This window comes from Callithrix jacchus, chromosome 3 (genome assembly GCF_049354715.1).
Source record: "Callithrix jacchus isolate 240 chromosome 3, calJac240_pri, whole genome shotgun sequence".
Lineage (NCBI taxonomy): Eukaryota > Metazoa > Chordata > Mammalia > Primates > Cebidae > Callithrix > Callithrix jacchus.
This window is the reverse complement of record NC_133504.1, coordinates 62,471,781-62,760,138: the sequence shown is the minus strand read 5'-3', so window position 1 is coordinate 62,760,138 and position 288,358 is coordinate 62,471,781. Positions and strand designations below refer to the sequence as shown.

The following is a 288,358-nucleotide window of genomic DNA, read 5'->3' as shown; positions in this document are numbered from 1 at the left end:
GGATGACCAGGAACTCCTGACCTCAGGTGATCCACCCACCTCGAACTCCCAAAGTGCTGGAAAAATAGGTGTGAGTCACAGCGCCCGGCCTTAGGATCCTTTTTGTTTTGTTGCATTTTGCTTTTAAGATTTAAACTCCAGCTTGAAGATTATTTTTCCTAGGTCTACTTTCTCAGTCATCCATTAACAAAACTACATCTAGAAGGAACACCAAATTTTTCAATCATCAAATAAAAACAAACACATAGTTCTATTTGTTAGTATTTTTTCTAAATTCCAATTCATTGTTTGCATCATCTTTCTTATCATTATTCTCTGAAGTTCATTTATGTCTTTTCATTTGTCCATGTTTATGAATATTTTCTTTTTTTTTGAAAAACACAAAATTAAACATGTTTTATTATAATTGTGCATGTATTACATCTCAACATAGAAGATTTTTTTTTTTGTAGTCCTGTTTTTTTTTAATTGCATTTTAGGTTTTGGGGTACATGTGAAGAACATGCAAGACAGTTGCATAGGTGCACACATGGCAGTGTGTTTTGCTGCCTTCCTCCCCTTCACCCACATTTGGCATTTCTCCCCAGGCTATCCCTCCCCAGCTGCCCCCCACATTGTCCCTCCTCTATTCCCCCCAATAGACCTCTGTGTTTAGTACTCCCTTCCCTGTATCCATGTGTTCTCATTTTTCATCACCCGTCTATGAGTGAGAATATGTGGTATTTCATTTTCTGTTCTTGTGTCAGTTTGCTGAGAATGATGTTCTCCAGATTCATCCATGTCCCTACAAAGGACACGAACTCATCATTTTTGATTGCTGCATAATATTCCATGGTGTATTTGTGCCACATTTCCCAATCCAGTCTACTATCGATGGACATTTGGGTTGGTTCCAGGTCTTTGCTATTGTAAACAGTGCTGCAATGAACATTCGTGTGCATGTGTCCTTATAGTAGAATGATTTATAGTCCTTTGAATATATACCCAGTAATGGGATTTCTGGGTCAAATGGAATTTCTATTTCTAAGGCCTTGAGGAATCGCCACACTGTCTTTCACAATGGTTGAACTAATTTACACTCCCACCAACAGTGTAAAATGTTCCTATTTCTCCACATCCTCTCCAGCATCTGTTGTTTCCAGATTTTTTAATGATCGCCATTCTAACGGGCGTAAGCTGGTATCTCAGTGTGGTTTTGATTTGCATCTCTCTAATGACCAGTGATGATGAGCATTTTTTCATATGTTTGTTGGCCTCATGTATGTCTTCTTTTGTAAAGTGTCTGTTTGTATCCTTTGCCCATTTTTGAATGGGCTTGTTTGTTTTTTTCCTGTAAATCTGTTTGAGTTTTTTGTAAATTCTGGTTATCAGCCCTTTGTCAGATGGGTAAACTGCAAACATTTTTTCCCATTCTGTTGGATGCTCATTCACTCTAGTGACTGTTTCTTTTGCTGTGCAGAAGCTGTGGAGTTTGATTTGGTCCCATTTGTCTAATTTGGTTTTTGTTGCCAATGCTTTTGGTGTTTTGGTCATGAAGTCCTTGCCTACTCCTATGTCCTGAATGGTTTTGCCTAGATTTTCTTCTAGGGTTTTTATGGGGCCAGGTCTTATGTTTAAGTCTTTAATCCATCTGGAGTTAATTTTAGTGTAAGGTGTCAGGAAGGGGTCCAGTTTCTGCTTTCTGCACATAGTTAGCCAGTTTTCCCAACACCATTTATTAAACAGGGAATCCTTTCCCCATTGCTTGTTTTTGTCAGGTTTATCCAAGATTGTATGGTTGTAGATATGTTGTGTTGCCTCCGATGCCTCTGTTCTGTTCCATTGGTCTATATCTCTGTTTTGGTAGCAGTACCATGCTCTTTTGATTACTTTAGCCTTGTAGTATAGTTTGAAATCTGGTAGTGTGATGCCCCCTGCTGTGTTCTTTTTGCTTAGAATTGACTTGGCTATGTGGGCTATCTTTTGGTTCCATATGAAGTTCATGGTGGTTTTTTCCAGTTCTGTGATGAAAGTCAATGGTAGCTTGATGGGGATAGCATTGATTCTGTAAATTACTTTGGGCAGTATAGCCATTTTCACGATATTAATTCTTCCTAACCATGAACATGGAATGTTTCTCCATCTGTTTGTGTCCTCTCTTATTTTGTTGAGCAGTGGTTTGTTGTTTTCCTTGAAGAGGTCCCTTGTTAGTTGTAATCCTAGGTATTTTATTCTTTTTTTAGCAATTGTGAATGGCAGTTCGTTCTTGTTTTGGCTCTCTTTAAGTCTGTTATTGGTGTATAGGAATGCTTGTGATTTTTGCACATTGATTTTATATCCTGAGACTTTGCTGAAGTTGCTTATCAGTTTCAGGAGTTTTTGGGCTGAGGCGATGGGGTCTTCTAGGTATACTATCATGTCGTCTGCAAATAGAGACAATTTGACTTCCATCTTTTCTATTTGAATACCCTTTATTTCTTTTTCTTGCCTGATTGCTCTGACTAGAACTTCCAGTACTATATTGAATAGGAGTGGTGAAAGAGGGCATCCTTGTCTAGTGCCAGATTTCAAAGGGAATGCTTCCAGTTTTTGCCCATTCAGTATGATATTGGCTGTTGGTTTGTCATAAATAGCTTTTATTACTTTGAGATACGTTCCATCGATACCGAGTTTATTGAGGGTTTTTAGCATAAAGGGCTGTTGAATTTTGTCGCATGCCTTCTCTTCGTCAATTGAGATAATCATGTGGTTTTTGTTTTTGGTTCTGTTTATGTGGTGAATTACATTTATGGACTTACATATGTTGAACCAGCCTTGCATTCCCGGGATGAATCCTACTTGATCTTGATGGATAAATTTTTTGATGTGCTGTTGCAATCGGCTTGCCAGTATTTTATTGAAGATTTTTGCATCTATGTTCATCATGGATATTGGCCTGAAGTTTTCTTTTCTTGTTGGGTCTCTGCTGGGTTTTGGTATCAGGATGATGTTGGTCTCATAAAATGATTTAGGAATGACTCCCTCTTTTTGGATTATTTGGAATAGTTTCAGAAGGAATAGTACCAGCTCCTCTTTGTGTGTCTGGTAGAATTCAGCTGTGAACCCATCTGGACCTGGGCTCTTTTTGTGCGGTAGGCTCTTGATTGCTGCCTCGACTTCAGACCTAGTTATTGGTCTATTCATAGTTTTGGCTTCCTCCTGGTTTAGGCTTGGGAGGACACAGGTGTCCAGGAATTTATCCATTTCTTCCAGGTTTATGTGCATAGAGTTGTTTGTAATATTGTCTGATGATGGTTTGAATTTCTGTGGAATCTGTGGTGATTTCCCCTTTATCGTTTTTTATTGCATCTATTTGGTTGTTCTCTCTTTTCTTTTTTATTCTTCTGGATAGTGGTCTGTCTATTTTGTTGATCTTCTCAGAAAACCAGCTCTTGCATTTATTGATTTTTTTGAAGGGTTTTTCGTGTCTCTATCTCCTTTAGTTCAGATCTGATCTTAATTATTTCTTGTCTTCTGCTAGGTTTTGAGTTTTTTTGATCTTGCTCCTCTAACTCTTTCAATTTTGACAATAGGGTGTCAATTTTGGATCCCTCCACTCTTCTCTTATGGGCACTTATTGCTATATATTTTCCTCTAGAGACTGCTTTAAATGTGTCACAGAGATTCTGGCATGTTGTGTCTTCGTTCTCATTGGTTTCAAAGAACTTCTTTATTTCTGCCTTCATTTCATTGTTTATGCAGTCAACATTCAAGAGCCAGTTGTTCAGTTTCCATGAAGCCGTGTGGTTCTGAGTTAGTTTCTGAGTTCTGAGTTCTAACTTGATTGCACTATGGTCTGAGAAACTGTTTGTTATGATTTCAGTTGTTTTGCATTTGCTGAGGAGTGATTTACTTCCAATTATGTATTCAATTTTAGAGTAGGTGTGATGTGGTGCTGAGAAGAATGTATATTCTGTGGATTTGGGGTGGAGAGTTCTGTAAATGTCTATCAGGTTTGCTTGTTCCAGATTTGAGTTCAAGCCCTAGATATCCTTGTTGATTTTCTGTCTGGTTGATCTGTCTAATATTGACAGTGGAGTGTTAAAGTCTCCCACTATTATTGTGTGGGAGTCTAAGTTTCTTTGTAAGTCATTAAGAACTTGCCTTATATATCTGGGTGCTCCTGTATTGGGACCATATATATTTAGAATTGTTATCTCTTCTTGTTGTATCAATCATTTTACCATTATGTAATGACCTTCTTTGTCTCTTTTGATCTTTGTTGCTTTAAAATCTATTTTATCAGAGATGAGAATTGCAACTCCTGCTTTTTTTTTTTTTTTTGCTCTCCATTTGCTTGGTAAATCTTCCCCCATCCCTTTATTTTGAGCCTGTGTGTATCCTTGCATGTGAGATGGGTTAGATATTATCTAGTTGAATTTGTAGATTTTACACATAAGAAGACAAAAGTTTGGGGAGATTAAGTTTCTTGCATAAAATCACATAGGTTGCCTGTGGATTTTATGCTCAACTATTTTGATTCAACAGTTAATGTTATTTCTATCCAAAACAATGCTATGTTTCTATCTCTAACAGGGTTAGGAAATATTAGAGGTAGTCAGAATTTTGAAAATCATATTTTACAAACTTATAAAAACATATATAAATAGAAAGATTCCTTGTCTGCAAATAAGATAAAAGCAAGTATGTTTTACCAGCAGGTTGTCATTCTCAAGATTTAGGGTAAAAGGGTGAATATATTTTGTAAAATGGAGGATGCGGTTGAATGTTACCAGATTGGAAACAGCAGAAAAATAACATGTCTTGAAAAGTCAAATGAAAACAGTTTTGAAGATCTAGTACAGAGTTAATTACTGAAAAACTGCATGCCATACTATGTAGGCAAAGTTTGACATAATTTTCCAGGCTGGGATTGTGTTGTTAAAGCACTTGAGTTGAACTAGACAATTTCACACACTTATGTTCTTGATAAAATGAAATTCCCATTTGCTTCTCATTACTTCTGACATGAGCACATGCAGTTACATGATGTCTATTGTGATTATGATTAGGGTTTAAAAAACAAACAAGAAAAATTTTCATACTAGAAAATGCTGGGAAACCACATGCCACAAACTTTGAGATATTTATCATTACAAAAATAATCACATGGTAAGCTCCATGCAAAAACCTGTTTTTTCAACAAAATTTAGTCTAAAATGTAAGATCTGGACCCCTCTTGAGAAGGCCAATTAAGCAGGTCATAAAGTGGTTTTAGAACATAAATATATTTGAATATGATATTTAAGAATCTCATCAGAGCTCAAAGGCCACCTCAAAATGGTGAAGCCAAGAGAAATTTGCCCCAAGCTTAGTGTTCACTTGAGTAGCAACACAAGAGTGAATTGGAGCACAGCTGTAGCTCATTTTGAATTACGACAACTGGGAAAGACAAATGACTATCATCGTTTCACCTATTTGGTAGATGCCATTGACACAACGATAGAGGCAGGAGGCAGAGAAATTCTGGGCAGAAAAGTGTAGATCCCCAGCGAAACCCCACCCTTGTCAAACCAAAAAGCCTGAAACCATTGCCTAAAGTGAGAAATTCTATTCCTGTTTCCCTGCTTGAATGCTGTCTTTTCCTAAACCACCTATGGCTCACCCACCTCTTCCTGTACCTATAAAGACCCCAGACTCAGCCAGCAGAGAGAATAAGCAGCTGGACAACAGGACGACTATGGCTGGACAATGGAGAGAAGCAGCTTAACTTCAGAGGGACAGCATGACAACATAATTTCAGACAAGAATCCAGCCAGACACAGCCAGACTTCTTGGAAAGACTACCTACCCACATTTTCCCTTTTCAGTTATCTTTCCCTCTGGAAGCCACTTTAATCATCAATAAAATCCCTCCCACTTACCATCTTTCAATTTGTTCATGCAATAAAAACTCATTTTTCTTGTATGTTAGACAGGAGCTCAGGAGACATGAGTGGGGATGCAAAAGGCTGTAATGGCTGGTGCAGTGGCTCATGCCTATAATCCCAGAACTTTGAGAGGCCAATGTGGGCAAATCACCTGAGGTCAGGAGTTCAAGTACAGCCTGGCCAACATGGTGAAACCCCATCTCTACTGAAAATATTTTTTAAAAATTAGCTGGCTCTGGTGGCATACAACTGTGATCCCAGCTACTTGGGAGGCTGAGGTAGGAGACTCACTTGAACCCAGGTGGTAGAGGTTGCAGTGAGCTGAAATTGCACCTCTGTACTCCAGTCTGGGAGACAGAGCAAGACTCCACCTCAACAACAACAAAAAAAGGCTGTCAAACTGGCCCTTTGGCCTCACTGGCAGAAGGCAAGCGGGCACCCACTAAGCTGTTAACACTTAAGCTTTCTGTAGACAGCAGAGCTAAAACACCACTGTAAAATGTGCATTGGGTATTCAGAAGTCACAGGTACCCCACCTAGACACCTCTGCAGGGACTGTATGGAGTTCACTCTTGCCTGTGCCCCAAAGCACTAGCGCCAGCTCACCTGCTCACCTGTGTGCTCCCTCTCTGGAGTGGTGGCATGTAGCTGGTCCAAGTGAGTGGAGTTTAGTCCTCCCAGCAGCAAAATGACTGGCTGGTTCAAATCCTCATGCACTCCAGTTCCCACCTCATTCACTTGCGCTCTCACTTCTATGTGGCATTGAGAACAGCGGGCTGAGTAAACAAGGCACCCCTGTCGCAAGTCCCACAAAGCAGTCAGGGAAATATTCTGCTTCATTGTTAAATAAAGAGTTGTAAAATATAAGGCACTGATGGATTTCAACTCTGACTTATTCCCTGATCATCTACAGCTTAATGGATATCTGAATTAACAATGTATAACTTAATAAATATAAACTTTTTTTTTAGATGAGCTAAGGTTTATTTACTTAACATTTAAGAATAGTTCATTTACTTCAACAACATGGCAGACAGTCAAGAGTACTATTGAAACACTTACAATTCAGAGAGGGTCAGGAGAGAAAAGATCACAACCCCATTCCTGAGGTGGAGTGAAAGATCTAAGCCAGGCCTCCAAGCTAGGCCAGGCTCCTCCATTAAACAGAGACAACCAAAAGATAGGAAAGCCATCAGGAGATAGTCTGAACTGATCACAAATAAGAACGAACTTGACCATACTGAGGGCTGGTTCCTGATGAGTCATTAGGAAAGCCAGTTGGTTCTCTCTCTAGTAGGTGGCTTAGCACCCTTCTGGAGAACAGAGAACTGTAGTCTGGGGCTGGAGGCTGAGGGCCAACATCCAACAAAGGTTACCTTCTTTTCAGTAACGCTTTGTTCCTTTTTACAACAGCAAGAAACCTGAAATCCAGAGGAGTCATTTAAAAAACCCCTTCTGGCTGCAACCTGAAAGAATCTCCCAGGCCAGACTAGGTGTAGAGATCATGACTCCAACTTCAGTGGGCGTCTTCTTCAATAGGGGAGCAGCCAGAGAAGAAGCTGGTGTTGCTGGCCAGAGCTCGTTTCTTTTTCTTCCCTGGAGCCTTATTTTCTTGGTATTCTGTTGCTACATGTTTCAACTCTGGGAGGTCAAAAGGGGAGGGAGGTGGGGCAGTCTTCTTTGACAGCACTTGCTTCGCGTCACACAACCCTTTCAGGATCTTGCTATTGGGGGTGGCACAGACAGGGTTAAAGAAGCTCAATCCTGGAGTCACCTCCGTAGGATCCTCCAGTTTGAAGGAGCCTTCGGAATCCTGGGTCCGTTCAACTGTGCTCAAGCTATCCTTGCCTTGCTGGCGGTTCCGACACTTTGCGGGGTCACAGCTACAGTCCACACCACAGTCTGACTTCTGCTTCCTGCACCCACACTGCTTGTTTCCACACCAGCCCTTGCAGGAACACCCTTGGACGTTCTTCCTGGACACCTTAACTAATTTTGTTGGCTTCCATTCCTCATCATCACCCTCATCACTGTCACCATCACCATCCTCATGCTCATTGACAGAATGCTCTGAACAATATTTTAGATCCTCAATGTCCATGCTCTGCTCCAGGAACTTTTCTTTAACACGAGAAGGTTTTGGCTTAGGTGGGATATATTCAAAAGAAGAATCTGGAGATAGAAGGGCATCCTTAGGAAGAGGTTTCTGTCTGCTGGATACCTGGAGGAGGGTCAGTTTCTGCTTGATGATTTCATTCTCTCGGAGAAGCTGCTGATTTTGCTCACACACTTCTCGCATCTTATCAAGTTCATCCTGACACTTCAGTGTGCTCAGCTGCTGCTGTTCCTTTTCACTGATTGATTCCTCTAACTGTTTCTCTGCCATTTGACTTTGCTGCAGCTGCCCGAGAAGGTACAGCACCTTCTCCTGGTGCTGTTGCTCCATTCTGACCAGCTCAGCTTGTAACTCTGTCTCTATCTGGGCAAAATGATTTTGTTCCTCAAACAGCGTCTTCTTCATGTCAGCACAGCTGGCCTTGCTCTGTTTCAGGCTGCTTTCAAGTTTGATGACTTGTATTTTGGAGGAGACCAGCTCTCCAATCAAATATTTCAGGGCACACTTGGCTTCCACAATGGTGGCAATATTCTCCCAGCGTTGTTTTGGTCTGTCCTCACTTTCTGCATCTATCAGCTTCTGCTGTAGGTCAGCAATCTGAGCATTCCTGAACTCCATTTCAGTCTCTAGGCTTTCAATCTGCTTTGTAATAGAATCTTCTGACTCTGAAACTTGAGCATGCCCTTCAGTAAGGGAGAAAGTACACCTCCGGAGTTTAGGGGGTGGATTCTCCCCAGATTCCTTTTTTTTTTTGAGTTGAGCCACATCTTGAGCCAGGATCTTTCTGTCTTCAAGGAGGTCATTCAGATGGCGTCTGGCTTCCTCAGTACTAACCATAACCTCAATCTCATTTCCAAGCCAAGTCTTCACTCGAGCTGCAGTGCTTTCCATTCCACGGCTCTGAGTCTCTTTCCGCTTATCCACGACCTCCTGTTGTTTCTGGAGAGCATCCTTGAGACGCTTATTGGCAGCTGCTGCCTCCTCTGTTTTACGTCTGAGCACATTGGATTGTTTCTGGAGGTTTCTTTCAAGTTTCAGCAGCTCATATTGCCTCTTACGGTCTCTTTCTTTTAACTGTATTACTTCTTTGTCTTTTTTCTGCTTCCACTGTCTGAACTTCTCAGCATCCTCTTTCATTTGACGCATTAACTGTACCCGCTGGTTTTTCATCATCCGTATCTCCTGGTTAAGTTTGGTGACAGTATGCTCTGTGGATTCCTTTAGTTTCAGAAGTTTGGACTGCTCATTCAGTTTCTTCTTCAGATCAGCAATTTGACCCTCCAGCTCCTGGAGACGTTTGCGGCGGTGCTCACTCAACTTGGCTTGGTTGACATCCTTCTTTGCAGTCTGAACTTCAAGAACCAATTCTTCCTTTTCCTTTTGCAGATTGATGACTTCTAATTCTAGACCTTTTATGTTATCCTGGTATTGGAATTGAATGGGCTGTAGTTGGCTGTCATTCTGAGTCATCTTCCTAGCCAGGGCCTCTTTCAGTGCAAGGGCTTTATTCAACTCAATCAGCTCCTTAGACATCTGTGCTTGACGGAGAGCATGCTGAGTGGTAAAACCATCAGAAGACCTGCTCATCTCTGGACTGGTTTCCACTTGGGCTTCTTGTTCCACTACCGTGTCAATGGCTGCAACCATGCAAGCAACAGTTTCATCCGATAACTGGGTAATCAATTGCTGCAGGTTACAAATTATCTCTACATTTTCTTTCAATTCCTCATCTTCCAAAGTCTCCACTAGCTTTTGAAGATTCAGTTTGCAGGCTGCATGGTGCCTGAGCTCTTCTAGCTTGGCGCTCATTTTTTCATTTGCTTGTTCTGTCAAAATGATCCTCTCCAACATCTGGGCTGTCTGACCAGCTGCCTCACTCAGACCACGACTTAATTTTTCATTCTCCTCTACCAGGGACTGATTCTTCTCCATCAGGGACTGCAGATTCTCTGATGGTTCCATATTTATAGATCCAGGCAGGGTACTTCCACGGGCTTGTAGCAGCAAGACCTGCAGCTGTTGTACCTGTTGCTTTAGATGATTAAGTTCAGCTGTCTGGGGATCAATATTAACAATAGGTTTGTTCTTGATTTTTCTTGCTCTGTCAGCATAGCGAAGGGTATTTAATGTTTCTTCTAGATTGGAGTCAGCAGGACTCACACAGGCTATCATAAGAGTATGACTGTTACCTCCCAGAGAATCTTGAAGCAGTCGAGTCAACTTGGAATCTCTGTAGGGCACAAATCCACCCTTTTTGTCATCTCCAAGAGCGCTGATTACATTTCCCAAGCATAGGAGGCCTCGGTTAATATAAATACCCTCTTTCAGACGATCCCCTTCAGCCTTGGTTTTCTTCTGTCTTTCTGATCCAGAGAGGTCTACAAGATGCAGCTTGGAGTGAAAGCTACTATTCTTGTCACTTTTCTTTCTTTGCTCTATGGAGATTGTAAAGATGGCATGAGATCGGGATGACTGGGAGTTCATAGCTGTGGAGGCTACAGTCCTACAGTTGTTGCCCTGCTCCAAACAGGAAACAGTATCCAAGGCAACTAAAACAGTCTTCTCAGTGAGTCCCACAATCTTTATGCCTTCCTTAGGATCCTCCCGTATATTTATTTGAGATTTCTCATGAGATGGGCGTAGAAGATCCAAAATTTCTTCATTGTAAATCTCTAAGTAAGACACTTTCAAAATAAATTCAAAGTCACTCTTTTTATCAATTTCTTTGAAGAGCAGTTGTATTACCCTAGGAATAACCCCTACTGTCGGTTCATTCTCTTGCTCTGCAGTGTATGCACCTCCCATCGAATAGGTTTTTCCAGAGCCAGTCTGCCCATAGGCCAGGACGGTTGCATTATATCCTTTAAATACGCCTTTTATGAGCGGCGCTACTGCTGTATTGAAGACTTCTTCCTGTTCAGTAGAAGGATCAAACACAAAATCGTAGGTGAAGGACTTATCAGTACCAACCACCACCTGAGGCTCCCCGGGCACGAAGGAAAGGCACATCTGGCAGCCCTCGCTAATCTCTTTGGGGACCAGAGGGCGACAACGCAGCGCCACTCTTACAGGAATTCCCTTCACCTCTTCCTTCATGATCCTATCTCAGCACCGTCTCAAACTAAATGTCCCTTCTCCGTTTTTCCCGGGTCTCCCGCCACCCTGTCCCAGCCAGAGCTTTAACCGCCAAGTTTCGAATCCGTCCCGGAGAATCCAACCAATTGCAGTGCAGACTGCCGGAGCGCGGAGACTGCCCGAGCGCGGAGCGCCTGCGCGCCCCGCCCGGCACAGTAGAAAGGGGAGGGTCCTAAATGTAAACTTTTTTTAGTCTCTTTGACTGAAATGAAGTATTAGAATATGGATCCAAAAATCTCTGCATGTATTCCATATCTGCATACTGAACTAGTTATAGATGGACAGAGACTATTTACTGACTCTATCTAAAATATACATGTATATAATACTTCAGATGAAAAGGCCATTGAGAAGTCTCTGAATATATTTTTAAAAGATAAAAGCATAGAAGAAAGCTGCTATGACCAACATAAAGACTATGTCTTCAGGTCAATAGTGTTCATGCAATCCAAGAATAATAAATATAATTAAAATATAATTACACACACTATTTATACATGCACTTGTTTATATAAATATTTATACAATCATCCATTCATGTACTCATTCCTTCAACAGGTATCTTAGATGCTGAAAATATGTCAATTAACAAATAGATTAAATTCCCTACACTTGTGGGGCTTAAATTCTAGTGGAAGTAAACATGATAGATTGGTATACTATATATTAGAAGGTAATAAATGCTAACTAGAAAAATAAAACAAGTTAAAAAATATTCTGAAATGGGAGAAGGTTGGTTTACACTTTTAACTAAAATGGTCAAGAATGATATCTTTAAAAGCAATATTGAGGCTAAGGCTGAATGTTGTGATGGATAGGCCCTGTAATATACAAGGACAAGCATTCCATAGATAACGCAATTTGGCTTCCACTTAAAATATGTAATTATATATTAATGAGGGATTTTAAAGTTAAGGAAAGAGACAAAAATCTTAGATAAATCCAGGCAGAAAAACTGAGTATATAACAAAGAGTAATGCACAATATCAGATATTCCTTTCTCAAATCCAAACAGTGGAAAGTAACAGAACGATACTGACAAGAGTCTAGAGGAGGATGTTTGTGTGCAAAATTCTAACTGAGCCAAGTGGGTCACTCATGTTTGACAATACTTGAAAGTCATTTTTGCTCATGCTTGAATTCAGAAATTATTATATTTAAAAAAAAATTTAATACAGAATACGTACTAAAGAAAATAGGCTGAAAATTGAATCTTATGAGAGAATTAATAGAAAATTTATTAAGAAAAAAAATTATGGGAAATAAAACATTGAAATTATGCTTTTATAAATAGTTTTTGTGAATATAGTTATAAAATGACACATCAAAATGATTTTCAAAATCAAGAAGGGTTTATTTCTCTTTTCTCTTGGTTTTATGTTGACACTTATTCATTCAAGGGTAATGTTTCCTTATGTTTTGCATTATCACTGTTTGTTAGACTTTATATTTAGAATAAAATACTTTTGGGAATAATTAAATTATTGTTTTAGTAATATCTCCCTACAGATAATTTTGTTTGGTGCAATGTGGTGTTATCATACCATTTTTTGCTCCTTTAAACCAAATATAATGTTTGAGAGTTCCTGGGCGACTCACATAATCTAATGACAAGAAGGCAGGATGCAAATCCTTGCAAAAACTACACACACACACATACACATAGACACACTATATATACACATATATATCTGTATGTATGTATATATGTATACATATATATGCACTTGTATATATACAGTGTGTGTATATATGTAGTGTATACAAATATATAAAAATATACATATATAGTGTGTGTCTGTGTGTGCGTGTGTATATATATATATATGAGATCAATAATTCATGATTGGCCACCTATATATATTGGAGTATAATGATACATAGATATGTGTATATAGACATAATACATATTATATTAATACATATATACGAACATAGATATTGTGTACCTATACACAATATGTGTATATTCACATACAAAGATGTATTACATGTGAATATATACACACTTTATATATACACAACTATATATATGTAAATATACATACATAGATATGTGTATATATGCATGTATATAGAATTGAGGCCAATAAACATATGGAAAAATGCTCATCATCACCGGTCATTAGAGAAATGCAAATCAAAACTACACTGAGATAACATCTTACGCCAGTTAGAATGGCAATCATTAAAAAATCCGGAGACAACAGATGCTGGAGAGAATGTGGAGAAATAGGAACACTTCTGCACTGTTGGTGGGAGTGTAAATTAGTTCAACCATTGTGGAAGACAGTGTGGAGATTCCTCAAGGACCTAGAAATAGAAATTCCATTTGACCCAGCAATCCCATTACTGGGTATATATCCAAAGGATTATAAATCGTTCTACTATAAGGACACATGCACATTAATGTTCATTGCAGCACTGTTTACAATAGCAAAGACCTAGAACCAACCCAAATGCCCATCGATGATAGACTGGACAGGGAAAATGTGGCACATATACACCCTGGCATATTATGCAGCCATCAAAAACGATGAGTTTGTGTCCTTTGTAGGGACATGGATGAACCTGGAAACCATCATTCTCAGCAAATTGACACAAGAACAGAAAATCAAACACCACATGTTCTCACTCATAGGTGGGTGTTGAACAATGAGAACACATGGACACAGGGAGGGGAGCATCACACACTAGGGTCTGTCGGGGGGAAATAGCGGAGGGACAGCAAGGGGTGGGAAGTTGGGGAGAGATAGCATGGGGAGAAATGCCAGATATAGTTGATGGTGAGGAAGGCGGCAAATCCCACTGCCATGTGTGTACCTATGCAACAATCTTGCATGTTCTTCACATGTACCCCAAAACCTAAAATGCAATAAAAAGAAAATATATACATACACAACACATATATAGTGTAGGTATATATGTTTAAACACCATATATACATATATACACATTTATACGTGTGTGTGTGTGTGTGTGTGTGTATGAGATCAATAATTCATGATTGGCCACCTATATATATTGGAGTATAATGATACATAGATATATGTATATATGTGTGTATATATACATATAGACATAATACATATATAGACATAATACACACATACACATATTGATACATATATACAAACATAGATATTGTGTACATATACACAACTATATATATATGTAAATATACATACAGGGATATGTATATATATGCATGTATATAGAAAATATATACATACACAATACATATATAGTGTAGGTATATATGTATAAACAGTATATATATACATATTTATACACATGTGTGTACATATACACAGACACATAGACATATGATTATATGTGTATGCATATATACAATACTCCAATTCTTACTTCAAATAATACTACATATGATACAGACAGGAGACAAGAAAATACTGCATAGAAGAGGGTGATTCCCCAGCAAAGGTGCCATCCTCAAGCTTAGAAACCCATGGCCCTAAGTGAGAACAGGTATTCCTGTTTTCTTCCCCCAAACATTGCCTTTTGGCCCACCATGCTACCTGTCCTTTACCCATATAAACCCCAGGCTCCAGAAAGAGATGAGCAGACAAATGGCAGAACGGTGTGGTGGAGAAAGAGAGAAGAGAAGGAGCATCTGAATGCTGAGAAGAGTTTGACTAGGGATGATCAAAAAGGAGATTGGCCACTGTATGGCCAAACTCCAGGGGAGGATCATCTTCCCGCTCCATTCCTTTTCTGGCTCCCCATCCATCCCACTGAGAGCTACCTTCACCATTTAATAAAATCCCTGCATTTACTCTTCAAATCCATGTATGACCTGATTCTTCCTGGACGCTGGACAAAAACTTGAGTGCCAAGAGGGCACCGAGCTGGTTAACATTGTAACATCTACTTGGGCTTTGGAGTTGCAGACACCCACTCCTAGACACTACCATGGGGCCAGAGCCCAAAGTACTTGCCCTGTCTCCTGCACCTGCCTGTCTGCATGTTCCCCATCTTGTCAAATGTTTGAGCTCACATTGACCAAACAGAGAGCCATACCCCTGTTGCATGTCCTGTGATGTAGGGCCAGAGAACTCTCCCATTTCACAAGTATCTATGTGTGTATATATACAATTTATTATATATATATACTTATATATACACACATAGATATGTGTTGTCTTCTATTGCTTCTATAACAAGTTATGACAAACTCAGTGGATCAAAATCATACAAATTTATTATTGTACATTTCTTCAGGTCAGAAGTCTAAAATGAGTCTCAAGGATGTGCTTCCCCTGAAGGCTATAGGAGAAAATTGATTGCTGTGGGTCCAGATAATCCACAAAAACCAGGATAATCAAGATCTTTAAATTTGTTACATCTACAAAGGTTTTGGCCATAAAAAGTACCATACTCATGAGTTATAGGTATGAGGACATGGACATTTCAGGGATACTATGCAATGTAAAGGCTCAATACACAGAGAGAAAACAAGACTAACAGAATAGAGAGAGAATATATATACACCAGAATAGACAGAGAATACATATACATTGAGGCATCCTGGTTACAGTACAAAAATTCATCATTTGTTTTTTCTTTCCACTCACCTATAGGCCATTTGATAGATTAAAAATTTAATAAAGTGAACATTAAGTTCTGTTATGGTGGGAAAAACTGCTATTAAAGAATGTATGTGAACAATTACCTAATGAGAATGAACAATTAGCTATTCTGTATATAGTGCAACAGTTTTACAGATTTTTCGGAGTTCATTAATATAGATACATACTGTTAGAGCAGAGGGAGAGATGGGAAAGAAGATGAAAAGAGAGAGCGGCTTAATAGTTGAGACAGTTTTATTGAGAGTAAACCTGAGAAGGGCTTCTGGCTGGCAGGGTCAGCCTGAGACTCTCTTACTGCCTGAGACTTTTAAAAAGGGCCCAGTGGGGAAGTGTGTTCTGAGAGAAGCTCCTATCAGGGAAGGGTTAGGGGAGTGCTGGCTGGCTGGGACTGCTGGGGACTTTAATAAGCTTGGTTAGGTTTGTTATGCTCTGTTGAAGATAGAGGTGGGGCTGAATTTTGCATTTTGGTCAAGTGGCAACAGACAGTTCTGAGAAATGGAAACTTGACACTTTAAGGTGGTGGAGTCTCATTAAGATGGCGGTATTCTTGTCCCATCACATACAACACTCCAACTTTCACCTTCAAAGGAAGTGAAAACAGAACTATAGAATAAAAATCATTGTTTAGATTTTTACCTTCAAAGGAAGTAAAAACAGAACTATAGAATAAAAATCACTTTTTAGATCTTAGAGAATAATTTGTCTGAGAAAGAAGATATACATTTTCTAGAAAGGATTTTAGGCTCTCTTAGCCTTTTGAAACTTCCAAATTCCTTGCCAGCATGCAGAAACTGCTCCTTGAGCATTTTCAACTTCTTTAGGTGCCTGTATTCAAGAGAAATTTGGGGAGATTTTTACCTGCAGGGACTAAATCACTATATACTGTAATACAAAATACCACTTTGTGTCTTAGCTTTCCACCATTGTATTTGCAAGGCTCTTTCTTTGAGTAGCATTCTAAAATAACTTTAAGCAGGATGAGATATTTAAATATGTACAAAAAAAATGCTGTTTTGGAGTGTTTTCAAGAGCAACTAACTCTAATTACCAACATTGGCAAAGTCAAAACTACCTATTATCATGAAGATGATCTATAAAAGGAAACACGTTCTAAGACAAAGGAGAAGCAGAATGGATGGCAAAAGAAGATGTAGTTTAGTTTGACATCCTCAAAGACATGTAGAGAGTTACAGGCATCATTAGGATTGGCAGTGATCTTACAGATCGATTTTTTGAATAACAATTGCAGACATCACAAGCTAGAACCTGAGAGCTGGACACTCTCTTTGGCCACTTGTAGTGAAGTGTGGAAAGGGATATTATAGCAATAGCATGCGTAATGGTGAATAACACTGCTGCATCTTGTACATACCATGAGCCAAAAGTAGTCATCACTAGAGACTGGGGAGAGAGATGCCAGAGGAAAAATAGCACTTAAAAATGCAAAGTGATCAAACATCAAGTATGCATTATGGGCATAATTGAGGGATGGCAGAAGATTAGATAATAGCAGTTAGAAATAAATAAATGTGTACATGTAGATGTTTCTTTATATATGGGAAAACAATTCTTATATTTCTTTTTTGCTTTTTGTAGAACACACAAGGGAAAAAAGCCCAAGGGCAGGCAGAATAAATGAGAAAAATGAAATGACAGAAAGAATTAAGTCTCAAGTGGCTTGGCTAAGCAAATTTAAATGTCTTGCAGAGTTCTTAAAGGAAAAAACAAGATTCAGGTTTTTTCTGTTTGTTTGTTTTCTTTCCTTGGGATTTTGGTTAGTACATGATATTTATATTCCACTTTTGAGTGTGGTTTTTGTTTTCTTCTTTTTATTTTTATTTGAGTGAATCCTTTTAGGTGCACTTGACAGAGATATACATTCGTATATCCAGTGGGGCACACATGACATTTTTCCCTAGAGCATATTGGCAGAGATGATGATCCTTTTCTTTTTATTTATTTAATGACTACTTGATAGAATTAGAGTCTTTTCCACATTGTTTGGGACTCCCAATGTAATAAAGTTAAACATAAAATGATTTGGAATTAGTATCTAAGAAAAGTTGCTATCAAACTGCATTTTCCTAAGATGTCCCTTATTCATTTTACAGTGTTGCCCTGAATATTTAGCCTAACATTTTGTAGTGCTGGTAAGCCAGGACATGATAATAATCTGACTTCTTGGTTGTATGCATATCATCCTGACACCTGATTTTCCTAAGGGGATTCATGATTGAACAAAGCTGCCATGTTATTGCAGTCCTTCTGAAAGATTGCCTGAAGTGATGTCACAACATCAGACAGCGAGCTTTAGTTGACACTGAAACATCACTTCCAGAAAACGGTTGCTTTGGGCATATTTTTACTTTAGCTGTGACAACTCCATATAATCATCTAAATGACATACCTGTGGAAACAACATTCATCAACAGCTTATTCTATGACTCTTTCTATTTAGTAATTATTCATGGCCTGCCTAGTTTTTCACTTTATTTTTCAGAATGCCACATTAAACATTTCTATTGAAAAATGATACACAATGTTTTAGTCTCTTATCTTTAATAGCAGAGTAATCTAAATGTCTTCATTTTCAAAATCAACATGACTACCATATAAAATAATTTTGAAAGCTTTCTTTATTACTGTAGTTTAATTCAACTTTTGTAACAAAAGGAACCAGCATGCATGATAAAAAGTATGTGCTTGCAAAAGCAAAATAGAGGATTAAAGAGAAAATTTTAGAGGAGACAAATCAAGTCACTGATGAAGGGGATTACATTGTTTAAAGTACAATGTTTACTGATATACTAGAATAACTACATTTATATTTTTGGTTATTGCTGTAAGACACAAGAATGTTAAGGTAATACTCATGAATTATTGGTCTCCAAAATATTTACCTACTTCATGTTTGTTATTTTAAAAAAGATATTTTTCAACAATTCTGAAGTGTAATGCTGTATTACTTCTTACTAAACAAATTTTGAGTCTACTCTGTGCAGTATTTTTCGTTATGATTGTATCATATATCTTGTTGGTGAAAAGTCCTCCATTACATTATCCTAAAGAAGAAAAAAAGTTTCTGACACTTTCATCACTCTGTCTCTTTTTGACAGTCCCAATAGGGCCACACACTTCTGCCTGACTTTCTCTCCTGACAGCAAACCAAGCCAGACACAAATTCAAATGACAGATTGGGGGTTACGGGGTGGAGGAGTGAAAGGCTAGGTTTATACAGTAACTTGAAAATGTTTCTCATAGCAAAAACTGTAATATGTCATATATCAAAACTATGTATAATGAATGTTTTGGTTAAGATATCCAAATATATTTAACCCTGGTCTAATTAGGATCACTCCATCTCACCTCAGATTATCTTCTTATCCCCACGTTCCTATAGAATTGTATATATTGTCATTAGACATTACAGATATCATTTTATATCAGGACAAAAATGAGGTACAGAATGTCCTAAAAATTTTATCTTTGAAATTATTCTGGATTATTCAGGTGAATTCTAAATCCAATAATTATTGACTTATAAGAAGAAGTGAAGACAGAGAGAGAAAAGGAAAAGACATAGAAGAGGAGGTCAGATTTAGAAGGAAGGAGTAATTGATGCTATTCTATTATAAACCAAAGAATGTCTGGAGGCACCAGAAGTCAGAAAAAGCAAGAAACAATTCTTCCTCAGAGCCTTTGGGAGGAGGATGGCCACGGTGACACCTTCATTTCAGACATCTGGCTTTCAAAACTGAGGGAATACATTTCTAATTTTTTTAAGCCAACAAGTTAGTGGTAATTTGTTACAAGACAGCAATACAACATTGAATAACCCTAGTAGAGATCGTATGCAATAGCCTGATAATATGCAAGGTAAGGTAGGCATTAAATAGATCACTAAAATAGGACTTAACCAGTGGTAAGCTAAGGGACAGCCAAGATATCTTTAACACTCATCACTACATTGGCTGCTACTCGTTGCCTACATTGCAGACAATATATGTGTCTATGCATATTATCAATATCTATCATAAAAATAACACTTATTGTAAAAATATTAATGAAAAATTAGTAATATAAAAGTAACATCTTCGTAAAGTAATAAAGATAAAAAAATCCTCTTGTGTCTATTTTATGTCTTGTTTCTCTAAATAGGCTGATGCTGCTCAGTACAGCACCTATATTTATTTCCTGGGGATGCAATAACACTATACTAGAAACTGAATGACTTAAGCAACAGAAATGTATTATCTCACTTCTGGAGGGTGAAATTCTAAGATCCAGTTACCCTCAGGGTTATGCTCCCTTGAAGGTGCTAGAGAAGGCTCTGTTCTCCATCTCTCACCTAGCTTCTCATAGTTCTTTGGCTTGTGACAGCATAACTCCAATCTTCACACCACATTCTCTCTGCATTCAAATATTGACTTTTAAGAAAGACACTGATATATTGTATTAGAATCCACACTAATGACTTTATTTTAATTTGACATCTGCAAAATACCCTATTTCCAAATTAGGCCACAGTGACAAGTACTGGAGAGTTAGAACTTTAACATCTTGGCCGGGTGCGGTGGCTCACACCTGTAATCCCAGCACTTTAGGAGGCCAAGGCGGGTGGATCACGAGGTCAAGAGATCAAGACCATCCTAGTCAACGAGGTGAAACCCCGTTTCTACTAAAAATACAAAAATTAGCTGGGCATGGTGGTGCGCACCAGTAGTCCCAGCTACTCAGGAGGCTGAGGCAGAAGAACTGCTTGAACCCAGAAGGCGGAGATTGCGGTGAGCTGAGATTGTGCCATTGCACTCCAGTCTGGCAGTCTGGGTAACAACAGCAAAACTCTGTCTCAAAAAAAAAAAAAAAAAAAAAAAAAAAAGAACTTTAACATCTTGTGGGGAATCACAATTCATTTTGTAACAGTGCTCAACTTAATAAGCCTGAATTGAGTTGTAAAGGGTATGTGACAGGGAAAAAAAAAAAGACTTTTTGGAGACTTGAAATAATATTAAAAATATAATATAATTTTGTTTTAGATAGAGTTTTTATTTACAAAAATATTGTCCATGTGTAGCATACATAGCAGTCATATATTATTTTAAAAGGGGGCTCTTCTATTTTTCATAAGTGAGCTAGATTTGACTCATGAGCCTCCAATCCAGAGTATAGCTGGGATGTGGAGGAAAGCTTAACTGAGGGTTTTTAAAGCTGTGAATTAGCAGGATCTTTGATTTAAAGTAGGTTCAGTTGGGTAATTCAATTTTTCAGGAACATTCACTCTGTCTCGGGTTTTCTTCCCATCATTATGGATCTCTCCAGATCTGAGAGATACAAGATAGAAATCTAATATTTGTGGCAGATGGTGGGAGAGAGAAAGGTCTCAAACAGTGTGCTGCCTGGGCCACACTTGCTGTGGCCTGGCCTGCAAGTGTGTCCAGTGGTAAAGGTTGCAACTGGTGAAATTGTGGTCTTTCCTTTTGGATGAACTTGGGATAGTAGTCTTCCTTGTGATTTGTCATTATCTTTGCCCTTGCTGATGTTATAGATCTCTCTGAAGCTAGTCACATTTTCTACCCAACCTCTGGCTAGTTTTCTTCATCATAAGATCTATGGAATTTATCACATCTGTACCTATGGCTATGCTAGACAAGTCTTTAGGCTCTTAATTCAACTTGGTTTTGCCTCTGCAATGGATCATGTAGAAATATCTGTCACCTTTCTTGCCAAATAGGAGCTAGGGAGGCTCAAAACAGCAAATGCAGGCCAGTCCCTCTGTGACCCACCATAATCCACTGTCCCTTTTTTACCATACTTCAGCTTCCCTATGCTTGCATGAGACCACCTTGCAAATATAATCCAGTAAGATTTCAAGATAGGGAGAGTGGTACAAACTTCCTTTGCTTTTGGTTTATATGTTCAATTCTACTCCATTCCTTTGAGAATGCAACTAATAGAGAGATCATGATATCAGCATTCCAGGACTCCCACTTGTGTTTCTCCTTCCCAAAACCCTTAGCATATAAATGGGAATATTTATTTTTTATCTCTGTCTAAAAGAAATGCCTCATATATTATGTCCTCTTTTTTGAATGTGAGTTAATGCCATGGCTAGATGCTATTAATAGAAAGAGTATTACTTATTCACAAAGTAAGTGATTCTATAACTGAATTTATGAAAGTTGACTTGATATGGAAGCATGTGAACAACTTCAAATTAGGGATTATCGAAGACAAAGTGAATTGGTTTGATCCCCCAGAATATGTTATCCCCATTACTGCTAAAAAAAAGGGGGGGCAAATTTTGTGGCATAAATGAAGGTGCATTTGCTTTCATTAAAAAAAGAACATATTTTTCATATTTTTAATAAATATCTCTGTGGGGGGGGGTTAGATTAGGTAGCAATTTAATTTAGATTAGGTAGCCCAAGAGCAGTTTTGGGCTTGCAGCATAATCAAGCAGAATGTATACAGAGCTCCCATAATATCCTCTGCTCCACCACAAATACTGTCTTTCCACTACCAGCTTTTTGCAATAGAGTGGTAGGCTTGTTAAAATCTATCATTTACATCATTACCACATCATTATTCCTCTAAGTTTGTAGTTTACATTGAAGTTTACACCAGAGATGCCTTCTACACATGTTGACAAATGTATAGTGACATGAATTCATCATTAATTATTAGATGGAAGAGTTTTACTGCTTTCTGTGCTCCTTTTATTCATCCTTTTCTCCCCCTTAATCCCTAGCAACCACTGATCTTTTTAACACTTTCATAGTTTTGCCTTTTCCAGAATATCATATAGTTTGAATCATACAATATATATCCTTTGAAATCAGCTCTTTTTATGTAGTATGCATTTAAGGTGCCTCTATAACTTTTCATGGCTTGATAGTTCTTTTTTAACATTTATTTCTGAATAACATTCCTTTGTCTGAATATACTGCAGTATTTTTTCTTGTGAGATAGGCTTTAACTGAAGGAAAAATTCTATTCATATTGTAGTGGCAATAGCAATCAATCCATTACAAATGATTTATTACTGTATCAGGCCATTCTCACATTGTTATAAAGATATACCTAAGACTGGGTAATTGATAAGAAAAAGAGTTTTTATTGGCTATAGTTCTGCTGGTTATATGAGAAACATGGTAGCATCTGCTTCTGGGGAGGCCTCAGGAAGGTTTTACTCATGGCAGAAGGCAAAGCCGGGGCAGGCACTTCATATGGTGAACATGTATCTCTATTTTTTCAAATCTTCCTTCTACTCTTGCTTCTTTCCCTCTTTTACATGTCTGTAAAACACATATATAGAGATTTTCATGAGACAGGTACTGAACTACATAATGGAAATACAAAAACAAATAAAATAAACTATGTTCCCTCAAATATTTCATAGGCTAGTGTGAGTTAAACATATGAGATTTTAATTAAATGTGATTTAAATTTGGTTAAGTATCCACATCTATTTACCTGCTATAATAAAGCACCATGGATATTTTTTGTTTCATCCTTTAGTTTTTCAGGTTTCATAAAATGTCAGGCAAATAAGTTATGTAAATAACTGATTAAAGGGGAGTGATATCAGCAAGATGGCAGAACGGGAGCTCCCAGCCTACAATTTCACACAGACAAAAAAAAAAAGTTTTACAATTATCTGTGAACAAAAATTTCTCTGGAAGAGTTCAGGACTCCAGAACTCCAGTTAAAAAGCTTCAGCAACACAGAATAACAACAACAAAAATGAGAATGACTGCACAAAAAGGGTAGAAGGAACAGCTTTCTTTTGCCTGTATCACTTTATCTTAGCACAAGGCAGCACAGTTCAGCTCTGAGAGGAGAGTACTCAGTCCATGAGTTCCCTTTATAGACGAAAGGAGAACAGGACAAGAAACTAGCCTCATCAGCTTTGGGGCACTGCCTGTAGGACCCACTTTGGTTTCACCCCACTCATGTTGCTGGAGAGATAAGCATAGCTGAGTCATTTGGAGATGACTACAAACAACAAAAGGGCAGGATCAATATCAGCCATGTGGCAAGTGCCACCAGGTCTCCAGTGGCCTACCAGGCAGAGGACACCAGCAGCCTTTAGTTCTGAGAACATCAATACCATTGCAACTGCCACAGACCCTCTAGAAACAAAGAGATGTCATTGTACAGCCAGCTAAAGTGCCATTTTTTCCCCTGCTCTCAGTTGTGTTCATGTCTAGACCATAGACCCATATTTGTTCTATGCATACCATGATCTGGATTCTGGCTCCACAACTACTCTGTATATAATTATTTCCTATACACTGGCACCACTGCCACATCAGGCATACCTGTGTTGCACACAATGGCATACTACCACAACAGGTGAGTCTATACCCAGAAACCCAGGGTTGTAAACATTTAATACATGCCTATGATTCAGGACTCAGCTTTGCATCTACTCCCTGTATGCTTGCACATCAGACAAGGGCACTACTGCCACTGCGAGTTTATTTCAATGTTGGACCCAGTGCCAAGAGTAACACTATTGAAAATAATTACTTCCCAAGGAGAAAAATAGAACAGAAGGATATCAGCAGCATCTATCACCGAGGACCAAATTGTTCTTGCTGTTGCTGTAGGCAATTGCAAACTTGACTGCCAAGAACTCCCACAGCCTTCATCAATACTGACCTCCGTAAATGTTGTTGCATGGAGACTTTGCCACTGCACTTTCCCCGTAGCTGAAACTTCTGCACCCACCCCATCTAGCACCTTCGCATTCACCTTTAGGTAAAGGTCTTTCCCCACTGAAACCTATCCTTAAAGGTTGAATGAGATTATTTTGCCCTCAAATGTGAAAACACCAATAAAAATCTGGAAGAAACACGAAAATGCAGGAAAAATTACATCACCAAAGGAACACAATAATTTTCTAGTAACTACACCTAAGATAAGAAATAGAGATCTATAAATTTCCCAGCAAAGAATTGAGAACAATCATTTTTAAAAAGGTGTCAGATACAGAACACAGATAGACACCTAAACATCAGGAAAACAGTACATGAATAAAATGAATAATTCAGCAAAGACTTAAAAACTGTAAGAAAGCATTAAACAAATTCTGGAACTAAAACATATAATGATGAAAATAAAAATTTTAATAGAGAGACAATAACAGACTGAATCAAGCAGATGAAAGAATCATCAAAAATAAAGAGAAATCATTTGAATTTTTTTATTCAGAGGAACAAAAATTTAAAAATGCATAAAAAGCATGAAGAAAGCTTGCTATGAAACACAACATTAAGCAGACAAACATACAAACTATGGAGTCACATAATGAGAAGAGAAAGGGACAGAAAGGAAATTTAAAGAATGACATAAAACTTCCCAAATCTGGAACAAATCCGAATGAAAATCTGTATTAGTGATGCTCAGAAAATAAATTTTCACTGAGACATATTATGATCAAATTACTTAAATTCAAGAACAAATAAATTTGAAAGAAGCAAGATAAGGGCAAAACATCACATATAAGCAAATTCTCACAAGAGTATTCATCAATTTCTCAACAGAAACCTTGCAACCCAGGAGAGAGTGGGATGGCATATTTAATACACTGAAGGAGGAAAAAAAGATGCTTTGACATGTGGAAATATTATGCCCAGCAAAATTATCTTTTACAAGAAAGCAGATATAAAGTCTTTTTCTGACAAGCAAAAACTGAGAGTTTGACACCACTAGAATTGCCTTAGAATAAATGCACAGGGAGCCCATTAAGATATACTACGTAGAGATATGAAAGCATATATTTTACTAGTAAAATTAAATATATAGACATAAAGAGATTAATGTAGCACTGTAATGGTTACTATAGTTTGAATGTTTGTGTCCCTCAAAATTTATATATTGAAACTATCACCAATGTAATGACATAAAAAGGTGGTTTCTTTGAAGAGATTGTTTCTGCCCCTTGTCTATCTCAAATTTTGCCATAAATATTTGTGCATAAGTTCATCTGTGGAAATATTTTTATTTTCCTGAGTATATACATAGAAGTGTAATTGTCTAGGGCCGGGCGCAGTGGCTCAAGCCTGTAATCCCAGCACTTTGGGAGGCCGGGGCGGGTGGATCACGAGGTCAAGAAATCGAGACCATCCTGGTCGACATGGTGAAATCCTGTCTCTACTAAAAATACAAAAAATTAGCCGGGCATGGTGGCGCGAGCCTGTAATCCCAGCTACTCAGGAGGCTGAGGCAGGAGAATTGCCTGAACCCAGGAGGCGGAGGTTGCAGCGAGCCCAGATGGCGCCATTGCACTCCAGCCTGGGTAACAAGAGCAAAACTCCGTCTCAAAAAAAAAAAAAAAAAAAAAAGTGTAATTGTCTAATCATATGGTTAACTCTATGTCTAATCATTTGAGGAATTGCCAAACTGTCTTCCAGAGTTAAGTCCCTTGTCAGATATGTAATTTGCAAACATTATCAGTCATTTTGTGGGTTGTCCTTTTACTTTCTTGATATTGTCCTCTGAGGCATGAACATTTTACATTTTGATGACTTCTAAATTTAATTTTTCATTTGTTGTTCATGCTTTGGGTGTCATATCCAAGAACCTTCTGCCAGATTCAAGGTCATGAAGATTTACCCCTATGTTTCTTTCCAAAAGTCTTAAGTTTTGGGTCTTACATTTAGGCCTTTGATTAATTTAATTTCACTTGTGTATGGGGTGTGAATTAAGGGTTCAAATTCATTCTTTTGCATGTGACTATCCAGTGTCTGAGGACTATTTATTGAAAATGATATTCTTTCTGCCTTAGATTATCTTGGCATTCTTGCTCAAAATCAGTCTACCATTGATCCATATGTACATCTATGGATGTATATATACCAGTGATATATTGTCTTGACTACCATTGCCTTGTAGTGAGTTTTAAAATGAAAGAATATGGGTTATTCTACTTTATTCTTCTTCAGTTTTGTTTTGGCTAGTCTAGGTCCTTTGCAATTTCATGTGAATTTTAAATCATCTTGTCAGTTTCTACAGATAACTCAGCTGGGATCCTCATCAAAATTGCATTAAGTTTTAGGTCATTTTAGAAATTATTGCCATCTTAACAATGTTACATTTTTCAGTATATGAACATGAAATATTTTTATTTATTTAGATCAACTTTAATTTTCTTCAATAGTATTTTATAATTTTCAGAGTATACATTTTACACTTTTGTTAAATTTTTTTCTATTTTATAATTTTCAGTGCTATTGCAAGTTGAGTTGTTTTCTTAATTTAGTTTTTAGATTGTTCATTCCCAGCTATATTTTTATACACATCCCTGAATAATAACTATGAAATCTATTATTTTAGTGTTAGTTATTGGCTATTTCTAAATACAGCTTTGAATTTTAAAATGTGATTGTTGGAAAAATATTGAATTAAAAATTGGTCATCTTGTAGTCTTTTGATTACAAATGTAATACATATTTATTGGAACATTTTATAAAATGTTATGAAATAACTCATTAACTATAAAAAATTTAATACAGTGCCATGGAGTTTCTTGATACAGATATAAAATATATAAAGAAATATCTGGGTATAATATCTAGAAAAATCCATGGATATAAATGTAGCATATACAAATACAACCTATATAAATGTTTCTGTATAAAACTATATCCTGCATTTTGGCTTTCTTATATAATGGGCTTTTCCCCACAGTGATTAATACTCCTGAAAAATGTCATCTATGAAGATAACTTATTATTCTATGTGGATGGGTGGTATTTTGTCATTTACATACAGGAAATAAGTTATTTTCCAATTTTACTATTAAAAATAATATTTTGATTAAAATACTTTAGTAGCATTGAAATCTCAGATTATTTATGTAGAATAAAGTAGTACAAGTAAAATTATTGGGTCTAATATACCAAAAAAAACCTATCCCAATATAATAAAAATTTCTCTATATTTAATGTAAATATATAGTGTCCCAACTTGCCTTAGCTTTAAACACTCTTATACTCCTGAAAATTTAGTTCCCAAATATTTTGCTAGAACTTTCTCCTTTATATGGCCTATAAAAATAAAATATCTTCCAATTTTCTATGACACTTTCTTGTATATTTTCTGAATATTTTCCTCTTGCTAGATTGCCTTTTCTCCATGAATAACATGTTATATGCTACTGCTTCAAAGACTGTTTCTTTAAGAAAAACAACCTCCTCTCCAAATTTTTTCTTGGTTTCCTTTGTTCTAAATAACTTCTGTAACACTTCCTCTTCTCTCTACCCTAAGCTTGAATCATTGTGACCTATTTATTTTACCCCCCACCACACCATAATTTCTGCAGTATCCTGCCTTTATTGATGAATATTTTTCTTTATTCATAAAAGAATCTTAAGTACTTGTTGTACAAATAATTAATTACATCTTTTTGTTACACAAAATTTCAATGGGCTTTGATCTCAGGGTACATCTTATTTGTGATAATATATTCTGTTGCAAGTAAACAACTTAAAACACAGAAAAAAAATTTGAATTTATTTTGTTAATCTGAACCATGTGAATCTTTGTACATGTTAATTGAATTGTATGTTATGATGTTCTCAAATATCAGGACACTGTAAAGTCAAGTGTATAGCAAGATGCTCATTATTTATATCTCAATAATAATAGAATTTAGTTTTGTCACTATAATTTATTCATCTTTGACTATTAATCATATTCAATGAAAATATCTGGATATCTATATATTTAAGTCAGAGCATGCATGCTTGAGAGAAGAAGTTAGAAATCAGTATTCATAATTGACAATATTCACAATTTCTCACTGCAAACATCATTAGTACATTTTGTAAGAAATATATTTTAGACTGTTTTGAAAGAGAAAAAACCTATCCTTATCATTTTACTTCCAATATCTGAAAATTACTTTGTTTTCAAGAAAATACTGAACTCTAAATAAAGCTCTTATGTATACAAAATTTCGTTTTGAGTTTGCTACACAGCTATTCCTCCCTACCTTCTACCATTTATGGAGATTTCCCTCCAGTGAAATAAATTAATTAATCTGAAGAGGGAATATGTTCAAAATCAAATGTCATAAGATGAAAAGTTTCTTTACTCATCTGTAGAATTGCTTCAAAAGAAAAAAGAATAGACATCTCTTTTTTAGAGTGAAGACCATTTATAGAATATGTTAAAAATAAGCAAAGGATAAAGATTGTTTATACCCATATTAATAAAAAGCTATATAAAAATATATTTGAGGATATAAAATGATACAAAGTAACATATATTCCCTGATTTTAGTTTTTTTGTTTGGTTTTGTTTTTTACTTCCTAGCTTTTAAAAAATCATCTTGCTATACATTCTGCCATTCTGAGATTCCTGGTGGAAGACATTTGATATGGTTTGACTATGTACCCAACCAAATTTCATCTTGAATTGTAACTCCCACAATTCCCACCTGTCATGCGAGGAACCTGGAGGGAGGTGATTAAGTTATGGAGGCATGTCTTTCCTGCGCTGTACTCTTGATAGTGAATGAGTGTCACAAGATCTGATAGGGAAGATAAATTGCATGAATGTCACAAGATCTGATGGTTTTAAAAGTGTGAGTTTCCTTGCACAAGCTCTCTCTCTTTTCCTGCCACCATCCACGTAAGACATGACTTACTCCTTCCTGCCTTCTGCCGTGATTATGAGGCCTCCAAGGCATGTGGAACTGTAAGTCCATTAAACCTCTTTTTCTTCCCAGTCTTGGATATGTCTTACCAGCAGCATGAATACAGACTAATAGAAGATTACACCTTTTATTGTATTGAATTATAACTTTGCCACTTTTCAGCCAATTCTTCCTTTACTAAAAAAGGAAAATGCCTATGATTCAACTTAATATACCACTCTCCTTAATGCTTACCTTTATTTAAGGAACATAATAAGTGACTAATAAATGTTTGTTGAGTTATTGAAAAGATGAATGGTAATTTGTATTGTGAGAATTATTGAAACTATGTGAATATATTTACCATTTTATTCCATATTTTTATTCACAGAAGAAAAACGAAAAATAGAACTCTTCCTTGTTTTTCAGGTAATATATAAAAGAAGAGTCCACTCCCCCCACCCCACTGATTCCCTCTTCCCCCCAATACACACAAACCAGGAATTCATACAGTTATTTTGTATAGGTTATTTCTGGCATGCCCTCCACCCCTACAAACCGGGCCATAAATCTTGTGACTTTTTCAGCTACACTTGCAAATAGAGGAGGAATGGATACACATATATCTTATTAATTGTCAGGGTCTTCTTCTTGGTTAGGGCTTTATGACTAAAATGTGATTCTCCCTGAGTCAACATTGATTTATATTCTTTACTGTCTTAGTTCAGGTTGCAGTAACAAATACCATAGACTGGGTGACTTAAATGACTAGCATCTATTTCTCATGGTTCTGGAGCCTGGAAATCTGAGTCAAAGTGCCAATATGATCGTGTTCTGGTGTGGGCTCTCTTTCAGAGTGAAGAATGCCAACATCTACTTGTATCCTCACATGACAGGAAGAGAAGCAGCTAGTATCTCTCTGGTTTCTACATTTATAAGGGTATTATTTCCATTTGTGAGGACTCCATCCTTATGCCCTGATTACATCCAAAAGGCCTCTGCTTTAAACACTATCACCCTGGATGTTAGAATTAAACATGAATTTTGAAGGGACACAAACATTCCTTTAAGAACATCTATCTTCTGTGGAATCCTGCTCCCATAATCATTAAACTGCATTAAATCCTCCGCTTCTTTCTCAGAGTAACTTGTTCTCCATTCATTTCTCTGTCTTAAGTGAATTTTAGCCTCTCTTAAGAAGTCCTCTCTGGGTTTGAAGCTCATTCTCTCACATTTCACATATGTGAAGGATATCTTGTTGGCATCCTACTACCACCACCAGATCTGTGTTTAGATAATTATGTCTTCACCCTGTGGAAACACCTGTTAGCTTGCATAATCAGGCCATCCAGCACATCTGCATGAGCTCACCTTTCATCTCCTACACTTAGCAATCTCAAAGTGATGGATTAAGGTAAACATTTACCTTATCTTCATCAGTACTCAGAAAATGATACGGAAGATACATTGCATTTTCAGTCAAACTGGTGTTATATTAAAGTCATGGAACTGATATTGACTAGACCTGTGGCAATAGTTAGCAAAACCTATATGTTCTGTTTCGACACCACTTTAGCAAGTATTTCATACATGGTTCACTCTTCTCAAAATCAGTTACCTCACTCTCAGCCTGGTAACGACTAGATCTTAAAACATGCAACATGTTTTCCCTTTCTTTGCTCTTTACCTCCTCTTATATTTACAGTGTTTCTCTTTACATCTGTCTCCGTTCTCTTCCTGAAAGACTCCTTAGCTACTATCACCATGCCTTTTCTCTACACTCTATTTATAGCATCATATCTTTGCATAACTCCCTCTACTGTCTCATGCTAATGATACTTTGTCTGACCACCCCAGGGCCTCCAACACATCAATCCAACTGATGCTTGCTATTTCTGAAGCCGTGGCATGCTCTCTTCCCTCTATAAGCAGCTTTAATAAATGGCCATTTATTAAAATTACATCCTCACATATACATTGACTCTACCTACTTGTTATAGAGTACTTAATTGTTGAAACCACAAACCTGGTTAAATGTAACTCTCTCTTTACTCTGAGCTTGCTCCCTGCACTGAAGGTGTCTGGAGGAAAATGCAAAGTTATGCTCACTGCTCTCACTTTAAATTTCTAATACAAATCACAAACCAACCTTTATTACTGCATTACAATCATACTAAATTAACTTAGTTTGTCTCTCACCCATGCTTGATAATTATTTGTTCTCAGATAAGCATTTCTTTCTTTTCCCCTTTTCTCGAAACTTCTTTCTAAACCTATCCAGAATACCACTTCACATTATCACCACCTCTTTTTCCCTAGTTTGGCACACCATTATCTCTCATCTGGATTATTGTTTATAACCACAAGTCTGGTCTTCCTTTATCCAGTCCTTCTCCCAAATGTTTATTCTCAACATAGCAGTCAGTATGATTCTACTAAAATACAGATACGTTTATATCTTCCTCTAAAATCATTGAGTGATTTTCCATTTCAATCCAAGTAGTAGCCAGTCTTTTATGTTCCAAGGGCCCTACACGATCTTGGCTTCTCTTCATTTTCCTGTCCTCATCTTCCACTTTCCATTTTATTTTCTCTGCTTCGGGCACATGGGCTCCTCATAAACTGCCTCTGCCATAGCCATATTCTATGCTTGAGATATTCTTTCCTCAGATATTTATCAACGATTTTGTTTATTTAACATTTCCATTAATAAAACAAAACTCTTCGTTTTAAACTTTTATATCTGAAATATCTAACACAAACCTGAAACATAATGGCATTTAAACATTTGATGACATACTAAATTAAGTGATAAGAGTAATACCTCTACCTTTATTCCATCCATATCTTCAACTGAGATTGGATGAAAGCTTGTGCTAAGTTTTATAGCTGCTGCACACTGTATTTTCCATTTCTTTCTCTGTGCTCATCTCTTTACCATTTACAACTCAAAAGTTCAAAATTTTTGATATTGAAAAAAAAAAACTCTCTCTTAACCCTTAGCTAACCCTTTATCTTCAGCATTAGCTTTCTCCTGTACTTTGAAGTCAAAATTTTTTAGAGAAATAGTAGTAATTGTTGTCTCCATTGCCACATCCCACTTAAAACTATGTCCCCATTATTCACCGACATAAACTATCTTGAATTTTCTTCTACCTCACTCCCGACCTGTGTAGGGGGAGTTTCCTGTACTAAACTATCAGCATTGGTGCCTCTCATAGATTTGCCTTAGACTTGTCTTAGATTCATGTAATATAATAGTCCCTCCCTCCTTGGGCATGTCATCTATTCCTACATCATCTATTGTTATGAAATGCCAACATCTTCTGAATGTACACTTCTAGTCTCGACTTCTCTCTGGAACCACACCTTCTATGTGGATTCATCAAGGGCATCTAAAAACATGTTACCCTTCATCTTCATTCACAAACTCTGCTCTTCCCTCCACATTTCCTTTCATGATGTGCCATGTTATGACCAACGCATGCTAACATTTAATCAATGAGAACTGTCAATTCTACATTTTTAATTACCTTGTAACACTATTCTTTTTTAATTCCCCAATACTACTTTCTTTCTCTGTGACTGTTGTCTCTTGACTGGATTATCTTTAGGTTTATGTCATTACAAGGCATTTACTATTCTGCAAAATGTGTTATCTTCAGCATCCAAATGTCTTTATTTCATCCTCTCATTGAATTATTTTGATGAATTCATATTCTTCACTAGGTATAATAGAAAGGGCCATTTAGATTAGAATCTGCTCTCTGCTGCACTTTGTAGCCTCATTGTTCTTTATTACTTACCACCCTGTCCACAGTGTTCCTCATGCTGAACTCTATGCAGTTATTTGAAAATACCAGGTTTTCTCACTGTCATTTCCAGTCCTTAGCACAGAATTCCATCTTTTATGGAATGTATTTTCCTTAACATATGAATTTCACTACTACTCTTCACATACATTCTTATGGATATAACACATTTTTGTTCCAAGTCATGTGAACTGAGAAAGTTCCTTAACACCAATTTTGTTTTGGAAAATATAGATAATGTAATTTCTAGCTAAAGTTATTGTTAAGAATATTGAATAATATAATGCATACAAAGCACTAATAGTTTGTGTTGCATATAGTACCTATTCCATAGATATTTGTTTTATTATTCATATTGATTTTTTTCTATTAATATTATATTGTTTTCTAAAATTTTGCCATAGAGTTTGAATTTTAGCTTTGGATTCTGAAAGCTAATTAAATTTAATGAGGGAAAACTATCTCTGATGTTTGATAGAACAAATGTTAACACACTATTCCTCCCCCTTGCACTATTTCCAAAATGCTAGAAGGAACTCTTGTAGAAGAAAATCCTTGTTTTTGCATTTTCACTGTTAATATAAAATTACCAGAATTATTAGAAAATTGTCACACAAAATCAACTATTCTTGGCATAAACTGTACTGAAAAATGAGGAAATTTCTGTTCCTAAATTTTTTAATTTAGGTAAATTTCTATTCAATATGTTACACCATTTTATATGAAGTATCAGTATCAAGAAGGATTTGAAGCAAAGTCTGAAGTATCTTTAATTTATTTGAGATGTGTTTCAGGCTGAACAATGTTTCCTAAAAAATACCTGTAACTTAATCCCTGGATCCTGTGAATGGGTCATTGTCTTGGTAAATGAGACTTCTCAGTTCTGATTCAATTAAAGATTATAGAATGAGGAGATCATCCTGAACTACCTGAGAGGGCTGAATGTAATCAAAATGGTCCTTATAAGTGGTTGGCAGGGGGATATCACGGTAATAGATACTCTGCTAGCACCTCCAGAAACAGCCAATTATGCACTCATCTTGAATTTGATCCAGTAGAATTAATTTTGGGTTTCTGACCTCCTGAACTCTAAGATAATAAATTTTAATTGTTTTAAGTGCTATATTTGTGATAATTTATTATACCAGCAAGAATAAATGAATTAAGGAACCAATCCCAGACAGTACATTAAGTTGGGGGGGGGGAGTGAGATAGGAAAAGGGAAGAAATCAATGTCTCTATCAATTAAAGTATCACTGTGTATCTGCAGCTTGCTTCCTTAAGTTACATTTAAGAGCAGTGTAAAATATACACCTCTGGATTTTCTACTCTGCTTCCCCTTGAGGTATATAGAATCTCAACTCTCATCAGTCATCTATTTTGGTTGATTCTGACATAGTTAGCTTCCTGGCACTTCTGGATTGCCATATGGTGAAGCAAAGCAGAGCTAGTGGCTAGAGAAAGCGTATGGGCAAAGAACTGCTCTTTTTTGGCATTTGTAAATCTAGCTGCTGTGCATTGAAGCATAATTAAGAGGATAGAGGCAGAGTACTGATAGCATTGACAAAGGCTTCCAATCTGTATTTATTTGTGAACCAAAGAACTGGATGGGTTTAGGAACCACTTATACATTTCTGTGTTCCTTACACACACGCACACACACACACACATCTTTAAAATACAACAGGATGTATGAGAGATTCCCTCATGACCAAGGACAAGACAGTTAAAGTCCTCATGAATCAGTGAAATAAAACACACAAAAATAATTGCAAATGCTAACTTTATGCCTTTTAGTTTTATAATAAGTGGGAAAAATATTTTAAGTTACAAAGCATTTCTACCTGTGTTTACACCAATGGTAATAAGCATTACATAGAAAATAATACTACTTTTTAAAATGTAATGCAAAATTCTAAAATTAGTGGAATGTGACATGTGACTTGTTAAAAATTAGTGGATCATACAGGCAGTGTAGGAAAGTAATATGCTAATCTAGAAGTAAAACACATAGTTCTTTTCAAAATTAGTCACCCAAAGGAAAAAGTGATATTTTTTCCTTAATAAAACTAAACACAGTCTAATCAATCTAAAATTAAAACATCCAAGGTAGCTTAACCAAACATATAATCATGTACACCTTACTAGAAACGTGAATCTAAACTCAGAAACTTTTAATATTAATCTTGTCACAAAGTATCTCAGAAAGTAATTAAACTATCACCTTCACAAATAATATTTTAAATATTTAATTAATCTTCACATGGCGGTAAATTATGTAAATTAATAATATACCTATTAAAGACATATATGATTTTAACTCACAGTCGGATGATTTGTTAATCACTCATTCATTTGCTATTCAAAAACTGTTTTTCAAACTCATACTACATATGGAACACAACTCTAGGCACTAGCATATGGAGTTTACATTAGTGAAAACAGACACTGAAGAAATAAGCAATTAAGTGCCCACAATATGAAATGATGTTGAGGATTAATGGAGAAAGATAAAACCATGGTAATAGACATAAACTTCCACAATAGTGGAAGGTATTAAAATTTTATCCTCCATGGAGAATATAAAATCTTTACACCTTGCTCAGAGACACCTTTAATGACTGCAGTTCAGGAGAAACTACAAGACTGGACATATACATTTAATAGTTGTCAGTGGATAAATATTAATGAAAATCACAAAACTGTTGAGATCAACAAGTGAATTGTGTGCAAATAAAATATAACACCCAAGGACTGAGCTCTGGGGTTACCCTAGGTTTGCAAGTCAAGAAGAGAAGGAACCAGCAATAAGACTGAGAATAAATAGAGAGGTGGTGGGAAAACCAACAAAGTGTGGCACCTTTAAAGCCAAAGTGCAAATATAAGAACATTAATGAGAAGACAGTGATCACTAGTGTTAAATATTGCTGATTTCCCACAAAAAAAGAGACTATTCAATGGAATTACCAGTGTGCAGGTGATTGATGCTCTTGAAAAAATATGTTTAGTGGGATAGCACGGGGGCACAGCCAGCCTTATTGGAGAGGATTTATTAAAAAGTGAGATAAAGGGAATTGTTCTATTTTGTGTATTTCTTACTGGAAGTTCATCTCTCTTCTTCATTGGGCACATTCAGGTCTCGCTTTGGAGAGAATTTTGTCCTTTTGATTCATCTCTTTTCTGAGTATTATCAGTTATCATTTCCTATCTTTCTGTCTTGTCATGCACGTTTTGCCATTGTGAGTTTCTGACTTTAATGTTGTCTCTTCTCTTATGTGTTGGTTAAATTACTTTTATTCAAATGGATATGAAGACGCAGTTTTTCTTTCCATCATATTTCAGTGTATGTGCATGCGTTAGAGCAGGAATATATTTACCTACTGAAAAGTTTTGATTACTTTTTCTTCTTGCACTGTTTTTCAAATGAGAGCTATGTTTTTTCTATTCATAGTTATTTGCATTGGGTTTTCTTAAAACAATTATCAGTTCAGTCTGAGTAGAGAGGGAAGGTGTGGAAGGCTTTGAGTAACAAATGTGATTTTTAGTTTTGGCAGGTTCAATTCTCTTTTCGCCTCTATGTGTGTTCCATTAATACGTGCTTTTTGACTTATCAGATTTATTCTGTCTTTGATATTATACTTTGGTGGCACTCTTATTTTATTGTTAATATTATGCCTCTAAGGAACACCGTGTTCTCTAACTTAACCTCCTACTGTACCTATGAGGCAATTCCAGTAGTCTATTTGATCTATCAGATCTCTGACCTGTCTTTAATAATTTCAGAGTCAGTGTGAAAATATCTCTTTCTTCGAATAACCCTGATTAATATTTTTTGTTTTCCTTCACCATTAGGACTCTGCTCCTCTCTCCTCTATTCTACCTCTTCCCTGCTTAACTCTCCACTCTGATTTGGACTTGCCTTGTACTGATGGTCAGAGATTTGTATTTCCCTACAAACATGGAAATTAAAACTTGCACTTTGAAACTCCAATTACCTGCCTTGTTTAAGTGTGAGGATATAGGCTATAGGCAGATTGATTTTACTTGCTTTCTCTTTTAATTCGTGATTTTTTTTAGTTTGTTGTTGTTGTTGTATTGAGAAAGTGTGGAGGAATTTGTCAACATTCGTAGTTCCAAAGGAAGTTGCAACTTTCGCTTAATGTACTACTATTATTTCTTCCTCCAAGTGAGATAGATACAATACACACACACAAAAATCTTGTAGAATAAACCTTGGCTGAACATCACTGTGACTTATTAATTTTAATTTGAAATAAACAAAATGGGATTGCTATTCAAATTATGGTCTACAAGTATAATGGAGTCAAAGAAAAAGTAACAAAAAATTAGCTTATACGTATGAATGCAAAGAAACAACTCTTCATTTTGTTCCAAAAAATGAAGATTAACAAGACAACTGCTATTTTAGGGTATATTTGAAATGTTACAAAGATTCAAGGTAACTTTGACTGCTAATAAACGTTAATAATCTGCATTAACAATGTAATCACAATTTGAATAAATGATTATAGAGAGCAAAGGTGAATTTTCATTTCTGGAAATCATCAGAAGTTAAAGTAGTAGTTTTTAAATTTTGTTTTCTATGAAAGACTTGAATGAAATATTTATTGACCATGAAGGAATTAGATATTTGACCTCTTAGTGTGCCTTTCAGCCTTAACATCAGTTTCTTGATCCAGTTGTGTTTCTCTTCTATTACCCTTGCAATATTTCTTCTTCTTTGTGTAATTACATTTTACTGTTACTATGGTTACAAGAGGAAGGTGCCACTTAGTGATCCTTTCTCCTTCCCCTGCATTTCCTTTGCCAAAAAAAAAAAAAAAAAAAAAAAGAAAAGAAACAGAAAAAATATGTGGGAGATGCTATGGAAGTGTTGAGCAGCTTGAAGTACAAGAGCAAAATTTCCTGAAAATGCATATGGCTTCAATTTTATGCTTAATTTATCTATATGACTCAACAAAATCACTTAACCACACAAATATACTTAACATTTGAAATTGGAAAATTACTGCACTAATATCATTAGTAAGAACTATCATCAGCAATGTAGACAATACTCAAATATCTTTAATCCAGAAAATTTAGTTACCTAGCCATGCTAAAAGTCACAAAATCATTTTCCCAGCTGCTTTTATATTGCCTATAAAATAAGCCCTTGAGTACAATGATAAGTTAAATGCTACTTTCGTATTCATGAAAACGGATGCAGTCTGAAAAGAGTGCAGCTGCCCCAATACTTTCAAGAAAACCTTTTATCTTTTGCATAATGACACAGATTCACGTGCATGCACGTGCATGCACGCACACACACACAAACTTGAAAAGGTGAGAACAATTTTTATCCTGTTTTACATTCTGTTCAAGCACACTTTGGTCTATCAATTGATGGCAGATACATTGACAGAATGAAAATGAAACTTCTGAATAAAAAGTTATTTTATGATGATTATATAATTTTAATATTTGACATCCATTTTGAAATATTCAGAAGAGTTGATCATTTTATTTTAAGTATAATGAGATACTATGAATGTAGTATTTTAAAAGTTTTATCTAAGTTGCACTAATATTTTTACTGTGCTGAAGCAAAAACAACCAATTATCATTGGAAGCCTACTTATGTACATGTGACTCAAGATTTAAAATAATACATTGCTGAAGTTTTGTTGTCTAAGTCTCTAAAAATAACTCATTATTTATATATGAATTTAGTGTGCAGTGACAGTGAATTTCAAATGTTACCTTTTATGATCTTTGTTTAGAAAACTTGTTAATGTCTTGCTCCAAAATAAGACTCATCTGTCAGACAGCATTTTTAATAATAATTATTTTTCATCTCATCTTCTTACAAATTATATAAAATTGCAACTCTAAGAAATAATTTAATAACAAAATAATTTATTATGTACCCTTAAGACTCCATAATATTTAATCCATTATGAACTTATATTCCCATGGGAATCCTCTCCTTCCTTGAATTTTATATTATTTCCTCCTTGACTGCTCTTTCTTAGTCTTTTACCTCAGTTCCTTTTACACGGATTGCTGTTTTTTTTTTTTTTTGTCAGCTTTATTGAGGTGTGACTGACAAATACAAATTGTGTACATTTGGGATGCTCAATATGATGTTTCTCCATACTAAGTCATTGTGAAATTATTACCACAATTAAATTAATTAATACGTCATCACCACCATTAGTTGCCATTGTGTGTTTGTGTGGTGAGGACACTTGAAATCTACTCTCAAGATGCTCGTGTTCTTTTCTTCTTCCTCCTCTCTTTAACCTAGCTATTTCTTTCAAGGGCCATAGCTTCATGTTTCCCTACAACAGCTCCTGCTCAAGAAAAGATTCACTAGGTCACTAATAAAGTGTAAGACTCAGAAAATCTCATTTATATAGGCCTTATTTTTAGGAATTATACTTAATGGTATTTTAAAATGTATATATTATTAAAGGGCCTCCAAATTGCACAGGCTTCCTTCCGGTGTTGTAAAACTTGCATCAGCCCCCACTCATGTTGCTATGGACCTGACCATATCTGAATCTTAAATGTACACCTGTGAGTGCCTTTACACATTACCACCTAGATATGCTTTCCAACAGGGAGAATTCACACAGGAATCCCAAACTCAGTGTGTACAATTTGAATTTGTATCTTTACTCCAAACTTTTATTTTGGTAATTTTATTTTCATCCAGTTAGTCACCCGACAAAGGAATGTAACAGGCTTTCATAATCCCTTCTCTATTTCAGCCCCAGAAACACACGAGGAATTTAATTTTCAGCAAAACACAGAAAACCCTGAATGTGACCACCATTGGCCTCTCCTGCTAAACTACTATAAATGCACCCTAAGCCATCCACATTATTTAGAGATCCATTAAACCTGTGGAACCTCTCTGCCTTTGAGTTTACCATTTTTTATGACTACAGTAGTCTTTCTCCATCATTTAAACTTGGGCTAAATGTTTATTATCCCTCTCTGTGACGTCTTTTTGAAAAGTACCTTCATCAATGTTTATCTATTCTCTGGGAACTTATTTTATCTTTTATGACAGCACCATATTTTGAACCTCTAGTGGAGCACTCCTTTTAAATAAAAAATTCTTAAAATGGATTAATATCAAGCCCATCATCTCTAGGTTTTAATGCTCATGATCTAGGCCCTGTTTATTCATTTTTGTAATCTTACTTTCTAGAACAATAATGGCAAAAAATAATAGTACCTAGTAAGTATGTTGAATAAATGAATGGATTCATTTTGAATGGATCATTTGTGTTCTAATCTAGCACCAACTCCTCTATTTGTGCTCATGAGTCCATTGATTCTCTTCTACTTATCCAGGATGACACTTGAACAATGGTCTCATCTGACTATTATACTTCATATATCATTTTGCTTTTCGCTACTAGATTATTTCCTTCAGCATTAAACTTGCTGTAATATTTCCCATCTTTAACAAGTCTACCCCTCACCATACTTACTCTCAAGCTATCACTATATTTCTTTGCTCTCTTCTAGAACACAACTAAAAATAATTGCCTAAATGTGTTTCTCATTCCTTTCTTGCTATTGTGGCTTGAATTCTGTACATTCAGGCTTTGTTCTTACCTTGCAACCCCACCATTTTTTTTTCACATCTAGGGCACCGGTGATAACTGTTTTCTTCAATATTCACGTCTTAGTCTGTATCCTCTTAGATTTATTAGGTGCATTAGATATAGTTGATAAGATTCTGTTCCTTTAAATACTGTCTTCACTTACTCTCTCTTCTGACTTCATTGGTTTCTCCTTTTTAGTAACTTTTTCACTGACTGCCCTCTTATTATAAACTGATCTAGAGCTAACTGTTTGGAAAGCATCTGTTTTTTGCTTGCATACATTTATGCATTCAATCTCAAGTAAAATTATACCTTTGATATTCCCTATATAGCAACATTTCAAAAGTTTGTAAATATGATAGACTTCACTTTTGAATTCCAAACATATTATCCCAAAGCATATTTTATGTGTTCCCCCTCATATCTACTATACATCTCACATATAACACATTCAAAGACTAAATTAACTTCTTCCTCCTGATCCTCCATTTGTAAAGAATAACGTTATTTTTTAAGTTTCTCAGAACCATAAACTTGGAGTTAATCCTATGCTTTTCTCTTAGCTCTTCTTTTAGGCTCTTTCTCATAAATGCCACGTCAAACTGTTTTATCAATAAATCCTGTCAATTCTGCCTTCAAAATATATTCAATGTCCAGTCATTTTTGATTACCTTTGCTGATAGTATTGTGATCCAAGTCACCATTATGTCTTATCTGGATTATTGTAGCATTTTCTCTGGCTGGCTCTTTCTGCTTTCACCCTTGACACTCTAAAGGAAATCCTCAACTTAGCAGCCAAAATGACCCTTTGAAAAGTCAGTCAAATCAGGGGAATTTTCTGCTTGAAATTGTCTTATGGCTTTCTTTCCCTACGCAGCACTACAATGTGGCCTAGAATATACTTTTTTTCTGTGTCTCATAACAACATCCATCTCCTAATTTTCTGACCTCATCTCTTTTATTTCCTGTTTTTTATTCCATTCCAACCACTCTGATCTGGTTGGTAATTCTCATTCATGGAAGTGTGTGCTTATCTCAGAATCATTATACTTGCAGCTTCCTTAAATTAGAACTTTCTACCAGATATAATACAAGGAACATCTTCTTTAGTTCTCTGCTCCAATGTTGTCACATATATGAGATTATTCTTGAATTGACTAGGTAACTCTTCCCCAACCTTCATTAGCATGTCCTATCCCACCTTCTTTGTGTAGATTTACTTCATAGCCTCATCACAACCTTTTATGAACATATATGTATATATAAATGTTCATGATTACAAGTCTTTCTCCATTAAATTCCATTATATAAACATACATATAGATATAAACATATATATGTATAAACTATGCACACACACACACACACACACACACACACACACACTTCTTTCTTTTGGATTAGAACATCTAAATGTATTCAAAGAAAAATCTTCTCCACAAAATACTCTTCTCAAACTCTTTTGTGAAGATCTGATTCTACCTGAATTCTTTTATTGTTATCTGTATTTTGATTTTCCCTGATACTAATTTAGAGCTATTATTATTTACCTTTAAAGCCTTCCATTATTCCCTACTTTTGCAAAATTTAAAGTTAAATTTTCCATAATTTTTCTACTGTTATTACATTTTCCTTTAAGATTATGGCCACTTTACTGTTTCTCTTTTAGTAATAAATTAGTTAATTCTCTTAGGCTTCCATAAATTTGAAAAACAAATGTAGATATAAAAGGTTTTACAAAAGTACTTCTATTGTTATTTTAGTATTTTACTTAGAATGTGGAAGGAATACCATACCTGAAACTACTATTAATTTAAGAAATCTTTCACAACTCTAGATAAATTTTCCAAGGGCAGGCATTAAGAATAAATACACATGTGCACACGTACATACACACTCACACATGTGCACACACAGACTACACATGCAAACAAACAAACATACACAAAGTAATTTTTATGAAAGTTTTTTTGACTTTCCCTTCCACAATGCTTCTATTTCTACCATGGGGTTTTGCAATTGCTAAATAATGTAACGGCTGAACAGAAGTATTTCTGGTGATTATATTTAATTGGTTTCTACCAAAGTCACCCACCATTATTTACTAATATGTTTAAAGAAAATGTATTGTGACATGCAATGATTCAACTACTCAATAATTGGCACAATAAAACAAATACATTGAAAGCGAAATAAAATAATAATTAAAACTGTGTAAAACTAAAAATATAATCAAATGTCATGGTTAAAAAATGGATACAACTAACTTTAATACATGCAGTCACAGCAATTTAGTATGCAGCTAATTACACAATGTTAGTCACTGACAAAAAGATCTGTAAAGGGAGAAATGTGAGTAACTTTCATGGATATATAAATTATGAAAATAGAAATGTATGAAATGTTAAATTTTTTTAATATTTTACAATATGCTTTAATAATGCGTTTTATTATGGCAATCATTCTAGTCTTCATTTAATTAAATATTGAGTCAAAGCAGAGGGTCTGTATGGTAAAAGAAAAAAAAAACTTTTAATTTAACTTATGTGGATGCTGGTCTTTATTCATTATTCATTAAGTCCTTAATATGACACTGGCTTTCAATTGATGAAGTGCAGGCCTCTTTCCAAATAGCGACCACATGTTCCTGGAATCTCCAGGCCCTAGTGCTGTGCCACAGGTAATAATTACAGCAACGTTTATTCAAGTGGTTGTCTGCAAAAGAGCCGTGTGTACCTTCTCCTCTCTGATTATCAGAAATGGAAAGAGACTAGAAAATTAAAGTAAAATTTCAAGGATAAAGGGGCAGAACAAAATATTAATCTGTTTCCAGCTGGCTTAGTGTAACCACTAAGCCTTACTTTGAAGCAAGCAAAGAACTTATCCTTAGAGAGAAAAGATTCAACATAAAGGAGCATTTTATAAGTCTCTCATCTTCTGTGGAATATTTGTTTCTTAAATTATCTATTCTTTTTAGTAGCAGAATTTAAAGATTTCCAACTAGTCTTTGAAACGAATATGCTTTTAAAGTTGTTAGTCTCAAGTGGACTAGTTTACATCATTATTAAAGCATTTTTTATTGTGATAAACAATTTATATAAACTGCTCCGGTACTCCTATAACCAAACGTTGCCAAATATATTGTATCCCTTTACCTAAAATGTTTTCCTTGCCAAAGTGTTATATTTAACAAAAATATTATTCTTTCATATCAAAATTTTAACCCAATGCCAAGGTGAAGACATTAATATTTATATCTATAGTTTATTAGACAAACAAAACATTCAGAATAACCATTTAGGGTGACTATTTCACATCTCAGTTTACAGTGAATTAACTTTTGCTATTGTTCAAATTATGGTGCTTTTTAAAAATGTCTCTGCCTTCTAAACTTTAATTTATTGAGGAGATAATTTTAAAGAATTTTTAAAGCTAATTCTAGTTTATATTTTTAATAATATATACAGCCTTTGATGATACATTTATTTGCCATAAATACGCAGAAAACATTGTATTGACAAATACATAGAAAACCAATGATAAATACCTCTTAATCACTCTCCTGTTAGTTTTGATATTACCTCTGCCTATGTAACTTACAGTTTGACTATTAAAATCACAGACACAAACACACACATATTTCATCCTATAATTGCAGCTAAAGTAATCTAATTACAGTATCAAATTTAAGTGTATGTGCTTTCTAGCAATTAGACTTTGAAAGTTCAATTTTAAGTGTATGAAATATTCATTACAATTATCATCGAATATTGGCAAAGTCCTCTCAGTTGAATGATGCTACCATTCTAAAGAGGAGAAGAGGCAGCCAGGGAGCTGCCATAAAGAGGGAAGTGCTTTGTCTTGTAACATTGCTGAAGCTGGTAGAGTTGGGCAAGATGAGCATTCAATTAAATCAGCAGAAGTGGTTATACGTATTCAACTTAAGTAAGACTTCAAATGCTTATTAGCCACTTTTTAATCTATGAAATAAAAGAGTTTTTAAATTTTTTAAATTTTATAAAATTTGCTCTTGTGCATTTTTTCTTTTTGGCTTCCTTCTCTTTAAAACAAGGAAAAGAAAATTCTTAAGTAGATTAGTTCAGATATCTACATAGAAATATTTTATATTGTTTACAGGCTTTCTAAAAGCTGACATATATGTTTTTCCTTCTGTAATTCCCTCTCCTTTCTTTTTCATGTATTTATTTCTTACTCATAGGTGTCAGTCATACAATAAAAAAGAAAAATGAAATTGTTGTACATCTTAATTTGATTCCAACTTGTCACCTCAGTCATACTTCATGATGTGACTAAGCCTTAATTAAGTTGGGTGGTGTGTAGGAATATTAATAACTACCTGTATAAAAAATAAAATACCCCTTCATAAATTAGAGCTTAAAAAATATTTCCCATGTTACAATCAATCCTGTTCCTTGAAAACTGTGGAACGACTAACTTTTAACTATTGTTTCCCAAGCAATATACAGTAATATTCTTTCTGTTCCTTTTCATCATGCCATCATTTCAAATGCCTATGACAACCTTGTGAAATAATTGTACTTGCTTACAATTTTTTTATTCTTATTAAGCAACAGGGGAAAAAAGGAAAGAAGAATCCTAGATGTGTCAATGAGATGAAGCATTGCCTACTGTTTATCACCTTGGCCCAGCCTTTTTCCCCAAGAGGAGGTAATAAAAAAGATAATATCACCTCCTTTCTTTTAAGAATCCCCAAGTAGTCCTTATGAAGTTTGGCTATGAAAAGCACTCATAGATTATGAATAGTTAGACATTTAGAATAAAAAAGAAAAATATCTTTAGTAGAAGGCTAAATATAATATTTGAATATTTTTACATATTATCTCAGATAGAATAAAATTGTATTCCAAAATAACCTCTTGAAAGATCTCTTCATGAACAAAAATTTTTAAATCGTTCTTTAAAAAGTAACCCATTTAGACTTCACTCAGAAAAAGGCATTACCCATTACTTTTTACAAGATTATTAAAATACCTAGGTTTCGTATGGGTACCTCATGAGATAATGTAAATGAAAATATTCAGCTGATGCTTGACACATAAAAGGCATTCACATAGTAGTTTATGTCTCTCATGATGAACTGAGAACTGAGATATTCACTTGTTTGCACAAACATTCAGGAAATGTTTTTATACTTTACTTATTTTAAAATATATGCCATCACTTTATTCTGAAGGCAGAAGAAACTTTAAAACTATATGACCAACTCTCTTTAAAAATGAGAAAAAGCTAAAGCCATAAAATCTAAGTAAATAGGAAAACAGTGAGTTTGAAAAACTGGCATTTTTCTAATTATTGGCCTCTGTGCTTTAATCAGTTTTTCACTTTGTTTATCAACCTCATTTATTCACCTCATGATAGCAGGAACTTATTTTATGTCTGGAACTTCTACAGTGCCCATCATAGCTTTCAATACATGTGCCCATTTAATATATTCTGGTAACTATTAAGACAATGGAACATAAAGTAAAGCTAAGATTGTGCCCTCAGATTATTGAGGAACTAGAAGAATAGAGCTATCCTCAAAAACAAGGGTATCAGAAGTGGGTGGGAAGAAGGTAATCACATCAGAAAGGAAAAAATACAGGAATTCTGTCCTAGCATTGTGATATTATATGCATTATTGGGAAATCTAGATTTTTCAATGTCTCTTGGTAAAAATAAATGGCTCTGTAAATAACATATCCAGAATTATTTCTATACTACTCTTTATAAAACAGTAAACAAATGAACTAAGGCAAATATATTCAAGTTTTTATTACCTCCCCTGCTTGATCCTCATATATAAGCTTCCTCTGTTTCTTTTAAGTCCTCAACATGTGGGCTGGCCCTGTTGATTTTCAAAGAACTTTCTTATAATAGAAAATATTTAATTGAAATCAGCATAATTAAGAAAAAGGGAATTTATTTCTACTCACTTCTATTAGCATCTGTATTAACAATTATTTTATACCCATTGAACATATTGACTTAAATCACTTTTGCAGTTTTCTAATAGATGGCAATAATCGTCTTGCTTTAAATATTTAAAATAAGTCTAAATTATTTAATGAAATAATGACATTGAATTTGCAAGTTCTTTGAGATTGAAACGTTTCCTAATTTTTTTCTAATAGTTTCACTGGTTGGAACAAAATGTTATATTCTAAATATTCAGTTATTAGTAGATGATGGAAATTTCCGAAGAAATAGATGCCAGTATTCTGATTAAAATTGGTGGGCGAAAGAGCTTCTGCTTTGAAAACCATGCCTAAGTAATTAGTGGGGGGAATAAAGGTATTTTGTATTCTTGGCTCTCTGTGATTCTCTCAAGTGAACATATGGAACTCAATATGGGATTAAATCAAATACTGAATGCAATAACTCTCCTCTACCTCAGTTTTTCTCTTTCAATCTATTTCTTTTCCTTTTAACACAGATTGAATCTCTCCATATTGTGGGTTTACATTTTATAATAGCAACACGTTTTCTTAGATTGCTTTTATGTTACACTAAAAATCCTAGGGTAAATGTCATTAACTGTAGTTTTAGCCACTAGTCTCAGCCTAAAGTTATAAAATAGACTTTCCATACAATTTTCTCTGTATGTGTAATTATAACTAATTCCACTATCAATAAGAAAAACTTTTTAGACTCTTTTAAGTGTCATGCTTTATCTTAAACAATACTAACCAGCAAGAGGGAAACTTGAAGTAATAGTAATAGTTGGAAGTCAAGCCACAAGTCAATTTGCCTTCTTATATTTTTGTTAAAGTTATAATAAACAAATTGTATTTGAATAAAAGATACATATCTGTTTAAAATATTGAAGTCTAAGGAAAGACAGTGATGTAAGTATAAAAGAGAACAGTAATGTAAATATAAATGTAAAGGAAAATTACTTTTAATGGCAAACACCACAATGAGTTTTGCACCAACCTAATAGCTGCTTTGAATTGTTATATGATAATATCAAATAATATTGAAATAAAAATTAGTAATTTTTGAAGTATTGTGTGAATACATACTTTTGCTACACTAATGTAAATATACATATTATATATTTTTATGTATGTTATTCATAATATTTCATTCTGCACACTTAAACCTGCTATACAAAAATGTACAAAGTATATTTTATTGCTTAGAAAAACATTTACAGCTACCGTTTCTTTAAAAATAAAACAAATGAATGTATAAATTTAAGTTCTTCAACAGGTGTTAAAGGGGACTGCATATTCCAGGGTTCTACAAAAACTCATTTCTTTCTGGGCCTCAGATCTTATAAATATCAGCTCCCAGGACAATAGAATATAACGCACTCTATTGAAATACCAGACCCAGAGAGTTAACCAGAAAAATTTTATGGAATTTTTTACTCAAACAAAGGCACATACCAACACAAATATCAAGCAAACAATCAAACACTCAGGAAGTACTGATGGGTAAACAAATATGTGAACTTACTCGGCAAGAGATGACAGGTTCTTTAACTGAATAAATAAATAGCTCTAGAAGGCTTATTCATTGATTACAGGAATGGGACTAGGTGAAGCAGTTTATTGCCCTCTTCTTCAACCCATGTTATAGGCCAATCAAATCGAGCTCTCAATGTTAGACTCTTAATAAACATTAGCCCACACTTGGGTACAGAAGGAAATGATAAAACTCTGAACACATTTTTGTCCAATTTATTCTTGCTCACTTGACCTCAAGACAACAGGTAATCAAAATTGATTGTGATGTTCCTTAGAACTGAGACCTTTGGAAAACAATATATTGACAATGTTATAATGATGACATGTCTTGGAGTATGACTTCTCCACTTCTGGAACCTCATTTTCAAATCTGACTTTGCAGTGGTTGAGCTGGATTGCTTTTCATCACATTTACATCTTGCATACGATAGCCACTCCATCTCCCAAACCAGAGCTTAGCTGTTTTGGAGCGCAGTGCCTCTCCTGTCTGTCATGGTAAGGCACTGCCACATTGATTCATGTCACCAATGCTATTACATTGACAGGGATGAAGACAGACTTCCCTTTGGCTTCTTTACTCTGAAAGCACACTCAGAGGAGCAAACTGTGTGTATCTATATGTCTGTACAAATTAAAATACTAGTTAAATTTCTTAGAAGACTTAAAGATAAATTTAGTAATTCTTAAATAGCCAAACATTTTCATAACCAGGAAATTCTACCCAGTATTAAATTAAGTTTAACTATACAACACATTACCCAGACATATTAATATCTCAATATTAATATATTTAGTATGTGTCTCATTTCCAAACTGAAATAAGAAAAATTATTCTATGCCTAGATTGCTATTTGCATTATTTTCTTTCTAAAGTGAAATAATCAGAAACAGAATTTAAAGAACTTTCACACATTAATAAGTACACTCAGAAAAATAGGTAAAAACATAACTTCTTAATGTTGAAATCAGGAAAAAAGTATCATAGAGAAGATATGCAGTCCCTTATATCATATGTTAATGAAGTTTTAGTTATTTTATAAGCAAATGTACTACTAAGAGGCATGTTTTGAGAAGGAAGAAGGGCAAATATGAAATAAAAGAACAAAGCATTAGTTCCAAAGGATCTATTTGACTGGAAACCTAAAATTATTAAATACTTCCTCTTGGAGTTTTTCAAGTGTAGTTTCTGGAATTGTAAAATACACTCTGTATGATGAAACTAGCTTATCACACATTGCCATTCTAGAGATAATAATAGAATAGATGATTGTTGTCTTATGTATTTTTAAAGATAGAATAAAATTTTGCCAATATAAAGAGGTTTCTAAGACATTAATAGCTCCCAACTAGTTAGTGTCATAACAAAATTATCAACAATTTACTCTCAGCATCATTCCCATTACTAGATATTTGGGGTTGCTGTGTTTTTGCAAACACCCACATAGCAGGAGGCCTATGCTACTTTATAAACTAATCAGTTGAATGGTAGTTTAAAATTAAATTAATTCATAATAAGGTTAGCAATTGTGTTCTTATTCTGAGCTCTACAGATTGCATATTTATGATAAAATCTATGACAACTCTTATGTTTGAATTACCATATGTAAATAATTTTAGTAGCATGTATATTGAGCAAGATTATTTTCCAAATCATAATGTGTGTATATTACTTACATAGTATTGCAGTTTTACTAGTAATACATTAGTACCATGGAAACATATTTTCACACTCTCTTATAAGAATAAACTCTAATTGCAAGGTCCTTTAGAAATTAATTTCTTATTGATAGTTTGTAGAAATATCTACATAAATAGAATATCATTATTTAGAGAAAATTAATTTTCTTGTGTAATTTATAATTTGAGTAAATTTAAAAATGATATTTAAAATCCTTATTCAGAGATAATATTTAATCACTTTCATAAATCAAAAAGTACATCAAGCTTGAAGTGAACATCTGAAATTGGAAGGCACACATTAAACCTGAAGTTATTCTCCATTCTTCTTATTTCTTACAAAGCTGTTTTGACATTTGGAGAATAATCTAAGCAGAAAAAAAAAAGCACAGGAATTTAATCAAGTCAATGGATAAGACTCATCCAAGTCATTATAAAAGTAGTGCTAGACCTTCTGAGTTTGCATTTCAGCATATATATGAGGCAACTATTCTGAAATAACTTAAAGACAACTTTTTGTGTGTGTGTAGAAGCATCATAGTTTATTGCACAAAATCTTGAGTATGATTCTTTTGATTATGTCAAGGAGAAACAAGAATATTTTAAGAACCCTTCTCTGAAGATTTACAACACACATTAGCTTGATAAAATTACTGAAATTCATGTTGTTTAGAAATCTATTAAGTACTGTTTAATCCAACATTTCCTAAACACATTTCTAACGCTTTTATATTCTATGCAAAATCTCTCAAGGCCTTGATAATTTCCAAACTCTTTAGGAAGCACTACTTTAGAAAACAGTTTCCATAAATATTTCAGAAGCTACTCAAAGGAAGTGCATTTAGAAATGGCGCAGCTGTATTCTTGGTTAGATTATTTGCTTTTTTCTAAATGTATAAATAGTTGCTGGGTTAAAAATGCAATCTAAATAAAATATAAAAATGCAATCCCCTTTTTTTCAAGATGGCTGACTGGAGATATCAGAGGCCAGTTCTCTTCAGAAAGAAGCAAATTTACAGGTGAATAATCACAACTCAAATAGATTAAGGGGAGAATGCTGAAGCCTATCAGAGAACTCACAGGAAGAGCCCAGTACACAGAAAAAAGAAGAAAGCAAGGATGTGACAGAGATGGAATCCTGAGGCACCTAGCATCGTGTGGAAAGGCTAGACAGCAATGTTTTTGGCTTTCCTCACCCCTGTAGCAGACTGCTGGTTTCCAAACTGTTGGAAGGCTCCTTTTACCCTCGTGAGCCCATACACTGGTGTGGATGGTAATTTGGGAATTTCTGAAGGGCAAGGCACTATACAGCCAGCTCTCACAGGACCATCCACCTGTCCCCCACTTCGAAGCTGCAGCAATAGGCACCATGCTAGGGGTACACACATTGTGGAAGGTTGTCTTGCCCAGAGAATCTCAGCCCTTGTGTGTCCACATTACCTTGTTTTCCAGCAGCCACATGTGGTCAGCTGGACCCAGGGGAGCTGCAAAATTACTGGTGGTCTGGCCCTTGTGGTGTGATGCTCCTATTGGAAGCTAGAGTGCAGTGTGCAAATGAAGCGCCCCTTGGTTCAAAGAAAATCAGAGCATGTGCTTTCTTGTACCTTAGAGTTCCCCACTGTGGATCGGATGTGACTGTACTCCTTCCAACAGAGATGGGCGTGAAGAAGTGTGTTTCCACCCAAGGGCCCAGGTGGCACTAGTGCTCAGGCACAGTAGTGGAGAGTGAGACTTCTCCCTCCTCGTGCACACTGAAGCTGACACAGCTGTGGCTGCTTCCACAGGGCAAGTGGAGGTGTCTCTGTAGAAGGCCATTCCAGGGTTATTAGGCCCGTGGCAGCACCCCTATTAGCAATGTGCCTACCAGCCTATATTTGCAGAACAGTGGGGCCCTTTCTCCTTCCTACCTGCAGCATAGAACAAGTGAGCCACAAAGCTGTCTTTGGGGCTGAGGGAGGAGAATTCCTCTCCAGGCCATTTTGACAGGCATTTTCTGTGGCTCTCAGATACATTGTGTCCTAAAGATAGACTGCAGTGTCTGTCTGAACTGAGAGATGCAAACCCCAGGACAGTGTTAGGGAAGCCAGTGGTGTTACTGCCTCCCTGTGTGTGATATGGAGTTGGTATAGTCATCTCCCCCTCAAACAGAGACCTCAGCACATTTCACCAGAAACTCCCCTGTCACCCCCATAGGGATGGTGCTCATGATCCTCATTGGGGTATAACCAAGCTTCGTCTCCCATCCTGAGACTGAGCAGGGAACTCAGAATACAGGGCATTCCACAGACAAGCCTATTTCATGAGGCCACAGAGAGCTCCCCCAAGTAAACAAAGATCAGGCAAAAACCCAGCAGCCTTCTCTGCAGCTCTCTCTCACCTGCAGCCACCACTTAATGGCTTGCAGTGGAACTGCCTTACCCAACACAAAATTGACTGAGATAGTGTATAATGCTTGGGAGTAAGATAAGCTTCTTGAAACGTCCACCTCCCCATCTCTGCAATAAGCTGTGAGCCTTCTCACAGCCCCAGTGCACTACTACTGTAACTAACATTTGAGGAAATCACCAAATTAAGGCTCTCTATAATGAAGGAATTTAACAAAGCCATGGCCCTTGAAAGCACCCAAAAGCAAAGCCCAATGATCTTACTTAACATGTATTATAGTCACAACGTAAGGAAAAAGTCTCATCCAAATAAAAATAAATTCAAAAATAAGTGACAGCTTCTCTAGATGAGAATAAACCAGTGTAACAATTCTGGCAATACAATAAGAGCAGGAGACGTTAGCACTCAACTGACAGCACCAGATAGATCACCGAGGCAGAAAAGCAACAAAGAAACTCTGAACTTAAATTGGACCCTAGACCAAGTAGACCTAATAGATATTTACATAACATTCTAACCTACAACCACAGAATATGTATTTTTCTCATCAGCAGATAAAATATTCTCAAACACGGACCCTTTGCAAGTCCACAACGCAAGTTTCAATAAATTTTTAAAAGTCAAAATCTTATCAAACATCTTGCACGACAGTTGACTAGAACTGGAAATACCAAGAGGAACACTCACAACTATACAAACACATGGAACTGTATTACTTGCCCCTAAATAATCTTTGGATAACCCCAGATGAAAATAGACATACAGCATGCCACAGCCTTTAGGATATGGAAAAGTAGTGTGAGGAAAGTGTATAAGATTAAATGGCTACACCAAAAAAGTAGAAGCAGATCTCAAATTAACAATGAAGCATTGCACTTCTAGGAACTAGAATAGTAAGAATAAATAAAACACAAAGCTAGCAGAAGAATGGAAATAACAAAGATCAAATCAAAAGTAAATAACAATTGAGACCAAAAAGCAATACAAAGAATCAATAAAGAGATGCATAAAATTGATAGACCACTAGCTAGATTAACCAAGAAAAAGAGATAATTTAAATGAGCACTATTAGAAACAACAGCAGTGACATTAAAACTGATAGCACAGAAATAATAAAGGTTATCAGAGACTACAATGAGTTTATTTAAATGCACAAACTAGAAAATCTAGAGGAAATGAATAAACTCCTGGAAACACAGAACCTCAAGATTGAATGAGTAAGTAGAACTCCTAAAGAGACTAGTAACTTAAATTGAATCCAAATCGAAAAATAAAAAACCTCCCAACAGAAAAAAGCCCAGGACCAAATTCACAGACAAATGCTACCATGTGTACTAAGAACTGATATCAATCCTAATGAAATGGTTTCAAAAATTTGAAGAGGAGAGAATCTTTCTTTCTTTCTTTCTTTTTTTTTTTTTTTTTGAGACAGAGTTTGGCTCTTGTTACCCAGGCTGGAGTGCAATGTCGCAATCTCGGCTCACCGCAATCTCCACCTCCTGGGCTCAGGCAATTCTCCTGCCTCAGCCTCCTGAGTAGCTGGGATTACAGGCACGCACCACCATGCCCAGCTAATTTTTTGTATTTTTAGTAGAGACTGGGTTTCACCATGTTGACCAGGATGGTCTCGATTTCTTGACCTCGAGATCCACCCGCCTAGGCCTCCCAAAGTGGTGGGATTACAGGCTTGAGCCACCGCGCCTGGCCGAGAGAATCTTTCTTAACTCACTCTACAAAAACAGTATTGCCTCAATATCAAAATTGAGTAAGAGCACAACAAAAACAACAACAAAAAAAATAAAGAAAAGAAAAGAAAACTACAGGCCAATATCCCTGAGGAAACTAGATGCACAACTATTCAAGAGAAAAATGAAACAGCAAGCTAAATTCAACAGTACATCAAAAGGTAATACACCATGAACAAGTGGGCTTTATTCCAGGGATATAAGGATGGTTCAACATATGCAAATAAATTAATGTGATTCACCACATAAAGAGAATTAAAAAGAAAAACTATATCATCATCTCAACAGATAAATAAAAAGTTTTCAATATAAAAAAATCCTCAACAAATTAAGCATTGAAGGAACATACCTCAAAGTAATAAAAACCACATATGACAGGCAAATCAACAGTCAACATTATACTGAATAGGAAAAGTTAAAAACCTTCCCCCTAAGAACTGGAATAAGACAAGGATGCCCACTTTTACCACTCCTATTCAAAATAATACTGCAAATTCTATCCAGAACAATCAGGCAAGAGAAAGAAATAAAAGCATTCATATTGAAAAAGAAAAATTTTTTCTCTGTTCATTGATGATGTGATCTTATACCTAGAAATCCCTAAAGACAACTCCAAAAGACTTCTAGATTTAATAAATGACTTCAGTAAAGTTTCAGGACTCAAAATCAATGTACAAAAATCAGTAACATTTCTATACACCAATAACTAGAAGCAAACCAACAACTCAGCCATGTTTACAATAGCTTCAAAAAAACTGAAATACCTCATAATACATTTAATCAAGGTGAAAAATCTCTACAGGGAGAATTATAAATGCTGATGAGCATAACTGTAGATAACACAAATGAATGGAAAAACATCTCATGTTATGGAACAAAAGAATCAATATCATTTTAATGACAATTAAAAGCAATCTGCAGACTTGATGCAATCCCTATCAAACTAGCAATCTCGTTTTCCCAGAATTAGAGAAAATACTTCTAAAATTCACATGGAATCAAGAAATAGCCAAAGCAATTCTAAGCAAAAAATACAAAGCTAGAGCCATCACACTACCTGACTTCAAATTTTATTACAAGGCTCTAGTAACCAAAACAGTATATAAAAATAGACATCTAGATAATGGAACAAAACAGGGAACCCAGAAATACAGCCGCCTCCTACAACTAACCAATATTCAACAACATTGACACAAATATACCATGGGAAAAGGATACCCTTTTCAATAAATGGTGCTTGGAAAAAATTGGATAGCTATAGGCAGAACAATAAAACTGGACACCTATCTCTTACCATATACAAAAATTAACTCAAAATGGATAGAAGACTTAAATATAAGACCAAAATTATAAAAATCCTAGAGGAAAACCTAAGAAAAACTCTTCTGGTTAATGAACTAGGCAAAGATCTCAAAAGCAAGGGCAACAAAAACAAAAAATAGACAAATGAGACTTAATTAAACTTAAAAGCTTTTGCACAACAAAAGAAATAATAAATATAGTAAACAGACAATCTACAAACCGGGAAAAAATATTTGCATATCATGCATCTGACAAAGGGCTGATATCCAGAAACTATGAGGAACTCAACAACAACAAATTAATCCATTATAAAGTGAGCAAAGGACAAGAACAGACCTTTTTCAAAAGAAGACATACAAGTGGTAAATAAATGTATAAGAAAATGTTCAATATCACTTTTTAATCAGGGAAAAGCAATTTAAAACCACAATGAGATACCATCTTAAATCTGTCTCAGGGCTATCATTAAAAAGTCCAAAAAACAACAGATATTGATCAAAATGTGGAAAAAGGGAACACATACACTGTTGACTGGAATGTAAATTAGCTCAACTTCTATGGAAAACCATATGGAGATCTTTCAAGCAATTAAAGATAGACTTACCATTTGATTTAGCAATCTTGCTACTGGGTATCTACCCAAAGGAAAAGAAATCCTTATATTAAAAAGTTACCTATATTGGTGTGTTTATCATAGCATTATTCACAATAGCAATGTTATGATATCAACCTAGGAGTCCACCAAGGGATAATCAGATATTAAAAAGTGGCAGATACAATGAAATACTACTCAGTCATAAAAAAGAGTGAAATCATGTCTTTTGCAGCAACATGGATGGAATCTTAATTAATGGCTTTAATCTTAAGTGAAATAACTCTGAAACAGAAAGTCAAATATTGTATATTCTCACAAGTGGAAGCTAAACAATAGATACACATGGACCTACAGAGTATAATAATAGACATTGGAGATTCCAAAAAGTGACAGGGTGGGAGACGGGTAAGGGAAGAGAAATTAACTCATCCCTTTATTGGGAATATGTATTATTATATTGGGTATATTATTATTGCATATAATATTGGCTATATTATGGATATGCATCATTATATTGGGTATAATATATTTTAAATATAGTATTTTAAATGTTATTTAAAATATAATATTTAAATATGTTATTTAAAATATAATATTTAAATATAATATTTTAAAAAGTAGCATATACAAACAATGGAATACTACTCAGTCATGAAAAAAGAATGAAATAATGTCTTTTGCAGCAACATGGATGAAACTGAAGGCCATAATCTTAAGTGAAATAACTCCGAAACAGAAAGTCAAATATTAAATGTTCTCATTTACAAGTGGAAGCTATAAAATAAATGTTATTAATGATAATATTTTAAATATAGTATCATTATATTTATTTATTATTATATTGGGTATAATGTACAATATTTAGGTGACAGTTACATTAAAAGCCCAGATGTCACCACACAATATATCTATGTAACAAAAGTGCACTGTATCCCCTAAATGTATAAAAATAAAAAGTATATAAAATATAATTTCAATCTTAAAGGAAATAGATGACATAATATATTAAAACATGTAATAAGTTGAATATGACATATTCACTATGTATTACACTGAATATTCTGAAGATGATATATTTATTTTACCCAATATATCAAAATATTTCAATGTGAAACATAGTGACTACTGGGCAGCTAACCTCTGCTTCATGCAACTATCCATTTCATTTACATGCTCTACAAATTAAACTTCTTTAATCACACTAATTTTTTGATAAATTGAAAATAGATGGTAGCTTCAGAAATATTTTCAAAAATTGATACATATATGTGAAAATTTAACTTTATTGTGACATAATATATATATATACTAAAATGCATTAAGCTAAGAGTCTAGTTCTATGAGATTTGAACCTATGCAGGCATGTCACTGCTGCTATATTCAAATACAGAAAATTTCAATTACTCCAAAATGTTCTTTTGGATATCTTTGCAGTCACTCACCTCTTCAAGTTCCAGGCAGACATTAATAGGTTTTCTGTCATTTAGAATTAATGTTGTCTAATATAGAAATATATATAGAATTATTATAGACTATATATGGAATTCGTATGGTCAGTCATTAAAATTTTAGGTCATTCTAATGGGTTTGCAGTGCTAATCCTTAGTAACTAAAGATGCTGATCACCTTGGCAGGTGCTGATTGATCATTTGATATCTTGGTTTTGTGATGTGTCTGCTGAAATCATTTGCACATTTTCCTAATGGAGTTTATTTATATATTTTGGATATAAGAATATATTGCTAATATTTGCTTCCACTTTGTAATTTATCTTTTTCAAGTATGTGATAATGAATAGTGTCTTTCAGAGATCAAAATATTTCAAATTTGATGAAGTTTATGACTTTTTTCATGGTTTGTGCTTTTTGCATGCTAAGAAATCTTTTTCTGTGCTAGAGAGTAAAAGATTTTCTTCTATATTTTCTTGTATACATTTCTTATCTTCTGTTTTGCTCTAGCAATCCTTGATGTGAAGTAAGGATGTATATTCATTTTTTGTCCAAATGGATATTCATTTATTTTATGGACACTTTTCAAAATAATGTCTCTTCTGTATGCTACATTTTCACACCTTTATTGAAAATCAGTTGAGCATGTATGAGGTAGCATATTTCTTTCTTTTTGACTCTGTTCTAATCATATGCATGTCTATACCCATACAAAAATCACACTTTCCTGATTACTGTTTTTTTAATTGATCAGTATAAATACTACACTTTTATTTGCCTTTTCCCAAATTGTTTTGAGTATTCCGAACTACTTGTATTTTAATATACACTATGTGATTTATACTTTCAGTGAATATTTTCTACTTTATGGAATTTGTTCATACATAGTACAATGGAGAAATGTGCAAATGAAGCAATAGTTAAAAAATTTGGCTTTTTCTTGCATAGATAAAATGTATCCAGTCATCATAACCAATATATGTTCTAAGTTTAGCTATGCTATAATTAATTTACACTCAAAACTTTCCAAGTATATGCTTCAAATAATTCTACCATTTTGTGATTGATTATCTAGTATACTGGATTATATTTTAAATATTCAGCCTGCAATACCTGAAACTATTAGCTTAAAAATTAAATTTATTGAAAATGCTTATAAGCACAGGCTTTCAGCACTTTAAAAAATACTTAAGAACCCTGTAAAACTCCCAAATCGAAAAATATAAATGGTTTAAAAATCCATTTGTTCATTTAGACAGCTAAAGCTCATGAATAATACACAAGTAGCTCAGATTTTTATAAAAATCTAGTTTTTTTCAATTACATCTAGTTTTGCTTATTAAAGTAATCTAGAAATCATTTTACTTGTCTGTATAAAGACCAAGGGGCATAATTATAAAAGTAACATTCACTTTATTCCCATTGGAAAAAGACTGTCTTAAATAAAATAAAATAGGGATCTTTTTCAAGGAAAGTATAATAGAAAAACAGTATGTAATATATGCGGAAAACCAAAAGCATTACATTTTAAAGACTAAAAGATTAACAAAACTGGATAATCCAATAAAAAATAAGTAAAAATATGTGTTAACTAGAGACCATTTCATATTTGTCTCTCCATTAGAAAATAAGTGTTCCAAAGTATGATTAAGCATAATAATTTTTTCTCTGACTATTGGAAGTATTTTTTCCTAAGTGTTTTGTTTTATTTTTTGACTATACTCAGATATTTTTATCCATGTTTTAATGGTACTTAACACTCCTTTGCTCTTTTCTTTCTTCTTCTTTAATAAAATACACTTTAGAAAACTCTGTACCCAAAAGTATGGATTTGATGAAACTGAACAAAAGATAGAGATATAATTTGTATTAGGCAGGTTCTAAGATGGCTCTCAATGATCACCTCCTCCAGATATTTATTCTCATTTTTAATACCATTCCCTTGAACATGGGCTTACCTAATGACTTGCTTTTGACAAATAGAATATAACAAAATTGGTGAGATTTCACCTTTGACTTTAGGTTACAAAAAGTATGATTTTTTTCTTGGGCACGTTCTCTTGTTTTCTCATTTACTTGTTGTAGGAAGCCAGCTACCATGTGGAGAGCTGTGTTTTGGAGATCCCCAGTAGCAAAGTGTGATGTCTTCAACCATCATCCAGTAGGGATCTAAGTCTGTCAGTATTCACACAAAGAGACTGGAAATAGATCCTCCTCCAAGAGTCTTAGATGAAGGTAGCCATCCCAGCCAACAAATAGATTGTAGTATGTGAAACGCCGTAAGCCTGTGCACCTGGTTAAACCATGCCTAGGTTCTTCAACTCATAGAAATTGTGATATAATAATGTTTGCCCTTTTAAACTGCCAAATTCTGGGGTAATTTTCTACACTGTAAAGAATTATTTTTTACTATACTGTAATAATGGTCCCCTAAAGGATATGTCCACCAGGAATCTAAGAATATTACTTAATTTGGAATAAGATCTTTGCAGGTATAATTAAGATAAGAATCTTAAAATGAGATCATCTTAGATTATGGTTATTAGATTAAATCCAATAATAGGTGTCTTTATAATAAGAAAAGAAGGACACAAACTTACAAAAATGAAGAGGAAGTAAAGATGGAGGCAGAGATTTGGGTGATGTGTCTACCAGCAAAAAAAAAACCCAAGAATTGCCTACAACCAGAAACTAGGAGAGAGTCATGAACAAATTTTCTTCAGAGGCTCCAGAAGGTGCAGACACCTTAATTTTGCAGTTCTGGCCTGCAGAAGTAAGAGAGGATAAATTTCTGTTGTTTTAAGTCAGTATGTTGGAATTGGTTATAGCAGTCCTGGGAAGCTACTGCAGCAGTAGATAAAAGGTACATACATTAAAAAAAGGAAGGAGATATGGAGTATGTAATTGTCAAACTTTTATTGTAATATGTTACTTACAAATTATGAATATAAACAAGGCACATAGAAGATAAAAGTGATACAATAATTAAGTAAAAGTCATTAACTTGTAATAATGACAGAAAATTGCTTTTGCTTTATTTTAAACGTATTTAAAAATTTTTTATCATTAATATAGTATCTTAATATCTATGCAGACCCAAATGAAACTTACAGTGTGCTCAGCAAAGTACATTTCAGTGTTTGTGCATACATGCACACACATATATACATACACACACACACACACACATATATATATATATATACACATACGCACACAAATATATATATGAAGAGAGGGAGAGAGAAAGATTTTAAATTTACTGAGTAAATGTGAAGTTTGAGTACAGTACAGTTCTGTGACTTATGTTAACATTCACTGTTGAGCAATATTTTGTTATTGCTTTTGTTGCTGTTCAATCATCATTTTTTTTCTTTCTACTGTCTGCCCTCAATTTTAGGCATGAGAAGCCTGGAATTGAATATATCAGACTCTTGTTTAAGGGTTCTGGATATGATTACCTTCTGTGAAATGCAGTTACTCAAAACTTGGAAGGTAGAAAATTAATCAGAAGCCATGATCTTATTTGTCTAAGAATTGCAGCTAAAATATGACTTTGCACATGGGGGCTTTGCAGTGACCTTCATATTTCCCTGCCATCACACGAAGCTTGTAGATTAACCGTGACATTGATAGTGGTTTTGTACAGATTTCTGAGTCTGCATGTAAATAGTAACATTTAGACTATCAAGAACATGGCAGAGGCATCAATTCCAAGCTACTGTATAACTATCACCAATTTTTGCTCCTTTAGCCTGTCCTCAGTATTAAAGCCCTTCTGTTTGAAATATCTTGGATATTTGTATTATCTTTCACAGTCTGTTTGGTCAAAATAGAAGCTGAATTTAGAGCAAGTTTTAAAAATGAAATGAGAATAAAATATTTGAAATAAAATATTAAAATAATAATAAATGAAAAAATCATAAATATTACAATTTATTTTAATACAAGTTTTATGTATAATGATGTAACAAGATCAAAATTTGGAAAAAATCACTGTATGAGTCTAGCTTTCGTTATTTTAAGAAAAATAAAAGAAATAATGCAAAAGTGTAGACTTGGTTGTCTGCATTTTTTCCCCACAGCTTAACAAACTCTATGTGGGGTCAACCAGGAATTTAAAAAATAAAGTTATCTTATGTGGGGCACCCCAGAAGCACTACTTGACATAATAACATGATTGCAAGTGTATTCGGGAAGTAAGGACAGGAAGAACTGAGAGATAATGACAAAGTGAAACAAAGAAGAACAAAAAAAAACAAACAAACAAGAAAATGTGTATTAGTTACTGGGTTGCCACAGTGGAAAATTAGGACATAATCCTTCTAGGGCCCCACTGAAAGAATATCTAGTACTAAAATAAATCTTCAAATTTTAAGTAACAGATCCTATTTGCCCTGCTGTGATGCTCCTAAAAGAACAAATGAGTCAGAGTCTTGATATGGGTTTAATTAATTCTATTATCTTAATAAAAAAATTGTTTTAATATGTAGACAATGGGAAGCCACAAGTGAGACTTCACTGACTCAAATAAAGTTTGATAAAAGCCATAAACTAATTTTCATTCCAATGATAGTTTTTTAGATATTTTGTGCAAAACATAAAATTAATACTCAGTGAGGTTCAATATTTAAAGGTAAATTCCAATGAAAAGTTATCAAGGATTAGAGTTTGGAAAATATGAAACTTTTTATTATTAAAAGAAATTCACTAGCACACAATTCCCCTAATGAGTGTATGGAGATAATGGAACAAGGTACAGTTTCAACACCACTGCTAAACTGAAAATGCCCTAAAAAATACACATTTGATGCCATCAACATAAAGTAAAGGTATTTATTTCTAAACTAGTTGAAAGTCCCTTATATTTCTGACATTTAATATTTTTTTAATTTGAAGGAACTTTAAAAGCAGGCATATAAAATATGCTTTCAGGAGGAAATGTGAGCTCTAAAATGTTAAGGAGCATTAGTATAGACAGAATGATTTCACTGGGGGGAAAAAAACCAGGAAGAGCCTAGCATGGAAAACAGGATAGCTCTTCTGGAGACTAGGTTTGGGGTGAATGGGAGTTTAAGGCTGTTTGTACTAATCACTTCCGTCACACCATCATTCAAGTCAGACAACTAGTTTCACTAGCTTTTTGACCTTATTAACATGATGCTTGACCAAATTTATTCAACAATTCAGTTGAAATGGCAGGACTACAAACAGGCTTAGGCTTTGCAAATGCTACCTATAATTTCAAGTCAGTTGACAGAATTCACTGTGTGCAGAGCATGTGTATAATGCAATAATTATTTTAAACATTTTTCTCCTCTCCTAAACCTGCTAATCCTGCTCTCCTCACTTTACTCTCAAGAGATCACTGATTCCTACATTAGGGAGAAAATATACCAAATAAAAATTCTATTATGATATGCCACTCACACAAATTTTAACTGCCAGTTATGGCCTATTTTGACAAATATGCCTGACTTTCAGAGACCTCAATATGCTAATACCCTGATAACCATATTTTATTATTATTGTTATTGCTTTCATTTGAAATGTGGAAATGTGAATTTCACTCAGCAGAGCATTCTTTTGAGGAAAAATAGGATGACATCTCCAAGATCACTCCACTAGAATATATTTTTCTTTTCCAAATCCTATTCCCTGGGGACTATATTCCTTTTTTTCGATTAAATATTTCTCCAGTACTTTTAAAACCACTGACATAGGAATCTTATGACTATGGAATGGCTTAACTCGTCTAATTAAAACCAGTTTTATTCACATTTGTAACCAAAATATAAGTAGAAAAAGATGTAACATAAAAAAGAAAAATCATTTTGTGATTTCCTTATGTTAGCTTTCTTAGGATATACCTTAGCATCTTTGTAAGGAACAAGGTTACAAATGTAATAAGAACTCCCATGAATAAAACTTCTAGAATGCTGACTGGTAGCATGAAAATTTGTGTTTTAATAGAGAGTTGAAGTAGGCTACAATACCTAGTTGCTTTACAGAATAAATTGATAATTAATTCCACATTTGTGCGATTTCAGCATAATTTGGATTCATTCAGAGAAGTATTTTTTCTTATTCTTGGTAGAAAAGAATATGCAAGGAGGCCTGTTTGAATATAATGTGTTGGATAGTGTAATAGGATGGCTATACTGCAATCTTAAAAACAAAATTATAGCTATGTACTCATAGCTTCTTTGTACTGGGGAATGCCATCCAATGCTCTGATAAAAAGAACAATGGAGTTCATCAGATCTTCCTAACAACACAAAATGACATGGCTGGTCTACCAAATTCTTTCTAGAAAATTAACTTGGCCAATCAAAGACATATTTGTTTTGCATTTGAAATGCTCATACCTTAATAAGAATAGCTCATGACTACCATGCAAAGTAAATATTCATAAAAATGTTCATTGCCTATATATTTAAATAAATTATACTATTCAGTTAATGGAAGGAAAATAGGTCTGTCAACATTGATTTTATCTCTTCTTTGTGTGTATTTCAGAAAGTGAAAAAAAAGTAGTAAGAGTAGAATTACTCACTAAAAGCCAAATTTAAAAAAAAAAAAACTCCAACAATAAAACAAAACATAAAAACATAAACAAGATAGTAAATTTGCTTCAAAGAACATCCAGTTGTATTTCATTCTTCTCATCTTAAAGGACATTAATCAAGTTTATCTATTAATATGGACAAGGAAAATAAATTCCTATTGCCTCATTTTCCCTCAAGCACAAGCAGTTATCTTTTTTCCTGGTCACTAAAGAAAGGGGTGGCAGTGTTACTAGCCGCCTCCTGCCAACGGCATAGTAACAAGCCTAGAACTAGTCCTTGAGCAAATGTTTGGCCCTACCTCTGCCCATTACTCCTTGGCAATTAATAAACTTTTCTCTCTTATTTTCTTATTTGTAAATAAAGAATATAAGTGTCCAACTCTCTGATTCAAAAATACAACAAAATGGATATGAAAATATTTCTCATAAAATAAAAAAATATCAAAGTCATATAAGATAATCTTAACAGTTTGCTTTTTTAATGAAGGAACAAAAAAAGTTGATCTTGAAAACTACCTTGAAACTGGGTTTAACATGCCTATTTCCAGCTGCTTTATCTGTTACGTTCAGTACTGTTTCAGGATTATTAACCCAACAATTGCACCAACAATGCCAGTGCATGTAGAGTTGAGATATTTTCCTCTCATGCATTAATAAATTATTTTCTTTAGCATGAAGGGAAATGAATATTAGGAAACTAGTCAGTATTTCCTAATATTTGTCATTTGTGGGCCATATTCATTTCTCTTATACGATATTATTTTCTTATAACTTTAGTAAAGGAGAATAAAGGCTTCTGATAAAGGAAGGAAGGCATTTGTTTGTAATTAAATATAGAATTCTAGCAGTCAGAGACACCCAAGTTAAAATAATGTGTATGACTCTCACTGACTTTTAGCAATGAGCCAGTCACTTAACTCTCGATTTAGTTAATTAAGCTGTAAAAGAATAATAGTAATGCCTGTCATCAAAGCTTGTGAAGGTAATTATAAAAATGTATATACAAGTCTGAGACAGAAACGAATAGGCAGAAAGCATGTGAAACTGGCAACTATTAATATTATAATCCTGTTTCAAATATTTCAGAACCACTATCAACCTTAGTAAACTTAGGTAATCATTATGAAATTCAATTCTCTAATATAAATGAGGTATTAAATAAGATAAATGTTGGATGGTCATTTCTAGTTTCATGAATGTTACAACCCACATCAAAACACAAGAAACCATTTTATAATGACTACCTACTTCAATTAAATAAGGGGATTTGTTTCCATGTAATGTATGAACCAGACTCCCTAGAAAAGTTTATCACTTACCTCCATTCATATAGAGCAGAGGTAGGCAAGCATTTTCTGTAAAGGGTATGACAGTGAACTTTTTAGCCTTTGTAGGTCATACAGATTCTGTAGCAACTCTTGACTGTGTTGTAGCACAAAAGCAGCAACAGACAGCATGCAAAAAAGTGAGCATAGCTGTGTTCTAATAAAATTTTATTTATGGACACTAAATTCAATGTTACATAACTTTAATATGTCATGAGATATTCTTATAATTTTTCTTCAAGACCTTAAAAACTAAAAAATATTCTTAGATCACTGGCCATACAAAACAGCAGATGGGCTGGATTTTGCCTATAGACTTTAGTTTACTGGCTCTGCATAGACATTTTTGGTCAGTTGGTACTAAGTCCTAAGTTTTAAAAAGAGTGGCTCTTTGTCTACTAAAAAAAATCAAATTTCATTGAATGCATTTTTTCAATTTAATTTACTTTTTATTTTTAATTTTTGAGTCAGAACCTTATTCTGTTGCCCAGGCTGGAGTACAGTGGGGTAATCTATGCTCACTGAAAATTCTGCCTCCAGGCTCAAGCAATTCTCATTCCTCAGCTTATCTAGTAGCTGGGATTACATGTGTGCACCACCATGCTCATGTAATTTTTTTTGTATTTGTAGTAGAGATGAGGTTTTTCTGTTTCCCAGGCTGGTCATGAACTCCTGGCCTCTAGTGATCCACCTACCTAGGCCTCCCAAAGTGCTAGGATTATAGGCATGAGCCACCATGCCCACCCTGTATTTTTAAAAATATATGCATATCTCAGGTATATATATTTTTGCGTTGTATTATCATTGCTTACTTGGTAGATAAAAGACTAAAAGTCTTTTGTAAAATTTTTATTTTTGCCAAAGTTTTAAAACATCAATGATTCTTTGTCATAAGGGTTAGACCTCTTTTTAGAATGGCAAATTTAAGAAAAATGTGGAAACAGTATTTTATTGCCCCCCTCCACCCAGGTACATATATTTGGCTTAATTCTGATGATAGTTGTGGTGTCTGTTTTAGTATGCAGTCATACATCACTACACATTAAAACAGAGTTAGTATATGCCAGAACTGCAGCAGTATCAAAATATTTGTAGACCTTGGGAAACCACCACGAACTACTGTTTTTGCAAGATGCATGAAGAGTAAAACAAACCTCCTAATGACAGAGCTGAGCAAATCGTTTTCTGAAAGAAAGAGAAACAGAGTAATGTAATTTTTCAAATACAGAAGTAGAATTCAGTACAAATTAGTGACTAGGGGTATGAAGACACATGGCAGTAGTTTTTGCCAGTGGCATACTTACATTAACATGCTTAATTTATTAAGAAGGAAAACCTTCAGAAGGTATTTATAAATTAATGGATCACATCCTTTTCTTTCCAACATAGTTTTATGGCTGTTGCCTTTTTAAAAACTTTTACATGAGAGGTAAAAAGAAAAACCCACACTGGAAGAATGTTCTTTATTCTACTGGGCATTAGTATTAATATCATCGGCAAAGCAGGATAATGACCACAGTCAGTTAGAATTTAGCCCTTTTAGTTGCATCTTTTTTGTGTTTGTTTAGAACAATTATATATTGTCACATGTTTGATGGGAAATCAAGTTAAATTCATGACTCTGTGAAGCAATTTTCAATTATTGTTAGCTAGGTGTTGTTATACTGAAACATACAGATTGTGGCCCAGACAGGCTAAATTCCATCTTGATTGTGCCAGACAATGTGCTATTTTTAATTATTCCACAGGAAAACATCCTGTCTTTGACAGCGATTGTTAACAGAGTACTGGCATAGCTTTTCAGCAAGTGAGTATTGTTTCTGGCAGATTCTCCCTGACACAAGAATTTGACATACAAAATAATTAAATAAAGTTTAAACAAATGTATTGCTTATAAGGAGCACTTTTTCCTGAATGTGAATGACTATCTCCTAATTCTTATGCGGTAGTCTGTTTCTTCCTTAGTATTGGGTAAAAATGGTATATTTTTACACCATTCTTAAATGAACTATTGTAAAAAGTTGATCATTTTCTCATTGTATTTGTAGAATATTACTACCATATGGGAGAAATATGTAACTGTATGTGATATTTTTTGTAACACATACCATTACATTCATTTGACTTTTTTTGGTATGTGAGATAAGAAGAGAAGAAAAGAAAGAGATCTTCAATCCTCAATTCTAAAACCCTCATCTACTTTTGATATTACCAAACTTAGATTTATGAAGGGGATCAAATGCTATTTAAAGTAAGGTAACATGATACAAAAGTGTCATAGAACCTGCAGAACTTCTGAGAAGCTGATGTGCACCATTGCTACTTGGAGATTAAGAGAACTATAGTTGGACCCAAGACCTTTTTTGTTAATTGCATTTTAGGTTTTGGGGTACATGTGAAGAACATGCAAGATTGTTGCATAGGTACACACATGGCAGTATGGTTTGCTGCCTTCCTCCCCATCAGCTATATCTGGCATTTCTCCCCATGTTATCCTTTCCCAACTCCCCATCCTGCACTGTCCCTCCTTAGATCCCCCCCACAGACCCCAGTGTGTGATGCTCCCCTCCTTGTGTCCATGTGTTCTCATTGTTCAACACCCACCTATGAGTGAGAACATGTGGTATTTCATTTTCTGTTCTTGTGTCAGTTTGCTGAGAATGATGGTCTCCAGGTTCATCCATGTCCCTACAAAGGACACAAACTCCTTGTTCTTGATGGCTGCATAATATTTCATGGTGTATATGTGCCACATTTTCCCTGTCCAGTCTATCATTGATGGGCGTTTGGGTTGTTTCCAGGTCTTTGCTATTGTAAACAGTGCTGCAATGAACATTCGAGTTCATACGTCCTTATAGTAGAACTATTTATAATCCTCTGGGTAATAATTCACCACATAAACAGAACCAAGGACAAAAACCACATGATTATCTCAATTGATGCAGAGAAAGCCTTTAACAAAATTCAACAGCCCTTTATGCTAAAAACCCTCAATAAACTAGGTATTGATGGAATGTATCTCAAAATAATAAAAGCTATTTATGACAAACCAACAGCCAGTATCGTACTGAATGGGCAAAAACTGGAAGCATTCCCTTTGAAATCTGGCACTCGACAAGGATGCCCTCTCTCACCACTCCTATTCAATATAGTACTGAAAGTTCTAGCCAGAGCAATCAGGCAAGAAAAAGAAAAAAAAGGGTATTCAAATAGGAAAGGAGGAAGTCAAATTGTCTCTATTTGCAGACGACATGATTGTCTATCTAGAAGATCCCATCGTCTGAGTCCAAAAACTCCTGAAACTGATAAGCAACTTCAGCAAAGTCTCAGGATGCAAAATTAATGTGTAAAAATCACAAGCATTCCTATACACCAATAACAGACTTAAAGAGAGCAAAATCAAGAATGAACTACCATTCACAATTGCTACAAAGAGAATAAAATACCTAGGAATACAACTAACAAGGAATGTAAAGGACCTCTTCAAAGAGAACTACCAACCACTGCTCAACGAAATAAGAGAGGATACAAACAGATGGAGAAACATTCCAAGATCTTATACATGTATGCACATCTTGGAACTATTGGCTTATGTAATTTTGAATTTGTAGATGCAGGACTGAAGGTCGTCTACAATCTAGGAAAAGAAAGAAAGATTAACAGGAGCTGAAAGGGTGGAGACTGGAAGAAAATGCTAAATACATTAAGAATGATAAAAAGGTGGGACTCAAGAAGGCGCAGTGAGAACAACCCAGGATTGAAGCTCTCGGTGAATGCACGGAGAGGGTGAGTCAGGGCCACATTTCCACACGGACCTTTGTTGCCCACAGAACGGGAAAATTCCCAGGTATAAAAGAGACGCGGGATGCCAGGCAGAGGTTTTGGCTGATGCAGCCTGCAGCCGGTGCAGCCGGTGGCCAGCACTGTAGCACACTGGCGGTACACAGCACTCCATACAAAGTTCACTGGTCTGAGTGCCCTGTTGAACCAGCAATCGGAGACTTGAGAGGGCTGAACTTGACACTAAATGGGACTTGGACAGTGAGCCAGCCCAGGAGATTCCAGGAAAACAGCGTTTGGGGTAGTGCAGTGGGACAAACAAAACGGAGATTCCAAACACTCCCTGTGGAGAGGTTTCCTTAGAGCACAGCTGAACCCAGGACAGTGCAGCTCCATGGGGGAGGGGCGCCCACCATTAATGAGGCAATCCGTCCCTACTGAGGTACACGCCCATTGCTGACGCAGCCTGCCGTTGCCGAGGCAACCCGCTACAACAGAGAGACTCTGCCGCAGGGCATAGCCTGTGGCAGCAGGGCAGAGACTGCAGCGGAAGGGCAGAGCCTGCAGCAACAGGGCAAATCTCACACCAGTAGGGCGGAGAATCGGCAGGCAAATAGTGACTAGACTGCCTCCTAGCTGGGCAGGACAGCACAACGTACACTCACAAAGAAACCCCAACCCTTCCAAGACAGAGCATCTGAGAAAAAAAGGGTTTTTTTATGAGTTCTGTTGCTGCAGAATTAAACGTAGCAGCCTAACAGCCCTGAAGGAACAACAGAGCTCACACCTCAGCACTTGAGCTCCTATAAAGTACAGACTGTCTCCTCAAGCAGCTCCTGACCCATCTATATCCAGAAGACTGACATTTGGCAGGCATCATACTGGGACAAAGATAGCAGAAAAAGAAACTGGTAGCATCCCTCACTGTTCCGCTCCTGCTATAGCACCCCAGACAAGCAGGGCCTGGAGTGGACCTCAGCAGTCGTACAGAGGAGGGGCTAGACTGGTAGAAGGAAAACCAAGTAACAGAAATACTTCATCATCAACAATCTGGGCGTTCACTCAGAGACCCAATTGAAAAGTCAGCAACTACACAGACGACAGGTAGATAAATCCACAAAGATGGGAAGAAACCAGTGCAAAAAGGAGGAAAAGGTTAGAATGGCGATCATTAAAAAATCTGGAGACAACAGATGTTGGAGAGGATGTGGAGAAAATGGAACACTTTTACACTGTTGGTGGGAGTGTAAATTAGTTCAACCATTGTGGAAGACAGTGTGGTGATTCATCAAGGCCTTATAAATAGAAATTCCATTTGACCCAGCAATCCCATTACTGGGTATATATCCAAAGGACTATAAATCGTTCTACTATAAGGACACATGCACACAAATGTTCATTGCAGCACTGTTTACAATAGCAAAGACCTAGAATCAATCCAAATGCCCATTGATGATAGACTGGATTGGGAAAATGCAGCACATATACACCATGGAATATTATGCAGCAATCAGAAATGATGAGTTTGTGTCGTTTGTAGGGACATGGATGAACGTAGAGAACATCATTCTCAGAAAACTGACACAAGAACAGAAAATGAAACACCGCATATTCTCACTCATAGGCGGGTGATGAAAACTGAGAACACATGGACACAGGGAGGGGAATACTAAACACTGGGGTCTATTGGGGGGAAAAGGGCAGGGCCAGTGGGAGGGAGAGGTGGGAAGGGATAGCCTGGAGAGAAATGCCAAGTGTGGGTGAAGGGGAGAAAGGAAGCAAAACACACTGCCATGTGTGTACCTATGCAACTGTCTTGCATGTTCTTTACATGTACCCCAAAACCTAAAATGCAATAAAAATTAAAAAAAATAACGAGGAAAACACCCGAAACCAGAACACCTCGTCTCCTAGAAAGGACCAAAACTCCTCACCAGCAAGGGAACAAAGCTGGATGGAGAATGACTGTGACGAAATGACGGAGTTAGACTTCAGAAGTTGGATAATGAGAAACTTTGTGAGCTAAAAGAACAAGTTTTAAATCAATGCAAAGAAACTAAGAACCTTGAAAAAAGATTTGAAAAAAGATTCAAGGAAATGATAGCAAGAATGGATACCTTAGAGAGGAATATGAATGAATTAAAGGAGCTGAAAAACACAATACGAGAACTTCGCGAAGCATGCACAAGTTTCAACAGCTGAATTGACCAAGCAGAAGAAAGAATATCAGAAGTTGAAGATCAACTCAATGAAATAAAACGAGAAACCAAGAACAGAAAAAAAAGCGCTAAAGGAATGAACAAAGTCTCAAAGAAATGTGGGACTATGTGAAGAGACCTAACCTACGTTTGATAGGTGTACCAGAATGTGATGAAGGGAATGAATCCAAGCTGGAAAATACTCTTCAGGACATTATTCAGAAAAATTTCCCCCATCTAGCAAGACAGGCCAACACTCAAATGCAGGAAATACAGAGAACACCACAAAGATATTCGGCAGGAAGAGCAACCCCAAGGCACATAATCGTCAGATTCAACAAGGTTGAAATAAAGGAGAAAATACTAGGGCAGCCAGAGAGAAAGGTCGGGTCACTCCCAAAGGGAAGCCCATCAGACTCACAGCAGATCTCTGGGCAGAAACCCTACAAGCCAGAAGAGAGTGGGGGCCAATATTCAACATCCTTAAAGAAAAGAACTTTCAACCCAGAATTTCATATCCAGCCAAACTGAGCTTCATAAGGGAAGGAAAAATAAAATCCTTTGCAAACAAGCAAGTACTCAGAGATTTTGTCACCACCAGGCGTGCTTTACAAGAGCTCCTGAAAGAGGCACTACACATAGAAAGAAACAACCAGTACCAGCCATTCCAAAATCACACTAAATGCTAAAGAACATCAACATAATAAAGAATCTACAACAACTAACAGGCAAAACAGCCACTTAGCATCAAAATGGCCATATCAAATTCACACATAACAATATTAACCCTAAACATAAATGGACTAAATGCAACAATCAAAAGACACAGACTGGCAAATTGGATAAAAATCCAAAATCCATCAGGGTGCTGTATCCAGAAAACCCATCTCACATGCAAGGATACACAAAGGCTCAAAATAAAGGGATGGAGGAAGATTTATCAAGCAAATGGAGAGCAAAAGAAGCAGGAGTTGCAATTCTCATCTCTGATAAAATAGACTTTAAAGCAACAAAGATCAAAAGAGACAAAGAAGGCCATTACATAATGGTAAAAGGATCGATACAACAAGAAGAACTAATGATCCTAAACATGTATGGACCCAATACAGGAGCACCCAGATACATAAGGCAAGTTCTTAATGACTTACAAAGAGACTTAGACTCCCACACAATAATAGTGGGAGACTTTAACACTCCACTGTCAATATTAGACAGATCAACCAGACAGAAAATCAACAAGGATACCCAGGGCTTGAACTCAGACCTGGAACAAGCAAACCTGATAGACATTTACAGAACTCTCCACCCCAAATCCATAGAATATACATTCTTCTCAGCACCACATCACACCTACTCTAAAATTGACCACATAATTGGAAGTAAAGCACTGCTCAGCAAATACAAAACAACTGAAATCATAACAAACAGTCTCTCATACCAGTGCAATCAAGTTAGAGCTCAGAATTCATAAACTAATTCAGAATTGCACAGCTTCATAGAAACTGAACAACTGGAGCTTGAATGTTGACTGGGTAAACAATGAAATGAAGGCAGAAAAGAAGAGGTTCTTCAAAACCAATGAGAACGAAGACACAACATGTCACAATCTCTGGGAAAAATTTAAAGTAGTCTCTAGAGGAAAATATATAGCAATAAGTGCCCATATGAGGAGAATGTAGAGATCCAAAAGTGACACCCTATCATCAAAATTGAAAGAGCTAGAGGAGCAAGATCAAAAAAAATCAAAACCCAGCAGAAGACAAGAAATAACTAAGATCAGAGCTGAACTGAAGGAGACAGAGACACGAAAAACCCTTCAAAAAAATCAATAAATCCAAGAGCTGGTTTTTTGAAAGGATCAACAAAATAGACAGACCACTAGCCAGATTGATTGAAAAGAAAAGACAGCACAACCAAATAGATGCAATAAAAAATGATAAAGGGGAAATCACCACAGATTCCACAGAAATTCAAACCATCATCAGAGAATATTGCAAACAACTCTATGCACATAAACTAGTAAAACTGGAAGAAATGGATAAATTCCTGGACACCTGTGTCCTCCCGAGCCTAAACCAGGAGGAAGCTGAAACTATGAATAGACCAATAACAAGGTCAGAAGTCGAGGCAGCAAATAAGAGCCTACCACACTAAAAAAGCCCAGGTCCAGATGGGTTCACAGCCGAGTTCTACCAGACACACAAAGAGGAGCTGGTACCATTCCTTCTGAAACTATTCAAAATAATCCAGAAAGAACGAATCCTTCCGAAATCATTTTATGAGACCAATATCATCCTGATAACAAAAGCCGGCAGAGAGCCAACAAGAAAACAAAACTTCATGCCAATATCCATGATGAACATAGATGAAAAAATCTTCAATAAAATATTGGCAAGCCGATTGCAACAGCAAATCAACAAACTTATTCATCATGATCAAGTAGGATTCATCCCGGGGATGCAAGGCTGGTTCAACATACACAAGTCTATAAATGTAATTCACCAAATAAACAGAACCAAAACCAAAAACCTCATGATTAACTCAATTGACGCAGAGAAGGCATGCGACAAAATTCAACAGCGCTTTATGCTAAAAACCCTCAATAAACTCGGTATCGATGGAACATATCTCAAAGTAATAAAAGCTATTTATGACAAACCAACAGCCAATATCATACTGAATGGGCAAAAACTGGAAGCAATCCCTTTGAAATCCGTCACTAGACAAGGATGCCCTCTTTCACCGCTCCTATTCAATATAGTACTGGAAGTTCTAGCCACAGCATTCAGGCAAGAAAAAGAAATAAAAGGTATTCAAATTGGAAATGAGGAAGCCAAATTGTCTCTATTTGGAGACGACATGATAGTATACCTAGAAGACCCCATCACCTCAGCCCAAAATCTCCTGAAACTGATAAGCAACTTCAGCAAAGTCTCAGGATATAAAATCAATCTGCAAAAATTACAAGCATTCGTCTACACCAATGACAGACTTAAAGAGAGCCAAATCAAGAACAAACTGCCATTCACAATTGCTACAAAAAGAATAAAACACCTAGGAATACAACTCACAATGAACGTAAGGGACCTCTTAAAGGAAAACTACAAACCACTGCTCAATGAAATAAGAGAGGACACAAACAGATGGAGAAACATTCCATGTTTATGGTTAGGAAGAATTAATATCATGAAAATGGCTATACTGCCCAAAGTAATTTACAGAATCAACGCTATTCCCATCAAGCTATCATTGACTTTCTTCACAGAACTGGAAAAAACCACCATGAACTCCATATGGAACCAAAAGAGAGCCCGCATAGCCAAGTCAATTCTAAGCAAAAAGAACACAGCGGGGGGCGTCACACTACTGGATTTCAAACTATAGTACAAGGCTACAGTAATCAAAACAGCATGGTACTGGTACCAAAACAGAGACACAGACCAATGGAACAAAACAGAGGCATCGGTGGCAACACAACGTATCTACAACAATACAATCTTGGATAAACCTGACAAAAACAAGCAATGGGGAAAGGATTCCCTGTTTAACAAATGGTGTTGGGAAAACTGGCTAGCCATATGCAGAAAGCAGAAACTGGACCCCTTCCTGACACCTTACACTAAAATTAACTCCAGATGGATTAAAGACTTAAACAGAAGACCTGGCACCATAAAAACCCTAGAAGGAAATCTAGGCAAACCATCCAGGACATAGGAGTAGGCAAGGACTTCATGAACAAAACACCAAAAGCATTGGCAGCAAAAGCCAAAATAGACAAATGGGACCAAATCAAACTCCACAGCTTTTGCACAGCAAAAGAAACAGTCACTAGAGTGAATTGGCAACCAACAGAATGGGAAAAAATTTTTGCAGTTTACCCATCTGACAAAGAGCTGATATCCAGAATTTAAAAAGAACTCAAACAGATTTACAAGAAAAAAACAAACAAGCCCATTCAAAAATGGGCAAAGGATATGAACAGACACTTTATGAAAGAAGACATATATGAGGCCAACAATCATATGAAAAAATGATCATCATCACTGGTCATCAGAGAGATGCAAATCTAAACCACATTGGGATACCATCTCATGCCAGTTAGAGTGGCAATCATTAAACAATCTGGAGACAACAGATGCTGGAGAGGATGTGGAGAAAACGGAACACTTTTACACTGTTGGTGGGAGTGTAAATTATTTCAACCATTGTGGAAGACAGTGTGGTGATTCCTCAAGGCCTTAGAAATAGAAATACCATTTGACCCAGCAATCCCATTACTGGGTATATATCCAAAGGACTATAAATCGTTCTACTATAAGGACACATGCACACGAATGTTCATTGCAGCACTGTTTACAATAGCAAAGACCTGGAATCAACCCAAATGCCCATTGATGATAGACTGGATTGGGAAAATGTGGCACATATACACCATGGAATATTATGCAGCAATCAGAAATGATGAGTTTGTGTCGTTTGTAGGGACATGGATGAATCTGGAGAACATCATTCTCAGCATACTGACACAAGAACAGAAAATGAAATACCACATATTCTCACTCATAGGCTGGTGATGAAAAATGAGAACACATAGACACAGGGAGGGGAGTACTAACCACTGGGGTCTATTGGGGGGAAAAGGGGATGGCCAGCGGGAGGGGGAGCTGGGGAGGGATAGCCTGGGGAGAAATGCCAAATGTTGGTGAAGGGGAGAAAGGAAGCAAAACACACTGCCATGTGTGTACCTATGCAACTGTCTTGCATGTTCTTCACATGTACCCCAAAACCTAAAATGCAATAAAAAATTAAAAAAAGGAATGATAAAAAGCAAAAGCCAGTAGTGGGAGCCTACTGTTTCTCAAGGAAAGGCAAAACAGTAGAAGTCAAGGTATGTGGTAGAAAAAACTTTTACATTGTGACTGCCTTCCTCCAGAAAATATGGCTCAATATCAGGCCCTTTGTCATCTCGAATGCTCTTACTACCTCAGGAAAAATAATACCTTCAAGAAGACGATATAGGATGTTTTTTCTCTATGGATTAAGGTAAGTAAATAATAGAAGGAAGAAAAAAATAGTATTGACCCACCACAAGGAAACATCTCTTTTCATTCATTTATTTATTGTTCCCTCATTTTTTTTGAAAAAGTTTGCCTTCTTGGTCTTGTAAATCTTTACTCAAACTTGCTATTCTATAATAAATGGGTCATTGTGGCTATAAAAGTACCCCTCACTTGGCATTGCTGAAAAATAAGTCATAAGAGAGGAAGGAGATCCAATATACATAAGAATCTGAGTACCTCCTGGCAGGAAAGAAACATATCTTCACCTGATCATTGAGAGTTATAGTAAGGAGTCATGTATGAATGTGCAAATTGGCTCAGAGCACAATACTACAAGAGCAAAAGTAGTGATGCTATGTTACCAGAAGGCAGTGGTGTCTAGGCTACTGAGCTAGTATCAAGGAGAGGCATACAGGTTCTGTTGGAGACAATTATTATCTGCCTTGCAAGAGGCTGATATCTGAAGGTTTTCCAGAATCCTAGTGCATTGATGGAGTTTCCAAAATAAAGTCTGAACATAAGTATATGTCTTTGTCAGTTCATGGTGCTATAACAAATTACCATAGACTGGGTGGCCTAAACAATACACATTATTTCTCACAGTTCTAGAAACTAAAAGTCCATGATCAAGGTCCAAGCAGATCTATGTCTGATGAGAGCAAGCCTCTCAATGTGTAGATACCTCATTGACTTAACCTCACATGTTGAAGAGCAGGAAAAGAGAATGTTTTCCTGTCACTTTCATAAGAGTGCTAATCACATTGATGTGGGCTCCAGATGAAATACTTATCTCCCAAAGCCTCCATCTCCTAATATAATCATATTGAAGGTTAGAATTTATTTCAATATATGAATTTAGGAGGATATAAACTTTCAGTTCATAATAGATATAGACTGACAACTGACACCAGCTTGAGGAAAGTTAACTGTGCTTGACCTAAAAGGGACTAGATCCTACTCCTGTGTGGGATTATAGAAGTTTGTACTGGGTTTACTCCAATAAAATATTATGAAGTGGACCATCAGTGTTTGTTCTGTGGAGGACTTGAATCCAACAAAGCCACTGTGTAACACCAAAGAGTAAAGGCAAAAAAGAGAAGTTTAGTGGTATTTTTTCTTAGATGAACTCTTACTGGTTTAAGTGTGAAAGTCAATCAGACTACCATTATGGACTGTGTAAGCTTTCATAGTTTCAGGAAATCTGAAGAGCATACCAAGAATTAAATACTGGGATTCACCCCAATTTGAAATGTCTAATATTTATTTTATTTTACTTGAAAACTAAAATAGATATGTTGAATTTGTGCTCTAAATTTGTATATCCAGTCATATTTTATGTAGTATGGTATATGCTGAATACTTATTAAAGTCTATTATTTCTTATGTATGATCCATAAGAAGAGAAATATTTCTTTTTCAGAAAACAATTTACTTGTGCAACTCATAAAAAAACAATAATTGTTGTATTGGAGTGTATTCTAGGTTTTTTTTTTTATGTTATATATTCCTAGTTTGGAACTAGAGTAAGGTGATAGAGATAGCTGCATCAGGTTGAAAAAATCAAGGAGATACAAAAATAAATATATAATCAATATAAACATATTTATGCAATATTTTGATGTAAAATACAAAGTAGAACATCTTAAAATAAAGACAGGATTTGGTCCTATATTTGTAAAAATCTTCCTCACTTACCTCACTCTAATCCTGTGTTTGTTCCAGTAAAACTTGATTTACAACAAGAGGTGGTCAATCCATGTGCTGTGATTTGCAATGAATTTTTAAAACATATTGCATGAAAATATTTTATATATGTAATATATACACATAAAATATATATGATATATAGAATTTTATTTTATATATACGTATATATATGTATATATATATATACGTATATATATATATATGTATATATATATACGTATATATATATACATATATGTATTACTGTGTTTTGGTGCCCTGTTAAATGTTGCTTTCGAAAGAGAATGCCTTACTGGCTTCAGTGTATTCCCTACCTACTTCCTACTCTGGAAAACATTGGATTTGGAAAAAGAAAAGAAAAATATAAGGAATAGAAAAACAATAGAAAGCCAAATAAGTAAAATCAGAAAGTGGAGAAACAAAAGAGAAAGAAGATAAAATGTAGTAAGAATTTAAACATGACTATTTTTTTAATCTAATAAAATAATGTAAAATAAAATCCCCCAAGGATATTAATGTTTTTTTTTTTTTTTTGAGAGAAGGAAAGAAAAAAAATAAGTAAAGGAGAGGAAGAAAGAGGAAGAGAAAGAGGGAGAGTAAATGGAAATATTACTTTATTTTGAAAAAAATTGAGTATTAATAATGGCCAATCTATGTTTCATTTAAACTTATGGGTAGGTGTGATGTGGTATTGACAAGAATGTATATTTTGTGTATTTGAAGTGAAGAGCTCTATGAATATTTATTAAGTTTACTTGTTCCGGATCTGAGTTCTAGTCCTTGATATCCTTATTAATTTTCTGTCTCATTGAATCTAAGTCTCGTATCTGGGTATTAGGATCGTTAGCTCTTGTTGTTGCATTGATCCTTTTACCACTATATCTTTGTTGCTTTAAAATCTATTTTCTCCGATACGAGAATTGCAACTTCTGCTTTTTATTTATTTATTATTTATTTTTGCTCTCCATTTGGTTGGCAAATCTTTCTCCATCCCTTTGTTTTGAGTCTTTGTGTATCCTTGCATGTGAAACAGGTCTGGATGTAAAATGCCATTGGTTTTGGCTGTGTATTTTGATTGGGGAATTTAGTCAATTTAAATTTAGGGATACTGCCATTTGATGTTGACTGGCTGTTTTATCCATTCGTTGATGTAAATTCTTCTTTATGTTGGTGCTCTTTACTTTTTGGTGTATTTTTAGAAAGGCTAATACTGGTTGTTTCTTTCTGTGTGTAATGCTTCTTTCAGAAGCTCTTGTAAAGCAGGCCTGGTGGTAATAAAATCTCTGAGTTCTTGCTTGTTCATAAAAGATTTTATTTTTCCTTCAGTTGTGAAGCTTAGTTTGGCTAGATATGAAATTCTGGGCTGAAGGTTCTGTTCTTTGAGAATGTTGAATATTGGCCCCCACTCTCTTCTGGCTTGTAGAGTTTCTGCTGAGAGATCTGCTGTAAGTCTGATAAGCTTGCCTTTGTGGGTAACATGACCTTTCTCTCTGGCTGCCCTTAGTATTTTCTCCTTCGTTTCAACCCTGGTGAATCTAACGATTATGTGCCTTGGGGTTGCTCTTCTTGAGGAATATCTTTGTGGTGTTCTCTGTATTACCTGGGGTTGAATGTTGACCTGCTTTGCTAGTTTAAGAAAATTTTCCTGAATAATATCCTGAAGGGTATTTTCCAGCTTGGATTCATTCTCTCCGTTGCATTCAGATACACCTATCAAAAGTAAATTGGGTCTTTTCACATAGTCCCACATTTCTTGGAGACTTTGCTCATTCCTTTTTATCCTTTTTTCTCTAATCTTTTCTTCACGTTTTATTTCATTAAGTTGGACTTTGACCTCTGATATCCCTTCTTCTGCTTGAACAATTCGAGTGTTTAAACCTGTGCATACTTCTCGGAGTTCTTGTATTGTATTCTTTAGTTCCATTAATTCACTCATACTCCGCTCTAAGTTGTCTATTCTCAATAGGATTTCATCAAACCTTTTTTCAAAGTTCCTAGTTTCTTTATGTTGGGCTACAACATGGTCTTTTAACTCACCAAAGTTTCTTATTATCCATTCCTTGAAGAGTGATTCTGTCATTGGGATGCGCTCGTTTTCCATCAAGCCTTGTTCCCTTGTTGATGTGGAACTGTGATCATCTTTAGAGGGAGAGGCGTTCTGATTTTGAGTATTCTCAGCTTTTTTATGCTGGTTTCTTCCCGTCATTGTAAATTTATCCTCCTGTCTCTTTGAAATTACCAACTTTCAGATTAGGTCTCTTGAGTGGACGTCCAGGTTGTTAGTTCCCAGGGCCAAAGCAGCGGCATTAAAACTGATGGTGCTTTTCTGCCCAGGATTCTCCTGTCTGGCTTCCTTCTTGTGTCCGTAGTAGGCGACTCTGCCTTCCTGGGGCTCCAAACCTCAGTCAGAAGGGAAACCGGTCCTGTTTACTCTGCGCCGAGTGCTCCCGCGCCGAGGTGCCGTCACAGCCGCTGCCGGGCTCTGGTGTCGTGCTGGGGACCCGGGCCGGTCCTCCGAACCTGTTTACTTTGCTCCGAGAGCTGCTGCGCCAAGGTGCCGGCGGAAACGCTGCACCGGCCACGAGAGTCGTGCTGGTGACCCGTGTGTTTCCTCCACTGGGGGATCTCCTGCTCCATGAGCGACCAGAATTTGTCTGAAAGTGAGGCGTCCTCTAGTTCTCCGCGCCTTCCCTGAGAGCTGCAATCCCGGGATGTTAGCGATCGGCCATCTTGGATCCTTCGGAGGATATTAATGTTTTAAAAGGAAAGAGTAGGTCAAATATATGCTCAGCTGAAACTAATGTAATAGGGCATTCTCTTGCATTCCTAGCAAATAATTCTGAGTTCAGGTACTTTTTGTTGTGGAATTCTGAGCACTGGAGGTTCTTGAATCCCTGGAAGCTGGGGTTGTGGGGTAAAAGAGAAGTAAAGCAACTCCTGTTTTAATTTTTCTTAAAACTCTTCATACACAGTAGCTTTTTCTTCTATGGAAGTAGTAGTAATTTGACAATTCAGAGTCTCCAGTATCCATCTCCCTATAACACTCAGAGGTTAAAATTCCAAAATGGGTAAAATCCTAGAGAAGGATAATATCTACACTTTCTCTGAACACTGCTAAATAGAAAATAAAAACAGGTTGAGAGTTTTGAATGGGAATTGCAGATAACTGCTACTCTTAAATCATGTGTTATCTTGTAGCAGGTCAAGACAAGGGGTTCTGTAACATGACTTAAATCTCTGCTTTTACGCTTATTATGTTGTGATCCTGAACATGTCACTTAAACTCCCTTTTCTTCAGATTATTCTTCTCTAAAATCTGGATAATAATAGTACTTACTTTGTAAATTTATAATTAATATTAAATGAATTAAAGCATGTGGAGCTTTTGCTGGGTACATAATAATTTTATAAATCACATTATATTTACAAGTTATTATATTCTTATCAAAAGGACAATTAAAATAGCAAATTAAAAAATCAGAATTGCAAGAAAATACATATCATTTTACAGAGTAAGTATATTTTTGCAAACCACCAATGAAATAGGAATGGTTGATAGGAAAACCCTGAACAACTTCAGCTAAAGATATATTCCTTTGTAACAAGGAGTCCATTTTTTTGCTTGTGAACAATTTGGGTTTACTATTTTTGCCCAAATAAAACATGAAACCATTAACATTAAAGCAGCGTTAGCAGAAGACAGGAACATGGAAGAATAAGATGAGAGAGAGAGAAGGGAGAGCAAATGCGGGAACAAAAGGTAGGCATTATACAAGCCATTTTTTTTTTCCATTCAACTGAGAGTAAGAAAACATTCCACATTGCAACTAAAAGTATGCATGCACAAAAATCAACAAAAGCTTATCAAACAATACCTTTATCAGATGGTCTGGTGGGAAGGCCTCAGAGGAACATAATTAAATAATGGGGGCAGTTCCCCCAAGCTATTTTTGTGAGAGTAAGTTCTCATGAGATTATGGATACATAAGGGGCTTCTACTTTTGCTCAGCCTTCACTCTTCTCCTTCCTGCGGCCAAGTGAAGAAGGACATGTTTGCTCTCCTTCTGCTACGACTGTACGTTTACTGAGGCCTCCCCAGCTACATGAACTGTGAGTCAATTAAATCTCTTTTCTTTATAAATTATTCAGTCATGGGTACCTCTTCATAGCAGTATGAGAATGACCTAATACAATCAATTGGTACTGAAGTAGTGGGGCATTGCTATAAAGATACCCAAAAATGGTCCAGATGCAGTGGCTCAAGCCTGTAAATCAGCAGTTTTGGAGACTGAGGCAGGTGGATCATTTAGGGTCAGGAGCTCAAGACCAGCCTGACTAACCCTGTGTCTACTAAAAGTGCAAATATTAGCCAGGTGTGTGGTGGCATGTGCCTGTAGTCCCAGATACTCAGGAGGCTGAGGCAGGAGAATCACTGGAACCCAGGAGATGGAAGTTGCATTGAGCCAAGATCATGCCACTGGACTCCCAGCCTGGGTGACAGGGTGAGACTTCGTCTCAATAAATAAATAAATAAGATACCAAAAAATACTGAAGTGACTTTGGAAATGGGTAACAGGCAGAGGTTAAAAAAGATTGGAAGGCTTAGAAAAAAATTGGAAAGTGTGGGAAAGTTTAGAACTTTGTAACTCATTAAATGTTTTTGACCAAAATGCTAACAGTGATATGGATACTGGAGTCCAGGGTGAGGTGATCTCAGATGGAGATGGGAAACTTTTTGGGAAACAGAGTAAAGGTCACTCTTGCTATGCAATGAGACTAGCAGAATTTTGCCCTTGCCCTAGAAACCTGTGGAACATTGAACTTAAGAGGGATAATTTAGGGTATCTGGCAGAAGAAATTTCTAAGTTGCAAAGCTTTTGAGAGGAACATTGTCAGGCTGATAATGCAAAAGAAAAGCAAAACCCATTTTCTAGGGAGAAATTCAAGTCTGCTGCAGAAATTTGCATAAGTAATGAGGAACTGAATATTAATCTCCAAGACAATGGGGAAAACGTCTCCAGGGCATGTCAGACACCTTCACAGTAGTTCCTCCCATGATAGGCCAAAAGGCCTAGGAGGGAAAAATGGTTTTGTGGCCAGGAGTAAGGTCCCCGTGCTCTATGCAGCCTCAAGACATGGTGTCCTGCATCCTAGCTGTTTCCACTCCAGCTGTGGCTAAAAGGGGCCAACATACACCTCAAGTTCTTGCTTTAAAGGATCCAGTCCCTAAGCCTTGGTGGCTTACATGTGGTATTCGGTCTGTGAGTGCACAGAACTCAAGAATTGAGGTTTGGGAATCTCCACGTAGTTTTCAGAGGATGTATGGAAACTCCTGGAAGTCCAGGCAGAAGTTTGCATTTGCTGCTGTGGTAGACCCCTCATGGAGAACCTCTCCTAGGGCAGTGTAGAAGGAAAATATGGGGTTGAAGCCCCAACACAAAGTTTCTACTGGGGCACTGCCTAGTAGAGCTGTGAAAAGAAGGCCATCATATTCCAAACCCCACAATGATAAATCCACCCTCAGCTTGCATCTGGAAAAGCCACAGACACTCAACACCACCCCATGAAAGCAGCCAGCAGTGAGGCTTTACCCTGCAAAGCCACACGGGTGAGGCTAACCAAGGCTGTGGGACTCTACCTCTTGCATCAGCATAACCTGGATGTGACACTTGGAGACAAAGAAGTTTACTTTGGAGCTTTAAGATGTAATTACTGCCCATTGGATTTCAGGCTTGGGTGAGGCCTGTAGCCCCTTTGTTGTGACCAATTTTTCACATTTGGAATGGGTGTATTTACCCAATGCCTGTACTTCCATTGTATCTAGGAGGAAACTAATTTGCTTTTGATTTTAGAGGCTTATAGATGGAAGGGATTTGCCTTGCCTGAGATGAGACTTTGGACTTGGACTTCAGGTTAATGCTGGAATGAGCTAAGACTTTGGGGGACTGCTGGAAAGGCATGATTATACTTTGAAATGTAAGGACATGAGATTTGGCAGACTGATATGGTTTGGCTGTGTTCCCACCCAATTCTCATCTTGAATAGTAGTTCCCATAATCCCCATGTGTGGTGGGAGGAACACATCGAGAGGTAATTGAATCATGGGGGCAGTTTCCCGTGCTATTTTTCATATATTGAGTATGTTTTCAAGAGATCTGATGGTATTATAGGGAGCTTTCCCTCTCACTTGACTTTCATTCTTCTCCTTCCTGCCACCATGTGAAGGATGTGTTTACTTCTCCTTCTGCCATGATGGTAAGTTTCCTGAGGCCTCCCTAGTCCTGCAGAACTGTGAGTCTATTAACTCTCTTTCCATTACAAATTACCCAGTCATGAGAACAGACTAATACAGTTAGCACTATTGTTACTTACAGATTAGAACAGAGAGACAGTGTCATAACTTAAACAAACAACACAGCTAATAAATGAAAAAACCTTAATTAAGATCCTGATTTTCTGAACCCTAACTATATGGTCTTTTTACTAGTTTAAACTGCATAGAAAGCAAAGTGATTACCAGTTTAGGCCACTGAAGAGGAAAGAAAGAAAAATCGCATGTGGCGAATTAGCTGAGGAATAAAAAACTAATTATAGCCTTGATAAACATCAGTAAGAGCACAATTGAACAGAATTGAATATGTAATGATCCCTTTTGCACTGGTTTTCAACCTCTTTGAGCAAAAATGTAATATCATCATGGGCTATTGTTTCCAAAAGATTTATGCCTTTCTTTTGTATCAGAAAGAAAATCTCAAGTTACTAGCAGAAACTTTCTATCATACTTATCTATCAATCTATCACTGATGACTAAATAAAAATTAACTATATGTTTTTTTTGGTATTTGAATCAGAAATTATTACTATCACAGTTATAGAAAAATATTAACACTGATATATTGAAACATAGTCATAATATAGATTTAAATATAAAGGGGGCATTCTAGATGGCAAATTTTAATGTCTATTTTTCAATATAAGCCAAAAATAATGGATTCATTTGTGTTGGCATTCATCGTTGCATAAAATACTATAAAATTTGTTCCGATTTTGACTTATAGTCAAATTCAGATTAGATTCTTCATCAATATGCCAAAACAATTTGTAAAGACTGGAATTTTCTGATTATGTTACCATATTGGGTTTACTTTCAATTTAAATGAAGAATTTATGTCCAAAAATATTCTCTTATTCTGCCATTTAAAGAGTAGATATAGCCAATCTCCTGTGAAAAACCTGAAAAACCAAAGCAACAGGCATCTGTTCTTGTGGAATAAACTAAAATTCCACTATAACAGCATTTTGAACAGAATTCAGCATTAGACAAATGGACTTTGGACCTTCTCCAAGGGATTTGATTACCACAAACAGCAGAAGTTCCCTTCATTGCACTGTACCACCCATCAGGATTCTGAGAACAGCATTATATTAAGCTCTCTTGTTCTTGTAAGTGAATAATTTTATAGCAGCTACAGAAATATATTTTTCAGTTCCATTCCAGTTGGGAAGGAAGGAGGGTTGACTCTGGTGGTTATATTTATAAACTGAAATATGTAAAAATGTATTTTCTCAAACTATCCACGGGATAGTTTTTTCAATTAATATTCTTTACTTTATCTGAAAAGAAAATTAAGACCTAGGTTTTCAAAGTAACCATTGCTTTATAATCCCTTTTCAGTGGCTCAACTTGGAAGTCAAATATTTTAAAAAATCTATAGCCAAGGTATTACAAAGCTTGAAGCAGTCTAAAGTAATTAATTCATAAAATCTGGCTATTGCTTATAAATATTGCTTATTGAAAGAAATAGTGCATGTTATAAAAAGAGAACAAGTAAACATTAATTTGAAATGTTAAAGGAAGTAGAAGACATTTTGGTACTTGCCCACACATCTTTAAACATAGCAATAGCAAATTATCTCATAGTTTGTATATACAGGTTCAATTTGAGGAAAAATGAAAATACGTGACCAGCTCTAGCAATGTAGAGTGTCAACTTTTTTGCACAAATGGTAATTTTGCATGTAGTATTAGAAACAACATAGAATTTTAAAAATATTGTTTATATTTAAAGAATTAAATGCCCAAATGCATTTAATTTTTTTCTTATAGTAAAATCTAATAAACCAACAAATAATTGACCTCAATGTCCTCAAACTGTCACTATTGAAATGGTTCTTTCACATGCTAAGTTTTTCAGAGGTTCAATAGGACAAATAAGCTGGGTTGTTAATCTCTCTCAAAATACATTTACAGTAAAAAATTATTCTTTAAATTAGTTAATGATTCTACTGCATTGTATAATTCAAAAAACATCACTGAATTTTTAATCTGATTTAATGTCCTTTTCTATAAACTCTTGTATTTTCTATATTTCTGTACCATAATTTTTGTAGGATGTTGAGAAAAAAAGTACCTAATGTCTGTGCATAAGCCACCTGTTTTTTAATCCCAATTTTGTTATTTTAAAATGCTTAACTGCCCACCTCTTAGATGGGCAAAACTCCTTTGCCTCTTAGAAAATTTTTTCTCTCATGTTTATGCCTGTTTTCTCAATTTCATCCCACATTAATACTATTTCTGAATTGGAGCAAAAAATTTACAGAAATATTCTTTTCTTTTTATTATTCTCTAATTAATGCTTATTACAAATCTTATAAAAGAGTAACTGGTATGCAGCTTTTCCCCCAATGTAAACAGCTAGAAATCTGGATTAAAGGTCTGAAACAATGTTCACTGGAATGATATGAATTACAGCATTATTCTTCCTGAGAGATAGATGCACCATGAATTGCTCTGCCTTTTTGACTGAAGGTAAGTTCTGGATTGCAGGGCATGAGAGAAGCAAAGCAAGCATGACGGTCTTGTGTTGAAGAGACACAGACTACTTTGGGAAGACAGGGAATGCTGCAATTTGTGGGGTAGAGTAACAGAAAAGAGGGAACTCAAAAATACATACAGTGGTTCTTGTTTTTCTTGACTGAATATTAATCTGCATATGCATAAGGTGAAACTCCACAAAGTCAAGCAATATCAACAGCAAACAAACTGTAAGAATACTAATTCTCAGGCCACACACAAGGATGGAAGACATTCGATGTCCAGAGAGAGTAAAAAATCTTGTTGAATACTTGAGATAATTAATAGAGCCTCAGAAGTGTCACAATGCCTAACAGAGCTATATTGGCCCTTAAGTTATTCCCACTTCAGATGCAAAAAAAAAAAAAATCAAAAACAAAAAGCCTCCTTTTATAACCTACCTGTCTGCCAAAGCAAACTTCAAGAGTCTTTAAAGGAAGTCAGCAAAATCTAAGCACTCAATAAAAAAGCATATACAATATCTGGGATCTAGTAAAATAATCACTAGCCAGGTAAAAAAGCAGAACTGTGAGCCATATGAGAAAAATCATTAAAAATAAAGCGAAATAAGGAAAATTAAATAAGGAATAGACTTAGCATATAAGAAATTAAATAGAACTATTAGACATATTTAAATATTTGTTTCAAATAACTGTGTGCACACACATATGTATAATAAGTCTATTTATATACTTATTTATTTTAGGGATTGACTTACACAATAGCAGGAGCGGGAGCTGGCTAAGCAGTCTCTGTCTGACCGTTGTCTTCAGGTCTGATGCTTTATGTAGCCACAGGCCAGGAAGTCAAGAAAGGAATGAGATGGACTAAAAGCGTCATCAATTCTTGGTGCCTCTGAACTTAAGTGGTAAACGTCCTGAAAAAGCTGGGGCTCTTTACCACAGTTCTAAACATACTAAATTCTGGCCCAGGAGTTAAAGAAGCTTTAGGAGAATGCCAGATAAGGTGGAGCAGTGGCAAGCCTGACCACTTCTCTCCACCAAGAGGGTGAGACAGTGGATAAGCAATGATGTGTAAGAGCTGCAGAAAGGCTGCCACTTCACTTCTACCTTTCAGTTCCCCACAGGAAACTTTCTTGTTGCCTATTCTAACTGGAAAATATAGGAAGGAATTCTGAGAAATGTAGTTTAGCTCAGCAACATAGACACATCACTAAGCTGCAATATTCAAACCTTTAAAGAAGTACATACTGTGAAAGATACATAAAAATATTTAAATAAGAACCAAATGGAACTTCTAGTGATAAAATGTACAATATCAACATTAAAATATTCACTGGGTAAGTTTAGCAGGTGATTAGACACAGTAGGTCAAATCACCAATAAATTCAAATAAAAAGCAATAGAGAAAGCCAGGTCAGGCTACCATAACCAAGCACTGCAGGCTGGGTGGCTTGAATAAGTGAAATGTATTTCCTCACAGTTATAGAGGTTGGAAATTCAAGATTACAGAGTCAGCATGGCCATTTTCGGGTGAAGACCCTCTACCTGGCTTGCAGCAGCTACCTGCTCATTGTATCCTCACATGGCCTGTCATGCATGTATATGTGGAGAGATGGAGCTCGCTGTTGTCTTTTCCTAGAAGGATACTGACATTATGGTTTCCCCCACCCTCATGATCTCCTTTTCAACCCTATCTCCAATTACAATCACATTGGATGTTAGGTCTTTAATTTCGGGGGAGATAAAATTCCATCCCTAGCAATATCTAAACTGAAGCACAAAGATTTTTTTGTTAATAGACAAATAAATTAACTAAGCCTTGGTGGCCTATAGCAAGCATTCTAATTTATATGTAATTGGTATTCTGGAAAAAGAGGAGAGCAAAGTCAAAAGTCAAAAAGTATTTGAAAAACAGTGACCAAACTATAGCAAATTTAGTGAATGCTGTATCCCTTGTGTTGAGAATCTCAGAAAGTCCCTAGCAGAAAAAACAGAAATAGTTATCCAAAGAAAAATCTAAATCAAACTGTTGATATACAATGCTAAAAAAGAAAAATTTTAAAGCAGCCACGGTAAACATTTGAGAACAAAAATAAGAATGGCTATAGACATTTCATTAGAAATAAAGAAAACAAGAAGGAGTGGAAGAAACTAATTAAGATGCTGACAAAAATTATCAAGCCTTAATTTATATTCAGGAAAATATCTTTCAAAAATAAAAGTGAAATACTTTCTCAAGCAAACAAGACTTAAGGGAATTCAGAGCCAGCAGACATGCACTAGAAGGAATATTAAAAAAGTCCTTCCCTGGCTGAATAAAACGAACCAGGTGGAAACACAAATCTACTGTAGACCATCAAGAATGCTATTTCTGAGTGTGCAGGTAAATATTAAAGACTTTTTACTCATTCTTTTATTTCATTAAAAGATGGCTATTAAAAACAAAATGTAATAACTCCATTGTAGGTTTCTCAAGACATGTATTGAATATATGGTAAAAATAACACAAAGAACAAGGGCAGAAAATGAATTTGTAAAAACTCATGTTATACATATTAAACATATATGTTATACATATTACTGTATTATACATCAAGCAGTGAACTATAAATATTGGACACATATAATAAGAGAAAGCATTTTAAAATTCTATAGCAGTGATCCTAAAAATAAAACAAAATAATATGGCTAAGTCAATAGCAGACATATAATTGAGTAGAAAAAGAATTACTTTAAAAGAAAAAAAGGACAAAGAAAAAGGACAAACAGAATACAAATAAAATTGTATATATAAGCCCAAATATATTGATAATTATGTGAAACATAAATGATACAAACACTTCAATTGTCAGTCTATATAAAAAAGCAAGAGGCAATTATATACTATCTATATGAAAATTACTTTAAATATTGAGGTACAGTTGTGTTAAAAGAAAAGATGGGTGTAGTCAATATATCATGCAAAGTCTAATAATCAAGAATGTAAGAAGCAATACCAATATCAGATAATGATAAGCTTAAAGATAATAACATGGATAAAGAAGGACATGTAATTATAAGAAAGTTAATTTATCAAGAGACATAAACACATCCTAAATGAGTATGCACTGACAACAATACTTTTAAAAGTAAAAAAACTGTTAGAATCAGAAAGGGAAAAGGGCATATTTCACAATTACATTTGAAAAATTTGCCTCTTTTTTCTCAGTTATTGATAGAGTAAGTAGATTAAAAACTAATAAATACATAGAAAATTTGAATAACACCAATTACTTTACTTAATTTATATTATACTCTATCTTGCAACAGTAGAGTATGCACAATTTTTAAGTTTATGTAAAATACTTAAAAATATATATCATATGCTGGGTCATAAAACAAATAGCAGAAAACTGAAATTAACTGGCCATAATGGGATTAAATTAGTAATCAAAAATAGACACATAACTAGTTTATCCCCAATAACTAAGTTGAATGTATGGTTATAACCAGGTTATCCCAAAATATTTAAAATTTAAAAATGCACTCGTTAATAACTTGTGATCCAAGAAAAAAAATCAAAGGGAAATGTAAAAATATGAAATAATACAAAATGAAACATCTTAAAAACTGTTCTGTGGCTAACACAATACTATGTTGGAAGTTCCCAGCTTTTGATGTTTATGGTAAAGAGAAGAAAGGTCTTAATTATTTGGTCTAATCTTCCATTTAAAGAAGCGAGGAAAAAAAGTAGTAATTAAGCCCAAAGTGAGTAAAAGTAAGATAATAAAAAAAGAGCTTAGATTGATGACAGAAAAGTGACAATGATGGGGAAAAATTTAATAAAACCAAAAGCTAATTCTTTTAAACATATCAGCCAAATTGGTCATTATCTAGCTATTGCAATGAAAGAAAAAACAATAAGAACACAAATTACCAACACTATTAATTAAAATGCTGATTGTTCCAGATTTTAATTGTATTTGTAGCAGAAAACCTTTCAACAAAGAACAATCTAGGCCCAGAGCCTTCACTGGTTATTTATTTAAAATATTTAAACAATAAATAATATAATCTTATACAAAATATTTCAGAAAATACAAAATAATCTCCAAAATTAATTTTTAAACAGAATTATAAGAAAAAATATTTTATCTGTGTATTTAATTTCTATTGCTATGTTGCTATGTGGGAATTACCACAAGTTTAGCAGCTTAAAACAACACCAATTATTATTTCAGAGTGTCTATGGGTCAGATATCTGTATACAACTCAGTTGAGTCCGCTGCTTAGTATCTCATAAAGCTTCAATCAAGGTGTCAGCTGTGTATTCTGGAGTTCAGGGGTTTCTTTCAAATTCATGTTGTTTATCGCAGATTTCAGTTTCTTACAGTCTAGGACTGAGGCCTTCAGATCCTACATGTCACTCTTGCTGGCCTGACACATGGCCCTGTCTGTAGATAGTTAATTTCACAGCACCTTGCTTTGCAAAGTCCACTGGAAAGCTTCTACCTGTTTTAAGTAAGAAGAACTAATACTTTTTAACCTAATCATTGATGTGATATCCCAGCATTTATGCCATATTCCATTAATTAGACACAAGCCACAGGTCCTGCATATGCTATAAATAAATAAATAAATAAATAAATAAATAAATAAATAAATAAAGGTTGTATTGGTTATAACATTAAGGTGTGGAGATCATCTTGATATTCTTGGAATTCTGCCACATGACATGTAATCGTATATAAAACATCTACTAAAAACCAAGAGTAAACAGAATAAATAGTTGAAAGACGGAATTATTTTCCTCTATATTGGGGAAGGCAAGAATATTGGGATAATATTATAACAAAGCAAGGATTAAAATGAAGATGCTAGGTAGAGAAGTGATTAAAAAATAAATGAAATATGCAAACTAGAAATGATTGAGTAAAATTTACATTCAGGAATATCTTAATCATCTATTTTTTAAATCCTTAAAATTACAAAAATATCCTAGAATTAACCAGTGAGTTTGAAAAGATTATTGGATGCCAGACTGATATACAAAAGCAATTGAATTTCTGGATATTAGCAAAAAAAGAGTATGTAAATAAAATTTAAAAGCGATACATCATGTTTAATAATACATCATTAAACATGGAATAGTTTGTGGTAATTTTAACAAAATAAGTATAATACCTGTAAAATTAATAGTACCAAAAATAGTTGGAAGAAATTTAAAAGCACCTAAATAAATGGAGAAATATATAAATATACCATGTCAACACATTGGATGAGACTATACTGTTCCAATATCAATTTTCTCAAAATCAATCTATAGACTGAATGCAGTCTTCATAAATATTACATATTTTCTCCCTAGAAACTGAAAATACTATTATTTACATATAAGAAATCTAATTAACACATGACTGTATAATGTTTCTAGTCTTCTGAGATTCTAATAACATCTCTCATTTGTGTAGTAATTCATAAATGATTGAAAAAAATTTCAAAGGTATTCCCAAAAGCTACTGCACCTTAAGTGTAGACCTTATGGTGATACTGGAAGGAGCATGTCTACTTTTGCTCAGTGTTACATCCATAGTATCTTGCTCTGTAGCCAAAAAAGTCTGTTAAAAAACAAAGTGAATAATTATTTAATTGTTAATTAATTGCCTATATGTGAAGTAGCTATCCATGCAACACGAGGACAGGAATAAAGTATCAACATTATTTCTATCTACACATATCTGTCATTTTAGTTTCAGCACAATGTAAAGAAACAGATTTTCATCTTATTAAAAGAAGATGATGGTTCTATACATTTGATTTTCAATTTCCACATACACAAATGCTGACAACGTATTCAAAACTTGCCAATGATTTTATTGTAAAATTTTTATTACCTGTGGACATAAAAATTATGTATTCTCAATCCCAGATATAAGTGATTTTTAGTCAACTCTGTATACTGATCTCTGTTGATGAGTTACAAATTTGTATTTCATATATATTTATATCAGAATTTAGCAAAGTATATGCTTTTAGAATCCTTTGTGATCTCATCTGGCAATGAACTGAGTGTCTTTTTTTTCAATGGGCAAGAATTCAGCAAAAAAAAACAGGATGAACATGGCTTATGGGGCCATTAATAAACATTATTTTCAAATGCTAGAGATAGCCCTGGGCCTTTTATAAATCAACTCATAAAGCATACTTGGAAGAATCTTTAGGATATTTTAAAATGGCCCTTTAACTTAGTTATTTACAAATAAAAGGCAATAAAATTTAATCTTACTTTTCTGACAAAAATAAATAAATTTACATTTATGAAAATAAAGATGTAACTCCTTTTCCAAATCTTGTTTACTGGATATACTCATTGATTTCCAGAAATCTCCTAGTTTAAAATTAGAATAATGCAAATAGTGTTCCATGTACACATTTGGACACATTTTAAAAATTAATTTGGGTTTCCTTTAATAAATCTGATTTTTTATTTTCATTGGCATATTTCTCAGTTGTTCTTTGCTGACGCTAAACTTTTTCTACTTTTATATCATATTAGAGAAACTCAGTTCAGACTGGTAGTTGCAAACCTCCCAAAACATCAGTAAGTCATATAAAGTTTTTTCTTAAGCAAATAGCACTATATTACTCTTCCACTTACAATTTTTCAGTAGCTTTTCCTTGTTCTATGAATAAAAATCAAATTACTTTTGGACAGCACATAATATACCATGCCTATCCCTCATCCTTTTCTCTTCCTTGCCCTCCAGCCACTTGGTGGCAGCAACAACTACATTAAGGACTTCATGGTTGTCACAGGTCAGCACCTGTCCTGTAATTGTTTGATAAAGTTCACAAAGCCCCTTTGCACACACTGCCCTATTCTGATCTTGACAATAACCTTATGAAGTCAGTACTGTTTTCCTTACTAAATCCACATCAGTGTTGAGATCTCAGGGTAGTAACAGAGGCAGAATCAAACATGACAAAGAAAAACTAACACCCAAGCACTCTGTTCTAATTCCAGCCATTGTTTCATTTAACCAACAGAAAATGTGTTCATTGCTATTCATTTCCTGTGTTTGTTAAACATCTGAAACAAGACTCTATAGATGGTGGAAACTTTCTTTAGGTTTTAAATAAAACATAAGTATTTCATAAACTCAAAAAATTACACAATTCCCTATACTCTATTAAGTATAACATATACTGCTAATCTAGAATTTGCCTAAATTTTCTCTCCTTTTACTCCTAATATCCCTTTCCCTTAATCATTGCTGATAGGTTATTCAATATAATATGGACAAAAATGATTTTCAAATTATAAGATGTACTAAAATAATAATTTACTGTATCTCTTAAAAAACTCAGACATATCCATTGGTTGTTTGAACCAACTGCTACCATTTAGTTATGGGGAAAAAGAAAAGTTAAGTATAAAGATCTTCCTCAATTCATATTTCTGCACATACCAAATAAAATGGAAATCAGCTTATATTAATGTCTATTATATATACTCTAATTTTATCTTTATGCATATGGTTAAAATTGTTCTCTTCATAAAGTATAAAGAGATAGATATGGTACTTCAGTCTGGGTAATTAGTGATTTGAAGGAAAGATAAAGTTAATTATAGTATTGAATCAATGTTGCATGTACAAATTTATTATACCAAAAATATTCAAAATATGGAAGCGAGAAACAGAGACTCTTAAATATGCAATGTATAATAATTACTATAGTTAATCAAATCTAAGCTGTCCTCAACTAAGAGATGACTCACTCTCATAAGTGCTACCACAATTCTAATATTGCCAACTAAGCAATGACACAATGTCTTAGTGATGCTTTCACAAGATGTCTCATGCCAGCATATTGTGCTTTGAAATTTTTTTCTAAACTTTTCAGGGAGTTTTTCAATCTTTCTGCCTCTGGTTTTATTGCCTCATTTGTTCAATCCACTTAGAGATTCCTCAGTAAGAAAATATACCAGAACTTCAACTACTTCTCAATACCTTTCTTTGTAAGTCTTGTGAAACACATTGCTGTTTTGCAAACAAATATGGAATTGTAGCTCTTCTTCCTTGGCATGTATTTTTTTTTACTGATATATCAAATTACGTACTGTTTATTTCCATGCCTCTAACATATATTCAATAATCATTTATTTGGCTGTCAAGTGATAGCATCAGTTTCTATAAAACTGTGAACAGCAATGAAATTCAACAATAAATGATAAAAATTTGACAAAATTAAAGTGAAAACAGTATAAAAATATAAAAAAAAATTATATATGTACAGTCAATTTCAAATTTTTCACAATGGCTACCTGGAAAACAGTAATTGCTAGATGTTATCAATTGTACTTGTCTTGAATGCAGAAAATTAAGAATGTTATAATGTTTTTAAAAAGACAGAGGGAAAGTGAAAGAAAGAAAAAGAAAGAAAAGAGGAAAAAGGAAGTAAGGAAAGAAGGAAGGAAGGGAGGGAGGGAGGGAAGGAAGGAAAAAAGGTATTTTTAAAACTGTTACAAAAATCAAGTCTTTTAAAAGAAATGGCTTCCTTTCATCCCTAACTCTGCCTCATGAGTCACACCTACACCTTTCCGAGAATAGCTGGCCTGAGCTGTCTTCTTAATTAGGTGTTCAATGACACAAAGTGACTCAAACTTAACATTGAGTATCTCTGTCAAAAAGGTCATACTTTATTTCTTATTATTAAATATGTTTAATATATTTCATTGCCAAAAATACTCTCTCTTAAAATATAAGAAAACGTTGCTTTCCTAAATGCTTCCAGACATTATGACAAAGCTCAATAAACACTTTAAAGAACACACTATTTAATACCAGAATACATCTCTTTCATTCTTTTCTTTTCTTTTTTTTTTTTTTTAAGAGGTGGCCCTCACTCTTTACCCAGGCAGGATCTTGGCTCACTGCAGCCTGTGTCTCCCAGGTTCAAGTGATTCTCCTGACTCAGTCTCCTGAGTAGCTAGGATTACAGGCATGCACTACCACATCTGGCTAATTTTTGTATTTTTAGTAGAGATGGGGTCTCACCATGTTGGCCAGGCTAATCTCAAACTTCTGACCTCAAATGATCCACCTGCCTCGGCCTCCCAAAGTGTTGGGATTACAGGTGTGAACCACAGTGCCTGGCCTATTATTTTCTTTTCACAGTATCACAACTACACATTTGCAAAACAATTTCACTTGGATTTTTACTCACTTTTCTATTCTTACTATATTGGGGAAACATTATTCAAACTGTTCTATCTAGTATATCAGAAAACATTAGTATGCATGGAAAATAAACCAGCATAAAATATGTTTGTAAATTATTAATAAATATTTTGCAAAAAAATAATTTTTGCAAAAAATCACAATAAATGGATTGTTTACTGAAGTTTTTTGTATATAATATAAAAATATCAATTGTATATTTGTTTACTGAAGTACTTTTTGTATATAACATGTCATTTTCTGTATAGCTGTGAACAGCAATCTCTATATAATCTTGTGTAGATATTAATGTCTAAAAAACCTGTCTGAGGTAACATGTCTGAAAAACTTTTTCTCACAGGAACTCTTTGTCATGAAATACCTTTTTAAAATCTCACACATGATTTTTCTATGGATTGTGATATAAAATTGTTAACATATAAGTTATTTCTCAACAATGTTAAAATTAGATTACATCATTTATCATCGGTGAAAATTAACCTAAAATTTAAAAAGAGCATTGCAAGTCCAATTTCTAATTATTATTTTCAATTGGAATATGTGAAGAGGACATTTTGAGTCTTATTTATCTGTTACATAATAAGTGATAATAAGTTTTGTATTTTACTATTTAAAATACATATAGTAACAAAAGTAGCAGCAGAAAACATGAAAGATTAGATTTTTGCTCAGAATCTTGAGCAAAGATTATCATCTCAGAATGTTGAGAAAGAGGTTTTGCTTAGAAGTTGAGTAAAACCTAAAATAAATGGCACAACAGAAAAGATACAAAATACATACAGAATAAAACTATGATAACTAACATACAATTAAAAGGAGTTCCAGAAAGAAAGAAATAATAAGTGTATGTTAAAAAATCATCAAACAAATAATAGAAGAACATTTTCTAAGTTACAGAAAGACTTGAACCTTTAGAGGGAAAAGACATGCTGTATCAAACAGGATAAATAAAAACAGACTGATATTTTTTACATATTTATTTAATTTCAGGAAATCAATGACCAAGAAAATTCCCATATCTCTCAAAGATGAGAAAAACATATATATATGAATATATAGAATATAGAATATATATAGAATATATATGAATATATATATATTCAAAGGGAAAAAGAATCTGAGTGCCATCAGATCTGTTACCAGGAATACTAAGTGCCTTAAAAACAATGAGCTAAAGTTTAAAAGAAAATTATTCTGAATTTTAACATTGATACCCAGCAAAACTATCAATTAAACATGTGAAAACTGAAGATATAATCATACATGTAAGGACTCAAGTAATTAACTTCTAAAGGACTCTTCATAAGAGGAGAAAGCCATATCAGAAAATAGAATATGTGGGCTCCAAAAAACAGAGAACCTGAGCCAAGAATACAATAAAAAGAAATTCGAGGATGAAAATTTTGATATCATCCTTAAACTATTTAGTCTAAATTAGAACTAGAATAAAACAGATTGAGAATTCTGTTTAAAAAAAAGTACGATATCTTTTCCATTTTCACCAGTTTAATAGAAATTTTTAAAGTTACAACAATGGTAGCAGGTATAATAGAATTGACACCTCTAATAGGTTGAAAGCAGGCAAACAATAATGTATTTTTTTCTTCACTATTGGATGAACCCAAGGTGGGTTGATTATGATTATTTTATATTCAGTGGGTGTTCAATGCTATTGAGACATAACACTCGGCATTACACCATACTTAGCACAACTACCATTTTAGAGATCAATATGAATAACAATCTCTGTATCATGTCCTATCAGCACTTTCATTAACAAACAATGGCAAATATCCTGTGATTAAATGACAGCACAATAATTTGAGTTTTGTTTTGCCCTGCCTCATTTTTAATATACAAATAATAAATTAATATACGTTCAAGTATAAAAATAAATTCTGAAAGACTTGTAAGCCTTCTTTTACCATTCATTATTTGCAATAACTTCCCTGGAAATAATATTTGTTAATATTTATATTCTGCATCTTTGAGTCATTACCATTGCATATACTTACATTTATAGGTGCATGTGCATATATGACACTCTTTTTTAATACAAAATAGGTTTTATTGTACTTTTTCTGTGACATTTATTTGAAACAAAAGGGTTTGGGTGACTATTCTGTAAAACACACCTCATTTTATTTTAAAGTTTACCTGGTGTTCCAGGGACAAGTTTAATGAACTTGTTTATTTAAGAAAAATATACAAAAAAATAGTGACATACATGTAGAAAATGTTATAAATCTTAAGTATGCAACTCAATAATGTATACCAATTGAATACATTTAGGTGATCTCCACACAAGGATCGAGGAAGAACACTATGAGCTTCCCAGAATCCATTTACATGTCCCTTTATAGTAACAATCCGATTACTTGGGATAGTTACTATAAGGGGGAAATCACAATCCTGACTCCTAAAATACATACTTTTGTTAAAATTAATACAAATATAATTATATAGATGTGTTCTACATTTGTGTCTTTTGACTAGCATTATGTTTGTGAGGTTTAATCGTATTATTGCATTTATCAGAATTTAATTTTTTAATTGCTGATGCACACTTATATAATGAACATCTATTCTATTGTAGATGAGCAATTTTGCTCTTCCCAGTTTATAGCTATTGTAAATAATGCTGCTATGAAGATTATTGTACATGAATTTAGGCACTCACTTATAAGCCTTCTGTTGAGTATATAACTAGGAGTAAAATTGCTGCTACAAAATCAGCTTGAGTAGATAATTTCAAGAAGATTTTCAATGTCTTCGTATTAATGTACCTCCCCATCAGCACTGTATGACGACATTTGATTCAAACCCTTGGCAACAATTGGTAGTGCCAGTCTTTCATTGTGGCCATTCTTGGGTGTGTGTAGTGATAGTCATATCTCATTTTGGTTTTAATTTACATTTCCTTGTTTACTAATGATTATGAAACACTTTCATATAATTACTAATTTATTGGGCACTTGCTTTTGTGTGTGTATATGAATGAGTGTATGTGTGGGAAGTGAGAGTGTTATCTTTACCCAATTTATTTGTAAACATTTTTTATGTAATCTTGAATAAATAATCTTGTCCTTTGTTTTATATATATTGTCAATGTCTTCTTTGATTTTTGTAGCTTGCATAGTCATTTACTTAATGGGGTTGTTGGATGAACAGTTTTTAATTTAATGGACTCTAATTTAATAATATAGTTCATTATCACTTATGTTTTTTTTTCCTGTATAGTATAGGAAAATTTAACCAACTCAAAAGTCATTATTATATTTCCATAACTTCTAAAATGGTGGTTCTCACCAGGGATGATTTCACACACACACTTACATACACGCAACCCCAGATATATTCAGCAATGTCTGGAAATGTGTTTGACTGTCACAAATAGGGATTCAGGTTAGGGATATCTTATGAGTACAGTTCAGGAATGATGCTGAATAACTTACAATGCAAAGGGCAATTCCCACTCTAAAGAATTCTTCCATGCAAGATGTAAATAATACTGCTTTTGACCAATCCTATTCTAATATTTTTCATTTCCACCTTCTCCATGAAGATTTTTTTTTTTAAAATTAATTTTATGTTCTGCTTAGACTTTTTTCTTTCCCTACATGTATATTCAATCATTTTTTGAGATGATGCTTTTTCCAATCCTCTCAAGTTTGTCTTAAATCACATGTCTATATCTGAGAGGAGCTATCTCTGGACTCTCTAATTTTTTTCCATGTCTTTATTTTTTCAAGCCTGTACCAAGACACTGTCCTAATTACTGTGGCTTTAAAGAAAGACTTGCTATGCAGTCGTATAAATCTCCCCACTTTATTTATGGACAGTGCTATTTGAATTTCATATAATTTTCATATTTCACAGAATAGTGTTGTTCTTTCTATTTTTTTTAACCTCTTAAAATATAAATACCGTTCTTAACTTATGGGTCATACAAGAACAGGTGACTGGCCTAGATTTGACCCATGGGCCATAGTTTGCCAAATCCAGCTCTATATCTGTTCCTGTTTTGGTCTGTCTGATTATTCTAAGGTACTGGACAAACTCATTTAAATATGTTATTATGATTTTTAATGTATCTATTTCTCTTATAATTTTGATTCATAAATTTTGTGAATCTATCTTATTCAGATACATTAAAAAAAACAAAAAACTTAAGGCCCAGTGTGGTGGCTTATGCCTGTAATCCCAGCACTTTGGGAAGCTGAGGCAAGAGGATCCCTTGAGCCTGAAAGTTTGAGGCTGCACTGAGCAATGATTGCACCACTCCACTGCAGCCTGGGCAACAAAGAGAGATCCTGTCTCTAAAATATATTTTTTTAAAAAAATTAGACTTAAATCTTTCTCCTGGATTGAGTTTTTACAATTAGAAATAGTTTCTGTTCACCTTTACTAATCTTGCTTACCTTATGTTGTTCTGATTTGATATTGCTATATAGCTAAAGCTTCTTTTGGTTAATATTTACATTCTGGATTTTTTGTATCCTTTAACTTTTAATTTTTCTGTATTTCTATATTTATATTATTTTGTAAGTGGCATATGGTGGGACTTCATTTATAAAGTACATTTTGACAATAATTTAATTGTAGTGTTTATTACCACTATATTGCAACTGGAGTATTTAATGGTTTTACATTTAATGGAAATAATGATATTTTCAAGTATGTGTTTGAATTTACCACCTTATTATTTTTTTGTGTGTTTGCACCACACAGTCTATGTTTCTTGTTCTTTTAATTCCTTCTTTCGTGTTATTAGAGTATTTTACCACTGGATATTTTTCTTCTTTTAGCTTGTTAGTATTATTTTATTCTTCTTTGTTTGTTACCCTAGAAATTTTAGCAAAAACCTTTAAATTAGGGGTATCTGACATAAATTAGTGCGGTTATTGCTTTCCATACAGTGCAAGTTCATGAGAATCCTTAATTTACTCCTTCAGCATTTTAAATATAGTTTAATCCTACATAGAATTCACATATCACAGGCATAATTAATTTTCTATAATACAGTCCATATTATTTAAAACATACAGTCAAGTGCAGTGGCTCATACCTGTAATCCCAGCACTTTGGGAGGCCAAGGCTGGATGATCACCAGAGGTTGGGAGTTTAAGACCAGCCTGACCAACATGGAGAAACCCCATGTCTATTAAAAATAGAAAAACTTAGTCGGGCATGGTGGTGCATGCCTGTAATCCCAGCTACTCAGGAGGCTGAGGCAGGAGAATTGCTTGAACCTGGGAGGTAGAGGTTTAGGTAAACTGAAATCACACCATTGCACTCCAGCCTGAGCAACAAGAGCAAAACTCCATCAAAAAAAAAAAAAAAACAAAAAACTCACAAATATATGCTTTTCTTTGCTTTTTGTTCCATTCCGAATTTCTCTGCTTTCTCTTCAGTTTATCCTTTTGTCTGAAATATACACTTTGGCAATTTTTAAGGGGAGATCTGTTGACAATTCACTCAGTTACTGTTTCAATTTTTTTTCTTAATTTTCATTTCAGGAAGTAGATTATCACTTAATAGTGATCGTTGTCTATCTCTTTAAATATGTCTACTTTGTTTCGTTTACATTTTTCCAACATTCTGCTGAATTAGTATTTTTTGGTCTCCTTGCTCTATCAAGAGTATTGTGTCTTTTCTTAACGTGGCTGCTTTAAGATAGTTTCTGTGTCTATGAATCTTTGCAGTTATATTCTAATATACCTAGGCATACTTTCTTTTATTATTTGACTTGAGATTTATTTATTTTTTCAATCTGTGGGCTCAGTGTCCTTCATCACTTTCAGAAAATTCAGAGTAGTTTCTCATCCCTGAAACTACTGAAAGTAACCCATATATACTCATATATTTACTCCTGTCTTATGGGTTTCCAAATAATAAGTGGCATTACTGTCTGTGTCTCACAGTCAGTGTCATTCATTTGGTTTTATATTTTCTCTGTCTCTGTCTCTGTTTCTCTCTCTCTCTCTCTCTCTCTCTCTCTCTCTCTCTCTCTCTCTTTGAGGCAGAGTCTCATGCTGTTCCCTAGGCTGGAGTGCAGGGACATGATCTGAGATCACTGTAGCTTTGAACTCCTGGGCTCAACTCAAGTGACTCTCCCACTTGGCCTCCTGAGTAGCTGGGACTACAGATGTGCACCAACATGCTGGGCTAATTTTTTACAATTTTATTTTCAGTAGACATGAGGTTTCACTGTTTTGCCCAGGCTGGTCTCAAACTACTGAGCTCAAGAGATTATCATGCCTCAGCCTTGTAAAGTGCTGAGATTACAGGTATGAGTCACTGCACCTGGCCTGTTTTGTATTTCTCATCCATGCCTCTATCTGCACATTTTCCATCCATACATCTTCTAATGCTGTAATTCTCTTTCCTGTCATTTCTCATCTGTTATTAAGCTTTTCTTCAATTTTCAATTACTGGTACTATTTCTTTTTTCATTTTTGAACTATTGTTTTCTTTCTTTAACTTGTTATGAAATATTGTATCTTGACATTTATTTTTCTGTATTAATCACAGTTATTTTAAAATAAGTGCCTGATAACTCCAACATATGAATTACCTGCGGGTCTATAGTTTTTTATTTTGTGTTTTACAAATTTAGTCCTATCTCCTAGAATTCTTCAAAATTATATTGGAGCCTGGATGTTGTATATACAAAGTGATATAGCTAATTTGAAACCCAGCTGATTTGCTATCTCCCAGAGAGTATTTGCATTTTCTTATGTCAAGTAACTATGGTAAGAATATACTAGTATTTCAGTCTAAAATAAAGTTGTTTTAAAATTTGGCCTAGTTCTTCCTCATGATTACTTCTAGTATGTTTCTCCATGTTTTTATTAATAACTGGAATTTTTAAAAAAAACTTTTTCTCCGTGAAGTGACCTCTAATATCATTTTCCAGGTTCCTGTGAGATCTTAACAGTTGTTTCCTGATTGATGCTTACCTTCATGAATGCTTATGAACTGGATAATGTCATGAGGAAGAAGGTGGTGCATAAAGTTGAAATTCCTTTTGTTAAGTTCCAATGTACATGTGCAGGATGTGCAGCTTTGTTGCATAGGTAAATGTGTACCATAATGATTTGCTGCAACTATCAACCCATCACCTAGGTATTAAGCCTGGCATGCATTAGGTATTTTTCCTGATGCTTTCTCTTCCCCAAACCCATCCCTATGTGTGTTGCTCTACTCCCTGTGTCTATGTGTTTATATTATTCACGTTGTTCAGCTCCTACTTAGAGGTGAGAATGCACAGTGTTTGTTTTGTGCTCCTGTGTTAGTTTGCTGAGCATAATGGCTTCCAGTTCCATCCATATTCTCAGAAAGGACATGATCTTGTTACATTTTATGGCTGTATAGTATTTTATGGTGTATATGTATCACATTTTCTTTATCCAGTCTATCATTCATAGGCATTTGGGTTGATTCCTTGTCTTTGCTATTGTGAGAAGTGCTGCAGTGAACATATGTGCACATGTATTATAGCATGATTTATATTCCTTCAAAAATATACCCAGTAATGGGATTGCTGGGTCAAATGGTATTTCTGGTTCTATGTCTTTGAGGAATTGCCACACTGTTTTCCACATTGGTTGAACTAATCTACATTCCCACCAACAATATAAAAGTGTTCCTATTTCTCCACAGTCTCTCCAGCATCTGTTGTTTCTTGACTTTTTAATAATTTCCATTCTGACTGGGATGACATGGTGTCTCATTGTGGTTTTGATCTGCATTACTCTAATAATCATTGATTTTGAGCTTTTTATCATATGTTTGTTGGCCACATAAATGTCTTCTTTTGAGAATTGTCTGTTAATGTTTTTTGCCCACTTTTTGATGGGGTTGTTTGTTTTTTTCTTGTAAATTTGTTTAAGTTCCTTGTAGATACTAGATATTAGACCTTTGTCAGATGGAGAGATTGCAAAAATTTTCTCCCATTCTGTAAGTTGTCTGTTCATGTGGATAGTTTCTTTTGCTGTACAGAATCTCTTTGGTTTAATTAGATGCCATTTGTCATCTTTTGCTTTTGTCACAATTGCTTTTGATGTTTTCATCTGAAATCTTTGCCCATAGCTATGTCCTGAATGGTATTGCCTAGGTTGCCTTCCAAGGATTTTCTAGCTTTGGGTTTTACATTTATGTTCTTAATCTATTCTGAGTTAATTTTTGTATAAAGTATAAGGAAGGGATTAAGTTTCAGTTTCCTGCATATGGCTAGCCAGTTATCCCAGCACCATTAATTAAATAGGGAATCCTTTCCCCATTGCCTATTTTTGTCAGGTTTGTTGAAGATCAGATGGCTGTAGATGTACATTCTTATTTCTGAGTTCTTTGTTCTGTTCCCATGGTCTACATGTCTGTTTTTGTACCAGTGCTATGCTCTTTTGGGTACTGTAGATTGGTAGTATAGTTTGAAGTTACGTAGTAAGATACCTCCAGCTTTGTTATTTTTGCTTAGGATTGTTTTGGCTAATAAACAGGCTCTTTTTTGGTTCCATATAAAATTTAAAATAGTTTTATCTAATTCGGTGAAGAATGTCAATGTTAGTTTAATGAGAATAGCACTGAATCTACAAATTACTTTGGGCAGTATGGCCATTTTCACAATATTGTTTCTACCTATCCATGAACATGTAATGCTTTTCCATCTGTTTTTGTCCTCTCTGATTTCCTTTAGCAGGGGTTTGTAGTTCTTAAAGAGGTCCTTCTCTTCCTTTGTTAGTTGTATTCCTAGATATTTTGTTATTTTTGTATTAATTGCGAATAGAAGTTCATTCATCATTTGTCTCTCTGCTTGTCTGTTGGTGTACAGGAATGCCTGCAATTCTTGCACATTGATTTTGTATCATAAGACTTTGCTGAAGTTGCTTATCAGCTTAAGAAGTTTTTGTGCTGAGATGATGGGGTTTCCTAGATATAGGATCATATCATCTGCAAACAAAGAATTTTGCCTCCTCTCCTTCTATTTGAATACCCTTTCTTTCTCTTGACTGATTGCCCTGTCCAGATCTCCCAATATTATATTGAGCAAGCATGGTGAGAGAGGGCATCCTTCTCTTGCATCAGTTTCCAGAGGAAAAAGCTTCCAGCTTTTGCCCATTCAGTCTGATATTGGCTCTGTGGGTTTCTCATAAATGGCTTCTATTACTTTTAAGTATGTTCCTTAAATACCTAGTTTATTGAGAGTTTTTAGCATGAAGGATGTTGAATATTATTGACAGCATTTTCTGGATCTATTGAGATAATCTTATGGTTTTTTCTTTAGTTTTGCTTATGTGATAAATTACATTTATTGATCATGATCCTTCATGTTTTAACTGCTTTAGTAGCGATGAACACTTAATTTTATCTCATTCCTGTGAGGTTGCTAAAAGTTCACTAAGTTTCTCTTAAAATCTTCTATTTTCTGCTTAATTTTTTCAGCACCAAATCCCTTACCACTTTTAGTTGACAAGCATCCAGAAGGAAATCGACACAGAAGTTTGATCTCACATGACTACATTTCTTTACTCCTGGGGGTCCTCAAGACCTGACTGACTTGCTAGAATTCTTTACACTTTATAACATATGCTCATTAATTTACTTTTTTGTGTTTTTTCTACTTGTGCCTTGAAGGTAAAATGACCTATTACCTATTTCTAGGGAATAAGTCAGTGGCTTTGCGTCACAGGTCTGCAGGACATTTACTACACTATTCAACCAACATATTGGACAGATTTTACAATCTCATTTTCTTTCCATAGTATAAGGAAACTGCTTTAAAGAAAGACAAATTATGGGTCGGGTTTTAAAACCCATTCTATAAACTTACCTTTATAATTCTCATAAAATCTCATAAATAGAAAAAAAAATTATCATTCCTGAGACCAGAGCTTAAAAATTGAACTGCAAAAGAGTGTGGGAGAATATACTAATAAGCTAACACTAACAGTACTAGAAGAAGAAAGTCTTTTAATGACAAAAATATGTTCTGTTGGCTCCATAGGTGGGTTTTCTAGAAAGAAGGTCAGTGATTTGTAAATATCTGCTGGATTCTTTTGATATCAGTATTGATTCTAAGTGAACATAGAGCAATCTGGATATCACATTTGTCCTATAGTAATAGATAAGTGTATTTTTATTCAAGTATGAACTAACAAAAATTATATGAGGATAATGTATTAAAGTTTAATATTATTGTTGTTGGTCCCCCAGGTATACAAATATACCTAATATAGGATAAAAAAATAACCTAAAATAATGTTTACCTATTTCCATGTCATAGTATGTAGTTATGATGAAAAATATCAACCAATAGTTGAATCTATAGTTTTCAGAGATAGTAAAGAGATGCGGCCCTTTCCAACATTATATCAATGTGTAGGAACATAAAACTTAAGAAACACCAACACAGTAAAAAATGACGTGATTAAAAACATCATTAAAATATGAGGAAGGTAATTAATAAACATCAAGCCAAAATATAATGGTGTTTCCAAAACTAAAACAGAGTAAACACTATAGATTAACAAACAAAAAATATTGTGAAAGATTTTCTTGTCAATATTTTGATTTACTTCCTTTAAATAAGAAAATTAATTTAAAAGATTTTTGTATAAATATGACAATCACATATATAATTTTGTATACAACAGTTTAAAAATAAACATAGCTTTGTTCTTAACTTCCTCCTCTATATTATATTACAATATAGTATATTATATTATCTTATAGTCATGTGCTCAATAAAGGGAATATGTTCTAAGAAATGTGTTGTTATGTGATTTCATCATTGTGTGATCAGTGACATATACAATAGCGTATATGTATACAAACCTAGATGGTATATAGCCTATTGCTTCCAGGCTACAAACCTATACAGCATGTTACTGTGCTGAATACTGTAGGAAACTGCAACACAGTAGTAAATATTTGTATATCTAAACATAGAAAAATTACAACAGACAGGCAATAGGAAATTTTCAGCTTCATTATAATCTTATGGAACTAACATCTTATACATGTTCATAGTTCACTGAAATGTTATGCAGTACATGACTGAATATTATATTAACACTATACTTTGTTTTGTCTGCTTGCCATGATTTCTGTCTCTTCCTTAGGAATCAAACCCCATTTGCCTTGCCAATGTGTTGGCATGTAATTGCGGCTGGGCAAATGAATGCTACTCACATTTTCATATCCAGTAATAGGCTTGTGGAGTATTCCTGGCCCAAGCTGAACCATTGCTTTTCACTTTGTGCAATTTGATTTATGAGTGGAGACTCAGAATTGAAATGTTCTTTATTTGACAGTGCACCAGAAAGTGAAGATTTAAAGACTCCTGTTGCAGAGGTCTCCAAAGCTGTACTAATATCTGCCTTTTGCAATGTTTGTTTAGATAATAAATTTAAATAATTTTTTGAGCTATTCCGGGACATTGCTCATAAACCTGATACAATTATTTATATATTTGTTGAATGTATTATATTTTAAACAAATTTAAGATACTTCAAATTTATATTTGATTAAGTTTAATTCTGTTGCTTAAAACAAAATGGGTCTTGCTTGTTTCAAGAATGAATTGCAGGCAAAATCCTTTTAATGGATTGCTCTTCTTTCACTCCATAATTTATTCTATACACAATAGCTAGTTTTATCCAATTAAAATATGTTTGGTCATATTAAAGCTATTTTCTGAATCCTGTGTAGTTTCTTCTATCACTTAGCATAAAAGTAAAAGACTGTATAAAGGCTTACGGGTTCTATGTAATATGTAGCTTTGTTATACCTCTGATTTATCTTCTTGTTATCATCCTGGTTTTTTGTTTTGTTTTGTTTTGTTTTTAATCTGCTAAAGCCACTTTTGTCTCATTACTGATTCTTAGAACATGCCTTAGGGCCTTTGCATAAGCAGTCTCCCCTATTCAACAGCTGTATCCATAGTTATCCATGAAGCTGACTCACTTATTTCCTTCAGATTTTTGCTCAAATATTTGAAAGGCCTAATTTGAGGATTCATCAGAGTCACTATAACCACATTTTAGATACTAAGAATTAGTCAATGAAATTAATCAATGAAAATTTGCCAAGTAAATGGAAGTCAGAAAGCTTTGAGAAAGACAAATAAAAACTGAGAATTGAAAATAAAGTTTTAGGACAACACACATGCACATTCTCCTTTAGCATTTCTTCTGAACTTCTCCAAAAAACTGGGGCTTGTATTCCATGTAATTGAAAAAGAAAATATGTACAAGGCAATTGGATATAAGCTTCAAGCTAATACTACTTCCTGAGGAATTAGAGTTTACATGAAGTCCACTATAAATTCTAATTTACAGAATGAGTGTTATGGGAAGTAAGTGATCACTAAAATTTTAACAAAATTTGCCTCATGTTAATTGCAGTAAGTTTCTGAATTCAAAGTGATTTTTTTTTCCCAGTCAGTTCCTGAACATGTAAGAGGAATGGGATGTTTGTTATATAGCATCATTCTCATTTTGATTACTTGACTTTTGGAGCCTGCTCAAATTATGATAGGATAGACACAGTCATTCACTGAATAATAAAAACAACACATTGTTGCTATTTTCCATCCCTGAGGAAGATGAAAATTGGTGTAAACTTCAAAAACTTGAAAAATTCTAGCCCTAAATTCTTCAAGTTTGGATCCATAGTATGGAATAGGTGATCCATAGTATATACCTATTCATTTGATTACTTTGGTTATTAGAAAAAAGTAATAATCAATTACTGTAAACTTATCACTAAATAGGTATGACTGTGCTTGCTATCCAAATGGGCATGCAAATATATGCCTTGGCAATAGGTATACTTTTACTGATGTAGAAATTACATTTCAATTGAACATGGGGTAAAAGAGTAGCTTGCTGGCAGGAACTGCCTTTGTGACGTATCTTTGCCTCTGGGATATTATCTCCCTTCTATTTCTGTTCTATATAGCTTTTCAGGGATTTTATATGATTCATTGTCCCATAGGATGTCATATGCTTCCACTGTATTATTGATAGAGAATAAAGCAATAATAATAATAACAGCAACACCAACTAATATTTATTGTGGTTGCATATGGTAATTTACTGAGTTAATTCTCAACATACACCCTCTGAAAGAGTTACTGTTATATTTTTCATTTCTACAACTGAGGAGAAAGAGTTACAGGAATGATAAGTAACTTGCTTCTAGTCATAGCTAAAAAGGAGCTGCACATAATTTAGCCCCAGTTAATCTGATACCTAAACTGGGACAACACTGACTGCTTGTACTTTCTAGAGCGAAGCATAACATTGCACCTGGGTACATGTGAGCCACAGCTGAGGTGCACCTGGGCACATGTGAAGCCAAGCAGTGCTGTGCTAAAATGCAGGGAGCAGAAAGCTGAGGTGCCCTGGACTGTGAACCTTTGGAAATTGCCCAGGGCCCATCAGGAAATCATTCTGCCATCCTTATGCTCTGAGCCTGTCATGGAAGGGGCAGCCTCAAATATGTCTGAAACAGCTTTGGGTCATTCTCCCATTGTGTTAATGAATACCACCTGGCTGCATTCTAGCCCTATGAATTTCTGTAACAAAATTTTGGGGGGCCACCTACTTAGTATTGTCTCCCAAACCTGCTTTCCTTTAAATTCAGTCTTTGAAGTATCTCTTCGCTTTTGCATCTCTAAAAGTAGCCAGGCAGCAACCTGAATGCTTGTTGCATAGATATTTCTGCTGTCAGCTATCCTGGTTCATCATTTTTAAGTTCTTCTTTATATAAAGCCCTAGGGCATGGACCCCATGCAGTTAAGGTCCTTGCAACTGTATAACAAGGATGGTCTTTACTCAAGTATCCAATGCCTTGCCCCTTCAATTCCATTTAAAACCTCATTAGAATTGCCTTTCCTGTCTATATTTTTACCAACATTCTGGTCACAGACACTTAAGTACTCTTTAAGACATCCAGACTTTGCCTACAGCTCTATTCTTCTGAGCCCTCACCAGGATAGCCCTTAATGCTCTGCTCAGGGAAATAAACTTTTTTTTTTCAGGCTGTTCCTTGAAATTCTTCTAAGTCTCTGCCCATTACCCAGTTCTAAGGCTACTTTCCATTTTCACATTTTTGGGCAATTGTTATAGCAATGTGAAAATAAAATAAAAACTTGGGATCATAATTCACCATGCCAAAATAAAAAAATAAGCTGAAAGCTGAGTCATACAAGAAACTGCCTTTTCTTTTGTTCCTAACAGATAGCTACAGATAAAAGGTTAAATATCTCCACAGGTAGCTCCTCTAAGTTCACCCTATCTTATGTAAAATGCCAATTTTCTGAGCATGAGATGAATGCATAATTGACTATTCCCTACCTGCTCCAAAAAGGGGCTACACTCCTTTCCTTTTGTAACATATGGATGACCATACATTTCCTCTTTCTCATCAGCCCCCTCTTTCCCTTTATATATGAAAGCCTTTAAAATAATGTTTGGAGAAAGGCACAGACCTCTTCCAGGGCATATCCTTAATCTTAGAAAAATAAAGTTCTAAATTGATTGAGACCTGTCTCGGATACTTTGTACTTACAGTAACAACCTCATTATTTGTACCAGTTTTCTGTCTTAGTTAATTTTGTGTTGCTATAAGAGAGTATCAAACATGGGAAATTTATTTAAAAAATTATTTCTTACAGTTCTAGAGGCTGAAAAGTTGAACATCAAGGGGCCACATCTAGTGAGGGTTTTCCTGCTTCATGACAAGGAGGAAGGCATCATATGGAAAGACAGCATACCTTCAAATACTATCAACATACAACTTTAGAGATTCAATTTCATACACATGAACTGTGGGGAACACATTCAAACCGTAGCACAGATCATACTGGTGTCAACCATCTTTAGGAACAGTAGCCAAAAATCGCTTCTGCTTTTCTCCTAATTAGATGTAATATAATTTTCAATTGTATGTGAGGTAAACACATTACATAAAACAGGAGCATTTTAGGAATTGAAAAATGAGTGGGAGGTTAGTACTTACCTATGACTTTCGTCAGGTTGGGCATGCACAGTGATTTCAATTATCTTTGCTTGCCTGTTGCCCCTTCTTCTTCTGGGAGCAGATTCTAATCTCTGTGGCAACAGGGAAAGGCATTATGTTATACAGACTGGCTTGATCAAAATATCTCAAGTCCCTGATACTCAGGTGAACTTCTCTGTGAATATTAATCTATAGTGGAGAAGTAAGAAATTATTAAATTACATTATTTTGAGGCAGCACCCTGGTAAAATGTTTCTGAACTCCTGCTGATATCAGCATTGCCTTTATTTCTTTACCTAAACTTGAATGTTTACCTTTAGCCTCTTCACCATTTTTTATAAAAGTCCTTTTTGTTTGTTTGATTAATGTATAAGTTAGCAGAATCTTTTTTTTAAATTTTTTATTGGATTATAGGTTTTGGGGTACATGAGCAGAGCATGCAAGACAGTTGCATAGGTACACACATGGCAGTGTGCTTTGCTTTTCTTCTCCCCTTCACCCACATTTGGCATTTCTCCCCAGGCTATCCCTCCCCACCTCCCCCGCCCACTGGCCCTCCCCTTTTCCCCCCAATAGACCCCAGTGTTTAGTACTCCCCTTTCTGTGTCCATGTGTTCTCATTTTTCATCACCCGCCTATGAGTGAGAATATGCGGTGTTTCATTTTCTGTTCTTGTGTCAGTTTGCTGAGGATGATGTTCTCCAGATTCATCCATGTCCCTACAAATGACACGAACTCATCATTTCTGATTGCTGCATAATATTCCATGGTGTATATGTGCCACATTTTTCCAATCCAGTCTATTATCAATGGGCATTTGGGTTGATTCCAGGTCTTTGCTATTGTAAACAGTGCTGCAATGAACATTCGTGTACATGTGTCCTTATAGTAGAACGATTTATAGTCTTTTGGATATATACCCAGTAATGGGATTGCTGGGTCAAATGGAATTTCTATTTCTAAGGCCTTGAGGAATCGCCATACTGTCTTCCACAATGGTTGAACTAATTTACACTCCCACCAACAGTGTAAGTGTTCCTTTTTCTCCACATCCTCTCCAGCATCTGTTGTCTCCAGATTTTTTAATGATCGCCATTCTAACTGGCGTGAGATGGTATCTCAATGTGGTTTTGATTTGCATCTCTCTGATGACCAGTGACGATGAGCATTTTTTCATATGATTGTTGGCCTCATATATGTCTTCTTTCGTAAAGTATCTGTTCATATCCTTTGCCCACTTTTGAATGGGCTTGTTTGTTTTTTTCCTGTAAATCTGTTTGAGTTCTTTGTAAATTCTGGATATCAGCCCTTTGTCAGATGGGTAGACTGCAAAAATTTTTTCCCATTCTGTAGTTAGCAGAATCTTAATCTTTTTTATTGTTTTTATTTTTGCAACCAAACAACCTAGATTAATACCAAATTAGAGCAACATCCACAGCAATTTGAGTTTAGAAATTTTAAATCAAGTATTCTACCAAGTAGATTGTTAACCATTTATAAAGATAAAATAATTCAGGTACACAAGTCTCAATGAAACTTATTTTCTATTTCATAGAAAGAGAAATATAAATTTGATATGACTGATAAAGGACATTGTATTGGAAAACATTTTGATGATCAGCATTAAAAGCAGCTTAAAATATTGAAATAAGCATGTGTAGTTTTAGAATTACAGTTATTAAATTAGTAAAAACTGTTTTACTACTAACTCTGAATTTACCTGAAGAAGTAGTTGGAAAGTGGTTATTTTAACTGAACACCCTAGATGTCAAGATAAAGAGATTGTTAAAGTTGCATGATAGCAAAATAGTAAGGTGCTTTGAACTGCGTAGAGATTCCTTAATTGACATTATATAATCTAAAGGCCTAGAATAGTTTCAGGCGCACAATGGGCACTCAATAAATATTTGCTGACTTAACGTATGAATGAAGCAGTTAACACAAATTAAACCTTGGTAATCATTCTCAAGTTAGATATACTAGAAATTATCTGAAATAAAAGGTTAATTTGATTTCTAATTGAAATTAGATCAAAAAGAAAATATAAATTTAGATGGGAAATTGTAGTATTGAGTAAATACTCATAGATAATTTAACAGAAAATAGATATCTTAAAAATGAAAGATTGTATAATCATTCTCCCTTTCTCAGACATTCCCTGAGAAAGATACAATAGATTTCACATTATAAAGGAGTAGAAAACAACTCACAGACATATTGGCAATGTTCTATCTGAGTGCCAGAACAAGAAAATGCAAATTAGGTCAACAATGAAATGTCATTTAAAATGCTTTTTAAAACAAAAATCCCACATGATGGTAATGATGAGACAACATTCTTTTGGAAAGCATCTGAAATTTTAAGAATTATTTTTTCCTATTCTCATTTCCTAGGCTTTCTCTTCCAATGACTAAGTGTAATTCATTCACCTTCTACAGTATTATTCCAATCTCCATTCTCCTCCATTGTCCATAAACACCACTTGAGCTTAATGTAACATCCTAGCTATCTGAATACCCACAATTACCTTATGTTGTCCATCAGCCTTCATTCTTATTCCCCTTGCTACATTCTCCTCATTAAGCCACAAAGTAACTTTGATCATGCCACTTTTTTTTGCTTAAAACCATTGTAATCATATCACTTTGCTCTCACTTAAGGTCAAACTGCTTAAAATATTTTCAAAACCCTTTAGTTACTTCTCTGTTACTGTTCCATTACTCATTAAGTTAATTTTCCTTTTACTCCATCTCCTATTCCACAGCCCTCAAATCTTAAGTATCAGGCAGCTCCGCTTTCTATTTTCCCAGGTTCTTCCTTACCTCTTCATGTTAGCCCATTTGTTCTCTCTGTAGAACATGCTTCCTGTAGCCTGAATAACTTTTAAGTATTCAAATATACAACATAGTTTTAACATCAATCACTTCCTCCATCCTCAAAAGCAGTTATCTTCCAGTTTACTGGCTAGAAACCTGTAATTATTCCATTACTGCAGTCTTCATCACATATAGGCAGATGGCACCTACCTTTTAATTCTTGAAATTTTGCTCACTTTGGTATCTGCAGTACAATTACATTTGATGAATGAATCAATTAATGAAAATTCATGAATGAATATGATCAATTATAGTATACTTTCCAAAATATATAATCCTTAATATCAGAAAAGTGCACACAATTGTGTTTATAATGACATTATTTAAAATATTAGAAATCATTTGAAAGTTCAAATACAGGGCATAACAAATAATTTAGGATGGCAGTAGGCACTTACTGTTTGTCTGTTTACTTTAAAAATTAATTCTCCTAGAAACCATCTCTCCCTCTTTCTTATTATTATGATTTATAAGGCTCGTAATGATAAGAAATTATTTATGGGCTCCACTTCTTCTTAAGGAGTAGGTCCTGCTGGCTTAACCTAATCACAATATTTCATTCTTCCAGAATCAATAATTAGTCCAGGGATTGACAAAGAAAATCCATTCAGAACCAATGTAAATGAAATATAATTGTTAAGGCTTCAAGAGAAGAACATGTCTTTTTCCTTCACAAATAGAAAATGGAATGTGATTGTAGTTTAAGGATCTTTGGTCTGGTACAGAGGCATCAGTTTTTCATTTTCAATTAAACTTTATTATGAAATAATTACAGGTTCATATGCAGTTTTAAGAAATAATACAGAAAAGAATAGGTTCAACATGGCTGACTAGAGACATTCAACACTTGCCCTCTCCAGAAAGAAGAGCCGAAATTACGAATATATAATTACACTGTGTATAGAACATCTAGGAGAGAACACTGGAGTTCACCTGAGAAGTCACAGGAGCACCTGAGACACAGAAGGGAAAGGAAATGAGTGGCCAGCTCAGCCAAGATTGTCTGAGAGCCTGGAGAGTAAGTGAGACCTTAAGCAGCCCACATCCTCACTGGGGAGTGCTGCAGGCTTAACCTTGGAAGAACTCTGCTACCCTTAGGAACCCTGAACATTAGCATGTGCAGTGATGTGGAGACCCAGCAAGGGTATTGCACCCAATCACGAACTCAATCTAAGACACACACACTCTGGATACCAAAGGAGCTGCAGCACAATGCCGTCATGAGAACTCAGCCATCACTGAAGTGCATTCTATCCTGGAAATCACAGATCCCATATCTCCACATCCCAGAATACCCCATTGACATACTACTGTGCCCACCCAGAGGACTACAGTGGCACAGCATAGGCTGGACCCAAATGTACTGCAATGTCCCCAGTACCCTAACTCTCATGGAATACTATTTCCCACAGAAAACATGGTGCAGCATACCAAGGAGGCAACCCCTGGGACAAAGAAACTCAAAGTATGTGCTTAACAGAGCACAAGAACTCCCTATCTGGGGCTATGAGAAGTTACCTACTCCCCAGCAATAGCACACTCTGTAGCTCCAACTGAAAAGTAGAATCCCTTCCTCCATGCAAACTGCTAAAGCAGTTGCTGACATTAGGATCTCAGGTAGGCAAGCCTGAGAGCTCACTGTCAGCGGCTGAGGGCATTGACTGTACCCCATTGGCAGAGTGGCCTCTATGTTCAGACTGACACATAGAGTAGGACCCTTTACTTCACTCTGCACATGACCACAGCTGCAGCTACTGTTGCTGCATTTGCGGGGAGCTGCCTGTCTGGGGCTGAGTGGTAACCATACTCCCATTGGCAGTGTAGCCTCTGTGCTCAGGCTTGCATGTGAAATGCACTTTAATTATAAAGATAAATATAGGCTGAAAGTAAGGCAGTGGGAAAAAAATACTCCACAGAATCAGAAATCAAAAGCAACCAGGAGTAACTATACTTACATCACATAAAACAGACTTTAAGTAAAACAAGACAAAGAAAGTCATTATATGATAATAACGGGATCAATCCAACAAGCAGATATAACAGTTCTAAATATGTATGCACCCAACACTAGTGCACCCAGATTTATAAAGAAAATGTTGCTAGATCTAAAGAGTGAGATAGACCCTAATGCAGTAATAGTGAGGGACCACAACACCCCCACTTTCAGCATTAGACATATCATTTTGATAGAAAATCAACAAGAAAACATGGGATTTAAACTGGACCTTAGGACCAAATGAACATAACTGATATTTACTGAACAGTCTATCCAATGACTACAGAATCTATATTCTTTCCATCAGCACATGAAACATTCTCCAAGGTAGACTGCATGTTAGGCTAACAAAACAGGTCTCAACAAAATTGTAAAATTTAAAATTATATCAAGAATCTTCTCAGACCACAGGGAAAAATACTAGAACTTAAAAAAAAAAAAAAAAAAGAAAACTTTGGAAATGTATACAAATAACATAGTTCTGAAAAATTACTAGGCCAATGAAGAAATTAAGATGGAAAAAAAATTGAAACAAATAAAAATGGAAACATAGTTTACAAAAACCTGTGGGATGCAGCAAAAGCAGTGCTAAGATGGAAGTTTATAACAATAAATGCCTACATCAAAGAAACAGAAAAAAATAATCAAACTATGTAATCATGCACCTCAAGAACAAGAAAAGCCAGAACAAACCATATCCAAAATTAGCAAAAAAAAAAAAGGAAGAAATAATAAAGATGCAATAAGAACGAAACAAAATAGGAACTAAAAAAATAAATAAAATGGATTAATAACATGAAAAATTTTTTTTGAGATGATGAATACAATTGATAAACTACTAGGTAAGCTAACCAAGAAGAGAGAAGGCCTAAAAAGGCAAAATAAGAAATGAACAAAGAGACATAATTAGTGATTATCAGAGACTATGAAGAACAATTATATGTTAACAAAACAGGAAACCTAGAGGAAATTAATAAATGCTGGAAATGTGCAACCAAGAATGAATCAGAAGAAATAGAAAATCTGAGCATACCAATGACAAGTAGTAAGATTGAATTAGTAATTAAAAGAAACTACAAAGAAAAACCCAGGACTGGATGAATTCACTAGGACATTCTACCATAGATATTAAAAACTAATGCAAATCTTCCTTAAACTATTTCAAAAAGTTAGAGGAGAGAATTCTCCCTAATTCATTATATAAAAGAAAGCATTACCCTGATACCAAAACCAGAAAAAGAAACAACAACAAAGTTGAAGGCCAGTATCCCTGATAAACAGATGCAAAAATCTTCAAAAATACTAGCAAACCAAATCCAACAGCTTATTAGAGAGATAATACACAATGATAAACTGTGATTTATACCAAGGATGCAAGGATGGTTTAACATATACAAATTACAAATATGGATTATTAAATCAACAGAATGCAGAAGAAAAACCATATCATCATCTCCATAAACACCAAGAAAGCATTTCAGAAAATTCTACACCTCTTCATAATAAAAATTCTCAACAAACTAGGCATAGAAGGAATAGATCTCAAAATAATAAAGGTCATGTGTAACAAACCACAGCCAGCATCATACTGAATGAAGACAAGTTGAAAGCATTTCCTCTATTACCTGAAACAAGACAAGAATACTCACTTTCACGACTCGCATTCAACATAGTACTGGAAGTCCTAGGCAGAGTAATCAGCCAAAAGAAATAAATAAAAAGGACCCAAATTAGAAAAGTGAAAGTCAAAACATCCCTCTTTGTAACCAATGTTATCTTATATTCAGAAAAAACAAAATACCTCACCAAAAAACTTAGAACTGATAAATTCAGTAAAGTTACAAGATACAAAATCAACATACAATAACTAGTAGAATTTTTGTATGCCAATAATGCAATAGCTGGAAAAAATCAAGGCAGCAATCCCATACAATGGCTACAGAAATAAAAAGTTTTAAAAAGCTAGAAGTAAATTTAACCAAGGAGGTAAAAGATCTTTACAAGAAAAACTATTACATTGATAAAACTGAAGATGACACAAAGAAATAGAATTCCATTTCATACTTATGGATTGGAGGAATTAATATAATTAAAATGAGCATACAGCCCAAAGAAATCTACAAATTTAATGCAACCTCTATTAAAATATTGATGCCATTTTTCACAGAAAAAAAGTCTTTAAATTTGTATATAAACTAGTTTGGATTTTGTTTGCTAACAATGAAAGATTCCTCACATGTTAACATGCTTATGTAGAATGTTACAAAGACATTTGAAATAAATATTTATTAGGTAATTGTAATTGCTATAAAGAGAATTATTACTTGAAGGAAATAACATAAGATGATCATAACTGTGTATAAAGGAAATGTCCACAAATTATACACATAGCCTATTAATTAGAAAGAATCATGTAAAACATTTGCCTTTTATTGGAGTTTATGTGATGGTGCTTAATATATAATATCTTTTTTTAAAATATATACCTTTTTTCTCTTTCTCTCTCTCTCTCTTTTTTAAAGATGGAATTTCGCTCTTTTTGCACAGGCTGGAGTGTAGTGGCACAATTTTGGTTCACTGCAACCTCCACCCCGAGTTCAAGTGATTCTCTCCTACCTCAGCCTCCCAAGTAGCTGGGATTACAGGTGCTTGCTACTATGCCAGGCTAATTTTTGTATTTTCTTTAGTAGAGACAGGGTTTCATCATGTTGGCCATGCTGGTCTCAAACTCCTGATCTCAGAGGATCAGCCCATCTCGGCTGCCCAAAGTACTAGGATTGCAGGCGTGAGCCACTGCACCTGGCAATATATCCTTTTTCTAAATATTATTCCAGCAGTACATATTATTTGAAATATTAAAAATTGTTTATAACTGAAATCCTTCACTCCACTTAGTTTTGAAATTGTTTTTGTAGATAAATTTATTTTTCCAAATATTTTTAAAATACCAGAGTAAAATATCTAATTTTGTTTAGGGAAGCATTCATGCAAAACATGACCTTCAACTTTCTAAAACTATACACATTTTTAAGAACAAGAACACTTAATATTAATAAAGTTTTAAAATATGTTAAAATTGGAAGGAAATAAAAAGGAAAGACAACCATTGACCATTGAACAACGCAGCTTTGAACCAGATAAATTTTCTTCTAAGTGGATTCTCTTCTTCTACATTGGCCACTTCTCAGAAAAGAAGTCCAACCCCTCCTTATCCTTTTCCTCCTCAGCCTATTCAATGAGAAGGCAATGAGGATGAACAGGTTTATGATGACGCACTTCCACTTAATGAATAGTAAATATATTTCCTCTTATGATTTTCTTAATAACATTTTCTTCTCTCTAGCTTATTTTATTGTAAGAATACATTAAATAACACATAAAAACATACAAAATTTTCCATTCAGTATGTTATTGGTAAGGTTTCTCCTCAATAGTAGGCAATTAATAGTTAAGATTTTAGGGAATCAGAAGTTATACCTGGAATTTTTACTGTGGTGTGGAGGGTTGTAACCCCTAAACCCCATGATGTTCAAGGGTCAACTGTATGTCTTAAAAGCTATTGCAAAAAATAATTAAAATATTTAATTAATGCTTATTATTTTCCATAAATCACATACTTTTCTTTCAGAAATAATTTAGTTGATATTTTGCCTTCAGTTTGAGAATGCAGAAAAATAAAAAAAATCCAATTTTGTTTTTAGCACAAAAAAAAGTGTAGTTGATAAAATTGCATTAAACTTTAGTTCTCTAAAAATTACAGCAATTTAAAAACAATTTTTAAAATTCCCTTTATAATTTTCTATTATTTAAAATATTTGTCTATAAATTTAATATTTTATCTTCTGTATATTTTGCAATCCATGCTTTTTCTGCTTTTTATTTTGTTTGTGATTTGAATTATTTAACTCAAAACATCCTTTTTACATTTTAAAGTTTTTTTTTCTAGTGTGTAAGTAATTTTATCAGCTCATACACTGAAAACGTCACACATTTTTATCATGTTTTATTGGGAGACTGCAGCTATTCCTTTGACCACATTACGTTTAAAACAAAAACATCTTAGGAAGAAAAGCTTTATGTCCCTTTCTGTGGTATTTATTAACATAAATAAGTTGAAATAAAAGGAGACATTTCAACTATGTCACTTTTTGTGTGTGTGTGTGTGTTTGTATATCCAGAATATACTAGCATTGCACTTTAATATTGCTTACTTACATAAATAAGTGACATATTATAACAAAGCAAAAATTGACCTATTCATTATTTTTCCCTTTGAGTGTAATGTCACTAGTTAATGTGATATGCTGCTTTTTTTTTAATTAACAAAAATAAAGGGAACTACATCGATATATTCTATTTAGATTTTAAAGGCTAGTTATCACATTGCAACCCTCTGGTGCAGGATCTACTGGGTGCAGTGATTGTGAGGGTGAAGAAAGAGGCAATTGAGATTATTATCCTCATTTTGGAAATGATACAATGAAAGGATTTGCACTTCCACAGTTAGTTAAATATAGAAGTCACATTCAAACCTAGGTCTTAGTTCTATAGCCTGTGATTTGAAACAACATAATCAAGTTCCCACCATTGATTATACATCTAGTAACTCTATTGTAGAACTAGATTTTTTTAAAAAATGGATTGTATTTTATAAATGCATGGTGGTATTATTAAGAGATGCTCAATGGTTAGGTAATGACTTCAAATAACATTTAATTATTTTAGAGTGTCTAACTAGAATTTTAAATAAATAATTAATCAAAAATTCCCAGGAAAATATTCAACCCTTAACCACTAAAGTAAATTTTCTAAGACTGCAGTTTTTTTTTTTTTTTTTGAGACAGAGTTTTGCTCTTGTTACCCAGGCTGGAGTGCAATGGCGTGAACTCGGCTCACTGCAACCTCCACCTCCTGGGTTCAGGCAATTCTCCTGCCTCAGCCTCCCGAGTAGCTGGGACTACAGGCACGCACCACCATGCCCAGCTAATTTTTTGTAATTTTAGTAGAGATGGGGTTTCACCATGTTGACCAGGATGGTCTCGATCTCTTGACCTCGTGATCCACCTGCCTTGGCCTCCCAAAGTGCTGGGATTACAGGCTTGAGCCACTGCGCCCGGCCCAAGACTGCAGTTTTTAACCAATGTGTCAGAACAAACGGCTAGGTCATGGGTAGAGGGCTGAAAATGAAGTGGAGTCCTGGAGGCATCCTGCTGCCTGGGATTTCCCTTCTGTTGCAGGACAATGGAAAGACCTGTGGGTGGTATTTGGGTGGCTGGGAGAATTGGCTACTGACCAAAAGAAGTAGGAGTATCTTAATATTAATAAACAGAGTGCCTGTACAAAAAGCAGGCTGAATGTATATCAGCCTATTTACAGGTGTGCAGAGATACTGCCCTTAAAGCACTTGGGCTGGTCAAGTGGACACTGAGTAGCCAGTTGCCTCATTTGCCAGGGACTCTGGGCCATTCTGCTCTAGCCACAAGCAGCCTAAGTCAGGTCATCTCACTGGTCCATAGAAATGTCATGCTCTATGTCTCTTTTGATGTCATAATCTATGAAGCACCTTTCTAAGTCAGAGATGTGCCACTCACTTCTTGATTTCTATTTATCTTAATGATCATTTTTCCACTAAATTGAGTAATATGCTTTGTACATTATCTTCATGTGTGTTTGTGGTGTCTTTCTTGGTCATCAATAACGTTAACTGAAGTAGAGGCAGTTGAGGTGAGAAATTTCTATTTCAAAACCTGGTTCCATCATTTACTGTGTGAATGTGGAATACGCTTTTAATTTCTTTATAGCCACAAGTTGCTTCATGATTAAAATGACAGAACAGGAAGAGATTCATCCAAGTAACAATTATTTGTTGAGCTTTTGTGAATCTTTGAAATATCCTGTACCTGTGAAACCAGAAACTTACATATTTGAAAAACTTGGCTAAATAGAAAGTAGGCATTTGAAGACAATTTTCAAAACCTTATTTTAAAAAGTGTCTGAAGATGAGATGGGTTGTATTTGAGGATAGAAAAGTCAAGAAATGCAAGTAATAGAATCAAGCAGGTCTCAAGTTTACATTTAAGTTCTAACATGCAAACGTTTTAATCCAATAATACTCAATTTCCTTACAAACAAACTAGATTGAAATAGCACATACCAGCTCAGTGCCTCGGCTTACACCTGTAATCCCACAACCTTGGGAGGCCAAGGAGGGTAGATCAGTTGAGCTCAGGAGTTCAAGATTAGCTTGGGCAACATGAAACCCTATCTCTACTAAAAATGAAAAAAAGAAAAAAAAAAAAAACAGCTGGGCATGGTGGCATGTGCCTGTGATCCCAACTTACCAGGGAAGCAAAAGAGGGAGGATCAATGGAGCCTGGGAAATTGAGGCTGCGATGAGCTGTGATTGCACCACTGCACTCTAGCATGGGTGACAGAGCAAGGCCCTGTCTCAAAATAAATAAATAAATAAATAAATGAAATCGCACATGCCTAGAAAGTTAGTGTAAACTTGAAATAAGGTAATATATTTAGCACAATTTTTACAGTTCTTGGTACATAGTTCTCAATAAATATTTGTATGTATTTGACTCTTGTGAAGACAGGATGCTGGAATCTTCCCTACCACCTCTGTAGTCAAGAAAAAAGGCTAAATATAAACATAGTAAATGAAAATCTCTCAACCATGTGATAGAGCTAAAGATATTAGGTGTCTTAACACGACTCACCTTCTTAAATAGCCTTGAGTTTGTAAGAAGAGGCTAATTTAGCCTTCAGTTCTGAATAGTTACATAAAAAATTAAACTAGCTTAGCTAGATTACATAAACTCTTAAAAGGAGATGTAACAACTTAGAGTTATCACTTGACATATTTTATTACTCCTTCCCATTTCCATTTCCATTAGGTAATCACTCCATTCTAATGTTAAAACTTGGGCTTATAAATGCTATTTATGAGACTATAAAGACTATTTTTTTTTTCTTTTTGTAATTTCTCTTCTTTTTCTTGGCAGACAGTTCAGTCTCTCACTATGAAAAAGGGACAGACATCAGCAATATGTGATAAACTAAGACAAAAAATAGAATACTCTCTAAAATTAAATACGATAATCTTAGTGTTAATTACTTGTAATTACTCAAACTTTTCCTTAAAATTCATCCAATGAATACATTATCTGGCATAAAATTTGTATTTAAGAAAGTTATATTTTGAAAACATACATATGTATATATATGAATGTGTGTGTGTATATGTCATGTGTAGATTAGATAGGCTATGCCTAAACTTTACCAATACAATTGAGCTAAAAGGTGCTAAAGAGCTTTTCTCATTATATATTAATAATTAGGTTGTCAGAAAGTTCTACCACTCCACTCTACTGCCATTGCCTTCTAAGCTACAAAATTTGACTAAATAGACTTACTGAGACCCTGTGGAGTTATTTTTCAGAGTCTTCAAATTGAGGTGGGCATTTCTGAGATTCAAACAAAAACAAAGTACATATTTTAAGCTGCAATGCTCACTCGTGATGTGATTTTGGATAAGATGAACTCTCTGAACTTTAACTTTCACATCTTAGAAATAGAAAATCAATTTACTGCATAATAATGCTATATGGATATATGTAGATTGCATTAGGTAATGCCAATCTTCTGTCATAGAATCTGGTGTGTAGTATATACTGAAGGTTTCCTTCTCCTCTTCAATTGATTAGGATACAAATGAGTGACTCAATATCTAGGAATAAATAGAGTTAGGGACTTTTAATAGTGAATTCTATTCCTATAATGGTTTTTTACTGTTAATTTGATGGTAACTGAAAATCCTAATAATGGGCATCAACTACTTCTGAAGTGTGATATGGTTAAGGTCCTTAGTTTACATGCTTATTACACTACTATTTAACATTATAGATTTATATGATTGAATTTGTGGTATCCACTTACATTACCCAAATAAATAAAAGACTGGTTTTAAGTAAATAGCTGATGATTCCTTCAAAACTGAGAAATACTCTTAGCTTAGCTTCACATAGGTTGCCAAATTAACATGAATTGCTAATTGACTTACAATTAATTTGTAAGCTCTCTCTAAGCAACTGCCATTCATTACATAGCAAATGGTACTGTTTTTTGGAGAATTCAGAAAATTTCAGAATTTCTATTTCATAAATCAAGGATTAAAAAACCATCACCTCATAAAAGTTGCACAGTATTGAGTGTGTTATGACCCTTTTTGTTTAATTGAAGTTACATAATTTTATTTTCAGGAGATCATGGTCTTCTTACAAAATATACTTAACCCCACAAAGAAAATCAAAAGACATCTGTATGTTTTCAGAAAAACACCTAAAATCTATGAGTCAATTTGTATATAATATTTTATTTCTTTCTGTTGCTGAATAGAATATCATTATAGAAGTACCATCATTTATTTTTCATTCCTCAAGTGAGAGACACTTGGGAGTTTCAAGTTGTTGATTATAAATAAAGATACTATGTACTTATAGCTATCTGTGTGAATATAGATTTCATTTCCATTGGAAAGTACACAGGAGTGGATTCCTGGAATGCAGTGAGTGAATGTTTAACTGTATAAAAACTGCCATAGCCTTTTTCATAGTAGCTGCACTGTTTTTCTATGTTGATCACTGATATATAACCATTCCAGTTGTTCTGAATTCTTTTCCAATACTTAGCACTAAGTACTGTCAGATTTTTCCTACTTATTCTAACAACTGTGTAGTAGTATTTCAGTATGGTTGCAATTTTGATTTTCCAAATGATTAATGATATTGAGCATTTTTTAATATGTTCATTGGCTGTCTGCTCTGATGAATTGCCTTATCAAATCTTCTGACAATTATTTTATTAGGTTCATTCTTGTATTGTTGAGTTTTGAGAGTTCTTTATATTTACAGAAAGAAGTTATTTATCAGCTATGTAACTTGCAGATATTTCTTCTTATCTCATGCTTTTATATTTTAATCATTTTAAGAGAGTATTTCACAGAACAAATTTTGATGATGCTTAATTCTTTAATTTTTATTTTACATATAGCATGATTTAGGTGTTCTATCTAAAAACACTTTGAACCAATGTCACCAATAATTTTTACTGCAATTTCAACTAAAAGTTTTATAACTTTCTATTCTAATATTAGGTATATAATCTTAATTGAATTAATTTTATACAAAGTTTTAGGTATGAGTTGAGTTTAAAATTTTTGCATATGAAAGTCCAACTATGTCACGGTAAACTCTTGAAAATACTATACTTTCTTTATTGAATTACTTTTGTTTCTCTGTCAAAAATCACTTGTCAATGTTTATGGATGGCCAGAAACAGAAGGAAGGAAGGGAAGAAGGAAGGGAGGGAGGGAGGAAGACGGGGGAGGAAGTGGAATAAGGCTGTTCCAGTTTATAAACACTGCAATTTAAACTGGTTAGAAAGATTTATTTAAAGACATATGGTTTTAGCAAAGACTTGAAAAGCATGAGATAGTTAGCTACATAGATATCTCAGGAGAGAGTATTCCAGGCAAAGAAAAGGCCAGTGCAAAATCCCTAAGGCATGTGTGCAATTAATGAATATAATAAAACACGTAGAGGTCAGGGTAACAGGAGAAGAATGAACAAGGGGCGAAGAAAAGATGAGATCATGTAAAAACATGTGGGCAATTGCAAGGCCTTTGTCATTGAGCCTCCTGCGATTAAACTGGAAACCATCATGGAGTGTTAAGTAAAGATATGGTGCGAACTGACTTTTGTTTGGAAATGGCTGTTATGTTGAAAGTAGACAAAAGAGCAGTTCAAGGAGAAGGAGAGGTAAGTGATGTAGCCCTGTACAGCTACAAGAGCACAGAGGGCATGATTCTCAGCCTGAGTAAGTCAGGAAAGCTTTCTGACAGAGGTTACCATTGAGTTGTGATGTGATACTGATTGAATTTTGGTGCCTACTAGGTGGATAAAGTCCAAGAGACATTTGCCTTTAGTGGGTTTACGAAGAGTAAGAGTTTGAGTTATCTCCACCCTAAAAATAATAAAAGAGATCAACACTCGGTGCTTGTAGCTTAATCTCCTCAAAGGCATCAGGAATTATAGATAAAAATGTTTTATAATTTTTGGAAACATTATAACTTGTTTACTTCATTTCCTACTATTTTACGGAACCCTGGAATCAATAAGTATCACTCATATTTCTTATATTTAGATAATAAATATAGTGGCTGTTATGCGCTTCTTTCTACATCTTAGATAATTCTACTTACACACACAAAATGATCTCAACATGCATTTTGAAACTCCATTTCTATTGCAAATAATTTCCTTATAAAAATTATAACAGAAAATATCTATATTCTTTCCTAATTGTCCTAGAAATCCCCTAAGGGTGTCACTTACATTGAGCCCTCTTTGGTGGAGAGTACTTGTTCACCATGTCATTTGGAATTCCCAGGTGAGGAGTTTATTGAGAAGTACAAGAGTCAACATTACTTTTGTTACTTTGTGTCACTTCCAAAACTTTGACCTTCCTATTCTTATGTGCAAGGCCACCATGTTTTTGAAGCTCATTGCATCTAGTCTAGTTTATTCCATTAATGTCTATTCTAATCATTTTTTCATAATAATTGAGGTCACAGACATCTGTCTTACTGTTTTTTCTTGAATTCTGTTACCATAATTGTAATTGTTATGACTCATTAACACTAATCACTAAGTATATCTGGCTTACCTCATTCTTTTTGACATGTTAGGACCACATCTGAGACTCCCTTATTTTGACAAAAGCATTGTGAGCAGAGATGATCTATGTCACTTTTTAGCCAGATAGTTTAATTGCTGGTTTGAGATTCTCCAGAGTGATTTTTTCCTCTAACATGACAAGAAGTAATACTTGTTGATAGTGTTCCCTGCTTTAGCCAAGATCCCTAAATAGGTATGAAAAATAGAATGCTTAAGCAGACTTGTGAGGGGCTAGCAGCATAAGTGAAATATACACATTTGTTTTAACCCACTGAGATATGGATGTCTGGATACTGTAGCATGAATCAGCCTACTCTGCCACTAAGTTATGCATTCTTATAAAACTGAATTAACATATATGTTATTGGCTAATATGTGGGCTGGTTGTGGTTGGAAACTGTTATTGTAAAGTGGAAGTATGACAATCCATATTACACAGTGGCAAAATAGTTAAATTCTCAGCACTATATAACAAAATATACTTTATGAGCTTAACAGATCTAGAAAAGAGATCAAAAACAAAATGCTAGCAGTGTTTCAGCTATAGTTGACAAATTACTATAAAAAAGAGATGAGCTCAGAAAATATCTGCATGACTGAAAACAGAAGGAAGAATAAAAATAATCCAGAAATTCAGAGACTTGTAGGATTGAAAGATGTAGCTGTTTCTTATCACCAATTTACAAAATACAAAACTAAGAAGGCCTTTAAGTGCTAAGGGCTGATTAGAATACATCCTTGCTGCAAGATTCAAATGAATGTTATGGCTGCCACAACAGCTGTTAAGACATCTGAAAGGATTTAGGTACCATCCGGCAAACTTCTCCCTTAGATAAAATGGCCCAGTAAAATGAAACTAGGAATATAATTTCTTAGGTAACAGAGGCAGATTATGTCAATAAAGATACATAGAAAAAGACACGTTTATCAATGGACCGTGAATATGAGTACAGCACCTCAAAAAGAATAGCTCAAGTAAGAAAAATTAAAGGTTTTGAGAAATTTGTACTCCCAAAGAAATCATGGCCCTGGATATGTGCTCTCCAATGTGGTGGCCACCAGCCACATGGGGCTATTGACTGGGACATGTGGCTAATATGATGAAAGAAATGAATTTTTAATATTTTATTTTGATTAATTTAAATTAAAATTCTGAAGTCTGTTAAATATTTTTCTGTTAAGCACAATTTCATTTTTTGAAAAGCCTGTTTTTGCTGAAAATTTAGCATCATAATTGAGATATGCTATACATGTAAAATATACCCTACGCTTTGCAAACTTAGTAAAAATAAAAAAAGTAAAATATCTCATTCATGATTTTTATATTGACTGTAAAATATAAGATTTTACACATTTGGGTCAAATAAAGTAGATTAGAAAAATGAATTTTACCCATTTTTTTAAACTTTTTTAAAGGAATAATTTTAAATGGCTTAAGTGGTTTGCATTGTCTTTTTTTGTTTGCTTGTTTTCTTCTTTTTTTGGAAAGAAAAAAAGGAGTGAGGGAGAGGAAGAAAGAGGAAGAAAAAGAGGGAGAGAGAACGGGAATGTAGCTTTATTCTAAAAATGGGTATTGATAATGGCCGATCAATATTTTGTGTATTTAAGGTGAAGAATGTATATTTTGTGTATTTAAAATGGAGAGTTCTATAAATATTTATTGAGTTTACTTGTTCTGGATCTGAATTCAAGTCCTGGATATCCTTATTAATTTTCTGTCTTTTTGAGTCTAAATCTCTTTATGGGTCTTATGTATCTGGGTGTTAGGATCGTTAGCTCTTATTGTTGCATTGATCCTTTTACCACTATATCTTTGTTGCTTTGAAATCTATTTTATCAGATGCGAGAATTGCAACTCCTGCTTTTTATTTATTGATTTATTTTTGCTCTCCATTTGGTTGGTAAATCTTTCTCCATCCCTTTGTTTTGAGTCTTTGTGTATCTTTGGATGTGAAATGGGTCTGGATGTAGCATACCGTTAGGTTTTGGCTGTATCTTTTGATTGGGGGATTTAGTCGACTTAAATTTAGGGTTACTCATTTGATGTTAACTGACTATTTTATCCATTCATTGATGTAAATTCTTCTTTATGTTGATGCTCTTTACTTTTTGGTATATTTTTAGAAAGGCTAATACTGGTTGTTCCTTTCTATGTATAATGCTTCTTTCAGAAGCTCTTGTAAAGCAGGCCTGGTGGTAATAAAATCTCTGAGTACTTGCTTGTTCATAAAATATTTTATTTTTCCTTCAATTGTGAAGCTTAGTTTGGCTGGATATGAAATTCTGGGCTGAAAGTTCTGTTCTGTAAGGATGTTGAATATCAGCCCCCACTCTCTTCTGGCTTGTAGGGTTTCTGCTGAGAGATCTTCTGTAAGTCTAATAGGCTTCCCTTTGTGGGTAACCTGACCTTTCTCTCTGGCTGCCCTTAGTATTTTCTCCTTCGTTTCAACCCTGGTGAATCTAACGATTATGTGCCTTGGGGTTGTTCTTCTTGAGGAATACCTTTGTGGTGTTCTCTGTATTACCTGGTGTTGAATATTGTCCTGCTTTGCTAGATTGGGAAAGTTTTCCTGAATAGTATCCTGAAGAGTATTTTCCAGCTTGGATTCATTCTCTTCATTGTATTCAGGTACACCTATCAAATGTAAATTAGGCCTTTTCACATAGTCCCATATTTCTTGAAGACTTTGCTCATTCCTTTTTATCCTTTTTTCTCTATTCTTGTCTTCTCATTTTATTTCATTAAGTAGGTCTTCAACCTCTGATATCCTTTCTTCTGCTTGATCAATTTGGCTATTCAAACTTGTACATATTTCGCTAAGCTTTCGTGCTGTGTTTTTCAACTCCGTTAGTTCATTTATATTCCTCTGTATATTGTCTATTCTTGTTAGCATTTTGTCAATCCTTTTTTCGAAGTTCTTAGTTTCTTTGCATTGATTTAGAACAAGTTCTTTTAACTCCCAGAAGTTTCTTATCATCCACCTTCTGAAGCCTACTTCTGTTAATGGCACACAGTCCTTTTCCATCAGGGCTTGTTCTGTTGCTGATGAGGAACTGTAATCCCCTGTAGAGGGAGAGGGGTTCTGATTTTGGGTATTCTCAGCCTTTTTAGGCTGATTTCTTCCCTTTGTTATAAATTTATCCAACTGTCATCTTTACGATTACCGCCTTTCTAGTTGGGTTTCCGAGTGGACATCCAGTTTATTGATTCCCAGCACTGGAATCGGAGCAACCCACTGCGCTGGCCAAAACAGAGGCATTAAGACTGATGGTGGCTCTTCTGCCCGGGAGTCTCCTTCCGTTTACTCTGAAGGAAGAGCTGCCGCACCGAGGCACTGGCAAAACCACTGTGCCGGCCGCAACAGTCACGCTGGCAACCCGTGGGACCCCTCCACTGGGAATCTTCTGGTCCGTGAGTGACGAAAATTTGTCTGCAAGTGTGGCGTCCTCTCGTTCTCTGTGCTGTCACTCGGAGCTACGATCCCAAGCTGTTATCGATCAGCCATCTTGGATCAATCCAAGATGATCCAATGTCTTTTAGTAGATTGCACTGACTGGACTGAAAAACAGTAGTGAGAATTTGGGACTTTAAATCATCCTTGAACTCCTATATGTATGCAGGCTTGAAACAAGCTGAGACAGCCAGCTGCCCAGCCTCCAGGAAGGCATATTATCTACTATTCCTGTTTAAATATGGCCAAGTAAAATAATGGGGTGTGAGGTAGAACCTTCTCTAGAGAGCAGCTCAGGAACCATGGAAAGCAATGGACCATGGAGCTCCTCTCAAGATGGGATAATCGTCATCCCCAGGGCGTGGGCACTCATAATTTCTGCCCAAGGAGACTAATATGGAACATTTGTTGCTGTGTCTTCCATTACTCTCTCCCCATATATCAGATGGATGCAGTCAGAATACTTGTTATTTTGGTGCACAGAGCAAAATAAGCTATATTCAGACTGAAGTTAGAAACTGCTGAGCATAACCCCTGAAACAGAAACAATCACCCATCATAAAATGATCCTGGGCTTTGAGCTTGATGCCCTGACCAGACAAAACTGTTTCTCTCACTTGAAAAATGTCTGCTTATTTTCTGACTACAGAAAGGAAAGTAAGCTGAAAGTGTGGCACACTGTAGTAGCCATTAAAGCTGTTCACCAAATATTTTCAGCTTTCATTTTTCTTTGAAGAATTGTGCTGTTGGATCTCTTATGTGGGGTGGGGCCATTTGAAAACCTGTGATTTAAAAACTGAAGGGATTTGTGTCACTTCTGGGCTGAAACAATCCTCTCTTATCCAGTAACCAACAATTTTGTTGCTGGCTCCTGCTCTGTTATCCTGTGTCCCCGGGTGGATAAAGAATGGAGCTCTTCTGATGAACCATAATAGACACAAAACATGGGTAAGAAATAAGCTTTGATTTTTATGTCTCGGAGAGACAGCGTTGTTGACAACCTTGGCTTATCCTAGACTATTCAGAAGTGCATGGTTGACATCTAATTAGAAAACCCATTCAACAAACGGGTCTTCATTCAGAAAACCACTCTCATAACTCTACACTACTCCTTTTTATAAACCATATTTGTCTTACTTCTGAAATCTTAATCTATCCTTGTGCTGACCATTTTTAATTTATTTTGTAGACTCCCATGCTAAAACTACATATGTCCTTTGATTGTGATGAGATATTTCGTCTTTTAACACATCCCTTTCTGTGAGATTCATTGCTTTGGTCTGTCACCCAAACACAGAAGTTTAGGACTTCCCAAGCATAGAAATTTTGGCCTTTGTAAAACTCTATTTACATTGTTCATATTTGTCTGTCTTTTTTTTTTTCCTTCCTGCATGGCAAATTGAACTTTACTTGAGCCCTGTGATTCTGGAAAGCAGTGACATTTAAAGAACTCTCCCCATATATTTGTATTCCAGAAACGGCTTTAAGCAAGGAACTGCCCTTCTCCATGTTACTTAAGTAAGACTTGAGGATGCTCCCATTGTTTACCTATGAGATGGCCAAACAAAAAATTACCATTTTTTGTCTCCTAAATTATTACTTGTACAGTTTTGATACACTGACCAATCTGGACAAAATACCTGCTTACCTATGAGATGACCTCCCAAATTACCATTCTTTGTTTCCTAAATGATTAATTGTAACATTTGGGTATACTGACCAATCTGGACAAAATACCTGCTACCTTGACTCAACCAAATTTAATAAAGCTTCTCCACTTCCTCCAGCTTCCTGAACTTTGATAGCCCGCAGCCTCTAGCCTAAGCTCATATTTAATTCCTCCCTAACAGCGCCTCCAGAGCATGGACTGACCTCAAGAAAAACCATTCCCTGATCAACTGTCTAGTCATTCGATCCTTCCCTTCCACTTCCCCATACCCACCCCCTCTAACCTTGTTCACTCCTCCCTATTTAAAAAAACAAAACAAAACCACAACCAAAAAGCCTTTCTGCCTCACCTTTGACATGCTCTCAGATCTCTTGGCCCTTGCATTGTCCCTATTACAACAATACTTCCGCATTTTGTGAAATAATCTCTTTGAATACAGTCTTTCCTTATCTATGTTTTGATTTGTTTTTCAATTAACAATTTTATTATTGCTATTATTTTTATTATGTAATAAAATTTGACAATTTTATTACATCTTTTGACCAACAGAACTTGCACACTCTACATTGTGTTATTTCATGTTTCAAGGTAATTTAATCTTCATTACTAAAAATAGAATAAAGAAAATAATAATGAAAATTTCAATTCTTACACTTTGTATGCTACATCCCTACAGAGATTCTCTGATATTAACCCTGGTCACCTTGGCAGGTGCATTATTTTGGGTAGTTTGTTTCATAATTCCATTATCCAGGTTTATTTTTCTTCTCTTCATTTCCACACAGTCTTATAATCATACTTTTCTGTAGAATCTCGATGTTTGTTTCCTCTGCTAGAAACATAATTCATGTGCTCATGATCCCCCCTCTTTTTTTGTCTAGTTAAGCTCTCAATGTGGAGGTCAGTTCATTTGGGAAACATTCCTCAAACCCCTCATCCTGTTTGCAGTCCCCTACTGTGTGTTCCTTCCTGCCCAAATGCTTCCACTCTCATTCGTCCTGCTTCATTACCAAATGAGTCTTCCATCAAGGCATCATAATCCTGAATTGTAAATATCCCTATTAATTTTTAGGTAAAATAATCATTTCTTTCTGGAAGGAAAAAAAAACACTAAAAGAGAATGCTGAAAACAGTGCAATTTACAAAGCTTGAGTTATTCAATCTGGATTGCTATCATATAAGAAATACGGTAAAAATGTCCAGAATGATTTGACATTATCAGTCTGGTCAACTCCACTGTGCCTGAATAATACAAGTTTAAGATAAGCCCTGTTTCCTATGGATCTATTCCTAATCTCCTGGAGACAATACAATTGCTTCCAATAACAATTTACACAGGCAGCAAAGTACAAATCTATATAAAGGAGAAAAAGCTCCTGAAGGCAATCACAGTTGAAAGATGTTACCTATTATCAGGCACACAATAAAAAATCTTTTTATATTATCATGCACAGCAGTTAGCACCCTATTGAACATACCTAAATGGGATCTTGATTTTAACTTTGAACAGAGAAGACTCATTGAAATATTTGATTCAAACAAGGGATCCCTTAACTCTAAAGGTGAATCTGAGCAATACAGAAAAATTTCAGCACTTTTCTACCAACTTCTCTCTTTTTAAAATGATTTTTTTTCCTTCCAGCAAACTTCTAGATGTTGACAAGCTTCAAATCTTGATCTGAGGCTATTTTCACTCTTCTATCTCTTCTAGCTCCTAATGTGATCTAGTTCAATATCATGCTTTAGTAAATATTCAGACTCTTAAGTTAAAAAAGTACCTGACATCTTAATTTAAGTGCCTAATACAAGGCTAAATATGAAAGTGTTAAAGTAAAAATTGAAAATTAAGATCTTCAACTTCCTTTCTATCAGTCATTTGCATAAAGATAAATAGCACCAAATGGACCAGTTGTACAAGCCAAAATCTTTCAGAAGCAGATCTAAAAATCTGGATTCGAAGCTTTTAAGTTGAGGGAATGGGCTCCTCAAGAAATATAAAATTATGAATACAAATTTTGGCATAAAATGTATTTGCAATGAAAAAGTAATCACAACAAATTATAAATTTAAAGAAGTTGACAAACACCACATGCATCCCAAAATGCCAGATGCAATTAGTGCAACGTATATAAGATACAGAAGGCATATTCTAATATTTTTGGATCTACAGAAAAGATGACTTTTTACTCAGCCATAAATAGTCTTTATAGTACTGAGAGATTAAAAATACAAGTGAACAATAACCAGTCTCTCTCTCTCTCTCTATATATATATATATACACACACATATATATAAACATTTATATATATATACATATATATACGTATACATATATATACATATATATAAACGTTTATATATGTATATATAAAACTCTAATCCATCCAATCCATCATTTTTAGCAACTAGCTCAGGAAGCAAAACTACTGTCTATAGAAATCAGTCCAGGGAGTGAGACCTACTATCTCTAGCAACAGTTCAAAAACAAAACATGAACCTATATCAGTCAGCCCCAAATGGCTAGGATCTGATTAATAACTAGGAGCTAATTTTTCCCTTTTTTCCAATTTAGAACCAAGCAAGAAGCACCAAGAATGCACTGGTAACCATTCACATAGAATGTCCTGCTTCAATTTAGCCTGCCTACAGCTTCTCCATGTCAACAGCCTCCAATCAGGGCATAACTCTTTTTTTTAAGGGTTTTTCTTTTTTTAACTCTTTTCTATGTCTTTGAGCCTAACAAACACAATTGCTCATGGCTTATTCCCTTGCTCTAGTAAGATCTCAATAAAAGCCCATGCTTGTTCTAGGGGCTAGGTTTATTTCCATAGTATCACTACCAGTTTTTTCCCTAAAACTAGGAATTCTAAGTAATTCAATTTCTTGTGATTCTAGTTAAAGGAAAAGGAAAACAGTGAACACTAAATCTTAAATCCCTTCAATGCAATTCCAGGTTTATTCCTGCTAGGTGAAAATTTCAGATTTGGCTATTTGCTAGTAAGAATTATATCCTCTAATTTTACATTTTCAGATTTTTCTGATGATTGAAATAATTTTCCACTGATTGCCTTCTGATAGTGTTCATGTCAAAATCTGCTCCTCCCTTACAAATTCAAGTATTTAATAACCTTTGTGACACAATGGCGATGGAATATTCCTCGAAGTATTTTCTACCTGAGGACAGCCAATGGTAAATATGTATGTAAGTAACATTAGACTATGTTCAAACTAAATGCATCTCCTATTCAATTTTGCCCAGGCTGCAGGCTGGATTGCTTCTACACACACACACACACACACACACACACACACACACACACCCCTCTGGTGATTTCAGCACTGCCAAAAATGAGAGGAAATCTGATGGTGGGAAAAAAAATGCCAAATAGAAAGTAACAGTGGATTTAACCAATTACTGGTAACATATTTTCTTTTTTGCAAATTTTACATAAACTTATAGACACAGGCTAGAATTCTTCCCAATACCTTGGAAACTGCGTATTAAAGAATGGGTCCAGAGGCCATATATCACTGACCAATAGTCATTTTTAATTTTTGCCTTTTTTTCCTACACCCATCAAGCACTTCTGACAAAGAGGATCCATGTAGATGTAAAAAAAATGGAAAATAATGATTAATGTACCTATGAGCACAAAGCTGGAAACATTCTGCTGGGAATGTTAGAAAATGAAAAATGTGAGACAGTGCAGTATCCTGGAATTGGACTGGGAACTAGAAGAGAGAGATTGCTGCAGAAGATTTTGCCCCTGAGCTCTGAACGGTAGTATAATTACCTTGTAGGTTTAAATGTTAAGGTTTCTCTTTATGGTGCTCTTCCTATCCTTTAGCACTGAGTGTTTAATAAAGTCATGTAATGAATATGTAACCTAGGCTTTGGAGAACTAAGAAATAGATTTCTATCCTCCTTTGAGACAGGTCCATGAAAGACATTGTGATTTTTCTTGACTCCCTTGTATGACATCAGCACATTGGGGTCACTGTCCTCACCTCTCCGTGAAGTAGCTGGAGACAATGCGAGAGCTGATTTGTAGTGTTGAGACAGAAAAGAACAGAAGAGACAGAAAAGTACCAGAAACAGACAGGGGAGACACAGGCAGGGAGAACAAAGCAAGAGAGGTGAGATAATCTCTTTCCTTATACAATACTCTACAGAGATTTCAGGGGAAATGGAAATCAAAAACCAAGATAATATGTCTATTCAGAAATATATAATTTGTTAAGCTTATTATTAATAAAATATATCCAAGAGCATGTATGCTGGTAGCACAAAACTATAGCTAATTTTCAGTATCATTTATCTAGATTTAAGTCTACTATTGTTATATACTTTTAGTCAACCATCAACAGCTATTCAGTTTGCAGCAGTAGTTGAGTTAACTTTACTTTGCTGTTCGTTTCTATGTAATTCTTTATCAGTACCTCCTGTGGTTGACCCTGACAGTGCATCCACTTGACAGTACATATGAGTAGTCACATTCTTTAATATTCCTCATGTAAGGGTAGGTTAAGATCAGTTTCCCACAAGTTACTGTATTCTAAGACAGTGACCAGTAGCAATTAGAAACTCGTTTAAAATGCAAATTTGAGGATCCTGCCTTAGACCTACCCAATTAGAATCCAACAATCTGAGATTTACTAGGTCTGAAGTCTTTTACAGTCAATAGTGTGACAGCCTCTTGTGGACTATAAGTATTTAGCCAGAGGCATTCAACTACTACTTCTATTACCACATCATTTCAAATTAAGGTCACACTGCAGCTGACATGATTTTTCCAATATGACTGTCATATCATACAACTAAGCTAAGGACTCTTAGCATAAAGAACAATGTATAATCATCAGAGCTGATATACTCCATTGTTTTATTGCAATAATGCATGGAAACAGAAATAGGTTTTGGAAATAAAAAGTTATCATTTTTGTAGTTAATTGGAAAACACTTATATTTAATAGAAGAGTTTGTGCATTAAACTTGGTTTAAATATGATATTAGAATACAAATATATTTTTATAACAACATATACATACTTTAAATTTTTTCAAAACAAGAATACTCTACTTTTGGGCCCCAAATAGACTTTAATATCAAGTTATGTGGCCTTGTGAGCCTCGGATAAAAATAAAACCAAGTCCAGGGTCTACTAAGTGTAATGGAGAAGGCTCCAGTCATGAAGCAGAGCGCACATAGGATACTTTATGGAAAAAAGAAGAAAGTACTGAGAAGTCTTATTTACCTCTTATACAAGTTTGCAGCCCAATTTATATTATCATTACCCATGTAAAGAGTTTACTGTAAAGGAGTTACAGAAAACAGTTCTTCCAAATTTATTAAAAAAAACTATTATCCCAGGTATCAAAAATTTAAAGATACCTTATTAAGAAAAATGAATAGAAAAACATTTTTAAAAACCACTAAGTAATTAAGGAACTGAAGTACAACAGGCAAAAATCAGCAGGAACACAGGAAGCAGAATTATAACTCAAAATAAATAAAAGATATTAATTATTAAAGTATTGAATGAAAGCAACTACTTTATTGTATATCAGGAAATAAAAAATATAATAGTATATAAAATGTAAAAGTAAACAAATTTACAAAAATAAGTAGACTTTCTAAAAATTAAAAATATAAAAATAAAATAATTACTATTTAATTTCAAGTTAGACAAAATCAAAAAGAAGACAGGAAATTAGATGATAGAATTAAAAAAAGTAAAATGTAGCAGAGATAGGCAAGGAGTTGGAAAATATAGAATCTATAACAAAGAAAATACAGTTTGAGAAAAGGAAAAAGTATTTACCTTGGCAGAGTCTCATATTGGTTGAAAAATCTGAGATCTAGAAAGATATGAAGACCAAAGAGAGTTATGAATACAAAGCTAAATATCTCAAACACTGATTCTGTAAAATAATAACAATGTTTCATGAAATATCATAAAAGCCAGATGCATACATTAATTAGCTAGTTTATGGTAATTATTTCACGATGTATACATATATCAAAATATCACATTGTACACAGTACATATATTACTTTGTCAATTATACCTGAATATAGCAGAAAAAAGAATTTAAGTATTTGAAAACAATAGTATCTCATTTTTAAAAGATCTTGTTTTGTGTTAAAAATACTCTTAGATCCTTGTTGTAAAAGACAACACATAAATTCACCATGATTTTATGGTGATAAAAAGACAATTATGCTTACTAACATTTTCAGGATCAAATGTTGATAAACGAGATTTTAAAATAAGGTAATATAAATCATAACAAGTGGAGCAAATAGAGAATACAGGATAGCACTCTATGGTGAAATTCAAATCTGTGTCATTATGATAGATATAAATGGGGTGTTATGGTTAAAGGCAAATTTTCAATGGACAAAATTCAAAACAAGGAAACAGAAATAGCTTTATACTGCTAAGAAGCACATGTAAAATTTGAGGTTTCTGAAAGTAGGAAAAGAAAACTACAGAAAAAATATATGCCATATAAATATTAACCCTAGAAAGGTTAAGGCAACATAATTCCTATAGGTGAGAATTAGTCCATAAGAAAAAAGGCAAAAGTTTTATTAACATAGTTAAGACAATTCTAATCTTGTATGAACTAATAATACAGATTAACATATGTACAGGAAAAATTAACAGAAATATAGGCATATTAAACAAAACAACAATTCTTGTGAAAGATTCAAGCATACTGCTAAGGTTACTGTTTAAGCAGATTTAAAAAATCCATAGGGATATACATAATTTGAGTAATATAAATAACAAGCTTGGCCAGGCGTGGTGGCTCAGGCCTGTAATCCCAGCACTTTGGGAGTCCGAGGCAGGCAGATAACAAGGTCAGGAGTTGGAGACGAGCATGACTAAAATGGTGAAACCCCATCTCTACTAAAAATACAAAAATTAGCCAGGGGTGGCGGTGTGTGCCTGTAATCCCAGCCACTCAGGAGGCTGAGGCAAGAGAATCCCTTGAACCCGGGAGGTAGAGGTTGCAGTGAGCCAAGACTGGGCCACTGCCCTCCAGCCTGAGTGACTGAGACACAGCAAGACTCCGTCAAAAAAAGAAAAGAAAAGAAAAGACAAGAAATAACAAACTTGACCTGACCTATACATGTAACTCACACATTGAACAGCTGCAGAAGATACTGTTTTCATATACAAACAGAGCATTCTGAAATATTGACAACATACTGGATCAAAGGAGACAAAATTACAGCAAGAAAGAAGGATTAAGTTCTAGTGTTCTATACCACTGTAGGATGACTATAGTTAATAATATATTTTATAGTTTCAAATACTTTTAGAAGGATGATATTGAATATTCCCAATGTAAAAGAAGATAAATAATTGAGAATGGGTATGCTAATTAGTCTGATCTCATCAATATATATTATATGTGTTAAAACATTGCTACATAACCCATGAATATGTACAATGATTATCTGTCCATTATAATAAATTAAGTTAAATTACATTTAAAACACAAGCAACCTCAATGAATGTCAAAGGACTGAAATCATAAAGATGTTATTTTAAACTACAATATAATAAGTAAAATATCAATCCCACTCATACCCCGGCCCACAATGAACACATGCAATGTTTAGAGATTAGGATCCATCTTGAGAAATTCATTTAAACACAGCCTTCCTTTCCCATTTCAATTTAAAATATATGCACAATTCAAACAGAAATAAAAATACGGAATCTGCGTTACTTATTTCTATGGTACTTGCTCTTATTTTCTTTGTGTTTATATTTTTCATTTAAACTATCTTACTCAAAATATGCATTTAGTATTTTACCTTTAAATTAATTTTATAATATTGCTTTATTATTCAATTTTTAAAATAAAAGTTTTGCAGACTAAACACAAACTTTTATTTTAGAAGAAATTTCTATAAAAATATTTCAGAACATGCGATCAGCAACATTTCTGAGTTGAAAAATGTCACAGGTTTTTATAATTTATTTCCCTTTTTGTAAAGAAATTTTTTTCTTGAATGTATATTTTTTAAAGTAACATTATTTCTTTATTTTTTTCCCTCTTAAGCTTCAGCCATATGCCATTAATTCTCATTGAGGCCAGGTTTTAGCCAGGATCATATTAAAGTATTGATTTTAGATGTTATCTTATTATCTTGCCAGATGGCATGAGAGAGGGAAATCTCATCTTGGGATCTTAAGAAATGAAATAACCTATTTTCCAGAAATAGAAGTTTGTTGCATGAGGATGCTCTTTATAGATGCTTATTTCCAGTGATGTAAAAGCATGGGAAACAAAATGCAGTTTAACTGTACTGAAAATAAAATGTTATAAACATATTTCTGTGAAAAATTACATGATGTGGTTGAAGTGACATCATTACAACTTATTATAGCATCAGGAGCTTAAAAACATAGGCAATATTATTTTACCACAAGAAAAACAAAATCAGTTAAACTACCAGTTTAAAATGGCATTTGGGCTGGGCACTGTGGCTCATGCTCCCAGCACTATGAGAGGCCAAGGCAGGCAGATCACTTAATGTCAGAAGTTCAAGACCAGCTTGGCCAACAAGGTGAAACCCTGTCTCTACTAAAAATACACACACAAAAAATTAGTCAAGCTTGGTAGTGCACACCTGTAGTCCCAGCTACTCAGGCAGCTGAGGCACAAGAATCTCTTGAACCAGGGATGCAGAGGTAGCAGTAAGCCGAGATCCTGCTACTGAACTAGCCTGGGCAACCAAGCAAGACTGTCTCAAATAAATAAATTAATTAAATAAAATGGCATTTGGCTTTCAGCTCCTTCTGTGACAAATATCTTTAACTTTTTTCCTAAAGATACCAAAACAGACACTAATATGACCCAGAATAGGATTGGCGATATGTCAGAATTTTCAAAGAATTTTCATTTACTAGAAAGAAGGAGTTGGTCATACACATAAAACAGAAACAAACTGATCTGTTGGCAGAAGAAGGATTAAAAAAGAGCATTTCTGTTTTGTGTATTTGCAATCACAGATCAATGTACAAGGAGTAATGCTAACTGAAAATTAAGCTTCTTCTGTTAAGTGAGTATACAGTTACTTATCTTCATTGTTCTAGTATTTTAAGATCCTGAATGCTAAAGGCCAGTAAGAAGGAATCACAAATAATGGGTTCTCAAATTTTCTGAATATTATATCCCAAAGTAAAATGATAAGGGCAGTTAGCAAAATATGTTTGGGATCATTTTTGTTATTAGTTCAAATTATCAGAGAACAAAGATACACACTCTGTAAAGTAGAAACACTCTAATAGTTTGCAGTCACCAAGAAAGTGCCTGTCAGGTGCTGGACCACCAGCTCTGATTGAATTGACATTCACTCCTCACAACATATTTAGGAGTTTGATAATACTGTTATCATCAATTTATAGATGGAGAAACTCACTTAGGGGTTATATGACTTGCCCCTATTCTCACAACTCATATGAATTCTTGTTGAATATTGATAATTAAAGGTTTGTGTGTACATGAAAATGTTCTCACACAGTAACTTTGATGTAGAAATAGAGCCAGCATTTAAGTAGATGGAGCCTAGCACCAGAATGAAACCAAATAGATTTAGCTGTTGGCAAAAATAAATCTAAATAGAAAAATAAATATGTACAAAAGGAAAGAAAACTTTAATTCCAAACATTCTAAAGTTGTGTATAAAACAGAATAATGAAGCTGCATTTGCAGAATTATAAATAATAAGAAAGGCCAGGCACCCTGGCTCACACATTTACTCCCAACACTTTGGGAGGCCAAGGCAGGTAGATTACCTGAGGTTAGGAGGTCAAGACCAGCGAACACGGTGAAACCATATCTCTACTAAAAACACAAAAAGCAGTCAGGTATGGTGGCATGTGCCTATAATCCCAGCTACTTGGGAGACTAAGACAGGAGAATTGCTTGAATCCAGAAGGCAGAGGTTGCAGTGAGCTGAGATTGTGCCACTGCACTCCAGCCTGGGTGATAGAGTGAGACTCCATCTCAAAATAAATAAATAAATAAATAATAAGATAAATATAACATGATTGATTCCATCTTGCTTCTAACCTCAGAGGTTAAATTGTGTTTTGTTTGTTTGGTTGATTGGTTGGTTTTTGTTTCGACCATTCTAGCATGGAGGCCAAGATAACTATGCAGCAAATTTAGTTTATAGGTAGACTTTGAGGTAAGGAAAGCTGCCCCCCTACCCGCCTTGTTTGGAGATTGAAGCTGCATTCATAAGGCAAGGTTAAAACTATGATAGGAGCTTGAACTTTGTTAAAGAATAGGGACAATTAAACAGGCACTGCCATTGCTTAGTGTGTTTTCCTGTAAGTCAGTTGCTGCCAAATGCCATACAGTTACATAACCTGGGGTCGTAAGATATATAACTTCTCCAAGTACTCCTGTAGATTAGATCACTATTGTGAAGCCTAAAGAAGTGGTCTTTGAGATACTTTTCAGATTTAGCATTTCAATAGAAGAAGAGATGTCACTTGGCCTAAGAACCACCTTCCTCCTGGAAACTGACCAAGCTGCAGGAAGACAGTTTTTGATGCCTCTGTCATTTCATCTCCAGCCAATCAATTGTTCCAGTTCCCCAGACTCCTGCCCACTAAAGTGCCCTTAAAAATTCCTAGCCTCTGAATTCTTGGAGAGACAAATTTAAGAAATTTCTCCTGTTCTCCTTTCTTGGCCAGCCTGTGTTTATTAAACTTGTTCTTTGCTGCAACACCTGCTGTTCTCATTGGTTTTGTGGGGAGCAGCAGGAAGAAAGAATCCATTGGGCTATGAAAATAACATTAAAAATAATTGGCAGCATCCATTTTGTGGTTCAAGAAGACAGCTTCTTCAAAACAACACAATAGAATGTATTAAAAAATCAAAAGCTTTAATAAACAGACGTAGTTTTACTAAAATTGCTCTAAATTAGTAACAACTGAAAACATATTATTGCATTCAACTATGACTTTTAAGATAATTTCCAATATGCCATTACAATAATAGCATTTTTTAATTTGCTACAGTATAATATTATTTGTAATACTGATATTTTGGTATGTTTCTCTCTGACATTGTGACTTGCCCATATTCTCACAACTCATATGAATTCTTGTTGAATATTGGTAATTAAAGGTTTGTGTGTACATGAAAATGTTCTCACACAGCAGCTTTGATGTAGAAATAGAGCCAGTATTTAAGCAGATAGAGCCTTGCACCAGAATGAAACCAAATAGACTAGATTTATTTAAAATAAATCTTGTTTTTAAGTTGATAAATGTTGATATTCTATTTTTAATAATTTCAAAAATTGTTATTGAATAATGCTAAGGACATGTAAGTCTTAAATGATAAAAAATTTTAAAATATTGATATGTATATTGATAAGTATCAATTATGTTAAAATATTAATATTTATATTGGTAAATATAAATGTAGTGTCCATGGCAATCATATGTTAACAGTACTCCTCTATATAGGCAATAGTAAGATAAAACAGGTAACCATTATCACTCATATTTATCTCCCTTAATTTGCTCCCTTATCATATATTGTTGTAGTTAGCAATCAAATAGAACTGCTTACTCACTTGTACAACTTTACATACATTTCTTTAATCTCACACCTTCAGCTTCTCATCTCAAAACTGTGTCTCCTGTTTAAATTACTGGGCTGTAGTAACCACTAAATAATACAATAGAAGTTATTTGGTTGGAGTTCTGAAGATACTGAAACTGGTTTTCTCCAATGAAAGCAATGATGGATTTCCAGAGTGCTCTGTGTGACATTTTTTGGATTCCCTGGAGTAGCGAATATAAAGGTATTTTTAAAATCTCCATCAAAAATAAATATTTCTCATAGGATGTTATGAGCCATAAAAGTAAACTCTACCAGCAATAAGATTTGGCAAATATGACAAAGAGTCCTATCTTGTTACAATATATTAATATAAACTAAAGGAGAAAATAGACTTTAGAATTAACACAAATAAGGATATAGTATGTTACATCAGAATAGAAACTAATGAAAACAATAATACATGAGCAAGCACTTTTTATGTACCAGCTAATTTTTAACCTAATTTAACCCTCAAACAAATAAGAATGACAGAGATATGATTATTTGTCCATTTTTGCACATGACAAAATGAAGGCCTGAAGAGGTTAAGAATTTATCCATGACAATCCAACTTGTAAATGGTGGAGCCTGAATCAAATGCCTATTGCCATTATCCAGGGTCTGCAGCCCCGATTTACACAGTTAACTGAATGACTGACAGTTTAATATGGAAAAAAAACAAATAAGATAGAACAATATCCAGGAGGATTTAGGATACCTCACCATCAATGATGTAAGTGTGGTATCAACTTATTCAAGAATAAGAGTAAGATTCTCTCAATGACAGGGATGAAAGACTACCAAAGAGGTCTAGAGAAGAAAATAAGGTAATAAGTTATTTCTCTCCCTCCCAGATGTCAAAGAAAAATATTTTTGATATGAAAATATAATAAAAAAGACAGGAGGTCAATTATGGGCTGCAATGAAATACAATTATAGTTGGGAATAATGGACTAGATCTAAAAACAATTAGTGCTAGGAAATAAAGAACAAGTTTATTTTTTTAAAAAAGGCAGCAAATTCAAACAAGGAGTTTGATATTGCAGGAGGATGGGTCCCCAGATGGCCTGGGCCAACCAGCTTTCTCCCTCTCCTGCTTGTAGATCTCAGGAAAACTGTTGAATATACTGAAGATGCAACATCTTGAGATAATAAAGGTATCAGGAGCAATTGGACTCGGCTCCTATTTCTCCGAGAATAAGATGTCCTGCAGTGCTTTAGCTCTGTGATGCAGCAACCCTCAGCATTTAAAATCCAATGCAGAATGCTTTCAGGGTCCCTTAGTCCTCCGCTTCTATTGACCTTTGATGCCTATCTAAAGTTCCTTCAGTTGTGTGAGTGTTCTGTCTCACTAGACTCCTGGAAGTGGTAGAGTAACTGGTGCATGGTGAACCTGCTTCACAGATATCAGGAGGAATAAGTAAATATTTATCTTTGTATAAATTTCCTTTTCTTTAAAAAGTCACTCATCTAGCTAACTGTTCTTCATTCTTCAGACCTCAGATTCAGTGATACATACTTAGGTATAACTCTCTTGTAATGGATTAGATTGGATAGTTTTCCTTAACTTGTTTACCACAGCTATAATGAAATAAGCTTTTATCATCACATTTTTTTTCTTCTTAGATAAGATCTCTCTTTGTTGCCCAGGCTGGAGGGCAGTGACAGGATCATGGCTCACTGCGGGCTTAAGTGATTCTCTTAAATCAGTTTTCCTAGTACCTTGGACCACAGGCATGCATTAACATGCCTGGCTAATTATTTTTATTATTATTTCTTGCCAAGACAAGTTTTCATCATGTTGCACAGGCTGGTCTTATTCCTGGGCTCAAGTGATCCTCCTGCCTCGGCCTGAAAAAAAAAAAAAAGATGGGCCAAGTGTGGTGGCTCACACTGCTCCAGGCTGGAGTGTATGTTCAATGGGGACTGAACTATCTATATATTGTATCATGATGTGTAAGCCCAGTGCCTGGCACATTGTACACATTATAAACATTGTTTGCTTGTAGGGAATCCATGAGCCCCACACATTGGTGTGCCAGAATGTAGGAATCCATGAGCCCCACATTGGGCACCAGGATGTAGAAAGCCAGCCCTATATCACCTGTGGGTACCGCGAGTTTGGTGGTGACAAAGGAATGAGAAAAAGACAGATTAAAAGTGGGCCAGGGGCCCATCACTTTATTACTCTGGAGGAAACAGTGAAGGCCCGAGCTCTGATCATCCACACTATTTATTGATTACAATCACTCTGATCTATAGGGTAGGGTTGGAGTGATGGTGGAGTGAATCAGTGAGCAGGAAATGAATCAGTGAGTTGGAATTCGTGTGTCATTCTAAGGTAACAGTGGCAGTTTGGGAGTTTCACAAAACAAGAACATGTGGTTATCTTTAGCTTATTATCTACGTACAGCTGGTGGAACACGGACCTTACAAGGAGCCTACAAGTCTGGCTACATCATAGTGCTACGAGGGGTTTTACATTCTTGAGCACAATGTTTATGGTAACAGAGCCGAGGTCACTCTGCATCGGAACACGAGGCATGGAGAGGCCTCAGAGGCCTCCTGCAGTCTTCCGCAGTTTGTCATTCCTTGTTTATATGTTACTCATAAGCCATTTATGGAGGCACTCTGTAAGTCCTTTCTCCTTTGCTGTTTTTCCCAACATTTGCTAAAAATAAATAAATAAATAAATAAAATAGAAAGATGGTATAATAATGACACAGGACAAAAACTATTTAGAGAAGTAACAGGAGAAAGGTAACAACATCTGGATTTGGCATTGTTCTCACAAGTCCATGAGGTAGCTAATGTTATTATTATGCAGATTAGAAAAATGAATAGTGATTCATTGCAATCTGTTTGTCCCCAGAGGCTGGCCTCTGAAGCGATGTGCTGAACTCCTTCTGAGACATAGAGCTTAAAGAAAAGTTAGCGGAGAATGAACAGATCTAAGCCTCCTCTGTATGCCAGGCTGAATGGTTAAATTTTATTATTTATTCAGTGCCAGACACTTTATTATGGGAGTGGCATTATTCAACTTGCATATTAGTTATATATTACTTTAGATAACATTTTGTGGAGAATATATTAGAGTGATTAGTTTCATGTTTGTACTAGGATATTGGTTGTGGCAATACTAATAAGTGGTTGAATATGACAATACAAAGAGATCAGATACACATAGTTCAGAATCAAAGGGTTTTTTTTTTTTTGTATTTAGGAGACAAGAGAGAGGAAGGAGTAAAAATGTCAAATTATCTCAATTAATTAGATGCTAGTGTCTTTTACCCTAATCATAAAACAGACAGGTGCTACTTGGCTGGGTACATATTGAGCTCAGAATTGCACATACTGAGTTTCTAGCATTTATGGAATGCTGGAGTATAGATAGTACTCGCATTTTGACATATGGATCAGAAACTTCAGAATAGCATTGATGGGTTCTTTGTCTATATACTAAAGTTCACTCCAAAGAAAAATAAGTTTATGCAAGATTAGTTTATAAAGAGGGGGGAAAAAAGTGAGGTGTGGGAAGGGGAATGGAGAGCATTCCAAATCAAATCAAATAAGAAGAGTAGGAGTTTAGTCTGGACAAGAGAGTGAACAGACCAAGACAAGTATGAAAAAGAAGGTAAAAAGAGGAGAGTGTGTTTTCTCGGGATCAAAGAGAAGAAAATTACTCAAGGAAAAAATTGAATAAATACACATCTATGTCTGAAAGGACATTGTAAGAAAAATAATGTGAAAACATCCATCAATTAAATCAAAAGGAAGTAGTATAAAATACTCAGAAGATATTTAAGAACTTGAAGTCAATATAGTTACAAAAATATCAAAAAAGAGTAGATATGAATGGTTCACTTTTTATTTTGTTTTATTCCATATTAAAAATACTTATAGCCTGCATTAAAAAGTAGAAAAGGTCAACAAATGGACTAGAATGATTAATTGAACCTGGAAGCAAGAGCATTTTTTTTTTCTTAATCTTGGCAATCTCAGGTTTAATAGTTATTTGGTTGCAAAGCTCAGACTGCAGTGGGTGGAGGAGTGATGGACAGTTGAGAAGTGAGACCTGACTAGTGGAGGGATCCTTCAAGAAGGCATGTTAGATGTGAAATGGGGGAGAATCCAGGTAGCTCAATATTAAATTTCCTAACAGCAATGAGATATTGGGCTTCTATAATTTGATCTATTCATTTTTGTAGATTACAAACATGAAGATAAATAACCTCATTTTAGAAACACAGTTTCCAAAGATAAGGAGACTCTATGTATTTATGGATGTATGTGTATCTGTGTATTTGCCACGGAGAGCATTTTTTTTCAGGAGGAAGAAATTTTTCTTTTTGCTATGCCTAAGGAATGTGCTACTGTGGAAAAATAAGAATCAATGTGTTTTACGTAATATTTGTCACTCTATTTCCATGTATCTGATACTTGGAGATAAAAAAAAAACAACTTTCTCTCTACCAACTTAGTTTTAGCCATTGGAATCTTGTGAAATAACTGACAAAAGATAAACAGAAGAAAAGATAAAGTTTATTCATATATGTGGGAGTGCAAAAAGATGTGGCTCCTGCTATAGTTAGAATTAGGGGTTTATATATGGTCTTAATAAGAAGGGTTAGGAATTCAACAAAGAGTGGGAAATTAATAAAAAACAAGCAGAGAAAATAAGTGGAAGTTATAGAATATTTTGTTTTACGACTTCTTATCCAGGTCCAAGTGGTCTATTTCCTTTCTGGCTGTAAACCTCCCAAAGTGGGAATTTATGGTGGCTGTATTTTCTGGAAGCTTTGTTTAAATAAACAAAAGACGTTCAGATAAGGATTTCTCTCTACCTCTCCAGGTCAAGTCGGTTCTCATGTTAAAATAATACCATATCTTGCAGCAAACCACCATGGTACACGTACACTTTTGTAACAAACCTGCATGTTCTGCACATGTATCAAAAAACTTAGAGTAAAATAAAATAAATAAAGTAAAATAAAATAACACCATATTTGTGGGTCAAAATGCATCCCATCACTGAGTGCTCAATTGTTTTTATACTTCAAATATGCCCCTTTTTAATTTTTTTACTTATGCAATATATTAAATATAAAATCATTTAATTAAAGTCTTTAATGGCTTTTCATTTTATTTATAATAAACTCCATTCTCTTTCTATCTATTTTAGCAAAATATAACCAACGTTTAATGGTCTTGATTTCTACTTCTACCCTTTCCAAACTGTATGTTCTAGTTACAAAAAAGCAATGAGTAGTAACATGCCATTCATGTATTAACCTGTTATTTTCAATTATATTTTCTGTTAGTATTAATCTTTCCTTCAAATCCTTCTCAAGGAACAATTTATATGTGGCAATCTGCAAGAAAAAACTGCCCTTTGTTCAATAGTTATTTTATTAAAATATTTTTCAGCTGTGTTCAAATTAAAGCTTTGCTTATATTCGCATTCATGTTTATGGTTATAAGAAGCGCTATATAATCCCTGTGCAAAGATTAAATTCCTGGTTCCAGTTTAATAGCGCACATTTTGGTGAGTAATTTTATTTTTTTCTTTTTGAGATAGAGTCTCGCTCTGTACCCAGGTTGGAGTACAGTGGCCCAGTCTCACTGCAACTGCTACCTATCGGGTTCAAGCAATTCTCCCTGCTTCAGTTTCCCAAGTAGCTGGGATTACAGGCTCCCACCCCTACTACATCAGGCTAATTTTTGTATTTTTAGGAAAGAAGGAGTTTGGCCATATTGGCCAGGCTGGTCTTGAACTCCTGACCTCAGGTGATCCACCTATCTCAGCCTCCCAGAGTGTTGGGATTACAAGTGAAGCCACTGCACCAGCCAATTTTGATAAGTAATTTTAACTGTAGTCGCTATGATTTCCTCATCTGTAAAATGATTCATAGCGTTAAGAGTATTAAATGAAACAACCGATGTAAAACATTTTAAATAGTGCTTGGCAATAGTAAATATTTGATAAAAAGTAGACATTGTAGTTATATCATTTAAATTATTAGCTCTTAAGGAATAAATATTAGCTCTTAAACTAAAAAGCTCTTTAGTTTCCTTTTATTTATCTTCTAGCATATAAAGTCACCAGAATTTTTATAATATTAATCTAATAAACAGTTCATTGATACAAAAAATTTACCAAATTACTAACTTTGAAGAAGTATTATAATTAGTGAACATTTTTTAAAAATCATAAGAATGTATAGAATTATGTGTTCAGAGTTTTATATATTTAAAATTAACAGTTTATAATTCTATACCATATTTTTAGAGTTGTCTCAAAATTACTATCGGAAAAATAATAAGTTATCAATACCCCAAAGTTTTAAAATAAGAACATGCTATAGTTGAAAGTGATGAAATGTATTCAAATGTGAATTACATTTAGATTCTGCTTATTTACTTAGCCCCATGATTTACAGTAGCACAGTAAGAAACGTGCAATGATGCTGATTGAGGGAAATCTGAAAGCTATGTGTTTCCTATGGATACAGCAGAAATTTTTCAAAGCAAATTTATACTTTAAAAATGTTCTCAACCACACAAATATAGTTAAACAATCTAAAAAGAAAGAAACAAAGGGCTGGCATGGTGGCTCAAGCCTGTAATCCCAGCACTTTGGGAGGCCAAAGTGGGCGGATCGCCTGAGGCCAGGAGTTTGAGACCAGCCTGGCTAACATGGTGAAACACTGTCTCTACAAATTTTTCAAAAAAATTAGCTGGCATGGTGGTGGGCATCTGTAATCCCAGCTACTTGGGAGGCTGAGGTAGGAGGCTCACTTAAACTCAGGAGGCAGAGGTTGCAGTGAGCTGAGATCACGTCATTGGACTCCAGCCTAGGATACAGAAAAAGGCTTCATCTCAAAAAGACTTTGTCCAAAAAAAAAAAAAAAAAAAAAAAAAAAGAAAGAAAAGAAAAAAAAGAAAGAAAAAGAAACAAAGGCAATACAGTGAATACAATGAGCAAATGGTGCTGGAAAACCTGGACCTCCATATGAAAAAAAGAAATGAATCTAGACACAGACCTTATATCCTTCACAAACATTAATTCAAAATTGACCATAAACCTAAATGTAAAATGCAAAAATATAAAACTTCTAAAAAATAGCATAGGAGAAAACTGAGGTGATTTTGGATACGGGGTTGACGTTTTAGATACAAAACCAAAGGCAAATTTTATGAAAAAAATATTAAACTGGAGTTTCTTAAAATTCAAAACTGAGGTTTGTGAAACACAATGTCAAGACAGTAAAAAGACAAGCCACAGATTGGGAGAAAGTATTTGCAAAAAGCATATTTGATAAAAGATTGCTAACGAAAATATGTAAAAACACAACAAAAGATAACAAGCAACTTCATTAAAAAACAGGCCATAGATCCTAAAGATACATCACCAAAGATATGCAGATGCTAAATAAGCATATGTCATCAGGGAAATACAAACTAAAATAATAATAAATACACACGTACTAAATTGACCAAAATTCAGAACATTGACAAATTAAATGTCAGTGAGAATATGGCGTAACAAGAAGTCTCATTCATTGCTGGTGGGAACAAAAAACAGTACAACTACTTTCAAAGGCAGTTAGGCATTTTCTTATAAAGCTAACCTTACACTTAGTATGTGTTCTAGTAGTCATTTTTCTTGATATTTATCCAAATGAGATGAAAACTTACACCCACACAAAAAAATTGCACATGGGTATTTATAGCAGCTTCATTTATAATTGCCAAAACTTTGAAGCAAAGATGTCCTTCAGTAGGTGAATGGAAAAATAAACTGGGCTACATTCATTTAATGGGACATCTTTTAGCTCTAAAGAGAAATAAGCGATAAAGCCATGGAAAAGATATTAAAGAAACTCAAACACATACTACTAAGTGAAAAAAATGACTCTGCGGCCGGGCACGGTGGCTCAAGCCTGTAATCCCAGCACTTTGGGAGGCCGAGGCGGGTGGATCACGAGGTCAAAAGATCGAGACCGTCCTGGTCAACATGGTGAAACCCCGTCTCTACTAAAAATTACAAAACATTAGCTGGGCACAGTGGCGCGTGCCTGTAATCCCAGCTACTCAGGAGGCTGAGGCAGGAGAATTGCCTGAACCCAGGGGGCGGAGGTTGCGGTGAGCCGAGATTGCGCCATTGCACTCCAGCCTGGGTAACAAGAGCGAAACTCCGTCTCAAAAAAAAAAAAAAAAAAAAAAGACTCTGCAAGACTACATAATGTGGATTCCAATTATATGACACTATGAAAAATGTAAAACTATGTAGATAATAAAATATTAGTTTTCCAGGGAACGATGGGCTGAGGAGAGTTAAATAGTGGAGCACAGAGGATTTGTTAGGGCAGTAAAGTATGTTATAAAATAATATAATGGTGGCAAAATATCTTTATACATTTGTAAGCAAATTCAGAGACTGTATAACACCAAGAGTAAAGCATAATGTAACCAAAGATAATCTGTCAACATAGGCTCTTCAGTTGTCTCAAAAATAAATAAATAACAATACTAATAATAAAATAACATTTTAATAAAATATGTGTACATCCAAAAAATTTTTCCTCAAACTAGTTCAAGAAATATCTTATTATATGAAGTTTCATAGGTAGGTGATGAAAATAATAATGAAATATACTAAAATAACATACTAATTATTTTCTAATTATTTTATATTAGATGAGGTTTGAGCTTAAATTTTTCTTTTTAACTTATCAATTTTTGTAAATTTTTCATGCTGAAAGTAGAAAATTTACATAATCCCTTCTGGTATAAGGCTTTGCCTGAGTTTTAGGTTGGCTCTTCATATTTTTTGCATGCTTTCTAGATCTTCCCATTTTTTAAAAACTGTATTTTAGGTTCTGGGATAAATGTGCAGATCATGCAGGATTGTTGTTTAGGTACATACATGGCAATGTGGTTTGCTGCCTCCATCTTCCCATCACCTGTATCTGGCATTTCTCCCCATGGTATCCCTTGCTAACCTTCCTACCCCATGCTGTCCCTCCCCTAGCCCCACACAACAGACCCCAGTGTGTGATGCTCCCCTCCCTGTTTCCATGGGTTCTCATTGTTCAACAACTGCCTATGAGTGAGAACATGCAGTGTTTGATTTTCTGTTCTTGTGTCAGTTTGCTGAGAATGATGGTTTCCAGATTCATCCATGTCCCTACAAAGGACACAAACGTATCATTTTTTATAGCTGCATAGTATCCCATGGCGTATATGTGCCACATTTTCCTTGTCCAGTCTATTGCTGATGGGCATTTGGGTGGTTCTAGGTCTTTGCTATTGTAAACAGTACCGCAACAAACATACGTGTGCATGTGTCTTTATAATAGAATGCTTTATAATACTTTGGGTATATACCCAGTAATGCAATTGCTGGGTCACATGGAATTTCTATTTCTAGGTCATTGAGGAATCGCCACACTGTTGTCCACAATGGTTGAACTAATTTACACTCCTACCGATTTCTCCACATCCTCTCCAGTATCTGTTGTCTCCTGATTTTTTAATGATTGCCATTCTATTTGGCATGAAATGGTATCAATGAGAGAGAAAATTAACAAGCATATCCAGGGCATGAACTCAGATCTGGACCAAGCAAACCTAATAGACATATACAGAACTCTGCACCCCAAATCGAGAGAATATACATTCTTCTCAGCACCACATTGAACCTACTCTAAAATTGACCACATAATTGGAAGTAAATCACTCCTCAGCAAATGCAAAAGAATGAAAATCAAAACAGTGTATCAGACCACAGTACAATCAAATTAGAACTCAGGATTAAGAAACTAACTCAGAATCGCACAACTTCATGGAAACTGAAAAATTGGCTCCTGAATGTTGACTGGATAAACAATGAAATGAAGGCAGAAATAAAGATATTCTTTGAAACCAACAAGAATGAAGACACAATGTACCACAATCTCTGGGACACATTTAAAGCAGCATCTAGAGGAAAATTTATAGCAATAAATGTCCACATGAGAAGCAAGGAACATCTAAAATTGACACCCTATCATCGAAATTGAAAGAGCTAGAGGAGCAAGATCAAAAGCAAAAACTTAAAAGCTAGCAGAAGACAAGAAATAAATAACATCAGAGCAGAACTGAAGGAGATAGAGACAAAAAAACCCTTCAAAAAATCGATAAATCCAGGAGTTGGTTTTTTGAAAAGATCAACAAAATAGACAAACTGCTAGCCAGATTAATAAAAAGAAAAGAGAGAAGAATCAAATAGATGCAATAAAAAACAATAAAGGGGATATCACCATTGATTCCGCAGAAATACTAACTACCATCAGAGATTACTACAAACAACTCTATGCATATAACCTGGAAGAAATTGATGAATTCCTATACACTTGCACCCTCCAAAGCCTAAACTGAGAAGTTGAAAACTGGAATATACCAATAGCAAGGGCTGAAATTGAGACAGCAATTAATAGCCTACCAGTCAAAAAAAGTGCAGTTCCAGATGGGTTCACAGCAGAATTCTATCAGACGTACAAAGAAGAGATGGTACCACATCTTCTGAAAGTATTCCAAACAATCCCAAAAGAGGGAATCCTTCACAAATAATTTTATGAGACCAACATTGACCTGATACCAAAACCCAGCAGAGACTCAACAAAAATGAAAACTTCAGGCCAATATCCATGATGAACATAGATTCAAAAATCTTCAATAAAATACTGGCAAACTGATTGCAACAGCACATCAAAAAGCTTATCCATCACGATTCAGTAGGCTTCATCCCAGGGATGCAAGGCTGGTTCCATGTACACAAGTCTATAAAGGTAATTCACCACATAAACAGAACCAAAGACAAAAACCACATGATTATCTCAATAGATGCAGAGAAGGCCTTTGACAAAATTCAACAGCCCTTTATGCCAAAAACCCTCAATAAACTAGGTATTGATGGAATGTATCTCAAAATAATAAAAGCTATTTATGACAAACCCACAGCCAATATCATACTGAATGGGCAAAGACTAGAAGCATTCCCTTTGAAATCTGGCACTAGACAAGGATGCCGTCTCTCACCACTCCTATTCAATATAGTACTGGAAGTTCTAGCCAGAGCAATCAGGCAAGAAAAAGAAATAAAGGGTATTCAAATAGGAAAAGAGGAAGCCAAATTGCCTCTATTTGCAGACAACATGCAAGTTTTTTTTTTTTTTTTAATTTTTGGTAGCATCAAGACTATCAAAATATTTGGATATAGAAAAAAATATTGAAAAAAATTTAAAAGGTGGTAAATTATAGTTGAAATTTCCCCTTTGGGTCTGAAAGAATTAATGATTTAGTACTGTTAAAACAAAAACTTTGGGAAAATTAAAATTAATAGATTTTAATTCTGAGAAAAAAAATTTATAAATTTATAATTGTTCCAGCTTTAAGAACTGGAACAATTTCAGAGAGATTCCGGAGATGCTGCATGGTCAAAGAACATTTATAAATAGAGAAAGGAAAAGTGATGTACAGAAAATGAAAGTGAGGTACAGAGACAGCTGGATTGGTCACAACTCACCATTTTCCTTATTTGAACACAGCTTGAATAGTTGGTCGCCTATGAGGGTTGAAGTCTGGCTTCTGTGATTGACTGTGAATTACCAATTCTTACAGAAGCATTTTCCTAAGTTAGGTTTTCAATCTGCTTACCTACTAGGTAAGGTTGCAGTTTACAAGCAAGAATTTAGTATGCAAGTATGGAAGCTTTCTTAGGCCCCATTTTAGTTTGACTTAACAATTCTCTTCTTTGGTTAGCCCCTTAATTTTGAGAGATTCATCAAAATTTTAGAAATTTACAAAACTCTGTCACGAACTTAAATGACTTATATGGTCTCAGCATGGAGGTCAGAAGTCTTGTTTGGTCTTAGTACAGAATTCGGAAGTCATGACTTTACACCACTTGAAGAATTCCTTATGTTTTTGCTGACCTAGTTGAAATGAGACAATTCAACACTTGACATTTAAGGCCCAAGAGGATACTTACGCCAGGAAACCTATGATTGACTATGATGACTATCAAGAATATATTATCAAAAGACCAAAATATACTCCATAACAATTGTCCTTATGAAACAAACCAAATGAAATCAAACAAGTCAAAGTTCAGGCAATATAGACAATTTAACACTATTTGAGCCTAATTGGTCATAGTCCTTCTTCGGGGTATAATGGCAGCTGAGGACTGTAGTTTACTCTAAAATTACCTGACTTAAAGAGGTGTTCATGTAATCCCAGCACTTTGGGAGGCCGAGGTGGGTGGATCACAAGGTCAAGAAATCAAGACCATCCAGGTCAACATGGTGAAACCCTGTCTCTACTAAAAAATATTAAAAATTAGCTGGGCATGGTGGCTCGTGCCTGTAATCCCAGCTACTCAGGAGGTTGAGGCAGGAGAATTGCCTGAACCCAGGAGGCAGAGGTTGCGGCGAGCCCAGATCACACCATTGCACTCCAGCCTGGGTAACAAGAGCAAAACTCCATCTCAAAAAAAAAAAAAAAAAAAAGAGGTGTTCATTTTTGTCAGTCTGGTAACACAAATTATAATAAATAAAGATTTGGAAAACCTGAGATTGTCATTTACCATTTAGGATTTCTGAAAAATAAGCTGTAACTTTCTCCTGCAAACACATCATGTGTTCCTTTCTCTTGAGAGATTTCCTTAATGTCTTTGGGGGCAATGTCTAAGAAAATAGCACTATCAGCCATCTTTTTAAGTAAGCTTGTTGAGGTAAGAAAATAGGGGAAGTATAAGTACAGCATACAGTTTTGTTCAATACAAAACACAAGCCCCCAACTTGAGCAAAAATGAAACCTAAAATTGCATGATGGTCCACTAAGAGTTTTTGTTGACTGTGTATGTTATTATACATCTTTTGAAGAGATGCTTTTACTTCTCTGAAGGCCTGGTAGGTCTCATTGGTTACCAAATCCAAGATTTTTCCCTATTTACAGATTGATTTTAAACTCCATACAATCAGTGTCCCATTACCACCAAGAGTGGGTCTCCAGAAACTCCACTACAAACTTTCCTCAGTGGAAATGGCTTATCTATGTCTACTTCAAATTTAGTGTTAATTTGGGTTATTGACTGTTTTGGTCTTTGATCATAGACACTATTATGAAAATGTTCAAAGAAAGCTATTTAAAAGCAGCAATAAGCAAGATCAAATAGAAATATCAGCACCAGCAAGGAGACAGAACAAAATAAGCACATTCTCTGTAGACCTAATACAGACTGGGGGTTAAATAAGAGGGCCACATAGTTGCATTTGAGCAGGGGTCAGTTAAATTTTTCTATAGTTGCATTTGAGCAGGGGTCAGTTAAATTTTTCTATCCATACATTTTCATAGCTCTTGAAGAAAGTCCTTGGGAAATTTACCTTTTTGTCCACCTGCTGAAAGCAAGCAGTAAGAGTATATAACCACATTTTTTTTAAACCTAATGAATTTAATACAGTGACATTGTACAGGAAACTTGTGCTCCCATAGGTCATTCCCAGGTCTTCAGTGTATAATGCCTAAAAACACATATGCCTTTTATAGGCTTCACTCAGAAAGGTTTTTCTATTTTGATGACAATTAGGCTGTTAACTGGAAAAGTTAGAAAAGTTAGAGTATTCTAGTGAGTGAAAGAGAGTAAGTAGCTCTGATAATTAGAATATAAAGGATAACATTCCCCTCTTCCTTTGGAGTTTCAGAGTGACTCTCATTGGGAATGTGAATAAGCACTGATATCAATAAAATTGTCTTCTAATTTTGAGGTATTAGCCCATACAACAATTACTTTGGTTTATGCTAAGGAATAAACTTGAACTAAAACCATCTACTTAATATGGTCCCTTGGAATGTACTTTAGTGAAAAGGAAAGTATTAGGGCAGCAGATAATGAGGACAAAAGGAAAAAACATGGTATAGGCTTTTTTTGGTGGCAGAGAAGTCATCATTTGTGATCTTGAGAAAGCTGATCACATCTAAGATGTTGCGTGCTTTTGGGGAGAAAGTTCTCTGCTTTACCTTAAAGTCTCCAATAGGCATAAAGTTCCAAGGCTCTAAAAAGATACTTTTTAATTCTGAGACATGGGCTCAAGGTTTGAGGCCCTGAAGCTTTACTACAGTGTAGGTGGTGAGAAAAGCTATGGTCCCTTCCAACAGGGTTCAAGGAGAAGCTTTCTCTCACGTCATTTTCAGAAGACCCAATCTCCAGTTTCTATATCATGAAGGGTTTTCTTGTCATCAGTTGGTGGATCACAAAAAGTTTCCTTTACCTGGTGAAAATATACTTTGGCATAACAATTCAGTGTTTTGGAGTATTTAGTCATACCAGTTTAGGAGAGCAGAGAATGCATGAGTTTCTTTTATTAGGGGAATAGGCCTTTCCATGACTTTCATGAAGACTTGAGTATGTAAGGTCTTGAGTGCCAACTTATGTTTTCCAGTGAAGGTGGATCAGATTGCCATTAAAACCAGCAGTAGAACCTTTGGCCAAGGCAACCCAATTGATTTGCCAAGTTAAGAGAATGAACTTTGCCAGTTTCAGTTTTAAGATGCCATTTTTTTTTCTTTCAACCCTTTCAGAAGACTGAAGGTTATAAGGACAATGATAGCACCATTGCATCTATAACACCTTATTTAACTACTTTATAATTCTACTAGTAAAATGAGTTTTCTTATCACTGAACATTTCTCCAGGAATGCCAAACGAAGGAAATATATTTTCTTATAATGTCTTAGCTGCTGTCACAGCATTGGCTTTCTTGTATGAGAAAGTGTCTACCTAACTGGAAAACCTATAGAATATTACAAGGACACACTGATATACTGTTGAGGTGGCAACTGAATGAAGTCCATCTGTAAGTGTAATATCACATAAATGACAAGTGGTCCATCAGGTGGCAGAAATAAACCTAAAGTTTTGATTCTTTCCTAGGATTATGAGTTGATAAACCAAACATTGGTTATGAACCATTTTAGAAAATTTGGAACAGTCACTCCATCAATAGTTTTTCAAATTTTGCATTATTTTCTGTTCCATGATGAGTTTTGGAGTACCAAGCTTTTGACAGTGGAAGCTTCAAAAACTCAGGGAGAACCAGGACACCATTTGAGACTTTTAGTTCATATTTAGCATTTAATTTACAGCCTTTTAGATAATGTTGTTTTTCTAAGTCAGGCACATTGTACTGTTTATTGAATATGTCATCATAATGGTGCTGACTTGAATAAATGTTATGGAGTTCACTTATATTTCATATCCCAAGAGTTTCAGCACTAGCTGATTTAGCATAAAAATCTACAAAAGTGGACCGGGCACAGTGGCTCAAGCCTGTAATCCCAGCACTTTGGGAGGCCGAGGTGGGTGGATCACGAGGTCAAGAGATCAAGACCATCCTGGTCAACATGGTGAACCCCGTCTCTACCAAAAATACAAAAAAATTACTTGGGCATGATGGCACGTGCCTGTGATCCCAGCTATTCAGGAGGCTGAGGCAGGAGAATTGCCTGAACCCAGGAGGCGGAGGTTGCGGTGAGCCGAGATCGCACCATTGCACTCCAGCCTGGGTAACAAGAGTGAAACTCCTTCTCAAAAAAAAAAAAAAAAAAAAAAAAAAATCTACAAAAGCATTCCCTTAATAGCTAGGTTTAGTTCTACAGGTGTGAGAGTCAATCTTAATAATGCCAATCTGTAATGGTAACAGGATTGCACAAAGAAGTTTATCTGCTTGGAGTCCACTTTTGATGAGCTATCCACTAGAAATGAGAAATCTTTGCTGGTTCCATAGCCTGCCAGAGTTGTGTACTACTCCAAAACCCTATCTACTATATTTATAAATATTTTCCAACTTGTTCTTAGCTACATAACAAGCTCAGGTGAGAGCAAAAAGCTCCATGTGTTGAACAGACTTAAATTGAGGGTTTCCTTTCCTATTAACTCATTTGAGGTGGTAAAAGCATACCCTGCTTGATATTTTCCTTTTGAGATTTTAGCTTAGGACCGATCAAGAAAATATAGTGACTCAGGATTACCCAATAGAATATCTTATAAGACAACATGAGGGGTCAATCCTTCTGACATTACATTTACACAGCTGTGGTTTTCACGATCATTAGGCAGAGGTAATAAAATAGTATAGTTAAGTAGATTGCAGTATTCTAGATGGAGATTAGAAGAAGACAGAAGCAAAATTTCATAAGATCTTGCTGAAAAATGCTGAGTTTCATTGGAACTTAATAGACTTTTGACAGCATGTGGGACTTGCAAATCAAGTTCATTTCCTAAAACCTGCTCAGGTGAAGATTCTACCACCTTGGCTGCTGCTGCTACTGCTTTTAAATTATTGGGATTATGCCTCAGCTACAGGGTCCAATTGCAGTCTGTAATATGTAATGGGCCTGCTTTCCCCATATTCTTACTTAAGAACTCCTAAAGCCTTATTGTTACATTCATAAATGAATAAAGTAAAAGGTTTAGCGGAATTTGGTAGTCCTAAATCTGGGGGCTATTGTAAGGCCAATTTCATATGGTTAGAAGCCTGCTCGTGACTGCCTTCCCAAGGTAATGGCTCTGGTACCGCATTTCTAGTGGGTTCACACAATGATAAGGCTATTGAGGAAAATTCTGGAACCTATGCTCTGCAATATCCAGTAAGTCCAAGAAAACCTCCTGTTTTTTGATTACAGGATGAGAGTCACTTTAAACAGTTTTTATTCTCAGGCAAAACTGAAATACCTTCATCAATCATGTCTCTATTAGTGCACCTTCTTCTAGAAAATGGAAGTTTTTCTATCGAAGCTTTGTGACCCTTATGTGTGAGTTGCTGTAAAAGGCAAATGGAGTCAATTTCTGAGTCCTCTTTAGTTGGGAAGCATAACAACAGGTGATCTGCATGCTGAATAGGAGTAGAATTTCAAGAAAACAGTGGGGTTGTTAATCTTGATCCAATGCCTGGGGAAAACCAAAATGGCTTCAGTGCACCCTGTGGCACTACATTACAGGTGTAGTGCTGATTTTTCCAAGTAAAAGCCAGCAAGCGTTGACTCTATTTATGAACCAGAATGCTAAGAAGACAGCAGAGGTCTGTTACCATAAACCACTTTGATTCCGTAGGTCCATTAGGTAATAATATATTAGGATTTGGGATTACAGGAAACTTCAGTATTACAATTTTATTAATTTTAATTACCTGTTCATCTTGAAGGAAGCTCCAACCTTGACCATTTGGTTTTTCAACTGGTAGAATTCGAGTGCTACAGGGACTGCTTTGTGGAATTTTAAGTCCTTGTTTAATTAAATCTTCTACATTTGGTGACAGCCTTTGAGTTGCTTCTGGCTTTAGTAACTATTGAGTTAACGTAGACAAAGGTTTAGAATAATCTATTAGGATTTTTATAGGTTCTGCACTATTAATTATTCCTGTATCAGTTGAGGAAGAACCCCACAAACATTCAGGTACTTTAGAAGGGTCATGTGTGTCACAGGCCTAAGTTTTGTTGGGAAAAACAGCAAAGGAGAAAGGGCTTACAGAGTGCCTATATAAATTTGTTAAGAGTAATATATAAACAAGGAAGAACAAACTGTGGAAGGCCACAGGAAGCCTCTAAGGAGGAAGGCCTCTCCATGACTCATGTTCCGGTGCAGGGTGACCTAGACTCTGTTACCATAAACATTGTGTTCAAGGATGTAAAACCCCTTCATATGATGCATTTGAAACCCCTGCATTATAATGTAGCCAGATTTGTAGGCTCCTTGTAAGGCCCACATTTCATCAGCTGTACGAAGATAAGCTAAAAATAACCACATGTTCTTGTTTTGTGAAACTCCCAAACAGCCACTGTTATCAATCCTTAGAATGACACACCAGTTTTGGCTCACTGATTCACTCTATCATTACTCCACCCCTACCCTGTAGATCAAAGTAATTGTAATCAATAAATAGTGTTGAAGAGCTCAGGGCCTTCACTGTTTCCTCCAACGTAATAAATGTCACCCTCTGGACCCACTGCCTTTTTCTTAATCTGTCTTTTTCTCATTCCTTTGTTGCCACCAAACTTCGGATATCCACAGATGATGTCGGGCTGGCTCCCTACATTCTGGTGCCCAATGTGGGGCTCATGGATCCCTATGTTCTGGCACCCAATGTGTGGGGCTCATGGATTCCCTACAAGTTTTGATGATGCCAATTTCTGCCTATAAGAGCATAACAGATCTGGTTCAGGAAAGTCAGAAAACTCTAGGATTATTTCTCCTTCTGAGGAGAATTTTATGTTCCCTTTCAGGCTTGAAAGTCAGTCTTACCCTAGCATGTTTACTGGAGCAGTAGCCTGTAATAAAAAGACCTGTTTTCTTGGAAATGGCCCCAAAGTCAATTAGACTGGCTCAGATACAGGAAACTGTTGAAATTAATTCAAAACTCCCACCACAGAAATGACATTTTTACTCCAAGGGATTTGTTGGTTTATTAAAGTGGGGTTCATGGTAAATGAGATGGCTTGGTATCTACTATGATGGTACAGGATACCCCATTTTAATCTTTGTTTCATTATGTTTAGTTAAGGATACCATGGGGACCAATTTACTGATGAATCCCTCCAATCCTCATCAATGTTCACAATTATCGTGATAGCTTAAAATCTCGGGCTTCCTCTAATGGTGAAACCATCTGGCCTAAAGGGAGCCTTACTGGTGGACTGATAGAAAAATGAACAAACTCTTTCTGTGTTCTCGTTGTTTGCAATTAAGGCAGACATCTCAGGGTAAAATATTTCTTATTCTAGGACCTCTTAGTTATAATTTAAAATAAGGATGAGAATGTCCCTTTGGTCTTGGCCCCTGTAACTGTTGTAATTGGAGAGACATAAGCTGGTTAGCCTTTTGGGTTTTCTTTTCTGTTTGCTCTCTAGAGTCCTTTCAAAATGTTTAGCTAAGGTCACCAGTTCAATCATTTCTGGAACTTCCCATCCAAGTTTATGTTTTTTAATTAAACTGCTACGTTCACAACAGAGTCCATTTATCAATAGAGCAGTTACTGCCATTTCAGTCCCTGTAGGAAATACTCCTTCCTATTCTCTGAGTCCAGAATGTTTCAAAGTGATTCCATGTAAGTTTTATATTATAAAACTGGTTTATCTTCTTGTTTTGTTTTATTTTGCTTTGGATTTAAGTGACTATATAATGGACCAATTCCATTTTTTGTGAAAAAATTTTAGGAATTGAATCTAAATGGTTTTCATCAATTTTTCTAGCTCATTTGGTCATTTTCATGAGGTTTTGGAGGAAACATTAATAACTTCCTTGGGTTTGACACATACCACTGCTGCCATCCAGTTTCAAGCTTTGCAAGGCCCCCAAATCATGTGAGTAAATTGGTAAAGGTCATAAAGTCTAGCATCAAAAGCTCTTATGAGGATTCCATATCCTTCTTAAGGTTTCGAGGATTTCCCTTGGATCAGGGAAATACTTTGCAATGTTTCTAAGCTCAGTTTAGATCATGGAGTAAATAAAGGAGGCTGTGTCAGGAAGGACTGGCTGATCAGAATGTCTTTCTGTAAGGTGTTTGCCTAATTTTTCTTCATTCATAATCTTCAGAATGAAAGGATAATTTAGCAAAATGGTTGGTAGACTTAGAGTATGTGGGTAGAGACAGATAAAGAGAAGAAATGGTTGCTGTTCCTTCAGAGTGCTGCCCTCTTTCATAATATCTTTAGTCTGTTGCTTAAGCATTTCATTTTCTTTTTGCTAAGAGTCTTTTAAGGAGGCTTCTAAGGATTTTTGATTCATTTAGTCTTTGAGATGCCTCATTCTACTGTTTCTGATGGGGTTTTTATCTCCATTGTTTCTAACATTTCTTGAAAATAAACAATTTCATCCAAATTTAAGCATAGCAATCTGTGGCTATCTTAAGTTGTCTATAGTAAAGTTAGCACATTTTTCTAAAAATGCTTATGTTTGGGCCTGTATATATTTTTTATTTTTATTTTTATTTTATTTTTTGAAATGGAGTCTCACTCTGTGGCGCAGTCTCAGCTCACTGCATCCTCTGTGTCCCAGGTTCAAGCAATTCTGCCCAAGTAGTTGGGAGTACAAGCGCAGGCTGCCACAGCCAGCTAGTTTTTGTATTTTTGGTAGGGAAGGGGTTTCACCATGTTGGCCAGGATAGTCTTGATCTCCTGAACTCGTTTGTGATCTGCCCGCCTTGGCCTCCCAAAGTTCTTGGATTACAAGTGTGAGCCATTGCACCTGGCCTGGTTTATATAATATTAGCTATAGTCCCACAAGTTGGCATCCCACTTTCTCAAGGGATTGAGACAAGCCCATTATCAAAAAGGTACCATGTCAGACAGGGTGGTACATGACTATAGTCCCAGCTTCTTGGGAGGGTACAGAGAAGAGATTTTATGAAACCCAGGAGTTTCAGGCAATAGTACAATATAATTGCACCTGTGAATAGTCACTGCGCTTCAGTCTGGGCAACAGAGCAAGATCTCATTTCCAAAAAAGAGTGTTTACCCAAGTCTGAGCACTCTAACTGCATTCAATGAAGTTAATTACTGAATCCAGTCTGATCCTGCACCTAGTCTAGTGTAAATACAGCTGAAATAAACTAGAGAGCTGAGAACACAAGAGTAAAGCTCTGAATCTGAAAGAAAATTTACCCATGACCTCCAATTACAAATAAGAGAAGCAAAAGCACATTGTCCCCATGGGCACCTTGCCTGATGGATCGCCTGGTGTTCTGGGGATCACTGAGTTTTACTTCTGATCCATGCTTCTGATACTAGATCTCTTAAAGTAAAACTTTAAACAAATGAAATTTAACAGAGTTTAATTGAGGAAAAAAAAGGTGAACAAATCGGGCAGCCCTCAGATTCAAACAAATTTAAAGACTCTAGCGCTGTTGCAAGGACAGAGATTTATGGACCAAAAAAAGAAAGTGATGTATAAAAAATGGAAATGAGGTACAGAAACAGCTGGATATGTTACAGCTCAGCATTTCCTTATTTGAACATGGTTTGAACAGATGGCTGCCTTTGAGTGGTTGAAGTACGGCTGCTGTGATTGGCTGAGACTCAGCTATTGCTGCAGAAGAGTACTCCTAAGTTAGAACTTTTGTTTGTTTACCGGCTAAGCAAGGTTGTAGTGCATAAGTAAGAACTCAAGTATGAGAGTACAAAGTCTTTCTCAGGCCAGATTAGAGTTTAACATTTCTAATATAAAAACTACAAATCCACACAGAATCTACAATGTCTTCTGAATAATTATTAATATATAGAAGAAGGAATGATATTAAGATGAACAGAAAAGTTACGGAAGTGTTTGCAAAATGCTGAAAAATTGGAACATTTATTCTTACATTAAATTCTATAATCATTTTGTTTGTTTTACTATTTACAAATCTAGGAAATAATGGCTAAATTATTTCTTGCTACATTTTTCTAAAATGTACTCACATTTAGCCTGTAGAGATAAGGAGTGGATTATAATAATAGAATGTAATTGTAAATTTATGTCATTTGTACTTGAACAACAGCTCTCAATTTTTATTTTTCATGGGAAAATTTGCTCTTTGGAGAGATTTGAAAGGACTTTAAAAAAATCTATTAAAATAATATCAAAAATGGAACTTTTAACAGGACATAAAACTTCATTAACAAATGAAATCTTAGACTACGCACATACAACTAGATAGCTCAGTAGCTTCTAAATAATAAATCATGTCAAAATGTAAAAAAATTGATTTTACAAAATGAAAGATGATATGATGTTGGATTTCATGCTTCATATATATGTACCAAATTTCTATATTCAATCATCTCATATAAATTGTAGTTTTCTTGTGACAGATAAGCTAACATGAGGTTTATTTTTGCTTTCAAAAAATACTACAAAGATTACAGTATTTTAGAAATCTTTTGATTTTTTTTAATTAAATAAAATATAGTGACTAGATACTGAAAAGCTCTCCAGAGGTATATATTCACATTTACTAAAGATTTCCTTGAAAGTAATTAATGCTTAGACAAAAAGCATGCCAGAATTCTTCAAAGTCATAAAAGTTTTAATCATTACAATAATAATAATTATCACCAAACACAAAGGCATGCAGAAGTGCAATCATCTATGAAAGTTTTCATTCATATTTATATTCATAAATTGAGGTGATTTAGAAGTACCCTGAAGTATTTGAAAGTATACAAGATGTTTGTTTTTATTTTATTTATATAAATTTACTTTACCACTATGCAATTAATCCATGTAAAATATTATGCAAGTATAATTTCCACTTTTTTCATTTTTCCATACTTTCACATTTTTTCATTCAATAGTGTGCTTATTTTTATGCCTTTAAGATACTGATATTGTTGAATAAGCTCAGAATGTGATGCACTCTTTGATGAATTAAATTGGAAAAAAATATCAGTTCAGGCAAACAGCAAGAGTCAGGTTTTTCATTCCAAGGCAGGGCAAAAAAAAAAACAAAACTTAAAGGCATATGTTGTAGAATAATTTTCATTAGTTTCTAGAAGAGGGAAGATGTGGAATACAAAGACATGGCTATTACATTTATTTAAGATGATCACTATGCCTTTTTCTTTTCTTTCCTTTGTTCTTTTTTTTTTTTTTTTTTTTTTTGAGACATGGTTCTCCTTCAGTTGCCCAGGTAGAGCAGCTCATTTAAACCTCTGCCTCTGCCTCTGCCTACTGGGCCCAAACCATCCTCCCACCCCAGCCTCCTGAGTAGCTGGGACTACAGGCACAAACCACCATGCCTGGCTAATTTCTGTATTTTTTTTGTAGAGATAGGGTTTCTCCATGTTGCCCAGGGTGGTTTTGAACTCACGAGCTCAACGGATCCTGTGTCCTTGGCCTCCCAAACTCTGATCAGGTCATGGCTACTAGTTTATTTACCAAGGATCACCACATTACTAAACCCAACAGGCATTTCTCATTCCCATCTTACTTAACATCTCAACACTATTTCTTAAAGATACTTCTTTCTCCTTCCGTTACATGACCATGAAGACCACCGCAATGGATTTCAGGCGTAAGCCTTGTCTATACCTTTTTAAAAAGGACTTATAGATGTCAAAAAAATTAGGAAATATAAAATTAAATAATTAAAAAAGTAAACTCATACAATGAAATTATTTGCCTGAAGGAAGCAGAATATATGCTTTTAAGGCATCTGAATGCAATACAAAGCCAAACAACAAAAAACAAAGAAAATCTTGTGCTAGAAACATGCTTAAGATACTGTGAAACTAAGAGCAAGAAAAAATGCTCATCATTACTGGTCATTAGAGAAATGCAAATCAAAACCACACTGAGATACCATCTTACACCAATTAGAATGGCGATCATTAAAAAATCTGGAAACAGCAGATGCTGGAGAGGACGTGGAGAAATAGGAACACGTTTACACTGTTGGTGGGAGTGTAAATTAGTTTAACCATTGTGGAAGACAGTGTGGCTATTCCTCAAGGACCTAGAAATAGAAATTCCATTTGACTCAGAATCTCATTACTGGGTATATATCCAAAGGATTATGAATCATTCTATTATAAGGACACATGCACATGTATATTCATTGCAGCACTGTTTACAAGAGCAAGGACTTGGAACCAACCCAAATGTCCATCGATGACAGACTGGACAGGGAAAATGTGGCACATATACACAATGGAGTACTATGCAGCCATAAAAAACTATGAGTTTGTGTCCTTTGTAGGGAGATGGATGAACCTGGAAACCATTATTCTCAGCAAACTGACACCGGAACAGAGAATCAAGCACCATATGTTCTCATTCATAGGCGGGTATTGAACAATGAGAACACATGGACACAAAGAGGCGAGCATCACACACCAGGGTCTGCTGGGGGGAAATAGGGGAAGGACAGTGAGGGGTGGGGAGTTGGGGAGGGATAACATGGGGAGAAATGCCAGATATAGGTGATGGGGATGGAGGCAGCAAACCACATTGCCATGTATGTACCTATGCAACAATCCTGCATGTTCTTCACGTGTACCCCAGAACCTAAAATGCAATTATATATATATATAAAGAATACCCTGAACATCTCTAAAGATTATTATGAGGATTGGTTATAACAATGTATGGTAAGCATTATACAACCTAAAAATAATATAGACTTATAACATGTTTTTCCAAAAGAGAAAGCAATTAGTTTTCTAGGGCTGCTATAACAAAATCATGTACCACAAACTGAGTAGCTTTAATGACAGAAATTGATTGTGTCACAGTCCTGGATGCCAGAAGGTCCAGTAGAGCATGGCAGTGTTCATTTTTTCTGAGGACTCTGATGAATAATCTGTTCTATACCTGTCTCCAAGTTTCTGGTGGTTTGTTGGCAATCTTTATCATTTCTTGGCTTGTTAAGCACATCAACTCAATTTCTGCCTTGATGTTCATATAACTTTCTCCCTGTGTGGGTGTCTGTGTCCAAACTTCCCATTTTTATAAGGCCCTCAGTCGTACTGGATTAGGAGTCTACCGTACTCCGGTATGACCTAATCTCAACATTCTATGGTACTGGGGGATTAGAAATTCAACCTATAAATTTTGGGGAGGCATAATATAGCCCAGAACTCTATCTATAAAAGATGGTCTTAGGAAGACAGAGACTTCCTAAGTCTCTTTTTTTTTTCCTGTCTTGAAAAAAAAAATGGTGTTAAAGGTCACACACGTAGTCCTTTAGTCAGTAATATACTTCTTGGCTCTTATTCACTGGCAATCCCAGAAAGATTTTCTATTTACACTTTTTAAAATATTTCTATTTCTAAAAATATTAGAAATTAATATATCTATAGAAAAAGGAAGAAAATGATTTTTTTAACTCCTTACTTGCTAATTACTGCTTATTTAGACTATTAAACACCTTCAACTATTTTGTTATTAAAAATAATTTCAGTTAAAAAGCTCTCTGTAAATCTAGTGACAGAATAAATTTTGAGAGCTATGCCATCTATGAAAGACTATTACTATGCCTTCTAAAATAAAATTAAAGACAGAGTACAAGCAATTATAAAGGTTTTAATGTCTAAATTCTAAGGAAATGAGGAATAATTAAGGTTTTCAACATTTTACAAAAGAACAGAGAGAAATCGAAAGCATTATTTCTAATTGAAGGTATGTACAGATAGATCTCCAATACATCCATTCAACAAAGCAACTGCTATAGCTGAATCTTTTTAATTGAATGTCCCAAAAAGCCAATAATAAACATTTAGAAAATGCAACCTATTAAGCTAGAGTTCAGTCAGTATGCTGTGGAATAAACTTTTTTTTTCTCTTAGAGACACATGTTAATATATAAGATCCTAATATCAAATGGATAATTATTTTTAGATTCATTAAAATCCACATATATATCTATCAAGTTCAATTTAGATTAGGGAACAGGACTTGTGTGCTATTTAAGCCTTCCAACAGAGTTTGATTATACAACACATGTTCTTGTAAAATTGAGCACATACTGATGTAAAGGTAGTAATAGAGCAAGTAGGTATTATATAGCACAACTCCTCAAGGTAAACAAGGATGGGTAATTTAATTTGCAAGGTGACAAATTATCTTATCATGAGTGAGCAGGCAATTTCTTCCCCAAAATAAACTAAGTAGGCCAGGACAGCTTTAACTAGATAAAATCATTATCCTTTTAAAAGACACAAATGTTGAATAAAGTTAATTTTCTCTGCTTTAGTGTCTTGGTAGAAAATGGCATAAGAAAACAGTGCTGCCTTAAGGTAATGTTCACCTGTTTAAATTCTTCGTTAAAGGAATACAAATAGTATTACTTTACGAAAAATACATGTGTGTATACACATATATATTTTCTCTGCTGTATTTTCAATAAATTCAAATGCAATAACAGATTATTTAAAATAAAAATGTCTTTATTCTCTTACATTCTAAAGGGAAAGCAGATAAAAATATGTGTTTATATCTTAGATATTTGTAACCAGTTTTAAAACTATTTAAGAGGCTCCAGCTTTAATTTTCTTCTGACGACCTTCTAGAGCATCATCTGTCAGATACGTTCTAAGCATATTGGAAACATTTCTCTTCCTGTGTTCAGAATGGTACCAACCAAGCTATTCCTGATAATGACCTGGCAAGTCTTCCTTATAAATTTTCTCTTTGAATTTAAGTTTAAAATTATGGCTAATTCTTAGTAACCTCCATAACGTTGAATCATCTGTAAAATAGTTTGCATTCTCTATTCCTTAAAATTTCCTAACCTCTTTCATGCTAGTTAAAAGACCTATATGCATCTTGAGTTTCATGGACTATGAAATATAAGAATTTGAGGATTTAAAGCTTTATTAAAAGCTAATAAAAATTAGTAAGGAAGGGTTGAGAGAGGCAACTGACATGGACCTTGAGCATTTCTTCATGTTTTTGCTGACATACCAACAACTGAGACTCCGACCCCTCTTTACCCATGGTTGTTTTTGCAACAACTAAACTTGAGAGATGAGGTAAGCTTACACTGTCCTCACCCTCAGACTGGGCAAAGGCCAGAATGGCTTCTGCTTACTGTAAAAGCAAGCTCATGTTTCTCCTGTCGTACAACCTACTGCCTAGGCATGCATCCTCAATGGACCCTTTGGATCTCCTCTTTGGGACTTGGAAAACATGGAGAACCTAACACATATCACTAGGAAACTCCAGCCACTGTTTTAGCTGTAATTTAAAAAGTCATTTTTCTCTAACCCAGGAGTCTCATGTTGTCTTATAATATCCATGAAACTATAGCAAACTAGCTCATTACCTTCTAAGTAGAGTAAAATCTCAGACCCTGCTCAGTTCTTGACAGATAGAAATTAGGTTACTTTCTTTGTATTTGTTTCTGCATTTGTTCATATATAAGTACTTCATGTCTTTCTAATTCTTGGGGAACTTTGTTTTCTAATTTATGTCCAAGTAATTTTGAAGAGCTATAGAGACATGAAACAACACTAGCCTCTTACATACTAGCTTTTTGCAATACTACAAAATAAGTTCTTAGCACTCTTACCACTCAACTTGTATTTACTACTGACCATTGGAGAAAAATACAATTTTGTGTCCTTAGAGGAAGAGAGAGAGATATATTACATTCTCTGACAAAAGAAATTTGAAATGTTTAAAATGGTTATCATGATGGAAAATCTTAAATTTAATAAGCAGTTTGGATGAGTTACAAATATGGAAATAAGTAAATGGAGCACAATAAAACTAAAATGTTTTGTGGATATAATGGCTTATAAAATAAATTCAAAAACCAAAGTGACATTTTATTCACTTATAAATTAATATAAAGATCTTCACAATTGTTAGCCATCATACATTAGAACTGTAGTATTCAATTAAAGAGCCTGGGACAAATCTGAGAACTATTATAAATATGTTTTATATTTGGACTCTATGGTCTCTTAGTCAAAATGAATTATTTCTTTCAAATTTTGGCCTTTATACAACTCTACAGGGATTCCTTCAAGGTGAGTTTAATTCATCTGGGATGTTCTTACTTTCAACACTCGTTTGACCTATACATACTAAATGTTGTATATGAGGAAAGGGCAAGATGTACAAAATATATTTGTCTCAGAGTCTGTTTAGTTGAAAATTTCCAGGAGAAAAGCAAAACAGAAAAACACCAAGTGATACTTGTAGGATTTGGCATTTACATGTATGTTTTCTATTCAGTTATATACAACTCTGCTGCTAGATATTACAGCAGATAGATGGACACATCTTAAATGCCCTGATTTGTAAACACAGATACTAGTGAATACATAGACTTTACTTGATAAAACTGTCATTGCTCTTTTTAATCAATATATGTTACTACCTAACATTATCAGGAAACTTCATACCTATAGAGTCTAGGTCTTCACTCCAATTGCCCAAATGTCTCTGGCAGAATAATAACTAGAATATTGCAGAAACCAATTTTATTGAACTTATGCCATCAGAGGTTTATCTTCTTTAGTAGTGAATTCAATGCCATCTTAATATGGAAAATATCTTCAAAACAATTTTGAATAAACAATTGGAAATACTTATAAGAAAATTATGAGATAGTTTTACTAATCAGATTCCTTTACACTTTTAAAAATGTTAAACACATCTTTGATATAATTTGATAGAAGGCAATCTAATTTGTGCTTAAAATTCAGACATATGTCATGATAGCAAAGAAGAAAAGATTGAGCATTTTGTTTATAGATTTTCCAAATTGGGCTTAAGGTAAAAGGTCTTAGAATGGCTATCTTTGCCTCCACAAAACGTCTTCTACTCTATGATACTTGGCTAATGACCAAGTTTATAGGTTATTAGACAAATATTTATTATGTTGTAATTTGTGCTATGATCTAGGATGTGTCATTTAACATCCAGAAGAAAGTAAAATTATGTTATGAAAAACAACCCTGCACTTGTCAGAGAAGATGAAAACATGAGTTCCAATTCCAATTCAGTCTAATTCACTGTCTGGCTTTGGGAAATTTACTTCATTTTCAGATCTTTTAAAATATATATAAAATGAAAGTGAGATAATTTCTAACACTCTTGCCAACTCTGATGCTTGTTGATTTAAGTAGAAGACATTGTGAATGTACGTGAGACATTGGGAATATGAAGATGAGCTAGACATACATTTGTAATGCACTATAATTAGTCTGAACATCCTTTATGAAAAAACATATAAGCAAGTATGAGATAAGGTTATATTTAGAATGAGGCTTGAGAAATGGCAGGATGGCAAGCATTCTCCAGACAGAAGGAACATCTAATAAAAAGCTGCCTTCCGTAGTGCTGCCTTTAGATGACAAGGTGGAACGGAGGGGCAGGTGTGCTGTTGCTGGTGGCAGTGGTGATGGTTATGGTGGCAATGTAGTTTTGGTTTTACACTATGGCAGATAAACTTGTTGGTAGGGTAATGGAGTTAATTAAAAGGAAATATGATTAAAAACACAAGCTAGAGAAGTTATCCTTGAAAAGTCATTTTAGCCGAGTAAGAAAAAAAATCTAAAACACCAAGGAAAGTAAGGTAAATAAACTGGGAATGTCTAGATGGAGCAAAGTTGAAGGAATTTAGCTATTTAGCACCATATATTACATAAATTCCCATGTACTCTTTTATAAGAAGTTAAAATTATTAAATTCTTTAATATTATTAAAAGTTAGTTCTAAAATGAAGTATTTATTTTTTCTATCATAATAAAAACATATAGTTTATAATAGAAGTCAATTTTCCATATAACATGTTTTAAGAATGTTTAGTATTCATATTGAATGAGTAGATTATTTTTATTCTTATATATACAATATGGTATAATAATCAAAATTAAGAACTTTCCATGTATAATTTAATAAGACAATCAGGTTACTTCAATAGATGTTTCATTATATTGCTTTTAATAAGATTTAAGTCCAGTCATTAAACACTTGTATCCTTTTCCTTATTGCTGTATCTCTCTATATTGTTACTATTATGTTGGATTTTCAGTTTATTTTTTCCTCTAACGAGAAAAGAATAGTAAACAATTTTGTATAAAACAATTTCTGCCATAGTGTTTCAACACAAAACTCTTTAATCGACAATTTCCCATGTTAGTTTCAGGTCCTAGTGTTGATAGGTAAGAAAAATGTGTTACCAAGGGATCGTGAGAAGATATGAAACACTGCAAAATTACATTGCCACCTGCTATTTTGGGCCAAATCATGTTCAACAATTTTCTAACTTAGGGCTAGCTACATAACTTTGTGCCTTCAGAACTTTATAACTTGCCTCAAGATGTATTGACTTTGAAGGGCAGGAAGCTGCATAAAGAGTTCTTTCTTTTAGTATTTTGCTTATTTCACAATCCTGTGTTTGTTTGTGGTCTATATGGTAAATTGTTATTTTGATATGTTTTACGTAAAAGTGGACAGTAAGAGTTTTGCAAAGAAAATATTAGGCTATACTTTTTCTTTTTTTAATTGCTAAGCAGGAATCTATGACATTGATTGATGTATCATTTTAAAATCTGCAGTGGTCTTTAAGGTTTCAGCCTATGAATATGTATGAAAAAATCAGTTTTAGTAATTGTGCTGTTAAGAATGGTCTGGAACTATAATTCAATACTAATTTCCTTAAAAGAAAAAGGAACTTGAATTACAATGGAATAAGTGTTGATGAATGTCTTCTTGAAAAATAGCTTTTTGTATTCAGGCTCATTTTCAAATGATGACAAGAAGGAGTGACTAAAGAGAAGCATACTTAGAGACACGTCGACTCCTAGTTGAATTACCAAAGAAGGCTTACTGTAACATTTTGTTCACATGTCACATTCTCTGAAGAATTTTAAAAATCATAATCAGTATAATACTACTCCATTTTTGCTAAAAGAGTATAGTAGCATATTTCTCCTAAGTGTATGTATGTGTGTATATATACACTCATGTTTACTTGCAGATATATGTTTAAATATGTGTATGTATTCATATATTATATATAAATATACATATATAAACCTATGTATATACATAGTGATTGACCAACAGATTAAGTAATAACATTTTTAAGTTAGATTTAAAATGAAGTATTTTTTAAGTTTTTAATCCTTTCCTTGCTGACTACCATAGCAACAACAATTGAATATATTCTGTTACCAAATCAGGTTTCTTTTTTACACTTATATGCCTTGTTCTCAACAGTAATTAAAGGAAGGAGAGTTAAACTTAGAGAATACACATGTAGGAATCTTCAACTCAGTTGTCTGAATGTGATTATTTTCATTGTTAAAATAAATCTTAAAAATTAAAAATTGGCTATTTGCTTCCACAATGTATTTGTAATGTTGTTGTTGTTATTTTGTTGATTTTCATTTTGATTTGTACTAATTAAAATCATCTTACACAGAAAAAGACATACCTATCCCATAAGCTTCTAGGTGTTAATCTCTGAGATAATGTTTAGTTAAAATTCCTGTATAAAAGTTTTATTAACTAATGCACTAAAGAAAGAAAAGAATATCAATTATGTTCATAGATAACTGATATTTTATAGCTTTCTATATAATATGGCAATAATCTTATTTACTGGAATTAATTCACATAAATTACAACATATGGTAATATAGCAGTAGAATAACTTCCTGCTCACATGCTCAAATAATGACAGAATGAGACAAAAAGGAGTGGCCTGTCCAATTATAGGAAATCCAGTCTTCTTCTAAGGCATATGATTAAACAGAAAATATTGAAAGAAAGAAATCATATAGTCATATATTGGGTTAGTTAAGGTGAAGTACACTGTTACACAGCCGCTGAGTGATACTAGCAGTATTTTTACCAAGAGTAGGCCAGCTATACGACATCTATTATTTAGAAAACAACATAAAATGTTAGAACTACATAATGGAAAACTGTAAATGAGTCAACTTTCTTGACACTCAGACTCCCAGGCACCAGGTTAATGTCACAGAGGCAAACTGGTTAGCATCCAGGGCAAGGAGCCAGATGTAGTATCTGAACTCCATTCTCTGAAAACTGTAGCTCAGAGAGAAAATGGAGCAGTTTCAAGAGGCCAAGAGAATGTAATTTATGGTGGAGTTACAATGTGGCAGTGGAGAACTAGACAAGACTGTGGGACTTTATTTCATCATTTGCAGCAACTGATGGCAATTAAAATTGCAGAATGCATCAATTGCACAGTATTTAAAAAGAAAAGTTCTCTGTAAAAGCAATTCTAATTAGTTACCCAGTACTGCTATTACATTTCTTACGTATATGTATCACTTGTATCACATTTTTGCCTCCTAAACTCATGTAACCTTTCTTTGGCTTAACTATAATATTAGTATATGTTGTCATTTACTTACATCTAAAGTAAGATTAAATGATTAATTTATGTTTGCTATCTATCTAGTAGAAATTACAACTGCATTTTTTATATGTATGACAGAGTTATTCATTTTAAAAAGTTATTGTTGAATATTCGTAATTATACATCAAGCCTATGATCACACCATAACTTTAATAAAGGATAAAAATGTTAGCTTTATACCATAAAAATTAATGTAAATATACAAAACAAATTAGTGGTAGATCTTAAAATTCAAAGGTAACCAAAGTAATTCAGATTATTAAATGATTCTTCTCAGATTATACATTAACTTTTCCTGATGTAGTTAATAAAATTTATGTATACCTAGAAAAATTGTAAACATAAGCAGACTTATATTTTTTCCTTTAGGTGTTTTATTTCCTTCCAAATTCTGCTCCCACATTATTGTATAGAGCTGAGATGCTCAATAGTGTAGCCCCCAGCCGCATGTGGCTATTGAATACTTGAAATGGGGCTAGTGTGAGAAAGGTAATACATTTTTAATTCTAATTTATTTAAATTTAAAAACTGAAGTGTCAGATCTTTTGTTAAATAGAAGTTTATTATTTTGGTGGGATTACATTTCACTTCAACTGTTGACAATATTCTATCTCACTTGAGATGTATTATTATATACTCAGCTGATTTTGAAGATTCATGAAAAAAGGATTTACTATGTCTAACTAATAATTTTTATGTTGATTACAAGCAGAAATAAAAATATTTTGGATATGTTGCAGTAAATATATTAAAATCAATTTCACCTGTTACTTTATAATGTTTTAATTTTTATTTGTAAAAAGTAATTCCAAAACTAACTGGTTAAAATGCTTTTGTTAAAAAAATAGACACATTGTAATTGCACATATTTATGGAGTACCATGTGATGTTTTAATTTACATGGATTGTATAATGATCAAATCAGGGTAGTTAGCATATATATATATATATATATATATATATATATATGTATATATATTATTTTATTTGTGTTGAGAATATTTAAAAGCCTATCTTCTAGCTATCTTTAATATACAATACATTACTGTTAATTGTAGTCAAACTATTGTGCACCAGAACACCAGAACTTATTCCTCCTATCTAACTGTAATGTTATACCTGGTGGCCAACTGAAGCGGGATTTTTCTCAGCCCCTTTGCTGTACTTGGAGCATGGGTTCCCCAACTACTCTGCCTGCTGTGGTCAGCCTTTTGCAGGAGGAAGTACATGAGAAGGTGAATGTGAGTTCTGCCAGACGTTTTGGGCACCAGCACATGAGCCAGCTCCGTATAGCTCATGACCAGACAAGATGTGTCACCTCAAAAGAAATGCAGCAGCACCCAGGCAGTGCTGCCTGTGACCCTGAAGTCCCAGAGTGAGTGTTTATGTGTTAATTAGCTCTTTTAGTTCCACCATCCACAGACTGATGGACAATGGCATGTTACCAGCACAGTTAGCTCCAGCCCCAATGTGTGCGGCAGCTTCCTTCTGACAGTGAGGGTAAAGGGACAGTGTGACAGTCTTTCTGGGTACCCACACTCAATGGGTCCTGAAATCTTGTCCAACATCCAAGAAGAATGAGGTCTTGCTGATAATTAAAGGGTGATGATGGCAGATAATTTTATTGAGCAACAGAACACCTCTCAGTGGAGAGGGACATGGGACATGGGGGACTAGTCCCCGACATCTGCAGCTGGGTGGTTTCTTCTCTCTGTGGCTGGGTACAGACCTGTTTAAGGACTCAGAATGGGGAGTGGTTTGTGAGTATGCAAAAAAGGTTAAAGCAAAGACCACACTTGAAAGTGGGTACAACATTGTAGAAAACCAATTAGGAAAGGATAGGTATATGTAAAATAGGTGAAGGATGGGGATCAATCAGAGGATAGTGTGCCAAATGGGAAGACAGGTCTGAGAATTCAGCTTGTAGCTTGGCTTTTGGGCTTTTAACTATTCTGGCTAGGACAATTAAAAGCCTATCTGCCTAGGCATTTGGCTGCCTTCTGTTGCTATCACAATGACTCCCCCTCTTCTCACCCTATCTTTTTTCCCCCATTTCTGGCAACTACTCTTCTCTGTGCTTCTATTATAGCAACTTAAAAAAAATATCCACATATGAGTGAGATCATACAGTATTTACCTTTCTGTGTTTGACTTATTTTACTCAATATGATGTTTCACAGTTTGTTGAAGGTTATGGCAATTGACATGATTTTATTCTTGAGTAGTATTGAATAGTATTCCATTCTGTATACCATATTTTCTTTATCCATTTATCCAATATTGAACACTTAGTTTAATTCTATATCTTGGTCATTATAAATAGTGCTGCAATAAACACTGGGATGTTGGTATCTCTTTGTAATATTTACTTCTTTTTCTTCATGTGTATTACCAGTAGTCGGATTGCTAACTCAAGTTTTTAGATGAGCAAAAGAGCTTAAAAGGCTATTTCTCAAATGAAGTTATAAAAATTTCAACAGGGATATAACTAGCTAATTAGCATCATCACTTAACATTAGCTTAACATCACTAATCAGGGAAATGTAAATTAAAACCACAATGAGATACTACATCACACTGTTAGGATGATTATTATCAAAAAGACAAAAGAAAATAAGTGTTGGCAAGAATGGAGAGAAAAGAGAAATCTTGCACACTGTTAGTGTGCTTATAAATTAGTACAGCCATTATGGAAAACAATATGAAAATTTCCCTTCTTAGTGTTTTTAACATGGCTACCAGAACAAATTAAATTAACCTATACGTTTCACATTATATTTCTATTAAGACATGCTAGTGCAGACAACATTGAAATTTCACATGATTAAAAAATGGTTTTACTCAAAGATTCTGTGATTAATAGATTTCAACCTAATAAGACAAAATAAGAATCATTTGGTCTGCCAGTCACCATCACATTGTCTGGAAAGTAGCTTAGCCATATTTAAAATAGTAAAAAGAAGAATAAAGAGAAGCACTATCACTTTCAATGTCTTCTATAAATAGCTACAGAATAATTTAAAGAAATAATACTAATTTGACTCTGAACATTTTTTTAGTTAATTAAGATAATTAGAAATTAATGGCTCTAATTAATTTTTTTATCTCAATTAACAGTTTTCTTTTAGCTGTTGACCTTCAGTTACATCTATCACTAGTATTAATTAGACTTGGTTTCTTAAGTCTAGATTTTATTCAAAGTTGGACCAAAATTAAGTGTAGTATGGATACTTGTGATAGCTAGAAACAAAGTAAAAAGCATGGATATCTTCTTTGGCTTGACCCCACTCTGAGAGATATGGAAAAGACATAATTGAGACTTCTCCTCAAGAAAGTAAAGAGTAGTGCAATGTGGCTTCAACATCCCTGGCTTTTCAGAGTGCCATTGAGGAAATGGTTTCTGTGTCACGTCACATAGAACACTGAGGAAATTATAATAATACCAAAGAGAGGTCTAAACTTTAGACTTTTAGAAAAAACAAAAATCCAAAACAAAAGAAAGACTAGAAACATGGTGCAGCTAGGAACAGGAATCTAGAATCTCTAGCCAGGCTCACTGGTTAAGACTAATTTCCACCAAAGCCAGTTTGAAAAATTGGGAAGTGGCTATTGCACAGATACCAATGCAAAGCTACAAATAAAAAAAAAATCAGAAAAATATAACACAATCAAAAGATTGAAATAGAACAAAGGAGATCTATAAATTGCCTAACAAAGAATTTAAAATAATAATTTTAAGAAATCTCAGGGAGATACAAGAAACACAGACAACCACCACAACAAATTATAAAAGTTATACATGAAATAAAGTAGTAACTATAAAAAAGAAGTACACAGAAATTCTGGAGCTAAATAATATAGGAACTGAAATTAATAATTCACTAGAGGGCCTCAACTTCAGACTTGATCAAGCAGAAGGAAGAACTGGCAAACTCAAAGGCATCTCATTTGAAATTATCATGTCAAAAAAAAAATGTGCACAGGAACCCTGAGTGGATTATGGAATACCATCAAATGAACAAACATACACATTATAGGAGTCCCATAAGGAAAAGAGGAAAAGAAAGTAAATAAAAATGTATTTAAAGATATAATGGATGAAGGCTGGGCGTGGTGTGGTAGCTCACGCCTGTAATCCCAGCACTTTGGGAGGCTGAGGCAGGTGGATCATGAGGTCAAGAGATCGAGACCATCCTGGTCAACATGGTGAAACACCATCTCTACTAAAAATACAAAAAATTAGCTGAGCATGGTGGTGAGTGCCTGTAATCCCAGCTACTCAGGAGGGTGAGACAGGAGAATTGCCTGAACCCAGGAGGCAGAAGCTGCGGTGAGCTGAGATCATGCCATTGCACTCCAGCCTGGGTACCAAGAGCGAAACTCTGTCTCAAAAAAAAAAAGATATAATGGATGAATACCTCAAGTAATATAAATGTACAGATTTATATGAAGTCTACAGAAAGACAAATTATATTCAAATAGTTAAAAGTAAAAGAAAAAATATGAAAGCTGCAAGAGAAAAGTAACTTGTCACATACAAGGAAACCTCCACAAGTCTTCAGTGAATTTATCAGCAGAAATTTTGTAGGTCAATGGAGAGAGAAATGATATATTCAAAGAGCTGAAAGAAAAAAATTCTGTAGACTGGAATAGTATACTCAGCAAAACTATTCTTAAAAATGAAGTAGAAACAAAACTCAAAGTACATTATAAGGATTATTTACCATGATCAAATGAAATTTATCTCTGGGATTCAAGGATGGCTTGACATACACAAATCAATTGATTTGACAAAAGACCCAATATAATGAAGAATAAAAAACACATAATTTTCTCCATAGATGCAGGAAAAGCATTTGGCAAAATTTGACATTGTTATGATAAAAACTCTTTCTATACTTCAAACTAAGTAAAGAAAGAATTTACCTTCTTTACAGAGTGAATGACACATATTAAAAGGCTGCAGTAACATGATAGTAAATGGTAAAAAACCTAAAAAATTGTTTCCTCTAAGATCACAAACAAAGCAAGAATGCCTACTCAGGCCATTTCTATTAAACATAATACTAGAAGTTTTAGTCAGAGCTAACCTGGCAAGGAAAGAAATAAAAGGCATCTAAATCAGAATGTTATATGTAGTTAACCTTAAGGAAGCCACATTAAAAAAAGCTGCTAGAATAAATTCAATAAAGTTGCAAGAAATTAAATCAACACACACAAATTAGTGTATTTCTAAACAATAACAATGAACTATCTGAAAAGGACATTAAGAAAAAAAATCTTTTACAATAATATCAACAAGAATCAAATACTTAGAAATAATCTTAACCAAGGAAGTAAAAAATGTGTACACTGAAAACTATTAATTCTTGATAAAAGAAATTAAATAGGCAAAAAAGACATCAGTGCTCATGAACTGAAAGATTTGACATTATTAAAACATCATTACTCTCCAAAGCAATCTACAAATTCAATACAATCTCTATCAAAGTTCCATTGATAACTGTCTTAGCATGGGCTGCTATAACAAGTTGCCATAGTCTAGGGGCTTAAACAACAATATTTACATCTTACAATCTGGAGATTGAAAATCTAAGATCAGGGTTAATAACATGGCCTGGTTCTGCTAGGGGACCTTTTGAGTACCAATCTCTTGACTTCCTGTTTTATCTTAACATTGTAGAAATAGAGAAAGTGTTAGCTATCTAGCCTCTCCTCATATTGATGAAGGCTATACCCTCATTCTTAATTATCTCCCAAAAGACCCAACTTTATATACCATTACATTGGGGATTTGATTTCAACATTTAAATTTTGGGGTGACAAAGACATTCAGTCTTGCAGTACTTTTAACAGGTATAGAAGAAAAACTTTCTGAAGTTCATATGAAACTATGAGAGACTCTAAATATTTAAAGCAAATTTGGGGGAAAAAAAGAACACTTCTATCAATAAGTGGTGCTAGGAAAAGGGTATATTCATATGCAAACCAATAATATTGGATTCTTACTTAAACCAAGCACTAAAACCAACTCCAAATGGATTAAAGATCCATAATGTAATACCTGAAATGGTAAAACTCCTAGAAGAAAACATAGCTTAATAATATAGCGTTTGGCAATGGTTTCTTCAATATGGTACCAAAAGCGCTGGTAGAAAGCTGCCTCTTTTTAACAAAGGCTCTGGCAAATTCATTAGTCATCGAGATTTCTTACTAAGAAATGTTTTAGGGTATGAAGTCTCAAAGGTATTAGCACTTTTCTATATGTTGCTCTTTCTGGGTGTGGTAGCATAGTCTAGTATTTATAATAATTCACATTATGGGCATGTAAACATCAACACCAAATATACATTAAATCAGTGGAAGTCACAACAATATCACATTTAATAATCCGCAAGGGAGACACACCAGGTTGTGATACCCACTGTGCATCTTGCCTAAACCCCTTTGTTGAATTCAGGCACCATTTTACTCTTACATCCTTTCTCCTCCAGAAAGTCATGTCTCTGTCAGCATCCCATTCTTATTACCAAAACTATCAAGAGCATGAAGGGTTTCAGATTTTGTCCCACTTGTTAGCCAACAAATTAGCCCACTACAGTTTCATAGATACTGATTGATGATACAAGATCCTAGAGAAGAACAAACCATGCAGAGACAACAGCCAGTTCAGGAATATATCAGATATTTTCAATTAATAATAAAAAGAGGCATGTGGTTGGCATAACATTAGCAAGAGGAGAGTCATAGCATATAAATCTGAAGTTGTTTAGTTAGGAGATATAATTTTTGTGTCATTGGCATATAAATGGAATTGAAAAACATTAGAGCAGATGATCTCATCAAAGATGTGTGATAGCCAAGCCCTGATCTCTGAAAACTCTGACAGTTAGAACTTGGGCAAATAGACTGTGATGTAAATGGCACCCACTAGAATTGTGCAGACCACATACAACACAACCATATCTGGTGGCCTTTGGAATAACTAGAAAAGGAGACAAAAGGAATCATAGGAGAAAAAAAAAATAATATCAGAAAGGGATATGCTGTATCATTCAAGAGTCAAGCATGAAAAAGAATATTTAAAAGAGCTTAATTTAACATAGCAAGTGGCTATGCAGGTGATAAAATTCGTTAAGTGGCTACCCAGGAGATGAGATTAGAATTAGGAAGATGTTAACCAGCCCTAGCCTGGAATGAGAAAGGGAGATGTCAACATTCTGGGTGGGTAGAACTCCGGGTCAGCTGTGGAATTTGGAATCATGGAGGTCCCATCCATTAGGTGACTGTTGAGTTTGTAATGTTACTCTTTATTAATTTTAACTTGAATGCAAACATGGAGTGTTCCTGAGCTAAGGTGGATTGTCACTATTCACAAACAAAGCAAATAATGAGCACATGTTTCTTCATACCCCAAGTCTTAACCTAGAGCATCCTAATGAAAGCCAAGCCAAAAGTCTTTTTCATATAAACTCTGTATCATAGACAAAAAATGTAAAACAGTGTGTTTTCTCCATTTTTATGTAGGAGAGGGGCAGCTTTCCTCATTCCCATCTGAAATGAAAGGGGCAAGAAACAACTTTTCTCCTTTGAGACACTATGAAAAATATCCTGAGGTTTTACCTTAACCTTTTGGAATATAAATATATTAATATCTTTCCAAGAATCAGACAAACTCTGGGTGTCTCTGGCTTTTATGACCTAGAGATTTCTCCAATGTCTGGATTTTATACCATCTGAAATGTAAATACTCAGGGAGAAAATGCTGCAGTATTCTTGGCACCTTAGATCCTTAACAGAAAGGACCTCGTCTGGGTCTCTGGCCCTCTTAGACAGACTAATGGTTATAAATCTAATTCTCATGATATAAGAAGAGTAAAATGGTTCTGAGAGACATGAAAGCAAGTATTACAAGCCTTTATATTTCATTCTTTTCTATGTGTCAGGAGCTAAGACTTTTCACAGGAACACTGAAAAATCTATGTAAATGTTATTTTTCTACCTACTTGCACCAGCTTACCTGTACCAGGAGCTTACCTGCACCAGCTCCCAGCTAAGGCCCTGACCTCCAGTTCTCCTTGGCCTAAGAGAGTGCAACTGGCCTCTGGGAGTGAGGTGGTGCCAGGCCCAGCATCGTTCCTTAGGGGTACTGAGCCACAGTACAATGCGTTCTTCACAAACAGTGCCCTGGCCGTGACCTTCTGGGGTTCAGAACTCCTGCAGGACCTCAGCAGTTCTTGCCATGGCCTTCTGTAACCAGGATCAGCTTGAGGGAGATTGGGGTGGGGGAAGGCGTTTCTAGGTGGTAGATCTTTCCCTTTTTGGGTTTGGTGGGGGGGCAAAAATAGCAAGCCCTCCACCCCCATGAACTGCAGCAGTGACACAGATGGGGACATGGGTGAGTTGCCGGGGAGGCTCCTAGCATGAGGAAGGTTCAAAACCTCTCGCCAGGGCCTTGATTTTTAACTTTGCTCTTTTGTAGAATGACTCTGAAAGAAAACCAATAAAATGTACTAAGTTATCATTAACTTATGTGACTTGGAGTCACATAAGTGGTAACGTCAATGCCAAGTTTAACACCAGAAGGAAAGGGAGATACAGAATAATATTCTGACTTATCCTTTCCTCCCAGCTTCTAGTCTCAAACCAGGGTCTACAACCGACTTAACTCTGAAAATCTACAGCTGCCCAGGAAAGACAACCTATAGAGATTTGCATTTTGTATAACTTGGAAGAGAACAGAAAAATACAAGGAATGTTAATGGGGGAAATAAGCACAGGATTGGCACAAGTGTCAGTGGAGCAGATAAAGTAAATGTTTGAAGGAGGTGAACTGATTATGTCACTACTGCTGAAGGGTCAAGTGAGATGTGAACTGAGAGCTGACATTGCAATAGAACAATGCCATAGTCCCTGGCAACCGTAACAAGAACAACTTTACTGGAATCATGATGGGGAAAGTGTGGATTGAAGAAAGAATGAGAGAGATTAGTATCAGAGAATACGTGTCATTTTCAAGAAACATTGTCTTTTTTTTTTTTTTTTTTTGAGTCAGAGTCTCACCCTGTCATCCAGGCTAGAGTGTAGTTGTACAATTATGTTGGACTGTAGCCTCAACCTTCTCAGGCTACCCAGTAGCTGGGTTTACATTCACACACCATCGTGTCCAGCTAGTTGATAATATTTTTATTTAATTTTTTTAGAGACTTGGTCTCGCTATGATGCCCAAGCTGGCTTCAGACTCCTGGTTATGTGTCAAAAGTGAAAAATATTAAAAATAATTTAAAAATTGGCTATTCAGAAAAGAGAAGGCAGTTTCTGAAGTCATGTTCTCTATCACAACATAAAAAACTCTCTTATTTAGGAGCATAGGAGTTCATCCTGGCCAACAGGAGACCAGTAGATTGTGGGCCCTCATGCTGGTTCTTGGCTATGTCTTTGCTCTCTCAAATACATCTTAACTTGACCTGAGAAAAGTCAACAATAAAACAAATGGACATAAAACAAAACGAAAAACAGTAATTTAATTAAACTTATTTCACTCAGTAAACCCATGATTCAGAGTCAACATGAGATTAAAAAATTTGAATTTGTGGCGTCTTTTCCTATCCCTCTCAGAATATAAGCATCTAAATGAAATGAATAAGATGCTAGTGCTTAAGTAACAAGTGATTTCTTTTCCTTTTTTCCCGCTTTTAGCAAGCCTTTTACATCTTTTGCACCATCCTCCCTCCTCAGCCTAAGCCTTAATCACTCCTTAGCCTTAATCACTAAGATTACAGATGTGAACTACTGTGCCTGGCTCAAGAAACCTTTTTTTAAAGGGCATGGAAAGGAAGGAATGTGAGAGCTATAACTGACAGTAGAAATGAGAGCTGGGGTAAGTTGTTGTTAAACATTAAAGATATGAGGGAATGTTTGTACGTAATGTGAATGATACCAAAAAAAATTAAGGTTGGTAATTCAGAAAAGAAATGACAGTTTTTGGAACTAGCAGAATATAGAAAACTCCCTTATTTAGGGGCGCAGGATGTTCTTCCCGGCTAATAGGAGAGCGGCAGAGTGTGGGCACTGATGCTAGTTCTTAGCTATGTCTTTGCTCTCTTTATTCATCTTGTCTTTTATGTCTAGAATATATTTCCTCTCCCTCCACATATCCAAATCCACTGCACCTCTAGCTAGCTCAAATATCACTTGTAGCTAACAGTTGATACAGTAACATCACCTCACTCCTGAATTTCACCAGCATGAATGATATGCATCTAAGTAATGCCACTGAAAAGAGCACGGAAACAAAACATATCCTACACTTACAATCGTGCCGTGTTTCTTCTATTATTGAAGAAAGATGCTCTACATTGGTCAATTCACTACAGTGCTCATTATGACTCATGTTATGGTGAACACAAAAGAAAGACATGATTAAAGTTGAATAAAATGCTTGTATATGTTCTCATATAATTGTGATTGCTGATAAGTACTAAGTGCATGAATTATATGGAGCAAGGTTATGAGGAAATGCCTAATGAGCTTCTTCTTGTAGGTAGCTGAGAATTAGGAAACTATCTATCACGTGGGGAATGCTGAGTTTCTTTGATCTGAAGAGAGCATGCATGTAAGTTGAGGGAGATGTATTAGGTTTTGTAATAAGTATCTAAAAGATACTTGGTGGAAGAGTTTGCGAAATTATAATTGCATAATTATGTATGCTTGGGTCTAACCTTTATAAGAGAAGTACAAAGAAAATTTGCAAAGGACTGGATTCAAGGATACTGACTTGATTGTAATATATGTGAAGATACTGATGAAACAAAGATGCTGCAAAATGTTTACTTTCTTGTGACCACAGGACTGAGTTGAACCAAGAACCATTAAAATAGAAGGTAAATTAAAATTTAATTGAATAGGCTGCTCCAAATTGTCCTTGAGAGGGGCTCTTCATGTTCATGATAAAAGTCTCACATAACTGAAACAAACTATACTTAGGAACATAACACATATAATGCATAGTTCACCTTAGGAAAAGTTAGGGGAGAGCGCTTTGCGTGAAGCAAAATAAAGATCATGGGAGGACAAACTTAAGATATAAATAAAAAGAATCACACTGAGTCTATTCGTTGATCATTTCTTGGGTACTGAAGATATAATGCCTCGCCTACTCACGCCGCCTACTTTACGGTAAAGAAACTAAATGTTAATGATTCCACATTGCCTACCCGTGTTTAGGTAACATAGCTTCTGGAAGGAACTCAGGAATGAAAAAAAGCAGAACTTCTTTCTCTGAGGTACTCTTTAAGATTGTGAAATCTATGCCGTCACTGCTCTTTTTTGCTGCTATTTTCATCTCTTAACAGAATGCAAGAGGTTTGAGCTCTAAAGAAGTAGTAAAAGAATCAACAACTAATATTCTTGTGCCAATTATTGCTTTCCCATGCTGTGTCAGATGTATTTCCTCCTCAACTAAGTGATAAGCTTCCTGAAGACAGTGATTATGGCCTCATTCTTTATTTTTCTTAATGATAGGGTCAACAATTTCCTGTCCTAACTGCATTTGGCTTTAGCAAATACATCTTTACTTGATCTGAGAAACACTATCACAAAGAAAAATAAAACAAAATAAGAAATAGTAACTTCAATAAATTTCACTCAGTAAACTCATTTTCTAGAGTAAACATGAGATCAAAGATTTTAATTTGTGTTTTCTTTTTCCTGTTCCTCTCAGTACCAGTGTCTAAATGGAATCAACAAAATGTGCTTAAATGAGTAAGGGGTATTTTTTTTTTTTCCTTTTTTAGCAAGTCTTTTATGCCTGTTAGGAAAACAAAAACAAATGAAGGAAAGGAAAGAAAGAAGGAAGGGAGGAAAGGAGAGAATAGAAAAAAAGAAAAAAGAAGGAGTTCTGTTTCAGCGCTGGGAAAAAATAATACAGCATGGGCTTATGGTGAGAATTACATTTATTTCCAATACATTGCTCTTAGAAGGAATTTTTCAGGAGTAAATGTGAAGAATGTTATGGTTGCATACTGACTTTAAAGCCAAACCTTCCAAAGGCAGTAACACTAGCATATACACTAGTGACAGAATATTTTGAAATCTGGATCCACAAACACTTGGTTGCTTCCGTTTTCCTTTAGAGGTTTCTAATATAATCCCTCCCATTTGGCACTATTTAGAAGGGGAAAAAAACCCCTCATATTTCATTAAATGTATAAAGTCATTAACTCTAAGTAAATCACATCATTAATTTAATAACACTTTTGGGGTAAAATGAGGAACACTACATTGAAAATTAAGATATATGTCTTTTTAATGAACTCACATACATCTCTGATTTGAAAATTAATTTCAAGCATGTAAGTATAATTTTTAATTTGTGAATTTAATGCTTAAACATGTAGTTCATAACAAAAAAACACTAAATTTCGACAAACTGATGTTATTTCTCTTTGCCCAGCTTTTAATGATTACTATTATTTTGGTTCATAAACATTTACAAAACCAAGCTTTTAAAAATACATAATATTACATCCACATAAAATAAACGCCTTTGTTTGGCATGATGACTTTGTAAAGAAACATTTAAGTCATGCAGTATAGCAGATACAGCATTCATAGAGATTCACAAGTATGATTTTAACTTACGCTTTTAAAATCTCCAAATCGTATACAGATCTAGTTTACTCATTTTGTTGCTAGTTACACCATAAATTATGTATCTATTTCCTAACTAGACATAGAAGGGCTATTTATGTCTTTTTCTGATTTTTGTTTTTGAAAGCTACATTTCCATAGCTGTGTTTCAAACTGGATGCACCAATTTACCCACTCACCTGCTGTAAACAAGAACTCTCTACAAATCTTGCCAGCACATGCTATTACCATTTCTTTTCTTCTTGGTGATAGGACATTCTCCTGAGTACAGGCAAAGATAATCAGATTGTCACACATTTACTTAGATGTTTAATCAGCATTTGGAGTTTCCATTCTGTGACTGCCTTTCTATACTCTTGGACCATTCTTTTCCTTCTAAGTATAAAAATTATCTTTATACTTTGTTTATGTTGATACTTGTAGCTAAATATATTTTTGGTTTTATATAGAACTTTGTTAAAAATGTTGCAAATATTTTCTTTTAGTCTGTCATTTGCCTTTTAACTTTGTTACAGTGTATTTTGAAATAAAGAACATTTGAAGAAAATTTTAATTTTGATGCAATAAAACTTATCAACACTTTTCTTGATGAATTCTTTTGCCTTAAACAGATTTTCCCATTAGAAGTTTATATATACATATACTCTTTAATATTTTCTGCAATAATTTTAAGCTTGTTTTAAATATGTGCTTTTGAGCCATCTGGAAATTTTTGCCTGTATGTTTTGAGATAAGAGTTTTATTTTCATAGCACTGTTTGTGGGCAAGTCTATCTTTGATGTACCCCTTTTTAAATTGCCACATCTGCAAAAAGCCAAAGACTCACATGTCCATGAACCTCCTTCTGGATTTTGATCTATATGTCTTATGCTCTGCCAAATCACACTGTTTAAATTACTATATATATCAATATGTCTTGAGATTTGGTATGATAATTTCCCATCTTTATTTCTATTTTTTCCCTTCAAGAATTACATATTAAAATTTTATACATGAATTTTATAATCAACATGTTGGCTTCCATGAATAATCACTTTGAAATTTTGATTGGGTTTGCACTAAATTTATACATTAATTTAGAGAGATTTGAAGCATTTACAATATAATAAACATCATAAACCTCTCCACACTTGCAGCTCTTTTAAAAATTTTAGCAGTAAAGTCATACATTTTTATTCATAACAACCTTATATATTTTTGTTTTGTTTGATAGCTAGCCTTTTTATATTTTTATTTCACTTATCTATTCATGTATTCAATTATTAAACAAACATTTGTTGAGTGCCTGGTATGTATCAGACATTATTTTAGATATTAAAGCTATAATCCTAGGAAACAAAACAAAAGAATTCTCAACTCACAGAACTTAGTCTATCGGGAAGACACAGAAAGTAAAGAAACAATCAAGTCAGTGCCTAACACGTCATATGATTTTAAGCATTTAAAGAAAAATGCTGCTGGGTAGGGTACATAGGGAATTTGCTGGTTGAAGTTTGGGGTTATGGTTTTCTATAAGGTGTTGAGGGAAGTCTAACGATATTTGATTTCTCACCTGAAGTGAGAAAGTAAACTAGGTATCTGAGGGACAACATTTCTAGAAAGAGGAAATGGCAAATGTAAAGCCTTTGAAAAAGGAAAATGCTTGACTCATTGGAAGCATTACAATAATCTAGCATGCCAGCGGAATGGGGGAGACATAAGAGATGAAGTTAAAACAGAGGTCATCATCCTAATTACATGAGAACTTAGAAATTTGAAAGATTTTTGGTTTTGTTTTGAATGAGTTGAGATGATAAATGACAGTTGAGATAACTTCTCTGTTTAAAGAATAGCTTGCTGTTTTGTTAGAATAAAATAAAAAAGAGAAAGAGTCAAGGATAGAAACTCATAAAGAGGCTATGTAGCAATATTTGTGATTAATTATGCTATACTCAGTATATTAATCCAGTATGGCATACTGGATCCAAGTGATAGCAATGAAAATCATAAGTGCTTTGATTATGTATTCATTAATTAAATATGGTGGAATGTGAAAGGAAAAAGTCAAGAATAGCTTCAAGTTTGTTGACCAGAACAACTGGACCACTGATATTGCCATATACTCTAAAGGGGAGGTCCACAGAGGGAATAGGTCAGTGGTGGGAAAATGCCCTTTGGGATATGTGAACAGAAATCTCTCTATTCTCTCTATTTTTCAATTTAGTGAAGTTAGACAGTGTGGCAATTTCACAAGGACCTAGAAATAGAAATTCCATTTGACTCAGCAAACCCATTTCTGAGTATATATCCAAAGGATTATAAATCATTCTCTTATAAAGACACATTGTACACGTATGTTCATTGCAGTACTGTTTACAACAGCAAAGACCTGGAACCAACCCAAATGCCCATCATTGATAGACTGGACAAGGAAAATGTGGCACATATACACCATGGACTACTATGCAGCCATAAAAAAATCATGAATTCGTGTCCTTTGTAGGGACATGGATGAATCTGGGAAGCATCATTCTCAGCAAACTGACAAAAGAACAGAAAATCAAACACTGCATGTTCTCACTCATAGGTGGGTGTTGAACAATGAGAACACATGGACACAGGGAGGGGAGCATCATACACTGGTGTTTGTTGGGGGGACTAGGGCAGGGGAAGTGAGGGGTAGGAAGTTGGGGAGGGATAATGTGGGGAGAAATGCCAGATATACGTGATGAGGGGGATAGAGGCAGCAAACCGCATTGCCATATATGTACTTATGCAACAATCCTGCATGATCTGCACATGTACCCCAGACCCTAAAGTACAATGAAAAATATACATTAAAAAAGAAAAAAGTTGGCCAGACATGGTGGCTCACGCCTATAATCCCAGCACTTTGGGAGGCCGAGGCAGGTGGATCGCGAGGTTAAGAGATCGAGACCATCCTGGTCTACAAGGTGAAACCCCGTCTCTACTAAAAATACAAAAATTAGCTGGACATGGTGGTGCGTGCCTGTAATCCCAGCTACTCAGGAGGCTGAGGCAGGAGAATTGCCTGAACCCAGGAGGCAGAGGTTGCGGTGAGCCGAGATCGTGCCATTGCACTCTGGGTAACAACAGCGAAACTCTGTCTCAAAAAAAAGAAAAAAGTTGTAAGAAAGGAAAAAAGAAAACCTATTATTTTTTGAACTTACATCTGATTATATTTCAAAATATCTGATTAAACTTGACAACTGAATCTTAGCTCTTCCTTGTTTGTTGTTCTTATTGCCTGCAAATATTAAAAAATAAAATTAAGTACTTACAAAACACTAATAAACAGCTATTCTAGGCTTTTTCTGAAAATGAACAGTTTCAGTCCTCATAGAAACCTTGCAAGGCAGGTATTATGAGTATTATCACTGTTTTACCAATAAAAAATCAAATGCAGAAGGGTATTAAGTAACTGGCTCAAGGTTACCTGGTATGTAAATGATGGAAAGGTTTAAAACCAGACAATTTGACTCAATACTAAAGTGATTAATTCTAATTACTACACTATACTGCTAACCTAATGGTCCCAAATTTTTCTTTTAAATCTTTATATCTCTGATTTTCTTTTCTTTTCTTATTGTTTCAGCTAGAGACACAAGTACAACTCAATAATAGGGAAAAGAGAAGGCATCCTTTATGTGTCATGTTTACTTTGTCAAATTAAGGAAGTTCACTTTTATTTTTAATTCACAATTATTACTTTAAAATAATGAATTGGTAACAAATTTTGCTGATTTTTCTTCTATATAGATAATCACACTCATTTTCTCTCTTAATCTATTAATCTACTAACTTAATAGTAAATAGCACTAATACTGGTTTTCATGTTGAAGCACTGGCTATCTTGAATTTAACTGACTTGATTATAAAATATTATTAACATCCCATGAATATACTATTTTATTTAGGAGATATGCCTTGTTTCAATTTGACTTTCAGCTTTATTCTTATCTGCTGTTTCTTCTTAGAATATTAGTTTCTTGAAGGTATGTCATAACTCATCCAAAAATCTGTGGCATTTAGTGTGTTGGCCATTTAACATATATTTCAGTGGTTTCGTTATAGTTACTCTAGTAAAAATCTCAATTTGTCTTGGACTAATTTTTTATAGCTATAATTTTATTAAGAGGTTTCTCTTTATTTTTTCAAGTTTTATAAAATTTATTTAGAATTTTCTCCATTACATAAAAAGACATATATCAATAATTATACAAATTTTTTAAAATTGTAAATGAAGAGGAATTATCATAAACCATGCATCTAATTTTTATTCTTCATAAGCATATTTTGTAGTATTTTATTTTATTGAATTTTTTATTTTATTTTGTGTAACTTTTAAAAGTAAAGTTATTTCATCTCATTTCTGGCCCCATTTATGATCACTGTTAAACTCTGTATGTAGCACACAGATGGCAATGTCAGCCTTGCCCTAAGTCAGTGTTGCTTCTATGCTAGCATCCAGGAAGAATGTTCCTTTCCTGGTCTTGGAAGAGTATGGGAACCAACTAAATGACCACTGTGCTTCCATGATGGCACGTTCCCTTTATGCATGAATCTAAATTCCTGCTTCTTGCAGATTCTATATTCTTATACATTTTTAGCACCTCTTTGTATTCACAAATTTGTTTTTATAGCTAGTGTATTGTTTCTGGAGTTAAGCTGCATTATGTGTTTTCTATGCTATCTTGTTCTCAAAGACAATAAATAACATTCATTTATCCATAAAATTCTATGCCATTTTTTCCTTAGTATCTCAGTATAACTTTTTTTTTTAACATATTCAGAATGTGAAAACTTTGTTAAATCATTTTAACCTTCCAGGGCTTATTCTTTCTCTAACCTATAATACTAATCCCAAAAATCATATTTTATCATGTTTCATACTTTTAAGGTTAACTGCCTGATCTTAAGATAAATGGCAACTACAGAATATATTTAAACTTTGAGGACTGGCTACTCATCCTTCTAGTTCTTGTACCTACTACTATCATGGCTGATTAGTCTTAAGATGGTACCTGACTCCAGTCAGAATAATCACAGTCCTCTTTTCTTCTTCATACTTGATTGGTCTAACGATGGGCACTTATCTTAAGATAGGCCAAAGAGGATTTTAAACTTCAAAAATAATGTTGAAACCCCCTACTCTCCCTTTTCTGTCTCAGTAAAGAAGATATACATATTCATATTTATTCTAAACATAGATTGAGGGGTAAAGAAAATCAGCATAAAAGAAAGAAAAGAATTAATTAGTTGCTCAGAGAAGCAGAAATGAGACAAAGGAGCAGAAGCTCTCAACAGCTCAAATATATGGTTTCTGTAATCTCAAATTTGCAAGCTATCTAATGATTCTGGTTTAAACATGATTTTTTCACTTGCAAACCAAATCTAAATAATTTTATAATATTTTGGTATTCTGTTCTAGTTATTTTAGAGTTTTTCATTCTGTTTGCTTAGTCTGTTTTGTTCTCCTCTTCACTGAATTTTGCTTGTTAGAAGTTAAATGATTTCACAGGCTTATGTTGAACTATGATGGATGGCCTTATGAAATACATTATTCAGTCCCAATAGTGTCTTCCGGCCTTGAAAGTACTACAGTGTAGTGCAAATGCTTTGGCAATTCCAAGTGTCTTAATTTACATTGTCTACCATGTATCAAGGATTTTTGTGTCAAATGTTGACTTTTACAAAAATATGTTCTACAGCAGATTTCTATTATTTCAGTTTGCCTTGCCATCCATTTTAAGTGAAGGTTCAACTTTCTAAAACCAAAAGCAGGACTTAGTCACCCTTCACACAGTTTCCAGTTCTCTGCTAGTTTCTCAATGTGCTTAATCCATATATCTGTCTGATACACAGCTAACTCCTTGCAACCATCTCTTCCAGGACATACAGATATGAACTATTTGACTTACTCCACTGACCCTGCATCCCACATGGTCTGTGGAGATAAGCCATAGTGATCATGATCAGTCACAGCATGGGCCAACAAGACTTAACATCTGTTTGCTCCAGACCCACCAATTAGAATTCTCTGCAGGAAACCTGCTTGGGTAATGCCCAGACCCCAATAAAGGCATTGGCCCATAGGACCATGCTCTCTGGCTCCCTGCCATCTTCCTATTAACCTTTGCTGGCACTCCTCCCGTAGATCTGCGAGTAATAGACTGCTTCTGTTATTTTATGTATTTTTGTTGTGTTGTTGCCTCTGTCTCACAGGACAGACACACTTGGATCTAACTTTCCCCCTGGTCAAGCCTCTCCTACAGAGTGGTTATCCTGGCAGAAATAAATTGGACATAGGTCATACAGGATCCACAAAACTATCTGCCAGTACAAACAAGTTTCCTGGGAGATGGACACCTGGTCATGGGTCAGCACTTAAGCATTCGGCAGTTGCCAGAGTGAGAAAGGATCCCATGAAAGGCACATTGACCAAATCTAGAGTCCAGTCTGCATAGGTCTCAAGTTATAGCCACTATCCTGAGAGATCTCAAGACCAAATTTGGGGGACAATTGATCAGAACTGAAGACATTTGAAGTTAAAAAAGGGATCCAGGAGAAAGTCAGACTGCTTGTGGTGCCTCAAATAAAAATGATTCTATAATGTTGACAATTAGGGGAGTTGGCTTATTTGAATGACTAAGTTTGGTCACAAACACAGAAGGACAACGGTCTGTAATCACAATGTATTCCCCCACCTAGTAGCTACAGAGTGTGTTCTGAAATTAATTAAAAGTCACATTGTAATATCAGAATCCCCAAAATGTGAATTAAAAAAAGAAAATGTATGCTTATACCTGCGAATATGAGTTGGTCTTTTAGAGAGGCCAGGAAACACGAATATTAAATGCAAGTCCAATTAATAGATTTAGGATAACTCTGATAATATTAATTTGAAAAATTAGTAAATTCTATTGTTATAAAGCGCTGGTGTCAATAGCATACTTTGTTTTCTCACCTTAATAAGAAAACTAAAAGGGAAAATACACTTTTTAATAGTTTTGCCACTATCAAAATTAAGTTATACTTCAGATTATTCAAAATTAAAATCGTCAGTCGCTTTTTACTTGTCAGTTCATTTTCCTCTTAGGAATTCAGCTAGTTAAGCACATCAAACCAGTCTTCTTTGTTCTTCAATCAGAATTAATCATTACACATGCTGCAGAGGCGGGTAAGTGGCCAATTGTAAAGCTATATATAGCCCTCACTTTCTTCTTTTTTCTGCTTCATTTTGTTCTCTCTCTCATAACTTTTAATAAGTTCCTCCAGTTTTAGGATTTCTCTGTTTCTCTGAAATTTTTCCTCTAATATTACTTGATCCACCTTTACACTTACTCTGTGTTTCTAGGAATACCTCTTAAGGCAGCTAGTATTATATATAGGTAATGAGAGAGATGGATAATGCCATAATTGGTTTTAAAACATTTAATTTATTCAGTAAATTTTTGAAAATTATTTTCTTGATCATAATTTACAAGTATTTATTAGGTAAGGCTCATGTGCATGATTGTTTTCTTTTAAAAACCCTTAAACTTAAATAGCAATATTTAAAACAAAACCTGAATTTGTTGGAGATTTTTGTTAGATTATTATGACATTAGTTATCACCTGAATTCTCAATAAATATATTTATGAAATTCACAACTTTATATAAACAGAATTTGTAAAATAGTATTAGCTAAAGAAATTTGTAACTGATCTGAGCTGTTTTAAGATAGTTAAAAATTTGTCTGAAAACTAAATTGATAATATTGGTTGGTCTTTGTCTATGACTAGGGCATTATCTGTTTTTAATATAAATAAATTGTATAGAACAGATTTAAATAAAATTAGTTTTTCTGCCTAAAATTTTAGAAATATAAATTTAATAAATATGTAACTTTTATTTTCTTTTTTTTTTTAATTTTTTATTGGATTATAGGTTTTGGGGTACATGAGCAGAGCATGCAAGACAGTTGCGTAGGTACACACATGGCAGTGTGCTTTGCTTTTCTTCTCCCCTTCACCCACATTTGGCATTTCTCCCCAGGCTATCCCTCCCCACCTCCCCCTCCCACTGGCCCTCCCCTTTTCCCCCCAATAGACCCCAGTGTTTAGTACTCCCCTTTCTGTGTCCATGTGTTCTCATTTTTCATCACCCACCTATGAGTGAGAATATGCGGTGTTTCATTTTCTGTTCTTGTGTCAGTTTGCTGAGGATGATGTTTTCCAGATTCATCCATGTCCCTACAAACGACACGAACTCATCATTTCTGATTGCTGCATAATATTCCATGGTGTATATGTGCCACATTTTTCCAATCCAGTCTATTATCAATGGGCATTTGGGTTGATTCCAGGTCTTTGCTATTGTAAACAGTGCTGCAATGAACATTCGTGTACATGTGTCCTTATAGTAGAACGATTTATAGTCTTTTGGATATATACCCAGTAATGGGATTGCTGGGTCAAATGGAATTTCTATTTCTAAGGCCTTGAGGAATCGCCACACTGTCTTCCACAATGGTTGAACTAATTTACACTCCCACCAACAGTGTAAAAGTGTTCCTTTTTCTCCACATCTTCTCCAGCATCTGTTGTCTCCAGATTTTTTAATGATCGCCATTCTAACTGGCGTGAGATGGTATCTCAATGTGGTTTTGATTTGCATCTCTCTGATGACCAGTGACGATGAGCATTTTTTCATATGATTGTTGGCCTCATATATGTCTTCTTTCGTAAAGTATCTGTTCATATCCTTTGCCCACTTTTGAATGGGCTTGTTTGTTTTTTTCCTGTAAATCTGCTTGAGTTGTTTGTAAATTCTGGATATCAGCCCTTTGTCAGATGGGTAGACTGCGAAAATTTTTTCCCATTCCGTTGGTTGCCGATCCACTCCAGTGACTGTTTCTTTTGCCGTGCAGAAGCTGTGGAGTTTCATTAGGTCCCATTTGTCTATTTTGGCTTTTGTTGCCAATGCTCTTGGTGTTTTGTTCATGAAGTCCTTGCCTACTCCTATGTCCTGGATAGTTTTGCCTAGATTTCCTTCTAGGGTTTTTATGGTGCCAGGTCTTATGTTTAAGTCTTTAATCCATCTGGAGTTAATTTTAGTGTAAGGTGTTAGGAAGGGGTCCAGTTTCTGCTTTCTGCACATGGCTAGCCAGTTTTCCCAACACCATTTGTTAAACATGGAATCCTTGCCCCATTGCTTGTTTTTGTCAGGTTTATCAAAGATTGTATAGTTGTATGTATGTTGTGTTGCCTCCAGTGCCTCTGTTTTGTTCCATTGATCTATATCTCTGTTTTGGTACCAGTACCATGCTGTTTTGATTACTGTAGCCTTGTAGTATAGTTTGAAATCCGGTAGTGTGATGCCCACCGCTGTGTTCTTTTTGCTTAGAATTGACTTGGCTATGCGGGCTCTCTTTTGGTTCCATATGAAGTTCATGGTGGTTTTTTCCAGTTCTGTGAAGAAAGTCAATGGTAGCTTGATGAGGATAGCGTTGATTCTGTAAATTACTTTGGGCAGTATAGCCATTTTCACGATATTAATTCTTCCTAACCATGAACATGGAATGTTTCTCCATCTGTTTGTGTCCTCTCTGATTTCGTTGAGCAGTGGTTTGTAGTTCTCCTTGAAGAGGTCCCTTACGTTCCTTGTGAGTTGTATTCCAAGGTATTTTATTCTTTTTGTAGCAATTGCGAATGGCAGTTCGCTCTTGATTTGGCTTTCTTTAAGTCTGTTATTGGTGTAGACGAATGCTTGTGATTTTTGCACATTGATTTTATATCCTGAGACTTTGCTGAAGTTGTTTATCAGTTTCAGGAGTTATTGGGCTAAAGCGATGGGGTCTTCTAGGTATACTATCATGTCGTCTGCAAATAGAGACAATTTGGCTTCCACCTTTCCTATTTGAATACCCTTTATTTCTTTTTCTTGCCTGATTGCTCTGGCTAGAACTTCCAGTACTGTATTGAATAGGAATGGTGAGAGAGGGCATCCTTGTCTAGTACCAGATTTCAAAGGGAATGCTTCCAGTTTTTGCCCATTCAGTATGATATTGGCTGTTGGTTTGTCATAAATAGCTTTTATTACTTTGAGATACGTTCCATCGATACCGAGTTTATTGAGGGTTTTTAGCATAAAGGGCTGTTGAATTTTGTCAAATGCCTTCTCTGCATCAATTGAGATAATCATGTGGTTTTTGTTTTTGGTTCTGTTTATGTGGTGAATTACATTTATAGACTTGCGTATGTTGAACCAGCCTTGCATCCCTGGGATGAATCCTACTTGATCATGATGAATAAGTTTTTTGATTTGCTGTTGCAATCGGCTTGCCAATATTTTATTGAAGATTTTTGCATCTATGTTCATCATGGATATTGGCCTGAGGTTTTCTTTTCTCGTTGGGTCTCTGCCGGGTTTTGGTATCAGGATGATGTTGGTCTCATAAAATGATTTGGGAAGGATTCCCTCTTTTTGGATTGTTTGAAATAGTTTTAGAAGGAATGGTACCAGCTCCTCCTTGTGTGTCTGGTAGAATTCGGCTGTGAACCCATCTGGACCTGGGCTTTTTTTGTGAGGTAGGCTCTTAATTGCTGCCTCAACTTCAGACCTTGTTATTGGTCTATTCATAGTTTCAGCTTCCTCCTGGTTTAGGCTTGGGAGGACACAGGAGTCCAGGAATTTATCCATTTCTTCCAGGTTTACTAGTTTATGTGCATAGAGTTGTTTGTAATATTCTCTGATGATGGTTTGAATTTCTGTGAAATCTGTGGTGATTTCCCCTTTATCATTTTTTATTGCATCTATTTGGTTGTTCTCTCTTTTATTTTTAATCAATCTGGCTAGTGGTCTATTTTGTTGATCTTTTCAAAAAACCAGCTCTTGGATTTATTGATTTTTTGAAGGGTTTTTCGTGTCTCAATCTCCTTCAGCTCAGCTCTGATCTTAGTAATTTCTTGTCTTCTGCTGGGTTTTGAGTTTTTTTGATCTTGCTCCTCTAGCTCTTTCAATTTTGACGATAGGGTGTCAATTTTGGATCTCTCCATTCTCCTCATATGGGCACTTATTGCTATATACTTTCCTCTAGAGACTGCTTTAAATGTGTCCCAGAGGTTCTGGCACGTTGTGTCTTCATTCTCATTGGTTTCGAAGAACTTCTTTATTTCTGCCTTCATTTCGTTGTTTACCCAGTCAACATTCAAGAGCCAGTTGTTCAGTTTCCATGAAGCTGTGCGGTTCTGGGTCGGTTTCTGAATTCTGAGTTCTAACTTGATTGCACTATGGTCTGAGAGGCTGTTTGTTATGATTTCAGTTGTTTTGCATTTGTTGAGCAGTGCTTTACTTCCAACTATGTGGTCAATTTAAGAGTAGGTGTGATGTGGTGCTGAGAAGAATGTGTATTCTGTGGATTTGGGGTGGAGAGTTCTGTAAATGTCCACCAGGTTTGCTTGCTCCAGGTCTGAGTTCAAGCCCTGGGTATCCTTGTTGATTTTCTGTCTGGTTGATCTGTCTAGTATTGACAGTGGAGTGTTAAAGTCTCCCACTATTATTGTGTGGGAGTCTAAGTCCTTCTGTAAGTCATTAAGAACTTGCCTTATGTATCTGGGTGCTCCTGTGTTGGGTCCATATATGTTTAGGATCGTTAGCTCTTCTTGTTGTATCGATCCTTTTACCATTATGTAATGGCCTTCTTTGTCTCTTTTGATCTTTGTTGCTTTAAAGTCTATTTTATCAGAGATGAGAATTGCAACTCCTGCTTTTTTTTGCTTTCCATTAGCTTGGTAAATCTTCCTCCATCCCTTTATTTTGAGCCTTTGTGTATCCTTGCATGTGAGATGGGTTTCCTGGATACAGCACACTGATGGGTTTTGGATTTTTATCCAATTTGCCAGTCTGTGTCTTTTGATTGGTGCATTTAGTCCATTTCCATTTAGGGTTAATATTGTTATGTGTGAATTTGATACTGCCATTTTGATGCTAAGTGGCTGTTTTGCCTGTTAGTTGTTGTAGATTCTTCATTATGTTGAAGCTCTTTAGCATTCAGTGTGATTTTGGAATGGCTGGTACTGATTGATCCTTTCTATGTGTAGTGCCTCTTTTAGGAGCTCTTGTAAAGCAGGCCTGGTGGTGACAAAATCTCTGAGTACTTGCTTGTTCGCAAAGGATTTTATTCTTCCTTCACTTCTGAAGCTCAGTTTGGCTGGATATGAAATTCTGGGTTGAAAGTTCTTTTCTTTAAGACTGTTGAATATTGGCCCCCACTCTCTTCTGGCTTGTAGTGTTTCTGCCGAGAGATCTGCTGTAAATCTGATGGGCTTCCCTTTGTGGGTGACCCGACCTTTCTCTCTGGCTGCCCTTAGTATTCTCTCCTTTATTTCAACCCTGTTGAATCTGACGATTATGTGCCTTGGGGTTGCTCTACTTGCGGAATATCTTTGTGGTGTTCTCTGTATTTCCTGCAATTGAGTGTTGGCTTGTCTTGCTAGGTGGGGGAAATTTTCCTGGATGATGTCCTGAAGAGTATTTTCCAGCTGGGATTCATTCTCTTCGTCCCCTTCTGGTACACCTATCAAACGTAGGTTAGGTCTTTTCACATAGTCCCACATTTCTTGGAGACTTTGTTCATTCCTTTTTGCGCTTTTTTCTCTGATCTTGGTTTCTCATTTTATTTCATTGAGTTGGTCTTCGACTTCAGATATTCTTTCTTCTGCTTGGTCAATTCGGCTATTGAAACTTGCGTTTGCTTCGCGAAGTTCTCGTATTGTGTTTTTCAGCTCCTTTAATTCATTCATATTCCTCTCTAAGGTATCCATTCTTGTTATCATTTCCTCGAATCTTTTTTCAAATCTTTTTTCAAGGTTCTTAGTTTCTTTGCATTGATTTAATACATGATCTTTTAGCTCACAAAAGTTTCTCATTATCCATCTTCTGAAGTCTAATTCCGTCATTTCGTCACAGTCATTCTCCGTCCAGCTTTGTTCCCTTGCTGGTGAGGAGTTTTGGTCCTTTCTAGGAGGCGATGTGTTCTGGTTTCGGGTGTTTTCCTCCTTTTTGCGCTGGTTTCTTCCCATCTTTGTGGATTTGTCCGCTGGTCGTCTGCGTAGTTGCTGACTTTTCGTTTGGGTCTCTGAGTGTACACCCAGAATGTTGATGATGAAGTATTTCTGTTGCTTGGTTTTCCTTCTACCAGTCTAGCCCCTTCGCTGTACGACTGTTGAGGTCCGCTCCAGACCCTGCTTGTCTGGGGTGCACCTCTAGTAGCCGTGGCACAGCGAGGGATGCTACCAGTTTCTTTTTCTGCTCTCTTTGTCCCAGGATGATGCCTGCCTAATGACAGTCTTTTGGATATAGAGGGGTCAGGGAGCTGCTTGAGGAGACAGTTTGTACTTTATAGGGGTTTAATTGCTGAGCTGTGCACTCTGTTGTTCATTCAGGGCTGTTAGGCTGCTATGTTTGATTCTGCTGCAACACAGCTCATTAAACAACCCTTTTTTTTTTCTCAAATGCTCTGTGTTGGGGGGTTTGGGCTTTATTTTTGGATGTCCGATCAGGTGTCCTGCCCAGCTCGAAGGCAGACTATCCACTGTTTGGCTGCCGAGGCTCCGCCCTGCTGTTGTGTGATTCGCGCTGTTCCTGCCGGCTCTGCTGTGGTCTCCGCCACGCCCTGCGGCGGAGTCTCTTCGTTGTAGCGTGTTGCCTCAGCAACGGCAGGCTGCGTCAGCAGTGGGCATGTATCTTAGTAGGGACGGGTTGCCTCGGCAACGGCTGGCTGCGTCAGCAGTGGGCGTGTATCTCAGTTGGGGCGGGTTGCCTCGGCAATGGCTGGCTGCCTCAGCAGTGGGCGTGTATATCAGTTGGGGCAGGTTGCCTCCATAGTGGTGGACGCCCCTCCCCCACAGAGCATCTCGGACCGTCTGCCCGGGATAGTTTGAAATCGCGGTTTTGTTCGTCCCACTGGGTATCCCACACGATCTGTCCCTGCAATCCCCTGGGCTGGGCTACTGTGCAAGTCTCGTTCAGTCTCAAGTCCAGCCCTCTCAAGTCTCAGGTTGCCGGTTCAACAAGGCACCCGGACAAGCGCGCCCTTTGGGGATTGCTGGGTAGGGCCAGCCGCCGCCGCCCCGGCTGCGGGCTTCGCCAGGCAGACCTACTGCCAGGCGTCCCGTGTCTTTTTATACTTGGGAGTTTCCCTGTTCTGTGGGCAACAAAGATCAGTCTGGAAATGCAGCACTGACTCACCGTTTGCGAATTCAACGCGGGCTCCAATCCTGGGTTGTTCTCACAGCGCCATCTTGAGTCCCCTCCCCCTCCGTAACTTTTATTTTCTAGATAGTTTTTCTTTTTTTCTGATTTAAGTAAAATTAAAGTGTTATAAATCAATTAAGAGGACAAAAAATTTTAATTTAAATTCTATTGGACATAGAAAATGTATAAGGTAATCAGGATGTGGGTTTTGGATACTAGAATTCTCCTTCATTCACCTAGAACACAGCTTACACAAGACTGACATACATGATAGAATTTGGGGAATATAATTGTATTACCATATAGGACATACCTTAGAACTCTCAGTCTTCCAATTGGTTACTACTTATTATGGGGACATTTGCATAGAACAGTTTCTCTTAAATTTGGGCCTTCTTTCAAAAGAGATATGCTTAATCTTCCTTTTCTTGTTGGTCAGCTTCCAGCCCCTCATTTCTTGATCACTTTTTGCAGCACAGGTTAGCAGCCCTACCTATTCCTCTTCCCAAACTGAACCTCAGATATGCTTTTCAATATCTAAATGCTCTTTGAAGTTCTTAAACTTAGAAGACTATCTGTAGTAGATCTTCACAATCAGTAGGAAATTTCTTTGTCATTTACAGACGTTGATAATTTGTTAATGTGATGAGTTTTGGTGGGATTTCTATATCTACCAGCCAAATCAATCATAAGAATTCAGGTTGGGGATGGAGATTATTGTTAAAATAATCATTGGAAAATTCATTCAAAAAAGTTTAACATGTGAACAATATATCAGGCATTGTGTTGGGCATTCAATAGTATACAAAAACTCCATGGCTCCTGCCCAAATGAGGCTTACAAGTAGGTATTACAGAAAACAACATACTAATTTTTAAAGAGGAAAAGTCACTGTCCCTGAGTCCCCTGGCAAGTAATGTTTAAATGCACATTTTGAAAAGAGAATTTAGTAGACTTGTTGATCCACTATAAAATTTAGAGGCGGGACAGTTTTTAAAGATCATCAATAAATGTTGGCTTTCTAACATGGATGACTAAGAACTTATATTATAAATTGAGAAATAAGAAAAGGAGTATCTGAGGGTTCATAGAGAATGGAACAGATTTAATTTTTATATGACAGTGTTTTCTCTATATACAATGCCCAGTTAGAAACTGGAAAGCTAAATATTCATCTAGATGTAAAGTGTAGTGTTAGGAAGGGTTAAAAAGGCATCTGAACAAACATAGCTCTTACGTACAGGGATTTAAACTCAAAATGCAAGATCCCTCTTTAGTGACAAACCTTCCTGACCTAAATTTTCATTCCTTAATCCTGCACCCATTGAAATTCTTTTTTTTTTTTTTTTTTTTGAGGGATTCTCGCTCTGTCACACAGGCTAGAGTGCAGTGGTGCCATCGCAGCTCACTGCAATGTCCACCTCATGGGCTCATGAGATTCTCAGGCTTTAGCTTCCTGAGTAGCTGGGATTACAACACCCACCACAGCACCTGGCTAATTCTTGTATTTTTAGAAGAGACAGGGTTTCACCATGTTGGCCAAGCTGGTCTCGAACTCCTAACCTCAAGTGATCAGCCCACCTTGATCTCCAAAAGTGCTGGGATTACAGGCGTGAGCCACTGCACTCAGCCCTGGAAAATAATTTTTGATGTCTCTTGTGCACCGATATTTTCAGCAACAGTCCTTGGTATTCCCTTTGTACTTGTGATGCAATCTAATTGTTGCAGACTTCCTTCCTGTTTCACTTTCCCAAGCCACTCAAAAAAAAAATGTTCAAAAATGCATTATATAAACTGTTATGATGGTATCAAAAAAAAAAAAAGGCAGTGGCTAACATCTGTAAACTTGACACTTCGGGAGGCCAAGAAGGCTGGTCACCTGAGATCAGGAGTTTGAGACCAGCCTGGCCAATATGGTGAAACCCTGTCTCTATTAAGAATACAAAAATTATCTGGGCATGGTGGCATGTGCCTATGGTGCCAGCTACTTGGGAGGCTGAGGCAGGAGGATCCTTTGAACTTGGGAACAGAGGTGCAGTGAGCTGAGATCATGCCACTACATCCCAGCCTGGGTGACAGAGCAAGACTCTGCCTCAAAATATTAAAAAATAAAAAATAAGAAGGAGAAGAAAGAAATGCCTTAACATATACAAAGGCCTTAGAATCTTTTATAAAAATAATTAAAAAGGTGAAGAAGAAGAAAAGCCAGCATGAAATGTGACTCTGAAAGTAGTAAAAAAGAAAAAAAAATAGGATAATAGCAAGACATGGTCAACATGGTAGCACAAGCCGATGAGAACAATTGAACAGACATAGAAAGCATTAACAGTGCTAGAGAAGACACTTACATTTGAGGTTTTATATTTGCATGCCACTTTTCAAACTAAAAAATCTCTAACCTTTTTAAACTATTTTAAAAATCAAGTGTTCATTCGGAGATACTCTTTGACCTAGAATAAGATACTACACTTAGCATTGTAATTTTCTTTTTATTTAAGTATTTTGCCTAAAACTCTCATGCAGGAGTTATTTCATTTTGTAGCTGAATCTTTTATTATTTAACTTTTTATGAGTATGCTTTCACACATTTTTAAAGACCTCAGAAATGGCTTTTTTATGACCTTAGTATTTTCTTTCCTCAATATTGGGGGAAGCAAAAAATAACTGATAACACATGTGTTAGCACACCATATGAGGGTGAGATTTAAGAATCATTACATTTTCTAAGCAGAGTGAAACAGAAATATTAACATTTTATTATTTTATGGATGCATACAAACACTAAAATTATAAAATGAGGAAATGAATTTTAAAATATTTTGAACATTTTAGTATTTCACCAATCAGATACTATATTTTAATTGACTTTATTTTTTAGAAAATATTTAGTTTTACTAAAACGTTGCACAGAGACTATGAAGAGCTACTGGCTACCTCCTTTACCACCAACCACACAGTTTTCTTTATTAACATCTTGCAATTCTGTAAAATATTTGCATTAAATGATGAATCAGTATTAATATATGAACTAAGGAGGATAGTTAATATTTGGATTTAGTCTCTTTCTTGTATACCTCAATGGACTTTACAAAACATCATTATGTATCCAGCATTACAGTGTCACACAGAAGAGTTTCACCACCCTAAAATCCTCTATGCTTTCCCTATTTATCCCTTCCCCTAACCCCAAAGTCCTGAACATCACTTATCTTTTTACTATCTCTATCAATTTTTCTTTCTAAGTTTTCATGTAATTTGAATTATGCAACATGTAGTATTTTCAGATTGACTTCTTTCATTTGGTAATATGAATTTAAAATTCTTTCAAGTCTTTCAACAGTTTATTAGGCCACTTCTTTATATCAATGATTATTTTTCTATTTAATGAATGTACCGCAGTTTTTCTATTTACCTATTAAAGAACACTGTCTACTTCTGATTTTTGGCAATCATGAGTAAAACTACACTTGTTTGTAGGTTATTTGTATAAACATATAATTTAATCAAATCGAATAAATGCCTGGTTTCTCTTGCTGGATCATATGGTAAGACTACGGTTAGCTTTGCAAGAAACCTTAAAACTGTCTTCCAAAATGGCTGCTTTATTTTCCACTCTCACCAGCAATGAATGAGAGTTCCACTTCATTGCTTCACATACATGTCAGCATTTGGTACTGTCAATGTTTTAGATTTTAGCCATTCTAACATATGTGTGGTGGTAACTCATTGTTTCAATTTGCAATTCTGAATGGCAGATTATATTGAATATCTTTTTTATATATTTATTTGTATATTTTCTCTGCTGAAGTATCTGTTCTGATTGTTTACTCATTTTAAAATTTAGTTGTCTGTTGTCTTATTGTTGAGATTTAAGAGTTACTTGTATATTTTGGACAGCAGTTCTTTACTGGATATGTTTCACAAAGATGTCCCTATCTGTTGCTTGTCTCTGCATTATTTTAACAGCGTCTTCTCAAAGTAGAAGCTTTTAATTTTAGTAAAGTCTAACATTTTATTCATTCATTCAGGTATTGTGCTTTTGGTGTTGTATCCAAAAATTGGTAAATACAAAGTGATCTATATGTTCTCCTAAATTATCTTCTAGACGTTTTAGAGTTTTGTATTTTACATTTAGATCTATGATTTACCTTGTTATTTTTTATAAAAGGTGTAAGTTCTGTGCCTAGATTCCTTTTTTTTTTTCTTTGCATGTGGTTTTCTGTTGTTGCTCCAGAAATATTTGTTAAAGGAGCTGTCCTTTGTCCATTGAATTTTGCTTCATTGTCAAAGACTAGTTGACAATATATTTGTGGAACTATTTCTGGCCTCTCTATTTTATTCCATTCATATATTTGTCTATTCTTTCACTATTATGTTGTTTTGCTAGTAAGTAACTTTATAGTAAGTCCTGAAGTCAGGTAGTACCACTGCTGACATTTATATATTCGGTATTGTGCTGCCAATCATATTTCTTTTGCTATTTCACATAAACTTAATAACATACAAGATAACTTTTTGGTGTTTTTATTGGGACTGCATTAAATCTATAAATTAAGTAGGGAAAACTGACAACATAAAAATATTAACTCTTCCTATCCATGAACATGGAATATCTGTTTATTTAGATAATTGATTTTGTACATATTTCTTTGTACATATTTTGCTAGATTTATAACTAAGCATTTTCCTTAGTTTGGTGCATATGTAAGTGTTGGTGTGTTTTTAACTACCAAATATATTAACCTTTTATCTCACAATCTTGCTGTAATCTTTTATTAACTCTAGACACTTTTTAAGTTTGTATATTATTTGGAATTTTCTAGTTAGACAAATCTGGAAAATCTGTCATCTTTGAGCAAATATAGCTGTCATGTGTGAACGAAGACAGTTTTACATCTTCCGCCCTTATCTGCATTCCTTTTATTTTCTTCTCTTATCCTGTTGCATTAGCTAGGATTTGCATAATGATGCTAAATAGTAGTGGGTGAGAAGGGACATTTTTACTTTGCTATCAGTCTTGTTGAAATAGCGTCAAGCTTCTTACCAATAAGTATGATTTTATATCTAGGTTCTTGTTCTTCTCTTTTTCTGCCTTCTTTTGTTAAATTGAGCATTCTTTTGTATGATTCCATTTTATTGCTTCAATTGACTTATTATCTATACTTCTTTTTTAATAGAAGTAGTTTTTAGGTATTGAAAATATTTTAGTAGTATAATAAAAAATTTTAATTCATTAAAAGATTAAATATAATACAAAACTTACTATATAAGAAGTGACATTCTTTCCACCTCCAAAGAATAAATTTTAATTACACTGACTCATCACTTGTAAAAACATCCAAGTAAAAGCAATATGATACATTCCTGCTTTTCAGATATGCTTCTCAGATATATGAAGAAAATTAAAAACTTTTTTAAGGCATAAAAAATAGTTAAACTATCACTATACAACACTCTGATTTCACTTTTCAGATTTCTTGGAGAACGCTGAAATTATTTGAGGTAAGCCATATTTCTGTATTTTTGTTGAAACCAAACATATTATTTAGCGTACAGCTTAACTTGTCTTGATAAAGAATCTCAAAATATACATGGCTGAAATAAGAAGAAAAATTATCTTTTTAATTATTAATACATAATAGTTCATAAAAAGTGAAGCTGAAGCTTCATCTCTTTAAGTGTCTCAAACTGTGAATCTTGTCACTCTACCTTCCTCACAGTGGTGCCCTTATCTACATAGTCAAAGTTGTCACTGTCACAAAAATATTTCAGACTCTAAGACAGAATAAAGACAGTAAGGGCCTGAGAAAATTATCTCAGAGTTGCTTTTCTTCTACTTACATTCCATGAGTAAGAACTTAGGCACATGGCCATATGTAGTTGCAAGTCAGGCTGGGAAATATGCTATTTATCTGGAAAGTCATGTTCCATAACTAAGACTTACAAGCAAAGGGTGAGATGTTTCTACAGCAAAAGAAATAAAATGGGATAGTAGATCAAATAGAATAATGACAGTGAATGCTCAATTTTGTAAAACAAGTAAGTTTTTATGTTTATATATATGTATTTTTAATAGTAGAAGAACAGTGGAATTGTATCAGTTGATGTCATTGAAGATTAATTTTCTATTGTTGACTTAGTGGTAAAGATTAAAATTTGAAATGTTAAATTATATTCCATATTTCAAATTCTATATACAATGGAAATAATGAAATATATTACAGCTTTATGGCAGGGTATCCAGAAATGGTAGTAGGAATACAAATGTCCCAACTTATAATCATTTATTACAATTTTTCAATCTATAGTGATACAAAAGCCACATGCATTTGGTAGAAATTCTACTTCAAAGTTTGAATTTTGATCTTTTTCCAGGCTAGCAACATGTGGTATGATTCTCTTTCAGGATGACTGACAGTGGCAGCAGGCCACACGTCCCAGTAAGCATGTGATGACAAGGGTAAGCAACCATATGATATCCAACACTTTATTACAAAATAGGGTTTGTGTTAGAAAATTTGCCAAATTTTAAGCTAACATAAGTGTCCTGGACATGTTTAAGGTAGGCTAGACTAAGCTATGATACCGGGTAGGTTAGGTGTATTAAACGTGTTCTCTATTACATTATTTTCAATTCAAAGTGTGTATATCTGGGTGTAACTGCATTGTAAGTTGAGGAACATTGGTAGTAGCATTGCTGATAGTACACAAATATGAACATCTGTAAAGCCTGCAGGTAATACCACCAGGGTTGACTAAGGCATCAGTTATGTAGTATCTGTAAAGTATCTAAGGACTTATGGCATACTTGAAATTGAATATCAAATCTCAAAAATGAGCCAAATGATACAGAACAATTATACTATTATTTGTATTGCTGTAGAATTATCTTGGTGCATTTATGCTTATAACATTAGCAAAGATTAAAGCTAAAAGCTTTTGAAAATAGTTATGTGTATCTATGTGTATGTATACATTCACTCACATGGAGAAAAAAATCTAAACTAGTTTATTCTAACATAGGTAAATATGGCACAGATCATTGAAAAGATTTAATAAGACTAAATCAAATTAATTATAACTGTATCTATGGCATGAAATCCCCCAAAACTGCCTCCTGGCATTGCAGAGAACTTGGCATGTGTGAGTTTAGGTCATGCTACTCAAAATCAAGAAGCTGACAGGTTAGATTTTCTTCCTGAGATTTTGCTCATTAGCCAAACCAGAATACTTAGTACATCAGGGCACTCTGCTTGAATTCCCAAACAACACATGATTTTGGCATATGATCCTTTGATAACTCATTGAAAGTGTCTAAATACAAGTACCTGGTAAAATAGCCCACAGAGGACAATTTAGGTGGAAGAACTTTTTTCTCGTCTGTCACATATTTTTGACACTTGTACAAATTGCTGTCTAACAGCAGCATCAGATTCCATTTTTCACTTTTGTTGTTGTTGCACTAACATGAACTGGGTTTTATTGACTTATTAAATAGTTTTTAGACATTATAATATCCTTTTGATAGGTTTCAAATTGAATGAAAACATTTACAGAAGTAAAAAATGTTTACATTAATTAGAAGATAAAGCAACATTTTCTTAAGCAACTGATATGTTTTACACATATTGATTATTTTAATATTGATATAAGGTAATATAGAGCTCAATCCAAAGAAATGTATAAGGCACTGTGAGTATTATATATGAGTCTCCCAAACTGTTTAAAACCTGTTACCCCATACTGACAAACAATGTATTCCCTTTTTCTTAAGTGAGGCCATCACAAGAGACTACTCTCAGTCTCATGCTACTGTAATAGTGTAATATGTATTTCCTTTCTCCACTCTTTTCCAATTATAAGCAAAGACGTATATCTTTTTAGGTCGGAGGCAATTTTTTTGTTTGTGTTTATGGACTGTTTTTCCCCACTCCGGAACACCACTGACAAAACTTTCTCATATATAATCAATTATTTCTCCTTAGCGGCATCTTCCCTTTAATACGTAAAGAAATACAGATTAATTGATTACACAAACAAGAACAGCAATGATGACAAAACAAATTACCTCCAACTATAATCTCTCTTCATACTTACAATTACTGAGTTTTTTTCATTTCTTGTTTCCTAGCCTTACTACACAACTCTATGTATTCTACCATCCGTGCTGCTACCCAATTTAAATTATTTTTGCAAAAACTGGAAATGATATCAGTATTACTAGTCAAGTGTGAACTTTGCATTTTTCTAGTTGCCCTGTTAGAAGCAACTTAGATATGCTTTCCAAACTTTTCATACCTTGGCTGTTGTCACTCTCCTAATACCCTCTAATTTAATTGTATCCTTGAGGGCTCCACATGGATGACCTACAGGGAACTTAAAAAATATGTCATCTCACTCTCAATAAATCAGTTACTGTGTGCCTGTTTTCAGGATATTCTATACCCAGTTGCCAAAAAAACACTCTGTCTTTTTGTGATCCCATCTTTTTCTCCCAAGGCTATATCTCCCAAACTGCATCCACCAAATTTATTCTATATTTTTTTCTAAACAAGATTTAAATACCTCCATTGATATCTATCACCCAGTTGCTCTTTATTTAAAAATCTGATGATCACACTTAGTGCTGTATAAACTCTCTTATAGGACTTTCTAACATAATGATTTCTAACACCAATCTAATTTTCTCACTGTACACCTAGTAGTTGTTCTAAAATTCAAAGGAAATCTTGTGATTTCACTGTTTAATGGCTTTCCATTTTTTCTTGATTGACTCCAATTTTGAAATATTTTGTTGAATTTCTTGAATATCTAGGTATGGTTGATGTCTACAACTTTTCCAATGCTCTTCTCTACATTTAAAATTCATTAATAACTCTCCTTCTACCAATTCTCAGTTGCTAATAAGCACAACCCTAATCTGTAATGATTCCAACTTCCACTTTCACAAGCATATTTATTTTTTCCCCAAGATAATGTCCTACATGTATTGTAGTATCCTAATAATTTAACAAGAGTAAAACCATGCTAATATTTTAGTAGCTTCCTCTGTTTTGATTTTTTGTGTGTTACTAAAAAAGGATTTAACTTTTGTGCTTTGGCCCCATTTTCTCCAAACTTTTATGATTATTACTGTGTGATTTTGCACTTTGTTATCATTTTACAAAATGCATAGGTTGGATTATAGAATTGACTATGCTATTACTTATGTCATTTACATAGAGGAAATAATATGCTTAGCAAAGATCCATAGTTTTTTCAATGGCATATAGTATTGTAGAAAGGCAAGGAAACTTGCTCAAAAGTATGTTCTTCCTAAAAGCCATTTCTAAATTCATATATTATCACCATTATATCCTGGATATCTAACAAGAAAAAATAATTTTTATTGCATTTTAGGTTTTGGGGTACATATGCAGAACACGCAAGACAGTTGCATAGGTACACACATGGCAGTGTGTTTTGCTTCCTTTCTCCCCTTCACCCACATTTGGCATTTCTCCCCAGGCTATCCCTCCCCAGCTCCCTCCCCGCTGGTCCCCCCAATAGACCCCAGTGTTTAGTACTCCCCTCCCTGTGTCCATGTGTTCTAATTTTTCATCACCCATCTATGAGTGAGAATATGCAGTATTTTATTTTCTGTTCTTGTGTAAGTTTGCTGAGAATGATGTTCTCCAGGTTCATCCATGTCCCTACAAACGACACGAACTCATCATTTCTGATTGCGGCATAATATTCCATGGTATATATGTGCCACGTTTTCCCAGTCCAGTCTATCATTGATGGGCCTTTGGGTTGGTTCCAGGTCTTTGCTATTGTAAACAGTGCTGCAATGAACATTCGTGTGCATGTGTCCTTATAGTAGAACGATTTATAGTCCTTTGGATATATACCCAGTAATGGGATTGCTGGGCCAAATGGAATTTCTATTTCTAAGGCCTTGAGGAATCGCTACACTGTCTTCCACAATGGTTGAACTAATTTACACCACCACCAACAGTGTAAAAGTGTTCCTTTTTCTCCACATCCTCTCTAGCATATGTTGTCTCCATATTTTTTAATGATCGCCATTCTAACTGGTGTGAGATGGTATCTCAGTGTGGTTTTGATTTGCATCTCTCTAATGACCGGTGATGATGAGCATTTTGTCATATGATTGTTGGCCTCATGTATGTCTTCTTTTGTAAAGTGTCTGTTCATATCCTTTGCCCATTTTTGAATGGGCTTGTTTTTTTCCTGTAAATCTGTTTGAGTTCTTTGTAAATTCTGGATATCAGCCCTTTGTCAGATGGGTAAACTGCAAAAATTTTTTCCCATTCTGTTGGTTGCCGATTCACTCTGGTGACTGTTTCTTTTGCCGTGCAAAAGCTGTGGAGTTTGATTAGGTCCCATTTGTCTATTTTGGCTTTTGTTGCCAATGCTTTTGGTGTTTTGTTCATGAAGTCCTTGCCTACTCCTATGTCCTGGATGGTTTTGCCTAGAATTCCTTCTAGTGTTTTTATGGTGCCAGGTCTTATGTTTAAGTATTTAATCCATCTGGAGTTAATTTTAGTGTAAGGTGTCAGGAAGGGGTCCAGTTTCTGCTTTCTGCACATGGCTAGCCAGTTTTCCCAACACCATTGTTAAACAGGGAATCCTTTCCCCATTGCTTATTTTTGTCAGGTTTATGAAAGACTGTATGTTGTAGATACGTTGTGTTGCCTCCGATGCCTCTGTTTTGTTCCACTGGTGTATGTCTCTGTTTTGGTACCAGTACCATGCTGTTTTGATTACTGTAGCCTTGTAGTATAGTTTGAAATCCGGTAGTGTGATGCCCCCGGCTGTGTTCTTTTTGCTTAGAATTGACTTGGCTATGCAGGCTCTCTTTCGGTTCCCTATGAAGTTCATGGTGGTTTTTTCCATTTCTGTGAAGAAAGTCAATGCTAGCTTGATGGGGATAGTGTTGATTCTGTAAATTACTTTGGGCAGTATAACCATTTTCATGATATTAATTCTTCCTAACTATGAACATGGAATGTTTCTCCATCTGTTTGTGTCCTCTCTGATTTCGTTTAGCAGTGGTTTGTTGTTTTCCTTGAAGAGGTCCCTTACGTTCCTTGTGAGTTGTATTCCTAGCTATTTTATTCTTTTTGTAGCAATTGTGAATGGCAGTTCGTTCTTGATTTAGCTTTCTTTAAGTCTGTTATTGGTGTAGAGGAATGCTTGTGATTTTTGCACATTGATTTTATATCCTGAGACTTTGCTGAAGTTGCTTATCAGTTTCAGGAGTTTTTGGGCTGAGGCGATGAGGTCTTCTAGGTATACTATCATGTCGTCTGCAAATAGAGACAATTTGGCTTCCTCTTTTCCTATTTGAATACCCTTTATTTCTTTTTCTTGCCTGATTGCTCTGGCTAGAACTTCCAGCACTATATTGAATAGGAGTGGTGAAAGAGGGCATCCTTGTCTAGTGCCAGATTTCAAAGGGAATGCTTCCAGTTTTTGCCCATTCAGTATGATATTGGCTGTTGGTTTGTCGTAAATAGCTTTTATTACTTTGAGATACGTTCCATCGATACCGAGTTTATTGAGGGTTTTTAGCATAAAGGGCTGTTGAATTTTGTCAAATGCCTTCTCTGCGTCAATTGAGATAATCATGTGGTTTTTGTTTTTGGTTCTGTTTATATGGTGAATTACGTTTATAGACTTGCGCATGTTGAACCAAACTTGCATCCCCGGGATGAATCCTACTTGATCATGATGGATAAGTTTTTTGATTTGCTGTTTCAATCGGCTTGCCAATATTTTATTGAAGATTTTTGCATCTATGTTCATCATGGATATTGGCCTGAAGTTTTTTTTTCTTGTTGGGTCTCTGCCGGGTTTTGGTATCAGGATGATATTGGTCTCATAAAATGATTTGGGAAGGATTCTCTCTTTTTGGACTATTTGGAATAGTTTCAGAAGGAATAGTACCAGCTCCTCTTTGTGTGTCTGGTAGAATTTGGCTGTGAACCCATCTGGACCTGGGCTTTTTTTGTGTGGTAGGCTCTTAATTGCTGCCTCGACTTCTGACCTTGTTATTGGTCTACTCATAGTTTCAGCTTCCTCCTGGTTTAGGCTTGGGAGGATGCAGAAGTCCAGGAATTTATCCATTTCTTCCAGGTTTACTAGTTTATGTGCATAGAGTTGTTTGCAATATTCTCTGATGATGGTTTGAATTTCTGTGGAATCTGTGGTGATTTCCCCTTTATCGTTTTTTATTGCATCTATTTGGTTGTTCTCTCTTTTCTTTTTAATCAATCTGGCTCGTGGTCTGTCTATTTTGTTGATCTTTTCAAAAAACCAGCTCGTGGATTTATTGATTTTCTGAAGAGTTGGAAAAATATTTTTTTAATTGAATGAACAAATGAACAGAAGATGTTAAATATGAAGTACGAATATATTTAAACATCTCTTATTTTTCTATTGTGAGTTAATATATTTGATGTTGTGAATTAAGAATTTGAACCATTATGAATCATTGAGAAAAAAATAAATTACATATAACATGATACTACTGATGATTTGCATACACACAAGTAGATAAAAATAAAAAACATTTAACATTTTGATTTTTCATGATCATGTGTTGTTTCGAAGTACGCATAACATTGTAAAGAAACAGCATGACCGCCTATTTACTCAGTTTTAGTCAGTTCTATTAAGCTCCAAGGACACATGACACTTTTTAAGATATTTGTTGAAGATAATTCAGGTTATTTGCTTTACGTATTTCACGTTACAAAGGATTTTCACCTCAAAGAGAGTGACTATCATGGTCAAGGCAATACATTTCTCATAAAATAAATTATAAAGGAATTATGTTTTCTATGATAATCATAGTCATACTGCTGTATACTTTAACTTTTTGATATTTTATGATTATTTAATTCCAAAGTGTATTTTGTTGAATTTTCAAAAGAAAATATTAAATTCTCCAAATAGTCAAGAGTTAATAAAATTAAGTATTTTACAATTAAATGTAAAAACTAAATGCATTTTAAAGTTTTCATTAGCATATTATTTTCAAAGAAAAGAGTAATCATTATTTATCAAGAAACTTTCAAATGTAAATTTTGTTGAAGAATTACTAATATATGCTTATCAGCACTTTTCAATCTTTTGATAAAACTGCTAGACAGCATCTATTTTAAAGTATGCTAATATAGACAAATGATTTAAGCAAAACTGAGAATAACTTTCCTACTTATTAGGGAAAAGATTTTGTGTAGTCCCTGGATGGTAGGTAGCTGTGCTAGTTAATTTAACATGTCAACTTGGCTGGATTAAGGAATAATTCAATAACTGGTAGAGCATTATTTCTGAGTGTGTCTGTGAGGGGTGCTTCCAGATGATGTTGGCATTTGAGTCTTGGTGGACTGAGTGGGGAAGATCTGACCTCCATATGGATAGACACTGGGCAATTGGCTGGGGGCCTGATTAGAACAGAACAAAAAGGCAGAGGAAGGGCAAACTTTTACTCTCTTCTGGAGCTAGGCCACTCATTGTTTCCTGCCTTTGGATGTCAGAACTCCAGATTCTCTGACTTTTGGACTGTAAAACTTGCACCAGTCACCCCTGAGCTATTGGGCCCTGAGCCTTTGACTGAGAGTTACACCACCTGGTTTGAGGTTTGTGAACTTTGAAACAGGCTATCGGCTTCCCTGGTTCTCCAGCCTATAAATGGGCTATCGTGAGACTTCTCAGCCTCCATAATCACATGAGCCAGTTTCACTAATAAATGCCCTCTCATCTATTTATCTGTCTGTCTGTGGGAAACATATCCATCCTACTGGTTCTGACTCTATGGAAAACCCTGACTAATACAGCAGCTATTAGAAATTAGCAGTTCTTTAGATTGGCCTTAACATGATTTGCCAAATAAGATTTATGTTTTAGTGAAATGTTATAATAACAGGACATTGCGGAGATCCAAAAGTAAGCAGAAACACATTTAATGAAGCAATATTATTGTATATTAAGAATATTTCATTTAACTTAAATATTTATAAATTGTGAGACTTTTTCCCAATTTATAGTTCAAATGTTGAACAATTCAACAATTTTAAATCAGATACCTAGACAATTTATTATCTCTAGCAGCCTCACACACATAAATGATATAAAAAGAGTTGAGAATATTTCTACCATAATCATTCCTCTATGTGTGTGCATGAGTGTGTGTGTTTCTGTGCATACAGGCTTTTACAACTATTAGAGTTATTAAGTTCTAATAGCTGTAATACTTTTCCTCAGTAAGTTAAAGTATTCCCTTTACAAATGCTTCAGTGTTTAAATGAGTATATGAAGTTGCATTAGAAATATTTAGTGTATAAACCAGACAAAAATGTGAAAGATTCCTAAATTATGTGTATTTTTAAAGTCTGTAAAAGTTAAGATCTAACATTAAAGGAAAGATATACATATAATTCAAGAGTCCTTTATTAAGTAGATTAATTGAATCTATTGAAATGATAAAATAACCTCTGTGGGGACTAGCAGCTCTTAATTACCTACTCTAGTCTCTCAGCATACTACTTAAACAAAAATATAAAAATTATGCTTAATGTGTGTCTCTCTATATCTGCTATCTTGGCTAATAACAAATTCAGCCCACAGAGAAGTCATCCCCAAAAATTTTGGGCTGGGGACTTCCATTTTCTTAGAGGACATCTTTAAATTTGGGTTTTTAGAATTAAAGATGAGCCTGGGCGTGGTGGCTCACGCCTGTAATCTTAGCAGTTTGGGAGGCCGAGGTAGTGAATCACTTGAGGTCAGGAGTTCAAAACCAGCCTGGCCAACATGGTGAAACCCTGTCTCTACTAAAAATACAAAAAAATTAGCTAGGCATGGTTGTGAATGCCTGTAAACTCAGCTCCTTGGGAGTCTGAGGCAGGAGAATTCCTTGAACCCAAAATGCAGAGGTTGCAGTGAGCCAACATTGTGCCATTGGACTCCAGCCTGGGCAACAAGAGGGAAACTCATCTCAAAAAAAAAAGAAAAAAAAAATTGAAGATGATGATGAATAATTTGATTCAAACACAAAGCATCAGTGTTCTTGTGTTGGGTCTTAGAAACATTCTTTATTAGTATTTAAATTATACATAATGCTTAAGTAATGCCCTTCTATTAGTCATGTGGACTAGCTGACAGAAACCAACCTTATTAAAATGTTAAAACAACTCAAGATTATTTATATTTGACATTGCCTATATTTACTATATATATTTAGCTATTTGAGATGTTTTTGCCAGATTGAGGCATTTGAAGAAGAAAATTGAATATATGATGTGTAATATTAAATTTCTTAAAGAAACTTATTTACCTAAGCATAAACTCCTCAAAGTTATATGAAGATTTATGAGTTTTATAGGGATAAATAAGGTTAATTTTAATAAATAAAAAATATTTAAAATTTATTTCAGTAAGTTAAATATTAATTTTTAAAACAAAAGATGGTGAAAAGGTTTTGAGCCTCAAGAGCCAACTTCAAATACAGAAAAAAATAGGTTTACAGGTAGGTGTAAAATATGTAATTTAAATTGATATGATAATTTCTCACATACTTGTGTTCTGATTTTTATAACATTATTAATAAGTTTTTTAATAGAAAACTTTGATTAATTCTGAATTTTCTATGCTAGCCAAAATTTAAATTTATTCATTTCCTTGCAAATGTGACAATTAAGTGAGCAATAACTTTGTCCTATATTGTCATTATTGCATATTGTCTATTTCTAGGTGACTATATTTACTTCCAGCCAAAATAACCCACCATTGCATATAGAAAGATCATGAGTTTTCTTGCCATCTTTTTTAGATTTTGCTTTCAGAATAATGCTGATCCTTGAGATAAGTTTTCATAATTTTATTAACTATAAGTCAAATACCTGTACATCCATTTAGCAAAGTAACCAAGTTATAGATGAATATTCCCACTATTGGATAAAGTTTAGAGTTTGTCATAGCAAGAGCTACAAAACAGGTGAACAAACACTCTGCTGTATTTACAATGTAATTGGCACTGTGCTGTGAATTTAACATTTATCATTATAATCGATATTAATAACAACCTTACTGAGTATGTAAGATTATTATTTTGGCTTCAATTTAGTTTTCTTTGCATTACAAATCTGGAAATGTGGTGACCTGTAAAAATAATCATTTAGAAGTTCCATGAGATTGCAATTTGAATAGAGATAGGTATGGAAGGCTCATTTCTGCTTCATATAACATCAACTGGGACAGTTTCCCTGGAGACTGGAAAATTTAATTCCTAGATACCTCATACACATGGCTGTCGCAGTTGGTAATGGCGTTGGTTAAATGCTCAGCCAGGACTGGAAGCGAGGGGCTTATTTCTCCTTCATATAGACCTCACTATGTGGTTTTCTTGCCAGAGCTAGCGTTGGCTTCCACATAGCAGGTATCTGGGTTCCAAGAGGAAAGAGTCCCAAAATAACCAGCTGAAGGTTTTTATGATCCAGCCCAGAAGTCACAATTGGTCACATCCACCATTCTGTGTATCTGTGGCAATTACTCACGATCCAGGAAATAGGACATTTAATCACTGCTTCATAAAGAGAAGATTAAGTAATAATGTAAGAGCATGTAGGAAGGGAGATAAACACTGTAGTCATACTGAACAATAGGATTCTCATTAAATGTTGTGAGAACAGAGACTCAGAGAAGTAAAGTAACCTGCCCAAGATCACAAAACAGCAAGTAGGAGAACTGAATATGTTTGTACTAGATACAAGTGACTTTTCTTAGAAGATTTATTTTATTTTTCATGTAAATTTTGAGAGTAATAATACTGTTTTCACATCATTTTAATGGACTTTAGTGCAAATGATTCACATAATGTGCTGCAGTCTAGGACTGATGTATTTAGTCATAACACAGTTCTTTACATCCTGTTCCTTCTGTTCAGCTTAGTGTATATTTACAGTACTACAATTATACAATACTGTGTAATTACAATTTTAGGTATTAGTGTAATAAATAAATTAGAAAACAAACACAACTAAAGTTGTAAACATAAAATGGTGGGAGCAGAAATGTGTGTATTTGAGAATAGGTGAGTTATGGGTGTCAGCTGTGCTAAAAGAAAGTGTCAGTTCATCAGGTAAGTCAGTTAAAGGAAAGTCGGTTAAGAGAGTTTTATTGCATTTGAAAATTTAAGAGATCAAGCCAATAATTCAAATGCTTAGACACTGCTTAAATCACACATAAAATAAATAATATTTATCAGGAATATTTCATTATTCTCACTTTTTTTAAAAAATTCTAAAGAAATAGTCTGATTACTGTTTCAGGACTTCCTTTTCAGTAAAGGGTAAACCTTTCTCTCGATGGATAGATGGTGTCCTAGATCTTCTATGGATTGACTTAAAAATAGTTTCATTCTTATCTCTGAATAAAACAGAGATTATGACCCAACTGTCATGTAACAGGAGGGATCATCTGTCTTTCCTTTTTTGAGTCAAGGAATTTTGGCAGGAACATAATATTCCCTTCAAAATCAGTTTGTTCTTTTGACTTTCTTTATAGACGCCATTTATCTGTTTCTTCCTTCTCTACACAGTCTTTGGGCCTCCAGACTGATGAGATCCTAATTCTTTCGGCATGCTGTCAACATGTCCCACGCAGAATGACTATTAAGCCTTTGCTTTTGTTATTCCTCTGCAATTTTGTTTCCCTTTTGGTGCTTCTTGTCTCTTCATGATTTTCACCTATTTTGCCTCAAGCTATCTTCTGACACTGTGTTATCACCTCTCTTTATGAACTTGTCTTCTTTGCCCAAGTAATTTATTTTAGTCTCCTTCCTTATCCCTGCCCCACCCCATTCATGATCCAATATATTGATTTTTTAATGTAAACATTTTTAATCATTTCAATTAGTAATCATGAATATTCAGAACGATCAGACATTTGCATCTATCTTAACTCTTAATACATTCTTTAAGACTGAAAATCATTACATATAAACATTTGTAGCCCAACTACAATAAACCAATCTCCAAATATTAAGGTTATTAACTTTTTCCTAGAAAATAAATTTTGCTGAGGTAACTTACATTACTTATTCAGACTTTTTCAGTTATAATATTTTTATGCACTAATAATAAAATTTAAATTGCAATTTAAACCAGTTTTCAATAGTAATATATATTAGAACAGAAATTTCATTCAATGTTTTGTGAGTATTCTTAGGATATAAATTTAAGGCTACCATCCACTGAAACTGATTCTATAATATTCTGTTGTTAGAAAAAGTCTTATGGAAAAAAGTATAATAAATTTATAACTGCAATTAAGAATAATTTTTTTTTCAGGCCAGGCACCATGGCTCACACCTGCAGCCTCAACATTTTAAGAAGCCAAGGGGGCTGATCACTTGAGGTCAGAAGGTCAAGACCAGCCTGGCCAACATGGTGAAACACTGCCTCTACTAAAAATACAAAAATTAGCTGGGTGTGGTAGTGCCTGCCTGCAATACCAGCTACTCAGAAGCTGAGGCAGGAAAATCACTTGAACCCAGCAGGTGGAGGTTAAAGTGAGCCAAGATCCTGCTGCAGCACTCCAGTCTGGGTGACAGAGCAAGACTCTCTCTTGAAGGAAAATAAATAAATATTTTTTTCTTTCATCCAATAATTGAACTAAGTTTTAAGAATTAATGAAGACAACTTTTGAGGATGGAATTAAGCTAATTTTTTTTACAATATTTAAAAGGATGACTAGTTATAGATTTTGAATATTCTCTAACTTCTGCTTCTTATTATTTTTAGAGTAGCTCTGTATTTTTATTTATTCAGGTCACTATAAAGGAAGTATTTTTATTTTTCTTGATTTGGGAATTTTCATAGACTGTATCATCAGGAAAGTGGAATCTGAGATGGAGATTAGATTAGTATGTGGAAAGTTTATTAAGGAGTGCTACTGTACTTCCCATCTTTAGAAGAAATAGAAAAGGAAGGAATCAGCACTAGGCAGAGTAAGAAACTGGATGATGCTGTAATCACAACTAAGACCTCAGACTCTTTCCTCTGAAACTAGGATGGCCATTCACAATTATCCCAAATTGGGATGAGGAGTCATACTATGTTAAGAAGTCATGGGACGAGCTGAACTTGGTAAAGAGAAGGGGCCCAGAAAGAAGCAATTCCTGTTAAGTCACAGCAGTTTCACTGAGGACTTACTGGGAAATCTGGGTAGAACATCTCATGATGAACTACAGATGTAATGTCTCAAATGCAGTAAATGTAGAAATAATAGTAAACAAGTTAAGCAAGCTGTTCTGCAACTATAACATCAACTAATTCTTTAAGGTTGTGTAGATTTTATACCTTTGGCCACCCTGACGATAATATTCTGATTATTCTCTCCTCTCCTGTGCTCTCCTTCCCTCCTCTTTCCTTCCCTCTTCTCCTCATTCTCTTTCTTTTCTCTGTCTCTCTCGCCTCTTGTTCCCTCTGCGTGTTTATATTTTATTCTAAACATTTCATTACATGATCACACAAATTTAAACATATTCCAAGTTGAACAGGCTTTTACAACGAACAACTATACACTGATCATTTTAATTTTATTTACCTTTTTAAAAAAATTTAGATGAAAGAAAATTTATTCTTTTGCTGCCCAATACTATAAATTTTGACAAATGCCTAGAATCGAGTTACCACCAACAAATTCATCTTAGAGGACAATTCTCTTGGATTCCAAATCTCTTTATGCTGTTTCCTGTTTTAGTTCATTTTTACCCCTACCCCAGGTCCCTGGTAATCATCAATCATTTCTTCATTCTCCTGTCCCACTTTTTCCTTTTCCAGAATGTCACAACTGGAATCATATAGTATGTAAACTCTGAGCCTGATGTCTTTTATTTAAGATAATTCTTTGAGATTATGTACCTTTTTACTTGTATCATCAGTTTCTTCGTTTTCAATAGCGTACTTCTTTTAAATGGAAGCCATTTGGCAAAGAAGCCTGAGAAATGCAATTTGCAACTTGCTAGCCCTACCTAGCGTAGTATGAACAGTACACAGAACCAAGATCAGGTAACTGAGAGATGCTAGATAAATAAATTGTTCAACAGAAATTAAATATTTTAATAAATATAAGATCATGATGCAAATGTAGCACATTTTTGCACATATGAACAAATTACATATGCACTTTTCTACATCCGAACTCTGTGATAACTTCGAGAATGTGCAGTCTGTTTTGTCTGAAATGTTCATCTTCCCTTTATCCACTTGGCAAGCTCATTATCTATCACTCAAGAGAAAAGAATTCTTTAATCTGTCCACTGATTCCTCTTTTCCTCATCTGTAGGCAGATATTTTCAATATTTATATTTTGTACCAACATTTCTTGTAATATTTATTAGATTTATATTTTACATTAAACTATGAGATTCAAAGAGGTAGTGACACATTTCTTTCACATTAGTTATGCTGGCAACTGGCATAGTGCTTAAAATATAATAATCAGTAAAAGTTTGTTAAGTGAATAAACTAAGGATGGAATGAATAAAATAATATTCTTATATATATTACTTTCCTTAAATAACTTATTCCATATTTCTCCTTAAAATGTGTGTTTTTGACCATAGTATTTCCATCTCTATTTTCTTTCAAATATATTAGTTTCTTGCACCAACTTTTGAGGCAATTCTCTAAATTTTGCTCCTATTCTCTGCCTGGAATTTTGCACTAAATTGCCAGCTATCACATTTCCAACCTAAGTTCTGGGACTGCAAAATGCATGGATCTCCATCTAAAATGAGAAATTGCTTGTTGTTTCTCTAGCCGCACCATTTTCCTATGATGTAATTGTTAATTAGCATAATGATTATTTTGGACATAAATTGTGATTAGTTTGAGCATATACTGAGATTATATCACTGACAGTATTTTGGAATCTTTTTCTTTTAGTTAGTTTCTGAGGGGGAGCATCTGGTGCATTGTTCTTCAGCTCTGGCTATCATGTTATTTGAAGGACTCGGTAACATAAGGGTGGGAGGGCGAGGTGGAATATCTTTCAGGCATTTCCCACAAATATCATCACCATATGCAGACTGTGTATTAGATAAGGAAAGTTAGTCATGTGGTGAATTTTAACAAGCAAGCTGATAGACATACTGACACCCAGAAAAAGTAGAGAATAAAATAGTGAGCTATAAAAAAAGCTAACAGATATTTGGCATCTATTTTTAAAACAATGAAGAAAAAACTTAGAAAATATATTTTAAAATACATTACTTAAAAATAATACTAAAGTAACATTTTATTAAAGTATTAAATTTTATACACTTAAAGCTTCGTAATATTTTATATAATTTATTATACTGTATACTCTGAATTGGCTGTCTTTTGTCTTTATTTTAAACTTGCAACTAAACTACATTCAAAATGGCAATAAAAGTATGTTTTAATACAGAATCTTATGAAACTTATCTTTATATTTGGAAATCCAAAGGATTAATCAAATTATTGTTATTGTAAAATATGCATTCATTTCCAAGTCAACAAAAATTAATTGAGCAAAGAGTTTCGGGGTGTAACAATAGACTTTGAAGATTCAAAGATGAACATGCATGATGAGATGCTTGCTCTCAGTGAGTTTTCAAAATACTTGAACTAAACAAAAACAAATCCAATAAATTTAATGTAACAGATTTACATATAGTCAAAGAGAAGTGGTATGAGAAAATTAAGACAAGAATGAGATTACATCAGGCTGAAACTTTTCTAGTTATAATTTAAAGAATAGGGCACATTTGTTGTTGAACAGTTGATGAATGGGTAAAAACAAACAAACAAAACGGATTTTCCTAAAAGTGTCATGAACATGCTTGTACTGTACAGGGAAAGACAAATTTCCCCGTGTGAGGGATGTTTGATGAAGGGAATAGTTGAGATGATGCTTCAGAGATAGGAAATTAACAAACTACAAAAAGTCATCCTTGTCATGAGGAGACCAGACTTTTGTAAACTTCTGGGGACTATTCTGAACTAGAAAATAGGCTGAAGTCTGCTTTAGAAGAACAATGTTTGTTATTGTATGTGGGATGGCTTTGGTTAGAATAAGTAAGTAATAGAGACTTTGAGGGCAAAAACACCCTTCAATAACGTACTCCAAAAGACCAGAACTGAGAGCATAAGAGCGCATAAAGCACAGAAGTGGCTGAAATGAAATGGAAGTTTTGGAGTCCTGGTAAGATAAGTAAGCAACAAAAGGAAGGTCCAGATGAGGAGAACAATGAACAACTGTTCTGAAAGATGACTCATCACAAATAACCCTTGGGCATAATGACATCCTTCCAGGCATGGCCCTAGCAGCATGACCTCATTCTGCAAGTAGCCCCCACCCGCCCAACCCTATAAACTTTCCTCCAGCCCTGCTGTCTTTGTAGATATCCCCTTCTCTGCTTTACTGCCCATTGCAGTCTTGCAATGCATTTTCATACTTTCTTTAGTAAATATGCCTTTCTTTACCTAAAACTGTCTTGGTAAATTCTGTTACTGGCTGTGACACAGGCCCTGGATAGACACTACACATGACAGAAATCACAGACTTGAATAGCCTTTTTGGTGAATATACAAAGTGGTCCACAGTATTGCACAGAGTATATATAACTCCTCTCTTTTGAATTCATCCATGTATTATCCATGTTCTTTATTATGACCAGTTCCCAGAGCCCTATAGCTCAGTCACTCTTTCAACCTGAAGACTTCAGTTGTGTTCTAATATTAATAAGAAAAATTATCTGGTGGAATTTATATGATCATAAAAGCAGAGTATCATTCAAGTATTGGCAACTTCACGACTTAGATTCAGAAAATTCAAATTCAGAAAAATATACACCTGATTCAAATTCAGAAAAATATACATCTCTCCCATAATTTACATTTTTAACACTGGTGATTTTTCTATCCATGGTGTCTGTTGTCTATAAACCACTAATGTCCAGTTTATTCTAGTATTCTCCAAAATCTAATTCACTTAATTAATCATTACATAACATAATATTTAAAACATGTAAAAAACAATTTTTCTTTACTCAGACTCAAATGGCAATCTTAGACTGAAGTTTCAGACCATATTCTCAATTGAAGCAACATTAATCATTTTGAGATAGCCATGGCAAAAGCATAGATAGGACAAAATTACTGCAAGTCATTCATGATGTTTTTATACAACACATAGGAATTCTTGAGCGGCAGAGTCATGGGCTGTTATAGCCAGCAGGGATGTTTGATAATGTGTAATGTGACACATGAAGTATCACTAAATCAATGGCTTCAGCATGGCTGGAAGCTTTTTTTGGGGTACGCTTAGCCTCAATTTATTATTTTTCTGCCAACAGGTGAGGTTGACCATAAACTCATTGAACCATGACATTTCAGTACAGAGAAGGGAACCAGCATAAAGGACTGATTACATAAATGAAGAATATTGAGGTAGAAAAGCAATGGCAGTGAGTGTCTTTTAAAGTGTAACTAAAAGACAGTTCACTGTCTTGTGCTCCATGAGTATTTTTTAGTTGTTGTTGTTTTTTTTTTTAATGAGGGTGTATTTAACAACAGAAACATGTAGTAACAGCAAATGTAGAAGGGGACATGTTTTAGAAAATATTATAGCCCTATAACCCATATAAATCAGGTAGTAGGATAAAGTTATCACCCAGAAAATTTTCTTGTGCTTTCTTTTTTAAAATAATTTTTACAGATTAAAGAGTACAAATGCAGTTTTGTTACATGGTTATATTATGTAGCGGTGAAGTCTGGGCTTTCACTGTACCCATCACCCAGATATTTTACATTGCACCCAATGGATAGACTGTCCAAGTTTGATTATTTTCTGTTATAGATGGCAAAACCTATATTAGATAATATATAATAAAGTGACTAAACATCATAGTAATTCCAAAATAGTATCTCTGCAAAAGTACAGAAAAAAAATATCTCTGCAAATGCAATTAATGAAATTTGTGTACTAATGAGGGTTACAGAAGAGATTTATGAATAGGCATAATGGTAAGTTAATAAGGTGTTCACAACTTGATAATTCTTATCTCTGCTTATTTGATCCACACATGTGCACATGCACATACACACATACACATACACACACACACACACACACAGACACAGACACACACGAATTATGCCTCTGTATTTGAAAGGTATTGGTTCCAGGATCCCCCTAGATTACCAAAATCTATACATAATCAAGTCCACTCCGAAGTTAACCTTGCAGAACCCACTTATGGGAAAAGTCAACCCTCTGTATTTGTAGGATGAGGAGCCGATGAGTACTGTATTTTCTATGTGCCTTATTTGAGGAACCCCCGGATGTAGAGATTGGGCTGTATTTGTTAAAAAATAAAACCACTTATAAGTGAACCCACACAGTTCAAACTTATGTTGTTCAAGGGTTATATACATATGTGTGTGTGTGCATATGTGTGTGTTTGCATATGTATTTATATATATTTATTTTTTCTTTAGTTTTTCTTCATTGTTTTGTTTATGCAAATTTTTCAGTTTCACAAAAATAAGTATAAATTACTTTGTAAAAATTTTTTTTTGGTTTAGTGGATATTTTTTGTTATTTTTTTTCTTTTATTTTAGTAAAAGGAAAAGAAGTAGATGGGGAATGTAAAAAAGCGAAGAGAGAAAGAGAGGGATACTAAAAAAGACCCCAAAAAAAGTTTTACTCAGCAAATTTTATCAGTGTCTGTGGTAATGAAAATTTAATATAAAAAACAGAATTGCATCAAATTATACTTGGCAAAATTTTATTAATGTCTGTGGTAATGAAAATTTAGTTACAAAAAACAGAATTGCATCAAATATCGTTGGTAGTTTTCTGCTTGTAATATTGGTAAAGGTGATTATAATATACTCTTTAATGCGATTTAATTGAACTTCAACTAAAATATTCTGTCAAACAAAATTTAAGTGGAAGCAATATTTGTATATTGTTATACCCAGATATCCAAATAATAATATTTCCATATGGTGATTAAAGTTTTGGGTCTGTTCTCCTTTAGGGTGAATTTGTATTGACAGCATTTGTCCACACTTAGAAAATAAAAAGATTTAAGGGGAGTAAGAGCAGTTTTGTTACATGGCTATATTGCCTAGTGGTGAAGTCTGGGTTTTCAGTGTATCCATCTTGGCAATAATAAACATTGCACCCAATAGGTAAGTTTTCAATATGCTCTCCTCCCACACTCACAGGTTTTGGAGCCTCTCGTGTGTGTTATTCCACTCTATATGTCCATCTGTATTTATTGTTTAGGTTTTACTTACGAGAGAGAACACATAGCATTTGACTTTTTGTTTCTGAGTTATTTTACTTAGGATAATGGACTCTAGATCTATCCATGGTACTGCAAAAGCTATGATTTTATTATTTTTATGGCTTCATAGTGTGTATATAGATAAATAAATATATATATATTATATGTATATATATATTATATGTATATATATATATGTGTGTGTATATATATATATATATATATATATATATACACGCATATATCCAATTTTATTTATCCAATTATCTATTGATGGATGTTTAGGTTGATTTCATGACTTTGCTATTATGAATAATGCTGAGATAAACAAGTGCAGGTGGCTTTTTGGTATATTGATTTCTTTTCTTTTGGGTAGATACCCAGTGGTTGAATTGCTGGATCGATTAGTTCTTTGAGAAATCAAGAAATCTCCATACACCTTCCCCAGAGGTACTAATTTACATGCCCTTTTTCTGTACAGAGAGGTTGTTCTGTGATATTTATAAGACTGGATGTCAAGGCATCAGCCACTGTCAAGTATTCACCCATTTTATGCCAAATGCAAATGGTGCCATATTAAAAAGAAAAAAAAAAACTTTCTTCCAGCTCTGCTGTGAAATGGTGTTGTTGGGCAGCAAGTATTTTCTGTGGCAGGACCAGAGCCATATTGAATGATTTAATCTCTTTCATAGATGGCTGCAGTATCAGTGGAAATGGACAATAAACAGAATAAACTGAGTAAGTACTGAAATGTTCTCTATAATAGCACGCTAATAATAATTATATAGCCTATAAAACTGACTTAATTTTCACAACATTCTGTGCTTGCTATGCAAATTCTTTGGGTAATTCTCAAACTAGAATAAAGTATTAGCTTCCTACAGTACCTTTTGCATTTCACCTATTTCTATTTTTATGATGGTGTGCTAGATTTTAAATCTTTCAAAAGTATGATAGTATATATTATATATATTTTTGTATGCAAACTTACTGCATAATATGTGGATGTGAAAAATAATATCTCTATAGGCACCCTTGGCCAACTCTATCACAATGAAGAAATATCTGCAGCAAAGAGCAAATATGATTTATTTTATAGCCTATCATCTGGATGCCTGAACTACAGAGAACTCAAGGGAATAACTAAATTTCCATACCTTATGTGAACTGACCATTAAAGAAGATAATGCTATTCGTGGGCCAGTTAGAAAGACTTGGGCTTATGGCTCCTTCTTTTGTAATTCTATGAGATTTAAATGAGTTGTAATTTAAAATTCATGAATTTAAAATTTCCTCTTGTATTAAATACAAGTAGTGGATATTATACACAGTATTAATAATAGCAGAAAGGATGGGGTTTAGTAGTAAATCAAACTAATAATACATTCTGGAACTTACATTATTATACATTGTACTTTCCATTTTTATTTTTAGCTGTTTATATTGCAAGTTTGAGAATATTTTATGTTAATTCACAGAGGATATAAACATACCAAGAAAACCTTCAGAATATTTTTTGAACAACATTAACTCTTTGGAATTATTTAGTCAGTTTTATTGAAGAGTGTTAAAAGGAAGTCTGTGGCTTGAAATAAGAAATATCTCCAATAAAATAAAAAATGTTGAAAGGTGGTTGAAGGTAGAAAATGGCTAAACAAAACTAGGTATCTCAACTTGTAAACCAGAAATTCAAAAAGAATGTATTGCATAGAAAACTGTATTTATAGTCCTCTTTTCCAAAAGGGTCTTAACTAAAGTGGGTCTATTGAGAACGTGGGTACAGTGCTTTTGGTCTCCTTAACCAGAACCCAGTAAGTCACATTTATATTTCTACCTTAGTAAAACAAAGAATGAAAATATTGTAAGTAATATTTATTCACATACATTGAAAAGCATAATTATCAAATAATACATAAAATGACAGTGGAAGGTTACTATTTCATTCTTGCAGTTCATGCTATAGACTCCTAAATATTATTTTTATTGAATTTCTCATTTTTGTCATTCATGGTCTAGGCCTTACTGCTCTTTTCAGTGAGAAAATATGTTCTCATTTAATGCTTTTGACTTTAGAAATTGAATTGCAGAGTTTATAATTTTGCTATGAATATATATAATTAGTTCCAGTGGCCTATATTAAATACGATATTTATTTTCTGAAACAATATAAAAATTAGTTATTATTTATAATTTAGAATGAATCTAATAATCAAATTTCTCCGAAAGAATTCTGTCTCAGAAAGAACACAATATAGAAAACAGAATTTTTAGTAAGAGGAAAATTTCATAAGCATCAAGTAAATAAATGGTAAAATAAAACATTAAGATTTAAAATATCCATATTTTCATATAACAAGTCCTCCAAAGCATTTTATATAAAACTAAAGGCAAAAAAAATCAAAAATATAATGTTACTTTTCAAAATACATTTTTCTCATAAAGTACATAAAAGTGATTGAATAATACCTTAACTATGTACTAACATCCTCAGGTAAATGCATTGACCAGCCTAGAGACTCCTTCATGTCATTTATCTATCCTTATTTTTCAGTATCTGACTTTCTCTGGCACTATTTACATTTTCTTTATCTGTTTGCTCATTTGTGCTGTTTTCCATTTATTCGGGAAATGCAAGTAGCTGATGAAATTATAAAACATTGTTCACTGAATGTAACTAATGAATAAAAGAGCTCACTGCAAATGTGAACAGTTATTGTTTTCTGAAAGATTCATAAATGTAAATAGTTGAAAAGGAAATTGAAACTGTAGCCGCTAAGTGAAGCATGTTCCTGGAGGTTTCCTTTTGTAATGCTATTCTAAAGTATCTCTGTATCAATCAAGATACAAGCCCTGTTGAAATCCATTAGATATTATACTTCAGGCAAAACATTATTATTTTTTGCAGTGGTAATATTCTTTTTTCCTTAAGGAAAATTCCAAAATAGATTTACATGATAAAAGCATTGTCCCACTTGAAAACACTACTGGATTCAAGGTGTTTCTGAAGGTACCTTCAACAATTCTAAAATTTATAGGAAAGTAACTGAAATGTCAGAAGAGTTCAAAGATGAAGAAACAGGTAAGAGTTTATAAGAGAACTAATGATTGCACTTACAGAAATTCAGTGTATCCACAATCAAGGGCACTGATTGCCAACCATTTGCAGCTGCCTCCTGTTGAACAAATATCCTTTCTTATAATAGGAAATATAATACATATTCATATAAATGACTTTATGGTTAATAAGAATGTATGTAAAACAGTTTTGACTAGCATTTTACTCTCCAATATTTTGATATAACTGAAGACTTTAGCCTAATAAATATGGGAGTGAAATTGGTTCCACAGATTACAACTGCTAATAATTGGACAGATAAAAGACATGACGTCTAATTCAATAATGAAGCTGACCAAATAGATTGCCATTGGAAAGGCATCCTTTTGCTACTCCACAGCCTATGAGAATTTATGTGTCAGAATGTAGCAGGGAAGATCACTACTGGAAACAAACCTAAGGATTATGGATCCAGTTTTACTTCACTTTGTGCAAGGTATTGCTCACTTTGAATATGAATCTAGAACGTTGTATTAACACTGGGTGCATGTAGAGGATTTTCATATCGGAAACTCCTTTCCTTATTGCAGAAAAATGCTAGGTATAAAACTTTTGTTTTAACTTTTTTTTCCCAGCTCCTAATGCCATTCACTTCAAAGAGGTAAATTGTACATAAAAACTCTTTAGTGTCTTTGGATTTCAATTTTAGATTCATCTGTGCATATTTTCTAAAACTGTGTGACAATAAATGCTAGTCAGCCCATAAGAGAGGCAGAATTAAAAAGCATCTTACAGTCTCTGATGATTAAATTAAAGCCTTTGATTAGGAACAAATGTGCTAGTTGGTTAAAAAGCCCTAGTAAAGTTGAGTTTTTACATTTGAAATTAACATTTGTCTCGAATCCTGTTGATCTTCCAACCTTGTTTTTGCTAAATATGGGTCTATCTTGAAGTTAATGCATAATTTTATACTCTGTGGGCTTAAATGGAATTCTAAATAGCTTCAAAAGCTAAAATTAATTGCAAAAATGAAAAGAAGACATACATCAAAGATTCATTTTAAAGTTGATATCTACATAGCATTTTATACCCATTTAAAACTGTTAGCTTATCCCTCATTTGGTCTCCCTAAACAATTAAAAACTTGATATACTGCAAAAGTGCATTTGTGGTAGAAAATGGTATGAGCTACTAAATCTCTCTCCCCTGAATACTGTAAAATATAAATGTGTTCTATATTTTATTATATTCACTTTCTACTCTTAAAATTTACAGAGAACTTATAAAGTACAAAATAAATATCTGGATAATTTAAATCATGGCACCACCTCCTTCCTAGAGGCCAACCCACACAAAACCAGTGCAAATAACAAAAACACAACCAAAGACCCTCAAAAAGTATAGTTCACCCCCCTGCTTCCTCCATCGGAGCAGATGCTGGTATCCACAGCTGCAAGAACTTTAGACAGGTCAAATCAAAGGCCCCTTTACAGACAGTCCCTGGTGCCCACCCAGAGCCCAATAACTCTACTGGGTGGCTAGACCAAGACGAACAAAAACAATCAGTATAGTTCAGCTTTCAGGAAGCCAAATTCCTGGGGAAAGGGGAAGAACACCACATCAAGGGTGCAGTCCATGGGACAAAAGAATCTGATAGCAGATCTTGAATCCAAAATCTTCCCTCTGATGTAATCTACCCAAACAAGTGGGACCTAGGAAAACAATTCTAGTAAAATGATAAAACAAGATTCTTTAACACTCTTAAAAGATAATACCAGCTATGTATCCAAGCCAAGATGAAATCTCTGGCATGCCAGAACATGGGCTGATTATTAAGCTAATCTAGGAGATACAAGAGAAAGGTGAAGTCCAACTTAAAGAAACCAAAATATGATATAGGATATAAAAGGAAATTCTACAGTGACATGGATATCATAAATAAAAACAATCACAAATTCTGGAAATCAAGAACATGCCTAGAGAAATGTAAAATGCACTGCAAAGTCTCAGGCATAGAATCAAACAAGCACAAGAAAGAACTGCAGAGTGCAAAGACAAAGGTTTCAAGTTAACCCAGTTCATCAAAGAAAAAATAATTTTAAAAAATGCAAAAAGCCTCCGAGATGTTTGGGACTGTGTTAAACATCCAAAAGTAAGAATAATTGGTGTTCCTGAAGAAGATAAATTTAAAGTTTGGAAAACATATTTTAGAGATTAATTGAGGAAAATTTCTCCAGCCTTGCTAGAGATCCAGACATCCAAATACATGAAGCTCTTAGAAAACCATGAAAAGATCATCACCTAGGCATAGAGTTGTCAGGTTATCTAAAGCCAGGATGAAGGAAAGAATCTTAAGAACTGTGAGACGAAAGCATCAGGTAACCTATAAAGGATAACTTATCAGATTAACAGCAGGTTTCTCGGCAAAACCCTGCAAGCTAAAAGAGTTTGAAGTTCTATCCTTAGCCTCCTAAAACAAAACAATTATCAGCCAATAATTTTGTATCCAGCCAAACTACGCTTCAGAAATGAAGGAATGATATAGTCTTTTTCAAACAAATGCTGAGAGAATTTGCCACTACGAAGCAAGAACAACAAGAATTGCTAAAAGGAGTTGGAAATCTTGAAACAAATCCTCAAAGAAACACTAAAATAGAGCCTCCTTAAAGTAAATCTCACAGGACCTGTATAACAATAGCATAATGAAAAAAAAAATTTCCAGGCAACAAATAGCACAATGAATAGACTAGTACCTCACATCTTCACACTAACATTGAATATAAATGGCCTAAATGCTGCAATTAAAATATACAGAATGATAGAATGTATAATAATTCACTAACCGAGTTTCTACTGTCTTCAGGACACTCACCTAATACATAAAACTCACGTAAACTTAAGGTAAATGGGTGGAAAAAAGATATTCTATGCAAATGCACACTAAAGGCGAGCAGGAGCCCTTATTCTTACATGAGACAAAACAAATTTTAAGGTCATAGCAGTTAAAAAACACAAGGAGGGACATTATATAATGGTGAAAGGACTAGTCCAACAGGAAAATATCACAATTCTAAATATATATGCAGCCAGCAATGAAGTTCCCAAATTTATAAAACAATTACTGCTAGACCTAAGAAATAAGGTAGATGGCAACAAAGTAACAGTAAGGGACATTAATACTCCATGAACAGCTCTAGACAGAACATTCCATCCAACAGCCATAGAACATACAATCTATTCATCAGCACATGCAACATTTTCTAAGATAGACCATATGATAATCCACACAATGAGTCTGAGTATATTTAAGAAAATAAAAATTATATCAAGTAATCTCTCAGACCACAGTAGGATAAAATTAGAAATCAACTTCAAAAGGAACGCTCCAAAACATGCAAATACATGGACATTAAATAACTGGCTCCTGAATGATTGTTGGGTCAACAATGAAATTAAATAAATTAATGAAATCAGGGGGAAACAAATCCAAGATGGCCAAATAGGAATAGTTCTGGAGTGCAGTTCCCAGCGAGAACACAGAGGATGAGTGATCACTGCATTTCCAAACAAGTTTTTACTGCCCACAACCAGGAGATTCCCAGGCAGAAAACTGCCAGGCATCTCTAGCATGGCTGTTTCAGCTGGTGCTGTAGATCTCTGCACAATAACTCACACAAATCTGGGCAGCAATTTCAACTGGTGCCTGGAAAGCCTGGGAGACAGAGTCACCCATTCAACTGAAAAAAAGGGGGCTGAAACAGGGAGCCAGGTGATCTGGCTCAGCAGGTTCCACCCCCACAAAGACCAGTAATCTGAAAGGCTCTGGATTGAGAGTTTCATAGAAAGGACAGCTGGACTCAGAATGGTCCAGCTCTGTGGGGGAAAGGGCATCTGCCATTACTGAGGCAGTCCACCACTACTGAGGCAATCCACCATTACCAAGGCAGTTTGTCATTATCAAGGCCGTCCACCATTCCTGAGACAAACCGCCATTGCCAAGGCAGTTCTAACTATACCTCTATGAACAAAACCACAAAGAAGTTCACATAGAAGCTGGGCAGAGCCCATGGCACCTCAGCAACACCTCTGCTGGCAGACTGTGACTAGGCAACCTCCTCGGTGGGCAGGGCATATCTGATAAAAGGCAGCAGCACATCAGGAAGTTATAAATAAAGCCCCACCTTCCCAGGAGAAAGCACCAGAGGAAAAAAAGGCGGATATGAGTTCTGCTGCAGCAGACGTAAATGTACCTGCTGAGCAGCTCTGAACAAAACAACAGAGCTTACAGTTCAGCACTTGAACTCCTATAAGGGACAGACAGTCTCTTGAATGTTGACTGGATAAACAATGAAAGAAAGGCAGGAATAAAGATGTTCTTCGAAACCAACGAGAATGGAGACACAATATACCAGAATCTCTAGGTCACACTCAAAGCAGTGTCTAGAGGAAAATCTATGCCAATAAATGCCCACAGGAGAAGAAAGGAAAGATCTAAAATCAACACCCTATTGTCAAAATTGAAAGAGGTAGATGTGCAAGGTCAAAAATACTCAAAAGCTAGCAGAAGACAAGAAATAACTAAGATAAGAGCAGAACTGAAGGAGATAGAGACACAAAAACCCTTCAAAAAAAATAAAAAAATCCAGGAGCTGGTTTTTTGAAAAGATCAACAAAATAGACCACAAGCCAGATTAATGAAAAAGAAAAGAGAGAAGAATCAAATAGGTGCATTAAAAAATGATAAAGGGGATATCACCACAGATTCCACACAAATGCAAACTAGTGTCAGAGATTACTACCAACAACTCTATGCAAATAATCCAGTAAATCTGGAAGGAATGGATAAATTCCTGGGCACTTGCACCCTCCAAAGTCTAAACAAGGAAGAAGTCAAAACCATGAATATACCAATAACAAGGGCTGAAGTTGAGGCAGCAATTAATAGCCTACCAACCAAAAAAAGCCCAGGCACAGATGGATTCACAGCTGATTTCTAGCAGACATACAAAGAGGAGTTAGTACCACTCCTTCTGAAACTATTCCAAACTATCCAAAAAGAGTTAATCCTTCACAAGTCATTTTATGAGACCAACATCATCCTGATACCAAAACCTGGCAGAGACTCATCAAGAAAAGAAAACTTCAGGCCAATATCCATGACAAACATGGATGTAAAAATCTTCAATAAAATACTGGCAAACTGATTGCAATGACACATCAAAAAGCTTATCCATCATGATCAAGTAGGCTTTATCCTGGGGATGCACAGCTGGTTTAAAATACACAAGTCTATTAACATAATTCAACATATAAACAGAACCAAAGACAAAAACCACATGATTATCTCAATAGATGCAAAGAAGGCCTTCAACAAAATTCAACAGCGCTTTATGCTAAAAACTCTCAATAAACTAGGTATCTATGGAACATATCTCAAAATAATAAAATCTATTTATAACAAATCTACAGCAAATATCATACTGAATGAGCAAAAACCGGAAGCATTCCCTTTGAAATTTGGCACTAGACAAATATGCCCTCTCTTACCACTCCTACTCAACACAGTATGGGAAGTTCTAGCCAGAGCAATCAGGCAAGAAAAAGAAGAAATGAAGCGTATTCAGTTAGGAAAGGAGGAAGTCAAATTATCTCTATTTGCAGATGACATGATTGTATATATAGAAGACCTCATAGTCTCAGCCCAAAGTCTCCTGAAACTGATAAGCAACTTCAGCAACGTCTCAAAATACAAAATCAAGTGTTCAGAAATCACAAGCATTCCTATACACTAATAACAGAATGAAAGAGAGCCAAATCAAGAATGAACCACCATTCACAATTGCTATAAATAGAATAAAATAACTAGGAATACAACTATCAAAGGATGTGAAGGACCTCTTCGAGGAGAACTATGAACCACTACTCAAGGAAATAAGAGAGAACACAAATAGATGAAAAAACATTCCATGCACATGGTTAGGAAGAATCAATATTGTGAAAATGGCCATACTGCCCAAAGCAATTCAGCTATCCCCATCAAGCTACCTATGACTCTCTTCACAGAACTGGAAAAAAACCATCTTAAACTTCAAATGGAACCAAAAGAGAGCCCACATAGACAAGTCAATTATATGCAAAAGGAACAAAGCTGGATGCATCATGCTACCTGACTTCAAACTATACTACAAGTCTACAGTAATCAAAACAGCATTGTACTGGTACCATACCAGAGATATAGATCAATGGAACAGAACAGAGGTCTCAGAGGCAATGCCACACATCTACAACCATTTGATTATTGAAATACCTGACAAATACAAAGCAATGGAGAAAGGATTCCCTGTTTAACAAACAGTGTTGGGAAAATTGGATAGCCATGTGTAGAAAGCAGAAACTGGACCTCTTCCTGACACCTTACACTAAAATTAACTCCAGATGGATAAAAGACTTAAACATAAGACCTAACACCATAAAAACCCTAGAAGAAAACCTAGGCAAAACCATTCAGGACATAGGCATAGGCAAGGACTTTATGACTTAAACACCAAAAGCATTGCAACAAAACAGACAAGTGGGATCTAATTAAACTCCAGAGCTTCTGCACAGCAAAAGAAACAATCACTAGAATGAAGCAGCAACCAACAGAATGGGAAAAAATTTTTGCAATCTAACCATCTGACAAAGGGTTAATATCCAGAATCTACAAAGAACTAAAACAGATTTACAGAAAAACAAACCCATTCAAAAGTGGGAGAAGGATATGAGAAGACACTTTTCAAAAGAAGATATGTATGAGTCCAACAAACATATGAAAAAATGCTCATCATCACTGGTTTTTAGAGAAATGCAAATCAGAAACACATTGAGATATCATCTCATGCCAGTTAGAGTGGTGATCATTAAAAAAACTGGAGACAACAGATGTAGGAATGAATGTGAGAAATAGGAACACTTTTACACTATTGGTGGGGTGTAAATTAGTTCAACTATTGTGGAAGATGGTGTGGTGATTACTCAAGGATCTAGAAATAGAAATTCCATTTGACCCAGCAACCCCATTACTGGGTATATATCCAAAGGAGTATAAATCGTTATATTATAAAGACACATGCACACATATGGTCGTTACAGCACTGTTTACAATAGCAAAGACCTGGAACCAACCCAAATACCCATCGACGATAGACTGGACAAGGAAATTGTGGTGTATATATATATATATACACCATGGAATACTATGCAGCCATAAAAAAGATGAATTTGTGTCCTTTGTAGGGACATGGATGAATCTGGAAACCACCATTCTCAGTAAACTGACACAAGAAGGGAAAATCAAACACCATGTTCTCACTCATAGGTGAGTGTTGAACAATGAGAACATATAGACACAGGGAGGGGAACATCACTCACTGGGGTCTGTTGGGGGGATTAGGGGAGGGACAGTGGGGGTAGGGAGTTGGGGGAGGGATAACATGAGGAGAAATGCCAGATATAGGTGATGGGGGGATGGGGGCAGCAAACCACATTGCCATGTGTGTACCTATGCAGCAATCCTGCATGTTCTGCACATGTACCCCAGAACCTAAAGTGCAATAAAATATACTTTTTAAAAAATAATGAAATCAAGGTGAAAATTTCAAAATTCTTTGAACCAAACAATAATAGTGACACAACCTATTAAAGCCTTTAGGACACACCAAAAGTGATGCTAAGAGGAAAGTTTATAGCATTAAATGCCTACATCAAAATGTCTACAAGAGCACAAATAAACAATCTAAAGTCACACCTCATGAAACCGGAGAAACAGGAACAATGAAAACCTAAACTCAGGAGAAGAAAAATAAGTAATGAAGATCAGAGCAGAACTAAGGGAAATGGAAATAACAACAATAAAAACATACAAAAGATAATTAAAACATAAAGCTTATTCTTGGAAAAGATAAATAGAGTTAACAGACCATTAGGAAGGTCAACCAAGGAAAGAAGAAAGAAGATCCAAATAAGCTCAATTAGAAATGAAACAGGAGACATTACAACTGATATCACAGAAATAAAAAAATTATTCAAGGTTACTATGAACACCTTTACACACATGCACTAGAAAACCTAAAGGAGCTAAATAAATTCCTGGAAATATAAAAACCTCCTAGATTAAACCAGGAAGATATAGAATCTCTGAATAGAACAATAACAAGCAGTGATATTGAAATTGTATTTTAATAAAGGCAAATAAAAAAGTCCAGGTACAGACAAATTCTCAGCTGAATTCTATTACACATTCAAAAAGGAATTGGTATTAATCCTACTGACACTTTTCATATAATAGAAGAAGAGGGAATTCTCCCTAAATTATTCTATGAAGCTAGTATCACCCTACTATAAAACCAAAGACATAACAAAAAAGAAAACTGCAAACAGATATCCTTTATGAACATAGATGCAAAAATTCTCAATAAAATAATAGCAAACCTAATCTAACAGCATTTTAAAAAAATAATCAACCATGATCATCAAATGGGTTGGGATACAGGGATGGTTTAACCCATGTAAGTCAATAAATTTGATAAAATGCATAAACAAAACAGAAAACAAAAATCACAGATCATAATAGATGCAGAAAAGCATTTGACAAAATCCAGCATCCATTTATAATTAAAACATTCAGCAAAATTGGCACAGAAGGGACATACCTTAAAGTAGTAAAAACCATCTATAGCAAACCCATCATCAAAATTATACTGAATAGGAAAAAGTTGAAAACATTCCACCTAAGATCTGGAACAAGACAAGGATTTCCACTTTCAACACTTTTATTCAATATAGTACTGGAAGTCCTAGACAGAGTAATCAGACAAGAGAAAGGAATAAATTGTTTTTAAATCAGTAAAGAGGAGGCCAAACCATTGCTCTTTGCTGATATGATATGATCGTGTAGCTCGAAAACCCTAAAAACTCACCCACAAAGCTCCTAAAACTGTTAAATGAATTCAGCAAAGTTCCAGGATACAAAATTAATGTACACAAATTAGTCACTTTCCTATACAACAGTGATCAATCTGAGAATCACATCAAGAACTCAACCTCTTTCACAATAGCTGCCAAAAAAAATAAATACTTAGAAGTATATCCAACCAAGAATGTGAAAGACCTCTACAAGAAAAATTACAAGACACTGCTGAAAGAAATCATAGACAATACAAATAAATGGAAACACGTCCCATGCTCATGGATGAGTAGAATCAATATTGTGAAAATGACCATACTGCCAAAAGCAATCTACACATTCAATGCAATTCCCATTAAAATACCATCATTCTTCACAAAACTAGAAAAAATAATTCTAAAATTCATATGGAACTGAAAAACAATCCATATAGCCAAGCCAAGATTAAGCAAAAACATCATATCTGGAGGCATCTCGTTACCCAATTATCTAACTTTAAACTATACTACAAGGCTACAGTCACCAAAACAGCATAGTACTGGTATAAAAATAGGCACATAGACCAATGGAACAGAAAAGAGAACTTAGAAATAAAGCCAAATACTTACAGCCAACTTATTTTTGACAAAGCAGACAAAAACATAAAGTGGGGAAAACATACCCTATTCAGCAAATGGGGCTGAAATAATTGGCAAGCCACATGTAGAAGAATAAAACTGGATGCTCATCTCTTACCCTATCCAAAAGTCAACTCAAGATGGATAAAAGACTTAAATCTAATACCTGAAACCACAAAGATTCTAGAAGATAACATCAGAAAAAAATCCTTCTAGACATTGGGATTTTTCCCATAGGCAAAGACTTCATAATCAAGAACCCAAAGCAAAATGCCACAAAAACAAAGAGAAATAGATGGTACTTAGTTAAACTAAAAAGCTTCTGCCCAGCAACATAAATATTCAGTAGAGTTAATAGACCATCTACAGAGAGGGAGAAAATCTTCACAAAGAACTAATATCCAGAATCTACAAAGAACCCAAGCAAATCAGCAAGAAAAAAAAAAAAAAATCCCATCAAAAAGTGGACTAAGGATATGAATAGATAATTCTCAATAGAATATATACAAATGGCCAACAAGCATGTGAAAAAATGTTGAACATCCCGAATTATCAGGGAAATACAAATCAAAGCCCACAGTTTGATTCCACTTTATTCCTGCAAGAATGGCTGATATGGTTTGGCTGTGTCCCCACCCAAATCTCATCTTGAATTCCCATGAGCTGTGGTAGGGACCCTGTGTGAGGTAATTGAATTATGGGGTCAGGTCTTTCCCATGCTGTTCTCATGATAGTGAATAAGTCTCACCCAAACTGACAGTTTAAAATATGGGAGTTTTTCTGCACAAGCTCTCTTTTTGCCTGCTGCTATCCAGCTAAGATATGACTTGCTCCTCCTTGGTTTCTACCGTGATTATAAGGCTTCCCTGGCCACGTAGAACTGTGAGTTCTATCCTCTTTCCTTTGTAAATTGCCCAGTCTCAGGTATGACTTTATCACCATAACAAAAACAGACTATTTCAATGGCTACAATCAAAAAGTCAGAAAAATAATAGATGTTAGCATGGATGTGGTGATAAAGGAACAATTCTACAATGCTGGTGTAAATGTCATCTAGTATAACCACTATGAAAAACTGTGTGAAGATTCCTTAGGGAACTAAAAGTAGATCTACCATTTGATCCAGCAATCCCACTGCTATGTATCTGAGGAAAATAAGTCATTATACCAAAATGATACTTGCACAAACATGTTTATAGTAGCACAATTTGCAATTGCAAAAATACAGAACCAGTCCAAATGCCCATCAATCAACAAGTGGACAACAAAAATGTGGTAAATATATACAATGGAATACTCATTCATAAAAAGAAACAAAATAATGACATTTGAAGCAACCTGGATGAAAATTATTCTAAATAAAGTAGCTCAGGAATGGAAGGCCAAACACGGTTTGTTCTTACTCATATGTGGGAGCTAAGCTATGAGGACTCAAGGCATAACAATGGTACACTGGACTTTGGGGACTCGAGGAAAAGGGAGTGGTGAGGGATAAAAAAGTCCACATTGAGTTCAGTATAAGCTGCTTGGGTTATGGTTGCACCAAAATCTCAGAAATCACCACTAAAGAACTAACTCATGTAACCAAACACCACCTGCTCCCCATAAATCTATTGAAATAAAAATAAAATACAAAATTTTAAAAAGAGTACACAGAGGAAGATAAAGCCTCTGAAACACAGCCTAGTTTCCGGCAAACACTAGTAAGAACACAAAGCAAAGACTTATTTATCTCAATTCCTTTACCAAATCACATATCTGGTTTTCAAGTTTCTATCACAATGAAATGATAAATGTATGAGATTATAGATATAATATACCAATTATCCAGTCAATCATTACACATTGTGTACAGGTAACAAAATATTACTTATACCTCATAAATATGTACAACCATTATGTATCAAAATTTTCTTTAAAATATTACAGACCATGTTAACAAGTAAGAGAAATGACTTTCTTAAAGATAAAGTAAGTATCAGAACTATACTCAGGTAAGATAAAGATTTTGAAATTATCAAATAGAAAATCTAAAATAACTATGAATAATATATTAAAGATTCTTAAGGAAGAAATATATAACATACAAGAACAGATGGGTAATGAAGGCAGAGAGAAAGAAACACTGAGTAATAATCCAAAGGAAATCTAAAACAGTGTATCAGAATTGAAGTATGCCTTTGATGAGCTTATCAGTAAAGTGTACACAGCTAAGGAAAGAATCCATGAGATTTAAAGTATGGCAAGAAAAACTTTACACACAGAAACGCAAAGTAAAAAAGAATCAAAAAAAGAAACTTAATATACAAGAAATATAGTCCAATTAAATAAACCATAACATACATATAAAGGGAGCATCAGAAAAAAGAATAGAGAGAAAAGAGCAGAAGAAATATTTGAAACAATAATGGATGAGAATTTCCCAAAAGTAATGACAAACGCCAAACTTATTGGTGAAAAATTTGATGTTTTCCTTATAAGTTTAATGCAAAAATGTCCCTTCTCACCACTCCCATTTTAACTCATATTGTAAATCTTAGCTAATGCAATGAGACAATGAAATAAAAGGTATGCACATTTTAAAAAGGTATACACACTGAAAATGAAGAAATAAAATTTTATTTAATAGGTTACATGATTGTCTATGTAAAGTATCCCAATGAATCAACCAAAAATATTGTGAAAAGTCTACATTGTTTAATCCCAACACGCAGTGCAATGTGGTTTCTGAAAGAATTTACAGATAAGAACTCAGCCCCAGCACTCCTTTCTGACCCAGCCATGCTTATGTGCCCACCTGTATTTCTAGTCTAGACACCTTTATTCCAAGTCCTCTCTTCATGAGCCTTGAAGATGCTTTCTTTTCTCTGACTCAATACTTTTCTCTTTTTAGTTGTACCCTTCCCTACACCTCCCCATCACTCACTCCATAAAATTGCAGAAACTATTTGTTGGGCTCCCTCAACAGTGAGAAAATTCCTACTCTCTCCACCAGCTGCTTGGACTTATCTTACCCTTGATCTGTGTCATTCCATGGGGAAAATGAAACATTGGACGAGTTGGCACCGCTTTTTTTGCCTCTTGTTTACACTATTACAGGAAGGGAACAAAGGCTTTACAGTTACTTTCAGTTGACTTGTCCTAATAAATGACCTTTTCACATGGTAGCTGTCTAAGAAGTTTACACAGTGAGCAGGGGTAAATTCAGCACAATAATTGTCTGGAAAAGCAAAAGCCTGAAGATCTCACAGGGCACTTTTGAGAGTTGCAAGCTGAATTCAAGGAGCCTTCTCTGGGAGGTGTTAAGAGAATCATTTTCAAAAATCTGAGGCTCCCACAATGCACTTCACTATCCTTGTTAATGGGTCATGAGACGTGCTAGTGAGCATTGTGGGCACTCTTGGAGAATAGTAAGAGACTGTTTACATAGCTGCTCAGTTTTGATGAGGATCATTGATCCTTCTCTTTAGCCTGACTCCTCAGCTGAGCTTGCCTACTGTGTCAAACTAGAAAGCTAGGGAAGCAACACTACCTGCTGCTTATGGTTCTCGCAATGAAACCCAAAGGTGCTGAAGACCTTGTGAGTCGAGTTGCACACAATGACTACTGATGGCTTTCTGCAGGTTCCTCATACTAATGGCAGCTTGTGACACAGAAAGTCACTGAGACTTGTGCCTTTAATGAGATGAGTATGGCACTGTTTGGAATTGCTTTGCCTAGGAGTCGGAAGATACCCCAGAGACTTGGTTATTTTATCTTCACAATGAATTATCCTCACGATCCTTGACACTAGGATGAAGAGGAAACAAAAATTGCTCTAGTTTTAGGTCTGGGGGCACCACAACCAATACCCTTACCCAGGCCTGGCAATGAGTGTGCCTCTCAGGCTTCTACAAACCTTCATTGGTATGGCCTCTTCTACTGACTGTATAAAAGATACAAATCCATGATCCACCTTCACCCCATTCACTTTCACCCTCAATCTTTAATGGTAATTGCTACAGTTAGAGCATGAACGTGAATGGATTCTACCACAAAAGGAGACCAAAACCATAAATAGCCGCATGTCAAATAAAACTTCTAGGAGAGAACACTCAAATTCAGCAAAGAATTGATGGAGACCTCTGAGGCAAACAGACTGGATTACAGAACAGAGAGGGAAACAAAGAACCTGGCTAAGATCAGCTCTGAATTAAGGGGAACTCCACATTGTGAGGAAAAGGTAGGCTGGAGATCTACAGCAATTCACATTCCTACCACAGAAACCTACCATTCTAGCTTCAGGAGAGTAGCTATAGACAACTATATGCACCAAAATTGGAAAACAAAAGAAACACACAAACTCCTGAACACATACAACACATACCAAAATTTAACCAACAAAAAATAAAAAACCCAAACAGAACAATAACCAGTAACAAAATTGAATCTGTAATAAAAAGAACAACAACAACAAAAAGTCCAAGACTGAAAGGCTTTAGTGCTGAATTCTACCAAACTTTGAAGAAGAGCTGACACCAATTCACCTCAAACTATTCCAAAATACTGGAAGGAAGAGAATTCTTCCTAACTTATTCTATAAGGTCAGAATTACTCAGACCCAAAAACCAGACAAGAGGAAAACTAAAAAAAACAAAAAACTACAAGCCAATATCCCTGATGAACACAGGTGTAAAACTTCTCAAAAAATGCTAGCAAACTGAATCCAAGAGCAATTATACTCCTAGACATCAGATTAAGTCAAAATAAAATAGGTGCAAAATTATTTACACAGCAAAAATATTTAGAGTTGATTTACTTGTAATAGATAAAAACAGAAAATAACCCAAATTTCCATCAATAAATTAATGCATAGTCAAATAAAGATACAGTGATCTAAATCAGATTGTTAACTGCCTGGAGGTTAGTGGTTAATAACACTCTGTGAGAAAAAAATTCTCAGGGTTTCTTCATAAAATGCTTGCTGTGTTTTAGGTAGTAATTACATGTGTATTTGGTTTCTGAATCTTTGAATATGAGGCTTAAAATATATGCATTTTCTGCATATGAATTATATGTTAATAAAGCTTATTTTGAATAAAATAAATAAAAGAGTAAAACATAAGAGACTGAATATAAAAAAGCCAAAAATAGATAATCAAATAGATTAATATGCAGTAAGTCTACAGAATACAAGAGAAAAATTTTAACTTTTTAGTATTAATCTGTTAACATAAATATTAAAATTTTCTTTTTATTTCTTTTTTGTGCCAGGGCTCTTCTTAGAGTATATCCTTTTAAATTATAGTTTTTATCTCTGTCATTTCCAAGTTGTATACATCTTTATAAAATGGAAGTTATCTCCAGAGGCTTTATAATTCAGTGCTGTGCTTTCCGGGAGGACTACAAACCGAGCCACCACGACAGATGGTTGTCTGCCTCATTCTTACTGATGTTCAGAGAAGAAGAGTATATACATTCCCTCGGTAGTGAATTTTTTGTGTTTGAACAACCCTTAATGTCAATAAGTTGTTTCTTACATCTAGCCTGAATCTCCCTTTCTCAAATATAAGTTTCACATGCTTTTGCTTTATTCTCAGTGGAACTAGTGAACAGATGGTCAGTATCTTCCTTTGAAACACTGTTCATACACTAGAAGACAGTTGCTAACAAGACCCTTTATTTGATCTTAAATTTAATTATTTCAATTCACATAATGGAAAGATGGAAGTTATCTCAAGTTCATCTAAGTCTAATACTCAAAGTGTATGGCATAGAATTTCATCTTGTAAGATGTTCTATTAATATAAAGTTTTGTTAGCAAATAAGTTAACAATGTCTGATAACTTAGGCCTTTCTTGGAGAGTCAAATACTCATTTTTATATGAATATCCTCACAGAAAGTAAATAAATAACAAAGTAACTCCATTTAAATTTGCTTGCCTCAATAGTTTCAAATGTTCTCTTCTATAACCTTCTCTTTTATTGCAATTCACTAATTAATAGTTACTAATACAAAATACTATTTGCATAATGACATTCTGAATTTTTTATTATACTGCTTCGAATACTAAGAAAGCTAAAGTAACTCAAAGCAATAATTACATAGTTATATAAATATTAAAAAATCTATATATCTGAGAGATATCCTGCTTTATATATTTAAATATCCTGTTGAGAATAGCCAGAAAATAATGATACAAATCTAAAAAATAATATATGTTAAATCTTCAGAAAACTACATTCACACAAAGAACACAGTATCTGGAACACAATTAAAAAAGCAAGGCACAAAGGAAAAACCAATATGTTTTCAAAAATCAATAACTAAAATAGATAATAGAAAGATACAGGAGATAAATCTAACTTTATTTATAAAAATATCTAATTTCAATACAACTTAAATATTTCAGAAATTATATTTCTCATTAAAGAAAACTGGGGTAAAAAATGGCAACTTAAAATAATTCCAAAATAAATTACAAAATTGAAAAAGATATTTGAAATTCAGAGCTTTATGAGTGGTTTTAAGAGTAGGTTAGGGCCGGGTGCAGTGGCTCACACCTGTAATCCCAGCACTTTGGGAGGCCGAGGCAGGTGGATCACGAGGTCATTAGATCAAGACCATCCTGGTCAACATGGTGAAACCCCGTCTCTACTAAAAATACAAAAAATTAGCTGGGCATGGTGGTGCATGTCTGTAATCCCAGCTACTCATGAGGCTGAGGCAGGAGAATTGCCTGAACCCAGGAGGCGGAGGTTGCGGTGAGCCGAGATTGCACCATTGCACTCCAGCCTGGGTAACAAGAGCAAAACTCCGTCTCAAAAAAAAAAAAAAAGAAAAAAAAGAAAAGAGTAGATTAAACACAACTAGGGAGAGAGTTAGTAAACTGTATGAAAAGTCAAAGGAAACTCTCCATTGGAGTTTGGAAAGATGAAATGATGGAATATTTGGATAAAGAATTAATGAATGTAACACTTTAAAAATGTCTAATATTCATGCAATTAGAATTCCCAAAGGAGAAGACAAAATGTAGGCAGAAGCAAATTTGAAAAGATAACAAAGAAGAACACTGAAAAACTAATGAAACACATTAGGTAATGACTTAAAGAACCATTATAAAATTTAGCAGCATTAAATATCTCATACACATGCGCATGCACACACACACACACACATGCACGCAGAGTTGTATCATACTTTCTAAAACTAAAATAGAGATAGGAATTTTTAAATCGGCCATAGCAAAAGGTGTCATTATGTGCAGAGAAATAAAAAAATAGCAGCTAACTTGTCAATGGGAGAAATAGAAACCAACAAAAAATTGTTGTATTATATGAAAATCCCCTAAGGAAGTAACTACTAATATAGAAGCAATATCCAATTAAAATGTATTTCAAAAAAGACCTTTCTAGAAAAAAAATCAACAGTGAGAATATATTCAACAGTAGTTGAATTCATTTTTTATGAATCCTTTCTTATTATCATTATTATTTTTTCATTATACTTTATTCTGGGATACATGTACAGATCGTGCAGGTTTGTTACATAGGCATACAAGTGCCATGGTGGTTTGCTGTACCCATCGACCCATCATTTACATTAGGTATTTCTCCTAATGCTACCCCTCTCCTAGGCCCTTGCCCTCCAACAGGCCCTGTTGTGTGATGTTCCCCTCCCTGTGTCCATGTATTCTCATAGTTCAACTCCCACTTATGAGTGAGAACATGAAATATTTGGTTTTCTGTTCCTGTGTTAAGTTTGCTGAGAATGATCGTTTCCAGCTTCATCCATGTCCCTGCAAAGGATATGAACTCTTCCTTTTTTATGGCTGCATAGTATTCTGTGGTGTGTATGTGCCTTTTTGTTTTTGAGATGATGTCTCGCTCTCTTGCCCAGGCCAGAGTGCAGTGGCACAGTCTTGGCTCACTGCAATCTCTGTCTCCTGGGTTCAAGCAATTCTCCTGCCTTGGCCTCCGAAGAGCTGGGATTACAGGTGTGTGGTACCACACCCAGCTAATTTTTGTACTTTTAGTAGAGATGGGTTTTTACTATGTTAGCCAGGCTGGTCTCAAACTCCCAACCTCAGGTGATTCACCCTCCTTGGCCTCCCAAAGTGCTGGGATTACAGGTGTGAGCTACTGTGCCTGGCCCTTATCTTATTTTTTAAACATAAATTAAAATAACTCAAAATGAAGGATTAGCAAGTAATATTTAATACCAATGAGACCAACAGAATAATTAAAACAACAATATGATTATGTCAACTAATGCAAAAAAGGTAATAAAATTCAATGACTTAAAAAAAATGAAAAACAAAGCATAAGAAAAAGGCACTGCAAGAATAAAAGCCAGCTTCTTTGATTTATAAAGTGGGTCTCTAAATCATCTCAGCCATCATCACACTTAATGTGTGATTTGGATAGCATACTATTGTATTTATAACATTGTTCTAAAGATCTTAGACAAGTATAGCAAGAAAAAATACGTATGTACACATTGAAGTAGATAAAAAATACCATTGTTTACAAAATCTTTGGTTATGTATATAGAATATTTACAAATACAGATCACTTATGACATTTTCAATTTTTCTAATTTTATGATTTGTCCCCTTTTAATGGGGTGTTTTCTTAGAAATGTGAAATGCATAAACTGCAAATTCTATTTCATAAGCACTAAAAATTTGTATTTTCTTTTCCCATCTGATGAACAATTTATTTTTTGAGACAGGGTCTCACTCTGTTGCCCAGGCTGGAGCAAAGTGAGAGGATCTTGGCTCACTGCAGCCGTGACCTTCCCAGGCTCAGGTGATCTTCTCATGTCAGCCTCCCAAGTAGCTGGGACCACAGGCATGTGCCGTCATGCCAGGCTAATTTTTATATTTCTTGTAGAGATGCGGTTCACTATGTTGCCCAGTTTGGCCTTTAATTCCTGGTCTCAAGTGATTTGCCCACCTCACCCTCCCAAATTGCTAGAATTATAGGCATGAGTCACTAGGCCAACCCTGAGCAGTTTCCTCTAAAAAAAATACTTCTCTTCTCATATACTAATTTTTTTCATATATATATCAATTTGTTTTATGTATCCTAATTGCCCTCTAAAAGCAATTCAATAACTTACACTTTTGTCAGTAAGCATCCCTAAATCTTTGCCAGAACTTGATATTGTTAGACCTTTCAAATTTTTGCATTTTTCAGTGGATTGAAAATGTCAAATCTTGGTGGTTTTGTGTTATATTTCCAATTCCTATTTATCTTAATTTGATATTGCAAAAGTATATTGACAATGCAGGTTTACTTTTCTGTGATTTCCTTTCCTTTCCTTTCTTTTTTTTTTTTTTTTTTGAGACGGAGTTTCGCTCTTGTTACCCAGGCTGGAGTGCAATGGCGCAATCTCGGCTCACCGCAACCTCCGCCTCCTGGGTTAAGGCAATTCTCCTGCCTCAGCCTCCTGAGTAGCTGGGATTACAGGCACGAGCCACCATGCCGAGCTAATTTTTTGTAATTTTAGTAGAGACGGGGTTTCACTATGTTGACCAGGATGGTCTCGATATGTTGACCTCGTGATCCACCCGCCTCGGCCTCCCAAAGTGCTGGGATTACAGGCTTGAGCCACTGTGCCCAGCCCTTCCTTTTCATTTTTATTGACAATTGTATTAGTCAGGGTTCTAACAGGAAACAGTAAACTTAAATGAGATAACTGAGATGAATTTAAAGAAGGAACACTATATAAAGATGTGGGCCATGTTAACACAAACCAAGTGTTGAAGCACCCTGGGACTAAAAACTTCAGGGAACTATTAATATCAGCAGACCTGAAGAAGAAAATAATACGAAGGACATGAAATACAGAGCCATAGTAGATGTCTACCTTACAGAAACTGTAACTTTTATATAGGAATGCAGTTAATACTAGGTGTGCGAAGAGGCAGGTAGCCAGGAAAATGAATGCCTTGCCTTCCTCTTTTACACCTTCCAATCACTTACTGATTTGCTCTCATTGGCCCAGCCCAAACATAAATGTAGAAGGCAAGGGAATACCTTGATATAATCTACAAAATACAGTTTTCCAGGTTATGGAATGCTAGAAAAGCATGGAAAATTGACACAAAAAAGCAAATGAAAAACATTCTGCCATCTCTTGTTTTTGGTATTTTTGTTTGGTCTTTTTTTGTTGTTGTTAATTAAAAAATAGAGTATTGGTCAGGCATGGGTGGTTTATGCTTATAATCCCAGCATTTTAGGAGGCTGAGGTAGGCGGATTGCTTGAGCCCAGGAGTTCAAGACCAGCCTGGACCACATGAAGCAATCACATCTCTACAAAAAATACAAAATTTAGCTGGGTATGGTGGTATGTGCCTGTAGTCCCAGGTACTCCAGGGGCTGAAGTGACAGGATCACTTAAGCCCAGTAAGCAGAGCTTGCAGTGAGCCAAGATCACACTACTGCAATTCAGCCTGAGTGACAGAGTAAGATCTTACCTCCAAAAAAAAAAAAAAAAAACATAAAACTTCTCTCATTCGGCATTGTTATCTCCTTTGGAATGGAGTCAAATTATTGTTAACTATATTTTAAATTTCATATGTGCAGGGAACTTTGTGTTATTAACCATCATAATCTTAGAATCTGGAAAAATTCCTGCCATATGACACTTGCTTCAATAATTATTGAATAAATTTGTAAATGAAATATTTAGGCTTTCTGTTATTTATGTGTTATTTTCTGATTTTTTCCCCATGATGACTCACTGAGGTATTTTTTCTGTATCTTCTTCCAAAAATTAAATTTTTTTCTTATTTATGTGTAACTATATCTGGATTTTTTTGTGATATGATGTAGGAATTTAATTGTGTATATATGTATTTATATATGCTATCTAGGGGTGTATATATATATATATGTGCTTATATGTGATAGATGAATAGTATTCATCATGTATCACAATTTACTGATTTGCAATTCCTCCTCTATTTTATACATATATATGTTTGTGTGAGTAGTGGCATATGGCAAATTACTCTATGTATTTATGTATCTGTATCTGGGCTCTTTTCAATCCACTGATCTATAGTTTATCCCTTTGTCAAAAATATATTCTCCATTATATAATAAGGTTCTTTTCCTGGTTAGATATATTCTATTTCTTTTCTTTTTTTTAATTGCCTAAGTCTTTTTCTTAAAAAACTCTTTTTCATTTGTTGATGAGATTGGCACTGGATTAATAGACTAAGAAAATGGCCATCTTTACAATTTCAATTTTCCCTAAATATAGATGTTCTTTTGTTCTTTAATAATACTTTGTAAGTTTTTATATAATGATCTTGCACAAATTGGGTTATATTTATTCTTAGGTACCTACAAAATCTACCAGACATCATACTTCATACTGAAATTCACAAGCCTCTCAACTAACATTAGAAACAATATGAGTTCGTACGTTGCTATTTATACTTTTCAATATTATACTGAATGTCTTAGTCACAGAAGTTAGGCAACAGACAGATTTAAGTGTCATACAGATTTGAAAGAAGATTCAAAAATTGTGATTGGTTCAAGGTAATGTAAATGTATACAAACTTCAACACAATTTGTAAACCAGTTTAACAAGATTTTGCTGAATACAGATATATAGTAACAATTAATAGTGTACCAATATAGCAGTCATAACCAATTACCTCCAATGTGCTTTTCAATTCTGTTATTACTTTTTTAGGGGGCGGGAAGGTGTTTACAAATCACTTTTAATGCAATCTTTGCTCCATTACATAAATACTATTTGGTCAATACAAATGTGTCAGGTAACATGGTAGATCTATATCCATTAAATATCAGTCTCTTGTTGGTTTTTATTTGTGCTTTTGATTTCAACTTTTCTATGTATAACTTTTTTCATGTTTTTTTAATAGAAGCATGTCATACAATTATAAAACATATTGAATTTACTGTAGTACACAGACCCATTTTTTTTTTAACTCTGACCCTTCAGGGAAATCTCTTCATTTTCTTATTGTATTACTTTCTCAATACTATTTGTGAGTGGTTTGTTTTCATTCTTAGTCATCATAAAAAAGGACATTTCAGCCTTATGTTGACATAATCTTATATTTTACCACATTTATGCTAGATTAATTTGAGATGTTCATACAAAAACGAGCTGATGTGTATAGCTTTTCTTTCTGAACATCTAGCAAACATCCCGTTTATGTAGCTTTTTCATTGTGAGACAAAGTTTAGTCCTAGCTTCTCTGTCTCAACAAAAAAACATATCATACATAAAAATCATGTTTGTTTTCTTGAAGTACTTTAAATTTTTGAAAATTACAGTATTTCCGATTTGTAATATAGCCTTTCGTCTTTCCTCATTTGACTTGTTTTACCCTAGGAATTTAGTTATTACAGTTTAAAAGTTTGGGGAACAAATTGTTTTCAGCGTTTATAGTTAAGAGTTCACAGTCTTCTAGTCAGATGACAGATAGAGTAAAGGTATGGCATTTTAGATAATACAAAAGAAAAGAGGATATTTTACCCAATTTCTATGGCACAGCGTGAAGAAATGAATGTTTGTGTCCCTACAAGATTTAGATTTGGCCAGATGCAATGACTGATGCCTGCGATCCTAGCACTTTGAAAGGCCCAGGTGGGAGGATAGCTTGAGCTCAGGGGTTACAGATCTGTCTGGTTACCATAGTGAGACCTCATATCCATAGAAAGTTAAAAATTTAGCTGGGTGTGGTGGATTATACCTGGGGTCACATCTACTCTGGAGGCTGAGGTGGAGGGATGGCTTGAGCCCAGAAATGTGAGGATTCAGTGAGCTGGGATGGTATCACTGAACTCTATTTTGGGCAACAGAGCAAGACCCTGTCTCAAAAAAAAAAAAATGTACATTTGAAGTTCTAGTCCCTTAAGTGATGGCATTACAAGTTGAAGTCTTTGAGACTTCACAGTTAAAGTTAACAACTTTAACTGTGATTAAGTGATAAGGACAGAGCCTTCATGAATAAGACTAGTGCTCTTACTCAAGAGACCCCAGAAAGCTTCTTACTCTCCTTCTGCCAAGTGAGGACACAGAAAGAAGATGATCATCTACAGAGTGAAGCAGGCCCTCCTCAGACACTAAATCTCTTGTAGCCCTCATTGTGAACTTCCTTGCATCCAGAACTGTAAGAAATAACAGTTTGCTGTTTAACCCACACTGTTACACTGTTTATAATACTATTGTTTTTAATAGTCCAAACAAACAAAAACAGGGAGCTCTTCTTACTTTTCATTGGTATAACATAGAGGATTTTATTGTTTATTTTTCAGTCTAATTGTGAAAAATCTTTCCCAGATACTGGAAATGGTTTACTAGTTCTTTTCAAAGATACCATGTGAAAATTTCATATTTTTATTTGAATTATAGTTCTTCTATTAGAATATGAGAAAGGTTATACACAGTCTGTCAGTTATAGGTCATAATAAATTTATAATCCTGAAGATTGATTTAATATTTAAATGTTTAACACAGAACAAAGTCTTAAGCATAGAAGAGATTCTCTAAATGAATATTTAGAATTTCTTTCCTCTTGAATTCTCTCTCATATTTGATTTTCAGATCAGGCACTGGAAATCAACAGTTGTAATGAATACCCAGTCTAAGACTCACATTGCATAGTGAGTGATAGAAATAGATAAAGACTGACACAAAGAAAAGGGGCAAGTGACAGAGATGAATACGAACGGTAATTCACTTGGATATAAACTATTCATTCTAACATAATAGGAGAAGATAGAAGAAATAAAGCTATCTTACTCTAACTGGATTCATGTACTTAATCATTCTAAGTGCATGCCAGTATAAGGATCTCTCTATAAAAACAGATGGTTGTTAAAATGGTTAAAAGTTATACTTAAAAAAACGAAAGCCAAACAGATACTCTTCTAATTAGCGTATGTTTTCCCATTGATGTGTGGATGAATTGTTATCTTGCTTAAGAGAGCTTGCTTAAATCACATATGATTTAAAAATGGATCCCTTTGACATTTCAGCGTTATAGAGACAGACTGTTGCTAGAGAGAAAAAAATGAGATATTTTATGTTCTTAATCTTTAAAAAAGCCTGTAGGAATTAACTAAATGAATTTTTTAAATATGAGAGATACAAAAATGAAAACAATTACGCACTAAACTTTACTGGCAGAGTAAAGTTGTCGGTGTATTATCCAAGGTGTACTACTGAAAGAATATAAATTTATAAAAATGCAGTTTTTTTCTTTGAGTACATTAGGTCCCATCAGAAGAATGAATAGCAGGTTACTTAGCATTAGCCTCACGTTTTTAAAAAGGCATTTCATGTTTTGGGCTTTATGTTTGCTTTTGGAACTAAGGACTACGTCAGACTGTTTATAAACTCATTTTTGAAAGCACAGTTCTTCATTAGGATGACGCTTAATGGAAAGCATCTAATACTTTGATGATTAATATTTTGGCTGTGAAGTTACTTGTAGCTGTTAAAGGTCAGTAGCACTATTGGCTCAACTTAAATATGTGCCTGTGAAAGTTGTAGTATTTTCCTCAAATCCATCCAGATACTTAAAAAGGACCAACAAAACAAGACCATTGAGGTTATACATTGATGAGCTTCATCAGATGAAATAAGTCACAGAATGCCTGATTCTATCTATTTTATCTGAAAAAAATCTACAAGATGTTAGTAACTTATTCTGTTAGTGTTGAAAATAGATATATGTATGATTTTTAAATTATATTTCTATGGTAGAGAAATTCATATTCACATTTAGATGATTATTTGCAATCTTATTTATATTTATTAATAAATATATAATGTAATTCTTAGACATTTTATATAACCATAAACTATCTTTTTACTTATAATTTGAAATTGTGTTACTCTTCATTTTAGAACATTTCAATATATGTGTGACTTTTTAAATTATATTTCTACAGTAGATACATTCTTATTCACATGTAAGTGGATTATTTGCAATCTTATGTATATATACATTAATAACTAATATAATTCTTAAAAATTTTATGTAACTATCTTTTAACTTTCATTTTGAAAATGTGTTACTCTTCATATTAGAACATTTCAATATATTAAATTATGGCTTCAAACGAGATTTACATTAGTTAAACATTATATATAAAGATAAAAAACAACCACTTGATGAACTATATTAACATTCTTATTTATCGTAAATAAAATAACTACTTTCTAATATAATGAACATTGATTGCTGTTTTCTAATTAAAAATGATAATAATAGATAATAATGTCAATAGCTATAATAATTGGAACATACTTGACCATTTGTTAACAAAGGTTATTTTATAAATTTTGCAGAATAAAGCCAGCATAATTTATTTTTTTAAAGAAAATATTTCAGTGCTTTATTTTATATCTGTAATCGCTTAAGTAACTGCATGCACTGGAATCTTATAATCTATTGAATATAGATCTAGTAAATTTTTAACTCTGTAAATATTCCTTTTTTTTTTTTTTTTTTGAAATGGAGTCTCCCTCTGTCACCCAGACTGGTGTTCAGTGCCACGATCTCAGCTCACTGAAAACTCCACCTCTCTGGTTCAAGCTATTCTCCTGTCTCAGCCTCCCAAGTAGGTAGATCTATAGGCCTAAATCACAACGCCTGGTTAATTTTTATATTTTTAGTAGAGACGAGGTTTCACCACGTTGGCCAGGATGGTCTTGATTTCTTGACCTTGTGATCCACCCACCTTGGTCTCCCAAATTGTTGGGATTACAGGTGTGACCCACCGTACCAGGCCTAAATATTTCTTTCTTATATAAATGTTTGTTCATTTCTAATACATAAATCATTTTAATATGTTTAGAATATTTTATTTCTTAAGCATTTAAATTTAGAATAGCTAAATTTATATTTTTATTTAAAAAAACATTTATAAATGAATATTTTAAAATATCTTACAGTACAAATAAACAAAAGAAAAAATTATGTTTTTATAACTACTGAAAGCTACCTTACATTTGACTAATTCTTAAATGACAATAAGTTTTTTAATAAATTATTCTACTACTTATAGTTATTATCTTAATGGTTGAATTTCTAAATGCAACTTCTATTTTTTTTTAACTTAAAAGAACTCTCTACTCAAAATCATCAAACAATATCACATGCAAACACGACCTTAGTGTTTTTAACTTCTTTCAGAATTTTGCTCATCTTATTTTGGTCTATTTTATAACATCCATAAACCTAGTTTACACCCTAATTATAATTTTGAAAAAAAAAAACCATAAGCATAAAATTAATCATAACTGTTCCAAACTTTGTCTTTATTGATACTTTGTTATTACTATATCTTTTTTCTGTTTTAGAATGATAATCAACCTAATTAAGATCATTTAGAAAACTTAACAAAGTTTTAATATAGACATAGAATTACTTTGCATGCTTATAATAAAGTCTTTATATCCTAAAAATTATGACACACAACATTTCTTTTCCTGTTCATTTTGAACAACCAAATCATTACTTTTATAAAATGACTGAAATGCTTTCAGGAGAATATTTTTATCTTTGATGAAAGTTTTATTAAACTTTCAATGAAAGTATTGCTTATTAAAATTTTATGAGATAAAAAATTAATCTGCATTGTTTTTCAATCATTACTTTCAAATAATTGTCGCCAATAAACTCTTAAGACAAATTCATTGTCAGAATAAATTTACAAACTAATTTTGTTTCCAATTGATAACTGCCTCTCTCAAGTGCACTATCAAACAAAACCATTATTTCATTGTTTCATTACTTTCATAACACAATGTTTGTTTTGATATTTAAAAAATGACATAATGTTGGAACAGATTATTTTTAAAAAGAGAATAATGTAGATTTTAACAGTATATTTACTACTATTAACAAGTCTTGCAAGAGATTACAAATCACTTCATTTTTTAGCTACCATTAATTTAAAAAATGAGAGACATCTCTATAAGATGATATGAAGATAGACTACTTTTTCTATTTTCTTTATTACTTTATTAGATTTTTCTACTTGTCTAAGGGGAAATAGCTTATACATAAAAGTCAAGTTGGGAGACAAAACAATATTTTACTTTAATACAAAAATTATTTGGTATCCTACCTCAAATTTAAGTGTCATTAAAGATTATTTCAATAGCATTTCAGATTCTTGTTAGACGTGTGTGTGTGTGTGTGTGTATGCTCTCTAGCTGACTGCAGTGTAGACTTCCTTTTTTTACTTTCTTTACCATATATTATAACCTCATATAATGTCTTAATGAACTAAATTTACATAGTTTTCTTAAACACATTTTTATTAAGTCATCAGGATACAGTAACTATACCAAGAAGAGAAGAGAAAATCAATAGCATGGGTTGATACACACACATATCTGAGTACACAGATGCAGTCTCAGAGAGGAGAGAGAGAAAGGAAGTTCTTCAAGCTCTATGAAATCAACAGAGATTGAATTTATTCTGAACAACTTGAATTATAAAAAATAATTTGGTGATCTATACCATTGTCAACATAACTACATTATTGAGAGCAATGTAGTCAATGACTGACTGTAAATGCTTAGCCTTGAGGAAAAGCTGAGAATCAGTACATATTTTGCCATGAAGATGTAAACTTTTTGCATTTTGCTAGTGCTATTGCCTGAGTTTAGCAGAGAATTTAGATGGTAAGACCTAGCTTCATTTTCGTAAAATGAAATTATAATACATGTTTTAAAAGGTGGTTTGATAATTTCTTAACATTTTTAAAATAATTATTTTACTTTGGTGATTGTATAATTATAAAATATTTAACTGTAAAATATTTTGTTAACTTAAAGTTATCAAACAACACAATTCAAATATTGAATTAACGTATTTTATTTCATAATGCCTGCAAATGGAATTAAACATATAGGTCAGAAAAATAGGCTCCGTTTTTAATAATTCTTTATGGTTCTTTTAAATAGTAAGTATTATGACGTCATGCATTCTCAGTGAAATTTTACCAAGAAAAAGATTATTTTTCTTAGGATTAAGCAGCAGAAAGTATTTGCCAAAATGTGTCATTCTGGGTCAAAAATTTAAAAAGGAATGCCTGTTATTAATAAAGCATAGATAAAACTTTTATCCTTCTAATATGTGATTGGGGATATTATATCTTATAATAATTTTTAAAGTATAAAACAATACATACAATCTCATATTTAATAAACAAGAAATAAAATGGTGATGATTATAAGACTGTAATATTTATAATGATAATAAATTATTTGGTAACTTATTAATAGGTAGGTAACAAACAGAGACAAAAGTACCCACATTTACCTACTTATAAATCTAGGCTATTTCATCTTATTAAGCCTTTATTTTTAGAAGAAACAGAGATGACCTTCATATTGTCAGTGGAATTTTAGAAAACATAAACATTCTCCAGACAACAGAAATTTTTGAGCCTTGTATAAATTGATTTAGCTATTTAATTAATGCTTAAATAAATAATAATTTTCAGTTTTAAGACATTCTGTTTTAAAAATTGAGGGAAGACAACGATTTTCTACAAATTATTCTCTTTTTAGTTGAAATTATCTTGTAGTATATATTGTGAAAGCTTAAAGCCTAGAAAGCCCTAATGATATTGGAAAAACAATTATCCAAAAGAGCATAACAGTCCTGGAAAGGGATGTATTAGACACAGATGTGCTGCTACTTTAAAAGAGACTGATAGTGCTAAATGGGAACTAAACAACAAAAGCAAAAACCAAGCCAGAAAAAGAGGAAAACTATTTTTAAGAGTTGCTTTTCTCCTTGTTCATCTGCTACATTAGATATGAAATTAGTATTTACTAGTAGCAGATTTAAAACATTTAGAAATTTGTATATGCAAAAAGTTTTTTCTGCTTTATTTGTAGTATTATAATATTTCTCCATGTTATTTTGGACATACAAAGATAAATTTAGGGTTTCCAAGAGTCGAATTAGAAAGAGAAGATGTCTAGTACTGTAGAACGAGAGTAATGGGCTGAGAGTCAGAAAACTGAATTCTATTTCCATCACCATATTTAATAAATTTTTCTAGTCTTGACTATATTACTCAGTATTTAGAGTAGGCTTTCTTAAATTTTTAATAATATATTCATAATCAACTCTGAATGTTGCCATGTAATTATAAGTATCACAAATAGGTGAAAATACATACACACATACTTATACACACACACACACACACACACACACACACACACACATATGCATATGTGATTATATATATGTCAGGAATTAGTTACTATAGAAAGATTTTGAAAGCAGCTTTACTGCTGTGATGTCCAAATGACATTCCTCCTGTTTGAGAATTTGCTACAATCTACAGTGTAGAAATAAGCTGGACTTATGTTCAGAAATATGTCTGGAGTTAGCTTTTCAAATTTCATTTAAAATTGTCAATACTACATTCCATTCAGTCAATGATCAAAGCTTATAAACTAGTTTTAACAAAATACATCCAATCCAGAATTATACTCTAAAATCTATTGAATAAATATGCATTGATTGTCTATTACCTGCAAGCTAACATGGTAGCCCTTGGGTATACAGCAAAAAGCAACTAAATGATCTCATCCCAATAACTGTGTTTAAGAATGCTCCCGAAGGCCAGGGGCCTGTAATTCCAGCACTTTGGGAGACCAAGGCAGTGGATCACCTGAGGTCAGGAGTTTGAGAACAGCCTGGCCAACAGAGTAAAACCCCGTCTTTACTAAAATTAAAAAAAAAAAAAATTAGTCAGGTATGGTGGTAGATGCCTGCAGTCTCAGCTACTCGGGAGGCTGAGGCAGATAATCACTTGAATCCAAAAGGCAGAAGTCGCAGTGAGCCGAGATTGTACCACTGCAGTGACAGAGAAAAACTCTCTCAAAACAAAAAAAAAAAAAAAAAAAAGTTTATGGAAATTCATTTTGAAAAATATAAAATTTTTGTCACTGCAATTTGTATATCTCTACTTACTAGAGTAGATTAATATCTTGTTGAATTTTATCATTTTTTATTTCTTTGTAAATTTTATATTAATGGACTTCCAAATTTTTCTAGATTATTTTTTCTTGTATTTTAGGAGTTCTTTTTGTTTGAGATGATATACTTTTGTCATCATGTGCTCATTTTGTTTGCTATTCACTTATTGATTGTGAGTTTTGTGTGGATGATGGGAATAAGGCTCCTTTGCTGGTCAATTGACACTAGTAAACAGGAAAAGAGGGGGTTCTTGTTTAGAGAAAGGGCAAATGGGAAAACAGAGAAGACAGATGGAGAAGAAAGTCTTCTTTTGCTTTACTCTTCCTTGTGCATCTGGTTGAAGGGAAAACACACACACACACACACACACAACAGTTACCTATGTCTGACATACATAGATACGTATCCCCATGAAGTGACACTGGAGAGATGCACCCATGAGAATTTCATTTTAATATAAGGAGGTGATTTAGAAACAGGGATGGAAAACACTTTCTGTTCTGTATTTCCCAATGTTGCATGCTTAATAATTGAACTGCAAAACCAGGATTTTCTAAATTTATACTGAAAGTTTTAAATAATATGCAAGGTAGTATCCCTGAATTATATCATGGTTTTACTATAGTTGTATGTTAAGCCACAGAAACTTTTAGAAATACCAAATATTAAAAAAAAAAAAAAAAAAAACAAAGAATGGTGGCCGGACACAGTGACTCATGCCTGTAATCCCAGCACTTTGGGAGGCGAAGCAGGAGGATCACCTGAGGTCAGGAGTTCGAGACCAACCTGACCAACATGGAGAAACCCCATCTCCACTAAAAATACAAAAAAATTAGTTGGGCTTGGTGGCAATGCCTGTAATCCCAGTTACTCTGGAGGCTGAGGTAGGCGAATCCCTTGAACTGGGGAGGTGGAAGTTGGGGTGAGCCCAGATTGCATCATTGCACTCCAGCCTGGGCAACAACAGCGAAACTTGTCTGAAAAAAAAAAAAAGGTGAAAAGACTCTTTGCTTCAAACATTTGCTGAATTCAATGTGTCTGTTTTAGGTTTGGTAATTTTAACTTTTGCATAGTGAAGAATTAACTTTACTGAAAGGTTGATCTGCCCTTCACCCTTGGCTCTTGGTTAGTGATGTCTAGGCCACTGGAATATCCTTCCTGATGGGAGTGTCTTTTCCTGGGAGCTTTGACCACTACACAGTCAAAAAGTGTTCTACGATGGAATCTTTGGACCACAAGTTTTTAGCTCTGCCTCTAAAAGGGCCTGGGGAATAAAAATGTCACTTCAACCTCCAGAAAGGACCTACCAATAAATATATGCCACAGCAATGGTAAGTGATTGAACTCTATTAAAAATTCTGGACATCAAAGACCTGAAAGCTTTTCCAGTTAAGAATACCTCATGTGTATGGTTACATATAAATGCCCAGAAACTAATAAATTCCCCGGCCCCCTGGATTGAGGGCAATGAGAGTTTCATGTTTGGCACCTTTGCTGGATTATAACCTACGTATAATACTTCATCACCTGACAGATATTAAGTTGTATTTGTGTAACCGGAGTAAGTGCAGCCGGATTTCCTTGTTCCCACATTGGAAGTTAAAAACGGGAAGCTTGGGTGAAAACCAGGACTCCTAACCACTAGGCAACCACAGAGGTGGAGTAGCTGTAGCAGAACTTATGAAGGCTCTTGGCCTTCATAACCCTGAAGAATGGGGAAGGGGGCCTAGGTGTTGTGGTGAGTGTTACAGCTCAAATAGAATTAGTGGACCCAAAGAGTGTGCAATAGTGCAATTTATTAGGCAGAGGGAAAGGACAGCTTCCACACGGTGGAAGGGATCCCAGAGAGATTGCCATCCAGACTGGGGCACTAGAGCTTTTACCCCTGAGTTATTCCCTCCCCATTCATGTTCTCCTCCAATGAGAGGGGTCCTTTCAAACTTCCTCTGGCTTAGTTGATTTTGAATATTTTACCGGATTGGCTACTGTTTTACAACCCTGAGTTACAGAGCCCCAACCTTCAAGAGCCTTCGGAAAATGGAAATAAAGGCCCCTAGCCTGCCAGAGGTGGGAAAGTGGAAACAAAGGATCATGGCTGGCCAGAGGCAGAAAAGCAGAAACAAAGGCCCCTAGCAGGCCCAGGAAGTCCCTCTTAAACAGTCCCTCATATCATTTTTCTGTAATAAGCTATAACCACAAATAAAAGTATAACAGCTTTTAATGAGTTCTGTGAGTCTTTCTAGTGAAATCAAATACAAAGGTAATGTTGTATACCTTGTCCCGTGAACTTTAAATGGATATCTGAAATAATGGTAATCTTGTGCTGACTGATTATTCTAAACTTTGTAATTGACCACAGCTCTCAAAGGTCAATTAGAGATATGTAAATATCTCTAATATATTGTTGATGAAAGGGACATTAGTAAGTGAAACACAATAGTAAATAAACAAAACAAGTATTTAAAAGTATCTTCTAAACAGTCATTAAAAATTTTTAGTCAAAGGTGTATACTATCTCTGGTTATATAGCCAGGTTGAATCAAAAGAGCGAAAATAAAATTGTGAAAAAAATTAGCAACTATATTTTCCAATTGTACTTGGCAGAAAAGCTGAGAAATTCACATCTGTTCCTGGGAATTAATATTCCCTTATCACAGAAGAAACACCTTAGGTTATTTGATATAGCTGCCATAAAATATAATATCAAAGTGAAACAGAAATATAATGTTATATTTTTAACCCTCTGAGAATCCACTTCAAGTGGCTACAAGCCTCCCAGTCACTGAAGAATGTATTCACTTAAATGAATGAAAAATAATGATAGACACTTGATCAAAAGGTAAATGGCATTACCATTATCAGGTCTTGATATAAAAGAAATTCTTACAAATCAAATTATATGGCAATTACAATTTTTAAATGTATCCATTTTTTCATTATGTAGTGAATCAGAAGAAAACGTATTATTTTATGTTACATTAAACATTTATATTATATTAAATATTATATATTTAGGTTGCATTGAGCAGGAAAAAAGAGACACCTACTTTACTAATTTTTAGCTACTACTAAGATGATGGAATTAAATTTATAAAAAAAGCTTTTTATTTCAAACAATGATATCCAAGATTGAAATTAGGACAACATTGTTTTTTTTTTTTTTAATCCAGTAAATATTAGCCAAGAGTATTCTGAAAAAACAAAACAAAACAAAACAAAAAATGAACAAACAAACAAACCAAAAAAAACAATGCTGTCCTAGTCTGTTTTGTGCAGCTATAACAGAACACTACAGATTGGGTAATTTATAATGAAGAGAAATTTATTTGCCTCATTGTTCTGGAGGCTGGGATGTCCAAAAGCATAGTGTCTTGAGGTACTATCAGAGAAGGCCTTTGTGTGATGTCGGCAGACGAAAGGGCAAGAGAGAAACAGAGTAAACAAGAGATTGAAATTGCAGCCTCTAGCCCTTTTGTAATCAGCAGGAATCCATTCATGAGGGTGGATTTCTCATGACCTAAATGCCTCTCTTTAGGCTTGTCTCCCATCCCTCTTGCATTGGGATAGTGTTATCAACACACACTTGTTAGGGAACATATTCAAACCATAAAAAATGCCAAGTTACTGTATGTTGTCAGACAAAATATACAAGGTGCGAACTCCAGAAATATCATCTCTACAAGTAGACAACATATTGTTAACTTATACATAATATGACTATTTTGTATAACACAATAAATTACTAAATTCTCCAGATATCTCTCCAGGTCATTCTTGAAACAACTTAGTTTAAAAATAAACAACAGACTAGCTTCAACAAAGTAAGTATAGTACAAAATATTATGCTTTTTTGCAAATAGTATTTTGGTTTATTAATACTGTTTTCACAGGTGATCATGACTGAGAAAAAAACTCACTGGTTACGATCTGAACAGTCAGAAAAGTTTAGCTGCTAATTTTGTATATGTGCATTTTTTCTTTTCTTTTAAAAGGAATGCTCACTTTAAAAATAATATTAATAAAAATACAATAAGGGTTATACTAAAATGTATATTAAAATAACTTTCATGTACTTTAATTTTTGCAATGTAATAGTATTAGGTAAATTTGAGACTGTATATGATAAAAAAGACATTCAATAATAGATTATAATTTTAGGTGAAATGTTTAATATGTTTAATTCTCATCCAAATCTAATTTCATTTCGACATAGCAACAGCTCTTATTATTACATATCAACATTTTACCACTGTAAAAATATAACATACAGGCTGGGCAGTTTGGCTCACACCTGTAATCACAGCGTTTTGGGAGGCTGAGGTGGAAGTTTCACTCAAGAGTTTGAGATCAGCCTAAGCAACATAGGGAGACACTAGCTCTACAAAATTTTTTTCTAAAAATTAGTAGGCAGGTCACGTGTGCCTGTGGTCCCAGCTACTTGGGAGGCAGGGTGGGAGGATCACTTGAGAACAGGAGGTTAATGCTTCATTGAGCTATGACAGCACTACTGCATTCCAGTTTGGGTGACAGAGCAAGGCCCTGTCTCAAGGTCCTATTTTGTGGGATCGGATGTATTTAATAATTATTTTTTAGATATAATACAAAAAAAATAAATGTTTTAAATTGTGTGTCTAATATATGGAACAATGCAATGTTTATATGTCAAATATTTTAAAACATTCAGTTTATATGACACTTAATAGTTATACATAGTTATAAATCATGTTTATATTAATCTTTATGTATACATGCAAATTAGCTAATTGCTTAATTTTAAAATTAAATAATTATACACAGCTCATGAAACACGTTTATCATCTGTACCATTTGTGCCAAGATTGCTGTAGATGAACTAATTCACAGGAAATTTACAAATGTGTGTAATTTATGAGTCATTTTTAACTTTCTAGATGTTTACATTAAAATAATATGTATGAGATAAATAATAATACTGTAAGTATTGTCCTAAAAAGATGCTGCTAGATTTCAGAAGTGACTTAAATTGTATTTTTCTGTTTTCCATATTTAAAATGATAATTTGCATCACATAATGCAAATATACACATTTTGGGAATTTTTCTCTAATTAAAGAATACTTTTAAAAATATTTATTAAAACTTTAAAACAGAGTTTTAGTTTTCAGTTTGAGATAAAGTAGAATCTCATTTGTTAGAAACTATGTTCTAGAATTATCTTATAAAATGATTAAAATTAGAAAAGAGTCTGTATTGCCCATAGGAATGGAAATCAACTAGGAAAGTTGACTCACTAATTATTTAGCAGACTTGAATGAATTGGTATCCAAAAGTATTACTGCCCACAAGCCTGCCCTGGGGTTGGAACAGGTGTTGTTTCATCAGAATTCTGCATTGCTGCTGTTTCAAGGAGGAATTCAAAAAGACAACCCAGGGAAAGCAAATCTCATCTATGTGACATGAAAAGCCTGACTCCTAAGCTAGTTTGTATGCTTTCTGCCCTTTCAGTTATTTCCTAGACTTCTCTCTGTCTCAAATAGATCCCTTACCAATTCCAAAGCAGCTGGTATAAGTCCTCTCCTGAAAATGGCAATAGCACCCTTGCATCAAATGTCAGGCACACAGGTGTTTCAAGGGATCTGAAATACAGCTAGGCAGAAGCCAAATTTCAGGTAGAATCACCCATAAAGGTTGTGACTATGAGGCCAAAAATTGCCTACTAATCTTCCTTCCAAAGGTTTACTGCTAAAGGCTACACTTAAGAACCTTCCTCCTCAAAGCGAGTCACCATTAAATTCCTCTGCAACTGTTTGGGAGATTGTTTTAGTTGGAATTACAGTGGTATAATGATTGCAGTGCTCATTGCCTCTGTGCATAACACCTGCAAGTTCTTTAGTCTTTATTATCTCTCAAACAATTTCAATTACTTTGAATACTTTGCTAGCACGCTGAGTAGGAGTAAGAAAAGTGTTCTATTATTCCTGATGCTAATTATTACAAATTGTCGATCAGTCTTGACAGCAGATGATGCTTTGTCTTGTTGTTTTCCATGGGCAAGAGGCTATAGAAACTTTCCTTTCGGGGATGGGGAAAGGAAAAAGAAAGTTTAGGTCTTGAGGATCACTTCATTTGCACTACAGATATAATTTGTGTGTGTGTGTGTGTGTGTGTGTGTGTTCAAAGTGTAAATCAAAAAGTATTTGAGATAAGTCTCAATCAATTTGGAAGCTTATTTTAACTAAAAGTTAAAGATATGCCTGTGACACAGCCTCAGGAGGTCCTGACATGTGCCTAAGGTGGTCAGCCTACAGCCTCATTTTATACATCTTAGGGAGACGTAAGACATGTATCAATTATGTAAGCTATACATTGGTTCAATCTGAAAAGGAAGGTCAACTAAAAGTGGGGGAGTGTTGGGGATGCATTTCAGGGCATAAGTGAATTCAAAGATGTTCTGATTGGCGATGTTGAAAATGTTTATCTAACAATCTGTAATCAATAGAAGAAAGTGGGTTAATACAAGGGGTTGTGGAAACCACAGCTTTTATTATGCAGATGAAGCCTCCAGCTAGTAGGCTTCAGAGAGAAGAAATTGTTAATATTTCTTATAAGACTTAAAGAGACTGTTCTGTCAGGCTTAAGGTCTCTGTTTTAACATTAATGCTGGTCAGCCATACCTGAATTCCAAAGGAAGCAAGGTATGATGAGGCATGTCCGACCACACATTTCTATCATGGCCTGAACTAGTGTTTCAGATTTTTAGAATGCTTTTGTTGGAGAGGAGGGATCCATTTAGTTGGTAGGCAGGCTTAGAATTTTATCTTTGGTTTACCAAAGAAATCAACTTACATGAAAGTAAACGAAGTTAAATCAGAGGAGTCTGTTGTCTGAGTGCGGAATAATGAATCTGGGAAACGCCTGAACATAATTTTACTTTTTTGGAATCTCAGGTTTTCTGGGTATTTCTTAATAATTATTACTGAATGGAAGATGCACCCATTTTTTCCTTGCTTTCTCATCCAGCTCTACCACCTCCAGTCATTGTATTTTTAAGTATTTAATCATGAAGGTGAAATCTATTCATAAAATGTTCCTGAGTCTAAACACCATTTTCAGAGTTTTCTTTTTTAATCTTTGCCTAACTCCAGGCAGGCAAAGGGACACTGTATCTGTGGCAGCAGATATTTTGTATCACAGATGAGAGTTTGTCATAATAATTAATTTTAGATGCATCCTAATTTATGGAAGTAATTGCCTTAAGTAACAGTTTACACACTAAAACTTTGACACATCTCTTATAGAAAACACTCAATTTAGGGAGAGATTCAGGTGTGTGGAAAAGCAAACTCATTGGCAGAGCTTACCTCTTAGGTTGTTCACTACAGGGATACCTTTGGGAGAAATAGGTATTAGGCAGGAATACTAGGCAGAAATGTAGGAATATAGAAGTGAAGCACATACCACCTTAATATGCATCATGCCCAAGCTAGTGTTTATCTTATATCAAAGTTTACATTAATTTATGAATTCATTTGCTTTTAACAAAGATGCTAGTGTTGTTACCCTAAATTTGCTTTTAACAAAGATGCTAGTGTTGTTACCCTAAATTTAGAAACCTTAGGAGAGGACCTTCATTATTTTGGTAGAGAAGGGAACACATGACTGATGACCCCATTCTATGGGTAGGAGAATTAGTCACTCATGATTTTTGTGTTCTTAAGCTATAAACTTACCTTATAAGCTATAAACTCCAGTTATAAAGTACATAGGTATAATACCTAATCTTAGACTTTAAAAATACCCTTCTTTATAGACCTTTTTTTCATACCAAAATGATTTCAACTAAATCTCTCAGGAGTATTATAGAGATTTCAGCATCAGACTCTTGTAAGTGAAAACCCGTATCTGCCCTTGTTACCAGTAGTGAATTGATATGGGTCTGCAGCAGCCTCAATTCGTGCCTCCTCAGAAGAATTCAACTGAAGAGCATGAGGCAGAAGGAAAGACTGAGGCAAATTTTAGAGCAGGAATACAAGGAAGGAAAGTACAATTGGAAAAGGGCCAAGCAGGCAACTTCAGAGAGTCAAATGCCAGGACTGACCTTTTGGCTTGGAGTTTTATACGTTGGTATGCTTCCAGGGTCTTGCATTCCTTCTCCCCGATTCTCTCCTTGCAGTGTGCTGTCCCTACGTGCAATGGCCTTGCTAGACCGTGGGAGGGGAGCATGCGCGGTGCGTTTACCAGCGTTTTATGCATGCTCACCAGCGTTTTCTCCGCGCTCTCTTGAAGCATTCTTCACTTACCTGTGCAATGTCATATACCAGTTAAATTCCACCACTTTGACGCTTAATGCACTTGCTTGAGCTTACTTGCCCAACTCCTGAGATCTTATTGGGAAGCTACATCAGTTTCAGGTGTTTCTATCTTCTGGGAAATTGCCTTTCCCTGACACCAGCTGTAACCAATTGAGAGAGGCAGGTGGGAGGAAGGTCTGTGGAGAAACTCCAACCAGCCTGCCCAGTAAGGTGGAGTCTCGGGAATTCCATACCCTTTGTAGCTGGGAGGAGCCTGGTCCCGCCTCTTCCTGTGTGGAACCTGGATTTTGAGCCGAGGGCAGGAAGGACTCTAGCAGCGGATCCTGGCCTAGTGAGAGTCCCTGTTTATCCCTTTTCTTCCTTTTCACCCAATAAAACCCTATCTTAGTCACCATTCAAATTGTCTGCATGCCTGCATTTTCATGGTTGTGTGACAAAGAGCCCGGTCTTTACTTGAGTTAAGGGAGAAGTCCTGCAACACAATTATTATTTCAGAAGGGCTGTGTGACAACTGCCTAACTCACCTGATGGTTTCCTGACATTCTCGGTGGGAGAGCAGCGGGCAGTGTGGTGGGAGGGTGCTCGCCTTCCCTGCTCACGCCTGACTAGCTACCTACTGTTAACTCCCTCGTCATGTAGTAGGAATAGTGCTGATGGAAAAAATCCTAAATCAAATTGTCCAAAAAGATGATGGGTGCTGGTCTCATTCCAAAGTACACAAATTAGTCTAATAAATTGAGACTCTAACAGTATAGACTTTTTTTAAAAGAATAAATTATATGCAAATCCTAATTTATCATAGTAGTTTGCAGTAGTTAAGCTCATCCATAGAGTTTTGGTTTCTTTTCAGCGAGTCTTCATCTGACCTTTAGAATAGCTGAGTTAGGCTAACATTAAAGTAATTAATCTCAGCATTCTTGTCATGTTAGCATGAGCAATTGGGGAATGCATAACATGTGTGTTATGTAGATCCCTAGCCCAAATAAAAGCAGGCTGTGATATATAAATTAGAGACTTTTATGATTCTTAATGTTATGGCTTTTTAGTGAAACCACAGAAGGAAAAGCATAAGCAAAGTTTGATCTCACATTTATAACTTTCATAAATTATTCAGCTGAATCTGGGTTTTTGAGGTAACTATAAATGAAAATCTTTCTTGTATGTTTATGTGCCAGATATGTTTTCATATGTTCCACTGCCACTTTGAAAAGAAAAAAAATACTAACTTTAGTTACTTCGGAATGGAGTAGGGTTACTAGAGATTAATAAAAAGAAACAAAAGAAGAGCAGCCAATTCAGACCTCTAGCAAGAGTCCAGAAAACTGAGGTAGAGAGCAATCAACAAGCTGTTTTCTTAGATTTCTTGTGACACTACTCACTATCTTAAGTAATGGTGTATGTAAAAATCCTAGTCTGGAAGGGAAGCAAATCCATGTCAACTATACTTTCTGCCTTCAGAAGCTTATATTCAATGGAGAAATATAATTTTACATTGAATTATTCTTTCTTTTGCTCTTACACAAATATTTGTTGTGCTCACTATTTCATGAGCTGTAACCATGAAAAATATTCCATGGGCATTGTAAACATCAATTAATTTAATTTCTGTTAACTAAATGGGGGTGAAATTTTTCATAAACATAGACTTGGAGCTAGACTTAACTGCTGTGAAAAATTTCTATAGGCAGATATTGTGGCAACGATATGGGTATTTTTGGAGAACTCTCTAGGCACATTTATTTTTAATTAAAAACACATAATGTTGTCATTAAACACATACAGAAAATAATTTATAGTGTTTGGAGGAAGGCTATGTACCAGCTTTTTGACATGCTTTCCCCAATAAAAAGAAGTTGAAATGCACCTTGACCCAAAATTTCTTTCACAATGACAATATAAATAATGTGTTCTGAATCTTAATCAAGTACAGTCAGGCTTTATTCAGTAACCCAAACAACTAATTATATGCCATGCTAGATAAATCAGAGTAAATATAACAGAAGCTAGAAACAGCTGGGTGGACGTCTAGGGATTTTGAAGCTTTCTTTTTTTGCAGATAAAGGCAGCATACCAGGGACACATTATTATTATTTTTTTTTCAAAAGATTTGAGAGTCTTGGAAAATTCTACTTATGAGATACTTTAAATTCAACAGATTCCTTTACCTTTCAGAAGTAACATTTTTGATGATTATATAATAATAGAAATAAGAACATAATATAGAAATTTACAAAATAAAGAAAAATCTTAAAGATTAATAGTCATCACTATTATAAGAACAGAGGCTCCTGTAAACATTGTACATCTCACTATGGGTTATTTCTGATGCATGTTATGAAACATTATTTTTTTATTTGCCATAAATTATATAAATGTTTATTTTTCTATGTGTCTTATTCACTTGACCATTGTCCCTACAGGAAATCTGATTCATGGTTTATTTAACTCTGTCTTGAAAGTATTGTTTGGCACACAATTAACTACTCTCTTATTCCTGAAACAGTTCTGATTCTTGGATTAAATTAATTTCTTCAACTTTTATGGTTTCTTCTTTTTTCTTGGTTCTATTATAAAAACCTAGAATGGAAAAGGGACAAACATCAGAGTGTATGCTCATTTTAGAGGAAGAGAGAGTACCCAGCTTCTTCCTCTTTTTGCTGGATGGAAATGCAAACCCAGTGCTGCTGATGATTTTTCTTTTCCTTTTTTTGCCAAACATAATCATAGATTTTATTATATCAATAAGAAATCTATATTTCTTTCTCAGTTAAATTAATTTTTAAAACATAATTTGTGGGATAACACTTCACAGTTCAAAATAATATGAAAAGCAGATATAATGAACAGATCCAGAATTTCCAGTTTTTGACATACACCATGTATTCTTCATGTTTTTAATGAGAAATAATTTTGCATTATTTACAAATTTTATTTTCAATTGATAATGGAAAGCTCAGTGCTAACTTAGTTACCCAGTGGAAATCTGACTTGTTGGTGACTGTGGCACAATAACCTCTATAATTTGTTTTGTTGGGATTATGGGTTCTAGTTTCAGACAAGTTTCAGACCTCTATCTTGTCTGAAGTACTGACAAATCATATACGGTGTGCCTTTGTACAAGTTTTGCAACCTGTCTAATTCAGTTCTCATTCTCCTTCCTTCCTTCCTTCCTTCCTTCCTTCCTTCCTTCCTTCCTTCCGTCCTCCCTCCCTCCCTCCCTCCCTCCCTCCCTCCCTCCCTCCCTCCCTCCTTTCTTTCTTTCTTTCTTTCTTTCTTTCTTTCTTTCTTTCTTTCTTTCTTTCTTTCTTTCTCTCTCTCTCTCTCTCTCTCTCTCTTTCTTTCTTTCTTTCTCTCTCTCTCTCTTTTTCTTTCTTTCTGTCTGAAACAGAGTCTCTCTCTGTCATTCGGCTGGATTGCAGTGGCTTGAGCTCAGCTCACTGCAACCTCTCAAGTTGAGCTGATTCTCCTGCCTCTGCATCCCAAGTAGCTGGGATTACAGGCATGCACCATCATCCCTGGCTAATTTATTTTTTTGGTTTAGTAGAGATGGGGTTTTACCATGTTGGCAAGCTGGTCTCAACCTCCTGACCTCAAGAAATCCATGGACCTCAGCCTCCCAAAGTGCTGGAGTTACACGCAAGCACCACTGTGCCTGGCTTGAATTCAGTCTGCATATGTCCACAATGGAAGTCAAAACTGTACCTACCTCTTGAACTATAATGGTAAAATGAAAATCAATATAAGTATCTTAGTGCCTGACAATGTTAATTTATTTTTTTCCTTTCTCTTCCTTTTATTTTTCTTCCTCTACATCCTCTTTTCTTTTCTCTTCTCATTAAATAAATCTTAATCCAGTTATTCAAACCAGAAATATGAGTAGGGTTTTATTTCACTGTCCCCACATCTAAAATACCACCATGTTTATTTGTGTCTACTTTCTAAATACTGGACTTTAAAAAAAATAGTGACAAATAGATCATACTTTAGTTTAAAAGTTGACATTACATCCCAACTCTTTAAAGTCCATGACCCTTTTTTCATTTTTTAATAGAATATTGGATAATACAAGTAGTGCACAGTCATTGAATTGGAAAAACTGATCTCTGTTACTTAATAGACTTTCAGCAGTTGTACTGATGGTATGGGTGATGTTACATTTACTCCAGTCTTGTGCCAGGTATCTGAATGTAGAAGCCCTAATGGATGTAATATGAAGCACTGAAGAGTAATTGAGAAGTTTCTTTTTCCCCCCTTCTCCTCCTTTACTTTTCCCTCTTCTACCTCCTCTTTTCTTTTCCCTTTTAATTGTTTCAAATTCAATCCAGTTATTCAAAGTGGGCCAGGATTCTCCCACCTTGCCCTCCCAAAGTGTTGAGATTACAGGCGTGAGCCACTGTGCATGGCCAAGAAAACTGTATATATGTTTACATATGTAGTATAGAAATCTCTAAGGACAGAGAAAACCAGATTATCAATCCCTTTCCTAAAAGGCGAGAGGGCAGATTAACTCTCTTCTTTAACCAGTGCAAACACTGTTGGACTGGTTCACGCAATATATTTTAGTAAGAACTTTATTGAAAACAAAGCCTGTGACAAGGACTTGTATGCAGGTGATTTATTTGGGAGTGTTTCCAGGAAGCACAAATAAATGTGTGAAGCAAGTAAGACCAGAAGTCAGGGGCAGGAAAATAAAATAAAGCAGCATTAATGAGGTCCTTTCTGTAGATAACAAAACTTTACTTCTAGAGGCCCTCTGAGAAGCATGTAGTATTTTCCAGAATTGTCCATATAAAGAGATGTGGCTGGGGTATTTATCCATTGGCTCATTCCCCATTGCTAAGGCCAGGTGTAATTCTTTGACTTCTGACCTCTGAAAAAGCTAGAAGGAAGAAATGTGAAAGCTATGCTCTTGAATTGGAGACTTTAGGTTGCCTTTAGTCTGAGGGAGTAGGTAGAAGTGATGTCGGGCTCAAAAATTATCTAATACACACTACCGTGAACATAGAAAGCTTTCACAATTTTTAACTTTACACTTGGAAATAAATTAAAACTAATAGAAAAATTGCAAAAACAAAATGTACAGAGCATCTATATACCCTTTTCCCTGATTCAGTGATGATGTTTTCTCTCATTTGCTTTCTTTTTCTCTTGAGAGAGAGGGAGAACAGGAGGGAGAGCAATGATACTTTGAGCCATTTATATGGCATCCTTTTACCTCCAAAACTTTAATGCATATTTTCTAAGAATACAGACATTTTTAGTTATAACTGTATTTCAGTTATCATTACATATAATGTTTGTATTAAATCTACCACTTATATTATAATTTTGTCAGTTAATTTAACAATGTCCTCTATAGCATTTTTTTTCTTCTATTCCCATGAACTGGTGCTTAACCTATTTGTTAATTTTGTCAAAACAACAGGAATTTGATTTGTTAAATTGATCTGTTATTACGTTTTCTTTCTAACAGAATTTTCTTTTATACATATTATTTTTTCATTATATTTCCTTTGGAATATTTTTTGTTGCTTTATAAAAAATTTTGAAGGGGAGAGTTAAATTCATTTAAATTGTTAGTCTTACATTTTTACTAATAAGCATCTTTTGGACTGGAGAATTTCTTTTTATCACTACTTTAAATATATGCCGTAGATTTTGATATCTTTTCATTATCATATTTTTTCAGAACTTCTAAAATCTCTCTCTCTTTCTCTCAAATTCTGCATTTCTGGATGCCAATATTTTTCTTCTGCTTTCTTAATCTCCCTATGCTTTACTTCCCTCACTTGTAAAATTGGAATAATAATTGCATTAATGTAACTGGGTCAGTATAATTTTAATAAGATTATACATGTGAACTTTTTCTGTAAAATATTTATTGTGTACTAACAACTCAATATGTATTTGTTATTACTGATTGATAACTGCATACACATATATTAGAAATAACAATCTATGTCGGAAGCATAATAGCTGAGTATTTCAACTTGCTTCCTCTTTGATTTAGTAAATATGGCCATCCTTATCTTTTCAAAGCAGGAAAATTTTGTTATGAAAATATTCCGTATTTTATTATCAAAAAATTAACACTCTGGTCTAACAGAAAGGTGCACCATATGGTGTTCAGGGCACAGATCTTATTTCATAGCATGTTAATTGTCAGGGTGATATAGCAGAGAAATATGAGGTTTCCACAGATTACATTTGATTACAAAACAGATGCATCTACTGTCTGTTACTAGGTCACAAATTTAGTTCAATTATCTCAATAATTTCATTGGTGACATAAGATAAAAAGAAAATAAATGTGCTACGCTGAAATATATTTGTATATACCCATAAACTTCATTTAGTGTCTGGCTAGTGAATGAATTTTGCTTTTATAGCATATCTGGACAATGATTGTATATTTATGCACAGACACTTTAACAAAATTTAATCAGATAACTGTAGATATATTCCGTCAATCTAAATTGGTTAAAAACTATTACGTAGAAACATTATAGAATTGCCTATTCCTTGCTTTACTAAATTCTGGGACTTAACTATAAAAATTATTTTGTTATTTTAAAAATATAATTTCTATTATAAGAAAAAGCAGTGTTTATTGCATATCTTCTGCATGTCTAAGCTTTCACTTTGCCCTAGAAGAATTTGCAATCAACTCTAGAACAAGTTTTATATTCATGGAAGTATACCATAGACTATATAATGCATTTAGTTTCAAAAGATGAAGCAACCAGCAAATATACACACATAAGCATTTGTTTAGGCTATGATTAGATAGCAGTGAAGTAAATACAGTTTTCCTGACTGCCAAAACAGCTAGAGAGTGTTTCATTAATTATGGCATTTTATTAGATAAGGAACAAATACAACAACAAGAAGGTAGATATTAAAATCAATACGGATTTCTTACCTCCTGAGATTATGTAGTTGAATTTAGTTTATAAGTCTAAGAGTTAGATAAAGCTGCTGGCATCATCTTCAATATTTTAAATATAGAGAAACTTTAATCAAAGCATTTTAGGGAACTAGCTAAATATCTTGAACACCTGTGAGCTGTATATTTTATAAAAAGATTTATTCTTAGCATAGTAAATTTTAATTTATTATAAAGAAGATAAATGCAAATAGATATAACACCTTTTAGGTAGCTAAACAGCTGCCTTTGTTTGGTGAACAAAACATATAAAAGGTAGTTATTTTAAGCTCATGCTAATATGATTGATTCATTACATAATTCTCTACTGCTGATTTTAACTCTTGCTTTTCTACCCTTTCTGGATCCACCAATTTTATATGATAATATCATTCATACTACCTTGCAGTAGCAAATTGAAACGAATTACTAGTTAACCAGCAGCCCTTGAATAGACACTGAGCCCATCAGCTGATATTTTATGGACAAGAAGTTTGGTTACTGTGGGAGCTACTGCTGCTCGGATTCTTTTCTGTCTGCATAGAAATGTCGAATTTTGTTTGTACAGGACAGAAAATAAGATAGCATGTTTAATTGACATTGTGATGATAAAGGTATGTCAAAGCTTCCTTCCTTTGTAACTCCATAAATTGTATTTTGTATGAACTCTGAAAAAATGTCCAAGTCAGGGCAACCTTCTGGACAAGAATATAGCTGTTACAACTACCATGCTTAATGACAAAATTCTATGGAGCAGAGGGAGGGACAGTTATTTTCTGCCAGGCACCATGTTCTGAAAGAAAAAAGAAATCTTTTCATTGATGGGGGAGGCAGCTGCTAATAGTCAAGGCATCTTACAGCAGGGTATAGAAACAACCACCCTTCCCAATAACCACTTACAATTGTCTCCATTCTCTTCAAACTTTTTTTTTTTTTTTTTTTTTTTTTTTGCTGACTTTCCATTTACCTACTGCCAACAATTTGTTTTCTACCACTAAGGGAAATTAGATACCATCAAAAGGCTTTTTTTTTTTTCTCACTTTGGCTGGGAGGAACAGAATAACACATTTTCTGTGATGAAGTTTATATTTCTGATAATCAGGAAATCAATCATATGAGGTTTCAGTATTTTTTTCTTTTTTAATTAGAAAACTAACTGATGGTGATGATATTGGCCCTTACTTATATCCATGTGCATAGAATCTTGTGTATGTGCACACACACACACACACACACACACACACATTCACTCACATCCACTGCTCTTTGTTACACAAATATAAAGTCTCCCAGGCCAATTTCAAGCTCACACTTTCTTTTGGATTGATTTTCATAACCTCGTGGCTCAGAACACCACTCAATGTCTATGGTTAATTATACAATAGTTCTATTTTTTTGGATAGGTATTGTAATGGGTTGAATTGCTTTCCACAAAAATACATATGTCGGAATCCTAACCCCTCATACCTTAGGATATGAACTTACTTGAAAATATTCAGTTATTACAGACATAATTAGTTAAGTATGAATGAGGTCATGTTGGAGTAGGATGAGCCCCCAATCCAATATGACTGCTGTCCTTCTAAAAAGAAATGCAAAGATAAAAAGACAGCCACAGAGAGGTGGCAATGTGAAGAGACACCAACATCAGAAGAAGATGGGCTTCTCCAAGCCAAAGAGAATGGCCTGGAACAGATTGCTTCTTCTCAGACCTTGGAAGGAATCGATTTTTTTTCTAAGGCATATTTTAATATAAAATTAAGAAAAGAGAACTGAACCTGCCAACACCTTGATTTTAAAATTATAGTTTCCAGAACTGTGTGACAATACATTTCTCTTGTTTACGCCATACAGTTGGTGACTTTGTTATTGCAGCTTTAGCAAAGTAATCCAGATGTCATGCCCATCCTATCTCTGACGTAAATTTTCAATAGTTTGAACTGTTACTCAGTTTAGCCATTTAAACTATTCTGTCTTAGCTCTGCCATTACCTTAGAAAAGTTCTTATCATAATTTTCACTAATACTTTCATCTCACATTTTGTTTCTTTCACCTAGTCTTGCACGTCTACAAATTAATATGATATTTTAGAAATCAGCTGTTATTAAGTCATGTTTCTAATTCTAGTCTTTCAACAAATGCTCACTACCTTAAGGTTAGAATCCAGAAGGGACAGCTTCAGAAGACAACTTTGAAATGAACTCTGTTACCTACTTCTCCAGCATCATTTCTTAGCACTTTGACCTCTTTCTCTTTTGTGATTCTCGTTTCCTTTCTTTTCCAAAATGTGTGAAACCTCTTTCAAGCATGCTTAAACATTTTTACTGACAAAATTCTACGCAAATATTTTTGAGACAATGGTAGTGTTTACTGAATGCTTGGCTACTTCACCATATCATAAATTTCATGAGACCACGGCTGTTTCATTAATTACCTTTACCTACAGAGTCAAGAAAAATTTGACATGCAGCCAGTACTCAATTCAATTACGTACTTAATTAAATGTTTGAATAAATGAACGTGGATGAGGGCTGCTTAATATTGGGTCACTAGAGCTGAGAAATAATGGCAATAAATGTTGCAGTATTTACCATTCCTTCAAAAAAGTTACCCATTAGTAGGTACCTACATTTTCAGCTCCTGTTTGGGTACTTGTTCCCATCCATTATTAGTTCCCTTTAAATCACCTCAGTGCATTTGTTTAGTGTACCTCTAGCTGTCTTCAAGCTGCATCCCAATGTAGTGGCAAGGAGCTCAAGCTGTCACGCCAAAATGCCTGAGTAAAAATACAGGCTCTAGCATTTACTGTTTTAATTATGTATGAAAGGGTTGTTCCTGGACACTATCATAATAGTGTCAGGTTGGTGCAAAAGTAATGGCAAAGCGACAACTACTTTTGCACCAACCTAGTAACAACTGTTTCATAAGTGCAATGACCTTCGCTTGGATTTCTTGGTATAGTCCCTGTTTACACTGTTGTCCTGGCATGCCATTCAGCTTAGTATGAACACAGAACGTCACAATCTTTATGAATTTTTACGTTAATAGTTACATTAAAATAACCAGGCTGGATGTGGCAAACTTCACTTCTTCCAGTTTCCGATGTTGTTTTGTCTAGTAGGATATGAAAACCATGTATTTGGTTTCATGTTCACTAGTATTTTTATCTAAAGAATGTGTCGTGATAAACTATGTACATCTGTTTCCTGATACAGAAAACTAACACCTGCCGTTCAAGAATAGTTTGCAGGGTGTTGACCAAAATCAAACTGCTTATCCAGGAACCTATTAAGAAGTGAGTCTCTTCTTGAGTATTCTCTGCTGCTGCCTCTGCCCGTCACTTGGGGTCCCAGCCAGTTGTAACTATATATACTTTTTCAGTGTATGTGATTGCCATGCACCAGACCACCGAAGTGTGGTGTCAGAGGAAAATGTGAGGCATTGCAGGATGAAAATTCACAGAATATGTATCGAATGTAGAGGCTAAGCAGTCTGCTATCAATGGAGGCATAATTTGAACACACTTAACACAAATATTTGGTCATTCATTGTTTGGTGTAAATCTGATAATATTTTTTTTCTTTACCTGATAAGGGATGCTTTTTTTTTTTTTGGTTGTTGTTCAATAGATCATTTCAGAGGAATGATCTCTAAAACAAAGTAAAAAGAAAGTTTATCATAAATTATGGTGCTTGGCTTCTTAAGGAAGTTTACAGTCAATGTATAATTTCCATAACGTTTGCAGATATTTGCCATCTCTTGTGGGAGTTGTGATATCACCTATCACATCAGTGATACTGAGAAGTAAAAAATCTGCCAATGATGCTTCACAGTACTTCAAAAGTTAGCAGTTACCTTTTTAAGAAGACTGTGCTTGAAAATAATGGTAAAACGCACTTAGAAGAAGGATGTGCATTTTCACATCAGTCTATGAAGTATAACTTGACATTTACATTAAAATGCTCTTCTTCACAGTTAATTTTGCCTATTTATATTCCAAGACTTCTTGCACAGGTGAACAGAGGTAAGAAGGAGTAGCTCTCATGTGTTGGCTTCATTCACAGAGGAAGCAATTTTATAAACAGTTAAATAATGCCACTTTTATGTTGATGCCATCAAATTTTGCACACAAAAAATTAGTTACTTTTAATTATCAGCTAATATTATTTCATTGAACTTATGTAATAAAGAGTCTGTCTTCATTTTTGATGTCTTATTACTGCTGGCTTTTAAGTTTCAGCCTTCCCATTTCCTCTTTTGCTCCATATATAGGCAAAGGGAAAAAAGCCCATTTACTCCATCCCTTGACAGTAAGAGGAAGTTCAAAGCATGGAGATCTCTGTCAGTGTACTGCCCCTCATACCTCTGAGCTCCACCTTCTGACCACAGTAAAAATCAGAGCCACTCTACACATCTCTTCGCTCAGACCATTTTTATACCTGCGTGGAGGCTTTCCTATTATCTCCAGAAAGTCTCATGTGTGTAATAAATCTTTTCATATCCTCTTGGCACGTGTGTTAACAGTCTCACCACACAAACCAAATTTTGAGTTCAGTCTGCCAGAAAGAAATATTTTGAATGCTATTTTAAATTTAATTAAAAGAATGATATTGACATAGAATTTTTATTTACACTAATAGTGCAAATAAAGTTTTTGAAGAATTGTTTTTGATGTAAAACAATGGTCTACTAAATTAGAAAGCTAAGGATTTCAGATTTTATAGCGAAACAGAATGAATATGATATAAGCATATATAAAATGTCTATGTAATATGCATTATGCATATACAAATATGCAATATACAAACATGAATATTCATATATATGTATTCATATATGTGTGTGTTTATATACACACACACACGGATATACACACACATGCACACATAAAGAGAGAGAGAGAGATTTATTGCAAGGAATTGGCTTACGTGATTATGGAGTCTGGCAAGTTCAGATCCATAGAGCAGGCTCAAAACCCAGGAAAGTTAATGGTGCAGTTGCAGTCTGAAGACTGGCAGGCTCATCCTCAAAAAGTCCAATGGTACAGATTACAACTGAAGGCTATCTGTTGAAGAATTTCCACCTGCCGGGAGAGGCCAGATTTTTTTTTTTTCTATTCAAGCCTTCACCTAATTGGACGAGTCCCACTCTTATTATAGAGGTCAAGCTGCTTTATCCAGAGTTCACCTATTTAAATATTACTATCATCCCAATTCACCCTCCAAGTTATTTCACACATAAATTTAGTCATCGGAGACTGGAAATATAATTGGCATTGTTTGAAGTGCATATATAACTTATAACTGTTCTCCCCAAAGGCTGTGCTATGCTACTAATTGGCATATATATAAATTGTGTAAATCTATCTATATGTTTATATGTGCATATATGTTATAATTATAGTAACGGAATGGTAAAATTTTGGAAACAGGTTTTTCTTAAAAAAATTCATACTTCAGTATAGAGTAAAAGGTTTCTCTCTCTGCTTCTGCATGTATGTATTATTATTTTTAAGAGTTTTTAAAATCAGTCATTTGGAAATGTTGATTGTATAATTTCAGTTTTCTTAAAAAAAATTTCCATAGGTTTTTTGTGGAACAAGTAGTATTTGGTAACTGGATTAAGTTCTTTTTTTTCATTATACTTTAGGTGCTGGGGTACATGTGCAGATCATGCAGGGTTGTTGCATAGGTACACACATGGCAATGTGGTTTGCTCCCTCCATCCCCGCCGTCACCAACATTTGGCATTTCTCCCCATGTTATCTCTCCCCGACCTCCTCACCCCCTCGCTGTCCCTCCCTTGACTGCCCACAACAGAACCCAGTGTGTGATGCTCCCCTCCCTATGTCCATGTGTTCTTATTGTTCAACACCCGCCTGTGAGTGAGAACATGTGGTTCTTGATTCTCTGTTCCTGAGTCAGTTTGCTGAGAATGATGGTTTCTAGGTTCATTTATGTTCCTACAAATGACACGAACTGATCATTTTTAAAGGCTGCATAGTATTCCATGATGTATATGTGCTACATTTTCCATGTCCAGGCTTTCATCGATGGGCATTTGGGTTGGTTCCAGGTCTTTTCTATTGTAAACAGTGCCACTATGAATATACCTGTTCATGTGTCTTTATAATAGAATGATTTATAATCCTTTGGCTATATACCCAGTGATGGGATTACTGGGTCAAATGGAATTTCTATTTTTAGGTACTTGAGGAAGCACCACACTGTCTTCCACAATGATTGAACTAGTTTACACTCTCACCAACAGTGTAAAAGTGTTCCTATTTCTCCACATCCTTTCCAGCATCTGTTGTGTCCATATTTTTTTAATGATTGCCATTCTAACTGGCTTGAGGTGGTATCTCAATGTGGTTTTGATTTGCATTTCTCTAATAATCAGTGATGATGAGCATTTTTTCCAATGTTTCTTGGCCTCATATTTGTCTTCTTTTGAAAAGTGTCTGTTCATATCCTTTTCCCACTTTTGGATGGGTTTGTTTGTTTGTTTGTTTGTTTTCCTGTAAATCTGTTTTAGTTCTTTGTAGATCCTGGGTATTAGCCCCATTGTCAGATGGGTAGATTGCAAAAATGTTTTCCCATTCTGTTGGTTGCTGGTTCACTCTAGTAATTTATTCTTTTGCTGTACAGAAGCTCTGGAGTTTAATTAGGTCCCATTTGTCTATTTTGGCTTTTGTTGCCAGTGCTTTTGGTGTTTTAGTCACGAAGTCCTTGCCTATGCCTCTGTCCTGAATGGTTTTGCCTAGTTTTTCTTCTAGGTTTTTTATGGTGTTAGGTCTTATGTTTAAGTCTTTAATCCACCTGAAGTTAATTTTAGTGTAAGGTGTCAGGAAGGGGCCCAGTTTCTGCTTTCTGCACACTGCTAGCCAGTTTTTCCAACATCATTTATTAAAAAGGAAATCCTTTCCCCATTGCTTGTTTTTTTTCAGGTTTGTCAAAGATTAGATGGTTGTAGATGTGTGGCATTGCCTCCAAGGCCTCTGTTCTGTTCCATTGGTCTATATCTCTGTTTTGGTACCAGCACTATGCTGTTTTGATTATTGTAGCTTTGTAGTATAGTGTGAAGTCAGGTAGTGTGATGCCTCCTCCGACTTTGTTCTTTTTGCTTGGGATTGTCTTGGCTATGTGGGCTCTCTTTTGGTTCCATATAAAGTTTAAGGTGGTTTTTTTCCAGTTCTGTGAAGAAGGTCATTGGTAGCTTGATGGGGATAGCACTGAATCTATAAATTACTTTGGGCAGTATGTCCATTTTCACAATATTGATTCTTCCCAACCATGAGCATGGAATGTTTCTCTGTTTGTGTCCTCTCTTATTTAGTTGAGCAGTGGTTTGTAGTTCTCCTTGAAGAGGTCCTTTACATCCTTTGTTAGTTGTATTCCTAAGTATTTTATTCTATATTTAGCAATTGTGAATGGGAGTTCTCTCATGATTTGGTTCTCTGTTAGTCTGTTATTGGTGTATAGAAATGCTTGTGAGTTCTGCACATTGATTTTATATCTTAAGACTGCTGAAGTTGCTAATCAATTGCAGGAAATTTGGGGCTGAGATGATAGGGTTTTCTAAATATACAATCATGTCGTCAGCAAATATAGACAATTTGAATTCCTCTTTTCCTAATTGAATACCATTTATTTCTTTGTCTTTCCTGATTGCTCTGGCTAGAACTTCCAATACTACATTGAATAGAAGTGGTGAGAAAGGGCATTCTTGTCTAGTGCCAGATTTCAAAGGGAATGCTTCCAGTTTTTGCCCATTCAGTATGATATTGTCTGTAGGTTTGTTGTAAATAGCTTTTGTTATTTTGAGATAAATTCCTTCAATACCTACTTTATTGAGAGTTTTTAGCATAAATGGCTTGAATTTTGTCAAAGGCCTTCTCTGCATCTATTGAGATAATCATGTGGTTTTTGTCTTTGCTTCTGTTTATGTGACGGATTATGTTTATAGACTTGTGTATGTTGAACCAGCCTTGCATCCCCTGGATGAAGCCTGCTTGATCATGATAGATAAGATTTTTGATGTGCTATTGCCATCAGTTTGCCAGTATTTTACTGAAGATTTTTGCATCTGTGTTCATCATGGATATTGGCCTGAAGCTTTCTTTTTCTGTTGAGTCTCTACCGGGTTTTGGTATCAGGATGATGTTGGTCTCATAAAGTGACTTGGGAAGAATTCCCTCTTTTGGGATTGTTTGGAATAGTTTCTGAAGGAATGGTACTAGCTCCTCTTTTTACGTCTGGTAGAATTCGGCTGTGATTCCGTCTGGACCTGGACTTTTTTTGGTTGGTAGACTATTAATTGCTGCCTCAACTTCAGCCCTTGTTATTGGTCTGTTCAAGGTTTCAACTTCTTCCTGGTTTAGGCTTGGGAGCATGCAGGTATCCAGCAATTTATCCATTTCCTCAGGGTGTACTCATTTATGTGCATAGAGTTGTTTGTAGTAATCTCTGATTGTAATTTGTATTATTTTGGAGTCAGTGGTGATATCCCCTTTATCATTTTTTACTGCATCTATTTGATTCTTCTCCCTTTTCTTTTTTATTAATCTGGCTAGTGGTCTGTCTATTTTGTTCATCTTTTCAAAAATCCAGCTCCAGGATTTATTGATTATGTGAGATTTGGGTGCACCCATCACCCAAGCAGTGTATGCTGAACCTAAATTGTAATCTTGTATCTATCCCTCACCACTCCCCTTCTTTCCCTTGAGCCTCCAAAGTCTATTCTATCATTCTTATGCCTTTGCTTTTTCATAGCTTACCTCCCCCTTATGAGTGATAGCATATGATGTTTGGTTTTCCATTCCAGAGTTACTTCACTTAAAATAACAGTCTCCAGTTTCATCCAGGGTGCTGTGAATGCCATTAATTCATTACCTTTTGTCACTGAGTAGTATTCTATTGTGTGTGTGTGTATATATATATATATATCCCACAAATTCTTTATCAACTCGATTGACAGGCATTAGGGTTAGTTTCATATTTTGCAGTTGCAAACTGTATTGCTATTAACATTTGTGTACAGGTATATTTTTTGTGTAATTACTTCTTTTTTCTGGTTAGATACCTAGTAGTAAGATTACTAGATCAAATGGTAATTCTACCTTTAGTTCTTTAAGGAATCTCTACACTGTTTTCCATAGTGGTTATATTAGTTTACATTCCCAACCAGTAGTGTAGAAGTTTTCCCTTTTCACCACACCCATACCGACATCCATTATTTTGGGATTTTTAAATTATGGCCATTATTGTGTCAGGAGTTAGGTGGTATCACATTGTGGTTTTGATTTGCATTTCCCTGATCATTAGTGATGCTGAGCTTTTTTTCATATGTTTGTTGGCCATTTGTATATCTTATTTTGAGAATTGTCTATTCATGTCATTAGCCCACTTTTTGATGGAATTTTCTTTTTCTTGTTAATTTGTTTGAGTTGTTCGTAGATTCTGGATATTAGTATTTTATTAGATGTATATAATCCAAAGATTTTTCTCTTGCTCTGTGGGTTGCCCGTTTATTTTGCTGACTGTTCCTCTTGCTGTGCAGAGCTCTTAGTTTAAGTCCCATTCATTTATCTTTGTTATTGTTGGATTTGCTTTTGAGTTGTTGGTCATGAAGCCTTTGCCTAAGCCAATGTCTGGAAAGGTTTTTCTGATGTTTTCTTCTGATTTTTTTCTATTTTCAGGTCTTAGATTTAAGTCCTTGATCCATCTTGAGTTGATTTTTGTATAAAGTGAGAGATGAGGATCCAGTTTCATTCTTCTACATGTGGTTTTCCAATTATTCCAGCACCATTTGTTGAATAGGGTATCATTTTCCCACTTTACATTTTTGTTTGCTTTGTTGAACATCAGTTGGCTCTAAGTATTGGGCTTTATTTCTGGGTTCTACATTCTGTTTCTTTAGTTGATATGCCTGTTTTTATACCAGTACCATACTGTTTTGGTGACTATGTCCTTATAGTATAGTTTGAAGTCAGGTAATGTAATACCACCAGATTTGTTCCTTGAGATTGGTCTTGCTTTGGCTATGTGGACTCTTCTTTTGGTGCCATATGAATTTAGGATCTTTTTGGAGTTCTGTGAAGAATGATGGTGGTATTCTGAAGAAAATTGCATTTAATTTGTAGATTGCTTTTAGCATTTTCACAATATTAATTCTACCCATCCATGAACAGGGAATGTGTTTCTATATGAATCTTTGAAGAACATTTTAAATCACTCTATGTGTTCCATAATATTTTAAATAAAGAATTTTATTTTATTTGTATTTGTTAAGAAAATAATGGAAATCTTTAATTAAAATATTTTATAAATAGAATAGCCATGTTTTTAAAAATTTAACCTTTTGAAGATTTCAGTTAATTTCAAGTTTTTAACATAAAATTTTCCAAAGAATAACCTCTTCCATGTTTCCCACAACCTGAAATTAACAGTCATCATTTTGATCCATGATATCTTCCATGCTTGGTCTATATACCACATGACAGGCACTGAAAAATTAGATGAAGACACTCAGATAGGGTTAGAAGTTGTAATTTTATATCATGTAATTATAAGTTAAAATGTCAAATTTTGTTAAAATTCCATCATCAAATGGAATGTCTATTTTAACTACATACATAGATATGTTGTATATTGAATTGGAACACAAAATTGAAAAGAAAATTTATGGCAGTGAAATTTGTCCAAATATTTGTAAGAATATTGTCTTGCAAAATATTTCTGGAAATTCATTATTCTCAATGACAAAATTAAATTAGTATATGTAAAATATTTTACAGATAAGAAATTTGAAGATGTCACTAATCTCATTAAGTATAAAAAGTCACATTGATGAAGGTTAAAAATTATAAATAAAATAGCATAGAAAATGTTTCTTTTCTGAGAAATAGCAACCAATGTATATTAACTAAAAAATCTCATTAAAATTTACAAGGATACAGCAAATAATACTTACCTGGCTCTTTAATTTCTAAGTGCTAGCTAATTAATTTAGATATAGGTTTTAAAATTATGTAATTTTTGAAATATAGATGTATATATAATTGTATATATATATGTGTATATATCAACATATAGAAATATATGCATTTCGACATGCACATATATACACATGTATATTTATACATATATAAATACATATATGTTTATATATATTTATAAATATACACTTATATATTTATACATATATATGATGAGCACAATAGATTTTGCTTGGTAGATTAAATTATAAGAATAATTTGAATCAAATTTATATCAAACATAAAGTATGTTCTAAAACAAACAAATCAATACCCCACATAGTCCCATTTTTTTCTTATTAATTCGCATGCATCATTCAAGTCTCCCTTCAAAGAGCTCACAGATCCCCTTTGGGATCTCCTCCATGATTCTGTAAGCTGGTGTAAGCACTCTCCAGGCCTTTTCTCCTGCTCTTACTACAGTACAGTGAAATGATCACTACACTGTTTCTCTCTTCATTAAATTAGAAAGCATTCAAAATCAAAGATCTAAATTTATTATACTTTAAGTCATGTTTTAGGCATCAAATAGATGCTTTTTAATTGAACTAAGTTCATTTTGCTGGATGTAATTTTGTTTTCCTGGAAAATGATTGGTGAATATGGATATGGAAAGATGAAAAAGTGAAAATCCTTTTGCATTCAAGCTATGCTACTCAGGAAAATAACCTGATTCTGGTATATGTCATTGATGAATAATGAATAATTTCATTAGCATGAGGATTATCTAAAGACAGTCCATCTTTACTGCCGTTGATATACAAGTGTAATCTTTTGTCCTGTATAAAAACCAATGAATGTTTGCAGGATATCTATAATGGTTTCTTATAACCATTGATAGTATCGGTTTCTATCATCTGAAAGGACCATGGTTAATGCCTTACTCTAGTGCTATTCTGTCCAAGCTACTGGCGTACCCCTTGCTGTTGATGACAGCAGCTGATCATGAGGAGCAGGAGCAATGGACACTCAACTACAACTGCTGCATCTGCTTTACAAGCAATAGCTGAATCTTAGAAACCTAAGTGCTTTTCTTTCACCAAATGTGAATGTTTGTACAATATTCTATTGTATGATCCCAACTGTCATTCCAATAAGACTAACCATTATTTTTCCAGGAATATTCAATGAAAATGAACTTACAATATATCAGTGATACAACCATGGGAAAAATGAGCCTGTGATAATGAAATATTTCAGCTAACTAAAATGATAATTTAAGTTTATTAGAACATAATCTGTATGAATCCACATTTAATCATGTAATATCCCTATATGTCAAAATAACTTGCAAATAATAAGGGCTTACAATGGACTCCTAACCATATGCCCTATCTGAAGTAATATTTTAGATATGTGCTATTGGATATAGTTTTGGGGAAAATGTATGACAGCCCTCTTCTTAGTGGAAAAAAAAGTGGAAGTCCTGAGAAAAGTGAACCAATAATATATTTATGAATGAACAATGGCACATTATGGTGCATGTATTAATAAGTTATACATTGGAGAATATACAACTGAAGTTTTGTGACTTGAAGAATTACAATTTAAAGTTTTATTCCTAACAGTAAGCTCTGACTATAGATGATTGTTTTAGTTTACAGAATTAAAATATAAGATTGTTGCCAAGAATGTAAGATTTATTCTAAAACATAGCATGTCCTCCTGCATCTGTGAAAAGTTGAACTCATCTTCCTTCTAGTTGTAATGAGACATTGAGACATGAACAGGGGAAATATTGTTTTTCCAGAAAATAAATTAGATCAAATTTACAAAA

General features: G+C 34.7%; 1 protein-coding gene and 1 long non-coding RNA gene across 2 annotated transcripts; both read right to left on the bottom strand.

Moving 5' to 3' along the window:
* Positions 1-6,848: 6,848 nt before the first annotated feature.
* On the bottom strand, positions 6,849-11,205 carry LOC100389386 (chromosome-associated kinesin KIF4A). Its single transcript, XM_008992703.6, has one exon. It carries the CDS (start codon positions 11,098-11,100, stop codon positions 7,405-7,407), a length of 3,696 nt encoding a protein of 1,231 aa, XP_008990951.3. The 5' UTR covers positions 11,101-11,205; the 3' UTR covers positions 6,849-7,404.
* Positions 11,206-92,136: 80,931 nt separating this feature from the next.
* Positions 92,137-268,809, bottom strand: LOC144581927 (uncharacterized). The gene is made up of 4 exons (XR_013533377.1): positions 268,405-268,809; positions 137,741-137,777; positions 111,183-111,274; positions 92,137-92,531 (listed from the first exon to the last, which is right to left on the bottom strand). It is a non-coding gene; the product is annotated as an uncharacterized LOC144581927 (long non-coding RNA).
* Between the last annotated feature and the right edge of the window lie 19,549 nt (positions 268,810-288,358).

Coding starts and splice junctions, on each gene's coding strand:
- LOC100389386 (XM_008992703.6), bottom strand. CDS start 11,100: ATGAAGGAAGAGGTGAAGGGAATTCCTGTAAGAGTGGCGCTGCGTTGT.